The sequence below is a fragment of the Leptosomus discolor genome, chromosome 12 (genome assembly GCF_034619465.1).
Source record: "Leptosomus discolor isolate bLepDis1 chromosome 12, bLepDis1.hap2, whole genome shotgun sequence".
In the NCBI taxonomy this organism is placed as follows: Eukaryota; Metazoa; Chordata; class Aves; order Leptosomiformes; family Leptosomidae; genus Leptosomus; species Leptosomus discolor.
The window spans coordinates 7,485,719-7,774,076 of NC_141402.1; the positions used below are offsets into that span (position 1 = coordinate 7,485,719).

General features: G+C 37.0%; 2 protein-coding genes across 2 annotated transcripts in view; one reads left to right on the plus strand and one right to left on the minus strand.

Moving 5' to 3' along the window:
• Positions 1–17,516: 17,516 nt before the first annotated feature.
• On the minus strand, positions 17,517–233,166 carry SBF2 (SET binding factor 2). The gene is made up of 42 exons (XM_086471998.1): positions 233,157–233,166; positions 232,842–232,930; positions 174,461–174,598; positions 158,703–158,816; positions 156,932–157,042; positions 154,476–154,581; positions 133,211–133,343; positions 131,554–131,662; positions 130,710–130,823; positions 129,784–129,861; positions 127,372–127,485; positions 126,724–126,852; positions 125,872–125,970; positions 121,313–121,517; positions 119,326–119,435; positions 117,662–117,811; positions 94,380–94,448; positions 74,795–74,965; positions 72,938–73,200; positions 71,477–71,649; positions 71,140–71,213; positions 70,541–70,736; positions 69,183–69,310; positions 66,753–66,928; positions 65,703–65,848; positions 61,656–61,854; positions 59,389–59,585; positions 55,429–55,566; positions 54,216–54,311; positions 50,546–50,617; positions 47,627–47,811; positions 44,084–44,260; positions 41,025–41,126; positions 39,619–39,804; positions 33,225–33,351; positions 31,764–31,891; positions 28,937–29,170; positions 22,371–22,475; positions 20,772–20,965; positions 20,271–20,358; positions 17,857–17,988; positions 17,517–17,615 (listed from the first exon to the last, which is right to left on the minus strand). The coding sequence occupies exons 1-42, from the start codon at positions 233,164–233,166 to the stop codon at positions 17,517–17,519; spliced, it is 5,664 nt and encodes a 1,887-aa protein (XP_086328124.1).
• A 54,047-nt stretch (positions 233,167–287,213) lies between these two features.
• ADM (adrenomedullin) overlaps positions 287,214–288,358 on the plus strand; it is a 1,358-nt gene continuing 213 nt past the window's right edge. The window contains exons 1-3 of the mRNA XM_086472319.1: positions 287,214–287,311; positions 287,612–287,752; positions 288,262–288,358. The exon at positions 288,262–288,358 is cut by the window's right edge and continues 213 nt beyond it. Coding sequence (XP_086328445.1) covers positions 287,214–287,311; positions 287,612–287,752; positions 288,262–288,358 — 336 coding nt within the window. The remainder of the gene's footprint in view (positions 287,312–287,611; positions 287,753–288,261) is intronic.

The window sequence follows — 288,358 nt, forward strand, 5'->3', positions numbered from 1 at the left end:
TCAATTTATTACCACAGGTTAATGAAACATGACCTCAGTTATGTCCCAGGCCACATGAGCATGTAAAGCCCTTAGAAAACAAACTAGGTTCTCATAGTCACTCCTTCCCTCCCTCCCCAAGCCCCAAATTTGATGTATACTCTATAATGGCATTGACGTTTTGGAATCCAATCTTACAGATACCTCGGAAGTTTGGCATAAAAACAAATAGCTGTCATCTAGAATAAGGTATTTGGGAAACCTGAGCAAGTTAAATAGAAATTGTTTTGAGTCCTCATAAAACCTATTTTTTTAGGAATTATAAAGTTAGAAATTAAGAGGAGTTGTTTCTATCAAACAGCATGCAGAGAATTTCACTCATTAGTATGAAAGGTATATTGTGTTTGAATATTTTGCAAAAACTTATGAAGGACATTGTCTAACAATCTGAAGTCACATCTAGGAATACTCACAAAGATACTCTATAGTCCTAGGATTCATTTAGGAAGACATCTACAAAAATAACCTCTCAACCCTTTTTGTTTTCGACTTTCCATCTGAACAGTGTTTGTTACACTCAAGGACAGGGTAGAAAAACAAAAACTTCCATCAGTATTTAAACATAGAATCACAGAATCATTTTGGTTGGAAAAGACCTTTAAGATCATCAAGTCCAACCATTAACCTAACAGGACCAAGCCCTCCACTAAACCATGTCCCTAAGCACCACACATCTATACATCTTTTGAACACCTCCAGGGATGGTGACTCCACCACCTCCCTGGGCAGCCTGTTCCAATGCCTAACCACTCTTTCAGTAAAGAAATTTTTCCTAATATCCAATCTACATCTCCCCTGGCACAACATAAGGCCAGCACCTCTTGTCCTGTCATTAGTTACTTGGGAGAAGAGACCGACAGCAGCCTCAGTACAACTTCCTTTTAGGTAGCTGTAGAGAGCAATAAGGTCTCCTCTCAGCCTCCTCTTTCTAGGCTCAACAATCCCAGTTCCCTCATAAGACATGTTTTCCAGACCCCTCACCAGCTTCATTGCCCTTCCCTGGACCCACTCCAGCACTGTAAGAAACAAACATCTGTCTTATACTGTGGCGCCCAGAACTGGACACATTAGTCAAGGTGTGGTCTCACCAGTGCCGAGTACAGGGGCACAATCACTCCCCTACTCCTGCTGGCCACAGTATTTCTGATACAGGCCAGGATGCTGTTGGGCCTTCTTGCCCACCTGGGCACGCTGCCGGCTCACGTTCAGCCGCCTGTCGACCAGCACCCCCAGGTCCTTTCCCCCCGGGCAGCTTTCCAGCCACTCATCCCCAGCCTGTAGCGCTGTGTGGGGTTGTTGTGACCCAAGTGCAGGACCCGGCACTTGGCCTTGTTGAACTTCATACAACTGACCTCAGCCCATCAACCCAGCCTGTCCAGGTCCCTCTGCAGAGCCTCCCTACCCTCAAGCAGATCTACACTCCCACTTCATTTTGTGTTGTCTGCAAACTTACTGAGGGTGTACTCAATCCCCTCATCCAGGTCATTGATAAAGATATTAAACAAGAGCGGCCCCAAACCAAAATGGTTAATTTTCGAACAGTAACAGTTTGGTTGCAAACCAAATATTGCAGCACCTTCATAAATGCTCTATAGCAGAGATATTATTAACAGCAAAAGGAATTTTAAGGCCAAGAATGTCTCGCAATTAAGATTTCTAAAGACAAAAAAAAAAGCATCAATGAAAACAAGCTCAAATGACATACAAAACCACCTCATCCAAGCACTCATCTCCTACAATGCACAAGGTGATATTTGCAGTCTAGAAACTTTTTCATATTAAGAAAGGAAAAAAGCCTTGAAAAGAAAAAAACCCACCAAAACAAAAACAAACCACAAACCCCAAATGGCAGCCACCTTCATTGTAAATTAGAAGATCTCTTACGTATTTTAAACTACAGCATATAAAAAGATAACAGTGCATAGAGCTATACCTGAAAAAAATACACTATGTTGTCTGGTATCTTGGTTTTACTGTGCTAAGGACTAGAAGATCTAGAACAAATGTCTTACAGATGTTAATGACAGAAGATGATGGAACTTTATCATGCCATCTATAAAATGCATTTAAGAGCTTGGTGCTTTAACACACACTACAGTACCAATTCAGGTATTAACTAGTAGGTCTCATATCTTCTAGGAATATCCTTTTTGCTTTTTGTGACAGCACAGGGGGTACAGCTGGGGGAGAACCCCCACCCCAACAAAGACCATTCCCCCCTCACCCCCCCGAACTCATTTATATACCTTATACATCCTTGCTACTTTATCGCCTTATCACCCTTCACAGAGATGACAGCAGGTGACATAACTCCAGCTCTTACATTATTTATATCAAATAAGGCTTTTTCCCTGTGTAAGAATCAGCTGCTGTGCAAAAAATCCCAAAGTTTTCCATTGAACAGAGCCTCAGACCCTTCAGAAGCAATGTTTTTAACTTTATCAAAGCCAGAGTTAAAAGGAAGATGTGCTACTGTTTCTACGTTCTATGATTCTATGAATAATGGATATTCAAAAGGAAAAAATGTAAATTAAATAAATGGTTCAGGCATGCAGAGCACAGATACCAGAGAAGCATTTTTGTGGTATCTTGACCTTGCAATTTTATTTGTGACACATTGTAAGGATAGACTAGAAAAGTTAAGCTGGACCTTCGGACTGACCAATACAAAGCCACGTCCAAATACAGAGCAATGCAGGATATGTATTGCAAGCCATATGAAATGCAATGCCCGTAATTTTTCCTATGCAAATCATATGAAAAACCTCTATCTAAAGGGTCTGAGGTAGAGAAATACTGGCAAAAGCGAGTTTGAAAGTATTGCGTGCCTTGCTCTCACAGTAAAAATGTTGTTGGCAAACTACGTTGGCAACCAAGCTAGAACAGGACATACGTCATATCGCATAACCTGTCAAACTTACGTAAACACTAACTAGCTTCACAAAATATTTGGAATGCTGAATTTCTTTGCCATAAAACGGTTTAAGTTACATCACATGCTTCACCAGAGTTTGGCTTGAGTCAGAACAACATATCTGAATTTCTTTGTGCTTTTAAAGAATTTCTTGGATTCAAACTGCTCAGCTGGTCCATAACTTGACTGGAGAGATATATCAAGCCCAGCCCCGCATTGAAACACCTCACAAGGGAACATTTCTGAGTTGCGTTACTTACCCAGGTAGATATCTCACAGCACAGGACTTCAGAAGAGCAAACATAGCCCTGCTTCAGTTTCTCTTTAGCTAGAAATAATTATGCTCACTCTAAAAGGCTTTACTAGAACCAAAGAGCTGCCCTGTACATTACTTCAGGAATAGGTTCCTATCCTATGTGCTGGGCCAACCTCCATTTTCTAATACTAGAGCTGTCCATCTTAAAATGTTCAGTGATGTTGAGAGCAATACTACATACTATGGTACTTTTTCTGGGAAATCATCACACCTGGATGCCTCCTTGATATGCCTGTGCACTCACATACAGCTTGAGAAATGAAGAGGAAGAATTAGAGGTCTGCAGGCAGTTGCAGGGCTACAGTCTCATTGGCATCAGGGAGACAGGGTGGGATAGCTCACAGAACTGGAGTGCCGTGGACGGATACAGGCTCTTTATGTATGACAGGTCGGGAGGATGAAGAGGGGGAATTGTCCTTCTTGTGAGCCAGCAGCAGGAGTGCATGGAGCTTTCTCTTGAGACCTATGACGAGCCAGCTGACTGCCTATGGGTCAGAATTAGCAGGCAGACCTACATGGGCAATGTTGTGATGTGTGTCTGCTACAGACCATATGATCAGGCATAAGTAGATGAGGCCTTCTTCAGACAACTGAAAGAAGCCTCACATTCATATGCCCTGGTACTCATGGAAGATTTTAAGCACCTCTACATCTGCTGCTCCTTTCCTGGGTGACACAGACTTTTCACCAATGCCCACCTCTGCCAGGCAAGGACACTGTCTACCCAGCCTCAGAGAGGGGCCCCATGCACCCCTGCAGCCCCAGGTTTACAGACCGGCATCCTCCCTTGGCAGCTTGGCCTGAGTCAAAGCTTCTGCTGATCCAGGGGCAATTGCTCATTATACATAGTAATGAATTTTATATACCTCATACCATCAAATACTGACCTGACATCTAGGAATATATGTTTTACTTATAAATAATTCCAAAGATAACTGGGAAAAAATCTGTAGCCTATATTATAAGTTATGACTCTATACTATTTTATTTTGAGCTATGACTCTGTAAGTAATGGTTGAAGGATCGAGTCCCTTTTAACACAGTAAACATAACCCATCTGAGCAAGATCTCAGGGTCACTCCTCTGGCTGTGCACTCAGACTGCTGAATGCTTTGACATAAAAGCTTTGTATGTATTTTACAGATAACCAGAATACACTGCATATGAAGCACCAACTAGTTTCTATAGTTGCTGTATTAATGAAAAGCTACAATCAAATGAGCTGGCTCTGCAAGAAAATAATTCCTGCATCATATATCCATTTTGATTACTGCTTGTAACAAACACTCTCTCAATTTCTTTCGTGAAATCATAAATCCACAGAACTAAAAGCAATTTATGGTGTCCCTTTCAAACCCAGCTGAAGTTTCCCTTCATCCCATGGTTATTAACACATACTATTTTTGTTCTTTTTCCAAAACACAGTATTTTGGAAATTATGATTGTAAATCCAGAGAGGACAGAAACATGGTTCCAAAGTATGCTGCTAAAAGGAAAGCAACTTTAATGATAACAGCAAGTATTAGTTTCCACGTGACCAAAGCTCAAATTCAGTTTAACAGACATGATAACCCTTATTAGGGATGAAACCTCTGCTTTGCTGAACTCAGGGTGAGGTTTGCCAGAGTTAAGCAGGCCACAATTTCACCCCCCAAAAAAGAATTCAGGAAGAAGAGTAAAAAACCAAAGTAACTAAAAAAAGCCCTTTTCTGGTCCCACATATATGACAGCTGTTCAGTGGCATGTTTTCCTGGATTTTGCTACCTATGACAGCAGAGAAACACACCTGTCAAACAATGTGCCAAGAAAATGGAGAACTCCAAATGTTTTTATTGTTGACAATACTATTCAGGTAAGTTAGTTGTAAGTCAAACTAAGTACTGTAATATCCAATATACGCTGTTTATATTCATGTAATCACAGAGAAATGCTCTGGTTGGCTACAGTATCACTTAAGAGCAGAGCAATTGATCCTTTCTGAGAGTCAGCTACATCCAAAGTACTGCGGTAAAGCAAAGAAAGATCCATCTCGTTTAAGATGGTAGGCTTATCTGAAGTTATTGCTACAACCATTAAAATACAGTAGCTGAGGGATCTTTAAAAAGTGGTTTAAGACTATGTACTCATCCTATTGCATAGAGAAAGAGGGCTAACTGCAGGTTTCATCCTATTCCACGTCTCCCAAACCAGACACCTACATGGAATTCACCTAGAGTGTTCACCTGCCACTTACAGGGAATTTCTTCAGTTAGCTGCATACTAAGTCATATCATGGTTTCCAGTATGAGCTGTTTGGATGGGCAACATCATGTAAAAAGATTCTGCCTCAATTGGCAGGTCATATAAATGTCAATGAAATATGTAATGCACAAAATGCAAAGCATGCAAGTATACAGCTCCCTTGATCAGAACCGAGAGGAACATCTTACCCCTGCTTCTAAGCACAGAAGATTTCTTGTTCACAACGGTAACAGAATTAAAAAAAAACCAAAAAACTCTTCTAAGATGACAGAAGCATGAAAATGTTTCAGATAAAACACAAGACATGGTTAAGAATAGGAAAAAGCTGAGTACCTATCAGTGCTTTATTACACACTGTAATGCAAAATGAATTGGGAATCCTTGGTTGGGAGATGGAAATGTTTGCATCTGTGAACAGTCAGTCTGACTTCAGTGCCTCATGCAGCAATTACACATGCTTTTGAAGCAAATTACAACACCAAAATATTCTCCATCACATTAACACAATGTCCAAACTTTCTTTTATTCTACACAACTTCAACATGTTCAGCATATGTACAGATTTCGTATATTATTTTTCTGTGGAAGAACTCCACTGACATGATTAGGCTCAGAGGTATTTCTGATCTACACTAAATCCTTTGGGGAGTTGGGATTGGATACAGAAAAGCTCTGTTGTAATGTAGAAATTAGATGCTGAAGGTGGATTAGCTGTACTTATTTTCTCAAATTTGTGTAATTTTAATTTGCTTATTCTGAAGCACTTTTCCACAGAGGCATATCTGGAACTAAAATGTGTAATAATATAGTAAACAACAGCTGCAGCCACCTTCTGCCTTATTTCTATAGCATATTAGCAGTTTTCGCTAGGACTATGCAAAGCTCTAGGTGTTACCACTTCAAGGAAGGGAAAACATCTTCAAATTTACCTTAAGGCTGACAGAGGTCAGCTCAAGCAGGACGCAGTATCCACGCACTTTTAACAACTCTGCATAAAACATACTGTGAGAGACCAGTGCGACATCTCAAACACTAACCACCAAGTCATGCAGCTGGTCTTAGAACAACTATTTGAATAGCAAGTAAAAACTTCCCTTCTCAGGGCTGAGTTCATCACCTGGATCATAGTATTTGAGTCTTACACTACATACTACAGAGCTCCCCATGAAGCAAACCGAAGGTGACATGCTAAATGGCACACACACACACACACACAAAATCACCAAGGAATTCCTTCAGTTCAGGTAGTAGATCCTTTAACACAAAAGACATCTGTGAATATGCTCCCAACACAGGCTGCAGACAAACCATCCAGAACAGAATATACCCTCAAGCACAGCAACACTATCTTCCCAAAACACCATGCTAAAGTACTGATGCATACTGAACTATTATTGTTCAAAAGTCCTTCTATTTTAGCAGTTTCTAGAGGACAACCATTCTTGGAATTACATCATCATATCTCAAAACTTCCAACACTGCCCTCCAAACTCTATATGCCATCCACTTACCTTTTGGAACTTCCTTGGGCAAAATCATGTTTAGAGCACTGGGTTACATCCCACACACTCTGGCAACATGGCAGCTTCTGCTCCCTGCTCAGACAAGATGCAGAGACCTGCTGCACCTGGGGAACTCCTGCAAGTGGGAGCCCCTACTGTGATGCAGGAAGCCCTCCCCTGCACAGCCTCAGCTCCCAACCAATACAGACCCTTGCTGCTTCCCATTCAGTGGCTCCTAGCACCATCCAGTGCCCTGTGGCTGTTCAGTTACTGGGACATACCTAAGGGTCACAGTCCCCAAACCTCACAAATAGGTTTTCAGCCTCACAGCTAGCTGAGGAGAGCCTGGGAACTAGTTTCTCCCCCCCCCCCCAATTAAAAACAGTTCTCCTGGCAACTGAGCACTGCCCCATAGCCTCACCTTTTCTGCAGGTACTGAGGACTGCTCTTGCCAGAGGCAATCACCTTTCATCTGCCCAGGCAGGAACAAAGGCAGAATCATAGGCAAGGCCACTTACTGCCGTTCCTTCCCTGCCCAGCGCAGCCCCACCCCCAGAGACAGGCACAGGTGCTGCTTATCAGGACCTGCTGCCCCAGCACACCTGGGCCCATGAGCCCTTTCTTTGCTGAGAGGGCAGTCAGGACAAGTAGTAAACCCCACTTGGCATAAGAGCATGTTTGAGGAGGCATTAGGCATGTTTCTCTTCTACTGTGTTCACTTTAAGGCCTATCCTTTTTAACTATTTAAGTTTAAGACCTATCTTTGTGGAGACTAGCAGCGCCTCTCCTCCCCACTGCTGCCAGTCCCTGCCCTCAGCTGACCATAGCCATTTGCAGCTGCAGACACTGTCATATTGATTAACCATTTCCAAGCATTTGTATTGTTTGGCACTTTTCCAGTTGTTCTAGGCCACCATCCCAGGGCAACTCCTCTGGTGCACAAGTTGCCATTTCATCCATCCAGAACGTTCTTCTGGCAGGGACTTTAATAATCTGTTGTCCTCATGACAATCTTCTTTTCCCTTTCAGAGTAATGAAGTATTAAGTTAAATAACATCTACTAAAATGGTAAAATTAATGCAAATCACACATGTTTTTCTACCTCTGAGTTTGTCCTCAGTCTTTTTCTTCAGAAAAAAAGGTTGCCATGCTCCTGCAACATAATTCAAACACATCAACCTTAGATAAAAACGCAGTCTGAAACTTCTGTCCATCCTGGGCTTGAGATTTTTAGTCTTTCATTCTTCTAAGCTCTCTGCTAGCCTGTGCAATACCAAGCACCATGGAAACCTTTTCCAACTTTTCTATGTAAAAAGTAATTTCCCATTTTCTCATTGTGCCTGGCCTGCTGTCCTGCCAGCTCTAGATCAGATCACTCCTCTGCCCCTCTCCTCCTCATTTAATGGTACCTTGTGTAACAAGGCAAGGGCTAACCAGTTTTAGGATCTACTTTATACTTTTCTTATTATGCATGTGTTGTGTTTGTACATGCCCTCTCATAAAGGCCTGGTTTTGTGTTTTGTATACAAATTCAGGACAACACTCCCAATTTAAAAAAAAAAGTATTTTCTACCATATTAGCACTTATTTTTTTTAATCCAGCAGTGAAATATTCAGGTATTGGCCAATATGAGGGTTTGTTTCCTAAGTATACATCTCCCTTTGTACCTACTATCCATATTTGTTCTCAAAAAAGGACTACAGGTTTCTCTCTCCTCTTCCATTCTCTTCAAGCCTTGCAAACCAGAGTTTGATAATGACCACTTCTGGTTTTGCAAGAAATCCTGCAGTCTTTTGTCATCTTTTTCAAGTGCTGTATGACTATTTCTCTTTACAGCATCTAGTGCACTGTCACCATGCTTGTCTTTAAAAGGAACAGCTTTACTTAACGCAGCAAAAGCTCAGGTTAGTTACAACTACATGTTAGCAGTCTACCAAAAATTAAGTGTTTCTGTTACCTTCCAAGTTCCTTTAAGAGGAGGAAAGGTAACAGTTCTAAGTAGCATTACTTTCCTCAAGTATTTATTAGCACCGATGAGCAATATTCGGGCCCACTTTTACTGGCATATCACTTCTATGTTTTGCTTCTTCCCTATGCACATAAAATGGCCAAGTGTGTTTGCTGTGTGGTTTCTGACTGAAAAACATTCAGTATATGCATCAAAGGAGACTTCGTTTTAGGTGCGCCGTTTGTGTTTCAAACTGTTAGGAATACTCTCATTCTTACAGAAAATAACAATATTAATTATAAAATAGCTCAAAATAGTATTAGTAAAATTACCCTAGTAATAGGACACAGCATTGTATTAGCCATTTTTGGTCAGCCCACTGGTCCATTTTGCCTTCTGCACTTGTCTGACAGTGGCTCATGCTCAGCTACACTGAAGAAAGCGCAAGAAAATTTATAACCAAATCGTTTTGGTTAAAGTAACAAACATTAAGCAAAGGCATCCATATTCTGTATATGGATAAATTTCTATATTATTATGTATTCCACATTTGAGAATATCCATATAACAAATGAGCATGTTACATCACAAAGAATGGCCCAAATTTGGAAGATGAAGTAGAGACTTGACAGTGCATCCTTTGTACCCATCTCTAGCAGCTGATAATAATTTGGCTAAGTCTGCATTTGATAAACAAAGCTGTGATGTTCTACTGGAAATACACTTACAGTAATATTAGCAATGGTATTTTCAATGACCAGAGTTCAGCATACTTGATGTTGGCTTCACGTTAACCTCTTTCCTCAGTACTGTTAACTCTAATTCCAAAGACTGATAATCACATGTCAAATGCTGAGAGCGTCTGAAATCCAGGCTCAGATCCAGTTTTACGAACTGGCCCCTTATCCATTATGGCAGACCAAACTCAATCACTGATCCTGTTCCTCTAACCCCCAAAACTCCAAAATATAGATGTAAAACTTGAATTAGCTCTTTGAAAAACAAACTCTTTCCCTTTTGGCTTTCATTGTATCACAGCACCTGCAGGTATTCCAGGCACCTCTAGGGAACAAGTTAACACTAACCATCTCTGCCTCTCAAAGATTTCTCATCTAAATTTAGACATGATCAGAGAAGTAAAGGTCAGTAACAGAAAGCAGAGAGTGAGACAAGTATAGAGGGAGATTTTGGTGAATACATAACAACTGCTCAGAGGAAAGCAAAGGAGACTGAGGTCTTCCTTTGCTACTGCAGTTGTGGGTGTATGGGATCCAGTCCCAAGGCTTGCTTACCTGCAATTCCTCCCATCTGCAGTATGAGCTTTCCTACACTCCACTCTGTCACAAATACCTGACTTTTTTCTTTCTAATTCTTTGATCACCTGTCAAATAGACAAATATGCACTAAGGTGCTTACATGTACTATTTTGATCTCTGCCTTACACTGGCATCAACTCATTGCTATGTTAGGCACTAAGCACCAGCCAGGGCTTGCTTTTCCCCTGCATCTACTGTTTGATGTCCATAGCCTTCATAATCTCTGCTCATCCTGGCTTGGTGAGCGGAAAATATATATAAAGTTTAATCTAAAATCCTAACTTCTAATATACACCAATAAGAACAGTAATACAGTCACTTGTAATTTTGTCACTGAAGGCCTCACTACACTTTCATGTAACTCAGACTGATAATGAAAATTAATAGAAACCAATGGGCTGGAATCCCAAGACAAACTGAAGGAGCTATGTTGGTTTTGTTCCTCATTTTTCAAATAAAGTTATCAAGTTGTGATATCATCATCAAATACGGAAAGGTGTCCTTATCTCAAGTATTACATTAATTTTATTTAAAAGAATTTAAATATGCACAATATGTTTCATTGTGAAATCCTGAACAGGTCTGAGAAAAGAAAAAGTGGCAAAGTTGCACAGAACTGTGTTTTCAGAAATATATGAATACCAAAAGGCAACATGCATGCAGTGACCTAGGACAGGGGAGAAATATTTTTAAACCGAGGCCTTCCTGACAACAGCTAAAAAATTTTGTGCTAGTCCATAACAAGTTGCTAGGGTAAACATGACCTTATTGACACAAATATTTAGCTTTGATAGCAAATCTGCTTGCTTGAAAAAAAAAAAAAAAAAAAAAATCTGTGTGCAGTATTCTTTGAACTAAAACACACTCAGTATCATAGGAAACAGCTACATGTTTGGGTTTTATTCCTAGGCTGAGAAACTTGTCACATATGCCACTGTGTGGTCAGCTGTGTGGTTTTAACAACTGAAATAATAATTGATAAAAATTAGTATACCTTAAAAATTATTTTCTCTACAGAAATACAAAAAAAGTCTCAGTAGACTATTTGTGCAGGAAGAAGAGGATACAAAGCTTAGATATTTTAGGTTAAAAACAGACGTCTGATTGCTGTAGCAACAGTATGATCCTTTCTAAGATTGTAGTAAGACCTATAGCCTGTCCTGACACTGCTAACGTACATAATACACACAGTGGTCAATGACACAATTCTACATACCATAACTAACTTGTCAATTTATTCTTGTGTCTGGTTCATTATCACTTGATGGGATATTTTCCAGGTTTTCAGGCATTGCTACATAGTCATACCAGAAAAGGAGTCAGGAGCCTGAAGAAGCCAAGTTAATTTTGCCTTAAATCTTGACTTTCCTTTTGTCAGAAAACAGTTCTAACGATGAAGAAAAATAGTTGTTTTGAGTAAAGTAAGAGATTTTTTTAACTTAATTTCATTTCACTTTAAAGCAAAGACATGAATTTCTGACACACTAATTCAGTTACTAGGAACAAGCTGAATTTTTTAAATAAAAGCTCTTTGAAAAGTTAAAAAAATATCATAAAGAAAAATATCTTACAGGCATCTTGGAGAAACAGGCTGTCCAACTTCATCAAAATTCAAGGGAAATTGCATCACCAACTCTCCAATGGTTTTTTTGAGATTCCAATCCTAAATCATTTTCCTGCATGAAACACTACAAAGATTTGAATGCTTTATACTAAACAATGTAAGTATTTTTGATTTTCAAATGCTAGTGTAAGCACTCGCTTCAACTATTGCAGTAAAATATTTGCCAGTGATAATCTGAGCACAGCAGAAATAAAAATCGAAGTTTAACTACTGTGATGGCACAATAATGCAAATGTGTAAAACCTGAACATGTAAGTATTTATACATGAGAGCGATTTTACCTGTACTATAGCTTACTATATTGAGCTTAATTCATAATTATATACAATTTTATGAAGTTATCATTTTGACCGTACTGGAGGTCTCGATGTGAATAGAATTTTGTGAACTCACTGGCACTACTAATGAAGATGGTCCACAGCCAGTGTAACCTGGCAAAGCCCTCAGTGCTGTCAGGGTGATGCTTGTTTCTTGAGCTACCCAATAATTCTTCCTTATTGAGAAAGCATTTGCACAGAACACACTTCATAGGTGTTAAATTCAAAGCAGTCTCATCTCTCCATCATTAAACAGGGATGTTGTACCTAGTATAAATTTTGGACAATTAATGGAGGCTGTTAACACAAAGGGACAAGTTTTGGAGGATCTGTTTGGCAACAGGCTGAGTGGGTTTGAAATACAAGAATCCTTGCTGAGTTGAATAGTGAAAGAAATTCATTAAACAACAAAGTATACATTGATATTTTGTCAATATACATTGATAAATAAGTAATCAGTAAATAAATCTTATAATAAACCAAGACTATGCCTCAGGTTCTTCTAGGTGAGTATGAGGGGCAGGAAGGAGTACCATTCGATACCTGAAGTAACTGCTGCCTTCGTATCCTCTTCCAGGATAATATCGTGGTCCTTTTAGCCTAACTATTTCCATCTATTATTGCATATTTTACAGATAAAATGTATACGCTCTCTATGACTCTCCTAGAAGACACGTAAACAAAACATTTTTACCAATGAGTAGACAATGGAAAACAGCAACAGTAAACTTGCCACAATCAAGAAACATTTCCTTTTCATAAATGTGCGAATTCTGACATGTAAGCGAAATTTGAACAGAAAGGAAGAATCTTCAACGGTGCAACCTGAAACTGGACAAAATGTAATTTCCCATTGGATGTTGACAACAAGCAATATTTTAGAGAAGCAGAGATTAGAACAGATTAGACCACCATGAAAAAGATAAATAAGACAGTACTTTGGCTAGGTATGATTAGCAACTTGGAATTATAATTCAGCTGCCACTAGCACATCTCCCAATTCATAAGATCTGCATAGAGATCAAGGTATAAACAAATTACATTGGAGAGTCTGCCTTTAAAACAGAGCTTTTACCTTTTGTTCCAAGATTGGGTTTGAGAACTTTCTAGGAGCAACATATGCAGTTTAAGAAAGACTCTGTCTTCTCAGGAAATCACTCAGGTAAGCATTATGACAACCTCAACTCATTAAAAGCTGTGTTTATTTCATAGTAACTTGCTAAACTGGCAACGACATCAGTGTTCAGTCCCTTCAGCTCTCAACAGGCAGTCTTGTGATGAAGGAGAAACTTCCTAACGGTCACTGATAAGAAGGGAAGTTAGTATCTGAGTTTCAGTTACTAGAGTGTGATTGTGGATAAAGATGGTAGCCACAGTTGATTACACTTAATTGATTTGCTCTTACAATCTTAAAGAGTAGTGAATTAAAGGCAAAGAATTAAAGAGTCCCTTTGGGTGAAAAGTCCTATCAGTTTAGACTGTAAAGGTCTATGGCAGAAAAAAAAAAAAAAGGTAAAATTTGTCTTTGGAGGTTTTGTATTATGCAAAAAGAAACATAAAACCAATTCTTATCAGCAGTACTTGTATTAGTATTCCATTCCTTTGAGGCTAGCTGGACTAGTAAGTAAAGAGAGGAAACAATTGTGAACCTGCAGCATCCTTATTTGACAGTCAATTAAGAAAAAGTCGTATGCGAAAAAACTCAAAAGATGAAAATTTCCTAAATGAGAATGTGGATGCTAATACTGCCCTTGACTTGCACAGCAGCCAAAATTTGGGAAGAAACTGATTGAATACAGACAAAACCCCAGAAAGTAGGTGCTACAGTGATACTCAGCATGAACTGTAGCATAACTGGGGAACTGGTAGATTCATTTCAGTTTTCTGACTCCTCAAAGCAACCACAGGATAATCATGAACAGACAAAATATTTGGATGATCATAAACACGAAAAATGAGAAACATGGTGCAGCCACTCAGACATACTCCAAGAATATTACAGGATGAAAAGGCAAAAAATGACAGTATTTGGACAAGATCACCACATTTTTGTATGTCTGCAATTCACAAAATATCAGATACAAATAATGTGAGTGGGATGTGACAGAAAATTTTGAACATTTGTTCCCGGGTCTGTTTGTTAGCTGTTTGTGTATTGTTACATAACCAGTGACCCACACATGTGGCATGCTAAGTATTTTATTATTTAGTATACTAATTCTAAAGTTCCATCAAAAGCAAGAACTGTTGTAGAAAATACTTGTACGTTAGATAAGAAAGAAAAATTACTAATATAATATACCAGGAAAAGCTCTTCAAAACTTGAATGCAGCTCATCCCTCCACCTATTATGCAGGCATTTTGTTACTCAACACAGAGAAGGGCAAGCAATCTTCTTCCCTTACATAAAGCCCCTGATAATTCTCTTTTCTACAGTAGGAATGTTGTGATACACAGTGTGGGAATAGCGATAAAACACACACCAGAGAGAGCACATGTTTACCCCCAACACCTGGATGGGTTCCTTTTCCTGGAAAATCTTCATAGAATATGAAGATGGATCCCTTTGTACACAGACTTTTTCCCAAGCAATTTATCTGTTCCTAATTCTCTACTTTTGCTGCCACAACTCAAACACACTGACAAACCCTGTAGCTTATGCTATGCTAACTTCTCCACATTTCCTCTAAGTCTCTGTTTGAATCTTCATTTTGTACAGAAGAGTCCCTCAGGGACACTGCAAACTTTGTGTCTTCACACCAAGAGCCTACCATGCCTACTATTCCTTTGTATATTCCTTACATAAACACCACAAATATCATATATCTCATTTCAGCTTTTATTTGGATATTTTTAAGTTAAGTTGCTCAAGTCCATTTTCCATCAATACAGACACTAAAAATTAAGATCAACATTTAAGGCAACATTACCATCCATGCCAAGCTCAATACGCAAACCTTATCATCTAAGCACCACAGCATCCAAGAATTGTCACAGGTCCCCTACCTCCGTCACACATTCCCTTTCCATTTGAACTCTGCTATCCCACACTACACTCAGTAATTCAATTTAGATGCACATTCTCAAGTAAGACCTTGTAATTGTTTATATTTTATTTCTTATGAACTAGCTAATTTTTGCATAAGGTGATATAAATGAGTGAGATATGTTTCAGGGTGAAAGTATGCAGTTGATTTACGCTGTGATACCATATAGAATTTTTTTTAAAAAATATATATTTAACATCATTATTCAATGGCTTAGTATGAACATAATATGTATTTAGCCTTTTAGTAAAGGCTATACATTGAGACTTGTTAGAATGATAATTTTGCTTTAAATTCTGACTTCTTTAGTCTTTAGTGTTACTGTTGACAAGTGTTTGAGTTAAGGATGCTCAAGTGCAACTTTTATGTAAGAATATTTACAAGTATACAGAAGACCACATAGTTTTTAATACACCCACTATTCTTAATACAGAGTAAATAAGATTTGTCTTGTGCCTGTGGAAATACTTCAACACGTGGGTCTTGCTTTTTTCTCTTTTACAGTAAAAGGAAAGGTTTTACTTTTCCTTAAGAAGTGTATTTATTACAAGAAGGTTAGCATACATATATCACATAACATAAAAGAGTTAAAATTAACTAGTTACAAAATAAGCAGTGGTATGTATATTTTCATGTAACCTAAGAACAGGATCAGTATTTTACAAAGTACATATAAAAGTACTTCATATACAAAGAAAAATACAAATGTGCAAACACCATTGTCACAGGTGGAAATTCATCAATTGAAAAATGCTAGAAAAATCCTTCATATTTTTGTTTTGAAATTGCAAATGCATTAAAAACAGCTGCATTTCCTATTGTGTATGGTGAGAAATTTGTTACTTTCTGACAAAATACATTAGTTATAAAAAAACCACAAACAATTTAATAACTGAAAAATCTTATAACTATAGTCAGTTTGGTTAGGCTGACGTTAAATTACAAGCGGAACGTTTGGAAAAATGAGAAAATAGTGAATCATATATACAAACCTTTTGTCATATTAGTGTGCTATTTAACATATTAACATTTCAAAATAAAAACAATGGCTTAATTACCTATTCTACTCAATGTCATCACTATTTGTAGACTGTAAAATTTCTACTAGTTTGGGCTATTAAAAATGTTTCACCAGGATTTTAAGCTGAACAAACACAGTTTTATCAAATGTAAAAATCTATAAACAGTCTTCCAATTCATGTGCAAAAAATGTTTAAAAAGTATCAAATCACAACACATCAAACCTGTTTATGTACATATTTAATATCTGTAAATGTTGTTAACTAGCTAGCATTGTTCTGCTATAAATAACTTACCTCTGTCCTGCAAAATGTCTGCATTTTAAAGATTTCAGTGCAAGTGCTTGCTTCATTGTTTAGTGCATTATCATGTTTGTTATTTTTTATTTTACACTGAGCAGAACAGCATATAAATTAACATATACAACTCACACATATGAGATCTTTCTTCTACTGAATTCCTAGTTTGTTGTTTTCTGTTCCTCCTGGATAGCATCGGCCAATTTTCTTCCATTTATCCTATTGTAATTGCAAACAGAATCTAAAATAAAAGTGCTATGATCTTCAGATATTCCCTAGAATTTGAAGTTGCGTAACAACATTGCAGAAGCACTCTGTAGAGCACAAGATTAGAGAATGACCTGCACACTGAGAAGACACTTTAAAGTCTGGTATCGGGCAATTTCACTTTTTGGTCTTAAAAAATATCAACTGTCTATAAACATTGGTAGCCTGATATAGATGTCATTGGACTCACAAGCTTAATTTATTTATTTATTTTTAGGAATTGCAGACATGTTCCCCCTTATTCATGATTAGCCTGGAAATAACATTCTGCTTAAAAACATAAATAAAGTGAAAATACACTTCCTGTTGGAGGGCAAATGTCTACAATTTCCTTTGGACAGGTTTCCTAACAGAATAGCTCTGAAATAAGAAAACCAGGATTAAATGATAGTGCAAATACAGCCCACTTTTATAGCTAGGAATTGTACTGAAGAAAGTGGAAATTCAGGATAAATGTATTACGACTTTTTGAAGTCCTCCCTGAAGAAAAAAATAGCAGTTACAGTGGTTATAATTATTAAACAGAAAAGGAACTTTAGCATATTATAAACTTTTATGGCTGAAATGTAAGGAAGGATGGTTGTCTGTCAGTAACATTTCAGAACTTAGCTTCTTACTGGAAGAGGTGCTTTAAACGTGACTTTAATATGGAACGTTTTTCCTTTCTAAGCATCTGAAATGCAGCTCTGGATCCTATCCATCCACTGTTGAGCACTCTGTGCATCTTGGGCACAAAAATTATATACACGTTTATTTGTCTTCAACTGCGAAGGAAAAATAAGAACATGAAGACAGACAAGTCAACACACAAAACAGCAAAAGAAACTTTCAAACTTTAAACTGTAATACTCAATGTACTAATTGGGTCTGAACAGTTTTTGTCTGGAGTTGCTATGACAGCTCCTTCCTAGCTCACACCTTCCAGCAGGACCGAAAGTAGCAGATAAAACACACTAAGAAAAGAAAGTTTAACATAAAGATCAAGTAAAGACCAGATATACTTACATCAAAAAATGCTTTTTCACTTGCATGTTTTGGGGCTCCAATTGTTGGAGAAGCGGGAATCACAGTTTCTACTTCTGCAAGGTCTATGTGGCCCTTACAGCTTGTATCCTCACCAGAATCATAATATCGTAGCTAGACCATAAGAGAAAAAAAAAAATCCAAATATGCTATTTAGATGGACCTTTCGCTTCTTCTCTTTTCTTGGATACAACTTGGGGGCATGAAGTGGTAAGGGTGGGAGGCACAAATATTATTAGGACCTGAGGTCATCAGACATGGGAAATTTCTAAGACACAACTGACAGAAACCATAGGTTTGGTATATACAAAACGGTGGGACTGGTGATGGCCCTTAACTTGCCAGTCCTCTATTTGACATCGCTGGGTAATAGCAAAGTCTCCACCATCCGCTCCTGTGCGGACATGGAGTTGAGGGAGGAGCATTTTCTCACCAGAGTGTCAGAGCAGAGAAGCTTCAAATAGTCATGCATTGCTTCAGGCAGAGGAAGTGTGAAGGATGAAAGCAGAACCTGGTCTTCAGGATTCAGCTTTCCTTATCAGTTTTCCTCACAGAAACCACCTCTTCACTGTTCAATACATTGAAACTAACACAAAAGCTTTACTTCACCAAGGAGTTAACAGAACACCTATTCTCTATATTTCAAGAATTTAAAATGATCAGCAAGAATTTCAGTATAATTTTTGATAATTATATATGATAAACAACATAGAAAACTCAGTTGACTATACTGCACTTAGTGGTTGAACGAAGATTACTTTTTTTTTCCTCCTTGCAAAGACACTTTGATGTGAATGTTAACCACTCTGTAAACTGAGTTTCAATATGCAAACAAGTTCCAGAAAAGAAAATCTGATATTTGCTTTTCCAAAATAATAACAAAAAATGTCCCCGTGAACCAATGCAAAATAGTAAAGCAAGCCTTCATAGCGAAGGTCAAACAAGAAACTTCCAACGAAGACTGACTTGTATTACTCCTGTATCTATGATACTCAGGAGGATATCTGGTTATACAAAAAATGTAAAAGTATCTTTTTCTTCTGCAAAATGAACTTTTTTCCCTGTATATCAGAATAAATATAATCAGCACATTTGTTGCTATTTTACCACACTAATCTAGAAATCCTCAATTAGCATTTTAAAAGATTATTGTCTTTATTTATATTACATATTTTTTAAGTGTATTGATTACAATAAATTAATATTTTTTAAAAAAAGCATACATGAGTCTCAGAGGCGACAGCCCACACTGTGGGGAATATTTGGCTCAATACATATTACTGCCTGATGACCCAACATTATTTAAAGTACAGATTTCCCCTGCAGAATTCCGGCATGCATTGTAAATTGGACAAAATGTTTAGATCAACAGATCTCCTCTGTTTTCAGTGCTTCTTGCTGTACAATGATTTGTCACAATATTTATGAATAATTTTGCTACTATGGCACCTGAACTTGGCATTTCAGGACTTTCAGAAATACAGATTAGAGATGAAATTTTAACTCATTTAAAGTCATTTACAAAATTCAAACTCATTTCAGAGTGTACTGTGATTCTGTTCTCCCTATCTGAAAAGACTTCCATACAGAGATTCCAGGTCAGCTTTCTCAAATACAGGTTACAGAAAAAACCTAAAAAATCAAACGAGGTAAATGGATTTTTCTGCTGAAGCAATTCCTATTACGATTTTCCAGAGTATATAATGCTCTTTCATTTGCAAAGAAAAATGCTTGTGGCAAAGCGCTTGAGGAACAAAGAGGCTGTAAAATACACACTGAGCATACAATAACTCCTACATTTGCAACATGAATGCCTGAGTTAAACTTGCTATCAGTTACCATATTGGGCCTCGCCATCCTAATTGCACTCTAGAAAATACTTCCTAGGTTTTTCACTCTCTAGTTCAGAAAGAGTTTTTAGTTCTTTTAGAAACTAAAGAGGTCATATTAAAGGGCAAGTTACGCTCCCCACTTAATTGCTTAACAACATTCTAGTTAGCAGTGCTTCAAAAAATTGCTTGTTTTGCTTGTATTCCACAATGCCCAGAAGATGTGCTCAGGCACCACCTGGCTTTTTTTTTCCTGAGGTATGAAGCAGGCAAAAAATGTTTGAGCCCAAACAATAATACACGACTTCCAGTCTAAGAACAGTTACAACTTTTTTTTCTTTTTAAAAAAAAAAAACAACTAAAAAACTTCTGTCCATTCAGAATGTTCTATCAGCTACAAGATATGCAAGATAAACTTGGATATATGGTCTATAATGATGTCACACACAAATCACATCTTAAAATAATAATTGTTAGTATTATTTGTAAAGTCAACCTATACAAACCTGGTAAATAAAAAAGCAGCAAAGTAGTCATAAAAAAATCCATTGTCTGAAAAGGTTTTACCTGGTGCTTTGTCACATCCAGCACAAACCAGCGAGGTTTCCAACCTTTTAGTAAAGCTCCTCTTTTGTAAAGCGTACCTTCAAAAGATCTGAAAGGTACAGGAAATACAAATGGCACGTGATTCCATAATATGAATACTGGTGATACATAAAAGCCCCAAAATGACTACATACATATTCAAACATTACTTTTACTACAGTGTAACAAATCAGTTTTAAAACAATAGTTTAGTTATTGGTAACTGCGATACACTGACAAACACTGTTTCAATACTTTGGATGCATTAAATGTGCAGCTACAATTTGCTTGTATACATAAAGGGTAGGACTGAAAGATACTGCTAGGAGATGGAGGCCCACCCATCAAGACAACTAAATGTAACCAAACCACAAAGAAGGAATAAAGCACAAAGCATTCTGTGCATATGGATTTTTTTTTTTCACACCAAGGCAGAGACTTGTACCATAAGGTTCATAAATACTCTGTGATTGTTCACTTTACCTATTTTCATCATTCTTTGATGTGAAATGGTTGTATAGGGTAGTTGTTCTTCTATCTACTCCATTAGAGGGAGAGATGCTTGCACTCTGTTCCTCACCCAGCCCACTGTCAGGTATTTCCAACAAAGACCTCTTTTGATAGGAATGTAGATTAGCTGACATCACCCCTGAGGAGCCAGAAGGTTGTCTCCGGGGCTAAAAAAGATGAAAATAAAAGAAAAAAGGGAACACAATGTGTGCTGCATTGTAAGACTGTCTCAACATCATACTGATAATATGTGGTACAACACTTAATTTGTGAATTATTATGAGGCCAAAGAAAAAATATGTTCATAATACATGTCAGTGCTGCCTCTGAAAAGAAGTCTGAGGGATGGCAATTCAATGCATTTCTTAAGTAGAAGGGTTCACGTGGTGTGAGAAATCAGTATTTCAGAAAAGCCTTGTATATTCAGTGACATCTTGAACAGTGTTTCCCTTGCTTTCTCAGAAACATCTAGAACTAGTCAGACATTTGGATACAATCAACTCCCCTAGTTTCACAGGGAAGGGAAAGGAAGGAAGTGAGGGAAGGAAAAAGTGCAGTTTCCAAGAACTACTTTATAGATCCAAATAATTTTAGTAGAATCTCAATAACCTGGAACAAGAAGGATCCTGAGTCGATCTAAATGACAGCATCCTGGAGTTTTTTGGGGTTGACTCTTAGCTATTGCATTTATCTGAGAATCCTTAAATAATAGCTAGGACAGGAGACTGCTATCAGGTGTATTTATATTTGCTTTTTTTTTTTTTTCCTCCAATTCAATTAAAAACCCCTCTGCTTTGCTAGGATAAAACATTTTTCCTATTGAATTTGTCTAGGGGATAAAGTGAACTTGAATGACTCTGACAGACATACAGCATATTGCTTTCCTGACAGTAAAGGACAAATAACATAGTGCTGCTGACTAACCATTGCATGGATGGTGGCACATTTGAACAAGCACATGAAGCTGAAGCGTTAGGGTACAGTCTTGAGCTGGGGAGTAACTGTGCCAAGTTTATAGGGAAAGCTCACAAAAAGCAGTATCTAACATTCTTCCCAGTGCATGCAGATAGCAAGGAGGCAGCCTTCAACTTAGGAAATATCTGTATTTTCAGCTATTTTTTTAACACAGTCAACAACTGGAAACACAATCATGAACGCTTCCTACCTTTACTAGAATCTACAATTCCAAAATTCCATTTAGATATGGAAATATCTTTACTTATCTCTGAAACTCTGTGATGTTGGCTACTTTCAGGAACTGAGGGTTTTTTTGTATTTCAGGATTCTTTTAAATATATAAAGTTGTGTATTTGTGTATTAGTAAAATGCTCATGCTCATTTTGTCTGTATGCTTTAATCTGCTCTGGAAAAGCAATTAGATAAATAGCACAAGTATAAATATATTTTTCTACATGCAGAAATACAGAGCCAGTACCATGGGTTAGAACAACATATTCAATTTTTCAAAAGCAGTATTTTACTCCAAGAAATACAGTGATTTTGTCAGTGCCCCAGGTAGCCTATACAGCAGGAATGGAATTATTCTATCTGATAAGTTCTTTTAATACTTACATTTTCTTGTCTGGTGTCATCCTTTAGATTCATTTTGACCCTTTCCCACAAAAGCTGCCACCTTTCTGGGCTCTGATTTAATTTACTTTCCAACTTTTCGATTTCCTGAAACAAATAACAAGGGGTTTCTTAAGGATAAACATTTCTAACTGATCACTTCCTGGCAATCATTTTTATACAACCATTTTCTAGTCAGTATTTTTACACAGGGGACTTTTAGGCCACGTTGCCCAGTAAGTAAAGTACAAAACCTTCTGACAAACCAGCTATAAACTGAAATCAATCAGACTCAGGAGTCAAAGGCACCCCAATACAGCATCAGCCAAATTGTTCTTCTTGCATGCCACAGCCTGGAGGAGCCATTATGCTTTCAGTTCTCCGCCAGTTCTCTTGAACACACAAAATTCAACACCAATTGCCATAATGGAAACATGACAATGATAAGGATGGGCTATATTTTATAAAAATATTTACAAAGAACAAATTCTGTGCTGTGACACCAACTTTCTACATTGCCAATATTAACATTTACCCTGGTTTATTAAATGTGATACAAAGCTGTAATAAAAGAAGGAAATAAAACAGAAAGATTTATTCAGTTTGGATGCCAAACTGTAACAACATGTTCTTGTTGTGGAACTTGGGAATATGACCTATGTCGACAACCTTCACTTAGGGTTATTTCCTGTTAATAAGACAGTGCATGCAAAGTTAAGTAAAAAGAGGTGATTTCACTAGTTTATGCTTACTTGTGAACACTCATCAATACATCTGTCATTACTCTGATGTGCGGTCGACATTCCTCGCCATGCTTCCTTTCTATATTGTTACTTTCAACAACTATATTGCTATGAAAATCTGATTCTTAATGAAATCAAATTAAAAATTAAATTTTGCAAATCCAATTACAAATTAATGATAGAAGAAATAATTGCCATAGGACAGAGAATTCCCATGCTATATAAAAGCCAATTAAAACCCAAGACATTTATTTTCAAAGTAGAGACAGTAAGTCTCTGACTTTATTTATTTCTACTATACCAAATGATTAAAGTAGATTTCATAATATTCTCCAAATCCTGTTGGTCTTTTAGAATGAAAGTTTCTTCAGGAAATTGTTATTGATTGAAAGACTTACATAAAATTACTACATTTTTAAGGTAAGAAAACATTTTGACCAGGAAATTAACTCCTGAACTAAATTTTGAACTTTGAAGTGAAAATAAAAAGCCAGTATTTGACAGTGTAACAGGAACAAAATATTTCTACAAACTCTTCCTTGTTGAAGGTATATTAGAAAACTCAAAAGTAAAGCTAAATATAAGAGATCTGGCTTAGCAGCAGGAATTAAACCAGGAGTTTTAAATACTGAAGGTAGCTGAAAGCCACATATACATTAAGTATTACAGGACTCTCTTCCTGCCAAGAAATAAAACCAGAATAAGTTTTGTTTGGAGTATCTTCATAGCTAGACACAAAAATAAGGAATGGTGAACACAAGCCAGACTAAAGGCTTCTCAAGACTACTTGTTCCTCTTTCAAAGTGCTGAGTGTAAAACGCTTCCTGATGGGATACATATGACTGGATCAATTTACCACAGACTTTTTATGTAAAAGGCTTTCCAAATTGCTGCAAAAGGATACGAGCTCTTTAGTGCTAAAAGCTAGTCAGGTTTTAATCTGATCATTCTCTTTCTGCCCTAGTCTTGACTTCTAGGTATGAACCTTTCTCCGCAGGATCTGGAAGTAACTGAAACTTGTTACTTAGCAACTGGGTCACATTCCTTCTTTTTTGGCTCCACAACGATAGTGCTTCCAGAACTTAAAATGAAAGGTTTTCAATAATCTCCTATATATGACTTGAAAAGTTAAGAATAAACTCTCCTTTAATAAACCCCATACAAAAAACTGACATGGTAATAAATGCCTAAGATTTACTCTTGCCCCTTCAGTTTTAAATTTTACTGAAAATGTCAGATTTTTTTCCCCTTCCATATGTGGAATGGACTATGAATAGTTGCATTTCCTTGAAAGAAAAATTCCCTAATTTTATCTTTCTGATTCATCTCCTGTTGCCTAGACTTACCGGAGCAGAAGTCAATACATATAAAAAGAAAGGTTATGACAAATACAATTGTATGCATTCCCATTTCCTGAAATTAGGAATTACAAGCAATTAACATTACCATGCCTTTCAAAAGATGTATCTGCTAAGTCAACAGCTTTGTAATATCTGAATGGTACAGACAGCAGTTAAATTCTGCAGACGCTCCAGATCTGTGGAGTCTCATCACCTTCTTTGTATCCAGGATGTGTTTCTGCACACACAAAACAACCTGGACACGTCCTACAGTAGTGAATTGTCTTGACTGTGACAGAGCACCCCGTTTTGGAAGTCTTTACTTGTCAGCATTTTCTCTTCAACTCCTGGCCTAGAAGGCTTCTGAGACTTTGACTACAAATGGAAAGATGCTGAATGTGTACCCAGCAATCAAACTGCTGCCTCTGACAAGTGTTCCGAATTCTGTGTGCAACGAGTTGTACATGACTGGCTGTTCAATATTTGGAATAAACTTTTTGGTTCAGTGTCTGCTTTGACGGATTGGCCTTTTTTGGCCCATAACCAAAAGCTATAAAACAGCTCGCTATCAGAAGTGCTACTTTTATTGTTTTGCTGGTTATCCATTGACCCATTATATAGCTTTAGTTCTTTATGGCGTATATTTACAGCAGAGTTAATTTGGGTGACTGGCATCCTGAAGTGGCATCTTTGAGTTTGCCAACCTCTCTCTGAGCAATCACCATCTAATGTTAAGCGATGTAACTGCTTATTTGTAAAAACAGGACATGCAGGTTCAACTCTCACAATTCTTAAAAGTACTGGAACCTGAGCCACTCGCAATGAATTATGGGGACTAAATACCTTTTTAGGAACGTTAGCAAATCAGTGGAAAACAGTGGAGATGTGTCTGCCCTCGAGGATTTGACTTCCATTTTCACTGAAATATAGGTAGATTACTACCTTTAATACAACAAGCAATCAGACATATATCGCAGCATGGTTGAGGTTGGAAGGGACCTCTGGAGGTGGTTGGGTCCAACCCCCCTGCTGAAGCAGGGACCCCTAGAGCCAGTTGCCCAGGACTGCGTCTAGACGATTTTTGAATATTTCCAAGGATGGAGACGCCACAACCTCTCTAGGCAAACTGCACAAGTGCTCAGTCACCCTCACAGTGAAAAAGCATTTCCTGATGTTTAGATGGAACCTCTTGTGTTTCAATTTGTGCCCATTACCTATGGACCCGTCAAAGGGCACCACTGAAAAGAGTTCGGCTCCATCTTCTTTATACCTCTTCAGATATCTATATACATTGATAAGATTCCCCCCTGAGCCTTCTGTTCTCTAGGCCAAACAGTCCCAGCTCTCTCAGCCTTTCCTCATATGAGAGGTGCTCCTGACCCTTAATCACCTTCATGGCCGTTTGTGGGCTTTCTCCAGTAGCCCCATCTCTCTCTCGTACCAGTGAGCCCAGAACTGGGCATAGTGCTCTAGGTTTGGCCTTAGCAGGGCTGAACAGAGGGGAAAGGATCACCTCCCTCAACTGGCATGCAACACTCCTAATCCAACCCAGTGCACCACTAGCTGTCATTCCTGCAAGGGCATGTCATTGGCTCATGGTAAGCTTGCTGTTCCCTAGAACCCCCAGGGCCCTTTCTGCAAAACTGGGTGCCCTGGTTTTCCAGCTGGGTGCCCCCAGCATACATTGGTGCATGGGGCTGTTCCTCCCCAGGTGCAGGACTTTGCAATTCCCTTTGTTGAACGTCATTCCGGCAAGTTTGCTCATTTATAATGTATCACAACATACTCGTCTCAAAGGATGGTTTGAAGAGTTAGTCTTTATGGGAAACATTTAACACAGAACTTTAGCCTGTATTGAAGATATGGCTCTTGGATATGCTACACTGTGGTATTATCTTTTTGAATTCACAAGCAAGGAAAGCAATTGCTTAAAAAAAAAAAAAAGCAGGAATCTCAGAGTTCCTGCCAAACGAGTTGATTTTGAGTTTGGTGGAGAAATCTACCTTTTTAAAATGGAGAAATTATTTTAAAACTATTTGCAACTAATCTCTAAAAGAAAATAGAAGATAGGTGTGCTGTTTTGCAACTACATTTCATCTTCTTTAAAAAATGGATGGGGAGCTACTCTTACTATCAGTACCTTGTTTCCGGTTTCTATCATGCAGAAAGGCCATCAGAAAATGGTCTTAATGGGAAGCACATCTGTTTGGATCTGCTTTTGAACATTTATGTCTCCAAAGTACACTTTCTAGAATTTAACGCTTGAACAGCCTAGCTCATATTTGTTGGCTGTCTCTGATATGGTAGAAATTAATTCATAAGCTTTATATCAAAACCTGTATTTTAAAATGCATTTTATCATCTGCAATCTTTAAAAGGCTTAATTTAGGACTAACTAAATGGAATGTGCAGATTGGTTAACTTCCTAAAACTCCTAAACGCAATCACATACATCTGGTTAGAGGTGGATTGTTATGTACCCAAAAAACATTAGAACATTTACTGCTAAAAAATTACACCTTTTGCTCTTAATAGAAAAGCACCACATTCTACCAAGGAAAATTCTGAATTAAGACAACAAATAACTTCTCTGCTTCAGCTTTACATCCTGAAAAGCACTATCTAGTTTTCAATTGAAAAGTATCTTTAGAACAAACAAATTTGGACTTACCATTATAAACTAAGGGAGAATCAATCTTTCCTAGTAATCTACCATTGCTAAATATGGTCTCAGTTAGAACATTTTTTGGATACCAACACACTCTCAATGGATTTATGATTAAAGAGAGGTCTTTCTCCTACATCCGCAATAGCCCTAAATTAACAACTTGTTTTAAAAGAAAGTTCACTTTGCTTTTTAAACTTAGAAGACTATTTTTCTAACCTTTATACAACCTCTTCAGAGTTTTCCAAATGTTCCTCTCCATTGCTATCTTTTATTACTATAATCTAATTCACAACTAACAAACTCTATAAAACCTGACCCACATATCTTTAGAATATAATATGGTTAATTTCCCTGTTACATGGCAGTTTCTCACAGTTGTGGACATGGATAGTTTGGCATCCATCCCAGGAAGAAATGCAGAAGAACATAGTTGCTATATTCCTGATGCACTTCCAGCCTCTAGTTACCTGATATGAAAGCTCTCTGTTTTTTTGCTAAAGAATCCTTGATATGACCCCAGCTGAGAGGCTACTCTTTCTTTGCATTTGTGAAGTTACAAGCTCTCAGAAGTTCTGGCTATCTTATTTTGAGTAAAGGTGAGTTTTACAAGTGATTATTTTCTTTTTCCTAATTGGGCATTATTTCTGTGTTTGATCAATTATGATTGGAAAGAATGGACCAAAAGAAATTTCAGGAATGTGCCACAATAAAGCTAACTCTCTAACAAAAGCAAGTCTATCCTCAAGGACTCCAATCCATTCAGAAACCTCTTGCCTTAAGTCTTTGCTAAAAATAATCTTTGATTCAGGGGAGTTTAGGGACCCACAGCATATCCTAATTTTCCAAGCATTGCAATATTAGGCTCCATAATCCCACCTTTAATATAAGGTAAAGTCTGCAAATAGTTTTCAAAATAAAAACTGTACGTAGTGATGTGTATCTGAATATACATGTGGCTTGAAACAATAGCTCCAGGAAGTGAAGAATACCCTTGTCATTTTCCTGCACTATCAATTAAGATGATAATCTAAATTTAAATATTAGGACTGTTAAATAATTATAATCAACCAACAAATATTTAAGAAAATACAGATGTTAAATCATTCTAAACTACAACAATTACCATGATAACAGGATTCTTTTTAATCTTCTAATGAAGAAAGGACAAAACCTAAGCAGCCTACATTAGCCCAAACAAGAAAAAGCCTCAATTCTGAAGAATCTAGATTTAGCAGTTAAGTCCTAGTAAGCATGAATAAACTAAGAGCAATCATGGAATATATATATTGAGAAATTTAGGCAAAGTTGTTCAGTTTATCTTTGTGTATCTGCCTCCCATTTGTTAAAATCAACAAGTGTCATATTCTATTTTCTCATCTGTCTGGAAATCTGGGTCTTTGTCATTTTACCACACACCTACTTTAAACTGAGTAGGGAGAGGACATGAAAGCTAGATTCAACATTTGCCCAAATTGAAATAACAGTTCCTGTATTTCTAATAAAAGGCAACACTACCCACCTTATTATTTAAAAAAGACAGTGAAAAAATGAATCCCTCACTGGCTTTTTCATAGTTATTAACTACTACTAAAAGGTACTCCCAGAAAAGCGTCATTCAGAACAACATCAGGTTTGCAGGAAGTCTGACATTCCCAGACCAACCATCACTTCTCAAGATCAACCAGTCAGTTTTACTATACATTGGTATTGATGTCTATCATGATCCTTTTAATAACAGTAAAAAGCAGTAACTTAAATAAAAATATGAATTTCATGAGCACAAGAGAACTTCCTGTTCTGTGTAATAGAGGTACTTACATTTAAAAGGCTGCTGATGGCATCAGGTTGTATTTTTTTAACATCATCATAACATGGCCATACTATTTTCCTTTTAGTCTGAGGGAGCGAACCATCCGTTTGGTCAGTTTCTTCTGCAACACCGCATTTCGCAGTTACCATGGTCCAGTCATAGGAAGGACCTGTAGCCAAAATCTCTTCTACATAATAATCCCACTTTCTGAGGCTGGACATATTTACATTTGGCTTCAGTGCCTATTTGAAATAAAGTTTTATTATAATGACAGAAAGGAAGTCTCTGAGTTTCAGACTTACAATACAATACATCTTCTAGATTACTCTAAATTGAACAGTATCTTGCACTGGGTGAGTAGTGCTGCACTTTCATAATTTCCACAGCAAGATCTCGGCTCCGTCAGATCAAAACCTAAAACTAATACTAGGCTTTGGGAATATACTGCTCGTTTTTATCTTTCTATTAAACCAGGTGCCTACTAAGAACTCTAATTCAGCATATGTAGTTTGTTCCCTCACAGTCTTTGTGCCTCATGTTATAGCTACAAAAGGCAGCTGACAGCAATCACCCTTCCAATTTTTCACAGCAGAAAATCCAAGACTCTCCACTATCAGAGAAAGGAGCTCTATAACATGGGTGGACATGCCACCCGGAAAACCCACAGTAACATAAAGTAGGCAGCCAGACACTGTGGCTCTTTCAGAGAAGTTTAAAACAGATAATTTTGTATTATTTTTTTTTTTCTTTTAAAAAACCAAGGTAAGACTCTCAGTTTGCATGCACCTTACTTGAAGGGAATTACTGCCTTAGGCGAATGGCCAATTTTAAAGTCTGAAGAGCTCAGTCTAATGACTAATTCTGCTATTACGATTAAATTCTGCTACTATGACACCATTTCATACAAGGAAAACCAATTTCTTCTAAAAAAGAAAGAAAACACTATCAAAATATCAAAAGCTACTCCTGATTGCATACTAATCAGGCTACTGCTCACAGCAAAATGGATAGAACAGTGAACAAGCAGCACCTCAAGCTCCAAATTCATCACAGTAATGGCTCTACAGAGAAAACAGACATTTCCCTAAAACAAAGAACAGCTGAAGCACTTTCTATCCACTGAATGCCACCCTCCTGTTTTCTCCCTCTTCCCTCTCACACCTCCAATTTATCAGGCAAGTCTAATTGTGTGTGCATGTGGTACATGTGTGTGGGTTGAAGGGGGCTGCTGCACTGTTGACTGCAACAACGATCTGATGCAGACTTAAAATGCATTAAAGAAAATGATTTTTTTTTTTTTAATGAGGTCAGTTCATATAGGAGATTTGAGTGCAAGGTGCTATGTAAGCTAAGATACAGTGTAGTGAAACAACTTGAAGAAGAAAGAAAACCACCAAAAATATCAGTGGTGCCATGGCCTCCAAGACAGTGGAGACCGTCCCGTTGTTGTTTTTCTGGTCACCAGCAGCGGATAGACATGCAAACAAATGATTTATCAGTATGAAGCTGGCTGCCAAGGCAGGAGAAAGTAGCACAGGAATGAAAATCTGTGGGGCAGTGGATGGCATGAACACCTTAAACTAGCCTTGTCCCCAGAACTACAGTAAGAACAGCACTCTTTTCTTGCAGTTCCTGAGACATCTTGACTGTTTCTTCTCCAGCTCTTGCACAACTCTATCATGGTGAGTGAATTATGAATTTCATATAATCTTTCAAGACACAGTCCAAACTAGTGGATATATGTTACCATACGAGGCAGTGATACAGACAATATGACTCAATCAGATCATTACGAAATGTTTTTTTAAACAATCTGTGCAAACTTTAATATAATTTTTATTCCATTTATACAATTAAATGAAATCAAAGATAGATCCCCTTTTACCTCAGCAGGATGCATAAATACATGTTCCAGAATTTGGCCCTTTGAATGACATTTCTTTAACTACGATGACTGAGAATATAAGCCTATGAGACACTGCTCCAATCAATCAATGTGGGTCAACTTTGTCTGCCAAATGTTTAATTCAGTTGAGAACAATTAACATCATAGAATCATAGAATGGTTTGGGTTGGAAGGGATCTCAAAGACCACCTAGTTCCAATCCCCCTGCCATGGCAGGGACAGCTCCCACTAGACCAGGTTGCTCAAGGATCTATCCAACCTGGTCTTGAACACTTCCAGGGATGGAGCATCCACAACTTCCTTAGGCAACCTGTTCCAGTGTCTCACCATCCTCAGGGTGAAGAACTTCTTCCTTGTATCTAGTCTAAACCTGCCCTCTCCCAGCTTCCAACCACTACCCCTCATCCTATCACTGCAGGCCCTTGTAAAAAAGTCCCTTCCCAGCCTTCTTGCAGGCCCCCTTCAGGTACTGGAAGGCCTCTATAAGGTCTCCCTGGAGTCTTCTCTTTTCCAGGCTGAACAAGCCCAACTCTCTCATTCTCTCCTCATAGGAAAGGTGTTCCAACCCTCTGACTATCTTGGTAGCCCTCCTCTAGACTCACTCCAACAGCTCCATATCTTGTGGGGGGGGCTCCAGAGACGGATGCAGTGTTCCAGGTGGGGTCTCACAAGGGCAGAGTGGAGGGGCAGAATCACCTCCCTCAACCCGCCGGCCACGTCTTCTGATGCAGCCCAGAATATGGTTGGCTTTTTGGGCTGCAGGCACACGCTTTTGGCTCATGTTCATCCTATCATCCACCAGCACTCCCAAGTCCTTCTCCCCAGGACTGGTCTCAATCCACTCATTGCCCAGCCTGTATCTGTGCTCAACGTACTCAAGGAATCACTCAGAATAACAAACCACCTGTTTTTTTTTTCTAAAATCATACCTCTACTTCAGCAGGAGCATAAAGGTAATTGAAGAAAATAGGGCTCCTTTTGTGCATCTTTTCAATACATTCCCAAATACAAATTCCTTTTTTGGCATGTTTATCTCCTTTATCTTCAAACAATGTCCCTAGGGAAAAGAATAGCAGCAAAAAGATAGGGTTAAGATAATACATAACAAACACTAAAGCAAGGCCAAACAGAATTTCACAGACTAAATGTATAGTAAAATCTACTATCAAAAGCCACTGCAATAAGAGATTGTGTCTGATAAAACAACTGCTGTGATTTGTAACCGCAAGTATTCAGTAGTGTTATATTTATAAACAAGTTCTGAAATTTACTAAACTACTTTACTGTACTTATGAATGTACCTTTCTGCCTGCAGCTATGCTGACTCGGCAGACCACCAAGCCCTGCTAACTGATTCTGCTCCCCACTACCCGAGGTTACCAGCCCTTCTTCCAATCTGCTGGACCAGCTGCACCTGAAATGATTTATTAACTCATTTCAGGGAAAACAAATCAGACTAGTGTAAATAACTTAGCTACAGATTTGTGCTATCTGAAATTACTTTGGAAGGACATAAAATTTATTCAAAGACTACCAGAAACAGGATTTTATATTGCATTAAATGGTAGTTGAAAGCCAACCACCCCTAAATAAACAAACTACCCCTCCCAAATTGTAGAACCATGTAAAAATCCAGGTTGGAAGGAACCACAGGATGTCATAGACTCTCCTTGCTTTTGTTCAAATGAAAGTAGATAAAGAAAATTAACTTTTTTGTTGAAATAAAATGGTTGCTTAAGCTTAGTCTGTTCCACAGTTACCTCCGTTTTTAAGAAAAGCATTAAAATTGACCATATGTCATGAGAACTGCCCCACAAAGCAGTGAAATTCAGAGCACAAAAGTGTTTTGTTTAGTGAACAAATTCCAAGAACAGCCTCAACTGTGGTTCTGTAGTCTTATTAAGAGATGTCTGAGGGCAGATAAGGCCTTGGAACCAGTAAGGTTGCACACAATAGATGGAAATATAGAAGAAGATTAAGACTGAAGAGAACACAAGAGAAAGAAGTGAGAGATAATATATGGAAAGGCTTTCTTTTCCTGAAAGCTCATGCACTCTCTGAAGGATTCCCAAGGACTTTGTTTCTGTTAAAATAAGGTATTTAGTAGGGGAAATGGAACCATGTGGATAAATTGCTAAAAACCCCTGAAGCATGGCACTAATTTCTTGCACTTTCTCTTAGTCCCATCGGTGGCATGGCTCAGGAATCATCCAATCAGAAAATTCTACACCTTCCATTTTGCTCTATATTCCTGAAATGGAATTCGTTACATCATCACCAAGCAACTACTGGACCATCTCAAACTAGGCAAATTTTTGTAGACCAAATATTGATGAGAAAAATTCTGACACCTGAAAAATCAGTATGCAATAAATATGCATCATACATACCATGCTCTAGTCTTTCGTAGTCTGAATCCAGAAGAAATGTCTTAAATCTATTTGATATGTGATGAAAAGCCAGAAACTTCAGATAATACTGATTGAACTCAAACTCTGTTGGGTATTGGTTATGAATCTAATAAAAAAAAAAAGGAAAAAAGAGGACATTGAGGTAAATACAAATAGATATGAAAGAAATAATAATGTGAAATATGACAGCAAAATAATTCCCCTGTGAAACTTTAATTGGAAGGTTTTACAGTGGAATTCTTGATATTGCTCAGAATCCAACGTAGCAGACGTGGAGAGGTAATGCTGCAAATGATGTTCCATCTATGATTACTGAAAGAGCTAATATCTGAAGTTCTTGATAGTCTACAAATATTTCTTCCTTTTCAAAATATGCACTAACAAACTACAGGGGGTTGGTCTCTTCTCCTGAGTAATAAGCAATAGAACAAGGGGAAATGGCTTTAAGCTGCACCAGGGGAGGTTTGGGCTGGATATGAGGAAGAATTTATTTACTCAAAGGGTTGTCAGGCATTGGAACATGCTGCCCAGGGAGGTGGTGGAGTCACCATACCTGGAGGGGTTTAAGAGACAGGTAGATGTTGTACTTAGGGACATGGTTTAGTGGTTTTGGTAGAGCTAGGACAAAGGTTGGACTTGATGATCTTGAAGGTCTCTTCCAACCCAAACTGTTCTATGCTTCTATGATTCTACAGTACGAACTCCCCCACCAACATACTGAGGAGGTGTCTTGCTATTATTCCTTTGAAATAGTATAAAATATGTAATATCTTAAATTGTTATCCTCAGTTAAGCTTGAGATCTGACTAATTCAGTGAATGTTTCCAACAGGAGTCAGGAGCAGATGTTTAAGACTACAATACAAGTATCAGAGTACAGCCCTGTGGGATAGTTGGCTCTGCACAACTGCATCCTCTTGAACATTGTCAAAAAGAGCCTGGTGTAAGATTTTAAACATGAAGTTTAATATTAATGGCAAAATTTTTAGCATTAATTATTGATGATATTTATATTTGATATCCATATAAAATTCAAGATTCTAAAAATCTTGATCAGATATTGCTCACAAAAATTTCATGTGTTAATTTCAAATTTAAAATTTACTCTTCAAAGAGTAAACGAATTGTGATCTTTATTTTCATAATTAAGCATGGTAATTAACTGAAAATTCCCAATTACAATGGAAATAAGTGCAGTTTGGAATTAAAAAAGAAATTGCTCATTGAACTTCACATTTGAAATATATCCCACTGTGCTTTGCCTAGATTCCTATTAAACTTGTAAAATTCCTCTGTCTCTGCAATCTTCCTGTGTCTTGTCTTCTGCATTCCCACCTCTCTTATTTTCCCATTCCATCTTTTCTCACTAATCTCTACTTACCAGTTCCTCAAGAAAGAAAAGGGTTTTTTAAAGTACTTATGGAAACTAGTATTAGACTACTTGAAGCTCCATATGTTTAGATTTTCACATTGCCAGCTGAAAAAAACCCCCAACCAGCTAAATAACGAAAAAAATATGCATTTAGCAAGGAAAGGTTTTCTACCAAACATACAACAGTGACAGGGAAATCCCTTGAAAGGACCTATAAACACATCCACAGCATTTCAGTCAGAGAATCTGCTGTCATCATATCTCAATATTAGCTTGCGGCTACGCATTTAAAATGCTAAGATACTTTAAGATATCTCAGTTCAATATACCCACACTTACTTTATTCCCACTTCTCCCCTAATACAAATGACTGCATTCCTGCACTGTTTTGTAAGAATAAAGCTAAGTAAAACTTTTTCTATAATAAATTCAAGACATCAGCTTTATAGATAACTTCTTAGTTCTCTTTATTAAAAAAAAATATTTTTTCTGTCATTTTAGATTAAAATGTAATCCCAGTACAGTAACGCTGTTCAAAAATTACTTTGGAGCTGAAATCCAAAAAGGTCTGCATATGTGTGTGCATTTAGACACATATACATACATACACATTAGTACATTAGTACACATTTTCTCCTTCTTAGGAGAAGTGTTCTTTAACATACTATAAGAAAGGAAGGCTACATGCTGCTACTTGACATGACTTATACAGGGTCCTCATTTTTACTTATGGCCGAATAATTATTTTAATACATTTGAAGAGTTACAAGAATAAGCTTCTACTAAAATCCTGCCATGAATATAGGTGTTGTGAGTGATCCCATTTCTGAGATTTCTGGAACTACAAGTAACTAGAAGTTATAATAATTTACTTTTTAAGTAAGAAAACATTTCTTTGATAAAGATGAATAATGTAGTTATTGTTATAGTCTGTTTTAATGGCTGTGGCTGACTTCAGTACGCTTGGAGTTGGGAAAGATGCCACAGCTATGTGTAGTGACTACTGTTATTGATGGTTTGTTTAGCTGCAGTTCAGTTTGCAAAATTTAAAACATGACTGAGCTATAAGGGAAAAAAGCTCCAACATCAGAAGTGATAAATTAGAAAGTTAACATAGGAGAAAAAAATTGTATTTATTTAAGCAATTAAAAATAAACATAAAAGAGATAATTTTATTACTGTAGGCAATGTAACGACTTAGGTCGAGGTTAAATATAGCTGGTTTCTCTCTGATAACTTTTTGGTGACGTTTCACATAATTCAAGGGATATACTCAAAATTTACATGTAAGTTAGAAGTAATGTTCTATAATTCACAATTTCAACAAACACCACCTAGAAAGAGAAGTGTACAGGGACAAGGTATCTTTGAAAATTACAATTGTATCATCTTTTAAAATGCTCAATCTCCATAACTTATGAACATTTAAAACCTAAGTAAACCAGTAGGTGTTTCTAATATTATTAGAGAAATTCAGTATTTTAAGACTTCTTTTTCAAATCACCATGTTCCTGATTAAAGTAAATATCTCCTAAATGTATTTCATAATCTTACACTATATCAGCCTTCTTTAGTTTTTCAATACATTTTGGTTTTGTAATCCCATTATATATCAATATTTACTTAGTTTAATAAGAAATATAGTACTCAAAAGTATCCTGTGCTAGTAATCCTGCAAACACTGGAATAACTGAATACATCTACCATGGGAGTAGCACACTCACCTTCTCTTACACAGGGTGCTGTAATAGAGCTCCTTATTGAGCCTAAAAGTCAGTGCTAGAAAATAATTCTGTTTTAATTATATTTAATCAATTAGCAAATAGATACAGAAGAAAAATGAGAAAAGCTTCCAGCATGGACACCACTTTCATAAACTCAGTCATCTTAGAAGCAGAGAGAGTATCTGCCAGATGCTGCTATTGTGAAAGAATGACTTTGCATTAATAATTCAGCTGACACCTGGAGATATTGGCATAAACAATGACTTTTTACAAGATGATGCAGTTCTAATTTAGGAATCACTGCTTCATTTGTTTTCTTTGTATCTTTAGTTTAATCCATGACATTTAATGCACATACTGGCTCTATGATGACCTTCTTGCTGCACCTAGTATGTTAACATATATTAACTATAATGATTAAAAATATTTTGGAAGGACCAAATGTTTATTTCCAGTGAACGGGCAATTTTTAAAAACAGATCATAATATATATCACACGTCAGGGTCAAGTTGCAATCTAATTGGATTCTGTAGTTGCCAAACAACATGCACAGAAACCACTGAAACTTAACAGAAATGTTCAAGTACAAATTAAGTACTTAGTAAATTTAAATTAAGTAAATTTATTTTTCACAGTAAATTCCTATGAAACTTCAACAATTAATTTGACTCCAAAAGTAATTTCCCTAGAGTTCACAACCATACTGTTACAATTTGGTACGTCAATAGTATGATCCCATGAGCTAGAAGACTAATATTCCTAAGTCAATTTGTAGAAAACTTACTCAGAGTTACATTCTGAACAGGACTGCAAATACTTTAAAGATTTATTTTTTTTTCTAATAACAAAAAAGTCTGTATTATCTATATTATACTGATTATGCAGTAAAGCTGTGTTCCCATGCCCCTTCTTGGCTGATGATAACAGTGGCTGAAAAGATTATAACCCCTAGACAGCTCGTATCTTTCCTCATGAGAAGTTACTGCCTCCTTCAGATTGACCTGCTGATCGGCTTCTAAACCTACACCCATCAAAATAAGACGATTTTTTCTACCCAATTTTTTCTACCACTTTGATTGGAAAAGGCAGGCAGGTTCACATGAACCCCTTAGCTAACAGACTGGAAGGGCAGTATCTCCAGCAGAGAAGCAATGAATAGCCCTAGATGGCCTGCAGGAGGTAATCTTTCTGCTGATATAGCTGTAGCTAGGGCATGTGGATGCAGCTTAAGACCAAAAACCAGAAAATACAGATCTTTCTGCAAAATTTATCTGTGACTTGTATGCCTCTTAAAGACAGAGAAGAGTTAGATACCTAGTGACATGCATCAAAGCTGCTCTGAGATGAATTACAAAGGGAACATTCTTCTATTTCCTTTCATTCACATGTATAGTAGGAATATTTTAGGCACCTTGGAGCTTGAGGCAAAATCATACCTGACAGCTGTTAACAGCAGGGATTTATCCCACTTTACATTTCATCCTAACTTTTAAAGCCAGGATGATCATAATCCATTATTTCATGCTCTGAGAACTGCAGATTGTGTTAAACATAACTTAAAGAAAACCCAGGAATTTTGCCATGAAGAAAACATCATACATTCTGTTTTACGACAATAAACCAATATTCTTGAATTTACTTTTTATCTTCCTTCTGAATAAACTATTTGTTTCCAAAGTTTGTGTGTTCTCTGGACTCAAGAAAAAAAAATACGGTAGAGCTATGCGTGGATAATTTCCTTGCTTTTGTTTATGTCAACTTTCTAAGATATATTACAGTAAAACTGGAGCAAAGTGTTTCCAGGGTCAGAAACAGGATGTAGGCTATGTCTACATTAGCAAGTAATTCAAAGCAAAAGGAGTAGAGAAACAGACTGAAGCAGCTGGTTCTGAGGTCCCTGCACCTATACTACACATTTGTTGTCTTACTTTGGGCTAGATTTAGTCCAGTTGAGTTGATGACCCCATTGTATGATGACCCCCATGGTTTTAAGCTAAATGATGATTTACCGGTTCAAATTCTTTTAAGAGCTGGTGAGCATTTAGCATATACCTGAAGCAGAACTTTTGGGTTAAATTCTTCCAAGAAAAATCTAGTACACATGCACCAAAACAGCATCAACAAATAGTAAGGGGAGATGCTGGAGGGATTCACTTCAACACTACACTACTGCTTGAAATCAAATGTAGGTTTACTCCATTCTACTAACAGACAGTGTTATTCAGTCAGCTTATTAAATCTCGGAGAAGACATCTGACAGCAGAGAGAAAATCGCACAAATGATTTACACACAGAACTGAACAAATCAGCAAGCAGATGGGTTTCAGTATTGGAAGACACGGCTATTCTGTCCTGTTGCAGCCATTGCAACCAAGAATTTGTTTTTTCTGCTTCAGAAAATGAACAATAACCTTAAGCTATTGTAAGGAATAGTTAGTGTGACAATTGGGCAGATTAACTTGCTTGAATGAAAAATGCAGCACTGATTCTCTTTAGAGAAACCTTCCCATTTCAAATAAAAACTAATCCGAAGACCACAGCCGTTGGGAAAGAGATTGATGAAACAGGTGACAAATACTTGTAATGTTTTCTAATGAGGAATGCTGTAGGAATTGAACCAAATTCCAAGTATATGATTTATTAACTTGCAAGACAGCAATAATGATGGCTGTTGGTGTTCAACATAGGGATACAAACAAATTTTTTATTTTCTTCAACATGTTCAGAACACCTGAAATGAGAGTAATATTCTTAACCTAACTACTTCCTACATGGCATAACTGTTGGTGTTCATCTTCTTCTGAACATGCAGTATATATAAAAATAAGAACATTTCAGGACCCCCTGGTTTATAGCTTATTGTTTCCAGAACTGATGGAGTACAAGGTCTCTTCAAAGCTCATCATCAAACAACAAGGAATTAAAACCTGTCTAGTCAATGTACTAACAATCAATTTATTCTTCTGAGTAAAGGTACTCCAGACTCCCAAAAGCCAGTCTTAAGCTTCAAAAACTTCTATTTGAAATCTCTGCATAAATGACCTTAAAAGACCCGTAATGCCAATCATCCCTTGTAGTCTTTGTGTGAATGGGTCAGTCTCCTCTATGCAATCATTCCAGCTCTTCTTGAGGTGAAATCCATTCACTTTAATAAAACCTAGAGAAGGAGGTTACTAGTCTTCCTCAAACCATTATCTTTAACATCTAAAATAGTATCATCTATGCACTTATTTATGAATTCTTCTTGTAAATTAAATTTAGACAGAGATTGACTTACCTGATGCACACAGTCCAAGAACTGTAAGAAAACAGGAGCAAATCCACTACCCTGACAATTGAGAGTCAGATTACTACGCTGACTGAACTTATGACCAAAAGAGAGCCATTCTTTTTCCACCAGCATTCGGAAGCCTTCAAGTGTCCTATAAAAGGGATCACTGAGTAACTGCACCAGAGATACTACCTAGATCACAAGACAGGATATATTGTGTCAAGAGTGATAGAAGTCAGGAGAACAATTTAGTCAATGAATATAAATATTCCATAAACTCTCTAGAGTGCAAGGAAACAAAAGCCTTCATACAAACTCAATTACAAATAACTTACTACATATATTAAGCATTTTAACCAAATAATACCTCACATGAAAAAGCTTCAATTAAATTGAGACATTATGATATCTGTAAAAGTCAAACCTGAACAACTATAGCCTTTAGAAGTCATTATAATGCTTACCACATTAAAATCACATTTGAAATAAAACCACTTTTATTAATAAAGTAAGGATAATAAACATTTTTAAAACAGTATGGGCTACCTCAGCAAAGAAAGTGTAAAAGAATTGGTCCTTAGGGTGACTTTCGTTTCTGCAGTGTTGCCATGCTATCGTGCTCAGCAGCCAACTTCGGCCTGCTTTTGCAGACAGCCTCAAGGAAACTTTAAAACGCAGACTTCTTCCACTTCCAGCTATGTACATCCCCTTCTCTCGTCTTCATTGTTTGACAATGATTCCAGTAATTATGTTAACATTCTTTGGCGGGTTTGTTTAGCTGGTACCAGGATGCTGGCTGCACATGAAGTTTTTATTTACTAGAATTATAGATACCTGTGTTTATCTTCTGAATTATGAAGCAACTACATGGACCCAATGCATCCATTAAATGAGGCAGGGGGTCTTCATTTATTCATTTATAGTTTGTATCAGAAAATTATCTGTTGTGGTGATCTGTCCTCGCAGCAAGTGTTACAGTCACTTTGGCACAAATATAGTTTTCTCCCTGTGTGTGGTCTCCTAACTTCATTTATGGAAAATCAATGGGAAGAGAAAGAATTCCTCTCCTTTCCTTCTGTGTTTAAACTGTACTATGTTTACAAAGATAAATGAACAGTTGTGGCAACTTTCAGCTTTCATTCTTACATAGAGTCAGGTGCAGGAATGCATATTTTATATCTAAGCCTCAGAACTGTAAGTCCATCAGGACCTCTGGAACAAATCCATTTTAAGAACTCTTTCATGGTGTAAACTGCAAATGAATGCAAGGATTCATGCATTATAGTTTCTTTTCTGCTGCCATGACACAAATTTATTAATGTTAGACCAAATTATCAGTCACTTGTGTAAAAAGGTATTGCATGGTGTTTTTCTTAACAGTTAGCTATTTCAAGGTTTTAATAGCAGCTTACTTGTGCAGTAATATCCCAGCCATCTTCCAAACAAACCATAACGGAAGAACCATTTTCCAGGAGCTCAGAGATGATCACACTCAATTGCATTATCCTGTGAAGCTATAAAGTATTATGAATCAGTAACACACTCAAGTATAAGATAAATTTCTAGATATTATCAGTAAATAGAATATTTTAATATTTAATATTAAAACATGTATTCTGAAATCTACAAATAGCACAGAGAAATGCATTGATACAACAGATTAGAAAGCTATAAAGTGTAACAGTATCAGGGCTTTCATCTGAACTACAACAAAACTAAGCAAAGATTTGAAGATAGGAACTTAAAATATTAAACCCAATGAGTACTGTAATAAAACAGCTGTCATAAAAAGGAGGATGGGAACAACACAGTTGACAGATTTATTGTAGAGAAATTCCATTCTGGGCTTAACAGTAAAATCATTTCCTGTGAAATGTTAAGGTTCCATAAAGTCACTAAGTATTTTGATGGAAGAACTCATGTAAGCTATTTACAAGATACTATTTCTAATACTCAATCCCACTGAAGTTGGAAATTAGTGAATAATAACAACAACACCCAAACAAACCTATAAACAAACACAGAAAAATCTGGAAATAGTTTAGATAGCTTAGTGTTTCTTATACTTGGGCAGACTGGCTAAAACATATGGAAAGAGGACACATTAATTATTTGCACTCTAATATTCATTACGCAGAGATACTAAAATTCATTGAGCAGGTGGGTTAATTACTTTCTCTGGAAAGGGTTACTGACTTGAGATTGATTCAAACATGATAGGCATAAGCAGGTTAAAAAATTTACGTGAATTTGAGCAATTTTATCTTACTATGAGACTTCACACGGTTATTACTAAAACGAAAAATCTATATGATGTTTCTACCTTTTTTGACACACTATGACAGCATTCTTGGTAAACAACACAATCGACAATATGTAAGCAATTCCGTGTTTTACAGTGGTATAAAACTGCTCTTCGCAGAGCACTGAATACAATTCAAGCAATAGCAGCAGTAGGAAAGACGAAAAAGTATTTGAAATCAAATAAACAAAAGAAGGCAAGAGACATCAAAGATCATTTATGCAAGGAAAAAATAAGTTCAGAAAGTACAGAAGGCACAGGAAAGTGACTTAGGGAGAAAAAAATTAAATTGGACAAAATGAGGGAAAAAAGATCAACCAAACAGTTAAACCCTAGAAAATTCACCCTTGTTTAGGGCAGCCTGATTTTTCTCCTCTTAAAAAAACCCCAATGCTATGAATATCACCATGGAAATCGTGATAGAAAACACTTAACTCCTCTGGACATTCATATAGCCATTACTCAGAAAAAAAAAGAAACTAATTTTCCTGCAGTTTTTAATAGGGAAAGATTGAAAAGTCCACCACTTATAAAACCCAAGCAGTTTGTTTATTGCTCTATACTTTCTTAGGCAGTGGAACAGAAAGGCTCTTTTTTGACATCCTTAGTGAATAAAATGATATGCAATCTGGTTACGCAGATTCAATATAAAGAAACACAAATACTATTTTCATTATTCATATTCAGAAGATAGGGCAGCACTTCAAATTTCTTCTTATGTATTCACATCCTTATAAAGAAATATTTAGCGTATGCAGTGCTAAAATACATACTGTGTAACTTCTATTGCCCAGGAGAGGAAAGCTTAATACAATAAAATCACACTTCCAAGATGTTCTTTCTATGTTCTTTCACAGGAATAGCAGAAAATGTGTCAAATCAGTCATAAATTAACTTTATCACATAACTCACATATGACACGGTTTAAATGACAGAAACATGGGTTAAGTGTCACACAGCTAGTGTGTGACATTATGATATAGTCCTGAGCGAAGAGTAATACACTATTATTCTTCCTCTCAAATATGCCAAAAGAGAGTAACTCCAATGTTATAATCTCCCCTTAATCTCTGTTCTGCTATTTGGACATGTTTTTTTCAAAGTGACATTCAATTCATTTATCTACACTTATCAACTTGCTCAACTACTTTGTGATTGAAAATGTTCACATGATGAGGGAGTCAAGTCTTCATGCTCATGCTCTTCCCACTTTTCCCCTTCCTGAAGAACACGGTATCCAGACACAGCAATGACCAGCTCCTATGCTCTCTAAGGAGTGATCACACCTCAATGGAAGGAGTTAAACCACTCCTTGCACTGTAGCACATTTCAGCCAGGAGTACATTTTCTGCTGCATAATTACTGAAATGAATGTGTTACTCCTCCTTAGGAAATCCGTGTAAAAGCCTATTATGTTTTCTACAATAAGTTGCATTTGAAAAGCATATATTCAGCAGAGTATTTCAAACATACCATGCAACTGTTAAAAATATTCATATAATGGTTTTAGATTTACAAAGAACTCACTTTCCCACATCCTTTTTAATTTGAATCTTGCAAAGTTACTTCCAGTTTTGCCTTTGTTTGGTTAATCTTTACGTAAGGGAATATAGGACAGGAAAGTAAAGGCACAGATTCGGAGAGAACAGATTAACACACACACAAGCCCTTCTCCACTGTAAACACTCCCCCATATCCCACAACAGGTAACAGATGCTAGCATCTTTGTTAATACTTCTGCATATGGAAACTCAGCATGGGAATACATATGAACATCAGAATATTTGGTTTAAAATTAAAAGGCTCATTTATTGTTCTGTACTTTTTACTGATTTTTAAAATATATAAACTAAGAGAAAGCAGTTAAAACCAAGACCATAAAATTTGTATAGGCAGAAAAAATAGTCATCTCTACTTCTGAAGGTGTTCCATGTTATAAACCACAAATTATGTCATAAAAAATGCCTCCCCACACTTGGGAATGTTATGATTGAACAAAAATAATAATGCTTATGTAATGACAGAATTGATAGTATGCAAAATAATTATAATGAACAAAGAAGAACAGCTGGTTGGAACGCAATAGCTCTCTGTCAGAAAAGCCTGAAATTTACTTTATGTAAGCAGAACTGCATATAGAGTATTAGAAGTACCTGTGATATAAATTACCTGTGGGAACCACTCTGACTCCCCAAGTGCTTTAAGGAACGTTGCCTCAGAATCTGTAGGAATAGTGCTGGGAACACAAGCTCTCATCAGCTTTTTAAAGCTTGCCTTTGTCTGTCGGATGTCACTGAATTCAACAGGAACAAATTCACAATTCAAAGCAAAATCAAGTTTGAATCCCTGTATAAGAAGGACAACAGCAGATGTAATTTAAAAGGGAAGCATATTTTTCACTGACAGTCTTGTTAAATCTCAAAGTCTTGCCTGCTTTATTGCTAAATATTTCAATTTCTAATCAAAAATCTGTTTAGCTGAACACCTGCTCAGGATAATAAAAATCCTTTTAACACTTGCAAAACATACCATAATAAAGTACCCATCTACTACTTGTAACAGCAGAATGTACCACACAGCAAATTTTTTCAGTTTTCTTCAGAAATTGCTCTTTCATAGAATTAAACTTCGCCTGCAAATAATCTCCATTAAGCTGCTTCATAGGATGCCAAGCAAAAATGTAAGAAAGTGAAAGCCCAGATTTAGTCCTGTTTATATTTTTGCTTTTTTAGAATGCTAAGTTGTAATAAGGTATGACAAAAGCAATTGAGAAACGTAGCACAATTTCCTTAAAATGTTATACATTTGTTTTTATCATCAATTTATGTGACATGATATTTAGCAGAATAAAGCAGATCCTTATAAGAATCAACATCAGTAATGTGTGCTCTGCCAAGCCCTTTACAAAGCCAGCAAATTCCAAGTTAGCAGAATCTAATGAAAGCTAAGAACATACTTCAAAATAAAAAATAAACAAGATTCTTTTACATAAAAACAGAAGTTCAATTGATCTTGCAGACCAGATACAAATCTAGTAGCTAGAGAGAAGGTTCAAACCAATCAATCACTATGTAATTTTATTCTTACATTTGCTAATACAATACACTTGTCCTTAGAAATGCCCAGAGATGACTCATCTTCTGCAAAATCGTACTATTAAACAAACCTCCCAAAATAAGTGAAAACCCCATAAGCTCTAAACCAGCAACGAAATAAACCAGCACAATGTAAGGATCCCTGAAGTACTGATTTTTTTTTTAACAATTTCCAAATTATATCCATCCTACTGGACTTCAGACTATGTCATGTTGATTTTATCCAATGCTGCTTGTACTTGTAAATCCAATAGTCAGCTTTTTTCATATGTTGCATAATAATACACACCTGTACGGTAACATATGAAAAATGTTTTAATCTATACCAAGCACTAACATATTATGCCCACCTAGTTAGTGACTGCTGACAGATTAAACAACTTCCATTTTTTGCACAAGTCGTCTAAAGGGTCACTTCAAAGTAACACAACAAAGATGTTTCTACTACATATCTTTAGATGTAATGTACAACTAAACTCTTCACTTATCATTAAGAAAACAAACAGAAATGTGAATTAATTGTTAATACTGGATTATGGCAATTCAATTCTATGTCATTGTTTCTCTTGCATTACTCCTCCCGTATTCCTTTTCATCGAAGTGTCTCCTTTGCCAGAGCCTTCTGCGGGTTATGGTTATAAAATAAGATTTAACAAGATGAAAAATTACTATGAACAGACCTGTTTGAAAACTTTAGGAAGAATGTTCTCCAGAAAATCAAACGAAAATGCCAACTCAACAAACAAAAATTTTGCATTAAAATAAACAGCTTTCTTGCTGTTCAAAAGAACGGTTTGTTTTAATAACAATAAATGATGTTTACTTTCAAAATTTCTGTTTAGTCTTTTATATTATATTCTTAGGCTTTATTCTATTGAATCAGAATGCTTATTATAGACTTAACAGGATATTTCTGTAAATTATTGTTACGCTAATTATATTAGAATGCCATAGAATATCAAATGAAATTTAACTAATTAAAAATGACTATTTTTTGTACCAATGTGTAATGAAGAAAGCAAAAGGAAAATGAATTTGCAAACCAATTATAAAAGACAAAGTGAAAAGGGAGTAAGAACTAATACCTGTTATATAACCATCATTTAAAAATACAACTGAAAATACAAGTAAGATATAAAAGAACATTTGAAATTACAAAGAAAAGTCAAAATAGAAACAAAATTTGCAAAGAACTTTGATTCATCATTCTGATACGTCCTGATTCTTCCATCTGCTGATATAACAATTTCTGAAATAACTGAATACTGATGCGTTTTCCTACTACCAATAACTGCTTTTGGAAGTCACATATTTCAAAAAATAGATAATATTTTATGTGCTCACATTTTGAATAAGAAAGTAGAAAACTGCTTTTTCAATCTTTGAATGCAGAGATTTAAAAACAAATCTGCAAACATTTTCTGAAAAAAAGTAGAACTACCAAGAATTAATGTAGAGGATACCTGTTTCTTAAACAACTGCATCAAAAATTGTAAAATCTATCAAAAAAAAAAGTGTATGAAACTGTAGACATCATGGTCCTCTTCATTTAAACAAATCAGGATGGACAGACTTTTGGGTTGACCTTATTTACATCAATTTGGCTTCATGTCAGTTTAAGTGCTGCCCACAGTAACAAAGGTTTTCTTCTCTGACAATCGCTTTCCTGACTAACAACATTCCATTTGCTTCATCACATATTTCAACACATTAGGAAAAATAAAATTGTATTTTAAATTACCAAATAAGTCTGTTTAATGTTTCCCAAAACAGAAATCACTGAGATGACGACTCAGCTGAACATTAGATGAGTAGTCAGCAGTATCAGAGTACAGTAGTACGCATTTCAGTGGCTCTGAAAGCAAGAACTTACAGATACAGAACTCTAGCACTTCCCTTGGAACAGCTTCTGAAAGGGGCAGCAAGCTCCACTGCCACTACACTGGCCCCCCTCCATTTGCCTACAGTCTCATCAATCACCTTTATCCCAGCAGCTACTCCGAGCAGAGCCAAACTTTGCTGCCATTGTTCCCTGCAAAGCCAATGCAGAGAGACAGCTGAGACAGCAAGGACACAGTGACTTCTCAACATGAAGGCTTTGCTGGATGCTCTGTTGCCTAGCAATTCATTTCCTTCCTAGCCATGTCTTCTTTCCCAGTTTGAATGCTTTTACCTTGCACAAAAGCTATTCCATTCCTCTAGTCATCTGTTAGCCATCTTTGTATCTCTTAGCTCTACTACACATCAGCACTTGACCAAAAGTGACAAATAGGGCTCTACTCACAGAACTTTCATGACCTTGAGCCTGATATTCAACTGCTTTGTAAGATAATTTAATATATTTTAATTTCTGTTCTTTGTTGTATTATATAAGCATACAGCTTGATTTTCACCTCTCCAGCCCCCAACTGAGTTATGCATCATTAATTGTTATTCCGCATATAGTAATAACACTCATAAGAGTTTACACCTTTAGGAGAGTTATCCATCCGCCTTATCTAGAATATTATTTACTGTTTTGTAAAAACATTAGTAAAAAAACCCCAAAACATTTGTAAAAACATTAAACTCAAGACAAATAAAACTATGTTAACATTAAAAAAAAATTTGCCATTACCCGTAACTGAGATTTTTCTCCAAATATATAGAGGGCTGCTTGCCGTCTCAGAAGCTGACTTTGCAGAAAACTGCTGCTGCTGTAGGAAGCGGTGTTATCTTTCCCTGCAAGTCTTGCACCAACATCAATGAACGGAGTCTGAGTGTTGATAAATCGGTTGCTCGAACGAAGACTCGCCCATACACCTTCACAAAGATGAAAGATTTTTAAAAACCTTTTTGCGTGAGGCACTGGAGATGATAATTATTAAGGCACAAGCAAAAACATCATTTAGAAAGTAGAACGCTTAAACATGTAATTTGCATCCCTCATAGGACATAATTAACAGCACGAATTGGAAAGAAATATTTTGATAACAAAAACTGTCAAAAGCATCCTACTGCATTGTCATTTAACCTAAGATACTAATCAAACTCTGCACAGCACTTTCTGCGGTAGAGAAAATGGTTGCTATGATATCAGTAATACAAGGATAAAATGAATCGCAACTTCCAAGTAATTAACGTCCATTTAAGTGTATGGAAATGAAATTGCTAGTGTTGCTCTTTTCAGAAGTAGAGACAAAAATTTGATGTATTTCCTAGTCAAAGGCATATAATTTTGGAAGTCTAACTAGTAAAAATATTATATAATTACTTTCTTCAAAAGAGGAAATAGTATAACTTAGAACTTCCTGTTACTTAGAATTCTTGTATTCCTTTCGCCCTACACAAGGTAACAGTATCAACTGTATCATATTATAATGAAAATGTATATAAAGATGTTCAATTCACATATTATATTTCCGGATAAAGTACTCCATATTTATTCTTGAAAGGTCATGATAAAAATGCAGAATGTCATGAATTTATTTTTTAATCATCCATGAATAATGGACAACTAGAAATGAAAATGAATTTAAGGAAGTTTTTTTTTTTAACCATGTGTTTCATGACTATATTCTAGCAGATGTGACTATTGCACAGTTGTGTGAGTAGAGAGAAGGATGCGTAGAAGAACACAGTCTTACAGTTTTAATCTGGCAGTAAGATTGCCACTACTCTGGCAGCAGGGCATGGTACAGAAATCCCAAAGCTAGCAACAACAGGAGCTTGAAACAGCACAGTATGACGTGGAACCACAGACTTGCATCTGAAAGCAGCACAGCAATATTTGAATGGCATTGTACCAACCTAATAACCTCTGCCTCTCAACAGCATTTTTAGTTTGCATATCGTGCCTTGCTGATGCTGCTATATTGTCATTTCCTCCACTGACACGCTCTGATCTGATCGTGGTTAGATAAGTTTTGTGATTTCAACATAAGATAAAGTAGTGATAAATCAAGATTGCTAAGGCCTATTTAGCACTATCAGACGAAAATACAAGTAAATACTTTTCTGTTTCTTGTGCCTTAGTTAATAACAACGATTTTGTGAGACTGTTTTTGTGTGTCCAATGTGAGGTATGTGAAAGGTATTTGATTTTCAGAATATAAATAGCACTACTTGAAAATCAAATCCCTTGAAGTATACTAAATTTGGCATTCAAATGGCAGTGTGAAATTCTTTAACCCAATATGCAGTAAATCAGATTCTCAGAAGAGACTCTTGTCCATAAATCTGAACATGAAGCAAGATATCCAAAAGAGGCATTAGAAATTCCTCATAGCAGTAGAAATTTAGACGCTACAATACCAAAAAAACCCCTCCAACCCCTTCAGGAAAATCCAATAATATGCATAGTTAACATTTCTTGCATAGAAGAAAAAAGCTGCAGGTAACAGTAAAATTCCACTGAGATAGTTCAACCAGCAAAATAATGTTATTCTATTTTTCAGAAGCAGGATTATGTTTCTATTAAAGAATAATTCTGTACAGTAATTCTCAACAGACACTTGTCTGTACAGCGGCTTGTCTGCCTGTCCAGCTGCTAGTCTTAGATGTGAGCAAGTGAGTAAGAGTAACTGAGAATGGCTGGCTAGGAACTTATGGATTGGTAACATTTCGAAACAGTTTCAACTTCAAAGACAGCCCATTTTACAAAATACCTCATATTAAGGTACTATATTTCGTATAAACTTTTGTTCCACATCTCAACTACTACAGATGAAATAATAAAGACTTTAGCAAACAGAAATCACAGCAAGCATTTAATAAGAGGAATAATTTCTTGTTCATTTGGTATGAAAAATGCTAGCTCCAACACAGAAAACTGTCCCCAAAGAGGATATATACAAAAACCTCACAGTGCCACTTTCTAACATTTTACAAATGCAGGCCATCATTAGTGCCTGTAGCACATCAAAAGCAACGAAACTGATTACAAATACATGCAGATGAACATGTTTACCAGTGACAGATAACAGTGATTAAAAGACACTTTCTATTTCTACTCTAATTTTGCCTAGTACCTTATTTTTTTGTTAGCAGTATCTAGCTCTCATTATTTGGCATATCTAGCTCTCATTATTTGGCATATACCATTTTATTATGACTTTCTAATTTGGCAGAAGTAATTTTTTCCCCTGTTCACTAACATTAACAATAATTTTGGAAAGAAAGTTCATTGGCTAGGTAACAGTATTTCTTAGCTATTTTACTAAAGCAGTAGGCATACTAAATGCTCTTTTGCAGAATTAATTTCTGCTGTTTAAAATTTTCACATGGAAAATTTTCTACATATCACTCCACATTAGATCATAACATTATTAAAGAATAACATTGTGAAGTGTGTGACTAATCACTGTCACTGCATCATACATTCACTGGCCAAAACCCACCAAATCAAAACAAAACTGCAGCACTGAACTAATAAACCAAAATTTTGTTAATGCAGATCAAGGCTTTCTGTCAGTATCACTTTAGCATGTATTAAGATATTGTAGTAGTTATGAAGATGGAAGAAAGGAATGTGCTTTCAGGACACAGAATACAGTACCTTGATGGACTCTTCCCTTAGTTGCTGATTTGGAATTTGAATGAGTGAGACATTTATCTCTGTACCCAAGCACTGGTAGATAACAGTTAAGACAGAAGGAGGAGGAATGGAATGCACATTGCAGCGAGACACATTGCAGGAGAAAAGAAAAGGGTTACTTATTAATTTCCAAAGATCTAGTATATATTGAATTTCTTTATAGTACATGATTTATCAGACAGAGCGAATCTCGGTCATCACAAGACAAAACATCAATCAAGCCAGAAAACCAATATAAAAAGGGAAGGAAGTACCCATTTATCAAAAAGTAGTTTTCATTGTCATTGCAATAGTTTCAAACATGTAGCACAGCCATCATGTGTTTTTCCATAATTACAACACCAAAGGAAATGTAACAATTAAATCTTTCTGCTGAGTACTTTATTGAAAGCTTCTATCCAGCTGAAAGATAGCTTAATTAAAAATCCCAACCTTAGTGCTTTGTTTAAAAACTGTTTTAGTCTGACCTCAAATTCAAATCAGAGTGCAAGATGTTAGTTCTATACACCTACAAACACTTTTAAAGGACTGTGTAAAAGCATGTAATTTAGAAAACATGTAATATCCAGCACACAAAGAGATTTCCCCCCCCCTTGTAAAAGTCCTTATTTTCAGTGTGAACCTTATATGCTTATCAGAGGGTATATTTTTGGCTTGAAAGCCACATCAAAACGAGCAACTTCTTTTAATATAAACATTCTCAGTATGTTAATGACTCCTGCTTTTAAAATAAATATCTGAGCTGAGTCTCTATTTATTAATTATATTCTTCCATAGCAGTAAAACATACTGAGAAAACATTTTATTCTATTAAATCACACACAATGCCAGGTAAGAAGTGCTGTTCTGTAGAACCACACTATACTTTTAAAGTAATATAAGAAGAAAAGGTATGTATTCTGAGTGAACTCACAATTCTTATGAAAGATATCAACCATGGTACTGCAAAAAAAGGTCCAAGAATGAAAATACATTATGAAATATACGTATTTGGCCAAATATTTCAGATCAGAGATCGGGCTTTAGGCACACACTTTTGTTACAATCTTCTAGATAAAGTAAAAAACCCATACCTGACACAGACACAAATATTGAGGACAACTGATGAGTATTCAGAACAATGATGATTTTTAAAAATGAGAAATACTATTCAAGCACTGGCACATATATTTAACTTAAATTTTAAAAGGATGTGTATTAAAAAAACATTGGCTGGCACAAAAAAATGTCATTTTCAACTCGTGTATCATAGCTGTACCTGACTTTTCAGCCCTGGTATGTGTGAGAATGAAAACAAGGAAAGAAAGAGGGATCCAAAATCAAAACCGCAAAAATACTGCTACTGTATTTTGTATGGTGTAGTGCATAATTGATAGCTGCTTGCTATGCTAAAGTAACTAGTTAAACTCCATTGTCTCTTTTTTTTTTCTTTTTCTTTTTTTTTGCTTTTTGACTTATTCTTAGAAATATGAAGGAGAAAAAAATCACCATTTTTAGATTGCCTGCACGTCTGTTTTTTCAGTTGACCAAAGCGCTGTATTTTTGGTCCTGCATACAGTCTTCTGACACTACTTCACATGTGAAATATAACTAGCTATGAAAAAGTAGCAAAAAACCTAGCAAAAATAAAGCGCGTGAATCAATTTGAGAACAACAATTTTAGAGATCTTATATACTTCGTGTATTTTAGAGTTTCTCCTCAAAGAACTGTGACAGCTAATCTAAAAAACCTAGTGCTTACTTCTTGACAGGGAGATACTCCCTTTCCCAGTTCTTTCTTACCCTGTCAACTTCTCACCTTCACTAAGGCTCCCACCGTACTTGTCAAACATTCTTATGTTTCAGCAAAGTCCTCATGTATCCTGCTGAACCGTGAACAGGGTGCAGATACCAGGCTGTAATTACACCTTTCAGATATATAGAGCAGGTGTGGCATCAATCCAGCAAGACACACGATAACTTCTCTGCCCTCTTCCTGATTACAGCTGAAATTTAGCCAAGACTTCAGTGTCCAACAAAACAGCATATCTGTGATCTAATACTGCTTTGAGACTCCTTTTGTCTTCACTGAGCAGCAACAAACTCATCCCATCACACCTTCCACGAACTCTAATCCCAGAAACCAGCAACAGTTATTTCAGTAATCCCTTTATCTTCAAAGGACAACTTCCATAGAGCCAACCAGCAAGCTTTCCTTTACTTATCTGGAGCATGTTCACCGCCCCTCAGCACCACTTCGCTGTTGGCACTTTTGTCCCCATACAAGCGGATGGAATACAACCAAACGTCTGCTGTCAGCTACCCAGCATTTTCACTACTTCAGGACAAAGTCAGGCTGGGCACAGCCACAAATTTAACTAACAATTCCAGGCACTATTAACTCCTGTTCTCCTAGGTCCCTAGCCATGTTACTTGTCCAATACATCTCCATGTACTACAGTGACAACTGTAGTACAAACAAGTGAGCAGAGAACACGAATAGAACTTTTAGATATGAAATATGCATATATTATGATTAATGAAAATGCACAGAATTTTCCATTTTTTGGTGATAACCATTTAACTGCTCTTCCTCTCTTCCCTTCTGCTACAATTCTCACATAACTTCTCTATACAGCTCTGAGTATCTTTCTTTCTTCTTTCCTTTCTCCCTCCCTCCTGCTTGCTTCATTCCTACATTTCTCTAATCCCGTCCATTTCTTCCAGAAGTTTTTCTCTACAGAATTGTTTTATTCTTCCCTATATGAAGCTACAGTTTTCCCATCACACAATAATTTAAGTTGGAATGGACCTCAGCAGGCCAAAGTAGGTCTAACTAACTTTAAATGAGGTATCAAAAAGGAAGAAAAGCAACTTTCAGATTCTTAGAAATATTTGTAAGAGGAGCCTTCAGAGCTAAAAGGTAATAAATAAAATACAAACCACCCCCTTTTGGGAAATACAGTCTCATCCCTATCCTAACAAATATATATTTAAGAAATTTGATGCACTAATTAAGGCGTGTATTGCACATTAAAAACTCTTAACAATTTGATCAGACTAGAAGAGTGAAAATAGGTTGGAATCCACAGAATGAAAGTTTCTTGAATGAAATGACACTGATGAGCCCCTGTACCTAAGAATAACTATTTCCAAAGAACGTAACGTACCTCCCTACTTATTATGTCTAGCCACATAACTCCCTCCTTTACCTAGAGTAAAATTATCCAGATAGACTGTTTGTAACTTTATGAAGCATCACCTAATCTTCAGCCAAATGCCAGGATGATCTGTATTTGAAGATTCTAAAGTGCATTCAATCCTAATACGGAATATGCAATTTCAGGCCATACATTTTAGACAATTTAAAAATACAGATGAATCACAAATTGAAATGAAACGTCATTCTTAATTGAGTGCTTAATTTTCCACTAATTTCCAACACGAAACAAGCTTTATTTTGATGGTAAGTAAAGGATCTAAACAGAAATGAGATACTTAAATAATGTTACGGACTGAGGCTAATCTGTTTTTTCTATTTTGCTGTTTCACAGAGTAATGAATCAGTAAGCAGTGTAATTATTTTTATTTCACTAACATTTTGTTATCATTTATTACTTCAAATAATAGACTTTGAGCTAGTCTTACTAACCTCCTCGAGCAAAGCTATTGGATAGATTTACATCCAAATGTCCTGGCACTACCTGCTTAAACACAGTAGACATTCTTGAAGCCCTCCTTTGAGTGCCTAAAGTCAGCCAAAAAAAGAATAGAAGATTAAAAAACTACAGCGTTACTCAGACTAACACTTAACATAACTGATAAAATGCCCTTTTTCAGGCAATACAGCTAACTCTTGCCAATTCGGTACTTCAGATTTATTTCTTAAGACAGATGTATATACATTGGCAACAGCACAGAGATGTTAGATACAGCTAAGCGATCAACATATTTTACAATAAATGAAGCAAAGCATGCACACTTTGGGAATAGTGTTATTTTACAAGAAAAGCCACTGTTTGGCTATATTAGGCCAATTACCACACACTGAATAAGACAAGACAGACACAATTTCAAGTCACATACTCTCCTTTCAAGACACTGGGGTTACCCTCACGTAAACCTTAACAGGCTTCATCACATAATAACTGAAGTAGAACATGGATTTATTTCTTCATGGTTCCACATATGTATTTTGAAAGAGTTTTCACTGCAATTAAAGCTCTACTTGGAAATTACATTAAAAGCCCTTTATGAGTATGGAACACACGTGAAAATGCCTATATACCCTCCACTGCTGCTGCAGCTAAACAGCATATCTGTTCATGTCACATTTTCTAATTATATGAAATAGCGTAGTATTTTCATTCTCTTCAGTTTGGCAGTCTCTTATTCAATACATAGTTTTCAATATGCTCAATTTGTTATAAAAGACCTTAAAGTGCATCTTTGCTTTTGATTCTGTTAAGTAATATGATTGTTGCATTTGATGTAATAAAAACCTGGAAAGTTTTGACATGTTGATATTCTGGAGAACTTTATTTTATTTGTTCCAGAATTGTAATAAATTACTAATGCCTCAAGGTTGGCCATCATACTCATGTGAATTTCATCAAAAACTATGACCCACAGGTGGATAACTGTTTACTGTCAGATTAAGAATATTGAGAAATATTTTGGGAGAGATTATAAACAACCTTTAGGTACTGAAAACATGTTCACTGAAACCAATAGTGATAAGCTATCTGGGAAGTGTAACAACAAAGAAACAACTGAATTCATATGGGACATTGAACTAACACCAAATCAGAGAAAACCCCCTTTTCAACTTAGCCACAGAAAACCACTATATAAACCAATTTTACCTGGAGACAGAGCAATTGTTGGTCTAACAGTGAGAGTATTACTGCCATTCATTTTGCAGTGGACGGATATCACATTCAGTACAGCTTGTAGGTATTTCTCCTGTTCTATACTGCTTGAAGATTCTAAAGAAGCAGGAGCTAGAGCCACAAGAAGAATGGAATACATTAAAATACAAGTACATTTATAAATACATAGATAGCAAAAGAAAAAGCTTATTATGTAAAGCAGAGCACTGAAAATTCCATGGTTTGTGTATCCAACATTCAAAAAGCCATTCTTTTGACAACAAAGAATACTCAATGTTCATCCCCTGCTGCAGAGCAGCACCCAGCAATGTTCTCTTGTATTCCACTCCACAAAGCCAAACTTCTGAAAGAGTCTATCACCTCCTGGTCACTACTTAAAACATTCATCATTAGCCAGGGATCAATACAAACAGAACAGAGATGTTGTAGTTCTCCTTTCATTCTCAGAACAAAAAGTAACATTTCTAAGTTTTGCTGTCAGCAAAGTTCACCCTTTTACAAAAAATGTGTAGAAAACAGATAGAACTGTTTTATTAACAAAAGTAAGTTAAAACCATACTCAACCAGCTCTTCCTCATTCCAGTAAAGGACAGTTACTTACCTATAACTGGAGGTTCCTTGAGATATATTGCCCATTCACTGAAAGTATACATATATCAAAATCCACCAGTTCTTGCACTCTGCTGCATTTAGAGACATCAATGGACACAATCTACATGTCCTTCAGGTACGCTACCCCCAGAATCTGACATTTTTAATAAAGAATATTAAATAATAAGGAATAAAGAAGAGAGGAAAGAGGGTGGACAGTGCATGCACACCTGGATAACACACCTTAAAGGATGTCCAATTATGAAAAGTAATGTTCCTCTTCCCTAGTGACAGTACACCTGCTCCTTCACCAGTGGGTAAGTTCAGGAAGTGTCTTCCCACATGCTTAGGTAACTTGTAGGAGGAAGGGCTGCACAATTTGTTCTCTGAAAACCTCTGAATAATCCCTTACATGCCTGTAGTTTCAGATGACTACTCTACACATCTCAGACATGGATATTTTTTTTTTTCAATTGTTATTGATGTTGCTTAAGTTGCTGGAGGCATGGAGAAGGACCTTTTCAGATACAGAGAACTGGCTGCAAAAGACTGGATGAAAGCAAAGCCAGAGAGGAAACACACACAGTTTAAAAACCGAAAAAAAACCAACATGAGAAGGTATGATGCTCTAAGAAAGTATTTAAGTTAAACAGACAGTCCACTTAAGACAATCTTAAGACTTAAAAACCTTAAAGGAACCAGTAAGAAAACACAGAACCAAGGAAAAAAACCTCAAAATAAGAAAAATAATAATAAAAAATAATCTTAACCAGAAAAACTCCACTCATTTGTGTCCAGGTGCAAGGACATAAAGGAAGGAAAGGAAATGAAGATCAGGTCCTGGGCCATCCTCTGATGACAACAGAAGTGTCCAGTCTCAATGAGTCAGATTTTTTTCAAATGCCAGGCATTAGAAAAGTACAATTCTGTTGCATGTGTAGTTTGGTTCTATATAGCAATTCAGTAATGTGCATAATTTCTCTAAAAAATATGTTCTGTGCTTCTTATTTAAGATATTGATCTCAACTATGCTTAAGAACTTGTTTAACAGACGATGTAACAGGAAATCACAAAAAATGTTCATTAAGTTCCAGCAGGTCCTCTTTGCTTCTGTGTATCAGCCCAGAAATGCCTAATAAAAATCTACACATAAGAAATGCTTAGGAAGTTATACATCTGTCAGCTTGAATTTAAGATTATCTTTGTCCTCTTAGTTTGCATCACAATGTGTTTTTCAATAGACTTTCCTTCATCGTACACAACTCCTACTGAGGCAAATGCATGCATCTGTGCATAACTATCTTTACGGATCAGTTTTTTCAGGTTTTGTTTCACCAAGCTTCAATTTCATTATGAATAAAATAAGTATGCTATAAATATTTTTCATTTTCCTTGTAGTACTTTCCTGAGGAGAGTCTCCATTTTCTTCATATTTTAAAAGAAACAGTAACTCCAGAAGCTAATGTCTGACAGATACATTTAGGTCGAACAGATTATCTATTGCCTAATACACTGCTGGAAGTATGACAGTGACATGACAAAAGACTATATCAAATTAAAAAAAGAAACTGCCTACAAAAGCAATGAGACTGCACACAGAAAACTTGCTTTAATAGGTCAGGCTTTGTTTTGGAAGGCTCTCATACTCCCATGCACATAGAAATGATAGCTACTACAAAAACCATTGAAGTATTTGTCTTTATACAATTCACAGATTATTCCTGCAGACTTTTCAATTTATTCTATTTACACCAAGTTAAAGATGCCTGGCCAGTATTTCAGCTACAACAATCACTACTAAATCAGTTTATAAGACTAAGATTTGAATTACCATGCTTAGTATTCAAACCATAAACCTGTGGAACAACTGGTGTAGCTCATAGCTTTGGCAGCTGCTGTGTTAACTATTGGTAGTACTTTACTGATTCATGTTATGAATCTTTTCAACAAAAATGCATTATATAAAACCCAATTCATTATGTCGCTGAACTACAAAACGCCCTCAACAAAACACTGAAGAGACATACTGAATCAATGCTAGAGCAGTGCATATTCAGCAGATAACTAGTGATTCACAAATTACTGTTAACAGCCAGTCTAGACATTGTCTAATGTAAAAATGTTTTTCTAATATCTCTGAAATTTTGAGATTTTAAAGGTGAATTTGATATACACAAACCCCCATATAGCTAAATATTATGTCTGATATAAACAGTTCTTTACAAGTAAAGAAAATCGTGGTTTTCATAAAGATACTCCATGAAGGAAAAATTCAGGACTATGCAAAAATAGTTAAATCATGTAATCTTCAAACTACTTTCATGCAACTTGCACATATTTGTACATTATGTTTGTTACAGGTTTTGAAAAATTCTATAGAACAAACTATTCAGTAGAGTCAAACCTTTTAATTGCATTTTAGTCATTATTGGGGTGAAATGCAAACAGAAACAGGACTGAGGAATTTCTTTGCTACCTTAATGAGTTCCTAGTATTCCAATTCTACCTCACATTTTCTTTTTCTGAAAAAAGAAAAATCATGGCCTAATTCTAGAATAATTTCTAAACAACTATCAGTTTGATTAAAGAGAATATTGGCTTTTTCTTCAGCAATACGCCAAATTCCTTCTCGGCATTAAAGCAGCTCCAAAGAAACTGTCAGCATAACAGATGGAAATCCAGGCAGTCACAGTAAATATCCTAAACATTGCCTGTCAATGATGAAAGTCAACTAATACTCTTCCCAAAACTAGTGTTGCCCTAATGTTATACAATTCTGAAAAATTAACTACTTTGACAAATCTTGTGCTGGTCCAATCCTGATCACACAAAGGAACAGATTTACTTAATGCAAAGACTCCAACTAGAATCCTTCAGGTCTATGCTTTACAAAAGATAAATAAAAGTTAAACTAGTATTACAATGAAAAACATTAGAAAATCCAATGTATAATGGTCTCTCTAATACTTTATATAATCATCTATTGGAAGGGACAACATAGAGTCATTACATAAACCAGTGCAAAGGAAAAAAAGATAAAAGAAAAAAAAAGATAATTTAAGGGAAACAGGGAAAGTTTGCATTGCATTTGGCAGATATCAGCTTTTACTGAAGACGTTTGGTACATATATTAGCTCTGTTCAAATTATTAATTGACATTTTCTGAACCACCTTCATACCATTCAGGAATCTGCTTCTTGACATACAGTAATTAAACTGAACTAATATCAGATATATTCATATCCTGAGAGTTTTGATTCAATCATATCACCGATTTCCTCCAGAAAAGTAAGTATTTCTCCATAAAATTACCTATACAGAAAGTCTAGCTCATCAACTCACCTGCAGTATGTGTGTTTTGCGATTTGAAGAGGCCAACAACACCTTTTCCATGAAAGCCCCCAGATCTAAGTAGAAAAGTACTGGTTTTAGTGTTCTTCCAACAGACAACTGGCAGGCGATTGTGACGGTAACAGCGAGCAACTCTCTGCAGACTGCTGTCTTGAACAGACTGAGGTACTACCAGAAGCCCAGGATAACTGTATTGACAAAAAGGTGATAAAAATTGAACAACAATTGCTTTCAAAATTTTAAATAATGAAAAAAAATTCCTCAAATTACAAGCTGAATACACATCTTGATGAAAATACAACTCAACTGTTAGAATTATATTTAGTAACTATCATTTTTAGTCCAATCCTAGCAAATATATTAATTTGGAAAGAAAACTGAATTTTAAAACCAACTTTAATTACAAAAAATTTGAATGACTATCACTACTAGTCTCTCTCCATTAAAGGTTACATTTTATACAGTAGCATTTTTCTTCTTTCTATCTCTTATCTGTCTATAAGGAAGCCAAATTTTTGACCACAACAGAAAACAGAATTTTGAGTCATGCAAATGATACAGCAGTTTTGTTTTGATATTTGTATACGAAATATGAGAACTGGAAGGAAAGAACGTTAAATTGTTTAAAGTATCACCACTGAAACAGTAGTTTTTGTTTTATGTCAACATACATTTAAATTTTACAGTCAGATTCCTTGGAATAGTGTATTTGAAACTTCTTCTGTTCTTTTTAAAACACTACAATACCTTAAGAGATTAGGAAATTCACTGATAAAAATAGAAAAATACAGAAAAAATCACTTTTAAAAATAGAAAACCCAGCAAGATGGTAGTTTCATGTTAGTGTTCACGTTAGTGAAAGAAGGATTCAAGCAATATGAAAGATTATTTTCTATCTCCTCCAAAAAATATTCAATTTAAGTGCCAATCCCATATGGTAAAAGAAACTAAGATGAGGAGCAGGGAATAGTTTGTGCTTACTAAACAACTTTGTTCCTGTACAATATACACTGTTCCTGTGAATTCAGTTCTTTGATATTTACTGAATTGCCCTCATACAAAATCAACGTACATAATATTTATGGTCTACTTCTTAAAACACAGTAACCAATCTAATATAGCACTAGATAAGTATTTATAGCCTGAGACTTGTAATTCACTCAGATATTAATTATCTTTTCAAAAAAATCCTATAGAGTATTAAAAACTGGTGGTTTTAGGGGAAGGAATCATTTATGTGAATCATCTTCAAAGCACAAGGAAAATGAATAGGTTTAATGCCTTCATCTGCATTGTACTCAATGGTGATTGAACAAAACCAGTTATTAGTCTGTTACTGTAGATAAACAAGAAATAAACAGAAAACAAGAATGATCCAGTATTTTTCTTGTGTGCCCTTCTTCCATGAAGAACTGGCAGTTTCATTACCCATAATGAAAGCAATGATGAGCCAAAACTGGCTTTGGAGATTGCAAATGCTCTTTTGGTACGACTCATGCAGATATGCTTTTGTATTAAAAAGAATTTTTGTGGGTATTTGTAGTAAACTACATCAGCTTTCACAACAAAAAATGAGTTAGTAACGTTCATGTGCTAAAACACAGCATGTGACTTTCAGCACATGATAAACTTTTAAAAGTAGGATAAATTCAATTTTAAAACATTTTTTATTTGAAGAACATAGTTATGCATAGTTGTTTCTGAGGCTTGCTTTTTTATTTAGGAACAGAACAGAACTTATATGCAAATGTATTAAATAACTTCCAGTACCAACACAGCAAGTTACAGAAACCATACCGAGACAGTGTTCTACCACCTAACGTTATTGGCTAAGTCAGAAAGCTAAAAAACAGCCTAATGATTTAGACATCAGTGTAGAAAGCCAAGCGAAACTGCTTCAAAAGGCAATTCAGAGTATGTAGGTCAATCCCCTCCAAAAGCCCCAGGTGCACTCTCATTCCATGGGCCACAGAAAGAACCTAGGAAGGAAGACTTCTGTTGTCTGACAGAGATTCTGGGGCAGTTCCGATCGCTTCCGGCTATCATTGCTGGCAGTCTTTCCGAATCTGATGAATACATATACAGTCACCAGAAGATGAATCTCTGAGTGGCGTATGAATAGCTTCAAGGTCACTGGCTGAACACTCCTACTATAGACAAAAAATTTCCTGGAGTAAGTTGCTTAAATGGATACATCATGTGGTACGTGTGTTGTGTCACCTTTATTTTCAACTGCTTGACTGAATTGGGAAACTCACCTCCTGCAAAGTGAATACATCCTGTTCAGTGCAGTTATTCTTAAATATTCAGTTTTTGAGCGAGAAGAGTTACTACTGATGGTTCCTAGTCCCAAACGTTGATAGTCTCTAAAACAGGCTCTTTCTACTAATTGCTCCATTGTTGATTTTTCTGATGCTTTTAGGGTACCACTTGTGTGCAGCTCACTGTCATCTGAAACTAAAGTTAAAAACCTTTAAGAGTTTGCTGTTTGGGAGGCCAGCAGTTACACAGAAAGCGATGCTACTTTCTTCTTAACAAAGTAATAGTTCGTCTTACCGTCAGTGACAAATGACAAGAACTAATACATACAAAACACAGTCTATAGAAATGACAAGCAATACAATAATATCTTAGGCAGGAAACCTGAATATATCGCACAGTTACCTACTGCACTTGTGACTGGCATGGCTGACAACTTTCTCACTAAAATCCTGTAAAAAGTTATCTCATATTCATTCGAACTGAATCGAAGGCAGATAATCTTTCTTTCAACAACTTATGAAAACTTGTTAAACAACAACTTCTATACAAAGATGTACACAAGACAGAATAATGAAAAACATGTACATAAATTCATTAAACATCCAAGATAAAATGGACCTCACAATTCTTTTGAACTATCTTCAAAAGGTGTAACAATCTCTTTAAGGCTTGGTTCAAATAAAAAAAAAGTTTCTGTGTCATAATTTCACAACAGATGACTGTCAGTTTCTTAATGCCTCAGTTTCAATGTCAATCAGCAGTTTCAGCCGTGCATGTCAGCTGCACTTTCCAAAGCAGAAAAACCTTTAACCATGAGAGATAAAAACCATGTCACAAGTTCAAACTACACTGAAATTCAAATCAAGCAAGGTCTTTGTACAAAACTGTCACCTGTCTGTTACTGACATTTCCAACTATTCCCAAATACCTCCGAAAGCAGATTTACTGTTCACAGCATGTAATGCTACCACCTCAAGCACTGAAATATGTGTATATGAGGGGAAGTAAGTCTTCATGTATGAGGCACTGAAAAGTACATAAGGATTTAAACTTAAAACAGGACTTCATAAAACTGGAAATGAAAATTATTTAAAAAAATAAAAATCATGATACAACTAGAATTTTACTGTCAGTAGACACACTCAGAGTTTACAGTACTAGAACCCATACACATTTTTTGTGTGTGCATCTTGGCACAAAAGCTAAATGAGTAATTTTATTGCCCCTGCAGCTCATCAAACAAAACCAAGAATTCTCTATTTGACCTAAATAATAAAGAATTTAACACTGTGGATATCTCCCCTTTTTTCTGTGTTTTCATATTTGTCATGGTAAGAAAGAAGCTACAAAACATTTAACAAGTATGCAGTGCACTAACAAGAAACAAATGAGTTCTAGAAATAATTTTATTTTGGGGCATGTGGAAACTTGGTATTTAACAGTTTTGAATGGAAAGCTATAATTGACTCAGGTAAGAAGAGGGTGCACGTTTCGAGATATTTTTTCCTAAATGTATTTTTCTCTCTTGGAAGCAGGTATATCGGTGATCAAAATTAGCAACACATTTTCCTGTGTATAAAAATCTACAGACTGTAAGAGCTCCTATCACAGTCCTTAACCTGAAGAGGGAGATGAAGATGTTTTGCTGTCTCAAGTTTAAAATGGATTTTTTAAAATTTTATTTTGAAAAGAGGAGGAATAATCCCTCTATTTTACCATTCCTGAGATATGACTGTAAAAGCAGGTTTTACAGACTCCTATTTTATGGAACACACCAGTATGATCACCTATAGGAAACAGAATTTAGTAGTGATGAGGTTCTAAACTCCGAAAATAAAAAGATGGGGAGGAATTGGAAGGAAATTAAGTGTTCATTAGCAACAACTAATAACTAAAGTACTGTGCCTAGTTTTGGAAATCACATTACAATGTGGACCAGCTAAAGAGGACTGAGAAAAAAGCAATAAAGATGGTCAGAAGTCTATCAAGACTAATAGATAGAGAACTGAAAGAACTGCAGATATTCAATATGCAGAAAAAATCAGAATAGAGAAACATTACAATAGTCCATAAATACATTAAGCACTACAATCTGAATGAGGAGAATCATCTCTTCTATATGTATAATGTGGAAGAATAACAAGTGAAGGCTTTAAATTGTGGCAAGGAAACGTTTAGGCCTGAATATCAGAAAGTTCTCTTTTTTCCTCCAGCATTAAGGACAGTTAAAGCATTTGTACAAATTGCCTAGAGTTGTGGAACCTCATCTTTGAAAGCTTCTAAAAAAAAGCTAGGACAGATTAAATATGTTTATCTTGCCTTGGGGCAGAGAGATGGAGTAGATGATGTCTTGAAGTTCCTTCCAACCCTAGCTTTAACATTTCTTTTTTAAGACAGTCCATCACCTGCTTCACATAGTTCTTGTTTGCTTCATTGTTGGTATAGCTGCATAGTTTCCTATACTTCAGTTTTCAAGACTTGCAAACAAAAGGTCATTCACAGCAGGCAATGTAAAAGAAATTGCAGTGATTGAATAGCAAATTTCCTATGGCTATTTCTCTGAAGCAAAGAGTTACTCCTGCTGTCAGCTGACTATACCTGATGTGTCAGTGCAGCATGGAAAGAAAAGCAAACCGTCACACTTTGATCACGTTACACGTTCCCAGCCAAAGCATCTGGAAAGCAGCAGGTAGCAAGCCTCACAATTTATATTTTTATATTTTTGTTACGGAAGAAAAAAGTGACTATCACTAATGTTTATATAACACCTGTGTTCATGGAAGAATGTAATTGTTTTGTACATCAGCCACACAGAAACTCTTAAAATGTCTTCATCAACAAGAGAAGTATGAATACGCAGGTATGATTGTGCTTGGTGAAGGACACAGAATCACCCAAAAATCACACAGGTACAGCCTCCAGAATTGCTTCCGACCCAAAGAATCTGCAACATCAGAACACATACTAACTCAGCACTTAAGGAAGATGCTGGAAATCCAATTAAGAACATAATTTTTCAGTACTGTAAAGACATTCTGTATTTTGTAATCCTTTCTTTTTGCCTTTTTTCTACCACTTTTATTTGGAATGAAAGAAAAGAATCAATAATTTTTAGCTTTCCTGGAATGGCCTTCTTCCATTTCAGAGAGAACAGAGACAGTGCAATAACACAGTCCTGCTTCAGACAACTTTTACATATCTGCTCGTAAGTCACATAAGTTGCCTTGCTCACTGACCAAATATTCAAAAAGAAAATTTGGCTTGTTTTGAAGAAATTGTTAGCGTTTGATAAATTATCCAAAATGCTTATTTTTTTTAAAAAAAGAAAGAATGGTATGACAAACAATACCTGTTTATGTACAGGAGAATTTGGTTCCCTCTAGTGGTTTATTATAAATTAGCACTGATCCAGATAAGGATATACTGACAGCAGCACATGGTAGGAAAAGAAGTATTTGGAAGAAAGTCAAAACTCCATACCATCACATGAACTATACAAAGTGCCCAAATCACTCTCTACTTTCTGTCCCCAAATCCTTTCAAAAAAATTAGAGAAAATGGTATTTTCAGTAGTAATGACTTCTGCTGCTTTCAGAAATCATTTGTCACTTCCACATCAGTAAAAATCTTCCACAGTATTTGCTCTTGCTTGAATCTCACCAATTACTGCTTTCTCATCATAGACTAATCGCAGATGTCATGATGTCTAAAGATAAATGGAAGCTACAGCATGCTTCTATGCTGTTCCATCTACACTATTATGATGTAAAAAACTATTAAAAAGATACTATATGCAAATAGTTTGATAATTACAAAACAATGATCTAGTATTTTGCTTTACCACTGAATGAAGTCAACTTCCTCTTTTGCCTCGTCACCACAAAAGAAAACACTTACTATACACAAATATTGTACATATTTGCAACCTTTCTCCTTCCTCTCTAGGAAGACTCTGAAATTTCTTCTTGAGGACAATATATTGGCATGGAAGCATAATAGGATAGACTTATCAACCAACGAGGAAAAAAATGTTTTACTATTACCAGAGATATCATCATCTTCATTCCAGCCTGGGCGATTCCCTCTTTCTTCCACTATTGTGCCTGTCTTCTTCTTTAATAAATATTGGCGTCCAATTGTCATCTTCCCAGCACGCTTTGCTCCTTTCACAATGCTTTTTGAAAAGGTACTATAAATTCAGAACAATAAAAATATTTAGAAAGATGCACCAATTCTCCCCAACAGCATGTACAGATTTTTATTATGAACCCATGTACCCAAATAAAATGTAATAATTTTCATTTAATGACAAAAATTATAACCTCCAGAAAAATTACTTCCTATATTAATTTTTAAACGCCTATTTTATTATTTTGAGATTAATTTGTGTCTATTATGCCTAATGGTAATGAACAAGCAGCCATCACCTTTCTTTAGGTGTTTATATTTTGCTAGCAATGTCAGATCTACAAAGTAAAGGCAGGAAAGATAGAAATTACCATAAAGTTTTAGGAGTCCATGGCTAGCTTGGGATTCTACTTTCCTGTGTCAACAATGCAATAATCAACAGAGAATTACAGGAACTACTACTCTGGTACAGACTAATGATACATCAGTCTAGTAAAAATTAATATATAACAAACTTCAATAGAAGACCCAAAGCTCAAACTCTAGACTAAAAAACTCTAGGAGACTGTACAGACTGTACTGGAGAGTAAAATTCATTCTAACCCACATTAGGTTATTAGCCTATAAAGTAATACAAAAGAAATCTGTTTTTTATGTTGGCATAGTTTCCACAGCCGAAGATGCTACTTATTTGTTTGTGTTTCAAAATCTACTGAGATGCTTGTTCAAATTTACTGCAGCCAGAAATTTGGATAAATAACATATTCCTACACCAAATCAATGTGTATATGATACTAATCTACCTTTTATTCAGTAAACATAAAAAGATGCAGAATAGCAATCAGTTATTTTGACCTTCCTGAAAACTGCTTGAATGATCTCTATTTCTGCAAGCTGTCAGATTGTTCAATGTATTTGACTAATACTAAACAAGAACATCAGTAATAAGAGAAGAATGACTATACCGGAATGAAGTGTTCTTTTCTTTTTGTTTTGGTAAAATTATCTGTGGCGCTGTTTGCCCAGCTGCAAATGCAAAAGTGCTGAAGATAGATTGAGGATAACGGAACTTCATTAACTGTTTCTTAAATATTTCCACCACTTCAGGACTTACTTCTTCATCAAATGCTACTTTAATTAACTGCATATTAAAGACATGACACATTAGAAACTGAAAAAAAATTACAGAATAAAAGAAATTAAAAGATCCTGAAATATATTAGCAAAATTCCCATACCTATGCAGTACTATGTCTGTTGGAAAATATGAATATATGCACATATACGTTATTGATTTTGCGGGATATTAGACAGCTTATTATTTTCTAATTTAATTTTTATTTTTATGTCCTAATACTAAGGTATTTTCACTAAGAAGCATCTGGAATACTCATAATATCAAACACAAAATATTTTGTAAACCCAAGTAGCAGTGCTGGCACTAAGATGCCTACAACAGTTCAAATACTAGTCACATGGGACAGCTTAGCTTGGAAATGCTCTGCCAGCTCTGCCCATATACTGGGAATTAAGGATGGTAATGCACTTCAAAGACTCTCATCAAGCAAACAATTTCAGCATTTGTATGTCACAACCATTAGAATTCTGTTACTTAGTCATTTCAATTTTTGCCTCACCTTGCAAAGTACAGAAAACTGCTAATAATAAAAATTTAATAGAAAAATCTGATCCTTAAAAAGGAACTAACCTTGTGCTATTCAACACTGATCCATCCACACCACTAAAAATGCTTTCTGAAAGGTTTTGAAAATAAATAAAAATCCCATCCCATCATCCTCAGCCAAAAGGACGACAGTCAGCAATTCGGGGTGGGGGGTGGGGAGAAGAAAAAAAAAATACAGAGAGAAAACTGGGAATCTGTAAAAGGGTCCAGAAGATCTTTAAGAATGTGGAAAAAGCAAACAAAGAAATATCCTAGAGCTTTATTTCTGAGTGCATACCTATACACCTTTTGAATGTTTTTTGTCATTTAGAAGGTGGATTTTATCACTGTTTTTTTAATTTCACTTGTTTTGTAAATATTTTCCAAATGACTAATAACTCTGTTGTTCTAGGACCTCATTGAAAGGAGCTCTTGAATCTTTAGGGGTTACACTGATCTGAAGTTTTAAAGACATTAAACAGCGTAACTCCAGCCAAAACCTTCTGAAAGTCACAATTAACAAATAAAGAGGAGGGGTTATTTCATACTGTATTGAACTCTAGCTGTTACAAAGGGAACAGAGAGTAAACTGTTTGCTGACTGTTTTTGTTCTCATAACCTAATATAAAACTATGCTAAACAAAAGCAAAGATGATGTTTGACCAGAATCCAGCACTACAAACACTAAGCAGTGTCTGTATTTAGCATATCATTGAAGCATGCTAACTCTATTCTGGTAAAAAGATTTCTGGAAAATAAAAGTCCTCATGAATTCCCCTCAAAAGTGCACAAGAACAGCTTTCTTTCAGTTGTTTTACTCACTCATATTTCTAATCTTATGCTTTTGAATAGGATATTGAAGGACTATTAGTTAAATAATATCCATCATTGTAAGGAACAAGTAAAAGGCTGATCATCTATTTTATTATGTTTTCAAATGTCACAGAGTTATTGTTCTCAATGAAAATACACTTCTGCAGTCAGCCAACCCAACAAAATACTTCATCTCTTAAGTACCGCAGTCTACTTTCAGTCCATGATATAAAATTCTTTGCCTTCAACTTCCCATCTCTTAGGGCTTGACTACAACCAAGAAGAAACATTTTGAGAAGACTTCAAAGACTTCATGATTCCTAATTCTTAAAAGTCCATCTCTGTCAATCGCCCTGCAGTACACGCTTCTGTGAACACACTGAGGGTGATCCTACAGACAGGAAACTACCAGGATCTGTGCAAGTCATATGGAGGCTCATTGGTTCTGGCCAATGGTGACTACCCTAAAGATTCCTGGAAGTGCAGCTTCCATGTGAGACGTACCATGACGTTCTGACATGGATTTTTACAGACAGCTGGTAAAGTGACAAGTCCTGAGAAGAAAGCAGTATTTGTAGCTTTTCCATATTCATTCTATGTAGCTAGAGGAGAAAGCATATTTTCATTGGCCTGCCTAGGCCTCTACTTACTCACATTAAGTGATTTTGGACACAAAATAGCCCTTTACTGGATCCAAAATAGAAAGGTGAGGAAAGGAATGAAAGAAATCAAGTATGAAAACGATGACCCTCTGTAAACATCAACTGGGCAAAGAAACACCAGGGTTTCTATGGGAAGACTGCATTCTCTATTTACGGGGCAGAAATCTGAACTCTTCACAAATATCAGGACAAAGTGCTGCTCTTAAGTATTTTGAGCTGATTGTGTTGTCACATAATTGTTACAAAACTTTCTTTTACCTGAAAGGTAGCTGAAGTGATCTGCAGTCCTTCCTGCATACTCTGCTGCAGCTGGTTCTGTATAGAGATCTTCTTCTCCTTCGTCACAGATGCAATAGGAAAGCTCCGGATCACTGTCTGCTCTCCAACTGAGGACCATAAAATTGTATTTACAGATACTTGTTAGATGACAGAATGAGATCTGGTCTGGTCACATTGTACTTTGAACAGATAGGAATGAGTAAGTACAAAGCCACACGAAAATAACAGTAGAGAAATAATTTCAGGCAAAAATACCTGAAAAGTTGGTAAATTCCTAAAGTATTATTTGTAATCTGAATTTCTGCTTTATTTCATCTGGGATGATTAGAAAAATATTCTCCTTCTGAGTCTTTCTACACAATGGAAACACATCCCCAAAATTAAGGTTGGTAGGCGGTGAAGAAACAGTGTCAAGCCTATTCAGATTCCATACTGCATTATACAGCTTATAAACAAGGAATGATGTATACTGATATCTTTAAGTATGACCACGAGCTTTCCACAATAATTTTTTTTGTGAATGTTGTGAATGACAATCTGCTTGGAAATGGCACATGCCAAAATTTGAAAATTCACCATTCAGAAAAGCTATTTCCATTACATGCTAAAAAGAATACTGAATTTATTAATAATCATTTTGGGGAGAATACTAACTCATTAATATTTTTTGTTAAACACACTTCCAGCAGCTGAAAAAAACTGTTTAATTAAAAGCTAGGGGTAGTGGAAGCTGCAGATCTCACACAGTATGTATCTTCTTTCTTAGTGGTAAAGAAGCTTACAAACGTTGCTCTGTAGAGCAGCGTTATTAGACCAACTTTATAGATGTAACTAAGATATAAAGATGTAACTAACATATAAAGATAACCAAGCACTTTGTGCATTCAAAAGCCTATGGAAATCACTAAAGCATGGTCAGGAATGTCCTTGTCTTCTGCCTCCAACTTCAGGTAGTCTGTAAAAGCCTGTAATACCACATGACAGTCTACTGAAGTTTCTTCTAAGACAAGTACATATTATGATCTTTGTATTACATAAATTACTGAAGACAGCACTCTAAATAGCTACCAATACACAGGAATAAACAAACATTTAGCATGTAATGCCTCATTTGAAGAAATAAGTTCTAGTTAAGTTAAATACAAAATCAAAATCAATCATTGTCATATCTAGTGATAAAAAAAACTATATTAAGGGATTATACTTATCTGATAAACATGAAAAATTATATGGTGAGGTATATACATTTTGATGTTGATGCTTGAATAGGCGGACAGGCCAGCTCAAAGTCCTGACTATCTGAAGGACCACGATTACCACTGTTTAATTCTTCTTACCCAGTTGATCATGAGGAGTGCCTTTAAATATAATTCTGTAAGTGGTAAGGAATAAAGCTCCTTCAGCAGGGAGGATGTGAGGACCTCCAAGCAGTCCTCCTGTAGCTTCCTCTCTGCCATCAGGGTCCAGCAGCACACGAAGACCTTCACACACAAATTCTTCTCCTGGCAGTAAAGTTGGTCGTAGAATTTTGGGCTGATGCAAATAAAAGGAAATGTAAGTGTAATATCGATGTTACGGCAGTGTAATGGCCATGTTAAATCTCAATCTAGTTATAGTACTTGGCTTAAAAAGCTCCAGAACAAAATTGTTATGAGACTGAGTCCAAAGAAGGGAGATGGAGTTTGGACTCAGCTAAGAGAAATAGGTCTCAAAAAACAGTGGGCATGCAACAGCTTGTTTATAATCAGAAGTTTGGCTCTACTAGTTTCATAAGTTCATATTTCATGACACCAAAGCCAAGCACTTTATTTATCACTGGTGGAAATTTTTTTTCAATGTTTTGATGTCTCCTCCTACCATGATTGGGGGGGGAAGATTACTAAATTCCATGATTCTAATACTTGTAAAGAATACAAATATGTTTCACAATACTTGCCTTCTGTATTGGTGGAAGCCGCCTACTCTCACGATGGACGGCCTCCAGGGTCTCTATGTGCATTGCTACAATGCCTGGAAAGCAGTAATACCATAAATGAAGTCTCACATAATATGAAAGAGAAAGTTGCAATCTAATTAAAACTCTGATATTCTGAAATCCTCAAATTTAAACGTCAAAGGAATGAGTATCTGAAATTCAACAGCAATTATAGTCTAGAAAAGAAATCTAACCTTCTAATGTCACTGAAAGTAACTAAAACTAAAAAGTGCATTTCTCTCACTAGGAAAAAAAAAAGAAAGAAGTCTATTAACCAGTTTTTTGTCACAATTCTTACCTGGTATCATGCAGTGAAGACCCTTGATGTGATCCTGTGTAACTCCACTCTCTGTGCAAACCTTGTCAATAAACCTGGTGATGAAGCGTACAACTGCGTTTGCAACATCATTGTTCTCAGAGTCCTCAAATCCACTTTCAGTGTCATAACTCTCTGCAACACTGCCTGCAATACTGTAGACATAAATAAAAGAAATTTCAAGTGTGAAAAATTCAGCTGGTGATGCACATATGATACTCAGCTAGACAAAGACAAGCTGTGCGTGCTTTTTTTTTTCTAGCTACAGTACCTAAACCTTGCTAAAAGCATATGGTGCTATCACAATTTCATTGTATTTTCACTCTCACTAATACTGTCAGAACTGCATGGATAATGACATAGCAGAACTCTCCCTCCATGAGTCCAGCGCAGACAGGCCCACAAGAGAAAAAATGCTGTTTGGAAGGAGCTCTGTGTCTTCTCTTCATAGAGTCAAACACATTATTTGTAACCCATGGTAAACAAATACCCAGTTACATAGAGAAAGATACGTTAAATGAGTATTTTGGTTGCAGAGCAAAGCATTCAAAAGCTAAAAAGACCACAAGAAGAGTTTTTGTCCATCAGACAGAAAATACAATGAAGTTAGCATGAGACGTACTTCGAATGTCTAAAAATGCCTCCCATAACACTATTCAGGGCCAGATTCATACATTGCAATACACACTGCAACCTGTCTACTAAGCATGTCCTAAAGCCTGATTCAGAGGTGTTTAGGTAGCAGAAATGAGTAGCCATGGGGAGTTTGGTACCGATAGCCTGCCTATCTTTTACTTGATGACAATGTTCTCACATACTGTTCTAGAATTTCATCAGGTGGGAATTCTGACGGACCATAATTGATACAGAAGACAACAAACAGAGAGGGAAGAAGGCTTGTTATGAAATGTCCCGGATTTGCACGCTAGGGAATCTAACTGGTGTTATGCTCCTCCTCCCTCCTTAGTAATTTAACCTTTGCCACAGTGGTTTAGCCTTCTTGGTTTTTGTGAACTCCGTGCCTTTCTTCCTTGCAGCTGTTGTACAGAAATTGTGATTTTTATGGATGCTATACAAATGCTTTCTCGATTTTAGGTTCATACACTGTTTTTTTCAGTTATGTAAAAACTAACAGAGTAGGTTTTTGGCTGCTGTTTTCTTTCTCATCATACCCTATGTCTTCAATGTTTGCATTACTAGATTAAAAATTCTTCCTGCAACAACAAAACTCTTATGTTCTTTTAAATGGTGGTAAATTACTCCTGATTAAGTTCTGTTATTTAAAAGGAATCATGTTAGACTTCTGCTCTCCTTAATTAATGGACTTGAAAAGAAGAGAAGATATCAAAAATAAGCTGGTATTTAGAGTAAGTCCTGAAAACTAAGAAGCTTTTCAAAACTGTGGCCCACTCTGACTGATTAGAACTGAACTTGTGTACCCACCTGTTTGTGACAATACTGTTGCTTCCACTCTCCCAGTCACCAGTAGCTGATGTTCTTAGTAACTTGTTCTTACTTGTATCCAGTGGGACTAGCAGGTAGACCATGAGGTTAGCAAAATGAATTGCCTGACTGAAAACTGTACTTTCCTCATTCTGGACTAGCTCCTGTTGAGTTTGTTTATTAAGAGTTGGCCATAATCGCAACTGCTCAGCAGCCAGGTCCATTGCTGTCTTATCCTGGTCTGGACCTACAGGATTTTTCTCCTAGAAGATATACAGAGAGAAATATAAAGACATGGAAGAAATAATAAAGGTTTAACTTGAAAAAAAAAACCTAGTCAAAACTTTATTTATTAAATTGTTTATTACACTTCTTCAGTTATTTAAATTATACATTAATTTAAAAAGAAAAAGCAAATAACTACAGTCAATAGGGTTTAAAAAGAGTTAACGATTAGTAACTGAGCTTTGAAGGCAGTTTATTGAAATATACAAGTAGCACAATGTGGACAGATATAAATAACATAATTTCTTTCTAGATCTTTTTTATGCTATATGATCTCCATGTTTCTTCAGAGTGGTTTACTGATTTTAATGTAGCTGCTCTCCTCAGCTTATCCACTTAGCTAACATCAGAACAAGCATAAATCAGATTGAGAAATAACATGCAGCTCATTGCTTGATGCAGATGATGTTCTCCAAATGCCTAGGATGTTCAGGCGAGGCAAGCTTTTATATAGTTTCCATAGTTTCCATATCAGCTGAAACATTCATGTTTTCACATGTTGGAGTCCAATTCTAGCACTTGCTTGAAGCAAACTAGGTAGCTGGCACATAGTCAAATTGTATTATAGCCTGAGGAAGTTAGAATAAAGGAAACTGGCAGCTGATATTAGTGACCTAATGCCTGATGTTAAATTATTAAAGGACTAGGTACCTTGTGAATGTTTTTTCAAAACTAAGTTAAAGTTGAGCTCATTTTCCATATAAATACATGTAAGGGTTAAAGTAGATGCTTCCTTGTAAGTTCTACTATTCTTTACGTTTTGGTTGGTTTTTTTTTTTTTTTACACAGTGTCAGATTGGAAGGGGCTCCCCACACTGACCCACAGTCCTTCTCTCTTTATCCCTGCTATGTCTGACATGCCTTTTCAATTCTTCATTCTGACTACATTTCTGGCAATATCTGTATTTTACTTCCTCTCTAACACTGTATGACTTTGGGTAGTATACACTTCTCAGTCACGTAGTTGATAATATTTTCATACAAGAAGAGAGATTACAAATGGCTCTTTACCACGTGTATGTGCTCCTTCTTAAAAAACCAACCAAACAAAATCTTATTTTAGCATGCTGCAAGGCTTCCCATAGTACTTTCATTTTTGCATTAGAGATATACTTTCTTCCTACTAAGACAATTTGTGTTCTGAAGATCTGTCCAATTTTAATAAAGCAGACTGAGTGCTTTTCAACAGCGATCACCCTAGGGTTTGGTAATAATCTAACACTGGACACTAGAAGTGCTGCTAGCTTAGATTGTTCATCCAATAGAACTGTCATTCATTTGTAACGTTGCTACACCATAAGTTACTACTCTCAGGAAAAATAGACACTTTAAAGTGTGGAGAATTATACAAAAAGTAGTTGTTTGAAAAATCTTAAGAGCAACATCAATTTATAATGCTTTGCAGATAAATGTAAATTTTTGTTATTTTTTGTGTTATTGTATGCTGGTTAGTATGGGAAAAATGAAAGAAAAATACGTAAAATTGGAGAAACCATAACTTAGCTCTCTATAACTTCGGAGACAATTAATATGTGAATAAAAATATTACCTTTATTTAATATATCCTCCTACCTTTTGTCTCAATTGTACTGCATGGTTGTCGTCTTTGGCTGCTAGGTAGAGGGAGCGAACTTGATTTTGCACGTTGCTATAAAAGGTTGTTTCCCAAAACTGCTGGTTAGTCCAGATAGGATGATCTTGTACACAGGTGTAAGCAAACTGACTAACTCCAGGTGCTAATTTCTGAAAGCAAAGAACATGCAAATTTGACAGATTACTCTTATTATCTAATTTCCTTTAAAGGCTATGGCTTGAGAATCGAAAATAAAAAATAATTAAAAAAATCAGTTGTACAGGCTGAAATATGCAATATATACCATCTTTTGTACTGCAATATAGGAAAGAGAAACTATCTCCAGTTTTGTGCCATTAAAGAAATTAACATACAGGAAGTCTGTATACAAGTCTAACACCAGGGCTTTCTTGATTCACAGCAGAAAAAGGAGACTCGAGATTTCCTTGCCAAAAAAATATAGTATTTTTAATAACCTAGTCCTACAACATAGAAATCAGTATTCAAACAGATGAAAATGATTTCTCATTTTATTTAAGAGTCAGAACTAGGGTAATGAAATTTAAAATAATTGTAAATGGCAACTGAGTCCTTCCAATAAGCTGCATTTGTTGCAACAGCAGAAGATTAGATAAATTGTTGTATTCATTGTTATCTACAGCACTATATGACCCAAATACAGGTCCTGAGAGTACTAAATTGAGTTCTTTGAAATCACAAGGGTCTTGATCCCTATAAAGTCTCAAATAAAATCAGAATTGTTACAGTGTTATTCATTATGAATGCACCCTTTTTTTTAAGTAGGTCCATTAGTTTAGGTAGCACTGGTCTCCCAATGAGTTAATATTCTTGATAACCACATACAATGAAAGGAAACTGATTTCAATGACCTGAATCACAAAGAACGAAATCTTTTTTCATACATTCTCACTTTTTGAAAAAAAGGCAGCCACAAAAACATTTGTGATGTGTACTACATATAGCAAAGAAGTACGTAATCTAAACACCTGCTTACAATTATTTCTGCAGCATAATAAAGTGCATTACTGGGTGCCTCATTTAATGGCTTTCACTCAGAATACTACATACCTGAAACACACACTACACCTAGAAGTTAAAATTTACTTTAATGATTATGTTGTAAACCACTTTCCTGTAGAGCATGAATACTACTCAATTCAACATTTCTAATTGTACAACTGCACATAACAGCCAGTATATATAATACCTCCCTAGTAAGCACCCAGGCATTCAAGTGGAAGGCCAGGAAATGACATCTGAATATTTTAAAGTCTGGTTTACAGATTTCTGGTTTTGCAATTCTTTGAACTGTGTTTTCCACACTATGCTCTTCCAAGTACTTCATGAACTAAAAGTCCTGATCATGTGCCATGTATTCATTCCCTATCAAAGACAAGGTCCTTTGAAATGGTATGTTTGAGGAAATGATATGTGACATGCTACTAAAATTTACTCAACTGAAGTACCTTCCCGTGATTAACCACCAAAAAGTGAGAAAAATATTTTTATTTCATCATGCAGAATTTCATAAAATTCCCTGGTAACCTGTTAAGAAATCTAAATGTGTGCAAGATTCAAATTACATTAAATACAACTTTGTTCATTCAATACAGATTGGAACAGAAGATAGCTGTTTTGTTTCAGTTGTGATGCGGTTTATGGTAGCTCACAGTACATGATAACTGATCGCACAGCAATGCTTCCCATGCTTGATCTAGCTGTTAAAGCACAGAACAGGACAGCTCAAACAACATTTGAGCTCATTGACTGCTGGGCATCCCTTGAAAAAAACTCAGGTATACAAAATATATGATAACTCATGACTACATCAAGCCCATTAATTAACAGGACAAATAGCTGTACATGAAATTGAGTCTTTTGAGTAAAAAACGAGAAAATGTTAAAACAAAAAATATACAGGATGACTACCTCTATCCTTCTGTAAAGCCACCTCCTTTACAGTCATCTTTATTCTTTAAGAGCTGTACACATTTAATATCTTTCGCCATTGGTAGGTATGTATACAGCTTAACATGGCTTAATTTGTTCGGGGGGGAGAAGGGGGGGGAGAAACCGGGGGGGGGGAGAAACCGGGGGGGGGGGGGAGAAACCGGGGGGGGGGGGGAGAAACCGGGGGGGGGGGGGGAGAAACCGGGGGGGGGGGGGGAGAAACCGGGGGGGGGGGAGAAACCGGGGGGGGGGGGGAGAAAACGGGGGGGTGAGAAAACGGGGGGGGAGAAAAAACGAGGGGGGGGAGAAAGAACGAGGGGGGGGAGAAAGAATGAGGGGGGGGAGAAAGAACGAGGGGGGGGAGAAAGAATGAGGGGGGAGAAAAAAACGAGGGGGGGAGAAAAAAACGAGGGGGGGAGAAAAAAACGAGGGGGGGAGCAAACACGAGGGGGGGGAGCAAACACGGGGGGGGGAGCAAACACGGGGGGGGGAGCAAACACGGGGGGGGAGCAAACACGGGGGGGGGAGCAAACACGAGGGGGGGAGCAAACACGAGGGGGGGAGCAAACACGAGGGGGGGAGCAAACACGAGGGGGGGGAGAAAAAACGAAAGGGGGGAGAAAAAACGGGGGGGGAGAAAAAACGGGGGGGGAGAAAACACGAGGGGGGGGAGAAAACACGAGGGGGGGGGAGAAAACACGAGGGGGGGGAGAAAACACGAGGGGGGGGGAGAAAACACGAGGGGGGGGAGAAAACACGAGGGGGGGAGAAAACACGAGGGGGGGGAGAAAACACGAGGGGGGGGAGAAAACACGAGGGGGGGGAGAAAACGGGGGAGGGGGAGAAAACGGGGGAGGGGGAGAAAACGGGGGAGGGGGAGAGGGGAAGAAAGAGTAAATGTCTTTTCAAGCCCAGCTAGCTGGTATAATTAACTCATGCTAATTTGTGTGGTGAATGCCACACAAAGGACTGACTTGACTATCAACCTGTCCAGCTGCCTTTGATGCCTCAAGCCCAAACCAGGTAATTGTGTAAACAAGGTGAAGAGTGGGTGATCTTTGGCACAAACTCAAAAGAAAGTTTAAACTTATAACCCTGGGTCCCTAGTAACACTGTTACAGAAATGAAAATGAAACAAATTATTTTCACATGGGGACAAACATGACCGGAAAGCTGAGGGACTTCTAAATGCTCTTCCTGTACTCATAATTTAAAATCTTGAACAACCACATACAAACCACAGTTATTAAATAATGGAGATTTATGTTCAAATATAACGACATAAATCAACACTAACAGTAACTCCTAGGCAAAGTAAAACCAGTTTGTTTACAAAAGGATGAAAGACAATCCATTAAAAAGCTAGGTGATCATAAACATCATCCTTCTCATCACCTTCATGTGTTGAAACAAATGGCAAAACCTGAGTGGCCAGAGCCACTTGAAGTTCCAGGCTCAGCTCTGCCAGTTATTTTGGGCAAAATCACTTTGGATTCTCAGCTTGTTTTGGCTAGTTTGTAAAAAAGCAGTATGATACCAACCTTAAGCAGCACACTGCTGCTCCTATACAGTCAAAACCCATGGTCTAAAAACACTCTTGGTACAAATATAAGCATTCCATGAAGCTTGCAGTGTCTATACTCTCTATCATGGGAGCACTTAGTCAGCCCGTTTGACTGGAATGGAAACTAATCTAATACATCAAAAGAGCCCCAATGTTTACTGTTGTATTCAAAAGAATTTGCTCAGGATTTCTCCAATTTAAGTAAAATAGTAGTTCAGAGTTTTTCATCAAGCAATACTACATATACAAAACAAATCTGTACCTATCTTTCTATAGGACAGATAAACTATATCAGTATTTGTGCTTTTCCTCCCTGTCCTGACAATTCATTTCTGCCAGACAGAATGAACGCAGGAGGCAACAAAAGAACTTCCTACTTATAAGAGAGGATTTAAAGGCTGACAGCTTAAAAAAGACCCAAGAAGAAAATAATAAATAGTTCTGAACTGCTAAAAATCCTTATTCTAAAGCTGTCTGTATGATAGCTTAAATGAGCACTGAGGTGTAAATTGTAATAACCAACAAGAAATGAGTTAACTTCTGCAAAGGACACTGAGTTCTTCAAATAGACTAATGGCACTTAAAAAACCCCAAACACTCCCCTTCCCAAATACATATGAAACAGACATTATCCCTATCAAAATAATGAATTGCATTCTACAGTTTGTGAAAACACAATGTAGATTTGGGACTCGCTATGTGTGACTACATGCAGCTACCTGAATTCACAAATTATCTTCCCATTGCTTCCACCTTACTGAGTGGCCCAGGATAATACTTGGCTAGAATTTTTTTTTTTCCTGACACTGGATACTTCTGATTCTGAAAGTGGTATTTGTGGCTCAGTAAAAAATGTGCACCAGCTCCAAGACTCCCAAACTTACTGTGAGGTGCAGGTCCCCAAAGAGGTTCTCTTATGACATTATATTATTTAGCTTGCTTGTTTCTGGAACGAAAAGCATGCTTTGTGCTGATCACTCATCAGTCATTACCCTTTAAACCAGAAAAGCTTAAAGAAGCACACAAGTGTATTCTAGCAAAGCAAAGGATCCAGTTATTGATTGTGAAGTTGGAAAAAGAGTTACAAAACAAAAAGACTAAAAACCAGAATGTAAATATACTTGAGATTGCTCTTTTCTCACATGGTTTTGCTACATGTCTCTTGGCTATGGAGATGAAGGGGCAAACTCAACAGTACTCTATGTTTTAGAGAAATCCAGTTTACTTCAGAAGTAAACTGGATTTCTGTCTCCAATTTATATCCTGGATTATTGGTTTGGATATTTTTGATGAGAAGAGGAAGTAAAAGAAGTGAGAAGGAGGCTGCTGCTGAATGCAAAGAATAGCTTCCTCCTCAGCTCCTGGAGGAATCACTGTGCTTGACCTCTGTGAGAAACCTATTGCAACACGTGTGAAACTACCCACTGACCTTCTTTGCATATCACAGGAGATCACAGCATGTCCTCTCCTGTATTGGTTAAGGTTCTCCGTAGAAGTCTGCAAATGTACATATATAGCTCATCCAGGACACAGTGACACTGCTACTTCACAGGGTTACTCCCCATCTAGGAGCTGTTTACATAGACATTCAGTCCATTACCAGCTGTGGCATATCATGGCTAGGTACCACTTACTGTAGGCAACACACTGCCCCTTCCCCAGGCGATGGAAATCAAGTTCTGCATATGAACATGTAGAACTCATGCATATGAGCCAGCCCTGCATTCAGATCTATGTTAAGTCAAAAAAACCTTTAAAGGATCAACCACAGGACCCACAGGATCAACCTACATAGACTGACCTGCAGGAGTGGGGCTTATCTATATATTACTTGCAGACAACACTGCATCACACTATGCATATATATCAATATTTATCACAGCATGCACATACACAAACAAGTATCAGTGTATATGAACACGTTTTCAAGTCTGAGTGCTCCATAGATAACATCAGTCAAGAAATTCAATTCAACAAATGGTTTTCCCATTTGGTCTAAAATATAAAACTATACCCACATGTATTGTACACATAAATGTGGAGAAAAGTCATAAAAGCATAAAGTAAGAACTGTGAAGCTTCCATTATTTTTTTTAATTTTGGTTTTTACTGCTTTAGAAAAAAAAAAAAAAAGACAAAATACTAAATCAAGCTGCTTCTCCAACCTGAAAATCTCAGCAACAAAAAAGAAAACAGATTGCCACTCTCCTGCCTTCAGAAAGCCACCAAACAAGACTGGACTCAAGATTGGTTTATATTTTATAATACTTTAAAGTGCAAGTAGCAAAGCGGTTCATTACACTGCTTATGTACTATTATTTGACCATGAAAAAGACAAGAAAGGCCAAGTCATTTATAATTTAGTGGTACCAAATCAATAGACAGGTACACTAAACCAGCAGAGGGCAATAGAATTCTAGAATTTTGCAAAATTGGGAGGTAATTATATATGGAGCTTTATTTATTGTATACGTTTTCTGTCAAAAGTACTACCTTCTCCGAAGAGGTAACAAAAAGATTTACAAAGTTCTGTTATACACAGAACACACTAAGAAAGCTAAAATCATCTCAAATGAAGGATGTTCAGAACCTGCAAAGAAGAAAGAGAAGATGTTTTCATACCAGAACTTTACAGTTCTAAATAAGGTTAAGTTCCAAGAAGTGGATAAGAAATACGCTGACTTTTCCCCCTCTCTACAGTATGTTAAAGTATTTTTTTTTTTTTAAATCTAATTGCGTGTTAGAGATCACCATGACTCCATTCACCAAGGTTTAAATCCATTAGGTAAGTTACAGTTTTCACAAATTCTCAGTTGCAACGTTGAATCCATCTGAAGAGGTTTTGAAATTATGACACAGATACTTCGAAAATCTTCTAAAATGTCACCGTATTCTCTTGGCATTAGGTGGCTTGGCAGCGAGCGTGCACCTGTGTGACTGCATTGGAACGGTAGTATTGGCTCTACGCACAAAAATAAGTCTCGCAGCAACAAAGAAGTTATCCAGGTCTACTCTCAGAAACAAACAAACCCTACAAACCTCACAAGTTTAGTTTATATTCACAGTCGTTCTTAGAATTATTGAAGACCTGATATGAAACTTAAAGCCCAGTTAATAGAGCATCTAAATAATCCCAAGAACGGTAACAAAGTAATTATTTTTCAGTTCTTCCACTTCATTCTATTATTTCTTTAATTACTATTTTCCTTCTCCTATGGTAGGCTTCTCTGTCTTCAGTGGCAGAATTCTCTCTGAAGTTCTCTCAATATACAGTGATCCTTTATCTGAAGAAACTATTAAAACAATAGTCCTCAAGTAGTCCTCAAGAACAGGATGAGCAAAACAGTAAGGGTACAATACAGAATATAAACTCAAAATTAATAAAATTTGGTAACAGTAGTAGATCTCATCTTGGCAATACAAATTATATATCCTGCATGGTTCAGAAGGTGAAAAAGAGAGGACAGGTAAAAACGGCAAGAGCAACATCATGAAGAATTCTGAAAGTGAGGACAAGAAACCTGAACTTATTGCACTCTGAGGAAACTCACTTGAGAGATTAAATGAAGACCCAGTCTGACCAATATGCAAAGAAAATTATTCTGGAGGTGCTGGATGCAAGCGCATTACAGTGCAGGATATTGTAAGGAACTCTTCTGCCAAATGGTAAGATCCAGATACAGCATGAGCAGTGCATGAAGAAGAAGAGAGCTACGACATCTGCCTAGTAAATGCTTTTTGGCAGGAGTGTTTTGAACTAACATCAAAGATCTGATGTGGTATTCACAAGTTCAGAAAGCCAGTGATGAATCAGAGGAAGTGAAGAGGAGGGTCCTACAAGAATTTCAACTGTAGGAACTCTTATGAAGGATAAAGAAGCAGCAGGTGGATAAAATGCAGGGATGTGGATGAAAGCAAGAGTAGTAGATACAAACTTGAACTACGGGCTTGAATCACTGGGAGAATAATAACGTGTATGAGTGAAGGGGACAGCCATAAGACAGGAGACCCCAATTCTTTGTCCACATCTAGTTTGAACTGTTGATGGGGTATCTAAGATGGCAACATAGAATTCACACAAAAGCAGGCAATGAACAGAAATATATCAGCAAATATATCAGCAACTTACCTCCTTCACCACCTGTAAGCATTTGATCTCTTCTGGAAACATAAAATAATGCTGCTCAAATCATGACAGATAATAATGCTCAAACAAAACTGAATTCAATAAAAGAAGGTTTATTTTCATGCAGAAAAATTAAGTTCCATTTTACTGGAATAAGAATGTAGTGACCAGGAGATGAAGTTGAACTTACAGATATGGAAAAATGCATGGGACTCTCTTACTTCAGATTTACATTCCTTCACTTTAAGATGAGAAGCTTTACCAGAAATTCTAATTAAACCACCAGAAAGTCTTTCACGGTGAAAATTCTAAATGCAGCATTATTTTTGTAATATTGCAATCCCTCCTAGAAATAACAACAACGTAAAGAGATTGCCTATAACTAAATTAAAATTGTTACATTCAAATTAGAGTTCCATATAATTGCTAGAAAATGAGTTCAAGCGGAATCAGGAATAGTTACAAATTATGTAATCCAATGCTTGTGGGAATACAATGGAAAGACTTCTGTTTATTCTAGGAGATAGCAGATTGTTTCCTCAGTCACAGAACTAGACATTTACTACAACATTCATCTTTACCTCTTATTTTAATGGGGGTGGGAGGTTTGTCCTTTTTTTTTTTTTCCCTGACCAAGTACTTCCTCCCACAAACCACTAAGGAAAGGAATTGCAGATTGCAAAGTTCTCTTCAACGTTTCTCATGATATCATTCTGGGACAGCAAGCTTCTTCAACAGAGCAAAGTCACTGCAGTAATTAGTTTCCAAAATTCCTTGTAAAGGCACGTGTTAAAAAATCCTCTAGTCAGTCTCTCCCACTAATGTGCTAAACTGTTGTATTATAACTTCCTGTTATATTTCTTCCAGATTTTTTTTTCCCCACCTAAAAATAATTTTGGAAGGAGATATGCTCTACCTGCAAAGGTATAAAATCCGTTCTACAGACATGTATTATGTATCCATTCAAAACCAAAGTATACTAATTAAAATCTTAAGGATCAAAGACGACATTTTGGCATCTGTGTTTACAAGGGATACTGCAAAACCGCTGAATCATAGCTAACAAGAATCCCCAGATTCCTGTTTTAACTTTAAAAGTATGTTTGCTTTTACAAAAATAATTTACTGAACTACAGTCTTTATATGAAAGGAACTTTCAACAGATGTAGTAAACACCTTTGACTGGGAGAACGTTTGGAAATATTGACGGAACTTTGACCATCACCCTCCCATTCTCTTCCATGACTCCACTCATAGTCATAAGCACCAAGTAACCACATGGTCCTCTCAAAATTCAGTAAAATACTGCTTCTATGCCAAAAAGCTTCAGCCATAGCTAACTTACTGGTGGGCAGAACCACCAACAATGATGACTAATACTGCTCCACAGCTTCCTTGCGGTGCCTCAAACTACCTGGCTTCAAGTATTATTACTTATTTCAAATTCATACTGTAAGCTTTCGAGGATAAGGATCTTCATCTTTGTGTTCTTTTGTACAAAAGCAAGACCAGCAGTTCTGTCCAAAATCAGGGCTCCTGGATCTTCCAGTAATGCAAATAATGCTAATACACGCCCTTAATCAATCTTTTGCCTGTCAGCTTGAATATGTGCAAAACGAGTAAGATATCTGAATGAAGAACTGTTGAATATGATATATAGAAAAGCAATCTATATAATAAATTAACGTAAGATTTAAAAATCTACCTTATATTGTAAACTTACTGCATGCTGTTTTAAGTTACACTAGTGTCAGAAATCCAGGAACCAACCTCAACCTAAAGGATAAACATGTATTTTTTCCTCACAAAATATGAATCACCTGAAAGGATTAACATCTAGGCCTACCCCTGCAAAACAGGGCATGTGTATCATGCCCTTTCACACCTTTCACCAACATTACTATCAACTTTCTCCCAACAAGCTAGCCTGACATCTGGAGTTGAAACACTACTGATAGAAAGAATCTGCTGATAGAAAGAAGCATTAGGGTTGCGACAGTGATGCGACAGTGAAAGAAAGGCAAAACCCAATGATAAAAGCTTATAGCTGTTCTTTTGATACTTACTTTGTTTGAACTACTGCAGAAAAACCTGTCCTTAAATTTACTGCTGTTTGTTTTAGAACAGTTTTATAAAAAATAAGAACCACCTAAAGTCTGCCTACACACATTTTCTTTTGTGGTTCAGCTTCTTCCATAGTACTCCATCACTACATGATACAGACATGTTCTTGCCATTTTTTAAGCAGGCAACCTAATTTATTTCTGCATTTAAGGGACTACCATTCTGAGAACAGATAAATAAGAAGTATAGCATTAAAAATAACGTTATCTAACACAATTTCAGTCACAAAAACATTTCCACAGACTAAGATAATATCAGAACTGGCAGAATAGAGATACAAGACAAAAATTAATGGAAGCAGGCAAAACTTCTTGCCAAGACAATAAAGGAAGTCTTTCAGGATGGGAGTTTCCTAAATTAAAGCCAGCAATTCAAGAGTGGAGATTTCTGAAGTAGAAACAATTTCAGCCCAATCACATCAGAGTAAGACAGAAAGGTTTAGAAGGAAATAGAGTACTAGATGTAAGAAAATAAAGACATTTCAGTATAGAAAGCGAACACACTACAGAAAATCTTTCTAGCTTTATAGAGGGCTAACAGCATGCTGATGTTTATGAGAATTACTCGGGCCAACTCCAGTTGTGCAGAAATATATGTTAAGAATGAAAAATCATGTAAAATGTAAAACCTCCCACTAATTTTGCTTTTCAAAATTAATTGTATTATCCAATAACTTTATGCAATTCCCTGGTATTTACACAAATTCTAAAAGAAAGACTAATATATTATTATTTGTCATAAAGCAGCACAGATAATGTTAGTACCAAATTTTCCACTGTTTTCCACAGTACAGTTGGACCAATATTGCACTTATTCCAGCTGATACGAACTGTAAAATTTACCTGATAAAGAGATAAAAACAGAATCAACTCTTTACTCATCATCATAGATTTCCACATCATCCTTTCATTAGCCTCACAGTCACAGGCCTTGGTCCTCATGGGGGACTTCAAGCATCCTGCTATTTGCTGGGAAAGCAACACAGCCAAGCACCCACTGTCCAAGAGGTTCTTGGAACACATTGATGATGACTTTTTGAATCAGATGGTGGTGGAACCAACAAGAAGAGGTGCGCTGCTAAACCGCATACTAACAAACAAAGAAGGTCTGGTCAGGGATGTGCAGGCTGGGGGTAGCCTTGGCTGTTATGAGATGGTGGAGTTCAGGATTCTGCATGGAAGCACCAAGGTCATCAGTAGAATTGCAACCCTGGACTTCAAGAGAGCTAACTTTAGCAACTTCAGAGACCTACTTAGAGGGATCCCATGGGCTAGGGTTCTAGAAGGTAGGGGAACCCAAGAGAGCTGGTTGCTATTCAAGCACCACTTCCTCCAAGCCCAAAACCGATGTATCCCTATGAGGAAGAAATTGAGCAAAGGACGCAGAAGGCCTGCTTGGATGAGCAAGGAGCTCCTGGAAACACTCAAAGGGAAGAAGGAAGTTTACAACATGTGGAAAAATTGACTGGCCACTTGGGAAGAATATAGGAATATCATCAGAGTATGCAGGGATGCAATGAGGAAGGCTAAGGCCCATTTGGAATTAAGTCTGGCTAGGGACATCAAAGACAATAAGAAGGGATTCTTCAATACACAGGTAGCAAAAGGAAGACCAAGGAAAATGTGGGCCCCCTGCTGAATGAGGCGGGTGCACTGGTGACTGAAGATATGGACAAGGCACAGTTATTGAATGCCTTCTTTGCCTCAGCCTTTACTGCTAAGGATTGTCCTTAGGAATCCCAGACCTTGGAAGCAGAAGAAGTCGTCTGGATGAAGGAAGACTGCCCCTTGATCGAGGAGGATTGGATTAGGAATCTCTTAGCCAGACTGGACACTCAAAAATCCACGGGCCCCGATGGGATGCACCTGCAAGTGCTGAGGGAGATGGCAGATGTTATTGCTAAGCCGCTCTCCATCATCTTTGACAGGTCATGGAGGACACAAGAGGTGCCTGAGGACTGGAGGAAAGCCAATGTCACTCCAGTCTTCAAAAAGGGCAAGAAGGAGGATCTGGGGAACTACAGGCCAGTCAACCTTACCTCCATCCCTGGAAAGGTGATGGAACAGCTCATTCTGGCTGTTATCTCTAAGCACATGGAGGAAAAGAAGATTATCACTAGTCACCACAGATTCACCGAGGGGAAATCATGCCTGACCAACCGGATAGCCTCCTATGATGGCATGACTGGCTGGGTGGATGAGGTGAAAGCAGTGGATGATGTCTACTGTCTCCCACCACATCCTCATAGGCAAGCTTAGGAAGTGTGGGATAGACAAGTGGACAGTGCGGTGGATCTACAACTGGCTGGAAGACAGAGGATTGTGATCACTGGTGCTGAGTCCAGCTGGAGGCCTACAGCTAGCAGTGTTCCCCAGGGGTCAGTACTGGGTCCAGTCCTATTCAACATATTCATCAATGACCTGGATTAAGGGACAGAGTGCACCCTCAGCAAGTTTGCTGATGATACAAACCTGGGAGGAGTGGCTGACATGTCAGAGGGCTGTGCTGACATTCAGCGAGACGTGGACAGGCTGGAGAGCTGGGCAGAGAGGAACCTGATGAGGTTCAATAAGGGCAAGTCTAGGGTCCTTCACCTGAAGAGGAATAACCCCACACACCAGTACAGGCTGGGGGTCAACCTGCTGGAGAGCAGCTCTGTGGAGAAGGACCTGGGAGTTCTGGTAGACAGAAAGTTAACCATGAGCCAGCAATGTGCCCTTGTGGCCAAGAAGGCCAATGGTATCCTGGGGTGCATTAAGAGTGTGGCCAGCAGATCGAGGGAGGTTATTCTTTCCCACTACTCTGCCCTGGTGAGGCCACATCTGGAGTACTGTGTCCAATTCTGAGCCCCCCAGTTCAAGAGGGACAGGGAACTGCTGGAGGAAGTCCAGTGGAGGGCTACGAAGATGATTAGGGGGCTGGAGCATCTCTCTTATGAAGAAAAGCTGAGAGATCTGGGGCCCTTTAGCCTGGAGAAGAGAGAAGGCTGAATGGGGATCTTACCAACACTTATCAACACTAAAGGGCAGGTGTCAAGATGATGGGGCCAGGCTCTTCTCAGTGGTGCCCAAGGGGCAATGGGCTGCCTCAATACGAGGAAAAACTTCTTTGTTTTGAGGGTGGCAGAGCACTGAAACAGGCTGCCCAGACAGGCTGTGGAGGCTCCTCCTCTGGAGATATTCAAAACCTGCCTGGACGTGATCCTGTGTAACCTGCTCTAGGTGCTTTAGCAGCAGGGTTGGACTAGGTGATCTCCAGAGGTCCCTTCCACCCCCTGCCATTCTGTGGTTCTGTGATGGGGTAGTTTCTCTGTGGCTTTGTAGCTGACTCTATACAACAGAGAGCACATTTAAAATTATGGTGCTTCTGTTACATAATTAACCCTGAATCAGGTCTCTCTTGGTAAAGCTTTTGATGGCAATAGTTAAAATACGATAAACTACTCTGAATTTCCCTAGTACTGCGTCTTTAACCTTCAGAGAAAGCCCTTAGCCTTATAACTGGGAATCCTTCTCACACCTAACAGGTTCTGGAGTAAAGCGGTAATTTATTTAGGCATTTCAAGGAGTAAAGGCTTTATTCCATTGAACGCCTATCATAACTGTTACTGAAACTTGGTAATTAATTTCAACTAGGAAAGTATACTCCCAAATTAATTTAATTTTGCTATTACGCTATACAAAAGAGCATATATATTCCATTGTGGAAAACATCAGAATTATTTATATTGGTGTCTTAACATGGAATACTTCCCGTTTTAACATTTTACCATTAACTTTAAATTTTTTTCTTAAATCACAATTCTGTACTCACATTAAGGATTAAAAAGCTTAAAAAAAGCTTACACAAACTTAAACAACAAACACTCCCACTAAACATGGACTAACATCTTTTTCATCTCAAAAATACTACTAGGAAAATTCCTATGATGACCTGAATAAATGTTCTGTACTATATTCAAAAGTTTTAAGTAAAATGATTTACCAAATTTTGATAATCTTCTAAAAACACTGAATAAAGTAATTCTCCTATTTCATATAATTCTATTTCTTTCTCAATAGAGAAAGGTAAGGCGTATGGAGTACAAATGATAAATGGGCAGATACGCAGATGAACAGCCAAACAACAGCATACCCTAAGGATTTCAGTTGGCCCTACTCTGCAAAATACTTCTCTGATTTTCATTGCAAGTTCTAGAATAAAATTAGCATCAGTATCCAACTGAAATTTTATTCAAAATTTGGTGGCTTACAAATATTAAAATAAATAATAATAATAATTTAAAAAAATGAATCCTTCCCTCCATCCCTCCCTCCCAAGAATTACATAATTTAGTAACGTAAAAATTATGAAGCAGTCTCCAATGCATCTCACTGCGTTATGCTAAATGACAAATGTCAATTTAATGTAATACATCCAATCTGCGAGATAGCTTACTGCATTTGGGTTATTTCTGCTAGATCAGCACTACCCAAGTTTACACTAAGCCATTAAAAACAACAACTGACTCAGAAATCTAAATGAAATACTTGTGATTCTGAAAAATACTACCTCTGGCTACTGCAATTTAAAGAAACACTTATCTATAAAATATAGAAGTCCATTCATCACTTCTACACAGAACGAACTTTACTTTCAGAATAGTATGTTTTTATTATGCCACCTCCTTTATTCAAACACAGGTGATCAGGACTGTCACTTCTGAATGCTAAATAACAAAAACTTGCAAGTGTGCTACTATCTAATATATAATGTGGTAGAATATCCTTAGAAAGGTATGGGAACACAGATGATTATACACAGTTTAAGCATAAAATTTTAATTATATAATTTTGAAAAAGATCCCCTGAAATTGAGAAAATTGTATTATAATCTGCACATTCAGATTCTGCAATGGTTGAGGGACGCAAGGAAGTTTGATCAGACTGCCAAATATCACCTTAGTTGAAAAGAGAGAGAAGATGTAGAAGTGGAGTCTGACACTGACATGGCATGGAATAGCAGCGAGGATGACAGCTTCTGCTCCCTCTGCCTGTTGCCCAGCAGACAGGCTGAAGGTGCTGCCTGCCACTGATCATCACTCTTGCTGCACACTAAACCTTCAAGAATTGTAGCACAGTCTACATGACATCTTGCCACCTTGGCAAAGAGGCACAACTGAAACAGAGTATCCAAATCCTGTGAATTTGACAACGCCAATTATATGATTGTCAAACTGTCTTCCTTGATAAGTTAATAAAATGAAAACGTGATTAAAATATGTCCTTTTCATCTTGTCCTTTCTTCCCATGTGTAGAAGATGACCTCTTTTCTGCAGCATCAGGGAGTACTGCATTTCTATTTTATACACAGAAAAAATGACTGCGTACCAAATAAGCACAGGTCATCCCTACCAAAAGATCACAGCAAAATTCTTTTATCTTCATGTATAAATACATTTTATTTATATTGTTTCAATTTTAAACAAAATTCCAACAGTATTACTAATGGTAAACTTAAACCTTTCATTAACCCACAAGCAAAAGATGTGTTTGTTTTTGTAACATCAACAGTACACACCAAAGTCCACTGTCACTGATGAGTCACATTTTACTAATGGGTCCTGTCCAATATGTAAAATTTTTTAAAATAATTGTGACTATTTTTTCTAAAAAAGTTCAATTATTTCTCCAGGCCACAAGTATGCAACACGTACTGACTTCCTGTCTATGAATTTAATCCCGCTATGAGTTAGTGTGCGATCAAATCCTGCCTGATCAAGTTTCACAACAGATCACTCACCAGACTTCAGGAGCTGGAATTCTGAAATTTCACCAGACATCACAAGAGCCGATAGCGTGCTGTACACAGGGTGACGTTTCTTGTTATTTTAATGAGATATATGTAGAAATACCCTAGACAATGTCTTTGCTTATATAAAGATTAAAGACAAGACCTGTTAGATCATGCAAGGTTGTTCCTTTCTATATGTTTTTTGCTGTTTTCACAAGAGTATTTTAAAATACCTCAAGGCTAGAGCATTGACTGCTTCACGAGAAGATGATTCCAGAGTCTTACCAACATTACTTCTAGGAGTATATTCCTCTTTCTACTCAGTTTCTTGGTTTCATCTGCTGGACTCTCATGAAAACACGTCTTTTCCATTATTTATACACCTCAAACACTTGGTGTCTGCACTATGTGTGGCCGCATATAGTAAAACTATTTAGGAGGAACATGCAACTGTTTCATTAGTGCTCTGCTTTATGTTAGGTAACTAGAACAAAACTTACTATTTCAGATACTCAATAGTCCTTTCATAAAGGGAACTGTGATGTTGCATAACTTTTTATTATTTTATTTGAAGCAAGAGGAATTATATTAATAAAATGTTGTGACACAAAATCCCATCATAATGCTATAGCAAACATAGATGATAAAATATATATTTGACTGATAAAACTCTACAACAACATTTTTAGATATACTACAGGCTTTCTCACCGATAACTCGATTTCGAAAACCACTTGTGCAGCAATACCAATGCACACACAAATGAAAACCTGTGTCACTGTTACAGATTCACAATCCCTGCCTACTGAGAACACTGTGCAGTTTCAACAGGGCTAGGTGAAATAATATTTAATATGCTGCTGGCATTAAACATGTCACTGATAACAGAAACATCAATAAAAACAAGTACATACTGCCAAGCTTCACCACTGTTTGGAAAGCATAAACACAATCACACTTCTAGCAGAGGTAAGATAGGTCTGCATATTGAAGCAACAGTATTGGAATATCTGTGCTCTGCCTACAGAAAAATGAAATGCAGCTTGAAGTGTGTGTGTGTGCATGTGTGTGTAAACTACACTGTATATGGCAATTAAATAAAATTGACAAGCACCTCAGCAGAAAATGCCATGACATAGTTTGACAGTGCAAACATACCAGTTTTCCTGAAGGTATATTAATAAAAACCAAACAACCCTCCAAATCACCTTAACTTTAGTTTGTACGTTCCTCTGGGCTTATCAGAGGCAGAACAGCAATATGCTGTGTTAAGCAACAAAACTTTGATCATTCTATCTAAGATTTTGGTAAAGGGAAACCCCGTGAAAAGAGAACTTGCAAACTGTTAATACATTAAAAAGCACGAAGCTCAAGGGAGAAAATGAAAACAGGAGGCTTTGATACGATTTCTCCCCAAAACAGGGGAAGAGGAACGTTAGTTTAGTGTAACTACAGAGCATAAAACTCTCCAAAGGGTTATAGAGATGTTAACAGGGTTGAAAGACAACACTCATTCCTCTTAATTTAAGAATACTGATACAGAACATTGTTCCTATACAGGTTCATGCCAGGTAGAACATACTCATTCTAGTCTAGGACACAATTTGGAAAACATCTAGAGAAGCTGAAAAATGCTCCAAAAAGTTGAATTTTCACTCAAATTCCAAACAGAACCTTGAACTGTTAATCTTAACTAATCACTGCGAAGTTTGTCTGCTGATCTTGTTCTGAACAAAACATCAGTTTCTGTTTAGTATGAATAGTTTTATACCAAAATAAGTACCTTTTGCCAAAGAATTGTATCTAATGGGACATACCAAAGGGAACCATCACTGAACCTGAGGATTAGTTCTGGGAAAAACAAAATTCTTTTTCTATTATGCATTAACAGCTGGCTTTTGCAAGTTAATAGTCAGGTTACTTTAATTTTTAACTCAGGTCTGGAACATTAAAACAATCATCGTGCTTCTTACATCCAGGGACTCACAGTTTCCTGAGTGTATAGCTTTAGAATTAAATAATAAGTATAGGACTAGGTTATTACACAAAAGGTGTCAGAGAACTTTTTGCGAGAGAAATGGTGAGAGATCTTGGTACTGCTACCCAAAATACAAGTGTATAGAAGAAATTACTTAAAGATATTCTATATTCAATCCAGCTTTTTGCTCTACTTGACTGAGAAATTAAAACTTATTTAAGCCTATTTCAACACTCACGATACCAGATACAAAAAAAAGGTGGGTTTTTACTGCCTTTTTTTTTGTTTGTTTCCTTATTTGATCAAATGTTACCAAATCAGTAATCTAACCAAACTGCTACAACTCCCCAGAATACTCTCTGTATCTCTCAAGGTAAAGAGCCACGTGGACTCTCTTGACCATTTTTATTGGAGGAATTAAAAATCAGAAAACAAACCAAAAGTAAAGTCAACCTTTCTTCGTAAAACAGGATTAATGCAGTAGCAAGAATAAAATAGGGAAATAGAAAATCTCTATAGCTCACTAGCTCCTTCTCCAAATCAAGTATTAGCAGCAGCAACAAATGACAAACAACTCATGATTCTGCTACTTGAGGACTCAAAAGGGAGGAAACAGAAAAAGATGGAACTTGTAATGAAAGACGTGAGAAAGTTTATTTGCCAGGATTGAAAAATCCCACCTCACCACACTAGCTTATATAAGAGAATAAAAACACTCCATAGACTCTTTCCAGAAAGCAGTCTTGGGGTATTATGTACACTCTAAAATGAAGCCCATTTAACGAAAACTTTTTCATAGTCCAAATGATTATAAAAGAGAAAATCTACCACTTTATGCTCTATACATAGCAAATACTGGCTTAAATAGGAGATTTCAAGAAACTTCCCACGTGTATGACTTTGTCAAAATTGCTCGCGTTTTCAGCAGAAGTTTGTGTTCTGTGACTAGAAAAATTCCACCTTTTTTATTCTAAAAACTACATCACAGAATCTATTTCTAGTTTAAAACAACCAGAAGCTGTTCAGTTTGAATGTGTAGTTTAAATTAAAAAGCACTGACTGATTCCTCAGCAGAGACCTTTGTTTCTGTTCAGCTAAAATAGAAATCTCTTTGCATTTTACTTAAGGATACTCATAAATGCCTCATACACCAGTTGAAGGACAGAAGGTTACATTTTTCTTAATTTCTATCATGTTATTAATGTCTAGCTAGACTGTCACAGTAACTACTATTTTGCAGTATCATCATGTACCAACTACTAATGATTAAACACTTATTTCCCAAACTGGGTTATATAACAATATTCACATTAAACTAAGACTATTTAATATTGAAAGCAAGTCCATGTTCTGAACTTCTCATGTCCTCAGACATGTACATCCTAAAAAGCGGCTCCTGAGCTAACCAGATCTGGTGAAAACACTACTGTATTGGGACAGTAAAATAACTACAGCCATACTGCAAAAGTTCTGCTTTTGAAATAACTGCTTGCAGAATTTTCATTATTTACATGTTCATATTTACTATTAAATTATATTTTATTACTATAAAACATTATGTAGAAATAGAAAAAACCAACAGAAGAAATTGGAAACAAATAGACAGTTAAAACAAGCCATTCATAATATCGTCCAAAGTTAACAACTACACATACTGAAAACTTAACACGTACTTTTTGGCCAATGTTTAACATGCCAAATTAAACAAAAAAGTACTCCAATAAACAGTGTTTACACAATAACACCAGAAATTATTATTTTCAATTATCTTAGTGACTAGTTCTAATTCAATGGTAATTCTCTAACCCATCATATAAGCCGCATTTAGTTCTGGGTAAATTTATCGTAATTGTCATCACCCAACATCAACATGTGTAATTCTGGAGTAATGGACATAATAGACTATTCAAAGACTTCCATTGACATAAATCCATTTTAGAACAAACCTTCCCACCTGCCATGTATCTCCTGTTATCAGTGTCTTCTTTTTAACAATGTATGTAACATAAATAAAATACAAAATAGGAGTGGGTTTCAATAAAAACTTACCCGATAAAAAGCAGTTGTTAGGGGTAGCAATGCTGCAGCGATGCTATATTCTTCTGAAGATGAACAATCCTTCAAGAAAAACATATAAAGAAAAATCAGCAAAACCGTTTTCAATGCTATGCATTATAATTTCATTTCTGTCTTACGGAGTCCCTGGGATACACTTCCTATACACAAAGTATTTCTGCTAGATAGGTATTGCTATGATTCTTCCCGTTTAAGGAATTTATTAGCAGCTTTCTTACTCCCATGTCTGAAATATAATTTCACCAACATAATTTACTTACAGAAAGGAAAATTTTCCTTGTTTATGTAACAATAAAAAGGCAGCTTGCTTCCATTTGGGTCAACAGCAAATCTGACTAAGATGGAAGTGATGTGATGACCAAAGAACGTACTTTCAAAAAGTTTACGCAAAGAAACTGACATTTATTTAATATGAAATAATCACCTCCACAGCCTCTACAAAATTTTGGCATAAGTTTAACTTTAAATAAGATGAAAATCCATTCTCTTTACAGTCTCAGAATGCCTCATTCAACAGTCAAGTGTGTCATTTGTGTCTGTCTAGGCTGAAAAGGGTATGCCAAAGTAAATCAACTAGTAATTGCACTGATGAAAATGGTGATTTTTTTACGGAAGTCTTAGAAGAAAGCAGAATTGGAATGTAACTTAGTATTTAAAAAACAAACTACCTGATTTTTTTAAGACTTTTTTTAAAAACACAGAACAAAAAATACTCAACAAGAGTTAAAAAAGATACTTCTTTTTTTAAGTGACTAGATTTTTTTCATTAGCTCTTTTTACCAACACTGAAGAACGCAATAACACACACAGTTCTACCAGACAAATGTATCACCATTGTGCCCCAAATGATGAATGGCAAAACAGCATTTCCATTTGAACAATTCCTTTCAATATTTTTAACGTTCATTTTTACAATAGGCACCCTCCAACTCAAACCACATTCCTATTAACTATCTATAACAACTGACCAAATTCCAAACTAAAATATCTTAAGTGTCCTCTGCCAGACCTTTCATTTATGCCTTCATCTCATACCAGAGTTCCCTAAAACACAGCAAAGCAGCAAAAGCTTGGCACCAGCCAACTGTGATAGCAGCAATATAAAATCTGCATTACAGGAACAATCACATTAAGGATCATTAGGATGTTACTTGTATTCACCTCGCTCGTCTTTCTTAAATGGCTGGTGAGTAACTATGTACTGCAGGTTTAAAGCAAAAGACCAAAAAACTCATCACAAGACTATTTTGCTTCTCGTTACTTTAAAAGTCCATTTCATCCCTTGTGATTTTCCAATAACAAATACTTCATCTTCTATTACTTTAATGAAGCTCACCTAAACACACTACTAAGGTCCATACACAGTTAAATATAGTAGCATTTAGAAAACTACTTACGTATGTATTCTGAAAAGGTGTACAACAAGTTCACAGATGTGAAGCTTTATGTCTGCACAGGGTTACTGAAGGTTTTAACATGTCTAACTCTGCATGAACGCACGTACGCTAGCTGCGCATGGAAAACACACTTTGTAACATTCCAATCTGGCACAGGAAAACAGTAAGGAAAGTGGACACTAACAAACTCAATAGAGGTTTTAATGATGCCTTTCGGTATTGTGTCATGCATATAAAATACCCAAATTAGTTTATAAGATGTCAGAACAGTAAGACTAAAGAACATAGCCTCAGCTGCTTCTAATTTTTGCATTATTTCCTATTGTTATTCATATCCTTAACCCCCATTCGGAATTTATCATGCGCATTTGTAGTTTAATATAAAGACATGATAAATATTGTCAGCATTTTTTCACTTAATCAGAAAACTTCCCATTTAAAATGAGACTTCACAACCTTTAGGAATGCTCAACAGTTTTCAAAGAAATACATTTCTTATTTCTTTACATGCTTATTTATAACCAGCTGTAAAATGATCCATCCTCATTGTTTCAAGTTATCTACTTAATCCCTTAGCTCAAATTATTTGTAAGAGCTCTGGCTTTTACCCAAAATATACTTAAAAATATCTTTATAAAAATCGAGCAATGTATCTTCACCTAGAGAGCATTCAGTATTCCAAGAGCTAACATATGTCTCAAAGATATATATCATCACCACATAAACAACACAGCAGATTATTTTTCCATTCCTTCTTGCAAGTACGAAATTCTCCACATATTCTATTGTCAGCAGTACCCCCCGGACTTGTAGTATGGAAGTATCATCTCTATATATTTCTTCTTCTCCAGCACATGACAAGAGATGTAAAATGATCTCAGTTAGGAATAAAGTGTAATACTGCTGTTTTAAGAATAGTGAAATTAATTGTTTATCTGATTTGCAGCTGCAGACAGAAATGCCATAGTTAACAGAGACGTTGCACCAAAATCTTAGCTTCTCAATTTTCCAGGCAAACCAAAGAACTGGAAATGTCATATACGTATCATATGCAATTAATTTAGACTCCTGAAACAAAGCAATCCAGCTGCCTTACACATAATAATGACTTTATCAATTGTGAAAAATATCTCTTAATACTGCTACAGAAGTAGACAAATCAAATACCATAAAATAACTAAAGCTGTTCCCTTTAATTCATACAAAATGAAGCTGAAACAAATCTGGGGAACAAAAATTATTCTCAGCAAACTGATTTCCTAAAACAGTATCTTACGACAGTGAAATACAGACTTCCACCAGGCCATGTGCACGGTACTGCTCTGAATCCACGCCTAACTGAGTGAAGTTCTGGCACACCACCCTGGTCATACTGACCATGTATTCAGATAGTTGCCGAACTCTGTAGCAGATTGGAAGTGTCACAGAAATTCACGTACATTTAAAATAGTTTTGCTATCCTGAATTGACAAGTGAATAATAAAATGAGAATGATGTTCCTTAAGTTACCTTCTTCGATAACACATGTGATTTACTTTTATAGTCCGCTCAGTTCAAATATGCAGCAAAACTGGTGGTTAGATATCATCGCTACACTGCTGAACCGACAGCTAGGAAGTTACAGATTTTGATTGCTTGGATGCACACATGGGACTGCTTATATCTGGCGAGGCACCGACAGCTTTTGAAATCTGGTAGGTGGCTTAGGCTTCTGGTACTGGAGAGGAGAGGCAACTCTTCTCATTCTTGACTGCAGAACAAGTACTGACCTGAATTGCTTGGAAAACAAGGTATTGTATGTCATCGCTCAGTTGAGATGTCCTCCACAATCTGATCCTAGTGATGAACAGCTGAGAAAAGCCACCCCAGGTAAAGTTTCCTCCTTGATCTGCTACTGAAGCTGCAGGCCCAGAATTCAACAATGCCCTTAAGTGCCCTTTGATGTCCCACTGACTGCAAGAGCGAGCTGAAGTCAGTGAAGCAGTGACAGTTAAGCATGAGCTTACATACCTTCCTGAACAGGCTGCAGTAAGTAACAACCGATACTCAGGGATTTCTGCTTTCTCTTAGTCACATGATAAAAATCTAGGAGAGCTATATTAAATATCTGATAATGTCTGGAGTGCAATTTTCTTTTTAGATCCATCTTGATAGTCTCTCTCATTAATTACTAGCTGATACAGTATGTTTCCTGTGTTAAACCACATTCTGCTTTGGGTAGCAAGCTTTTCAAACAGACATCACAGTTTTAATAATTTACAGAAATCTGAGTATTCTGAAAACTTGGGACCCAATTTGCTTTACATTCAGCAGTACTATAAATAAGCTGAATTACCCGCAGGCCTGACTACCACATGAAATTAACTTAGTACGCAGTGAATATATTCAAACTAAAAAGCTAAAACATGGCAGCTCTTGATTCGTACTTTTTTGGCAGCAGAGTACGATGCATGTATGCTTTATTAAAAGCACTGCTAAAGTAACCCTCAAGACTGCATTGTCCCTCTTGAGAAGTATTGAATGCTGTCAATTTTCATCAAGACCAAGAGCATTCATCACCACACAGGATTAAGCTCATAATGAATCAAGAAAAAAATACCAGAAACTTTAGAGTCGTATGTGTTTTTAAAGCACTATGACAAGAATCGTTAAGCTAGCATGTGTAAGGTAACAATAAACTATGTGCAGTACATTGGCTACAAATTACAGGTGAAATACTGGTTCCAAATTCAACAGACTATTTCAGCCGTGCCAGCATATAATCCTTATTGTTGCAGATATATTACATGGGCGGAGCTTCACTGAATTGCAGAATTTTATTGTTGATGCAGTTTATACTTTGGAAATATAAACTGTCAAACCTAGTGGGCAAGACTATTGCTTTTGTCTAAAGTAGTAACAGAATTCAGCAGTCCAGTTTAGAAAAAAATGCTTTGTTTGTTAAAAGGAATAAGGATTCACCATGCAGAACTGCAATATAATTCAAAACTGGAACTGAATTTTAATGAGCTGATTTTAGAAAAATCCTTCATTTTCATTAGGTAAGCTGACTAAAGTTTATGCATCCATATATAAATATAATATTAATGCAATCAAACTATTAAAAACTGTAGTTTTTAATCGAAGAAAACATTCTATGTTAATCCATGTTAAATCACTGTCCTTTATATACAATCTCAGCAGAGTTTAAAATCCAAGGAAATAAACCAACAATTTCACAATGTACTGATTATATCTAAAATAATTATATGTTGCCTTGAAAGAAAGGTGAAAAACACATAGTCCTATTTAGAACTTCCAGTGTAACTTTTGAAAGTATTTAAACTACAAGTTTTAACTCCACAGATAAAGCCATCATCAGGAGCAATAGTCAAATGACGTATTTTGCTGGAATAAATGCGAACTTGACTCTAATTACTTAGATCAGTTATTACTAACAGTATATAATTAACTTCAAAAGAAAGTCTGGAATTCAAATCATAAGAAAAAATGTGTTTTTCAGTGAAAATTAATGTATGGTTTCTTTCTAACATTCATATACAGTTTTGCCTAGTAAAGTCAACATCACTGCTAGCTGCTGCTTTGCTTTGTAAGGGGATGAAAATTTTCTCTTTTTTTTTTCTTTTTGTCACCAAAGGTGAAATCAGACCTCACTGAGACAGCTACAATTTGCTTAAATGCAACTGTTCTGGGACTTGAGAAACAGGATGGCAGACAGACATAACTAGGAAGCCCATATAGCTGATTACCTGTGGACTTATCAATCAGCAGAACTAGAAGAACACACTTGAAAGATACTGCCTTATGTAATTCTCATTACGTTAAAAAAAAAAAAAAATCTTAATTTTGATAAAGATACATACAGTCTTTCAGAATTATTAACTCACATAACCACCTCTTCCTTCATAAATGACCCTAGCACACTTTAAGTGTTACTCATTAATGCAAGGTTTTAATCTAACTTTTGTTCTACTTATGTTGCAGTGATTCTCAGTTAATAAAAACAAAAAAGTACACTCTTATTGTCTGTTGTCTCCAGGTTTAACATTGACCAAAATCACACTTAAGGCTTTTGAGGAGCAACTTCTCAGACTGCTACCTTGTTACTAGCTGACAGCATTAATTCAGCACAAAGTCCATATTAGAAAGACTTCACCTGTGCTCTGAATTATGCCAGATGTAAACACTTTCTTCATCCTCTATGCCCATTATGTTTGTACTGGTGCCAACGCAGAAGAAAAGGAACTGCACCCAACCCAGAAGAATCCTCAACAATTTGTTTTGACTTTGAGGTCTTTCTGCCTGACTAGAAGCCTTTCATAATGACCATTTCATTAAGGAACCTATCACGTCAGCAATAGGATGCAAGATGTTGTAGGCCTGCCATTCCATTTGGCAGGAGATTCAATTCCATTTTAGAAGGACTTTACTTCCTGAGGAGCTTCATATCGTCTTTACCTCGCCCTGAATTCTCATAGGTTTGTCTTGAAACATAGTGGTATAAGGGACAGAGTTCAATTGATGCAATTTAGATGGAGTTACACAAGCACGTGATGTTCACTGATTTTTAAGTGTGCTTTTGCTTTACTCCGCATGTTCACAAGATAACAAATGCAGCACATTTTCTCTATGCAGCTCCATTGTCCTTCTGATCTCAAAGCAAGCCAAAACAAGGAACAACATTTTACTCAAAAGACAAACTGTCAAGTCCTCCCTTCTCCCTTCTTTCACAACAAATACATTTCTGTCTAGGGTTGAGATTAGTCATTTCCTCCTTCTTGTAACAAATTATGTTTAGGAAATCAGAAACCTCAGTTTTTACATGCATAAATTACGCATTCTTCACTGTATTTTTACTGTACCCCAAAAGCGTAAAACGTTTAACTTTTTTGCAAGATACTGATAAACACAAGAATGCCATCCCTTGCGTCTAAGCACATCTGAGTTTCTTTAACAGAAATGCCATGCATGTTTCTGAATACTGTCATGAGGCCCATGGCAATAAAGTTCAACATACTCAGGCTGTAATCTTCTCCCAAGGAAATGGTTGGGATGCCAAGATGCCTTTTGACTTTTATTTCACAGCGGGGCTTCATTCACAGTGACTCTATCCAAACCTTAAACTACACCAGCTGTGATACAAGGTCCTGCATAGTAATTTGTAAAAAGTATTTGACAAACAACATCCAAATGATAGAATATGTTGCAATTCATGACAAAACAGTGATCAATATCCATTAACCACTCAGCTGAAAAGGGGCGATTAATTCATAATATATCTACAAAACGTACTGTACTCCTAAAGCCCTGGTAGATCAAAGCACTTATGCAGTGACTGCAAAAAATAAACACAGGGTACTTTGTAAACCACTTTACAAAGCGACTGGTTAATTGAGTCAAGGAACAACAGAAAAATGCTTAAAATATTAGAAGGACTATTAAAATAAATGCAATATTCCAGTTATCTTCTAGCGAATCAGTTCACAAGTACACAGTACACATTCTTCTGCATTCTAGCATTCATTTAGTGAGCAGCAGCATCTCTTCTAAATTGTAAGCGAAGTCAAACTTTCAAGCATGTAAGAATACATTAATCTTGCTTAACTTAATTTTCTGTTCTAAGTGTCATGTGATTTTCTAATTTCACATACTTTTAATAAAAATGCACCACATCATCAGTGCACATTCTACACAATTTTTACAACTTAACAGGAATTAACACCTTTAAAAAAATCAGATTTCTATGAGTAAAGTACTTCACAGAAAAATCAGTTTTTCACTTTAGAAAAATATTGTTTGGATAGAAGTGGAATTTTACGTCTATTTTCTGAAATGCAAAGAGTTGATGCTCAGCTCAAATCAATTACCAAAAGATTCTGCATCAAGTACACTATGAAGAAATTGAACAAACAACACTGATGAAATGTAACTTGGAAGTAGGGCTCACTGAAAATTTTCCATTGAATAGCATGTGACAGCAAAGTGATTTTTTTATTTATGCTAAAAACCCTCACTGACATCATCTTAGAAAAGAGAACTTCCAAACCCCAAAGTGTTCCCCTTGGGAGACAGTCTCTTGTAGGCACCTTGTAAATTATAACTGATTTTCTGAGGAAACAGAAATAAAACCTTGGGCAACACCTCTAAGAAGGCAAGGAACAGGTCTGCGGGATCTACAGGCTGGACTGTAGGGAGCCTCATCGAAGACATTTCCAGACACACGAGGACCAACAAAATGATTGAGAACAGAAACCACAGGCTGACCAAGGGAAAATGGATTAACCTCTAGGATGAAGTAACAAGCTCTGTAGCTGAGGAAAGATCAGCAAGTCTCATTTACAGGGCTTCTGACACAGGCTCCTCTGGTATCCTTGTAGGCAAGCTGGGGAGATATGGTCTAGACAAACAAGTGGAAAACTGATTGCACCATCAGACTCAAAAGACAGTGGTCATGGTTCCAAGTTTAACAGACAAGTGGGTTACAAGTCATGTTTTCAGGGGCTGATACTGTGGCAAGCGCCACCCAATGTTTTTGCTAACACTCTGGCATGAAATGGCATGGTTGTTAACAAAATGGCATCAAATGCATCTTCAACAAATTTCTGGATAACACCAGATTTGGGGGACTGGTAAATATGCTGGAGGGCAGGACTGCTACTAACTGGCATCACAGCCTGTCAGAAACAGACTGACAAGAACCTCCTGAACTTCAACAAAGACAAATGCAAAGTTCTGCACAAGGGACAGGGTAACTCCGTGCAAAAACATAAGCTACATATGAACAGCACCGGGAACCATGTGCTGTGTTGTACATGCCAAACCAAGACCATGCCCTGAAATTCAGAAGAAGGTGGAAAATGAATTACCTTGTTTTGTTGCTGTTTGCAGGTATCAGCAAATTCTGAACAGTATAGACTGCTCCAAGGAATCGGTAAAATAAATATTGCAGTTGAATTGAACAGGCACGCAACATGATGGGAAATGGAAATATTATGAAGTACCCTGACATTAGAAAAAAAGCATTATAAGAATAGCAACAGGCAGAAGTGAACAGATTTACAGTAGTGATACTAAGTTTCTCAAAGAAATATGTGAGGCAAAGAGTAAAAAAATCAGAAACAATGCATAGGAGATGGGAGACAGGAGGGGGCACAATATTTTGTACTAAGTCAAAAATGCTAAAACCATCGGTCTTGCCAAGCGATATACTCATAGCAGGGGCAAAGAACAAAACAATTAGAGTTTAAGGATCTCATTCCACGAGACAGAAACTGTCAGGAGAGCGCAGAACTGAAAGCAGTGCAGAAGAACTAAATAAGTATATAAAGGGAAAACACTGTGCTCAAGCAGCACAGATAAAAGTCACTAGAGAGAAAGCTGATGCAATTTTTTTTTTTTTTAACACACACACACACATATATATATACACACACACCCCCAAAAATACAACTGCAGGGTTCTGGCAGGTGCCCCTGAGAACCAAAGGACACGTTTGTGTGGATCTAATACTGCCTCTGGGAGATGCATTTTTCACAGACTGCCAGAAGTGGAGTCTCTTTTCAATACTTCATTGACATCTTGTTGCTGGACAGCTTCAGTTTTTCTACACAAATCTTGATAGTACTGAGCAGCTTTGCTACAGTTTTGGCAGAGGCACCCATTAGTCTGCGTACAGCTGCACCAGAGGACAACAAGAACGACAATGACCAGCTGCTTCTGGAAGAAGTTTTCTTGGATCAGCTTTGTTGGTGCAGCTCAATTTCTGGATTCATGAAACAAGTGTCAGCTGCTGGAAAAGGATATTTCTGGGATGACCTGCAATGGCTGCAGTATTTCAGGGATGACAAGGGGGAGTTTTGTGGTTCTTTTGAGGTAATTCTGCTTATTACAAGGTTGCAAATCTTTAATTCAGCCAGCAAGGGCTTTTCCATGCTTAAGCACAAATGATGCATTCTATTAGATGCGCTGGTGAATTTGATGTAACTTAAAATCCCTTGTTGCCAACCCTGCTGCCAGACCTCTCAGTTCCTTAATAGAATGGAATGTAAATTTTCTGTTATGTTTCAAAGAGTAGTTGCAGTTTTAACAACTTTAATACAAGTTGTTATACAAGTTGCTTAATCCAAAAAATCAACCTTGTAACAACATCAGAATAGGCTCATTCCACATCATGAAAAAATTACGCTACCAAAGGCACTATCAGAAGTATCTCATTTTTCTGAAGAAAAAAACTCCCAGTAAATTTAAGGCTTTATAGCCCTGACTCATGAAATCTTCTAAACGACAAATGGTTCAGTGAGAAGAATACCTAAAGCAAATTTGGGAAGCTGAAGGACATATGTTGTGTGTGATTAGGTAGCATGTTGTAGAGCTGTGTCCACTTTGATTAACAGATCTAATCAGTGTGATCGAGGAAGACTGCTGCTGCAGAGCCTGGAAAGCCCAAGAGATTCAGAGATTTCAAGAGGCGCTTGAAACAACGTAAATAGTGAAACAGTAACCAACAAAATAAGGATTACTCTATCTCATCTTACAACAGTAATGAAGTTAGCCAGATCAACACATGAATGGAAGCTTTTGTGTACCTAAAATAATATGATTACTTCAACTGGGCACACACAGAGTTCACCAAAAAAAATAAAATTGAAGATATAGTAGTCAGAAAAGCATACTACCTGCCAACTTAGTTACTAGCATACGAGTAATCACGGAAGTGAGATAAAGGAAAGCTATATAGTAATACTAGTAATCATTAGATGATCACAGCAGTCTACAGTACTGCAATAATTTCTGGAATATGTAAAAGACACATAAGACAATATTGTAATAATGATCAGTAAAGCTGGCTGGCTGTCATACGGAAAAAAAAAAAGTTGGAGAAATCACTACGGAGTGATGATAAAATAAATAGAAGAGATTTAATATTAGCTAAAAATGACTGCCAAAGGATGACTACCAAACACAGTTAAAAGAATATAGAAAAGAATAAAAAGGAGACCAAGACACATTGCTTTAGCGGCTTCCAGGGGCATCTGTTCTGAACTGAAAGCTGCATGCTGACTGGGAAAAGAAATATATCAACATTTTTTGTTAGTAACACGGACTTGAAATGCTGCTAACCACTATCGCTCTTACATACACTGCTAACCAAAATTTCCTTTTGAGTAAGTACTTCAGCTTTTCATTCTAAAAAAGTTACATATTCACACAAAATTGTGATAGAACCAAGCTTTACGGTGGTATGGTACACGCTAAAGATTTCCGCACTAGGTATCAAAGTTCATGACCAAAGGTTGGGTTTTGTCTTTTCAGTAAGTTTTTGAAAGACTTTCTTCAATAAAACCTTTATTGGAGAATTCTGAAAGTATTTAGGCTATGACTTAAAATTAGTTAATTGAAAATTTATTTGTTCATGATTTCTTTCTTACCAGACTGTTGCCTGAGTAGTCAAAGATGTTTCATTACTAACATGGAGATTCCAGGTTCCACCAGAATTTCAACCACCCCCAAGGACCTCTAAGGTCAACTTCTTTTTACTGACCATAAAACTGAGCTACACACTTGTTAATTTAATTTTTTAAAACATAATTATGTTTTAAATTTTGAAAATTAGATAGTAATAGATGTGGGAGATTTAAATCTTTTAAGCTGAATAATATAGAACATAGTCCCTTTACTAAGAGGAAAGAGGGAACATATGACAACTCCTGTAACACTCCTTCTCTCTTAGCAAGTATCCTTATTTGTTTCTCTTCATGCTCCCAAAAGCATGTACTATCAGTAACTGAAACAAAACTTTCCAACTGTCATGGAAGCAATGTGCACCAAGAAAATATGTTGACTTAGGTAAATTTGTTAAACATTATTTGGTTCAAGCTGACTTGGAAAAAAAGTAATTTCCCCCCAACAAATCCTAATTCTCTTCTCCAAAAGCAGCATTTACAGAGATTGATAAAACTTCAACAGACAACATATAACCTCAAAAAATGTTTGTGGAATCATCAGAAAAATTCTGGCTGCAGAAACAATCTTTAATGTGCTTTTGTGGAAAAACATATCCAAGAATCAGCAATTCTCCCCACAGTTTTGATTAGTCCTATGTGATCTCAGATGAGATGAATTTCAAGTAGCCTACTGAAGACCGTGAATGTTCATATAAAAGAGACAATCAGAATGATCATACATTTTAGTACACCTGTTCTTACTTTTAAGCACAGAATGCCCCCAGATTTGAAGCCAGGAATGAACACCACCAATGGCACTCTGAGCAGGATCTTGAACCTTTCTGTCAGTCCATTTTTCATTAATAGATAATTATGGTTTGCAATAGTTAATTATGGTTTGCTGGGCTGATCTGAAGTTAACCAGTTCTGATGCATACTGTTTTCATATGCAGGTTATATCTTCAATTTGAAATTAGAAATTAGACAAGACTGATGCAATCCAAATCTTTGGTATATGGTACTTTTATATCAAATTATCCTGAAGCAGTTCTTTGCAATGAGCATGTGTAAAATGCATGTGGCAGTCTGAGTCTCTTTGTTAAAGTTTGGCTGAAATACGGATAAGCAAAGAAGTGATTCTCATAATACCTCTCAGCATCCTGGTCTGGGTTTTTCTGTAGTTACGATTTTGATTCATGCAATGCTGCTGGTCTACTGACTATGCCCGAGAGCAACTGAAAAACCCCAAGCCTACCGTCAGTTAGGTTTTCTTCACAGAAAATGTTTTACATGCTAACTAGCACTGTTGAGGTGGAGGCACAATGGATAGGGGATTGGGAAGATAACAGCCATCTATCATAATCACGTCAGGATCAAAGTTTATGACTTTCTTACACATGCGATTCAGAGGCTGAGTAACAAATTACGTAACATAACTGTAGTTGTGGTCTGTGGCTTTTAAACAGAGCCACATATGGTTAGTATTTCAGCTATTCCCAAATGACAAAGGCAAGGCTCCAAAATACTACATTAAAACAAATAGTTTCCTTTATTTTTTTTTTTCCCACAAAAGCAATTATACCTTTTAACTTCATAAATATAACAGGTAAATTACAATGGAATCAATAGTCTAGAATCTTGAATTTGGTCTGAAAACAATAAATTAAAGGCCATTTTAGTTTACTGGCTTTGCCCACGTTAACATTTTTTTCTGTTCTTATGAAGAAAATATGTCCAAAACAACAACTTGTTCTGCCTCTGTTCTAACACACCAAAAAAAACTTAGTAAAGACTTCTGCTGGCACATAGGTAAGATACTGATCAAGAAACACGTTGCGGGTAGCATCATATTTTGTGCTATCTGTGAACCTAGACTGTATGAATGCTAATGTTCCCGTGCAGTATCAGAGCATGCATGATATTCACAGAGTCTCACTTTGTGAGACTTGACAGTGTAGGAAAACATATAAAATATCAGCAGTTACATTAAGATATGAAAAAGTGAAGAAAAATGAAAACTTGCTGAGAACTACAATCATCAGTACTGTTGAAGGTATATAGACAACACATAAAAATCAGGTGCCTATGGTTCAGAGGTAGACAGAATATTACATTGCAGGTAAGGAAAAAGATTAAGTTTCTAAAGAAGTGGTGCTGAAAATCATGGAATCCTCATAACCCAGGTTGATTTAAAGTGTATTATTATTACTACAGTTAGAGTAAGAGATGATCTAGTAAGATATTTCATTCCATACACCTGGAAGGAATAGAGATTATATGCCAATTGTATGCAACTTGCTTAGGTATAACAAGGATACGTATTCTCTAAAGTGCTGTTTAATCAATTAACATTGAAAGTAAAGATTTTAGAAGGTATTAACTGACCAGAGGAATTTCAACAAAATAAGTTGGTTTTGTCCTCAAAAGTAAAATAACCCAGATAGAAAACTAGTTCTATTTGTACACTCAAAAACATTGTGAGATTTTAGACTGTTAGACATGCATTCAAATTTTAATTCCTAGCTCCCAAGAGGAGTTTCAGAGTTTAGAGTTGAAGAATTGGATGGAGAGGCAGGGAAAGGGGTTGGTGGGGTTTTTTTGTTTGGTTGGTTCAGTTTTTCTATCTATAGACATTAGGTGAAGTTATTTTTAAATACTTTGTTGGATCACTAGATACCAAAGCCTGCCTCCCTGACTGTGTACAGAGGGAGTATTACTAAATGTAATCCTCACCATAGCATGCTTACATGGCATTTTCCCATGTATCCTGAAAAAAAATTCATGTAAGTCATAAATCTAGGCTATAATATTGAAAACGAATGTGAACAGCTGCAAGGATTTTTTACAACATATGTAGATTGTCAAATATTCTTTTGTTTACACATTAATTTTCTGCTTTTTTTCCTATAAGTTAACACACTTTTTCTTTATGTAACAGTAGAGGTAAGTCTATTACCGTAAAAAAGCGATTCTTATGCATTTTTCCTTAAAAATCATTCTAAAAGGCCACATATGTTCACTATTTTTTGTTTGTCATATTAATGTATTTGTCGAAGTTTACACAAAATATTGACAAAACCCAGAACTGGCCTGTGTTTTATGGTATTTATCTCAACATCACACTTCAATTTTTGAAGAGAAGCTGCCAAGGTTTCAATTGTTTAAACCAAAGGTTATACAAACATTATAGCAACCAAATTATTAGAAGACTTTGAATATATTTCAATGTTCTTTCTGTTTCAGAAATGACTGTATGTGAAAAATAAAAAGATTATGATCTTGCAGTCACCCACTGGCATCTTTAATGCCAATTCCTGCAAAACACAACGTTTAAAACCAGACAACTTCATTAAATTCCTTACAGAAAACACAAGCCAGCCTTCAATATGGCATGTTTCTTCTGGTAAATTAAGTACCATCAATGTTTAAGGGAGCACACACCTTGCTCACAGAGCAGAGAAGCATTCCACTTCCACTGCTCTACTACACCTCAGTTTATCAGTTATTTGAAGGGAGAAGCACACCAGAGGGAAAGACCAGAGCGAGACTATGTAAGACAGGCAAACTCTTCCCCTTCATTTTAGTAATAAAAGACTGCACTAAAGCTAAATACACACGTGCATATGGGTGGCCACAGAGGTACATTCAGCGATTGGGTACAGTGCCTCAATAGTGTATAATATTTTGTTACTTATTGTATTCATAAATAGACAACCAATATAGATTACGCACATGTACACATACCTAAGTGTTACACAGACATCTATATGAAATTATGTACCTGTACAGAAATACACCTTATATATATATATTATATATATAATACATAAAATTTTAAATGAAAACAAAATTCTATGTATTCCATATTTTTATTAGATACAAAACTTGGAAAAACAGAAGTCACTGACTTCACATAACTTAACTCTATTAGCAAAATGCCTATTTTGCCAACATCAAAGACTGGGGGTTTTTTGTTTGTTTGTTTTGGGTTTTTTTTTAATCAGTCTACCTCTTTCACAGGCAGGCTAGAGAGCAACTACCCAGCAGTATAAGACAACTCCTAAACCAGACTTGTTTTATTTACAACAGCGAGTAGCGTACAAGCACATGTCTGCTTTTCATCAAGACCACCAAAAATATTTAGAACACGAGCTATTAGGAACACTTGGCAACCACAAGTCCACAATTAACAGTAATGAACACTTAAGAGCATCCAGAGCCTACCACGTCAACGCTCCAAGAAGCTACATGGTTTTAATGAGATACCTATGTGCGAGCAAACACACACGAGCATGCCCTGCGTGAACAGCAAATACAGGAGGGCTGGACAAAGGGCAATGACAGCAGAGATCCCTTAAGAGCACAGACCGCTCTAGCTGACAAACGTTCCAGAGACCCAACCGGGACGGGTGGGTTTGCACCATTTTCCTCATCCCTGCCAAGGGGCTGCTTGGTGTGACAGCCTTGTTGGGTGCCCGATGCTCTACTGCTTATGTTTGTGCCCAAAAGGTTATCTCATTTTTATTTCTCTATCTGTAAGCTGAATACAACATGACTGAAATTGGTGTAATGCAGACACAGAGCAGCTCCCTGCAGTTTGGATACTATACCCTCTATTTTTTTCCTAAAATGTCTGTATTGCCATGTAAATGCGACCTAAAATCTGCTAAAACACACTAAAAACTCTTCAAGATCATTGCAGCTCTTGACATACCTCGTTTTGTTGCTGCTGTTTTCTTTGAGGGCCTTGATTTCGACAGCGCAGTACCCCTGTGAGGGCGCGACCAAGGCTGTGGGCAGCAGGGGCTGCGGGGTGCCCTGGGCAGGTCCCAGCCACGGCTAGAAACCCCTCTGCGAGCCCCAGAGCTGCAACCAGCCCGAGGAGCTGGTGGCACTGCTGCTCATGTGCGTTTCTGCTGCTGTTAAAACTAGTGCCCCACTACTGTTTGATATTTGCAATAAAATATTAAGCAGAGACCCTTAAAACAAGGCTGAATCCTGCTCTGATAACTGCATAGGAACATAACAAAGACATAATCAATACACCCAACATGCTGCCATCTAGAAAACAAGTTCTATCTATGGCAAGTTATATCAGCAGAAAGGAGGACACTATCACACTTTTATTCTGGCATTTTTGATCCCTTTTCACATTAGCAGCAAGAGACCTGGGGCAAACCAGGGGATTCCCTGCAACCAGAGCCCTCACAATGTATGAGATGCACATTCATTCACACTGAATAGGCTGGTCTGATTATAGTGGGACTTGGCGTTTATTTTAACTTCTGCATTACTACCAAGTCTATACTTGGTACACGTGTACATGTGTATATCTATTTCTCTATATAGCAGACACAGATATCTGTATCACTCTTGTGCCTAATGTATTCACATGCATACATGGATGCGTAGAGGGAAGGAGGAAGAGCATGAACCCAAGATGTTTTGGTGAAAAGCCAAGAGGGAGGAAGGCTGAAGGCAGATGTAGGTGCAGGTAACACATCATGGGACTCTCATTACTGCTAATTCTTCTCTTTTCCTTTCTTTAAATAACAGTTTCACGCAATAGTTACGGAGGGAAGGCCCAAGCAGAAGTCACAAACACTTTCAGATTACCAGAAGTAGGGTCTTGGAAGTCTGCAGGGTAACAGCAATTTAGGACATGCCACACACCAGCTTACTTCTGAACACCTCTGCTAGCACAGCGCCAGTGGGAAAAGCAGCCATGGTCATCTGCTGCCTGGTCATCAAAGAAATTCCTCACTAAAACCACAGAGGCAGTTTAACACAGCTTGAAATAACCACCTTGCTGACTGGACATACATACAGAACCAGCCAGACACCTCTCTGTGGAGACCACTGCACAAATCTCCCTAAATGATGCAAAAAGGAATTACTTGGACGCTGCCAGCTCCACAGGGAGAGTCCTGGCCCAGCGAAGAATGGTTACTGCTACGTCAAGGTGATCATCTCCTTTGACACCTGCAGAGTAGGTAACTGTGGGCTGGTCTTTTAGCAGCAGTAACAAAGCTAAAAAGTCTGCAATGTTGACGGACAGCAGGACCTATATACCTACTTAATGAATACATACATGCATGGGCAATCCCACAAAGAAAGAAACTCTGTTTTCTGGATTTTGTAAAAAGATGTCTGTGAATGGGTTTTTCCTGGACTATGTGGCTATCCAGTGAGAGTGGATAAGTATAACAATAGGTTCCTCATCAATCTTTTACAGTGTACTTCCATCAGAAAGATTCAGAAACAGCAGTTTCTTCTATTAAGTCCAGAACATTGTAGGTGGACCCTTGAAAAGTCATCAGGATGGAAAACCTGTTATTTCTACTTTTTGGGTCATAAACTATGGACCACAGAAACTATACAATATGCTCACTGTGACAAAAACCAAAATCTGCAGTACAATATGGAATTAAATCTGGAAGTTTCAAGTCCAAGCCTCAAAAATTGGAATCTCCTTCCTTTCACTTAAATAATACCATGACTATGTCTAACAAGATGAAAAAGATCCAAGTGTTAATACCCAATGAATTAATAGAATAAAGTGTGGCCTTGTTAAATGCCCATGATTTCTCTTCATGGTATATTTTCTGTTTTAAAACACCTTAACATATTTTCAAATATTACTTCTGAGAATCTCTAACACCAGGAACGCAAGTCAAACTGAGTTAACAAAAGGCAGGCCATGAAATGAAAGTCTGAAAGGAGAGAAACCTACTTTAACCCTCCAAAATAGAGATGTTTAGCAACATAGCTTTCAACATAAAATACGAGAAATGCTAGTTCGTTTAATCTTTATATTGCCAAGAATCTGAATCATATGACACACACACAAAGCTAGTTTTCTCTCAAGAGTAATAAAATCTTGTTATTGGATAGTATTGGCAAACCCCTGAATTCTGAGAAATGACTGACAATTTTTAAACTTTATCTGGTGGCAGAATATAATACAAAAGTTATTTGCATAAGAAAAATAAATTTAATACTATTTATAGAATGCTTTTGTTTTTAATTTTGCGTATTAGAGTTTTTTTCACAACAGACTGTACAGTAAGTGCTAGAAAGAGGTCCTTATTACACCAAAGTTATACAGAAGAGTCACAAGCAAAATTCTAGAGGCAAAATTAATCAATACTCTATTTCATCTGCTTTTGGCCAGCTGGCCCAGATGTACCTTCATCGTAACCTAATAAAGGTTAAATTTTTAATTTTGCCCTGATTGCTACTAAGACTTCCTACAGTTGTTTCTCATACTGTATACTGTAAGCATACTTTTAGACTACTTAGTATGATCTATTTGAAAGATAAACATCTGTTTATTGCCACTATGGAAAGACCTAGTGATCTATTAGAAATTATGTAAAGCACAAAAACGTTGAATAATTTGTCTACTATTGAAGATATTCTCTCTGTTATACTGGTACAACACACATGTATTCACACAGATGTGACACTGGAGCAAACCTGGTCCTAAAACAGCACTGATGACTTTGTAGGCTGTCAGATCAAATCACATCATTAGAAGATCCCACCCCTCTCCTACACCTGAAGACCAGAATTTTGAAAGTATTTATGTATTTAACATTTTTAACACCTTATTCCCATTCTATCCACATCTAGATCAAGGACTCCAGATGTTTGGGGCACATATGTTTTCCAATTTGACCCACATCTGCCAAAGAAGAGCATTAATATGCAGTTAGGCAATATTACTGACGATCTTTGAGGCAATGCTGTATTGCAACATTGTAGTTTTGGAGTTTTTATTTTTAAGCAAAAAGTTTTATCTGTTCCAACTACAAAAAGAAACTAGTTCATGGTCCTGCATTATCTGAAGAGAATCTTCCCCCAGAAAAAATTTTTTTTAGGAAGGCTTACTGTTACAGTTAAGTATTTTATGCAAATTGCTTACAATGTCTGTTTAATATAAAAATTGTTTCTGATTATCAAGGACTCCCCACCTACACAGTGGAAGAAATTACCATCTTCAGGACTCTTTTTGCCTTTACTGCCATTTTATCAAATCAAATGCTTCTGTGTTTCAAAATACAGAGTTCACTTGCTGCTGCCAGAGGAAAGTCAGAGAGACAACTGAAAATCTGGACAAGTCATGTTGTTTGTAATAAATCAATGGAGAAGTATGCAAATTGAGCCTTGAGATCGTTTTTGCCATTAATTCTCAACAAGTATGAAAAACAGAACATGTTGATGGAGAAAGAATTGCATAGAAGTGTTTCTCTCTTTAAAAATAGGCTTTTTAGTTGCAAAAAAGTTAAGTAGTCTTTTCTGAAATGTCAGAGAAAAGCATTTCATTACAGCAAATTAAATAGGAAAAGAAAATCTTTTAAAATAGGAATTTACAAACCACAGCAGCAGATAGCAATCAAAATGGAAATAGGTTCTAAAGAAAGAATTTCACATTTTTCTCATGACAGTGCTATCTGTATGAATAAATTGTCAATCAATATATTAAGCTTTCATCACATTAGAGACGGTTTTTATTTAATTATATACCATATGGAACAGAACATAATGCTTCTGCTTTGCAATCATAGATATTAATCACTACTATAACATAAGCTGATATAAATGCTTGTCAAGAGTGTATGATTTGTCAGGGGAAAAATTCTTACTAAGGGCATGACAATGAAGTTTTTGCAAGTGGCCAACGACAACTCCTAGCAGAGATAAAAACAAATAACTGGGGATTTAACTGCCCTCACCAGAAGTCATCTGCTTTAATCAAAGTCATGTTTTAATCAACAAGCAATACAACTTCCATGTAATTTTCAACTTCCTGTTACTAAGAAGGATCAGAAATACTTCTTTCATTTTCATTTCAGCAGCAGTAGATTGTCAATACTTCCCAGACACAAATAGACACAGTAAAGCATGTGTTTAACACTTCAGTATTGACTTACTGCATCATGACTTACTGCACTTGTAAAGCCATCTAGAGTCTACCATGAGGCTTGACATGCAGCTGCCTACCTGCTAAATAAGGCAAATTAGTATGAAACTCTACTGTACTATTCCATACCTCATAGGCCTACTGAAAATTTGCAGTGAGGTCCTGCTTAATACATTTAGACTGTAAATAGTCTACAGAAGGATAGCTCAGGAGAATGACACTCCTGGACTGGGAGACTGAAGCTGACAAACACCAGAGATCTGGCAAGCCAAAGCCCAAGTTTTGCCACCTCTAGAGAAATCAGTAAAATACCACCCTCCTTTCCTCCCAGTTCCCTCTCTGGCTAGAGACTAGATACTTGGGGAAACACAGTCCAAGTAATTTTTCACTAAAATAAAACAGCTATTAACTTGAAGCAATGGTATGAATATTTTATTCCTCTTCCTTCATCTGTTCTCAAGCACTATGGTAGCAGACATATTACACCAGATATAATGAGAACCAACAACAACATACATGGTGCCATTATTACTAGCATTTTGTTAATGTACTGCTCTTCATCTACAAAATGATTATATAGAAGTTCTGAAAAAGGATCTGACCTTTACTTTTTATGGACTCCACTAAAACAGAATACATTCTATTAAAAGAAAAAACCCTGACATTAACCAACCAGGAAAATCTTGAATAGTAACAGAGGGATCTGCAATAAACTCACAGAATGCAATCTTCCTGGTTTTGTAGTACGTGGCACTGTTCCCAGTCAGACAAAAACTCAGTACAAAACTCAGCCAATAATACAATTTCTTGCTCAAAAACTCTTCAGAAACGGGCAACCTGTACCTCTTGAAATACACATGGTTTGCAACACTTCACATTGTCAGTAGCAGAGGTTTGGTGGCTGGGGAGCATCAGATTTCCTGTCCACATAAGTAAACCAGCAGAGACTGATATTTCCCAGGGAAAACCACCACGATGGGGCTTGCTGCACACACATCTCAGCTCAACTCACCCTGTACAGTACTGAGCCAGGGCTCTGCCCAACCTATCGACTATGCCCAGGGACTTCCCTTCCTCTCAGCTTTTCTATCGGCTGCTATACGCCTCCTCGCCACAGAGGTACTTTAGTTTGTACCTTACAGAAGCCAATGGGAACATGAAATAACGCTAACAGGAAAAAATCTGTGAAAAGACATTTGGTGGTAGGACTGAGACAGTTTCTATAATTCCAATAGCTCAGTCAGGTCTTAAAGCAATACTGCAATCTAACTCTCCCCCAAAAACTCCATCATAATTAATGTGCTGTTTCCTTAAAGCTTGAATAAATCTCCAATAAAGACCACATTTCTTAAATTGGATTTTTGTATCTTTTTAACAGACACTGTTTAAATTACTTATCTTATGTGCTGCAGCTAACAGAATTCATGTCTCAACGAAATGCTGACATGCTGAGTCCCACGTCAGCAAGGGTAAATTTAAGTTCCTGATAATGTATTTTTTTCTTGAACTGATACCAGGAAGTTCAAAAATATCACAATTTACACATTGTTCCAAATAATACAATAATACAGACAATTTATAAATCCTGTTTTTATCTTAATAAATAATTTCATACATCATAAAAGTAAATGTACTAAATACTTGCTTCTAACTAGCTGCCCAGTGGCAGGAGTTTTCATATTGGCCAAGCTTACTCCCAAGAAATGGAAATTTCCACTTTTTATTTTCAAAGATAGAAAATACTGTTGGGCGAGGAAGCACAAAAATTGTGCCTCCTTACTTGATCTGTCAGTTGACACTGCATGATTTGAGTTATATTTGCTAGTTTTATTGAGAAAAAATTGTTCTATTTTAACTTCAGTAAGACACATTCATTTCTATGAACATCAGGGTCCTTTTTCAGGCTTCAAATCACTGGGGAGAAAAATTGGATTTTATTCCTTTATTAAAAGGTGATATCCGTATTTCTTTCCCCAGCAAAGGAAATTTCCTCAATGCCCCATTTTCTTCTGCCACCTGTTTTGTAGTAATATATGGCAAATAAAGGGGATTTGTATTTCGTTCCTATTTTTTCATCCCACGAACAATGAAAAAAGTACAAGTAAAATCTGTGGTACACCTAGACAATCCTGTTTTCTGGTTTGAAAGAAAATTTGTAGTTCTGGAATACACAGAAGGTGCAGTATTTCATTAGTGATGATTTTGGGCAGAGAAATACGGTTTCACAGACACCTTCATTTTTTCTTCCAAGTCTGAGGCTAAACTCAGAGCTTGGAAAAGGCCAGTGCCTGTGCCAAAAAAGCACGCTCTGGTACATGCTGTGCAATTTTAGCCAGTTGACTTCAGTGTTCATTTGCTAACTGTAGGTACTTTACTCCAAAGACCACTGCCCAGGCAAAGTTGAATTTTGTTCCAAATTTGTTCTACTGTGAACAAACAAGAAATACAACAGACAACAAAATTTACACTTGATGGTTACCTGAGGCAGAATTTGCTGAGCCAATGTTTTTTTTTTTTTTCTGTACATAAGTGAAAGCTGTATTTAGCACTCACCTTTGTAAAAATATGGGTCGATAAACTGCTGCAAAATACTTTCAGCAGTTTTTCGTTAGAGGGGAGTGGGGTTAAAATGCCAATGTCTCAATCAATTAGGGATAAATTTGACACAATAACTTAGACAGGGGCAACAAGAGGCAAATTATAACCAAACATAATCACATTACAAAATAAAAAAAAATACTACTACATGCTTAGATATCAGACTGAAAAGACTGATGTCTATAAAATATCTCTGACAATGAATTGCGAACAAGTAAATCTAAACCAGACAGGTATTCAAATGAAAGTCAAAAGAAGTCAAACACATATTTTACTCTTATAGGGAGATGCCACCATATGTTGATCTTTATTGAGCACAAAATTATTTCATTTATCAGTAGAGTAACTTAGTAGATGAACTGCAAACACCTTCAGTGAGTCTCTGACAAACTAAGATGTCACCATGACAAGTAGAACTACAACCACGAACCGTGGAAGCAGAAAGTATGGTTTCTTCTTAAAGTATGTTTGCACTTGTGATGACAAAGAGAACAAACACTTTTTTTTTTTTTTAACTGAGCACTGGGTGATACACATTTTAGGAGCTCAGAGTTGAAAGTGACCTGGAAAAGCTAACACCCACTCATTTAAAAGCACTGCAAGCCATTAAGATAAATCACTTCAATACGTACCAAAACTAAATTATATCTAAATTATTAATAATGGGAACAGTTTTCTTTCTGTTTTTCATATACTCATGTACAGTCCTGACTGTTTTGTCATTTATCCATTCAACAATAAAATATCTTAGATCCACTGTCAAGTAGTATCTGCTACATCACTGTAGTACATGGTCCTATAATTTTTTTCCTTCTTCACATCACGCTAAACAGTTTTTTCCTTATCACAATAACAAAGACAACCAAAGACCAAAACCATCACATACTGTACCTGCAAAGCACAGTTCATCATTCGCACAATGTAGTCAAACTGCTGATGGTCCAGTATTGCTCGATTTTGTTTAACATGCAGGCCTAACTCCTGCGTCAGGCAGTGCCGAGCTGCCTTGCCTTTTAGGGCTCTCAGAGCTGCAGGCAGGGTCTGGAGAAGAGAAAATCTAACTTTACAAAAATGAAATTAAACGGCACTATTCATACTGAATATCATTAATTCTTTACGAAACTGAAAGCTGCAGTATAGTAAAGAGAAACTTCTGAAAAGTCTCATTAGCTTGAACATCAAACTTTCACATAATGGTTGATTTATCTTGAGTCATTAAGTATTAAATTTTTCCTATTTTTTTCCAAACACATTAAACAACATTTATCATCTACATCTGTAAATAGAAATGATTGAATACAGACAGGCATTGAATGGGTGTGAAATCAGAAATGGATTACTGTGCATGAAAGCAAGTGCTCTGTTCTGTACCAGCCAGGCCAGGCCTCAAGTTAGCACATCAAGGCCAACTAGCACGGTTTTTGATAAGCAGCGAATGACGAATGGCTTTAGAAGTGGCATACCTCTCAGCCATGAGGACACAAGACTGTCAGGCAGTTTACCCTAAAATAGTGCCAATGGAATATTTACGCCAATGTTTTAAAGGTGTAGCAATTGCTACATCAGTGATTATAAGCTGTGACCCTTTAGACTATATTTAAAGGGTGGTAACAGATAAATAAGAAAAGGCAGTCCGTCTAAGGACAAATTTACCATGCAGAAGGACAAAAAACTACTGAAATTTTCCAAGTGCCTGTAAGTTGAACAGGTTAGAGACTGTGTTACACATGCATCAAAACTCTTTACAAAGAGCTATACATTTTATCAGGGCTTCTCCTATATGTATTTCCTCAAGATAACTTGTAAATCAAGAAATGCTCATTTTCTGTCTTGAGCTGCACAGCCTCAGAGATACATGGGTGATACCTTTCTGAGAAATAAAAAAAAATCTTAAAACAATTTTACAGTCATTTTCATATGTAGAATTAGAGTGTAAGTTCTTAGATTTGAGTGACTGTTCTAGAATCAATAACTGAAAACTCTATAGATAGCATCTACAAAACCTGACAACTTCTTAATGTGAAAAAATAAAGATGTCAAGGATGACAACACACTAGTACATTTTAGTGAAGACACACATGCCAAACATTTACATTCACCTCTGAGTTCTATCAAAGTATTGATTTTTAAACCCACCAAAACTTACTGTACTGAAAATTTCAAAAGAGCATTGGTTAATAGACACTGAAACATCTATGTATGTCTTCTGTTTACACTCCTCCTAATCAATACTTCTAGACCAATATAGAAGCCTTTTTTAAAAAAAAAATTATGTGGACAATACTATTTATAATGGTAATATAAATACCAAAAAGAGGATCAATACACTCACATAGTATTACAAACAGATTTTCAAATCCATTAGCTTCACATTACATACAGTACTACATTTGGATTATCGGTTTTATTGCTTACTTCATTCCCTTCAGTGGTTAAAATAATCATTAGCATTTGAAACAAGACTTCAAAAAGCACTTTGTGACAAGGTCAGTTTCTTATTAGCTCATTAACAGAACGGAGGCTTATTTGTGAAGGTTAAAATTTTGTTTTATTACCTTTTCAGTCTCCAAAAATTTGTTTTCGAAAATGAATGAGATGCAGTTTCTAACAACTTCCAGCCTTTGTGCACTGTTGAAAACTGTACTTCCTTTTTCCATTATGGAAACTAACAGCAAAAAAGAATATACAAAGAATATACAGCTGTGAAATATCTTCTGCAAGAGCCACAAAGAATACTAGAAAGTTATTTAAAAAAAAATAAATAATGTGCCCTTCATTTTGTTCTGTTAGGCAAATACCATTAGTAGGCATATACTCACAGAACATAAGATATCAAATCTTTGGTTTTCCTACACTGTCTGAAGAAGAGAGCACTCTGAATTTCAACTAGAGCAGTTGATTCTCTTTACTACTGGTTCTGTTTCTCTCATGCAGGCACAAAGACATTCCAACCTCTAACATATCAATGGCATATATAAATAAATACAAATTAATAAAACCTGACAAACCTCTTCTTTTGTCTAGATTCCAATATGCTGAGGTCTAAAGATTATTTTTTTAATGCGGTGTTTCGCTCTGAATTTTCAAGAACATTGGAAGAACTAACATTCTCTTTTTCTCCTTAGTATCAAGTAAATAGAATATAAACGCAGAATATGCCCTTGTAGATAATAATGAGTGCTGGAAGGGGCCTCAAGAGGCCATCTAGTTCATCCTGCTGTCCCTAGACAGGATCAACTGTATTTATGTTATTTCTTGTGTTTGTCTAACATGTTCTCAAAGTTCTGTGGTAACAGAGACTCCATGGCTTCACGAGAAATCCATTCAAATGCCTCACAATCCTCATTTCACCAAGTTTTTCCTGATAAATAACTCTAGTTTTGTGCTGCAGTTAAACCCATTATTTCTTATCACTGCAGATCATTCCCTTTCTATTTTTTAACAGCCTCTTATGTAACTGAAGACTGCTCAGTCTTCTATTTTTCAGTCTAAACAACTCTCCATCTTTTCTTGTAGGTCACATTCTCCAAACCACTGGTCATTCTTGTTGCTTTCTTCTGGACTCCCTCCAACAGAACCAAAAATGGAGACAGTCTTCCCGTGTCCAAAAATGGATACAGACAGTCCAGCTGAGGTCTTATTGAGTACAACGAAAGGATTTCTCCATGGGGTTCACTGACTGTACTCCTGTTAATACATCCTACTAAGACGTTTCTCTTTTTTGCAATAGCTTGATACAGTTGGGTCATGTTTACCCTATGACCATTATAATCCTCAAATTATTTTCTGAAGAACTGCTGCCTAGTCAGCTGGTCATGCCTATGCAAGGGCAATAACTTATTTGAAGAAAAACAGTAGAGAAGGACAAAATTCAAGAGAAACTAGATCTCTAATTTCTCAAGATTGATTTGAATTTAATGCTATCCTTCAAAAGTTTTGCATGCTCTGCCAGCTTCATGTGTCCTTCAAATTCACTAAACATACTTGTTTACACCAAATTCACATTGATGAATATTACTATGACTAATAGAATTTTTCCAGCACTAAAATTAAATCAACCGGTCTACAATGTCTACATCTGTTCTTCATATTTAAATACAGGTATATTTATTTTGAGACAGAATCTATGTTTGTTCCTTGCCTTTTTCCAGTAATTTACATGTCTTCCACTAGTGTCAAAGGAGAAATCCTAACAGTTCAAAGATTGGTTCGGCAGTCCTACACGTAACCTACAGTGATACTCATCAAACCTAGATGAGTAGACGGTATCTAAGTTCATATTTCAGTCTAATTCAGATTAAATCCTTTTTTGTTGTTAGTGATTACGTCACTCACACTCTGGATGTTTGACTTCTTAGTAAAGACTGATGCAAAAAGGCTTTTAAAATTGCAATGGCAAACAGGCAAGTCCATGTACTTAAAGTTACTATGATCACTAAAAATACTGTACTAACATAAAACTGGGAGCAACACATGCTAATTACATATTCAACTCATGAGGCAGGATGACAAATAGGTAAGTTAGGGAACAAGTAAACATACCAACAGGGGGACCTGCCGGAACAACGCACTTCTTGTCCCCCCGGGTGGCAGGGGGGGCACCCTGACTCCTTGCGAGGCCTTCCTGGAGGAGCTCCTGCACCCGGGACTCATTGATCCGGGGGAAAGGGAGGATATGAACCCGCAAGTGGGAGCCCTCTGTGGGCCGCGGCACTTTCTGGAATGCTATGTGGGGATTGGGATTCTCCTGCAGGTCAAAAGCAAAAGGTTATACACAAACGTTTTATGCAGTGTTACCATCTGTCTCGCCCAGTTTTATTGCTGTTTTGTGTACCTGTCATACCTGAAAGACCAAGAAGCCAAGTATCTATTAGCAGCTGACTAATATAACATTTCGTGTTCATCTGACCCTTGATTCATTATCTGTAATACTTCCAACCTTGTTAAAGGCGTCTATAAAAATTGTTGTCAATATGCAAAATTCAAAAAGAGAGCAAAAGAAAATCACTGCTTAACAGGCTGATCTTATGCAGCTTAATGAATATTTAGGACTTGAAAAGAAATAAGTTTGACAATCAACCTCTTCATTAGAGAGAAGGCTGAAGATTATTAACACATGCAATCTCTTCACTGAGTACTGAGAAATATTCTCATCTTGATCAAGACTAAGAAGTAAAAATTCGGTTTTTTACCATGTTGTACCAAACTACGGCCATTCCTCATTAGAGAATAATTTCCTATCATCCATATGTCCCATAAAAACATGTCACACAGCTCACTGTTTGCACGAAAAAAAAGGTGAAAAAACTTAATATAGGTGATGAAAGAGAGTAAATGATGTGCATAAACTACAAGGAAAGTAAAAAGAAGCTGCCACATCAGATTCTGGAGTGTTCTCAAAGCATAAAAGAGACTTCTGTTGTTGCAAAACTATCAGAACATCCACTGCGAAAATAAATGTTTGCCTACATGATTTTTCACTCACTCTTTTACGGTCTGTAATAAGCAGCCACAAAGAAAGCTTTTATTCTTGCTTTTGGGTTTTCTTGCAGAGCTCTTCAGAATCAGAAAGACCAAAAAACCAGTTTCACATTGTAGAACTGACTTATTTGTTTTACCAAAATAATTACCATACAACAGAGATATGACTGTATGTGGGATATTTGAAGACTTGCTCTACGTAGGTAAGCTCTGTGGTGTTTGTCAGTATCAGATGCAGTGTCAGTGCAATATGTGTTCCTATATATGCACATGCATCTTCTGCCTCTGGTTTCAGCAAACAGAAAGTTGATGTACATCACAAACCATTAAGTTTCACTCAACTGCCTCCACATTGACTTCAGCTTGTTTAAAACACACTTTCCAGAAAGACGTCCTGAAGAGAGCAAGAAATGAAAATTCACCATTTCCTTCTTTTTGGTTTTCCCCTCAAATGGTTAATAATCTTTCTAGTTTGGGTTTTTTTTTCTGGCTTCAGGTTGTACCTCTTCCAAAATACAGCCAAGATCTACACGTTCCATAAGGATTCTACCACCATTCACAGGATCGCATCTCATGTCTTGAGGAGCGTAACAATCAAAAGGGTATTTTCATCTGTTCATTCACACAGGAGGGGTTATCATTAATCATGTTTGAATGTACTGTTATCCCATTTGACTCTATGCTGCTACTTATTACTGGCTACGTACCACTGCCAAAGAGTGCTACTCAGTCAAGGAGGTTTCTGTTGTACAAGCACAAGTAGCTTGTAATAAAAATTGTAAACAGGAGCTAGCGTGATACTTTCGTTTACAGGAGCAAAAGGCAACAAGGAGATCAAATGCATCAACTTGAGAAATAGCAGTCAAAACAAACCTTAGCCATACAAATTCTCGGCAGAGGAAAGTTTAACGAAACAAGCCAAAAATCTAGCTAGGGGGATGAGAGCAGCAGATGCCAGGACAAGCAAGGCAGAGAAAGGAAACACGGTCTTAGCAGGGGGTAACAGATGACACATAGCAGAAAAAGCTAGAAAGGGAGAATAACTATTCGACACTCCATTTCATGGAGAAGAGAGATCCAGAGGAAATATACAGAAAGAGTTACTTTAACCTTGGACATCACAAACCTTATGTCAGCTGTACATGCTATGAGGAATGTAGGTCTGATGTCTTCAACTACTGAAGCAGTATACACCAAAAACTCATCCAGATTTACCAGTCGTACCAGCTAGACTAATACAAACGTTAATTCTCCCTAACAAACCTTGTCTCTCATATGCGTCTAGACTGTCACAGCTACAATATGATGACTATTAAAACTGTGGAACAAGATGTCAAAATACATCATGCAGTGAGTTTAAAATCAGGCAACTGTAGACATAACCTACAGAAGCAATGCTACTCATCACAGTGCTTTATTCAAAGATAGATGTATGCATAACTACTAAAAATCTGACTTTTAAATGCACTAAGTCATTGACTTAGTGGTAGTGAAGGAGCAGGTCAATCACAACGGCATAAATAAATCTTATAATAAGGAAAGACTAAAATGAATTAGTTTTGACACTGATTTTAAGAATCAATATAAGTGCAAAGTTGCACATATGCATATTCACTTATGCTTTATAGCCTCTTTCATTCCAAAAAGGATGAAAACAAATAGAAATATTCACCATTTACTCTGGAGTAATTTAGAATCATAATAACAATTATATTGTTTGAAGCAATTTCTTTATGGGATAGCACCACAATAATTATAATCTTATAAAATTAAAGCCCTAGCTCTTGGTGAAATAAAAACTTTTAAGACAGGCTGATCTTCAAGAAACTTTAGTGCAATACTCCTCATTTTTTCTGCTGTATCTTCCCCTAATTTGAATTTACTTATCTCTCCCATCTGCTAAAAAAGAACCAGACTCATTTACTTTAATATTGCCCATTGACTTTCTAACGAAACTAACAGTCCTGAACCTTGCAGAACTGGCAACTAATGCACCTTCTGACAGCGTTAACCTGAAAGACCTGAATTTGGAAAACGCACATTGCTATATATAGTACAACTATTAAATTAGAAGCACAGAATTTAATATTTATTCAGAAGTTTTTATTTCTGATTTAGCTCATAATAGAAGATGATTCCATCAGTATTTATCATTAAGAGAAAGCGACATGATGAGGAGGTATACCATGGAATAAATAATATTTTATTATAATCGAAATTTCATGGATGAAATTAACCTACATAACAAAAATCCTGATGCTTAATGTCTCTCTTCCACTTTCCACAAGATACATTCTTTTTGTAAGACTGAAGTGTCAGTGTAAGGATATCAGTGTTAAGATACTCCAATAAGTATGCCATAGCATGTATCGACAAGAGACAACATTTCAAAACCATTTTTAAACGTGAAATGCTTTTAGTTCACAATGATTAATTGCTCTCTCTTCTAATGACTACTATCAATTCTTTCCTTCAAAAAAAAAGTGTAACTGTCATTTGACAATTTCAGAGGAAAAGAGAGATGAAGTGCAGGAGTGAGTGAGTGCATCTGAAGACAGACACACAAAGGCCACAACTGAGGACAATATTAAAATCAGACTAGCCTCATTTAACACACCTTACTACTCACACATTCCATTTACTTGAAATACATAGATGTATTTTTCCATCCAAAATCTACTGACACAAAAGACTGCTGAATGCACTGGCTGTAAAAATACTAATTTCACCCCAAACAAAGACTGCATCAACAGTGATGAGATCCTTATAGGCAATTCATTTTGGAAAAAAAGACACACACAACCCAAAAAAATCCCTAAAACGCTGAAGCTTAGCAGTACTTAGTAATTCTTGTGGGTTTTTAATAGAAGTGTAGATGTAAATCATAGTTTGGGGGAAGTGGAATATCAAAAAGAAAGGGTGATAAAGGTATTAACTGACTGTGTAACAGATACTGTTCTGTGGAGTCTGAGCAATCACAGGAAGTGTGAGGGGGAGGGAGATCAGCTGATGTCAAAAACACCAAAAAGAAATAAACAACAGGGAAAGCCCAAAAAAACAGCTAATGGAATGGTAAGAGATTTTACAAAAGCACCACATTACATAAAGGCATGATAGGAAGGCAAGAATGAAACTGGAAATGGTATTCGAGGAAACCTAAAGAGTTCCAGAAACAAGCTGTAAGAGATGAACAGTGCTTGCTGAGCACACAAACCATGGGGACTGGGTTGGCACAGCAGGAAAGGTCTGTCAAAAGCATACATTATGACAAATTGGATGTTCAGTTTTCATATGGAGAATTGTTGAGAGGCAAGAAAAAAAGAGACGTATTTGATATTGACAGGTTGAAGCAGAGAAAAAAAATGTTTATATGAGCAGACACTAAGAAAATAGACTGTTAAATAGCAGTAGTTAACAGGTCAATCAATATTACTATATTGAACTTCCTTTACATACACAAAATTGCTGACATTTAAAGTTCCAAAGTCTTTTGTCATAATGCAGATGCTGACCATCACAACCAGTCATTTCCATTTTCAGATACTGGATCAATGTCAGAAACGTGAATTTTGAATGTTACTATCTCAACTCTAAAAATGCAGCAGGTATAGTAAACTTACATTTCTGAAGAGCTGTTCTGCAAGTTCTCTAACATGCTTTATCATTTTTGGTGGATTACCTTCCTCAGCTTTAATTCTTTCGACTTCAAAGGCTACCAACTTTAAAAAAAAGAAAAAAGTATAATTCAACAAAAAAGTATTTCTTTCCTATTTAAATTATGAAATATTAATCTTAAATTGAAAGTGAGCAAAGAAAACTGAACACTGAAAAAATGTGTTGAACTGCTCTGAACATGAAATATTTTCTTTCTTATAAAGCTTCTTTTACCAGATTTTATAGTCCTACCTAACACAGAAAGTCCTACACACCTAAAACATTCCTTTAACATTTCTAACACCGTAATCCATATTTCTCATATATTCTACTGCTTTGCAGAACTAATGCCAAACCCTATTTGTACTCTACATTTAAATAAAAGCCAGCACAGTACAAACATGGCAGTACTTTTTAAAAGAAAAAAATGTTCATCCCAGTTTATACTGCTGGATATGTATTCAATTTCATATCTCTCATGTCTCTCAACTACTTTTTCAATGTTTCTAAGAATATAATTAAATTACTCAAAATAATTCTGTACTAGCGCATGAGACACAATATGAAGATCCAAACCTGACAACAGGAACAGCATTACCATGATATATACAACTATTTAACTTAATACATAGAAGCAGGACATGATTTTATGGACATAAGCTCAAAATGTGTGGTTAGTAGAAAACAAGAATTGAGAACATTAGTATAAACTTTACATAATAAACAGTGAGGATGCAGAAGCATTTCAATAGTTTTTTACATGCTGAAACGTCATAGGTACATTTTAATTTACTTGGGAACATAGAAACCATTTTCACCTCATCAAAAAGATCACAGGCTCTGAAAGGAGGACCCCGCTCTGACACAAAACCAGCAAATGCCATTCCATTGAGAACTTTGGTTAGAAAGTCATTCTCAATTAAGCCTCGCTGCCCCAAGAAGGCTGCCTGCAATAAAGGTAGAAAAAAATGCATGTAGTTTATGAGTATCAAAACTACAACCAGCTATTTATGTATTAGCAGTTAAATATTTTCATCAGCTTATAGTAATATGTGGTACTTTCTAATTAGAATCTTTTATATTACCTAGATTCTTTTTAAAACTAAATTCAGCAGTGATGCAACAGGAAGTCTGATGACCCCATTTTATAAAATCTCACAAGTAATAACATAGAAAACTAGTACTTTTAAGTATGGTTTTCTAACTACATATGCATGTTTTCAAAATTCCTTAATGATTCCTCAAATATTTCCACATATTAAATTTTAACGTTAACTTCATTTCATGTTTCATCACTGTCCCCACAATTAGTTCCACTAAAACGCATTTATATAGTGCTGTATCAAAATGATATGCTTATCACGTGCAGATTCTTTTATTTTTTTAAACTTTAACACTTGTTCAAAAGGCAAGCTCATGGGAATAACATGACACAAATGACTGCTAATTAACTGCTTCTCTTTTACCTTATGGAAATGAATTACTGGTTCAGCATGAATTCTGATCAGCTGAAGACACGACCGGTATCCTTGGAAAAGTTGTGCAAATAGCCTAAGGAAGATTGCTCGCACTTCTTTATCCTGTAAGCAGTAATTGAATATGCTGTCAAAACATTTTTGTATTCTAAACTTTTCCACACTCTGAACAAAGCTATCTGAGAAAGGCCTACAAATTCATCAAAGAATGCAGCAGTGTAGTACAGAAGTGGAGATACTTGTACACATACGAACTTATTTTACATGAGGATAGAATTTCACTGACCTGGCCACAGATGACAATGACAGATTTAGTATCTATTCACCCATTTTCTCCTACTGCTCTTTTCTAAACCTGTACAACAGGCTCTGGGCAATTCAACTGTACCTGTTGGGATGGTCATGTGGTGAGCCATATGAAGGAACTGCCATGAGAGAAAACTGATGCTAAATAAAAGGAAGAGGGCATTTTAGCCTGAATTTCTTCCCTAAAATAAGTACGGCTCTGCAGCACTACATAAGCAGTGCCATCGGAGTGGGCAGGGTGGCAGGGAACCACAGGAGCCTAAGCTGGCATTGCTGCTGGGGGAGCCAGGCTCGGAGCATCACAGCAACACCAGCCATCCACTGTGGCTCTGCCAGCTGAGGGGACTGCTCTAAGTTTGCTCAGCTACTTGTCTAGGACTCTTCCAACTCATGTCTTCACTTGCCAGTCTACTGCAGGCAAAATAAGACAGGGTTAGTTTAAAAAGTTTACAACAGTAGATCTTTAAAGTCCTGGTTTATTTTTATTTAAATGAGTAAGGGAGTGCTTACATAAACATTGATGGACTATTGGAGATGATGTGAACAGCGGGCAGACTTGGGGCAGTGACATCTTCAGCTGGCCCAGATGCAGCTAAAGACTGTAATCAAATCCTGTGTCATCCATGTTATTTTATCTCAGCTCATGTACCTACTCAGACCGCAACCATGTGTAAAACCTGAGGTCCTAAAAATTGTTTTATGACCTTAGGTTTTATGGTGTCTCAAAGGATTTCAAACAAACTCTAACTTTAAAAGTTACAAGAAGCAAAGAATATTAGGCTAACTAATCAGGTAAACTGCTGATCAGCTAATCAACAAGTAAATACCATCTAAATAAGTTAAAGCTTGTAATGATTTTTTAAAGAAATAAGTTTAGGTACATAAAAGATTCTATAAAGTTGTCCTGTTGGAATATTTTTATAAATGTATCTTCTTCAATGGAACATGATCAATGTTATTTAATTTTAACTTATTTTTGCAAGTTTACTCTCCCTTTACTAAGAGATATTCTCAATTTCCTTGTGTCCAGGCTGCTCCCTAGGATTTTAACATGTACATTTGTACCTTGACTTTTTGGACCACTTGAAATCATGATTGTTTCTTTCAGATTTAATAAAATTCGTATTTTGATACAAAATTGTATTAATTTATAGCTTCACCACTCAAAGTGAGATATTGGTTGAATTCTGCCATTAGTTTAAATAAAATCTAGACGACATTTCCTGTCTTCAGCAATGAAAAAAAAAACAATCTTAAAGCAAGAAATAAGAACGACAAATATATTGTACCACTTAAAAGAGTTTTATGGTTTTGAATATATATATTTCGTTTGCACTACCAACTCTAGTTCAATTCCAGAAACTCCTCCAAGCTAAAACCAGCAGCTTTAAAAGTCGTTATGTTATCATGGCTTCACAACTATTTTTAATTTAAATTAACTAGATTTTAGTAGAAAATTGTCTTCACACTTTTTTTAGTATAGACAATTACAAATAGCTTCATTCAGGTTGAGGTTTATTACAGCCATTCAACCATGTATGGTTAGAAAAACCATGTAACTCCTTTCCCAATATGTCCAAGCATACAATGTATAATTGTCATTATTATTGTAAAACCAGTGACTTATGTTTTGCTGACACAGCTACCATTCCTATCTTTACATATTTACTCTAAATGCTGCATGACATTTCTAATGTTTCTGAACATTTTTTGGGGAAGTTGGAGGTTGTCTATAAGACAACTTAATTTTAACATTTACACAAACAGACAGAAAGACCAGTTTGTCCACTCATGTAAAATTCTGCAGCGTTACTGGTCTACATAACAGAGGAGGCACAGATTTAACAACAGACAGCAATATTAAAACAAAATAAAGTGCTTCCATATTAATACAAATATGTTTATAAAAACTTCTAGCCCATTAGAATGCTATTAGAGGGCAGAATGCAAAGTCCAATGGCATCTCTTTGCACCACCAATAATACTATAAAGAATATGGATATGCAAAGCACAAAGTAGAAGTTCTTAAAAAAAAGTTAGTCTAAAATTTCAGCAATTTTCTACTTAAGAAAGTCAGACATAACACAGAAATCTTACCAGCATTTTTGAGTGTGATAAAGCTGTTCGTGGGGGAGGGAATGCATAATCTGCTGTTTCCAAATCAGGATGCAAAACCTAGAGAATTTTTTAAACAAAATTTTTTTCCCTCATTTTGCTGAGGAAAGGAAAGGAAAAATAGCCTTTTTTTCGTCTTTCTCAAATTAATATTCACTTATAGTTCTGTACCTTAATTAATAGATTGAGTTAAATTATGAAGACTCTATGGAAATAAAGGTGGGATTAATTTCTCAGCTTCGAGTTTCTGTAAGTGGGCTAGTTATCAAAAACTCCTATTACGGTCAATGAAGCTAGTAAATACAGTTAGGGATTTTACAGTTGATTCATCTGAAACTGATTAACAGACAGAAAATTCTTCTCTTTAAGATTAGAAGATTTGTCCAGAAGTCTCCAAAAATGTGATTTCCACCTTATGACAATGATAGTAAAAAGACAAACTGAACTGCTTTTTTTGATGATTCCTTAATATAGAATCAACCACTCCTGAATATTAATATAGGGGCATCATACAAATTAACTTTAAGACTAATTGGTTATTCACTTGTTAAACATCACGACAATGTACAATTTAAATGAATTTATAAAAACAGAAACGAAGCTAAACTGAATAGTAACAATGCTGCTCAAATATAGAGGTTGAACTCTTATTAAGAAATCATTATTAGGAAGGAAAAATCACTACCTATATCTTGAATAGTGAAAAAACATTTTAGTAGTAGATTACTGATGATACTAACTCTAACTTCAAATAATAAATTCTTCTAAAACCAGGAATGTTTACACTGAATCATAGTTTTAAATCTCACACTTCCAGTGTGTTTGAAAACAATTTAATACTGAAACTAATTTTTCACTCTTTAAAAAAAGGTGAGAGGGTAGAAAATGGGGTTTGCATCAAAACATACTAGAGAAAGCGCCATTTGGGTCTGCTGTAGCAGTGGCTCTGGCAGCTGAGAAAGATGAATACATTCAGGAATTTTAATTGTGCCTCCATCCAGGTCTGCTATGATCACATCTAACTGTAAGGGATGAATAAAAACATTATCGGTAGTTCATACTGCAAGCATAGTTTAAAAACACACAGTTCCAATTTCATGATCTGCACATAAGTTAAAATAAACTATAACAGTATTAACTTTAATGTATAGAACAGTTTTGATACAGGAAATATTTCAAATACTTCATATTACTGAATCTAGCCATGAAAAATGAATGTAAACCAAAGATACTGAAATTAGGCCAAACTCTCAAAAGTGACTTTTGTTTCTGGATATTCCAGGTCTGTGTTCAGTGATTTGAGAGCTCTAATAGGCTGTTTGCAAAAGGACATGGTGAGGACAACTGTAAGTAAAATAACATTGTTTCTAGGCACCTCTGTAACCCTGGTTCAGTTTCTCCAAGCACATGCTTAAGGATAAAACAAAACAATTAAGAATACATTTGAAAATCCTAAGTGAATTGTTCAAACTTATTACAAATGCATGACAAAGCTAGAAATGGATCCATTCCTTTCCATCCTGCACTAGGATCAAATAATTTCCATTCTCTACTTCATAGCCTCAATGTATTTACAAAAGAATTGATGCTTTTTCTTTTTTCTCCTCCCGATTGTCCTGCCTTGCTTTCTACAATAATATTTCAAGCGTATATCAATTTTTCATATAAACATCCCTGAAGCGCTAAAAATCTCTGCAACTAAACATCACAAATGACATTGTGACTATAAATATGCTGGGCAGACATACTTACAAGCTCATGAATGTCATTGCAAAAGACAGAATGTACACCAATTATGAAAGGTGTTGGTGAGCTGAGAACTTCCAATAGCTGTGCAGGAAGAATTGGAATATAGGGATAACTGTGAAAAGAATAAATAAAATAAAATAAAAGCTTCTGACTATCCTCTAACATAGGGCAGCTTTTTTTATTTAGAAAAAAATCTTCCTGTTATGTCTTAAATTTACTATAAAACCCTGCGTTTTAAAAATAAAAAAAGATTGAAGTATTAATTAAATTTTTCTTTATAAAGTGCCATGCTGTTAAATGAGCATCTGTCATATAAACTCCAGAAATTATTGTATTATATGCTCTACTATTTATTGTAAACAAATGTAGTTTTCAAAATAAGAGAAGCCTATTTATATTTCTAACATTTGTGTTATACTGACATATATTAGTCCCCAACTTTCAGGTAACTAGGGACACTAAAGTTATAGATAATACCCTCATTTTAAAAACATGGCTAGTTTTTGGTCAGACACCTAACGGTCAGCCTTCTGTAAAATATGGTTAATAAGGAATCTTTAAATGAAATCTTTTGAAATGACAACTAAACACTATGTATAGAACAATGTATTTCAGATATTGTTTACTTGATTTGACAACTTTAAAAACCATTTTCATCAGAGCAACATGAAAATCTGGATCTAAACTTATCAATGCATTTCAACACCTGATTTACTGTTACTAAAAATTTACATTCATGACTATTTTATCATTAAGAAACATATTCCAAAACTCAATTTCAATTTTTTCCTTCTTATTCTATATTAAAATCAAGTCCACATCTGAAATATTTTAAATAAAACCATTCTCTTAAAATATAAACATCTTTTGAAACAGATGAGTCAGAATTAGAGGTCTTCTTCCTAAAGAAAACAAATAGCTTGACATTAAATTTTCCATTTCAAAACTCTGGATTCAAATGTAGCTTTTTAGAGAGGACCTATTTGTTGATTTAAATTCATTCTCTGGTGGACATTAGTCAGTGACTTAAAACTGTGATGCACTCTAATGTAGGTGTTATCTTAGAACCACAGAACCTTTCAGGTTGTAAAGGGCCTCAGAAAATCATTTAGTCCAACCTACTGCTCAAAGCAGGGTCAAGACTGAATCCAGATCAAGTTGTCCTGGGCTCTGTCCAGCTGGGTCCTGAAAACTTACAGGGATGGGAGTTCCACAGGCTCTCTGTTCCACTGCTTAGTTATCCTCATACTAAAACATGTTTTCCCTGCATACAGTCAGAAACCTCCCTCTCCCCTGTTTCTGTTCATGACCCAATCTCTTGTTCTCCTGCCACGCACCTTCTCTTCCTTATTGACAGGCTGTTATTAGATCTCCCCCACATCTTTTCCATGCATTTACTCACAGATCATCACTGCCAAGTTTTACCATCTGATTGATGTTGTGGGTAGGGTTTCTATTGTATTTGTGGGTAGGATGTTCCCCTAATTGTTTCCCTTGTCATGATGCAATCAGATTCTTATGAACGATGTGTACAGACTACGAAACCCTTTGCTTATTCGATCAAACATAGCACAATTCCTTTTGTTAAGGACAACGCAATGTAAGTTATAAAATGAGTTATAAAATTATCCAGAGTTCAAAGAACTGGAACTCAACTCACCTGTATTTGAGGGGAAACATCAAAGACTCCAGAGCCCTACAGGCATCACTGAGCCTCTGAAAACTTGCAGAGTGAAAGAGAACCTTATTTTCTGTAAGCACAGCACAGAATAAGCTGAGTACATTTTGGATTCCTTAAAAAAAAACAAAACAAAACACCAAACTGTAATGACGTGTCAAAAGAACAATCAAAATTATATTAAAATGTACCATTTTCTGAAGGAATTTTCAAAAAGCATAAATGCATAAATTGTTAAAATCCAAGTCTTTCTAACTTTTATTGAAATAGTGCAGCTTCATTTCTATTTTTCAGGTTGCTAAAATACTATCTGAATGTACTTCTACATTTCAAATATATTGTATTATATCTCCCTTTCAATATCACTTTCAAGGACTTCCTCTTCTCAGGACAAATGCCAGCAATGCTTAATAATGACTTCAAACAGTATTACATGTATCTTCTCCACAGCCTTCTGTGTATTAGAATTCAATTCTGTTCACTGATCCAGGCTTAACTTCTAAACCTTTATGTATCTCCATGGGCAAAAAAAAATAAAATCATACTGCTGAGCTCAAATAAAAGTGACAAAGACGACAAAGACTTTCTAACAAATACATTCATACTTCATCCATGGAGAGCATTCTAGGATTCACAAGATTAAAAAAGGGCAGTAAGAGCATACATGTCATTAGAAGGAGATGTTAAAGGACAGATGACTGTTTAAACAAGCCCTGCTAGATTTAGGGTAAGACTCATGAATCAGATGATGGGTGGGGTTTTTTTAAGACACTATAATTTACCTAGAAGCCAAAGTTATGGGCTTTCAGGGAAAACCAAAAATACATTTCCTTTAAAACAAAGTCCCATCCTGAGAAGCAGACACGTCTGAGATATGCGAGATATGCTGAAATTTATGAAATTTCCTGAAATACGCTGGAATGTATGATGTTTCCCTGAGGACATAGCTTGTGTTATCAGACAGCTCATATTACCTTTATAAAGCTACTGTTTATCTTACAGTAATCATCCCAATAAGAAGCATGACTACTGAGAGCCACTATATCCATATAATAATTAACACTTTGTTTTGCTTAAGTAATTTTTATTACATGTTTTGACAAATCATTTTTTCTATGGTCATAGAATCACAGAATGGTTTGGGTTGGAAAGGACCTGAAAGACCACCTAGTTCCACCCCCCCTGCCATGGGCAGGGACACCTTCCACCAGACCAGGTTGCTCCAAGCCCCATCCAGCCTGGCCTTGAGCACTGACAGGGAGGGGGCAGCTACAGCTTCTCTGGGCAACCTCTGCCAGTGTCTCACCACCCTCACAGGAAAGAATTTCTTCCTAGTATCTAATCTAAATCTCCCCTCTTTCAGTTTGAAACCATTACCCCTTGTTCTATTGCTACACTCCCTGGTAAAGAGTCCCTCCCCACCTTTCCTGCAGGCCCCCTTTAAGTACTAGAAGGCTGCTCCAAGGTCTCCCTGGAGCCTTCTCCTCTCCAGGCTGAACAATCCCAACTCCCTCAGCCTGTCCTCACAGGGGAGGTGCTCCAGCCCCCTGATCATCTTCATGGCGCTCCTCTGGATCCACTCGAGCAGGTCCATGTCTTTGTTACACTGGGCGCCCCACAGCTGGACATGATGTTGTATGAAAATTGGCTTTGCTGGAGTGGAGCTTGATTCATAAAAATAAAGGGACAAGGATTCAGAAAGGGTTGTTGATAGAGACTTAATTCTTAGGATGAACAAGTCAATAACTTAATAGCTTGTGCTTTCAAACTCCATTCTCCAAGAATCCTAAGGACAGATCCATAAAATCAAAGGCAAAGACTTGAGAGGACTCAGAAGGCTTTGTTACAATGCTGAGTGAGTTACTGTGGCAAATATTTGCTATTGTTTTCACTGGCATAATTAATATTGTGGTAGTATAAAACAGACTGCTTTGTAATACACAAGGTAAGGACAGCATTTTAAAAATTTAACTAGTTTCCTCATGTGAATGAAATAGCACAATAGTGAATGGTTAGAAGCTAACTTGAAATAGTGTCCTTTCTTCTGTAAGTATGTAAGAAGGTATGCACGTATTTGAACACAAAGTTACAAAACCAAAAAATCTCTAAGAAATTAAAAACTGCCCTTTTAATGCAAAACTGCTCTTGTTGCCCAGAAGATTTTGAAGATTGTCTTGGAGTATACTTTTTGTTTTAAACTATATTTTTCTCTTTGAGCCAAATGGGCTTTTAACACTGTTTCATTCCACACCAAACGTCTTAAGACACTTAGAAGTACACTTTTTAAAACAGCTGATCCTTTTTTTCTTATAATCATATAGAAAAATTCTCAAATACTACTCCATAAACCTATAATGTTCTTGCAGATATTACTGAGGAAAATAATACTTTAAAAACTCACAAATATTCACAACATTCGGTACAACTAAATTGTCTTAAAAAATGCATCATGATCAAAATCTCTATAACTATAAACTCTTGAAAGAGATGGCTTTCCATTCCGCACATCGTAGAACTGCAACCTAGGCTGAGAGGTAACAGTTCTAAAAACAAGTGTACAATTGCAATCAAGCTGTGTAAAAAAATAGCCCTTTTTTCTAGCTGTATGATATTCTCTTGCTGTGGGTTACGATGATTCAAGAGTCTAGAAGGAATATCTTAATTCTAATAGCTTTAAAAGCCCTAAGACTTATCCAGTATCAGCATTTTTCACTTGAAATCTCTTCTGAATATAGGATTACTCATCAGATATCGAAACAATACACAATTCCCAACAGTACATAATTACTGAGCACTTAAAAAAATTTTACAAACAAAATACATGAATGAAGTGAAAAACCAAGATTTTGTTTATGTATACGGAGGAGACGTGCAAGTGCTAGTATTTGAACACCAGCCTTCTAAAAAGAAGATATGCATAAACCACTTAGACTTTCTAGTGTTGATACCTGTCTATGAAGCCACAACAAAATACTAGTTACTTTGATTTTTTTGTTTTTTATTAAAAAAATTGAGAACACATTGGCTGTATAGCACAAAATCACAGTCTCCTAGGGAGTACTAAAACGATACAGTATTGTATAGCTAACATAGGTAATCTTCATGCTCATACGTAGTGTTAACCTTGTTAACCTATGTGTCTGTTAGACTTATCTTTACCACTGTAAGAAATGGATCCACTGAAGTTCAACTTTTCTACCTAATAAAGAATGTTCCTGGTAACCAGAAAAATAAGGTCTTTGTTTCTATAAAACTCAGGGAGGGGGAAGGAAAAAAAAAAAAAAAAAAGTACAACAGGTTTGCTATCTGCACTCAACTACAGTAAGCCTGGAGTTCCAAAGTTCTATGTTCCTCCCATGGTTTTACTGAAGGACAAAGGGACTATACTCAAAAGGCAACACTTACTGGAATAAAAAGAAGGGTAAAAAATGAAGAAATAAACTAATGCTTTTTATTTATTTATTTGAACTATTAAGCAGTAATGATACACTTTGTGAGGCTTTCATAGTTTCACTAGGGAAAATAATCTGGTTTTGCTGCATATTAGTGGCCACAGATAAAGCTTCAGTTTGTACTGCACAAAGCACTTCTCATCATAGCTTAATCAGCACTAATATAATTAGATATTTAAGATGACGATTTTTAGCAACTATCTCCCATGTATAAAACTTGATGCCACACAGAATAATATTTACTGCAAACATCGTTTTATTACATTCCACTAGTTGGTCTCTGAGGCGTTCACTACATTTTAACTGGCCATGAAACAAGTATTTGAAATGTTTGCTGCGGTACAAATGCAGCAGATGTAGCCCCAGCTTTGCTGAATTGAACAAAAACATTGCTTTATTTTCAGAACTTACAGAAGTGACCAAAACGGAGAGCATCTGAACATTTCCCTCTCATAAATCAGCAGGTCTTGTAACAAATAGCAGGAAAAAACCAGCAAGGACATTGGGAAACATCCAACCTTCCTGGTGAGTTTGTACAGGGACAAATTAAAGCCATCACCAAACCAAGGGGATAGGCTGGCAGGGGCAAGGAAAGATCACTGTCCAGCTGCTCACATATCATAAGGGACAAGAAGCATTGTCACCAGCCTGGCAAACCCTGTCACATGTCCAAGTTGGCCGGTCCTTGGAAAAAGCAGTTAAAAGCAGCTGTGAACCGTGTACATTACTGCCATGCAATCCAGCACTGGCTAAAACCCCTGCACAAGGGAACACCTCAGCAGAGCAGCAGGGAGCCAAGTACAGATCTCCCACACACCCTGATGGCCCATCAGGGCTAAGTCCACACACCTGTGTGAAATGTGATGTAGTTACCTCATGTAGCCCACAGAACTTTATAGACATTCTTAACTCCAAGCTGAAATTGGAATATTTAATGGATTGAATCTCCATCTAAAACCTATTTCTAAATTTTCTTGATAATTTTCTGAATTCTGAATGCCTAAAAAGCAGAAAGTCACCTCACCAAAACGGGCCACATTTCAGCAGAAACAGAAAAAAAAAAAAAAAAAAAAAAGAGACTAGGAATCTTGTGTGCTTGCATTTGAAAACAAAGTTATTTTCATTTCTGCAAGGTACCTACAATACAAAAGAATATATCCCAACAAGAGTATTTGACTTGTCCTGTATAATCGGAGCTTATATAAAAATGCACAAATAACTTACAAGAAATAACAATACAATGCCAAAACAACCCCTAACCCGAAGAAAAAAACCAAGATAATTTCTTCAGGAATCTTTCACAAAAGCCAGCTTAAAGTGGCTATTACCCTTTTCTTTCCTGAATGAAAGCTTCACAGCCTAAGAAATATTAAATTTATACCTAAGAAGATGTACTCAAGTTTTTGGGGCTTTTTATCCATAATAGAAGTGCTCTTCCATTGCGAAGCTAATCACCAATATTGACCAACTTCTTGAAAACAGGCTACTCAGTTTGGAAATTACCTTGGACAGTGAAACCCAGGCTAACCGCTTCCACTGACTGAAAAACTTGTACAGCCCAGACAGCTTCTTTGGTACCTGTTGTTGTCCTTCCCTTTCTCTCTCTCTTTTTTTTGTTTTTTTTTTTTTGTTTTTTTTGTTTTGTTTAATACTCTGTATATAATATAGAAGAATATAAAATAAATAAAACCAAGTGTGCAATATAGTAATCTAATCTGGAATTTTCTTGTTTTCAAGATGATAGCCACTAACTACATACAAAAGTATTGTTCCACACATACTTTGAAATGTGTGTTTTCAGGAATATCAGCAATATAATGACTGTGAAGGAAATTTTCATCTGATAGAATTAAATTATAAATAGTAAGACTTCTGATTACTTTCCTTTTTTAAACCACTGATTAAATTATTTGATCAAGCCACTAAGGTGGTGTTTCAAGCCCTGCATATATTGTTTACTGAAAACAAACAGTTCTGAATAATGGCCTGAGCCCGGTTTCCTCATGCTACAAGACACAATCGTGTCTGTCTGTAACCTTGAACCATATACTCGTCTTAAGACTCCACACTACATCCGATGCTAATTTGTCAGGGCATAAATAGACAACATGAAAAACAACAAACAAGTTGATTTTTACAGATTACTCTTTTGCAGTCTACAGACAGACATCCTGTAAAATATTACACATAATGCTGGAAAATTTTGAATGGAGGCTTCCTGACCTTCACTGTTTTCAAGTATTTAAAGAATCTGTAATTTGTACTAAATTATCTGACATCCTACATCAACAAATGTATCATTCTGCCTGCTTCCTGTTGTTCTAGAATTTAAGTATTTATTTAAGCATGATTAAAAAAAACCCCAAACACAAAGTGTACTTGACAAATTATTAACTGTCCTCTACATTGCATGAAATGAAAATATTATCACCAACTTCTTCAGACTTCCGTAAAGAGTTATAAACATGGATTTGGAAACTCAACTAGTTGAATACATTATTATGCCAATATGCCAGTCTTGAATTACTGGACAAAAGAAAAAGCTTAACAGACAAAATAATCCATAACTTAGCCAGACTAATCCAGGAAATGGGTCAACAAAGACTGAAAAGCCTTTCTGAAAGGCCACTGGAGAGTGCACAAGTTCTGTGCCAGCCAGTGTCAAGCTCTAAAGATAACTGGGAAATAAGCAGAGAAAAAACTCTTTTCATTTTTATTTTTAGATGTAGCTGCATAGCACTGCCAATGAACAAAACACAAGCTTAACTAATAAGTAAGAGGCAACAATTGTACTCAATACTCACATAGGTAATCCTTGCCAAATTGCATTTATCAATCCAAAAATTACATGCTCTCTCCAATCAACTGCACAGTTAAAACAAACCCCCAAAATTGCTACGTCACTCAGATCAGGATCAATTCACATTTAGAAAAGTATGCAGTTCTGCTGTCAAAGTAGGACCACACTGCACATCACATTAAATCATTTTATTAATCATAAATGGCTGATTAAATCATAGCCAAATTCGCTTACAAACAGGGAGCAATCTATCTGCGCCAGCAGACAGTTTTGTAAGGGTTAATCTATTCTGCTTTCTGGACGTGTAGCAGAGAACATGAGTCAGATGAGCACCCCAAAAGATTAACTTATTTGGTCTTTGTCAGACTAATGAGGAAGAGAAGCAGTCCCCAAAACACAGAGCCTTCAGCTAAGACTCCATCAAAGAATCAAACATTTCATGAATAAAGTGTTTGTACTAATTTCTGAGCACACAGAAGCTAATGTGGGTGTGACACGTAGTGGTGAAATCAAAGGACATTTTTAAAGATAAACTTCTGATTTTGGACCTGAAGTGAAGGCAATTCAATATCTGCACCTTGAATGTTGCATGTTCTTTGTAAGAAGCAGGGCAGAGCGAAGGCTTCTCTACAAACCAGTCTTTGGGGAGTATGGGAAGAGGTAAGGAACAGTAAGACCATACAAAAGATTCCGGTATAAGTGCCATAAAAGCCAACTATCATTAAACAGTCCTCAAAGAGACTGTGAAAATGAGTATATATGTAAATAAAAGATCTCTTCAGCTAACAGATAAATATTCCTACCACTATTGCTCCCCCAAAGTTTAACAGTATCTATGTTCTGTCAACATTGAGTCAAGCAGATGGTTGTCATCCAAACCCAAAATTACTCAGGCACAAGGAAACAGGGATTAAGCACAGCATATGATCTACTTAGGAAGACACACAGTGACATCTGTCATTTGCATGTTGATATCACTTCATTATGACCAATTTCATTAAATCCCTCTGCAGACCTACTTAAAGGAGCAGCAAAAGCCCTCTGGAATTCTTGAGCCTTCAAACACAACTCTACCAATATGCTCAGTGAACATGATAAGCAACTTTTTTTTTTTTCATAGACAGTGATACAGCTAAAGAAAATTAATATTAAAATGTTTGGATAACAAGGGCTTCATCCCTGGAAAGAGAAGTGCAGCACCATTCCATATGCACAGTTTTAAAGCCATATGTATCCAAAGTAAGACTGATAAACTCAAGATTCCTATGAGTGTATTGAGTTTTCTCAATAAGGCAGAAAAGTCAATGGAAGTTAAACCGGATAAATAATGGGTTTACATATGGAAAATATGCACACGGCAAGGAGATAAATGCCAAATTTACATGAAAGCAATAACTTTGAATTATACAAGCATAACCTGCATTACCAATCGAAGGTTTGCAACTGATTGTATGCCTGGCTCATACAGATAGGCTTGATAGGTGCTACTAAAAATAGGTTTAGTTACTTCATTTTAAATGACGCTTTTGTATTTTTTTCCTTTTTTTTTTTTTTACTGAACGCACATTAAAACCAAATTCCAGTCAAGAATAAATGCCAAGAGAATGTCAGGCAAAGTAGGTTTGCATGTAAAATTGAATTCAGAGATGACAAGGGTAAGATAATCTTTATGCAAATCAAATACAAGATTAATTAATTTCTCCTACGGGGAAGGTGGCAAGCATTATTGCTCAATATTGAACTATCAGATTAAAACAGAAGTTTTTGTTCTCTTACTGTTTGTCTCTATATGTATGCAGCCATTAACATTTGAGTAATTGCCTATTCTGCTGAAATGTGATTTATTTTCACATCTCATCTTCTGCTTAGTTATTTAGATACCTAAAATAGGAAGCTATTTAGTTTGGATGTTTATCCCATAGATATCTAGTATTCCAGCACATCAAAACCAAATTATTATATTTATCCCCTTATCGCCAATACTGACAATTCAAGAACAGCCTGGTAATAAAGCCTGAAGAACTTTTACACATTAATGACAGCCTTTTTATGTGACTTAGCTATGTTAGCCAGGTAGAATCATAACCATGGTATGGTGATGTCCACTTACAGATACTAGCATATCACAGAACCTGATCCTGCCACCTTAATCTTTATTTACTCATAGGCACAATTTCTGAAAATGCAAATGTACACGTTAAAGGTATGAAATTGGTACATTTCACTTTCACTAACACAAGAAGCATATAAATGACTATTTACCTTGATGGATATTTTTGTTACCTTTGCAGCTATGTATAAAACAGCAAGTCTCAAGTGATGTGAATAAAACTACAATGACTAATTTCAGACAAATACATGGCTTACTTATTTACATAAAATTTTAAAAGCAAGTATTTCACTCATAGCTAAGAATAAAACCGACAGGCAAAATAGAGAATTAAACCTACAAAATTATGAGTAGCTGCAATATGAAAAAGTTTCAACACTATAACATATGGAAAGACTGCCATGTGTAATGGATTGTAAAATATTCTTAGCAGAAATACTGCAAAATAAATCCTGATGGAGTAAATGGAAACTCATAATTTGACTGGATTCATTTAAAGCAGAAAAATGTCCTTTAATAAAAAAATGCAGAGCAAGAGTAGTACAATTATGATCCTTAGAAAGAAAATATCTAAAAATGAGAAGAGTATTGTCATTCTTGAACTGTACACAGGAAAAATGGTCAAGGATACACAAGAAGCCGCAAACATATCTGTTTCCTGTCTAAGGACTACGAAGTCTTTCTCATGGGACAGAACTACTGAAGCATTATATTAATGGAATCAAATAAATGCAAAGACAACAAGAACAGAGGTGACTAATTAGGATATTCTGTTAAAGCTACCTTCACCCACTGTTGATATTCATGGAGCATAGACCCACAAATATTCATTCATTAAGGAAACCGTGAAACACCGTAACCAGAAAAAATTTCAAAAGTTGCTTTATATTCCTGAAAGGTCATATTTGTATTCTCTGCAAAATGTTTAGCAATCTTTAAAAATCCCTTCTTTGTGAAATTGTCAGATTTTCCTGACCTCCTGAGAGTGATACCTCAGCCCACACTGCAACTAAATAGCAACACTCTAAACACAATTTTACAACAAATATATGGAATGAAACTTCTACAGAACTAGTTTTCCATTACTCTCAGTACAAATATTAACACTGAAGTTTTGAAATTTCAAGTTTTGCAAGGTCTTATGATTTACTTGCTATCAAGTTTGCTTTGAAACAATGAGAAAAGTTATTTCTGCATTCATATCCATAAAAGTAAAAAGAAAAATAACCTGTTCCGAGTAGGATCTGTTTCAGTATTTTCTGTAAGCAGAGGCAAGCTTCTTTTGCCTTTTTGAAATGAGTTTGTCTATTTATTAGACATTTGCTTTTTGGAGTTTACATTTTGCTCATCTCTGAGAAGTGTTTTCTGAAGTCCTACTATAAATAGAAAATTACTTTTTTCTCAAATATTGAAAAAGAGATTTTCACTTAATTAAAAAAAAATTTCACCTGTTTTTCATAATTTTATTATTTTCAATCTTACTTGAAAAGCTTCCTTTCAAAAAACAGCTCATTACCTACAGCACTTTATCAAATACACAGCTTCAAGTTTCTTTAACAGCAGTATTTACTTATGTCAGATAACTTTTCTTTCTGAGATTTCTAATTCGCTTAAAGTTAACTACTGCATATTTTGTCTCTTTAAAAGAGGCATTAGTAATACACACTGGGACGGGATAAAAAGTAAGTGAGCATCTTACTTCTTGTGCTTCATTGTTCTGCAAAACAATGAACACTACAAGAAATACTTGCCACTGCCTCCCAACATATTTCAGGATCCTGTCTACTGATGGCTGGCGTCATAGCCCCAGCATTAGACGGGTAGAAGACAGAGCTCTCGGTGCATCCACACATGCCAAACAAACGCGGAAAAACTGAGCTGCATGTACCAAAGGAACTGTTTGACATCACCTGACTGTAAGCTGCTCTAATGGCTCATTGAAAGGAATGGTCTTACCCTACCCACAAGCTGCTTCTGCTTTCTTTATACCTGCATTAAAGCTTACGAGAGTCCAAGGTGAGCTAGTTCAAGCTGGAGGAGGGATAGGTCTTTTCTCATGGCAGTACTTGGCTATCAGACAGATTTAACCAGAGCATCAAACCACAACCTGAGATTGCTGACAGAAAACAGATGTAACTTGCCTTCCTTCCACCCTCCAAATATTTTCTGTTAAATTGTGAGATGAAATAGCTCAGCATGGGTGAGCCAAGCACCACTTTAGCACAGGAGATGGGGCACGACCGTGCAACTGGAAATAGACATTCGCAAATGGGATCAGCTGCCTGGCAGTTTATGCCGCTGGGGAAATGAAGCCTCAGTGACTGCCCACGAAGTGCAGTTACTTGGGAGTGCAGAAGAGTTTTTGTACAAAATTCAATATCACAATATCCCTTTATTTCCAACAGCATCTAAAAGAATAATTTCTTTTTGTTCTGCTGTTGCAGCAGTAAGGGCCCATTAGCAGTAAATGCCACATCAAATCCCTTGGTAATCCATTTGTTCTTTGACAGTCCACACAAATCTACTTGGAGAGCTTGAACGGCAAGTTCTCTTTTGCTGGGTTATGGAGCTAATCGCAGCTCACTGGCCACTGGGATTTAAACTGAAACTACAACATAAGCCAGCGGCACCCACTCATGCAACATGTGGTGCCAGGTTCCATGGGCTGGAGAGTACACAGTTTATTATGATCAAAGACTGATTAGAAGTTTCTTCATTATATACTTCAGAAATTTCATTTAATCATACGTGCTCCTAAATTCCAACAAAGGGTATATATGTTCTCATCACACGACACCTGACAGAAAGAAAAGAAATTTAATGAATTGCATAAGAAGTTTGTGAACAACAAGACAGAGGTAAAAATGTTCTGGTTTATATCACTGATGTTTCATAACAAACATGAGATATGGAAAGGGCACCACGTGGACTCTCACTGCATCTCCCAGTTATGGGTATTACTGTACTCAAAACATTGCGTTTGGTCACTTCATATGGTGTGGAAGTTAAATCTTTCATTGCTTAGCTGCCCTTACATTACTTCTGAACATAATGAAGCATTAAAATACAAGATATTCTTGTTCTATGTTGAACACACTTGGATTTTCTTCATCAACAAGTTGAAGTCAGCTCACGTGCTGACTGTGCAGTGACCCTTTCATAAAGTTTCCCAGACATACAAATACACATATGTATTTATCAGGAATGTCTTTTCCCATTTATACAGTAAGTCAATGTAGTCACCTGTTGGCATAAAGCACACTACATGAGAGGCTGAACATTGCATCTCCTCTAAACCAGAATTAAAATAATGAGAAACTATTACATTACAGAAAACATTCCTTGAAGTGTCAACAAATGTAGTTAAAAGCACAAATTCTGGGTATTTTAATACATCCTGGATTTAGAAATATGGGACGGAAGGGTCTATACTCAGTGAAAGAGTCCAGCCTTTTGCCATCATGAATATACTGGACAATCCCAAATTGATCAAGCTTCATCTCAAATGTAGTGATACTGCTTGTCATTGCTACTCAGGTGTTTCAGAATTTTTCTCCTCCTATGGTCAGAAACCTCTTTTAACTTCCACCCTAAACTGATTCGTAACCTTTTTATATGAGTCTGTTCCTGATGCTCACCATTTTGTAGCTTAAGCAGGTGTAACCACAAATTCCTCTCTCTGAACAATATTGATGTAAAAAGCAGCAAATCGTAATACATATGGTCTATGATGCAGAGCAAAATAAAAGGGTAAAATACAGTAGAAAAACCCAACTATTCAAAAAGCAGCCTTTAAAAGTCAGTATGAGCAAAAATATGACCAACAATTTAAATATTCCTTTCAGATTCTATAGTCTTTTGGGATTTACGTTTTCTAAAGGAGGCTACACTTTGTATGCAGTAGAACTATCTTTACTTTCATTCAGAATAAAAACATAAAGCAAATCATATCAAATATAGCATATTTGATAGCATATACAAATATAGCGCTATCTATCTATCTACATATATAGCGTAGCATATACAAATACTGTGAATTTAAAAATTTGCTATCACAAAAGTTAGCTAATTTGAGGAACACCACGACTCAGTTTTTCCCTTTTTGACTGGACAGGTATTTTCTAATAAACATGGTAAAATTAATTATATTTTATGTTATTATATAATCTTATAAAATTTATATGAAAGTTCTATGAAAAGGACAAACCTATTTACAAAGAGTCACTAGTTGAGATTTTTTTAAAAGTATCAAATGTCAAATATTACCTAAAAAAAAAAAATCTTAATCACAGAAGTAGTAAGTTCTGGCTTTACTTCCTACTGTTTTCCTGACACGGTTCCATATAAGATCCATCTGCCTTAGGAACTATTTGAGGTATATCAGATATAGACTGTTGAAGATTAAGCCATGTGCCAAAATACTACATTTACAGATATTAACTAAAAGCTTCTCACATATTTTTGCCTACAGCCTGAAGAAATACCCAAACTCCTAAACATTAATATGCAACAGTTGTTCCACAATCTATGTCTACATGACCAACCTCGTCTACCACTAAGGTGGGCTTACCTAGAGTATGGGATTAGACTTTTTCCCTTTCAGATGTCTGTTCCAACCTAAATTATTTACAGTTCTATACAAGCTCCTCCATCACAGTAAAAGCCAATGAGTTCAGGCATCCCTTCTGTGAAGGAGCACTTGCCAGAGCATTCAAGACAATCAGCTTTACTTTCCCTAAGTGCAAACTACTGCAGGTAACCTCACACCAACCACGACTGCCAAGTGTTACTGATCTAAGTTCATGCACCGTAAATGCTAACCTAGATGTGTACTGGGGTAACAGAGGAAATTTCTGAGTTCGATCATTCTCACAAAGAAAAAAGGTAAAATGTATTTTAAGTTATTAACAATAACATAAACAAAAGTAACTAGCAGCTAAACAGACATTATGATCTGTCACTTATCTAATGCTTTTTTTATGAATAATTATCCCAGCATTTAACTACGGACCAAGTACACCTGCTTTATTGGAAAAACAAACTAGAAGCAAGTGTCATTCCTGTATCATGCTACTAGTCAACATGTATCCTTTGACGTACAGCCAAGCCAGCACTGAGTTCTTGTATGTTGAACTACACTGTCTTCTGAAATTGAGGAATTATTTAATTAGTTCCATTCCCAGTACTGGAAACGAAATACTTTTCATACAATTGGGCTCTTTCTCAAATGATACTGTGTAGTCCAGAATGCAGTTCCTCTACTTACTAAAAAGCTAAAAGAACCAGCAACAGCAAAAGTTAAAGACTACGTGTGAAGGAGCAACAAGTTAGTTTACGCTAGCTCAGCAGAAGAAAGTTGAATTCCAGGGTCACTGAGAACAGAAACTGAAACCAATACCCACAAGTGAAGACTGCACAATTGGTTTGTGCTTCTGGAAAAGTTACAACATCTGCATCTTACTCGCTATTGACTGTCAGAAATGCAAAATGGTGTCTGGATCCAATTAGTCTAGAAAATCTCCACCTCGCTATTTAAGCCCTCCCTTATCTTAGAAGAAGAAAATAAGTTAAGGACTGATGAGGGCACTTGGGCCAGTGTCTTATGATCTTGCATGAGTACACTCTTTTCCCAAGCATTCAGATTCTCTTGCTCTTAAGCTACATGTGACACTCAGCTAAACTTTTCAACCTCCCCCCTAAATAGGATATAGTTTAATCATAACAACCTTGTAAATCACTCACCTTTGACAGCACTGCTAATATTGCACTGTTTCGGTATATATGTGTCTACTAATTTGCATCCTAAATTGTGACAGTCAGTAGACTACAAGATCTTCCTTTTCTTCAGCAAAGCAAAACACCTCACACTTGGAACTTTTCTGCTGTTTAGTGGTGTTGAGGTCTGACTCCACACAGTGATTCTCTTAAGAGAATGTACTTAGAACTGAAACAAAAAATTACAGATGATCTCCACCAGATCATTTCTCTGCATTCTCCATAGGTCCAGAGTTGCTGAACTGTGGGATATTTATCTTTGTGATACATAAACAATAGTGCTCCAGTAGCTCCCATCATAATTTCTAAGGTACTAGCTGGGAAGCAATAAAATGTTGTAAAGGTTGCTAAAAGATGAAGCCAGCTTTATTACAGAATGCTGGAAGTTTGACCAGTGCGTGTATTTTAAGATCAAGAAAGATCTCTTCCTCAGGATCAAACTATATCAGGCAGGTAGCAGTGCACAACTACATCTCTTGTACGACTTGCAAAGTTTGATTTTTAGTATCAAACAGATCAAAATTTATTCTGAAGAATTAATATAAAAGTATCAACTTTCTCAAGACTTTTAGAAGGTAAACAGTGAAAATTGAAGAATCACCAGCTGCCAGGGACCAGCAATGGCACACTGTTCCACAACAGAAGGCAAGGCAAGTGCCAAGTATGAAAACAAGGTGGAAAGGTGCAGTACCCTCACCAGCAAGTGGTGGAGTCCCACAGTACCCAGAGAAAGATGAGTTGGGTAGGTCTGCTGACAGCAGCTGAGTTCAGCCAAAAGTTGAGATAGTCAGCCAAGCCCATAGTGATGAGGGAAGTCTGAAGCCAAGCCAGGAAGCCAAGTCAGCACGGCAGGGTCAGGATCAGGTCCAGCAACAGCAGTCAGGTCAGTCACAGCGATCACCAGGCAAGTTCACGGTTAAGAAGAAGACCTGAGATCAAGCCAGGATGTCCAGTCCATAGGTGAGGATCTGGGTCAGAGAGGTCTGTTGCCAGGCACAAGCATTGCTGCAACGTGGCTCAGGCAAGGACCAAGGACATGGCCTGAGCTTAAGTACATCATCCAAGCAAAGAGGTCAACAGGCCCCTCCTCGCATCTTTCACACAGCTCTGTCCTCAACAGCCTGAACCAAGGTTGCACAGCTGTGCTACATCAACGTTGACCTTGTGCACAGGCAGTTCAACGCTGCAAGGAGGTGTTTGAGAGGCTGTTGATGCGTCAGGGCCCTGACAACAGCTTTCAAAGCAAATACTTCTAAGAACCAAGGACAGAGCCTGCTGAACTAATCAGCCTAAGCAGAGATTTCAAGTCTTCTGAAAGTGTATGCTGAATGCTATTGGCACAACTACAGAACCATGTAAAAAAATGTGGGTTTTAATGTGTTAACCAAAATTGTAACGTGCAAGCCTGTCAGTTTAAAATCCCTCTGCAGATATAAACGTCTACTTCCAAATAGAGATGGGATGGCACACCTTCATTAAAAACAATTAAAATGCTGTTGTAACTAAGGAAGATCTTCGCCTAAAACAAATTTTTGAACACACAAAACAATTCTAGCATATTCATTATCAAAACAAAAATATTAAAAAAAAATTGTTCTTCATTAATTCCTAACAAATCAAATGACTGAAAAGTAAGAAAATACAGCATTTCTTTTACTTCTGTACATTTTGGTAGTCCACCAAAACAAATGATAAGCAGGTATGATAGTTAATATATGACCCCATAATTTTGTTAGGAATGGATTTATCAGTGTGTAACAGTAATGGGTTTTGGCTCCACGACTGTTTAAACCAATAAAAATCATCACTGTCAGTGTCTCACCACGGAAACATGTGGAAAATCATTCACTTTTATTTGCTTGCTTAGTGTGAGTTAATTAATTAATTTTAAGCAGCTCTCTCTGGTATCAGAGAAGTTCCTGCTCTGAGGCAAGGAGAAACATGCAAGGAGAAAGGCCAGACAATACTTCAAACTTCTCAGTCTCAAGTCACAGTCTCAAATTTTGGGACTGAATAGCCATATTAAAAAAATACATGTTACCAGTACTCTTGATGCTGAAGCAGAGCATTTTAAACTGCTTGTACTGAAGTACTTCCCTGCTTATCAGCTCTGCCATCATGACACAGATCTGCCCTAATATTCAGATTTTGTGCAACTGTAACAATGTTTAGAAGTTAATCAACCAATCACTTCTGACATCTGGAATTACTGATATTTAATGACACTGCAGTCTTCAAATATATTATTTTTCAAGTACTTGTTTTAGAGGCTTCATATACTGCCTAATGATATACACACAATTTCTAGATCAAAAATATTTTAAGATATGTAAAAAGGGTGAAGGATAATGATGTTTAACATTTTGATATAAGTTACATCACGGATTAAGTTACATCACGGATTGGACAAATGAAAGATAAGCTTGTCAATCAGCCCAGGTCAAACTAGAACTATCATTCACCTTCATCCTGTTCCATCTATTTAATCTCTATTCTACACAGCCCTGAATTCAAAAGCACTGTTACCTTGTGTCTCCATCCAGAAGATTCAAAGTAGAATTTACTTCAAAGTTTCATTTTTGCCACTTGAAAAAAATTACTTTCTTCATAACACAAAGTCAGTCTGAGTTCTACTGAAAACACTTGAGTGGTGAATCAAAGATATGAGGAGGAAAACCAGCACAGACAAACTAAATGGAACTGGGGAAATAAGGGGATAGGAAAACAGCCCAGATAACTGACTAAACAAGAAGAAAATAAAGGAAAACTCTTTTGTCTTTGATTATGTGTTTGAAAAGCAGGAGGAAACATTAATTCTTCAGGAAAATAAATTGTTATGCTCAGCTTAGCAGTGTGATTCATGCTACCAGTCCTTGAAACATGCAAAAATTAAAAGTGGTGGTTAAACCTTAGCTTCTTGTTTTGCTGTTCAGGTCCCTAATATGATTTTGTGTCTTAGGTTCTGTGGAAAAAACTGCCCATTGGGGAGATAGAGGTGTATGTTTCAGACAGAAATGACTGAATGTGGCAATGCTGAATAACTGTACTGCCAGCAGAATGGAGAACGCAAGTAGGGTTGGAGTTTGGAGAAATGAAAAGAGCTTAAGGCAGAAACACAGGGATATACTGTGTTAATAAAGAGAGAGAGGAGAAAGAAGGGGGGAGGGAGAAGAGAGAGGAGAAACAGAACTATAATCTCCTCTGAGCCTGAAGAAGGCTACCATGTTTTGAAGTTTGTATAGATAGCTACCATCTTACTAATGGACAACGAGAAACAGAAGAGCACTGAAAGTCTTCTAGCTACCACAGATCATTTTTAAAAGTAACTTTTACTGTTTTTCTAACTAATCCTTGTCGATTAAACCATTTTTAGTTGTAGCAATCCAGCTACAGGCCTGGCTTTTGTCACATTATTCCCATATATTAATTTTTTTTAAATAAAAAAAGAATGCATGATTTAAAATGTCAAACACTGCTGTTCCTTATTATTAAGCCTAAAACCTTTGGGGATGTTTTTCCCAACTGTAGTTTAACGCCTAAGTAAAAATAAGGTCTATTTCCAGATATGTTGCGAACTTGGTAATACAGGGAGGGTCATTCGCTGACACAGTATTATCCTGCCAAGCAGAAAAAGCATGATGAGACTACTATTGCACAATATTTCTCAAAATAAATGTTGAAATTACTTTCATATCTATTCATAGTGGTAAATTTGGTCCTTCTGCTCATCTTCCTCAAAGAAAGAGCTATTTTTGAAAAGGTGATTTATACAGTTCACAAATATTTTTCTAGCTACTCTTCAATTTTCTATTCATAATTTAAATAGGATTAGGTGACTCGTACCAGAAGAGAAACAACTGAATATGTCATTACTTGACAAACAGCCTACTCAATATTTATGTCCTAAACACAAGCATTTGCTGGGATAACAGCTGTCATTAGTAACTAATAAACACCACACTGGACAACAGCAGTAGAACGCTTTTGCAAACACCACGCTGGATAACAGTAGTAGAACATTTTTTGCCCAGGCTGGTAGAGACAAATACGCATTAAGCTCCCATTCAAACGGAACAGGAAAAAGAGAGCAAGTGTGAATATTATTACAAAAAGCACAACACTTCTGACAAGCTCAACTACGATCTCCAGAGGAAAGGATTAGGCCTTATCTTAGAAAAATAAACTCTTCCAAAGAGATGAGCTAATAGGTTCTACCACATCCTTCTGGACTCACTGCCTTCAACTCTTCATAAGACTACATTAAAAGTGAGAATAAATGAGAATTTATGTAAAACAGTCTGTTCATATTTCCAGGTCCTCTTTTTATATTTGATAACCATTGCAAACAGACATATGTAGTTACATTAACAACTCTGTTTTAGTAAATCCAAACAGGAATTTAGCATTAACAAAGCTTGGCCTTAAGATGATGATGACAGTCCACCTCCTACATGTGAAAGGAACTATGTGCTATTCTGTAGAGGGATGTACACTGTGAAAATGCTAACATTTTTTAATTTGTGTCCTTACAGATGCAAGACAATTCTACCATTGTGCTATAAGCCTAAAGGTGCTAAAGGGTTCAAGTAGCTGCTAAAAAAATAATTTAAAAAAAAAAAATCTACCTGTGAACTTATTTGCCTACTTCTTAACTAATTTCAGTCCTGTTCCCAACCAACTGCCCTCATCAAACAAAAGAATAGGAGAGAGACAAGAAGAGGACCTATGCAAGACCATTACACAAGCTCTTCCTAATAATTTTGACAGTCTTGTAAAAGAGAAAATTGTATCATAACAGAAAAGAAAGGGTATTGAGAAAAAAAAATTTTTTTTTTTTCCTATGAACTTGTATAATCTCTTCAGGGAAACAGGATGTAAACCTATAGCTTCTCTTTGCGGATTTGTCAAGTTTTATAACCACATACTTTCTTCAGTATCTCTCCTTCGGGCCAGCTGAAGTGTCACTAACCAGAATTGTAAGCTATGAGCCAGTTTTCATCCCATATCTCCATTTCTCTTTTCCTCCTTCTGCTGATTTTCACATCCTTCTGTGCATCATAACCGGAAAGGGCACCTGATAAGCATGGGCTGACTGACTTGTACTTGTACATCTTACAAGCCACCAAAAAGCAAGAAAGATTGGACTTCCAAACATTTACTGGAACTCAGGGGAAGAAAAGAAGGCAGAAGAGCAGCAAAGCCATAGAAACCACACTATTTACAGCAAGAAGGCTAATGGAGAATGGGAAAAGAAAGATGAGATGGTAGACAAAGAGTAAATCAGGGGTATAGATACTGGAAAGTGTATACGAGCTAATAAGGAATTACACAATTTCAAAATATAAAGGGAAAGGATCATTGATTCCTAGCTCAACAATCTAGGAATCCTGGTTACTTTCCAAACTCTTCAGTACTCTGCTATAGTATGTTTAGGAAGTGACATGACATCCATCTGTGTATATATTTACCCATTAATAAAATGTGGTTAATAATATTAACTTAAATTCTATGTACGTGAAAGCAATTTTGAATTCCCATATGGAAGTTTTATAATTAAGTTTTATACACAGTCAGTGGAATCAAAAAAAGCTCACTCTGCAAACATGCTTTTAATAAAAATCCAAGAGGAAAAGATGTTCCTCCATTTCCTCTTCCATATTTACATTCCCACTCTGTCTTTACAGAGTTTCCCTCTATAAATCTGATGCATACAATGACTTTCCAGATCATTTGCCTTCGTGGTCTTCCTCAGACTCATCCTGTGACAAAACACTACAATCTCAATTTGCCGTACAAAAGCCAAGTGCCACAAGACATGGTAGCTAACCTATCTAAGCACAAGCTAAAAGCCTTGCTTTCTTTGGCATTTTCAGAGCTGTGAATTTATAGCAACCTTCACTACAATCACCCAAAATAAACTGCCTCAACTTAGGTACCACATACTGTACTTAGAGAACAAACATACCATACCACATGCTATATCATACCATACTTAAGGTACCTCACACCACATTTTTTATCTTTAGAAAAGAGAAAACATTGTTGGGCCTATCCAAATTTAAAACACTGCCTTCAATCTGATCAGAGTAACCTTAATGAATCTTGACATAATAAGCCAAGTAAAACCTCAGGGACTGTGGTGAGGGTAACTAGCATTTATACCACGTTAGCTGCGTTTCTTAACTTAAACTGCTACCCATAAAATAATAATATTCCTTTTGGAATAATATTCTTTTTGGAAGGATAGAATTAAATCCTATCAGTAGTAGATGGCATTGTGCTCATCAGATCTGATACTGCTTCCTGTGACATAAGCTCTTACTCCTCTTCACTACTCTTTTTCCAGTTTACATCCATTCTTATCATCCATTTATGAGAAGTATGGATGACAACACATATTCTGAGGCCATTTGATTACTTGAGACTAAGCACGATGTTCACAGGTTCAGAGAAGATTATTAGTTGCACCCTTATCCATGGCTGCCACAAGTTTATGCTCCAAAGTCACTTCACAAACCAACAGAAAGACAATTGACTGTTAAAATTTAATGAGACACACCAGATTAGTCTTGAGGTATCCAAGTAACAATGACAAGGTGTTGTAATGGTAACGAACAAGTAAGCATTTGATGAGGATTCTGTTAGATCATCTTCTTGAAAGACAGAAAATAATAGATAACAGAATAACAAATTCCACATAGTTATCAGGATCGGTACACGGAATCTTTTCTACTAATCTTTTCAGTTACACTAGTTTTATTATTAACCTCCTTGGTTTTGTTTGGAGTTTGTACAGTATGCAAGGCATAGGAAATCTTTTGACATTAATTTTTTTGTAATTAAACAGAGGCCAGGTTCACTTCTGCTCACAGTACACTTACAAACACTAGACAATATTGGAGATAACTTACCACAGGCAGGATGTGCAAAAACGTTATAGGAATGTCTGATTAGGAGATAAGAGCGCTATTAGTCATTCTTTCGTTCAAAAGAAATTAGTATTTACAGTGCAGCTTTCTTGGCACATGATTCAAACTGAATGAGAACAGAAAATACCTCATTCTGTAATTTAAAAAAAATAGGGTTTTTTGAAAGTAGACCAAGACATACCCAGCTGCTGAAAGAGAAGAGCCACACTGGTGCCTGTAACAGGAAGGCTATCATGTAGAGGAGTCTGTATCAGCTGCCGGTCTCCAGCTCCCAAAGAAAACAATTTCTGTAGAAAGAATTTTTTTTTCTTACGGAGTATAAATTTAATTTATAAAGATCAAACAAGCTGTTATCATACAGGTAAGCGATTAATCCTGAAAAAATTATTTATTTTGTATACAGAAGTTTAAAGTCAGTAAGAATAATTGAATTTACCAATAGATATCTGAAATACAATCTGAGGACAATGACATGTCACCTTGAATGTATAGCATGACAATGCCTTCCTTGCATTTCCACTAAATTAGTTAAATAGTTATGGCTTTAAAGGCATTCAATACTACACTTTTAATAATACATTAAAAAAATTCTAGAAAAAATCCCCAGTTTAAAACCCATTCAAATCAGAAAAATATATATTATTTTCTAACTGAAGTTCTTTAGTATCTACTGTCTGCAGGCATGTTGTAAGCATTAACGTATTGGTGATATATGGGTATTGAAGAGGACACTTCTGCTACTGCTATGCTCCTGCTCTGCATATTAAAGCAGAATTAAAACTTTGGTTACCTTTCCAGCACAAGAAAATATGTCCCTTGAGGGAGGCAGGAAATAGGAGTGAAAGGAATGCACTTGTGGATCACATCCCAAAAAGCATTGTAACTGCAAAATAACCTTGCTTTCCTCTAAGTAAATCCACATGACATTCAAGCAGCAGGTGATTTCGAACAGTTACCTTTAACCACTAACTACCATGGAGTGGGGGGCATTTCTGTACAAGCAGTAAGTGTGGTACAACTCCACTCTGTATGGCAGCAGAGACGTTGAATGTATGAAGGCAGCTAGCTCTGGCTGCTGCACAGTGGATGTTTGAAACCAAAATGTTCCACACTAAAACCAAGTCCCTGAGCTGTAGCAGAGATGCTCTTCTCCAGCACTTTAGCACTGGATGCAGGTCAATAACTAATTTTGCAGTTGATTATTTCAACATTGGACACATGAATAACCTGGGAGGCTCCTCAAGGACTTCTGGAGATAAACATCAGAAAACTGTTCCCATTCTAAGACAAATAATTCAGATTTAGCCCTGGAAGCATGAAGCTTAAGAAAGAGAAGAGAAAAACTTATTTTTTTTATTAAAATAACAGTTTGACACAGCAAATGTAAGTTCAAACCGAAAGAACATTTTATTTGAAGAGAGAAAGCAGAAGGGAGAATAGCCAAAGGAGCACAACTTCTACCCCGTCCTCTAACAGAGGAAATGGCCACTGGGGAAAGCCATATGGCGGGGTGAAAGAGGATAGAAGAGGAGCCAGAAGTTCAAGTGGATCACCAAAACGTGTAATATGAGGTTCAAACACCACTGGAAATGAGGGTTTCTGATGAGGAGATACAATCTAATTACTCCCCTTCAAAATCAAAAGGCTTGGGATGCAAAAGCGCAGAGATGTTGTTGCCTGGAGAGAAATAAGGTAGATCTTGACTAAGCTGAGAGGACATTTTGCCAGTTATAGCACTAAGAGAAATTCCAAAGTAGCCAGGGCTATGGGAAAAACAGAAAAGAATTAGGGTTTGTAGGATTTCAAGGTTGATAATCCATAGGGTGGGTGGGAAGTGTGAGAAAATGTCTATGAAATTGACTTTAAATTATTATAATTTGCATACTTCGCTTCCAGGTGTGTTTCATGGTAAAGACTACAATTTCCCAGTAGTGTCACAGCATAAAGCAAATAAGCAAAAGCAAAGCCAAGCAAAAAACTGGTTTGTCAGAAATCCACAAATATGCAGAAATAATTTATTTAAAGTAAATCAACAAACAAACCTGACTTTCTGCTCACAGAAAGCATAGGTAAAAAGCAGAAAGAAGTGTATTTGCTGGAAAACTTCTTTCTTATCTTTGACTGCATAGGCTAACTGGAATATTTAATTACCTCTGAAAAAAACATGTTCAAGTTCCTTTTTTAGCTATTTTTAAAGAATTTTATGAAAACAGAAATTTAAGCGTTACCAAAGAAAAGATCAGTGGAATCCTGAACTCCATCAAGGAAAAAACATGGGTAAATGAACTAAAATGAAGGACATGTTAAAAAATGGCAAAGCAAGCAAGCTTCCTGTAGCAAGCAGAAATATTCCTGAACACACATTATTATGAAAACCTAAAGTTATACAAACTGCTTGATTTGTAACTGTGCCTTGTGAAAAGCCACCTCAGTGACAAAATTAACCCTTTGACCTTATCCTGGAATGGAATTTTTGCTGTCTTTAGAAGACAGGCCACAGGGAAAGCACTCACAGGCCACAGGGAAAGCACTCAGCTGAACTATGATCTTTTTTTCTTCAAAAATATTTCAAGAATTTATTTTTTGTTTTCTTCATAAATTAAATTAACTGGAAAAATACCCTTTTTCCCCATTTACCTGAGACCCTCCAGAAGCAGGGACAAGGCATGAACACAGATTTGCAATGAGAGTCTCCAGTGACACATTCAGGCTGTCCACATACACAGTATAGATCAGGCCAAGGCAAGCCTAGAGAGATAGACAAAATACATTAGACTGCTATATGGGCAAGGAAGGTGTCAAATTACTTAAAGATCTATGTATACAGTTTTTTTAAAAATAAGTGTGTCTTAATAGTTATTCATGTAGTGAAGTACTTTCCAACTGAAGACAAAGTAATTTGCTACAGAAGCAATCATTCATTGAAAAAATTAGCTTGGCTATTTAGAAGGGATGTATGTGTTGGCAGGTGTACATATATTCTTTTTTAGAAGAAATTAAATGTTTAATATCTGTGCTTTGTTCATTATACAAAAAGTGCTTTACTACAAGTTACTTTAAAAAATGGTAAAATTAACATATCTTCATTTGTGCTTTGAACTCTATAGACCTAAACCTGGCTGTTTTCCAGAGTAGACCACTGATGAATCCATGAGTTTTTGAGGCTCATTTTAAGACTAGCATCAAGGATCAACAATTCCGTATGTTATTTAACTTACACTCGTTATTCTATTATCTCAATACAAATATATTTTAAAATGAACAGTGTATTAACACTTCAGCATTTCATTTTTTTTTCATGGATCCAATTTTGATTGAGAAATTATAGGTATCGCTTTATCATTTTTACTAGTAATTTAATGTAAGATGATTCAACATTACACTCTAAGAAGCCTTTGGAAAAAAGGAAATAAATAACTTTGTTTCACAGCATCCTTTTGGTGCCTTTTAACTGATGTAATTTTGATAAATTAGCCAATATTTTAGGAATTCTCAGACATAATTTCAAGAGTAACTTTTCATGTAACACATAGTTAAGCTGTGAAACTCCTTGCCATGGGTTGTTGTAAAATCTGAGCATTAAGAAACTGAACAAATTATATGAAGAAACCTACACAACCGACACCTCTGGTTCAGGATGTCATTTAACTGCACTTCGCACTGAATTGGTAAAGTATTTTGTGGAATTATTTCTACAGGCTGCCCTATTCTTACACACTTTGCTTTGCATTTGCTATGGGCCACTACCAGAGACAAAATACTGGGCTACATGGACTTACAATGACTTCGTACAGTCATTCTTAATGTCTAATGACAACTTAACTGTTGAATGATTTCCTCCTTTGATCTGAAACTGAACTACATTTGTTTCTGTTAATATATATTAGCTTAATAAAACTGTAAGCTTTTCATTTATCTCAGATCAGTCATATTTCATCAGCTGATAGTAATCCAAGATCCTAAATCTCTGTCATGCATCTTAATTTGATCTGGAAAAGCCTCTGACATTTTGCCTTATATATGGAAGAAAACTACGATTTTGCTACTAATTTACCATTATATATTTACTCAAATATTGTTAATGTCTTTTCTTTTACGTGAGCAAGTCTGGTTTTGTCCTAATAATTCCCTTCATTACACAGTAAATTGAGCCCAGAAAAATCTCTATTTCATCTTCTACGTAGATTTAAAACTGCTTGGAGGGTAAAAAAGGCACTACTTTAACCTATAGGGGCTATTTACTGTCACAGACATTAAACTTTATCTAGTTCAAACTAAGCCTACTTTTGCTTTTAAATTCCCAAATCAATCCTGAGATGTTTTAAATCAAAAGTACTGTCACTGCTACTCATTAAAACCAGATTTGTCTGCTGACATATATTATAAATGGCAACTGCAAGTTCTTTACCCTGAAAATTTCTGGATAATCCAATCTGGACACCAATACCAGACTTTTAGGAGCAAATACTTCCGCAGGCGGAATTAAACCAGACTCCTCTTCGCCTTCAATTTCTTTTGTTCCCTTGAAAACAGAAATGCTTTAATTAATAGGTAGGAAGAAAACTCAAACTAAAAAGTGAGCATTCTTACAAAAAGTTAACATTTCTCAGAGCTTTAGAAAAGAAAATTAACACCTTATTTGAAATTGGTAATGAAGTTAATTAACAGGAGTACTTTCCAATGGTTGCCTGAATTCTCTAAAAGCTTCTAGATGTAGTTCAACTTGTTAAAACTCATCTGGGAAGTCATGTATCAGTGTTCCTAAAATAAAATTCTCCGAGACAGCAGTTTAACAGGACAATGTTTCAATTTACTATCTAAAAATGTGAAACAGGGAGCATTTAAAGTGGATTATAGAATGAGATCCTTTCACATCAGTGTTAGCTGATTTATGATCAACCATACCTCAAATACAGAAATAATTATTTCACAAAAGAATGTTTGGTTGCCCTACTTATATTAATATAATTCAATTTCTTATAGAAATTCCACTAACATTACAGCTAAAATTATCTATAAAGTCATCTCCAGCCTGACCCAATGAATTTAGAATCTAAAACAGTCTCTTCACAAGAAAACTACTTCATATTTCTCAAAAAATCCCTCAAACTTATGAACCACTACGTTTCCGGTTAAAAAAAAGAAAGGTACACTGCAGATAAACTTGCAGTTGTTTATGACATTGTGCAAGTTGTTACAATGTCCTTGCCAGTGCTTACTATTCAATTACAAATTTTTTTTTTCATGGCCAAAACTAATAATATCACTAAATACTCTCATTTCTCAAATTCCACACGTTCTTTGACAAATTCATTAACTGAGTAAGTTTTCAAGTGACAGAAAGGCCGTGCTTTCCAATTTTTGCATGTCATTCTCTCCACACCCATGCCACCCACCAAATTTCTAAGTATTTCATTTGTTCCTCTGACTGAGCATTCTTCTAAGCAAAAATCACTATATTATCTTAATTAGGGATACGAGAAAAATTACTTCCATTTCCATATGACAACATGAATTATCTGCCTTCTATTTCTGTCATGTTACCAGTCATCATTTCAGTTTATTTAAAAAAGAATAATCCATCACTTTTCTATTAAATAGAAGAAACTTGATAGAAATGCTCTTAAATGCCAGGAATGCTGTGAGTTCATGGGTTTTATTTCACAATCTCAACTCAGAATGTACGGCGTCTTTAAGCAAACGCATGTATCCAAATAAAAGCACTTAAGCTGACTTAATAAATGTTTTTAATTATGAAAAATGTTTAGTTACAATAAGCTTCATATGGGAATTTTATTGATAGGTGTGCACAACCAAAAAAGTTTGGAGATCACGACCGTACAGCATAATTGCTGTTCCAGTTGGAAACTAAACAGGTTCCTTCAAAAGCGCTTGCTGTTTTAACGAACCTAAATGGCTTTCTACTGAAACAAAATACACAATAAAAGTCCTACCCTGAACAGCCCTGTGTGCCTTGGTCAGAGCCAAATGGTGCCAGCTGAAGACATTAGCTACCAGGCAGCAATCACCAGCATCTGTGAACCACTTAATCGTTTTTGCCTGCACACCAAGACCCATGTTTTATTATATAAATGCTCTCAGTTCTAGCACCAAATTGAAAAGGTTGCTCTGAAAAGGTCCAGTAGCTGGCTGTTAGCTAGAAGCTGCACTGACAGCAGTAGGGTAATAAAGAGCTACTTCCCAACCTGACCTGCAGGCAAAGGTATCTACATTAAAGCCTTTGCCCGTTGCCCTGCCACCCATGAAGTCACATGGGCGTGTGTCTCTTGGAAGCTGCTCAACCACACTCAAGTTCTATGTCAACCTATGCTAAAGCACTTCTCATGCACACCCCCTCTAAAGAGTAAGATACATCGGTATGTGTGTGTGCACATGCACCTTACTGTTCTGTTTTCATTACTATATAGACAAAAAAGGGCATGTAATTTTTTTATATGTATACCAGAGGAGACACAAATGCTGTAAAATATTCTGGTGCATTTTTATACACAAACTAAATGAGATGCTGGGCTTCCTGTAAAACTGCCACTGTGATTCTTCAGGACACAAAAGTTAGGTGGTATTCACATATGCTATACCACCCCTTGTCTATGCAAGCTATCAAAAAAATAACCCAAAACAAGTATATGAGCATAGCTATATTGACTCAGAAAAAAGGTTCATCTATAGTTTAGTACCCTATCTTGGTACCAAGGGCCCCCCTGAAAGGTCGGCAAGCTTAGTGTTGCCATTCCTCCAGTGGATTCTCCCTATCTCCAGCAATCTGCAGCTCAGGAACTTCCTGACCTGGAGACAGCCTCCTATCTAAAAACCAATTCAGCATTCAAGTTAAAAATGAGAGTATTTAGGTTCGTATTAACCGTGTTTTTTTAATTGGAAGATATGTGTAGTATTTTCATACCAAAGTAAAAACAAATGGCACAGCAATATATATACGCACATATCGGTATATACTTGGCTTTGTGCTTTAATTCTTACCTAAATGGCAACCAACGTACATGCTTAGTCTAGTTTGCATCCAAGTTAAAATTGCGATTCACAAATTAATAGTGAAACATAGTAACACGTCCCACACATGTTCATTTATTTCCATACACTATAATGTTGACAGGGAGAGGGTTTATATTAATTACAGCTCCCTCCCCCCAAAAATGTAAAAAGAATTTTTAAATTGTAGTTTAGTGGTTATGCATCACTAAACATATAATCAACAGCAGTTTACTGTAGTATTGTTCTAAAGAGCAATTATGAATTCTAGTCATAAAAGCAACAGATCCTGGCTATCTGACAAACTGTGAACCCTGACAACATTAGGAAAAATGAAATTAAAACATATTCCACATTTTTAATGGCAAGGGAATATGGAAGCTTCTCTATATTCACATGGTAGGAAGATAATGAAAACTCAGGGGGCATAGACAGGGAGGAGGTTCTACAAAAGGCCGTTTTCATAAAATCCACTCAATTTCATATCAAGTTAATTCATAATTAGATTTAATTTAAAACTTTAAAGGGCACAATAGCAGCACAATATTGAATCGATAAATCATTTACACTATAAAAACACTCTCCCTTCCTTCATAAAAGATTTATTGAAAAACGTAATGGGACTGGTTGTATTTCTTCCACAGCTAAACGTTCTGACAGGCACGCAGGCACGTTATTAGGAGTCAGTAGACTAAGTAGATAATCATTTCAAACACATGACTTTTAACCCACTTTTCAAGCAAAGTATTAACAGCATAAGCATTCTGTAGCAAAACTAAATACGAAGAAGTAAAATCAAAAACTTAATTCTTTCTACTTACACTTTTGCTCAGGCACATGGACATTTCATCTTTCTTTATGCCCTTTCTCATCTAAGGAAAAAATATTCTCTAATCAAAACTAACAAAATAAAAGAGTTAGTTGTGGGGTTTTTTTCCTCAATAGCTTTTTATTTTTATAAATATAGCATTAAGTTTACAATTAAATTAAGAATTGGATGTTAAGGAAAACCACACATAAACTGAAAGGTGAATTTAAATTGGTTAAATAAGCAGATAATACTGCTATTTCCTTTTTTTAAAAAAAATCTAGTTGATTATTACACTTTTCCTTTTGCATTTATATTGGTTGTAATAAGATGATAATGGTATTTGGTATACTGCTATGGGGCTTCCCTGATATCTCACATCCAGATTGTCAGCTAGCCCTTCATATTATGGTAGGACAGATAAAAATTTTCTTAATTTAAATTAAATATAGAAAGAGATTCCTTTTTTTTTTTTTTTTTAATTCCTTCTTTCTACTTCTACACACAGGCAGACTTTGAAACCAGTCGAGATCAGAAAAAATACAACTTTGCAGATTTCAAGTGTTCCAGACCCTTAAAGATCCATTTAGTTTAAAAGGTGATAAACATTTAAAATCTCATTCCAAAGTATCTGTGCCTTTAGATTGGAAATTAATTAATTCTTTTTTAAACACTCTTCAGTAGGCTAAGGAATAGGTAACAGAGACTGATCTAACTGCATTAGTGAAAGGAACTGTATGGTGACCTGTGATCACACAGAATTTCACCACGCTTAAAATATTTGGTGCCCTACAACTATATTTATGTTTGACTGAAGCCCATCAGTGTCCTGTTCCCTACCTGCCAAACACAGAATCCTCTTTTCTTCTGTATCTTGACTTGGTTTCTAAAGTTATAAGGAGAATATAGTGCAGAGATCTGTAAACTATGGCTGACAACTCCATAGAGCAGTTGTTCCACATAATCGATCAGATTATACTATAATTATTAATATGTTCGTTACAGAACTTCTTATCCACAAAATCACTCAGCTAACAAAAACTATCTTTGCAGAAATCTTCATTGCAAGGGTTCCTTGTTCACATATATATGCCAAATAGTTAAATTTAGATATTTCCTAAAGAAATTTTAAACCATCATATTCCAAACTGTCACAAAAAACATAGATACAACATCATGGTAATGAATGTTAACACCTATGTCCCATGAGATCAGAAAAAGTATAGGAAAAAAATCAAGATAACCAATTTTAAAACTAGATACAGAATTACATTCTCAAAATTTTAAAATACAATTAAACAAGCATTTATTTATTGTGTAAGGAGAACACGGTTGAGGATGTATCATAAGTTTAAACAGAAAAATCTTATCTGGTTTTACACCAGGGTGTTTGATTTGTTTACTTGTCCTTCCCCCGTCCCCCTGCCCTTTTCCTGCATAATAAATATATTACAAATAATATATAATAAACAAACTCAGAAAATGGTGAAACTTCTTTTGAAGGACATATGATGCAATTTCATTTTGCTCAACTTGTTTGCTATAGCTGTAAAGTAGCCTCTTAAGAGACTGGCCAAAAAATTTGTGTGTTCTGTACATTTAAAGCAGACCAATATATCCTTAAACTAATTTTTTAAATGTATTTTAACGAATGTACACACCCACATCTACACTAAAAATATATATACACAACTCCTGACATAACATAGTAATGAGTTTCATAGATTCTTACATAAATGAGAGTAGAGAACTAGACAGAGCATGAGTGCATATATTTCAACTGTCTGCTTTTCTCCTTGTATCACGAGAAGTATCCATTTAATGTATTTCTGACCTAAAGTGATGAGGTAAACTGGAATGTACAATGACCAACTAACTGAACTAACAGCATCACTTTATCATTTATGAACTTGGTCAATAAAAGCAGCTAAATTAACAAATGCATTTGTGCAAGCACTTGAAAAAAGCAGTCGTACAAAATAATAAATGCTCACATGACCGAATAATAATTTTAAAAAAAATCAGCATTAATCCCCTGACCAGTAACCAATAGTTTAGAAAAATTAACTGTGATCAGCACTGCTCATCATCACTCTGCTATTTATTTGTTTGCTTGTTTTCCGAGAACAATTTGTTCCTCAGTTTAGCCAAGGGATGTGTATGGCATTCAGCCCAAGAGCATTTTTTTAATGAGGAAGGTAACCGATAACTGCAGTTACCTACCAATAGATCAGGCACAATGTCCTAAATCCACAGCCTAGAAGAAGGTTTAATATGTTTTTAACAGATGCAGTTAAAAATCAAATACTTACAGGTTTTATTCACATACTATTAAATAAGGTATTGCCTTGCTTTAAATTGGTGTCCTTTTGCTTTAAAAAACCCTCTACATTTATAGAAAAGTGTAAGAACAACTGGGCACAGTTTGCAGCATTTTATCAAGTACATTATAGTGAGGTAAGAGTTTGAAAGCTTGGTATTAGAAGAAAATTTCAAGTATTAAACAAAGAATAATTTTAATAATAAAATATCATATTTTCCTCAAATAAATTGGTGTCCATCAAGAGTAAAAACTTTCTTAAAACTGAAATGCACATTAAATATTTTCTTCCAATGCTACACACAGGGTACTGTGCAAAAAATTATTTACAAATTCCAATGGAGACAGTGATTAGCAGTCATGTAGCTCTCTCAGTTCAGTACCCATGACAGTCTATTTAGGGAGATGTTAAAGGGAATGAACACTGCGAATCTCTGAACGCACACAAACCAGAGTGCACAGGCTTAGCTTAACAACAGATGATTGATGCCATTTCAAAACTTCATCATAGTCTCCTGCTTCTTCATTATGTGCTATACGCACTACTCAGCAAAACTTAAGCAGGTGCAAAGGTGAATATGAAGTAGCCCTGTGCCGTTTTCTGCCCAATGCATTTTGTTTGCTTTAGATCACAAATATATCTATTTAGAGTTGAAAATTATGAGTTTCAGATGACATCCTGTAAGATCAAGAATAGCCTAAGTGTTTAGTCTGCATGCTTAGCATCAAAGGAGCATAAGAAAGAAATTCATTTGAGCTATTTTGTGTGCTGGCTTGCCAAAAGAGAAGTAGTAACACTGCACGAAACGTGACAAAATTTCAGCAAATCAAACTGACAGCAAAACTCTTTAGAAGGTCCTTTGCATCAGGTCCTATTCTTATTTCTTAGTTTTACTCTTTATTTACTTTTACTACTGACACAAATAATCTTACGTAGAAACTGGGCACCTGAGAATCAGGCCAAAACCCAAAACCCGAAGTAAACTGGTCACCCACAGTTAGTCTTAAGGAAGAACAAAAACAACCATCACCATAATCAGCACATTAACCGAAATATGTTCAAAACAAATGGTGGTAGCTCTTCGGGCAACCATTATTTAAGTTATGAAACTCTTCTGCTACAGAATGGTATAAAAATGCATGTAGGGACATAAGACCAGACGAGTTAATGAATTTCACAGAGACTACTAAACATGCACCATGCATATTTGGCTCAGTTGGTCCTTGGACTGTAGAGGTAGAGGAGTGCCCACTCATGGAGATACTGTGTGTGCCATGTTCCTCACGGTTCCCTAGACATTCACTCTTAATCATCCAGAGACAAAATATCATGCAAGATGTCTTTTCCTTCTGACCAGAAATCACAGAATCACACAGAATCACTAAATGTTGGGCGTTGGAAGGGACCTCAAAAGATCTTCCAAGCATTTAATGCAATGTATTTGAATGTATCTTACTTGATGATATAGCTTCACAATATTATTTAATTATAAAACATTGTAACTTTTCCAGTACATTATTATATTGAGTGTTCACTAGGTATCTAAGTTTCAAGGATATATTAATTCTCTTTTGATACCTAAATCACACAGACAAAAAGTACTAACGCGGAGTTAAGCCTAAGTCAGATAGTTTATCAAATACAGACTTACAGGTTTACTAAAGTAGAATTACAGACTTATTTTTTATTTCCTTCTTTCTTTTCTCTCTTACTGAACAAACTTTAAGGACATGAAAAAAAAACATTTATGCAAATCTAAACTCAATTCCATTCACGGTTTCATACTTGGCCTGAGGTATGTGGAATAGAGAAGAAAAGTAATTACAGCATCCAAATAACAAGCATATAGCTTTTTATAGCTATGAAGTAATTACGTTTCCTGTAGATTTATGTCTATGTTAAAAACATTTGTGGATCACCTCATGTCTGATAAAGGCTGATCTCACAAGCTTTCCCTCATGTAGCAGTGGACTACAAAACATACCTTACTGCTTCCCACCCACCCACTTTCATAAAAGCTACTGCAAGTACCAGATCTCTACTGTCAGTCACATTTGGCCAACACTGGAAGTGTTTAAAAGTTGCATGTGGAAAACAGCACATAAACAGACATTTTCACGTAAGCCTCAATTTCAGCTTAACAAAGTATGTTAAAACTTTTAGTAGAAAAAGGTGCTTGATTTTGTGCTACTTCAGTGAAAAACTGCAACTTGTTTAAAGGCAACAGCTGTGGCAGCCAAAAAAACAAATGACAGCAGCCAACTTTACTCATGTTAACCCTATATTTTTTTTATTCCATAGAGATATTCATTGGTCTGATCCAGCCCTCAAACTTTAAGGTTTCCTCTTGGACTTTTATGAACCTCATTTTGCCACAACAGTCATATTATTTAAGATGTCGGCTCTGCTTCTAAATATTGACATGTAAATTAAAAATACCAATCTAGCCAAAATCTAAATTAGGAACCAAAGTAAATTTTTAAAGACAAAAATGACCTAACAATATAGTCCAAAAAAAATTTTCCCTACTACTGAATGTAGCTGATGTTAAGGGACTTGCACAGCTTGAGCACACATCAGCATTTCCTCCATCAACATGAAGCTGAATTACAGCACACATGAACCTAAACTATCCTTCCTCTCCTGTCTTTTCACCCCTATCTTCAGAACTTGGACACGTCCATCTTAATACTTGAATACATATGCCCAAATCTGCCTTTTATCAAATCTTCAACACTAAAGGCTCCTAAATAAAGCAACTCTGAACTGGTATCCAACTCTCCAAGACTATCAGCTGCCCATCCAGTCTCCACTTACAATTGCTCTGACTCTCCCCAGTTGGACCACTATGTCCTTCTGGGTCTCTGAACCAGCCCTGTGATAGGCAGCTCTGTGAACTGCCTTTGTTAGAGATGCCACTCATTTTCAGACATGAGGACAACCCAGGCATGCTGACTGTACATCTCCATTCCAGGGGCATATGCTACTTAAGTCAGTGCATTTAGTTCTAATTAACGTTGAGTTGGAGAAAAATTAGGTTTATCTTCTTGTCAGAGTGAGGAAAATTAATTTAAACAGGTACTAATAGAAAAGTTAGGAAACACCAAGCACTAGATGTAGTTTTGCTGTTCTAAAGTCGGAAGCTGGCAGGCATTATTTGAAACTCAAAGGAAATCAAACGTGAACAGAAAGTGAAATTTGAATTGTACTTTTATTAATTCATCGAGTCCTAGAGAGAGAATGAACATCTCTCATTACAAAACCTTCACTCTAGCACTTCATTAGAATTGTCAAAACCAGTTTGCCCTATGCAATATTTTGCACTGAAATTGTGCCAAGTTCAGCAAGCCTGTTGTTTTTCTACTAACTGCCCAGCAAAGAAGATTTAGAGACCATGCATGATTTCTTATTTGAAGCAAACTTATTTGAAGTCTGCTTTAGTAATCTCGTGCCAATTGCTCATTTGGGATGGATCCCTTTCTCTCCATGTGACTTAGTCTCTGCTGGTCTTATTTGCAGCCAAGTACACTCTTAGCTGGTTTATTAACAACCAAAAGCCAAAAAACATTCAGCATCAATTAATTTTATTTACTTTTCAGATTATACAAATGCATGTATCCAATAAATTCTAACACATGTACAAAAGTTAAAATAAACTTAGCTGGCTGCCTCCAGAGACAAATCTGCATCCTGCCTACAATCTGCTGTACTGAACAAAAACCACAGGGGAACAGGTCCACTTCATGGCTTGTCTATGTGCACAGAATCGTATCACTGCAGCTACACTTACACTGGAATAATTACACCAGCATGAAAGCCATTATCTTGATTTAATAATTTCAAAACAGGATAATAAACTGTAGTCACACACAGTAGGGCTTCTATCAAGTAAAAACCAAAAGGTCTAAAGATAGAAAATTATGCAAAGATTGTAAACTTATCAAAAAGAGTAACCTCAAGTCTCTGTAACAGGTCAGCTTATTCATACCCTAAATACTACTGACACTTCAGAGCACTCATATGGGATAACAAGGAGTTTGCATTGCACGGTCCAGCACTACACAAAATTTACACCACTAGCATCTATTAGATGTTTACCATTTAATGCACCTCACTTTGAAAACTCCAGAAGGTGGTTATATGCATTATCATCTAAACACACTGAAAATTTTGGAACAAAAGTAATCTCACACCCATGCTTTCCACCTTTCTGTCCACCACATGCAGCCATAGGCCAAAGTGGATTTCTGGAGTAGGCCGTTAGACTATGCAAACCCTGGCAGATCTGGGAAGTCCAAGGTAATGCCCTTGCAGTTGCTCTATAAATGCTGAAATTCCACAGGACAATAATCAATAGCACTAAGTAATCGCTTTCAACACATTAACCTTACCACTGAAAAATGTTAAACAACTACAGCAACAAGTCTTTAGCAAGAGCTATGCATATGCAAATACTAATTTCAGAGCTTAAAATTTACTCTTTCCAAGTTTTCCCAAAGGCAGCAAACTTGATCCATGGATTCCACCTTCTCAAGCTTTACACACCTAACCTAAAGTGAGGAGACTGCAGATACCTAAGGAACACAAGCAGAACAAACAGCAAAAAAAACCCAAAAACAACTTAAGAGAACTGGTAATTCACTCACTATTTTGACTCGGTCATAATGTTCTTTATATAAGTACTTGTGGAAGTACCAAGACAAAATTTTGTACATGGAGTTTTTTGGTTTGTTTCATTAAAATAGTCAATTCCTTTAAATTGCATATGAGGAAATGAATTGAAAAGACTTTCAATGAATTGCTGAATTAGTACTACTACTGTTTGAAAGCCAGATAAATTATCTGATCTCTACTGGCAAAGAAAAGTCTCTGTTTAAAAAAAAAAAAAGAGTATCCTCCTACCCTGTGAGCTGAGACTTGGGGCCACTGTGTAGACACTGCACAGGAGTAAAGAGAAAAAGGAGACCTTTACCCAAAACAAGCTCTTGCCCCGCAACAGCATGAGTTCAAATCTGGGATGTGTGTGCGAATGCACGAGCCAGGGGACAAAAAGGACAGGAGAAATTACTGTCAGCATTCTTAGAAAGATAGAAATATGCTTTCCTCTGTACAATTGTTCTCACCTTAACTTTGAATTCTGGTCTAGAGAGGACCTTAAATGCATAAATGGGCATTAAAAGTATAAGTCTTTCTTATATAGAACACTAGCTGCAACTTTCTCTTTACACAGGAACTGAAAGGAAATAAGGCATTACTTAAATATCTATATGATATCATACCATCCATTTTTCAGCAGATTTAGAAAGATGATGATGTAATATACTAAACACTATTTTAAAAATTGGGAGGTTTTTCCACAAAATGTTTTGGAGTATTGACTGTAAAAGGTCACTTTCAGAACAAATTTAATATTTTGATATTCACAAAGAGTTATTAAAATGCATCTTAAGAATAACATGCTAATATAATAGCCAAAGGGGGATCAGATTTCACACTTCAAAAAGGGCACAACTGAACTGAGTCTTCTCATTCTCTGCTGAAAACCAAACGTTACTCATCAAGCAGTATATGCCTTAACACAGTAGGACCACCAACTCTCCAGTCCAAGCATAAAAATCAAAACTTTATGAAGCACAAAGTCATTTTGCTGGCAGTTTTTCCCTTGACTGAGGAAATATTTGTGAATGCTGTGAATCTGCCATTTTATGGTTTGGGATTTTTGCAAGTTCCTTTTCCTTTTTTTGCAGGGTGGCAGAACAAGAAAGAGAATGTGAATGGCATGATATAGGAGACTTGTGAGTTATTACTTATGTGCATTTCCCAGAGTGATATACTTAATCTTACCAACTTTGTGATCACAATGTTTTAACGTACATATGCTTAAGACAACACACAAGAATGGTACAATCTTGTAGTAAGATTACTATAAACAAATACTTGGGGTTTTGTGCTGATCTCATTGAGCGGATTTTCTGTCATGCAAGAATGGAGTTGCACAGGCTCTGTTACTGGCAAAAATAATTCTTTACTTTGTTGATGGCAGGACTGGGGAGAGAGGATAAATTTCTTTCACAGTGCAAAGCAACATACAATTTGACCATTAAGTTCCCAAACCATGTGAGTCTACTTTTTTTTTTTTTTTTTTTTTTAAAGAAGAGTCCATCTATGGTGCTCTTCCAAGCATTGTTAGTACAAGTTCTAACTGATAATTGGTAAGAAGCACAGCCAAGGTCAGTGGAAGTATCCGCTGAGTCAAAAGTATAAAATCAAGTCTTTGTGTGCTAAGTGGTAACATCCAGGAATTGCTGTTAGAAATAAGAACCTCACTTTAGCAAACAGTAGATACACCACACCAAACTATACATATATATATGTGTGTGTGTGTATATATATATATGTGCATTTTTTTTAAGGCTAATAAAATTACACATACAGAGTAACAGAATTTTCTGGGTGAATTCCGTAGATGAAAGTTATGATTCTTGTGAATACCCTTTGGCTGCTCAACAGGTTCCAGCTTCAGTTGCCACAAAAATAAGCTAAGTAGACTATTTTTTTGATTGATAGAACAAGGTTTTCTTCAAATCAATGAGACTTCAAACAGATTTCAAATCAATGAGGTTTGAAGTCCACAGCAACTTACTGAAATATAGTAATGGGGAAAAAGCAAAACCACCCCTAAGCCTTCGAGGCACTGTGAGGTAAGAGGAAATAGGGATGTTTTGACTTTCCTCCTCCTAATCCCTGTCAATACATGTATGTCAGTATGGCATCCGGCTCTATTCACTACAGCATCTAAATGGCACCTTAAGCCAGACAGAAACATGGATCAAACCAAGCATGTTCTGGAGACAAAAAACTAGAAGGAGAAACAGTGCAGTATTACACCTTCTATTGGTAGGAACTCGAAGTGAGAGAGAAATCTTGCACATACAACTGCTCCGAAACATACCAAGGAAATCCTTAAATGACACCAGCTTTACTGCTGTTAATTCATTATTACACTGCCTCTAGTAGTCCAGTCACATTCCAAACTTTAGAATCCTGTTAAGGTCAAACTTCCAAGTGCTTCATTTTAATCTCAGACGTGGAACATATCCTTATATAGCTTTAGCAAATGTTACTGGGACAATTACCGAGACCAGCATCTTAAAACAGAAGAATTCATGAAGGATTACATGGTAAAGCTGTATCACCTGCATTCATAGCATTGAGTTCTATTCCCATATTTAATGGAATACCATGTGTTCACCCTCCTCATGAATACAGATATGGAGTATTAATCAGACTAAATGTAACATCAATCTTTTTGATATATTATCATAACATTATGAGAGCTGATCACCAATCTGACTGACCAGCATCCGTGCAGGTAGTAGATTCTGAGTCAGTTCAGGACAGTACTACAACAATGCAAAGTATAATTCATAGATTGCTTGTCTACAAACAAAACAGTATTTTATTTTCTATCCAGGAGTAGGAAGTTGAAAATAGGCCATCAGTTGATTACTAGAGCCTGTGCTTGTCTCTGGTAAACTCATTATAACATGCAACTGTCAAGAGATTAAACTGAATCCAGAGCTTTCAGAGACACCAGGGAGAATACTCTTTTCTTGCAGACTATAGAGCTTTTACAGTTGCTATATTAATCTTGTACCCTAGGTTATCATGGGTACCACCTAGATATACCATGTGAGTATAACGTCCTTACTTTTGAGGTTGCATTAATTTATAAATTATCCTGTAACAAACAGCTGAAGCAGGAATGAAGGAAACCAGAACAACAGAAACAGCCTTCTCAGACCCAGCTTGATCAATTGTGTTAAAAAGCTTCTTGTATTATTTTGCAGGTGGCGCAAAAAAGAGGTTCTATAGTTCTCTTCTAGCATTCAGAAGTTGAGAAATTAGTTTGTTTTCATTTTGCAGCTTAATTACCCCACAGAAACTTCCAAGTGGTTGATTTGAGTCCTTTTGTGAAGACTATTCTGCCAAGCCAAACATCTAATCTGCTCTAGCTGAACTCCGATCAACCTCATGTATTAGCAAGGCTTACCTTGTGAAGGCTGCTGGGAAAGACAGAACTCTTCTTTTTTTTGAAATTTAATCGTACTTTCATCTTAGTGAGCTATATCATTCATTAAAACAAAAAAAAAAATTGAACTGTATTTAACTGTGAAAAGTACTGTCCAGTTTTCATTTCAAATCCTGGACACATTTCAGGGTCTGTTTGTTTAATGAGACATGCATCTGAACGGTTAATATTACTTTCATAGCCCAATGCTTCATAAGCTTATGTTTCATTACAGATTGTACATGTGCTGAATTCTTGTCTAATGACCATGTAACAGGGCACGTTCAATTATTCTCTTTGGGTTTTAGAAAGAAACAGGAAGTTTGGCTATAAACAATGCAGTCATAGAATAAATTTCACCACAGCAAGTTCATCTGAAAAATATGCATTCTTCACAAGACAGCCAGGAATGGCATTATGAGAACCAACATCCTGCTGCACTCAGTGTTTAAATTTTTATTTTTTTTTTTTTTATTAATACTTAGGCAATACAAGAAAAAAACCTTTTAGTTAATACTGGATGTTTTGTGATGAGCATTACTTGAAAGACGTGGATAGTGAATCAAAAGCAGCTGCTAGAAACCACAAGATAAATAACAAGTTTGCTAAATTTAGTATATCTTATGAAAAACAGAGTGGAGGAAGAGTCAGCCATTGTAATTTTTTATCAGCTGGGAAAGAATTACTATAGAATATTTCACTCCTTACTTATAAAATAAAGGAAATATGGTAGACATTTAGAAATTACAACATTTAGAAATGACAAAATTTTTAATAGCAAGATATCAATTGATCTACACTAAAATTTAAGACCAAAACACATCTAATTTTTGGTTACATTTCTTCAACTCCTTTGAATAATCTACAAAAACATCCACCTAAACTGTAGTGTTAATAAAGTAAAAGCAACTACTATTGTATTCCAATTGCACCTAGAAAAAGCACAATATTATTATTAATATACCACATCTTTTAATTATCTACTCCAGTACCAAATAAACAGAGTACACTTGGATTATTAAAAGCATTTTCTTAAAATAATCAATAATGATACAGTTCTTCACTAAAAGGCAAAAAAATTACTTAGCCATCTATTTAACCTTAACTAACTTAAATATACTTAACGTCAATGTTTTACTTATTTTTAATTTTCATGTGGGAAAGAAAGTATTTCAAAACATAGCAATGACAGTCCACAACTACAGACTGTATTAGGTTTTCCCTAGGCTCTAGCTTCTAAAAGTTCCAAGTTGTATGTCATCACAGAGACTCTGTGAAGTACTTTACATCAAATGGGAAACAAAACAACTATTTTTGAAAGACTGAGATTGCCCAAAAATAATTAAATACATGTTTAAAAACTAACACTGCCAAGTAGCTGACACCCAACATCTGACCTACCTAAAAACGGAAGAATTATTCTATGAGTTTTTAAATCTTGCCATTTACACCCACACAAATCTTGCCAATAAATGCACTTACAGAAATATGTATACACATTACAGAATTCTTGTACTCATTTGTCCTGTGCTGGCCCGACGGGGTTGGCCAGCAGAGGGAGCAGAAGTTAATAAACCTTTTTCCTAGAACGAAGATACGAATCATTCATGCTATCAGACACGGAAGTAAATGAAAGGAACACCATATTGGCTGTCCCACTTGAAAAAAAAAACCAACCAACAAACCTTGTGATACAGAAAAAGAAATTCTATGAAACGTTTTTGGTAGGGGGTTTGGGGTTTTGTTTTTGTTTTTTCAAAACAGATTAAAAAACCAAAGAACACAAACAAGTATACCGAGCTTACCTTTGTGCAAAAATACATACATTTCTGCATGACAGAAAAATATATCCTTACCAGGAACAGCAAAATATTTTCTAAAGTTGTCCTCTATAACATTAATCTATTGTTTCTAGACACCTTTTTCTGTGGTTTTGTTACTTATTGTAAAGTTTTTACCTGCAGGTTAATCTCTGCTTCATAGAAAGTTAAGCAGGAACAGTAGTGCCTCTCTGAGTCTATGTCAGTCAAAACCACCACAAAGAACGTTGGCTGTTTTCTCTCTTTTGAAAGCTGCCATCCTCCAGGCTGGCAAAACTAATGAAACAAAGAAACATGAGACATATAGTTAAGCAGGAATATCATTTTTTTTCAAGAAATATGAAAAATGCTTTTAAACAATATAACAGAAGATTATCTGAAACAAGAAGCTCATTTCATTTAAAGTGACTACATGAATGCTTGCAAAATTTGGCAAAAATGGGGAAAACCCACTAGGTCTTGGACTTGGTCAAAGTGATATAAATCTAGCTATATAGACCTTCAAGGGAGATACAATAAATTCGGCATTCAAGATCATTTCTGCAGGTTTAACAGGCATCAACAGGAATAAATTGACATATTATGCAGGTTTCATTTGGATAACAGGTTAGAATTCGAAGCTAAAATTGTTGTGTCTTAGAATGTCTCTACATTTTTAATTTCTCCACTTAGTTCTCCATTAATTTATCTAATCAAACATGGATATTCCACTTACATCTCCTTGAAAAATCACTCCATCCTTACCCCTACAAAAGACTATTTATAGAGCAATATTCTTCATCCATTTATTGATTACCTATATAAATTTCATTGTGAACATTTGAAATTTTATAAGAGATCATACCGCAGCAGGGATATAAGTTTTGCCACCCTGTGAAAAATATTTTCAAGTTTCGTGACTTGATAAGTCTCAGGGACAAAGAAAATCACTTGCTTCTCACACTCAAAGAGGCTGCAGTTCTCCAAATACTTCATATATAGTTAGAATACTATGTGTTTCCAAGCCCTAAATATCTGCAATAGTTAAAACACACATCAAATAAGCCTAAGTCCTTTCAGTATTTGTTCCTTCAAGCCAACCAGGGCCGTGGCAGTGCAAGTCACCAGAACCAAAGACAGCAAATTCCAGCCTCAGAAGAGAGATGCACAAGCAGCATGAACAAAGAGAGAACTACAGCTCAAAAGTAGAGGGAAAAGTGTATGTTTTTTCTTCTTTTTTAAATGATTGGGGTACAACATTGATTAATAACTTGTTCCTGGTAACAGAAGAGTGTGCTGAAATTCAGACATCAGTTTGCTGAAGATTCTTGAGATGCCCTTTATGGAATTTTGTATTCACTGTTTCTTTTACTTAAGGCTGAAGTCACATATATGAAAAATTCACAAGTACGTTATTCTTAGCAATATTACAAACTTAGAATTTACACAGGGTGAAGGTAATACCCCCTGTATGAATAAGGAATAAATAAATTTTTGAAAAACCCCAAAACAAACAAAAAACAACAACCCACATTTCTAGAATTGTTAAACAATGCAGATATCAAAGGAAGCAGAAAGATAGGTTAAAATCTCATGTTCCCAAGCAATTGCTTCTTTCCCCTGTACAGCTGCTAAAAACTGAAAGAGCATGAACAGAAAGTTGTAAACAAGCATTTATTACAGATTCATCTTTAGAACCTCTACAATAAAACCTGGACAGTCTTAGGTGAACAGCAGTTAAAACTCTGCCTCTGATATACAGTTTATTTTATGATCCTGGGAAAATCTTCAAAACCAAGTTTTCTCATGTTACATTCCTCAAATTCTAGATAGTCAGCTTAACACTTCCGAGTGTGTATCCTCAGAAGCGCTAAGCACCCCCTCCTGCATCTGAGAATAACTATTCCGAACATCAAAAAGTACTCTGAGAAAAAACATCCTAGTCATTCCAAACTAAGTATCTAGTATTAGTCCATGATTTTGATAATACTGGCCTAATCTCCCCTTGTTTTTCATCCCATGTCAACTAAAAATAAGAAGATACCACTATTAATCTTGCAGGACTGCTATAAAGATAACATAATATGGTTGATATACACAGACATTATAACAAAAGCATCATTAAAAAGTGTGTCAATAAAATCATGAGAGTTCTGTATGTATCGCAGAGTTTAGGTGGGGTGTGCTAAATGTCACCTGGAATCTGTAGCTCAAATAAAGACAAAACCCCCAAAACTCTGAACAGCTATTTGTTCAATGAGTATGAGCCAAATGCAATGAATGCAGTAAGATTCTGTTAATAAATAAAACCTTTCCATGGTACACTGTTAAAACTGAATCATCCATACAAGGTAGGGCAAGTTAAAGTCGCTCACATATGAGCCTTCCTGGGCTCTGAATGCTTGAGTTTACAATGTTAACACTCGTTCAGATCTGCAAAGCCTACCAGTTCTCACAGGAGATCCTTGTTGGTGCCACTGCCCTTTAGCTTTATGGGTAACTTCCCACCTCACACCGGTAGGTAGCAATCTATCAGATTTTTGAGTGCCTGGAATTCCTGGACAAAGGATCTTTCTGCACACACCGAACACCACCCAACTAAAGGCATGCAAGAGCTGGTATATCCAAATAAAGTACAAACAAGGTATTCTGCTTGCGATATGTGGCTGTGCATAGCTGGTTTTCACACAATCGATACACACAGAATTTACCAATTTTGAACTCTGAGGTATCTGTATGTTAATTTTGAATATACTTTTTGCATTTATTTAAATAAATTTTAAAATAATTCTTTTTACTGAAATAAACCATTATTAGCAGTCTACCGCACAAAATTTATACCAACATCTGCCCTGTAAACTGGGAAATGCAGAGGGAAAACCAACAGCTAAATTTTCAACTATCAGAAGTGACTGTTGATCTGGACAGGCTGCTCCCAATAGCAATCTCTCGATATTTATGCATGTCTAAACCCTACTCATGTCAGTGAGAATTCTTCCCAATTTCAAAATGATCTTGCATATAACGGATGCTTTCTACATTTAATTCTTTTACTAGAAAACAACAATTAGTGACTGTTAAGGAAAACAGCTGAAGTAGAGTATATGCACTGTCTACACAGAGAATCTGAGTTTTCAAATAAACTGGAAGGAATTTATAAATATAGAGACTGAGGATAAAGACAACATGCTCCTCCAAGAAATTAAACAATGAATGATCCTCAGTTTCCTTAAAATAAGGTAATAAATATTAGTGTAATATTTGAAATGCAAACAACATTGAGAAGAACTTTCCAAATTAGTATAAATACAAGCTATTAACCAATACGATTACCAGCTCAGACTGGCCACTAAGAACAGGAAAATGTTTCCTTACCAAACCAGATGCTATACCAAAACAGACAAAAGCACCACTGTGAATATAATTCAAAGGTCATGTGCTTCTTCAGTAAACAAGAAAAAACCCAGAAGTTTAAAACTGAACACGCTCCCATATTGTTTCACTTATTTGCCAGAATTCTTGGAACCAGAACATAGCTTCTATAAAAGACACTGAAAAATTAGAAAGAATCAGATTGTCCAACTCACTATTTATAGAAATAAGCCTCTAATGGTGGCGAGTGCTTCAAATCAACTGATTGCCTTCAAAAAGCTGGTGCAAATATCTAGAAGTTGCGCTGAAGAATATGTAACAGATCTTATATTTAAGGTGCTGAAATTACGTTTCAGGTGTTGTTTGAAACTGCAGGTGCCCACTGAAGCAAAGAACTTTCTCTTATCGATTCCCACAAATGCTTTCAGACTAAACAAGAAACCAGATTTTTAAACGGTGCAATGTTTTAAAACAGCATAGCTGGGTTTGCTACCTTTAAAAATCTTGCATGTTGTCACCACAAGCCTTCTCTCTAAAGTCTAGATGTGATTAATGAATGTTTAAAGGTGACATTTGTTTCTTCTGATTTTTATAAGTCAAAAATGTCGTCTTTGCTTGATTCATGAATTTGTTCATTCTTTCCTACCTAGAGCCATAGAGGTAATCCTACTCCTTGCCTTGTCCTTCTCTATTAAAATAAATCATTTGCATAAATCAGCATATACCTTAGATATACTGTATACAGGTTTGGTGTCTAAAATCACAGAATCATATAATATCCTGAACTGGAAGTGACCAATGAGCATCTAGTCCAACTCCTGACTTCACGCAGAGCAACCTCAAAGTTAAATCATGTATCTAAGAGCGTTGTCCAAATGCTTCTTGAACACAGACAGGCTTAAGGCCATGACCACTTCCCTGGAGAGCACTATAAAGTTTGTCAAAAAATTGAAGAAAATGTAAAAGTAGTCACTATTTCTATTAAAGCACTAGAGGAATTAGGATGTAGGAAGAAGGCTTACTGGATACTGTGGAAGTGAAGACTAAATATTATTATTATACTGAACAGTAATTACATAGTGTTCAAGTCTGATTAGAGAAAAATTTTAGTCGTTTTGTATCCTTACCATGGTAGAACTATATTATTTGCCCTCCGTATCTGTTGATCAGAAATTACTCATTTGCTGAACTGCATGTCAGAACTTTGTGATTTACCTCTGGGCTTGCACCCTGAGCACAACCAAGTCCATAACAAAGACTCAAACCAGTATTCTAGTTGGGTCTATATAGCTACAGATGGGAAGACTGCTCTCTCTGCACTTTACATTGTTTTCTGTACCAATGATCTGGTCAACTTCCCATCAGAAATCCACTACCTCTGATGGCACTACGACAACAGAAAGGGGAAAAAGTTTGTTGAGAAAATTTATGACACGATACGTTCTTTGCAAGTCATCTGTTGAAAGCATTTTTTTGAAGAGTTTATACAGAACAGAAGACAAGGTCTATGATATACCATTACAGAACCCTGCACTTAAATAATTATATTTAAAATATATCCTCACACTATATATTTTCTTCAAAATATATTTATGCATTTGTTTCTTGTTAAATAAAATCCAAAGCTATCTGGATCCACATAAAATAGAAATACATTTGAACTGTATTGACAAGACCTGAATTAAAAGACTTGAATTAATGATGTCAGAATTTAAAACATCTGACACAGATATCCACCTTCCTTTCTTGTTTAACTCTTTCACCAAACATTTGATTCTACCTTGGATCACTCTGGGCATAAAGTTTCATTTTATTTAGTCTGCTTCTGTAGGCTTTCTTTTACTTTTCAAATAACTGTGCTTTGTTTTTAACATGAATTGTCATAATCTTTTCTACAAACCTCCCTGAAAATAAAGGACCATGTTCTGGACATTATGTGAAGGAAGTGTGTTCCATCTGGACTTGCGTGACCTAGCACCAGCTGCTGAGTATTTCACCATTTCACCATTCACTTATGCACGGAATTTTGGCAACGGGAATTTTCTTTTTTCAGATGCATACCTCTACTTAAAACTGAAACAAAACAATCACAATGCTCATTGGCATATAAAAAAGCAATGTTATGAAGCTGTAAATCTGCGGAAGTGCTTGAAGCTTTGGGGATATCTCTGAATGTAAACAGAATACAAAACACACACTGAATTTTATAACATCTTCCTGCCTTTCAACATGTCATATCTAATAAACTGCATATTTATGCTTAGCCTAGTCTAAAATAAAACTAGTGGACTTAAAGTACACTCCAAACTACTTCCAGGTAAAAGCCTGTTTCCACTGTTGTAGAAGATTCTGATGACCAACCGTAAATAATTAAACTCACTCAAAGAAAAAAAATAGCTTTTAATCATAAAATAAATATAAAGGCCTTTTCTACCCTGGAATGCACTGAAATGCAGAGTTCCTCAAGATGAACGTTTACACAGTCACCTCTCCCGCCCAGTCCAGTCAGAAGCTGGTGGGGTGCTGAAGCCAGAGAAGAGGTTAAGAAGCCAACATTCATTAATCCCAGGCTTTCTAACCTATGACACCTAAGAGACAGAGGAAAGGCAAAAGGATTACAAACACACAGTGGTCATTTGAAACCAAGGAACTGCTTTCTCCCCTTAGCAACTAAAAATAAAACCAACAAAAAAAACCCCCACAAACAACAAACCACACTGAGGTGCCTGCCCATGCTGGTGTTATTGATACTACCTGCTCCTTAGCCTCTGACACCTGAAATTGGTTGAAATACCTTCGGGAATCACACTACAAGCAGCAGGAGGGTTGTTTGTGACTACAGGTAACATTAGTGTCCAGGAAGAGTTACAGGTGACTTTCTCCTCCTTTCCTGGGACAGACTCTCCCCACGTACTGCGGATATCTCCACCTTAGCAGTCAGCTCTTCAGTCAAACGTAAAAACCATGTCAAAAAAGACACTAAGAAACACTTCCTCTCAAGAGAAAAGATCAACCACATTCTTGGGCTTCCTAAGGCTGAAAGATCTCTCAACACCCCTAATGCTGCAGAAGTGACAGACAAGCTATTCTCTAATTTGAGATAGAGATTAAAGTGAGCCTCAATAATCGGACACTCAAGCTTGTCACAAAGACCCTGAAGCAAAAGTCCAACAAAAGAATAAAAAGTTAAAATATCTGGGAACATCTCAACTAAAATCAGCTAATTCATCCTCTAAAGCCATAGAGATGGAGAAGTCTTACTGCAATTCATCAAGAACTAGGTTAACCTGCCTCACATACTAGTAAATATATAGGCCTGGGTGTACCTCTATACTCGCAGGGGAAAAAAAACAGTTTTGAGTTCACTCCTTTGGTTTGTTAAAACCTAGTAACACTGTGTAATTTTAAACACCCTTCCACAATGAACTGCTATTCTGAAAACCCAAACACATAAAAAACATTTCTACAAGGACTGTATTCCTACTTTTTCTTCTGAAAAAATATTTGAACTGGCTTTGAGAAAGAAAACTGCACCCACTGGGAAATCAGTTTCTTTTTCCACTTTCAGAACACTTAACATCTCCATCCCAGTGGCTTATTAAAAAAAAAAAAAAATCTGTCAAATAATCTAATGACTATTTCTGAACAAAACCAACCTAGACTACAGCTGTGATTTACAATTAACTATTGTACGCTAACACCTTTATTTCAAAAATAGCACAGGATTAACAATGACATTCTGAATGGGGTTTTCTTCTCAAAATGAACTTCCAAAATCTCTTTCTAATCATGTTCAGCAAGACAGTAAAATTAATGTGCTTGTGGAAATGAATAAAAAGGTCCAAATTATTAATTATTTAAACCATGCTCCCTCCTCTTGCTTTCGGCCAAGTGCCCACCAAGATAACCTTCTGGCAATTTAAAATTCTGAGACCCTTGGACCCAGAATCTTTTACCACCACCCCCAAGAAAATCCAACACAGCCACCTTACTCTGGTCTATCTCAGGCAAAGAGAGTGAGACAGCCGTGGACAGTAACCAGAAATACCCAGACGCACATCAATATGTCAAACCAAATACAAATACATTAGGTGTCTGAAGCAGATATTTTATGTCAGAAAATTATTTTTTTTAACGTGCATTTTAAACTTCATCAGAAAGTTACAAAGTCATAAATTTGAACTCTCAGGACTTACAACTGAAGTTCAGGAACACATAGCCTGCCTTTAAAATTTCTCTTACCAAGAAATGCTTGTTAGTGAGCAATAATTGCTGACAATAACACCATTGGTCAAAATAATAATGAGAAACCTGCATACTAAATATTGAACATGAAAGCAGAAAAGATAATTTCAATGCAGCAATAAATTCAAGTAAGGCATGCCTTTGGTAAATTATACTTCAATCTGAGGAATTCAGGTCTACAGCAAATAAATTGCATTTGGTTATGATATAAAAAAAGACAATATGGGTGGAAAATATCTGATATTTAGGATGTTCCTGAAGCAACACTAATAGAAGAACACTGATGGGGGGGGGGAAGCGTATCATTATCAAAGAAATTAATTCTTTGTATTAAATGCTTGTGGTTTAAATTTTCTGTACAAAATGGATAAAGCATTATCTTTGTCCCTCTTAACCTATTCAACAACCACCGCTCAGAAGTAGTTTCCAAAATGCATTGTGACACTTTCTAAGGCAATGGTTAGTATGTTTTCAGATTTTTTTTTTCTATTTTTACTGACCACTGTCAATAGGCTTGAAGAGACTGGTAGTCATCTGAGGTATATAAGCCTAGAAAAAAGTTTCCATTTAGAAACATAAACAAGCATTTTATATATATTTAATTTATTAGTTAAGCATGAAATATTAACCTTGCCTAATGCACTCCTTTTTTCTCTCCCTCTCACTCCCCTGCCTTCTTTCTTTCTTTCTCTTTTGACAGTAGTAGCATTGTGTTACAACAGCAGCCATAAACTTTTTCAAGTCTTTAATGACTTCCCAACTAATTTTCTAGATAATGCTCTAAACTATCTTTCAAAAGATATACAGCATTTACAAGTATAATTTTTGCATTGGTCAAACGTCAAAAATAAAGAGTACGGCAGGGTAATTAACGTACATCACTCAACAATAATAATTGGCGCACAGTAAGCTATTTATATGATCATAAATTTTGATTTGACATTTTAATGCTTAAATATCCCTCCAGAGGAACTGGTCAATGTTATATAAAATATTACTGTAATACATACAGTCCTCACTATCTTATTTTTCTAGCTTTCACCTGCGCAATCAGATATTAACCCACACTTAACACCACATCCAGCCTTGCTACGATGTTTGGAGAGACACTGTTCCTCTCCAGCAATTGTAAAAAAAAGGTACAAGCCGACTCGTGTTAAGATTTTTGCATTCATGATCTGACAACTCCTTAGAATATGTCTGCCAGAGAAGGGTTTGAAGACTCAACACTTAGGGAAAAAGTGCATGGGTGTGTGGCAGGGTGTAAGTATGTGGCAATGCCATGTAGCACTGATCTGAATAGACAGAGGTCTAGTAACTAAAAGCCCTGTGACTGCTGTAGCAAAACAGACTCAGACTTAACAGATTTAAGAGAGATGCCAATAGCCTCAAGATGACAAAAATACAAAACAGGAAGACATGAAATACACAAATAAATTAGCAAGTCAGAATTTGCTCTTAAAATAGAAAGCAGAAATTAGACTAGAACAAACCAGAAAAACAGCTATAACTTAAAATCCCTGAATAAAACGCACTTAGTGCAAAAATAATGATAATAAATTTCTTTCTGAAATATATCCCATCATAATGCAACTCAAACTCACTTTGAGTTCCAACAAGTGCCTGGGAGAACAGCAGAACAAATGACAGGAAACCAGATCAACACAAGGAGCAGGCTGCAAGTCAGCAAATGGAATACCGGGAAGGGATATATACGTCTACATCTGGCTCTTGGGGAGTTTGTTCCAAAGCTCTCACGTTTTATATAAAATCTCTATGTTTGGGGGTAAGCCATACTCAGCCTGCACAGGATTCAGCTAACTTCTGAATCTCACCTTGCCTGATACCTCCCCTCCATGGACTGAAACAAATGCATTTCCTGAGAGCAGATCTACATCGTCAGGTCTAACCATTACCTAGAAATAATGCCAGCAAAATGGTGGCGCCACCTACCCCAGTGAATTATCATTACCTCTTTTAATCATTTTTGACATCAGACATCAATCTAAAATACATTAACCTACCTTAACCTGTGCTACTCTCTTATTTTCAAATGCAAATGCTGTTATAACTCCGTCTGCCTCCAAGACATGGAACACTGACAACACACCCCAAGCAGCTTTCTGCCAGTTCAACCAAGACAGAGTCTGTCCCTCCCACCACCGCAGCTTACACCCAGCAAGGGGAAATCAAGAGGACAGAGGGATGGTTGGCATGGGGAAGGGGCTTTTGGAAAGCCTGAGGAAGTTTAAACAGGTTGGCAGTCACCTAGCCCCACAGGAGCCCCTCTAGCCATGTGAATAGTAGAAGGCCTGAAAAGACAGCATGTCCAGGACCACATCCTACAAGCAGCCATCTTTGGCAAGGCACACTCACAGCAACCGCTCCCACCAGCCACTGCACTACGCCTTGCCCTGCCTGCTCACAATCGCCCTCAAATTGATGGGAGACGCAAGGGACAGTTTTATTCAGCTAAGAGAACTTAAATTAAAAGTAAGCAAAGGAAATTACAGAAAGGGCAGTATATCATTTTGGGAATTTAACAATACTACTTATATGTGTCATGTTACATTTTCCCACTTACGGTCACAAACAATTTCCCCTATCGCAGGTGTGAGTTTCCACAAAGAAACAGAAGAGGAAATACGTAAATGTAGGAAAATGAAATGTGGCTAAAAATCTCACAAAGAAACATCTTCTCATGTGAGTGAAAGCCTAGACTAGGACCTGAAATAAATTTTTTTAAAAAATTACTGGATTGCAATATGAATGTGTCTCATACATCTAGTACATTGGCTGCTGCTACTGAATTTTACATCTCTACAGCATTAATTAAGAAAAATATTAAATACATTTCCTGTCAGCACCCTCACTGAAAACACAGTAAATTAAGCAGCATGAAAAGACAGCTGAAAAGTTTGGTGCTTTCCATTAAGTTTCAGCTTCCTGTGCGGAAAAACGGGATCAAAAACATGAAACATGCTTGTCTTCTCTTCTCACAAAAGTGAGGCCTGTGTTAGAACCAGTGGGCATTACTACTGGGCTTTTTTTTTTACATCCATTTGTAGGATGTATTTAATGGGTGTGGCAAGAGAAATACTCATGAGAGTTTGTCTGGCAAAGGCTCCGGTAGAAACAAAAAGGCTTTGTGCCACTGCAGATGCTTTCACATGCACTGTTGGCATGCCTGGAAACAGCTATTTTGATGAATAGACTGTATTTCCTCCAGGTAGGTTTGCAGAATTTAGCAGTTTCTGAACAAAGACGATAGTAAGAGATTCCAAAAATCTGTCAAAATGAAACTTCAAAGAGGTTTGGCGTTGAGAGAGTTTGTATTTGTAAGTTCCTATCTAATCGTGGTAACTGCTTTTCCACCCTTTGGCCATTTCTCTTGTGTGCTCCATGTTTGGAAGACATCTTAAACTTGAGTTTTACATAATCACCAGAAGACTGCAACTTATATGTTCTCTGTTCTCCACCACATGATAATTAAAGCAGAGTAAAATAAAGCATTAAAAGCTTTTATTGGGAGCATGCTTCTGTCATATGGTGTTACTGGAATGAAAAAAAAAATAGGAAAAAGAATTTAGAAGGGAGAATGTGAGAACCTCCGATAAAATTCAACATTTTCAAACAGACTGGCTCAGGTAACTTGCATGCAAGAGAAAAGAACTAAGGAGTTCTTCACCACTGAAGTCAATATTCCACAAGTTTTCCAAAAGCGGGAAATCCCAGGGAACTGGAGACTGTAGACATTATTCCTATGCTTTAAAATGGTAAAAAGATCATCCATTGGAAATTATAGACTAGTTCAGCTCAACAGTCAGCTCAGGTAAATTAACAGAAGGTAATATGAAGCTGTATCAGAGACAAGAATCAAAGCTAAAAATACAATGATGACTGGTATGCTTCTGCAGAAAACAAGCATTAAAACCATTCGTGGGGGGTGGGGTAATAGAAATACAAGGCAGCTAATAAATGCAGCCACAACCACATGGTACACTGGACAGTTTTCTTTTTTTCTTTTTAAAGATCCTTGCTTTGATGCTTTGTGACAATCATATTTTAAAAGTACATTGGATGGCATCAGTATGGCATATATTCCATGGATTAAAAGACTTGCCTACTGACAGACTGGAAAAGATAACCTTTAGCAGACACACACACATCAATGAAGCCACCTCTATACTGAAGAAGCATTATCTAATTCCCCACCCTCCTCCCCACTAAAACCCTTCTTCCTTTCACATATGTCATCACTGGGCACTCACAGAACCGCTAAGAAAATCACTTTAGAACATAGTGTAGAGAATGCAGAAGACACTTTTCCAAATAAGACCAAAAAAAACCAAAACCACAAAATAAAACCAAAAAACCTGGGGGCTGAAAACCAAGTGTCATGTCATGAGTTTAAAAGAGCTCAACAGCTTTTTTTTTTTTTTTTTTTTAGTTTATTTCAGTGACTTGAGAAGCACTTCATAAGAGTAGTTATACGTAGATAAGGTGTTCGCTAATAAGACGATTTCGGATAAGAGTGTTCCAGATCCAGTGTATTACAAGATCCAGTCATCATAACAAAAATTCAAACTCTGCAGTCACTGAAGGGGATAGAAAACTGGAACAGGTTATCAGGGTAAGCATTAGGATACCCTCAGATGGAGCTGGATACCCTCAAGTAAAACTAAACAGCTTTTGGAAGAAATTATTCAGTCCATATGTGTCAGTGCAACTTCAGTACAGACTGGTAAGGGACCAGGAAATCTGTATATGAAACATCTTGTTCTTTCTGTTTCAGGGCCTGAACACGCTCATAACAATTGAAGCTCTAACTTATGAGATGATTATAATCAGATCTCATACTCCAGAGCTTCAGCCACTCAAGCACAGAGATTCAGACAGAATTTCCACCTGAATACCTAAATGGACATTTTTACAAGGAAGCCAGAAGCAGCGATCCAGTGCTTCATGGGGCTGGCACGTACTGCAGAGAAGTCTGGCTGCTCTGTCTTGCTTATGTGACTAAATGTCATATGCCAAACCAGGGGCTGAGAAGGAATTTTCTACCACATCAAGCTAAGAGGGATTCAGGGATTTCTTGTGCTTGTTTGTTTGCCTTTCTAGCATATGGCATGCTTGGTATCAGCAGTGCAATCAATTCCCCTAAGTTCAAGAGATGCTCTGGTCTCATCCTAATCTCAAGAACACTTAATTTGGACAGAACTGAAACTACGTGGTGTAACTAGAATTGCTGGATACTGTATCACAAATCAGTGGTGTTAATTAATAGACTCTAGTCAGACTAAATAAACTGATGCTTTACATATGGTCTTCTCTGTGAAGCCAGAAAGAGGAAAAATTTTTTTAAAAAAGAAACTGACATTTTAAATAGAAAGTGAAATTTATTTTTTATGAGCAACATACCCAAAATGTTATATCATTTTATATCATAAAATTTGGTTCTTGGAAAGTACTGAGTAGGACTGGATATGAAGGAATAAATATTTTTCAAGTGGGTTGGTAGGGATTAGATAATTGTGTCTTGGCTTAATAATTTAATACAAAATAATTGGTCAGTCTTAATACTTGCAAAATATTTTACTGCTTAAAAATGTCAGTTATTGGCAATTAACTAAAACAGTGCGATGTTAAAAAAACTGGAAAATGTAAGCTGTTAACTTTACTGGTGGGATAATTCCAGTCTCTTACATCCAAAGGCACCTGGGTTGCCCTTACAGCTCTTTCAAAGTGAACGTCATTGAACATCATCAATTATAGATTATCTCATAAAATACATGGAGAAGAAACAGAAAACACATCTTTTTTCATGTAAACTGCACAGGAGATGGGGAAAATATATTATTGTTGTTACTATTATTATACATTTGTTAAATGATTACCAAATATTTATTACACAATAGAAGAAGCTATTGAAAAGTAGGAATTAATAAATGGAAAATTACACTGTGAAGATCACATTTTCACCGAAAACATTAAACATGTTTCTTTCCCAAAACAAACCAAATGTTAGTGGTACTCCTCTATATAAAAATAGAAACACTAGTCAAGCGTGGGGGGTTCCCTTCTATTGTCCCATAAGCATGCAGAGGAAATAGAAATATTTCAAGGCATCTGTAATGTCTTACATACTATGAACAAAATAAAGAGCCAAAACACTTAACAGTATTGAATTTTATTCCAAATTATACCCAAGAGGAAACCATCTGCAGGAAAAACAAAAAGTGAAACAAAAAAACCCAACACACTTTTGACTTGGACATCACTTGTGCAATACAGCTATCCAAAAGGACAGCGTGTTCTTTTAAGAGAATGACTACTTATTCTTTCATGATACAGCCAACATAAAAATCACCTGAAAACTTTTGGGCTTTTTTAACTACTAAGAATAAATTATACAGTGTTCCAGTGAAACACTGAACTACTTTTCATTCTTTTATTTTTCCCCTCATCTATCATAAAATATTACTATATTGCCAAAAGCTGTCTCTAGAAGACTATGAAACTGTTTGAAGTTACCCACAGCCAAGGAAACCACTGCTACTATGGCCACGTTTGAAAGGAGACTGAAATCTAAGCACTAAAACGCATTAGTAGTTCAGCATTGACACCTACAAGGCCATGAAAGTTTGAAGCCACTGCTTTAGACAACAGAAAATGTCAGGTAACATTTCAATAGAGAAATAGTAACATACAGCTTGCATATACACTCACAGTAAAACTAAAAGTCAATATATCAGGAAGACACCTATAAAACGCTACTACAAGACACAATCTATGTTGGTAAGATGACAACTATGTCATAACTGCCAAAGATGTCAACATCTCAGCCACGATGGTCTCGTCTGAGCAGCAAGGACTGCAAAGCTGCCTACAAATGTATCAGCATATTCATCATTTTATTTCAGGAGTAATGATACAAGATGCGCAGAAACACCCTACGGCATGCAGCATTTCCTGATGCATCAATGTTTCCTACATTCTTAAGTCTCCAAAATACGAAACAGATCATACTAAAGAGAAATAATATGAAAAATATTTGCTGTAAACTCCAAACAAATTAAGTGAAAATTTGAAAATAACTATGCAGTACTGGACAAACATTAGAAGGATAATATATGAGCTTTGACAATGTGTGTATGGGTTACATTAAAAAAAAAGAACTGAAAAACAAGCAAAAAAAACCCCTTTCAACAGTCGCATACCAGGAAACATGTGTTGACCCATGACATTTGAACAGCTAACAATACTGTCCTACACTCAATCTACAACAGCACAAAAGAAAAGCAATTTTTCAGAGTATTTAGGGATTGGAGGCCCCTTTTAAACAGAAATGTCCTTCTATTTGCGTATTTGCTAGTCAACACTGTGCAATTTAAGAAACAATTTCTTCTTCTTACAAAAAAAGCGTAACAGGCAGTAGATACTACCTAACAGTTTTGGCCCACACAGATAAACTCAAGAGTAGGTTGCCAAAAATGATTTTTCAATTATGGACAGATGTGTACCCCCCACAGTAATAACTATGTCCTTAAAAACTTAAGCCTCAGCAAACATCAGTTTGAAAACATCAGTTATATAGAGACCAAGTCATAAACACAGGCCTACACACTTCTGCAAGTAGTCAGAAAGTTACTGTACTGTATTTCACAAACTACACTTCACCTAGAACAAAAAGAATTCTCCATGTAAAGCCAGAACTATGTTCTAATTTCTTAATTGAGCTGAAATCTTCAATACATGAACGTAAGCCTGAAAGTCAAATGTCCTAATGAATTTCATCTTTTGCAAAATTTTTCCTAGGGCTAGGAAATAAATATATTAAGAAAAGAACCAGCTCCTCTTAGTGTTATTGTGAAAAAGCTCATGCTGGCACTGCTGGCTTGAAAGACTAAAGCTTACATTTTCAAAGACAGTCCACACTAAAATAACAAAACGCTATAATATGTGTATAATGAAAATGCCAGCTAGATGACATTATAGTTCTGGCTTATTCTTTTTTAATATTTAACCTGCATCCAAACAATTTGTATCCAAGAATTCTCCTAGATTCACGTATAAAGAAGTTCTCACCAAGTTCAGCAAAAGGAGATGCAAAGTCCTGCATCTGGGGACTAATTTCTCAAAACTATAGAAGTACATTGACCTATCTGTTACTGTGCAGTGACTTTTCAAGACCTGGTTTAACTTTCTGTCCCTCTGCAAATATGGAAAGCAATTCATTACAGCAAACACAGACAGGATGGCATGCGAGCCTACTGAAAATGTTTGTAGCCTTCCCCAAGCAATTACCTCAATCTACTAAAACATCAAAATTTTAAGCTCTCTTGTCATAACTTAACCTCTTATAGCTAAAACCTAAAAATTTTCATTGTATTACCATGGAACAACTGATACATTTTAAAAACATTCCTCCACGTGTCTGTTTCTTAAAAAAACCCAAACACCTAAACAAGTAAATGCAAGAGAAAAGTGACTCAAGCAGATGAGCAGCGGATACGGAAAAGAAAAACATACCACAATACCAGGTCGAAATTAAGCAGAGGGAATGGAAAGAACAGCTCTCTCAGGATATAGAAAACGTTATCTGAAACTATAGGTTATGAGAGAGCTCATGGACTGGTGTTCTTTACTTGTAAACCACAGCTAAACAGTATCTCCAGGTCACAGAAGTTGTCAAACATCCACATGTAACAGCAAAGCTGTTCAAACAGCCCCCTGCACGCTGCCAGTAACAGAACTGACGTCCCCATGCCCTCAATTCACCAACTGATTCAGATGTTTTATGGTTCAAAACCAGTGAGATAACCACACTAGGGAAACAGGGAAAGGTCAACAAAAAAAGGTCACTGATTTCATTATCATTAAGCCAAAAGAAATCAGCAATATACAAAGATGTATCGGCACTTCAGAGTAAGAACTGGATATATAAACATGTTTACAGACTGAGTGGCAGACCAAAACTTGAATCATTATCCACAAAGTCTATTTCAGTTGGTCTTCCCACCAGCATCCAGGAAAACGTAATTTCCTGCCATAGCTGACCACCTACTCTTCCTGTCACCCAGTGACTTGTATCTTTTTGGCCCATTCTTCACTTACTGCTGACTCTAATCTCCCTTTATCTTATACCATTTCCTTTATAACCTTTAATAAATATCTTTTACATTCATTGATAAGTACATGGTTTGCCATACCACACCCCTTGATCGCTCTACTGAAGAACTACAGCAGTACAATTTTAACAGTTTTTTAAAAATCCTGCTGAGCAACTGCTTTTCCCTTGCTCCATCAACTCCTTTGCAGAACCCTTTCTTGGGTTCTCTCTTACACAGCAGTGTCAAGATTTTAAAAATCAGACCAAGAATATACCTTCCCCTTACACACACTCTTACACGTTCTTCCTCACCCACTCACAACCCCCCCTACTTTTCTTTACCATTTTTCTTACTTAACCACACACTTAAGAATAACGTACTTTTTTTGATGCAGCTATATATTTTCTTCAGCACTTCCCAAAATCAATATACAATGGAAAGCCTTCAAGTGTGCCTTAAACCTTCTCATCTCTGAGCTGTCCTCCTGTGAAATTATTTGGTTAAATTAAGACTTCCAGATGTGCTTTTCCTTAATTTTTGCAGGAGTGCTTATTTCTATTTATTTCACCATTCTGTGATTCTGTGATTTCTAAATCCTCAGTTTATTCAATCAGCATATAATTTAATTAATTGCCACCAAGAGCAGTGCAATAAATCTTAAAATCAAATCTCTATTAGTAGCGAAGTATGAGATGCAATGCTACTTTCCAATCCTTTTCTCATTAGTCATCTTGCCTTTGAATCCATGTTTACCACTGCAGTTACAGACAGTGCACCAGACAATTTCATTTGGGACTGTACAAAGATTTCTCACTTTCATCTGAACTTCAGTGTGTAACAGAGTTCTGCTATTTCTTTTTTTAGGCATTTGTACAGCTAAAGAACTCTCTCTTCACCACCTTTTGCAATCCAATTCAGCCTGACTTTCAACAGTGGTTGCTTTAATTGTACATTTTGGTGGTGTCCCATCCATGAAGAGTAACACACCCTTTTTGAAACTTTTTTCCTCTATTCAGAAAATTTCAAAACTATCTAAAGCTGGGCACAACTCACTTGATCACAGGAAACCTGCTGGAGAAATGTAGGCACAACGTTATTACTCAAGATAGAAGTTTAAAGAAAACAAAGTGGCTAACACGCCTACATTTGCATGGATAGATCTTCAGTGCTCATAGTGGGCAGACCTCGGTTTTATGTCTCACCAAAACCTGCCCATTCCAAAAAACATTCCCCCAAAACCACAAAGAGACAGCAATACTGTAGCCATGACTCAATCCTGAGAGAATCATCTGCTTTTCCCTGTACCATTGTGAATTTTATTTGATGTTTCTTTGCATATATTGAGTATCCTACCCCAAAGAGTCTCAGAGATGAACAATTCCCAGAGAGAATTCACATCTGGTAAAAATGAAACTGGTAGGCTGCAGAAAGAAAATCTGAGACCTTGCCTCAGAAACAAAGTAATCCATGATCTTTTTCCTAAATACCAAATCATAGCAATAAGGAACAAATAGCATTACATATTTTAAGTCTTTAATTGTAGATTACAAGACAAATTATTTTCTTACACGTAATATTAATAACAAAATTATGTACAGTTTTAAACTGACGGAACTGAACTGCCAATCACTGTCCATTTCTGCAAACCCGTCTTCATAGAACATACACAGCAGTGTTACTTGTTGGCCTCTTGCCTGGAGCACTGACCCACCCTCTAACCGTAATAATAGTGATTACAATTTCTGGAATGGTATGACAGGGTTTGAACAATCCAGGCGTTCTTCCTGGATGTTCTGTGATGACTGTGAATTTTGTAAGGTACAGTTGTGCTTAACTAAATGCATTAAGACTTTCTTATTTTTAAGAACACTTGTTTAATGTTCTTGGATGAAATAACTCAGATCGTCACTAACATCTTTAATTTCAGTTGATGAAGACTTTTCCTTACTTCTCTGATTTACTCCGTGGTAAAAACATAACAAAATAACAAAGGAATCCCCCAACACTGAGAACGTGACATATTCTATCGGGTGTGTTCATAGCTATCAGTGCAATGTCAGCAGATTGTATCTTGCAATATGTGCAAGAAAAACCACAGCACTCTCTTCTCCAAACCAAAATGGACATATTTCTGCATGATTTAATGTAAATCCCCAGATACAATGATGTTTAAAAGCATGTTAGCCAATAAATGTGGTTACAATTAAAATTAGGGTTATTCTTCCTATCTGAGTGATTCTTCCTATCTGATCTTTAGGTCCACTTGCTCCTGAAAACTATCATTCTACTGTCTGATTTCTCTTTTTGTCTCCAACTGCCCAACAGCAGCCACAAAGACAGCTTATGCAATAAATTAAGCTATGCTTGCAGGGTAAAGTAAAAAGTAGAGTATAGAACGAAGATCAAGAACAGTGTCTTGCTTATAATATACTAAAAGAAGAGCAAATTGCCAAGTAACTACTTTGGTTTTCAAAAGATTTAAATTGGCAATGAAACAAAAAAGTTGGGAATCTTTGACTGATGCTCTTATGAGTTTCTAAAGGTTTACATTCTGTTCTCTGTGAAGTAGGAACTCTATAGTTGAGAAATAAAATTATTTATAAAATGGTGCATATTTTGATGCTACGAGTTATACATGCCTTAAAAAGCATATGAAAAAATATTTTAAAATAAATCTATGAATGATGGCTTGCAATTTAACATTTTGCCACACAAGTTACTAGAAGTGAAAGAAATGCTACAAACGGAAAGCCTAGACTATATCCTTGTTTCTAAAACTGACTTGCTAACGGCTGTATAATTACCAGATACATGTAATGAGGGAAATGCAAATTTAATGATGCACCTTCTGTGATCTGATGCCAATATTCTTACGATTAAAAAGTTATAAATCCTCAACTAACATTAAATGCATCTTCAAGATGCTTTAAAAGTTGCACCATAATATTTTCACCTTACTTAATATTTTCACTTATTAAATTTGCATGCAAAGTGTCATTGGCCTATTGCACTACTTAAATGCAACAAGAATTATTTTCTACAAGAACTGGTCTAATGCCTTGCACTTTCCTAAAACCACTACAGAATCATATCTTTTTTCCTTTTTTTTTTTTGGGGTAGTTCAGAACTATTGTTCAAAACATGTCTAAGGAGACAAGATGATGCTCAACTACATACTTTGCATCTTTCAGCACATCAGAAAGCTATCCAAAACTAGAGAATTATTTCTAATCCAATATTTCCACACTGATTTGAAAACCGTTCCCAACTCCAGAAAGCAGGGTATCAACTGATGCTACTACTTCCCAGTCACAGAAAGCGGGGAGTGGGAAATTACTCATGTCCCTGAACAACTGACTGCAGCCAGTTGCTAATGAGTTTACTAGAAACATTTTATGGAAATGAGCAAATTCAGATCAAATATAAAGATGGTTTTGCAATTCCTTGTTGCACAGCAAGCCAATTTTACTAGCAAATTCAAAAGATAAACGCATAATTCTGCAATTGACATTGATGAAATTTAAAGATGGTTTCTTACTTTCAGTGCGAAGCATGTAAATATTCCAAAGCACATTCATTTCTAAGAGAGGGAGAGAACAGCTGCAATAAGTGGGCAATTATAAGCAGAAAAGAAATCAAGGCAACTGTTTGTATTGTAAAACAACACATGTGTTTGATCAGTCACACAGCTGACCAATTGCTGTCTTAGCAACAAGCATATAACCCTGTGCCTCTGCCACTGACTCTCTGTGATTTTGAAAAGCCACTTTTCACAGGTATTCCCTAATTGCTACAACCAGACACCACAGTCACAGGGCCAGACTTTCAGAAATGCTGAGCAGATACACTTCTGAAAACTTTTCATTTGACACAAAACTCAGTAATATTACCAGCATAAAAAAAGGTGGGTCATCGATACTTGCTATTAGGCAAAGTTGGCAGATTTAAAATTGTCAAATCATAATAAAATGTGATGTTGTGATATAAGCCTTGAATACACCAGCTCTAAGGAACTGCCCCTGTGCAGGGAACAACGATTTACAGCAAAGAAAGTGACTTTCAACCCTTCCGCAATGGCCTTCAACACATCAGAGGCTGCAGTAGGAGATAACGATCTAGATTTATCTAGGATCTTGAGTGATCTTACTCATTCCTGATCATCTCTAAGGTATTCTCTACTTCAGTCTGAGAACAAAATTGAAATTTACTTTAATCAATAAAAAATTAGAACTTTTTAATACTTATCGCCGGGGGAAAAAAAAAAATCAAAATCAAAAAACCCCACAAAAATATCTTCTTCTAAAGAGAGAACTGCAGAACAAAGTGATGACAACCACTTCTAGAACAAGGTTACAGCATCAGTCATGCCTCAAATCCCTCTTTGTACGGTAATATAATGCAAACAGATTCTCTGCCTCTGCTGGAACAAAAATTTTACATACCCACAGAATTGTGAGGGGGAAAATATGGAAACATGGCCAAAAAATTGATGACATTGATGCCTGCTTGAATTTCTAGGCAGAATGAATACATAATTTCTAAAAGCTATCTTTTAAGTTCATTTCACCAACTGTGACAGCTCAATGGTGATAATACTTTAAGTACACCAGACTAACACCAGAGACAGAATTTTACCACATGGACTTGGTCATCAATCCTGAACAGCATCATTCTCTTGGTATCCTCCTCTTCGAACCAATTAATTTCCTAAACAAGTCTGGAAATCATCTTTTCCAACACAGTGTCAAAATTAAAATTACATTAGAAAGACAATACACTGAGTGACTGTTCGGGACAGTTCTGTCTCTAGATTAACATATCCTAACAAAAATCTCAGAAGGGTTTTTCCCTTTTGACAAGGCTAACCAAAGATGACAGCTTTTTAGAGAAATGCCTCCTACAATGACTTTGTATTATGTGCATGGAGGACTCAGGGAAAAAGCTCCAGAAACCTTACAGTAATTAAACCTCCTCAAGCCTTCCTTCTAAAAGCATTTGGAACTGGCAGCAAAAGTTTGTCTTGAACTTGGTCTTTAGGTTCCTGCTCCACAGATGTTTTGCAACAAGCTGTTGACAATATTCAAGTTCCTGCCGAAACCAAAGATTTTGAAGTTTGAAAAACAAAATGTTGTCAGTGCTATTCAGAACATTAACTTCCAATCTAAAGTTTTATCCTGCTCTTTAGCCAGAACAAACAACATGTCTTCAATCAACTCAAATCTCAAATATGACCACATGATAAATTTTCTGTGGCTGCCATTTGCATCACAATTATCAAAATGAGTAATTAAGTATTTTAGTAATATCTCATCCCACTCTTACATATCCTTAACATACAACTGTTTCATTTTATTCATAGTCAAGTAAAGACACTTATGATACTTTTATCAACCTGAAGGCTCAAATGGTTGGTTTTTAGTATGAAAATAATGTAGACAAACTGGTCTGCCTATGTGACATAGCACAAAAGTTCAAACACAGTTTTAGGCTACCGTATAAGCAGACAAATGCATAGACAGGACAACAACTTCTATAAAATCTTACACTTTAGAAACAACAGATATCTAGAACATGAAGCACAGGAAAGTCTAAGCTAGGCATTAGTTTGAATTAATTTCAATCAAGGGGAAAAAAAAAAACCAAACACATTTTTCAAACAAAGATCAAGAAAAATTTAGTGGAAGACTGCAGTTTCTGAGCTTGTAATACAGTACACTTATAAGAAATATCTATGAATAAAGACCGAGAGACATGCCAGAAATGAGTCAATAATCTAAGGGCCAAATTATGGAAGTCTCTGAAGTTTTGCAATGCTGGACATTCAAAAAATCCAAAGCAATTCACACAAAAAAGCCACATAATTTGCAATTTATGAGTTTAAATACAAAAGAGGGAATTCATAAAGTTTGACAGGAAAGATATTTTTAGCTGGCAAGCACTTTTTACTGGCTAACTATTTTTTCTTTATCTTGCTCATGAGACCTCTTTCGGATATGAATACATTTGTTAACCATTATTATGAAGAAAATAAGGCAACAGTAAGAGATAGTGTGTTTGTACTCTTTTAAAACAAATCATGCATAATAATGCATTCATTAATTTTTTTATTTTCAAATTCCACTCTCATTAATAAGCAACTTATTTTGATAAATAAGTTGATTCCAACTAACTTGGCAATGTCTTTTAGATGAGAACGTTTTGTCATGAGGAACTTCAATGAATTTGTACGCATTTCTGCAAAAAGAGTGAGCACAACACAAAATCCCAAGACACAATACTAAGTATAAAACAATTTTTAAAATTAGATGTAGACAAAGAAATGCCAAAATTAGAACATGAACAAATACCTATGAGAAAACTGATTTCTCCACTGCTTGAAAACACAATACTTCAAATTCCATTCAAAATCCTGAAAACCCATAAACGCTTACTCTAATCTTCACAATGAATTTGGAGTTTCTCCACAAAGAAAATCAGCCAACCAGATGTAAATTCAATCGAGTATGGTCCTCTCTAAGCCCAGAAACAAATGCAAAAAAACCCTCCTTCGACTCTACTCAGCGACTCAAATTTTCTCTTTTTCACTCTGTTAGGTTACAGACATGTAACAAAAGAATTGTTATAGATCAATAACCCTAAAAACCACACATCACCATTTGGGAAGAACTTTACACTGTCTTCAGGGTGGGACTTGCTAGCTAATTTCAGCTCAAGAGTGACCATGATGACTCCAATTCTAGAAAACTTGCCTGAGTCTGAGTATTGGAAAGTAAATATTGTGGGAAGATCATATCCGAAGCTGACAAACCCAGTGAGACTCCAGCTGATAATGCAGAAACCATGGAGAATTTCTGCATTGCATTCACCACTGCTCTACATCTTAAAACACAATACACACACTTCCCAGCAGATTCTAGGCTAAATCAGCCCAAGGCCAGTATCACTTCCCTTCCACACAGCCTTTCAGAAAAGGGTGGTACTGTTTCCTAAAGCAGACTAGCATAGAAGCTGGAAAGTAACATCCTTACGAAACTGCAGCACAGCCATACTTAATTTGCAACTCAAACGCTCAAAGCATGGCCAGATCTGTGTAGGGAGCTGGCTGTTTCATGTCAAAGTGCCTGCACAGCCCAGAAAAAGATTGTTACATTGCTGCCCTTCCCCCCCCCCCCCCCACTTTCCTTTCCCCCTTCCCTCCCACCTCTCACCCCTACCATAGCCCGAATAACAGACACAAGCAAGGTAAGAGAAGAATTGCCAGTTTGATTTCCTAGGAAGCATAGCACAGGTTTTGCCATAGTAACAAATTCGTATGCAGATAGATATGAATCATTTTGATAAGTCTTAGGTAGGATCTCTAAGTTTTATTTAATATAAATCTGGTTGTAACAGTTGTATTTTTAATTACTAGAAGAAACTGTCCAAACATCCCTTCTTCCTCTTCTACTGTTTGTTTTTTGGTTTTGTTTTGTTTTTTTTTTTCCTCTTTCAAAACACGTATCATATGAAGCCCTCCATGCTATTTGCATTACACCCTTTCACACCTGTCCTAAATTGCTTGCTTTCTGGCAGATGCAGCAACTCAGTTCCTAAAGAAAACGCCCTACCTCTTACCACCAATCAGCAAAAGCTCCACAGAGCAGTAATTTCTAAGAAATGAAATGCAGATACAAGAATACAAAGAAAAAGAATCTCAACTTCTCAGAGTCTAGTGAGTATAACTCCATTTACAGTAACTGGAATTAGAATCTCTTCTGTCGAGAATAAAAAGGAAGTGAAAGCAGGACAAAACCTCTGAAGAGGCAAATCTGGCCCCTTTACCACATTCATTTTACAGAACGCAGAATAAAACTAGCATGCTTTGTTTTTCAGGTCCGCAGCACAGTTCAAATCTACAATTTCAACTGCAGACCACATTTCCATTATTCAAATTACAATTTTTCAAAGCTATCTATCTTCGGCAATGCAAGTAGCTTAGTGTAGCACTAAAGCTGACAACAAGATTCATGGTGGCTCAGTAAGCACACAGGTCAGTCTCCAAGCTCACACACCAGGAGCAAGATCAAGAATATCCTAGTATCTGGAGTCCCAAACAGCAAGCAACACCAGGAACAAATACTCTCCCTGTCACAACCCCCATCTCTGTTAGACAACAGTGGAAAGCAGACTAGCCTGAAAGAACCACCATTCCAACAGGGTCCAATTTCCCCAAATCATCCAGCTCTGCCACCTCCCATCTTCTCAAGTGATCCCAGACATACCACTGAAAAGCCCTCTAGGCACAAGGCCTGAAAACAACAGCCTTTTCCAAGAATATTCTTGTCTTTTCAAAATGAGAAAATGCCTATAGAAAAATAATCTCACAAATAATGCGTAGTTTAAAGTCTGCTAGAGAGGCTAAAGCCATGTTATGCCTTCCCCAATAAAGTGTCTTCAGTGCACTACAGGGGGTAGCCCACAGATGAATCCTGGAAAACTGGCAATGATGGGAAACTTTCCTGTTAAGATTTAGAAAACACCACATAGACAGAAGAACAGACAACAGACAGATTAACCAGTTCACTTTGGAATTTCTCCTGAGCTGGAGGAACGTGCAACTGGACTTGTACTCAGAGGGAGCTGGGCTTGCGGGAGCTGGGCTTGCAAGTATCTCTGAAACACACACCTACCCTGTGCGTATTGACGAAGTTATTTTTATTGAGCCCAGTACCAGTAAATACGTAGATAAGCATTGAAAAGGACAGCAATGTTTTCACATAAAGAGCTATTTTTTTCCCAAGCAGTTATCTTGAGCAGCTAAATTTGAACCTCAAGACGGAGTAAGTTTGTTAAGATCATAAAAATTGTTTGGATAAGTGTAATGAAAATTCACTTTGGATGATTCTCAATGGTCTGCTGAAGGTTTAGCAGACTTTACTAAAGCATAAAACCATTATGATGCATATTTATACTGACTAAGCACTTCATAGTCTTGCTGTAATCTTTACTGCAATTTTCAAGCTCAGCAAATATAAATGAAAAATTCACTCCCTTTTCTAAGAGAAAGGCATTATAAATACAAAAATTATACCACCACTATAAATTCTGCATATCAGACAGCTATTTTTAGTCAGTCAAATGCAGCAGAAACAAGTCCTTCGGTTTAATGGGAACCATTCATAGCTACAGTGAAATCTCTACTCACTACCATTAATAGTGTCTTCTGCACATAAAAATCTTCTGTGCTTCTACCAGTGATGAAGCACACAACACTAGGCATGCTGGTCAGTGGCCCTTAGGCTCCTGAAGTGAAAGAATAAACTCAAACCCAACAGAGGGAAAAGAGAAATGGGGTCTCTGTGAAGAAGTATGCAGTAAAGCAGCACGCCTATCAGCTGATAGTTTACAGAAGTTGAGTAGAAAGCTCAAAGAAGCCAAAGAGTTTGCACCTTTTGCTGCTCGTCCTTTTTCTGGGAGTTGCTGATCAGCGAAGCATGGCTGTTTAGAAAAAGGACAGCAACTTGGCAGGACAGTTTCATGGGTTTCCAAACCCCAAAAACAGAGAAGCAAAGATGAGCTGCTCTGAAAAACTTTAAATACATCATGGAATTGGTAACTGACCTAGGTGTAAAAGTGTAACATGGCGGGGTTTTGGACATGGTAGTTTCATTTAGCTCTATAAACTTACACAGATGAAAATGACCAGTACAAAAGTTTTTCCGTGTGTTATTGCCGAATTTCCTGAGGTTCCTGTCAGTCCATTCCTCCAGCCTGTCCAGGTTCAAGTGAATTACATCTGCTCTCGAGTGCATTGAGCTGCACCCCTCAGTTTGACATCATCTGCAAATCTGATCATGCTGCAGTCTGCCTCTTCCAGGAATGTTTTTACAGTTTTTGATGATGGATACAACAATCTTTCTCCAGTCAATGGGGATCTTCCCTGAGCAGTCTCAGCATCAAAAATAGAGACATATGGTGTAATTCACCAAATTAGCATTTTTACTAGGTTTTACCATGTAAGGTAATGTCAGATTTTTAAAAGCCTAATTCTAATGTTTGTCTAGGTATCTTTGGTTTCTTCTCTGTCAGAAGGACCAATTGGGTTATACTTATAAAACAAATAAATTGAAAACAAAAGTTGAAATTAACCACCACACATTCCTCTGACTAAAAAAGCACTATGCATAAGCAGTTGTGTAAGCAGTACAAACAGGTAATGCGATACTACAGATTACATTCCAAACCTTGAAATGTGTGTGTTTGCTTTACGGAAAGCTCCATGATATAAGATAAGGAACACTTAATCCTCCAAGCAATATATATGCTTAAAATTATGCTACTGGCATAAATATGCTAATATGACTGCCTCAGTGCGAAATCACTAGTCTGTACAAGATAGAGTACTGTAAGCATTTAAACAGAGATGTTATTTTTAATTAGTAGAGCACTTTTAGCAGCAGTCACTCTTGCCTGAAACTAATACAATACAGAAAAGATGAATGGGATTTTAAAAATGAATATAATGCTTAAAAAAACCCTCAAGTATTAGCATTAATATGGGTTAATGAGATTCTGGATTAAAGAGGCAGACATAAGTGAAATTACACACACATAGATGTATTCTCATATCCTAAATTTGTCAATTGAATAGAAGCTAACATGTGATACTCTCCTTTGAACACAATTCAAAAAGCGATGTTCTTGATGACAGAACTGAAATTCATGCATTCACAACAGCCTAAAGACATTAACCAGCTACGCAGAGAATATTTAGTCTTCTAATGAAGACTGAAAAGTTTTACTATGTAGTAAAATACATTGCATACAAGAATTTAAGATGCCTAAATGTAAACAGTCAGTATTCTTATGACAGAAGAATATTTATCTCCTGCCTGCATTTTTGCCAAAGAAAATGAAGCCTGAAAATATGTAACTTCAGACAGCCTTAGATTTCCTTTAACTAAAAACAGGTGGCAATTCACAAAGGCTGATCATTTCTGCATGACTTAAACACACATAAGCATATATAGATTGGGTTCAGCTTTATAAGCAGTGTTTCTTTATCACACAAACAAACATAGCTCATTATCGACTCTTAGCCAAACACGTATAACTGACACCAAAATTCAGGAGACCAGCCAACTGAACTAAAATGCTACCCATAGCTTACCAATCCTCTTGTAGTGCCCAATAGCAATGCTAACTGTTAAATACTCCACACTTTTCTGCACATACAAGTTACTGTTTTGGCACATGCATGTTCACCCTTAAGTTCACTTACTGTTGCCAAGCCTAATGAGGCTTGGAAAAGTCTTGTGGATTTTTAAGGGTTTTCTGGCTGGTGCAGTAGGCTTTTCTGGTTTGTTCCATTTTTAACTTGTAGCCTCTGGGACAGTATCATGCTGCCATGACTTCCTCTCTCCCTACAGAAAAAATTTCCTTACTACAGTTATTATCAACATTAAAAAGGACTGATATTTTAGAGACATATAACTTTAGGCACAAAGAGGTAGACCCAGTATCATCTTCAGGAAATCAGCGACAACCTAAGTAGGGGAAGCTATCTAACGAGGAGCATACAAAACGCTCAGAGGAGTTGCTTCCTTGAGACACAAAGTGTTAAACAGCTCAATTACACAATGTAAAGCTGAGATAACTGATGGGGGCATTCAGAGAGCTCAGAGAAGTCCACAGCTCTTGAAAAGAGACGGTGATACACTACATTAGCCGAGCACTCTCTGTAAACAACTGGGAACATTAAGCCCTAACTGCAAATCTCTGCACTTGCTACTAGGTTTGTGCTTTTTATCCAGGAGAAGCAGGCTTTACTTTTCAGAAACACATGTTCTAGACATGTCACCAAGCTATGTGTTAATCCATGCTGCGGAATGTAGGAAGGAGATTTTGAAAAGTAACCTGACTTTGGGGATAGCAAATGTAGCTGAACAACATCAAATAGAGGGATCCATCAAGCCTGAGAACTGGAATAATCTTATTCATTAAGTATTACCCTCCCTGGGGTAAACTGCATCCTGGGTTTCTTAGGATTAACATGAGGATAATGGAACTGGAAGAACAACCCACTGACCAGGACAGTAGAACTACAACAGATATTGCCAGCTACCCACCTCTTTTCTTTCATGACCAGAATGTCTTCTACAACAATATCCTCCAACTGCCACTTACCTTCCCTTTCCAATTACAAGAGCTCTAGTATTTGTGTAACTATTGGAATCATCTGATGTTTCCTTGATGCATTCCTTCTTGCTCCTTTTCTTGACTTCAGCACAGAAAGGGCTACAACACCTTGGTCTGTATTTTAGGATGATCAGTTTCTTTGTCCGCTATCCCACACTGCTAAAACAACTACTAGAAAAACTGAAGTGGTCACTCTACTCCTTACATACGAACTCGTTATATTACAAAAGGACTTGAACTGTGAAGGCCATCCTTAATAGTAAACGTGCAAGAGCTACACTCCCAGCAATTCCCAGAATCAAAGACTTTGAGTTCTAAAAACTTCTTTAGAAGAGATACACATAGAAGAAATGATAGCATAATGAAAACTAAAATTAATTAGCAAAGTGAAACACACAGATGAAAAAAACCCACCATATTCAGAAATGAAAGCTGGCAAACATCATGTTAGCCTTGGATAAAAATCAATGGCTTTTTGAAGCTTTTATTTCACTAGCTACACCTTCCAGCATAAAAGCATCACCAACACAGCCACTAAATATGAAAAGTTTCCATTTATGATACAAATTTTTAGAAATCCAAATAGTAAAAATCCTATATCAGCCAGAAACACATGAAGAACATTTATTTTTAATAATCAGAAAACATTCTCAAAAAGTCCATTAGTATTTATCTAATGTATCACACAGTACACTGATTCCAAAGTAATTTCCTGCAGACACAGTTGTAAAGCCAGTTTCTCCTCCAAAATATACAATTGCTAGAAAACAAACCAATGCTTATTCCAACTATGGTGTAAAAATAAGTACAACGGAATCACCAGTAATGGGTACATTTATCTCAAAATTACCTGGTTTATCTACAATCATTTGCATCGTTTAGCAAAGCAAGACAGAATCACGTGCATCTTTGTGATAGCAAGTGAGGACCTTGAACTAGAGAGGTATGCAATAGCCATGGTAGTTAGCATGTTGGGGTTTTTTATAACAACTGTTCTCATATGTTCAGAAGGCAGCTGAAAAATACCTGTTAGCAGAAACTTGGTTGAGCCAGGAAGTCTTTTTAAAATAGCTCTTCTGCTACTTAGAAATAAACCTAGCATATTCGCTGCATTTTGCTGTTTCCTAAAATTCACTGTGAAGCATAAATTTATTTTTATGCACCTACCAAGCTTGTTTAGTATGACAGAGGATTCACTTACAGACATGATTTAAATCAGAAGAACCACATCCATTAATCAGCACTGTAATTTTTAATATGACATCTGCTTCACTTGTTCCAAGCAGGATGAGAAACATGTATTAATCATATGAGATGTTCAGATACAATTCCTCTAATAAACTGTCTTAAATTAAAAAGCCACCACGAGTCTCTGAGGCACAAGGATGAGTATCGAAAAAGAAAGCAAGGAGGCAGGCTAAAAGTGTACGTACACAATGCCCAACTCCAGCCTGAGCACCGTACAGGTCCTCCATTGCAAATATATACTCGTACAGGCTGTTACAAGAGCACAGCAAATACAGTTAAGGGACACACAATGAAAATTGTCAGTACTATAGACAATCATCATCAAATAATCAGGGTAACATTGTTTCTCAAGCAATTACATTGGTTATTTCTGAAGCGGCAAGACTAGGTAAATTGTACAGTTACTTACAAAATAAGTATTTCATTACGCCACTGATTATTATCTGTTGAAACAAAGTACTCATTTCAGAGCTCTGACAGAATTAGTGGGAGTTGTTTGTTTGGTTCTGGTTTTTTGTTTGTTTTTAAATTTAAAAAAAAAAAAAAAAAGCCATTCCCCTACATCCGGAATTTCTATCCAAAATTAAATTTATCTGAGTTAAAGGATTTGAAAACATTTACTTCTGCAGAACTAAAAGGTTGTGTTCACTAACCTGTAAATCCTTCAACTACGGTGAATGCTTCCTATATAAAACCAGAAATATAAGAATCTATTGGTGAAAAGAAGGAACTTCTTGTTCTCCTAGACTTGTAACAGGATCTTACATTTACTTCATCTTGTTCAAAAAATGTTTTTCTCAGCATTTAACATTGCTTCTGATTTTCGTCCTCAGACTTGACAATATATCTCTTTGTTATACAAGAGATAACAATATACCAGGTTCCAGAAGAATTGTCATTCTAGTAATCGTTCCTAATTTTCTTGTTTCTGTGGTTCCAGGCAACAGTGGAACTACTGGTTTATGTGTTTTATTTTCATAATACTATTCTTAACACACCTTAGCTTTTGCTTTTTTGACCAGTGTTGCTTACTGAGCCAGAGAACTTCAACCCTGCTATCCATAATGTTGCTCAGATGTCTAAATTTGTAAAATGAATTCATAACACGGTAAAGCTTGTGCACAGTTCAAATTACTTCCTTCAATATGCATGCTTTTGCATTCATCAGCCTCGAATTTCATGTGCCATCTTGCTATTCAGCCAACTAATTGGCTCCCACAAAACTCCCCCAAGGGTTTTATCTGATCCTAACTAAATAAATAATTCTAGTATCTGCAATTTTGCTAATCCTATTCCTGACACTTATTGCATATAAACCTCCTTATCTCTAACAAGGAACACTTCTGCTGTGGTGAACACTTACAGTAACCTTTTGTTTTCTTTCAGGTCTCTTGGTCACTACCTGATTCCTGACTGTATCTTGCCTTGTAATTTCCTCAACCTATTTTGAAGGGTTTTGGCAAAGGACTTGGAATCTTCAAATAAACGATGTCAGTGACTTCAGCTGTATCCACTGTTTGGTTTATGCACTGAGAGAATCTTAATAGATTAGTGAAGCATAGTTTTGCTTCATGGAACCAAGAGATTTTGTTCTGTATTTTATTCAGCTACAGTTTTTTAAAACTGCGTATTTTAATTAGTAGTCTAATTACAAAATGAAACAACTTCTGAGACTGTAACCAAAGTTACTCTTCAAATTCTCAAATACTGCAGACCTCCTCCCCCTTTTTATTTTATTTCACACAGCTATTAAAAACTTAATCTCCCTTGTGTTTGTCAGTCAAGGTGAAGAGAACGTCAGTTCCTGGAAAAGGAAGAGCATGTCAGCAGGATGCATTCTTCTTTCTGCGTATGTTGTTCCTGGGGTTTCCCTAAATAACTTCAGAACCGACAAAAAAAAAGAAAAGAAAAAAAAAAAAAAAGAAAAAACCCAAACCCACACACCACCACACCACCATCACCAAAACCGTGCTTAGGATGAGGTGACGGGCATGGAAGGATTTACTGAAGTGGAATGCAGGAGAGAGGAATGAATCCCTTATCCGATGTGTCACACACTCCAGGTTACAAGATAAAGGGATCAGCTGCATGGACTGAGCAGCCTCTCCATCTGCAGTACAGCTGGATGCCCTCAAACACAAACAGATTCACAAGGCCCAGTTTTCTTTTGTCGAACCATTAACGTTTTCTTCTTTGGTATCTTGTTCACCTCACTTAAAAAAAATAAATCTGCTGTTTAATTAGTTGTTCTGGTAAGTTCTACCATCCTTTCAGTGCACACACTTGAAAGATTTGATGCTGCTTTCCATTTTATTAATACCAAAGGCATGCACTAGACGGTCTCCAAAAAAAAAGTGCCCATTTCACTCCCCATACAGAGTTCTAATCACCTGTGCAATTAAGGCCCAACATGTACAATACTTATTAAATCACTCAGTGTATTTTCATGTAGTCATGATGTCTTTCCTGCAGGATTTTGTGTTCTTAATTACTAGAAATATGTAAGCAGTATTACTAGAAACACATAAGTAGCTAGTATGCATAACCATAGATTTTTCCATGTCATGAAAACATTGCTACTCACTTAAATAAAAGACATCAGTACTGAATTTACCACCAGCAAAGTACAGCTATGAACTGCAATGAATTCTAACTCTAATGCATCATCAGTAAAACAGTGCACAAAAAAACCCAACAGATTTCTCCTTTCACGTGAGAGGTCTTAAGACTAGTGGAGAAATTGAAATGAACTTTAAAAACTTAACTACAATGCGAGCAAATATTGCAACCTTAAGTCGTATATATGCAGTAACTAAAACAACATGTAAAATACTGAATTTTACAACGGTACATAAACAAAGCAACTCTTCTGATTATAATCACACCAACCTCTTACACAAAGATGTTAAACTGTAGTTTCAGAAATGCTGGATTCTCTTGTTCTAAGATAGCTTACTAAGTAGTAACATGCTGCTTCTGGTCAAAAGTTTTTTCTGGAATATGTTGTAAATGAAAGGAATCTTGGCAGGTCAGTATCTCACTAGAACGTGCAATTCTGCATGTCATTGCCTCTTGCTTATTCACTGAAACAACAGATTTCATTACAAAACAAGTAAGAGAAACAAACATAGCCTCCTGCAGTTCCTGCTTTATGAGCAGCGTTCACCTTTCCTTTCCTTTATCACAACACCCATTGCCAAGACCATGTCTCACCGCAGGACAGGAAAACAAAAGAATTAAAGAATTGCTAAGCTGAGTTCAGTTACCCTTAGTCACCAACTGATGATACTCCTATTTAGGCATTTTTAAAAGCAGTGTTCGAGTACTTCCCGGAAGCTCGTGCTGCATTCCACATTACAGCTGGGACTGTGCTGTAACAATGAGAAGAGTTTAAAAAGTCAAGCAGTCTCTGTCAGATAAATACCTCCGTGCATAACTAACTGGTGAAGCCTCAGTCAGGTTTGCCCTGCAAACCTCACATGAAATACAACACAGAAACACGACAGATTTCAAAAAGCAGATTTACATAAACTGTAGATTACGTATAAAGTTGCCTTTATCTAGATCTTGCTTGGGGGGTTGGGGCAGCAGGGCTGTGTGTGTGTAAGTTTCATTCCCTCATGGAATCTATTCATCGAAATTATTGAAACACACATTGCATTGGAAAAAGTCTCAGCCTAAAGCTCTCTGAGCACTCCCTTTCTGTATTAAAAGGAATCTTCCAGTACTAATAAACAGAACATTTAGATATCCTCACTTTCCTTTTCAAAAACACTTTTTCAGGATGACACATTAAAAAGTCTTATTTTCAACTGTAGTTTGGAAACATCAGTTTAACTACATTTCAGCTATAAGATATAAATCACATTTTCAGAATTCGCATCTTTAAGGTATCTAGATATCTTTCAAAGCAATTCCAAGGCATTTTGTAAACACAAAAAATACTGATAAAGATTAGAAGAGTATTTAATACTTCTGTAAAGAAAAATGTCCACTTCCCCAACACAGTTATTTTAGTTTAATAACTAAACTAAATTAACTCTTGCAATAGATGCAGTCACTTAAATCTTGAATATTCATTTGATAATATGAAAAATGAGTTTTTAAAAATAAATCCATATTATCTAGAGAACAGATAACTGCAAAACATTATGGCTTCATCTTTCACATCATTTCCTGACATTAAAAAAATATATATATGAATAATGTTGCATAATCAAAAGAGAGTTCAAAGTTCAACCTCTGCTTAAAAATCCCACTCTCAAAAAATTAAAAGGCAAAATGAAAATCACACTGTTATGCCCACTAGGCTTGTTCAGTTGTTTTAAATGTTTTAAAAAATTAAAAGAAAGGAAACATTTACCTATTGGCCACAATTAGACAACTGTGAGAGAAGAGGTAAAAAAATGAGTAAGTTGACACACTGACAATGAAACAAATTTCTGCTTAGGGATTTCTTTTCCTGAAAATAAAATGATTATATGAAAAAGCAGGTGAATTTATTTCTCCTGCCTTCGCAGCTGCTGTTTCTCACATTCCAAGTGCCATAACTACAAGCAATACAGGCATGGTGAAGAGAGAGACCACTCTATGCAACAGCGTCCCTCACCTCCCATGGAAGACATACACTCCTAGAATAAAATGTGAAAACACATTCAGACCAACTGTTTATTATGTTTGCCATTTTTATCTTTATTGCATTTTCAGCAGACATCCATGCTCACCTACAAAATTCCTAACACACACACCACCTACCAACTAATCAAAATTATTTATCGTAAGAACAGCTACCTTGAGTTGATAAAGCGTATGTTCTGCTCCTAGATAGGGCTGATAGCAGGCATATAGGGAAGAACATCCAGGCCTCTAATAACTTTTGACCAAGAGATTCGGTGAGCTAGAAGTGGTATCTTCTTCTACCTTCTCCAGGTTTCTAGGAACACTGCACATCACTATAAACAGATGCTGTTGACTAAAACCACAAAACAAGGCACAGCAATTACTAAAACCGAGATATTGCATATCTGGTTCTACACGTGAAAAAGAAACAGAAACCAAGTGAGTGGATGGAGTAGTGAAAACAATGCTACAATAGAATACCAACAGCCCATCAGTAGCTTAAATGTTAAGAACGCAGAATGTATTTTTAAACAAGCCACTTTCTTCATCTTTTTCAAATGCAGATTTCTGAAACAGACCATCAGTTACATCAAAACACTGGAGATCTTGCAGCAATTAATAAATAGGTCTATCTACTACATTACATCTCAGCATGTTGACAATGTGTTATTTTTTCAAATGTACTTTTTTCCAACCAAGACCTTTAAAAGTATTTCTGGAATACACGCTCTGGTTTTGTTCACAGGTCACAGCAGCAACTGCAGGAGTTGTTTGTTCCATGCAGCTGAAGGAAATCTGCTGTTACCAATTGCCAGACTGAAGAATGGCAGCCAGAACTAGTTCCCAGCCTAAGCACCCTTAGGACGTTGGGCAGGAAGAACAAGGAGAGCTGGAAAATAATTCTGCACTGTTACTTACAAGAAATGAACTACAAAGTTAGATGTGTGTGACCTATCTATTCATTCAGTGAGCTACACGCTGGGATGCATCTCTGCCCTTCTTGCTCAGTAGTAAGGTCATTTTGCAATGCAGTGGTTGAGCTTTTTTCTTTTTCCACATTAAAAATCAAACTGCAATGACAAGCATATAGTGTACTTCTAAATTATTATTTTCAGATTCTTAGGTATTTTCACATCATGGAGGGGAAAAAAAAAAAAAAAAATCAATAAAAGCAAATACAAAACTAGAAGAAGAAAAGTGATATTGCCAGGGAGAGAAACAATTGCCAGAACGACAGCCTTTTCCTGTAAGATAATTCATTCAATTAAACAAAGAGAAAGACAACATATTCTTTCCTGTAATGCTAAGATATATGGAAAAGAGCACTAAAAAAGTAAAATTAAAAAATTAACACTTCACAATTGCAAACTGAATGTTTTACCCCAAATCATTGCATTTCTCTAAGCTTAAGGCAACAGGAGAACAGTATTTATATGTGCGGTGAATATTAAAATATATGAGATTTTAAATATTTGCATTTCTGAATAAATCTGTCAATATCATCTTCTTTGTAATTCTACGTTATGTTCCTATTTCAGCTAAGCCATCTGATACTTGGACATAGTTGCATCAAAACCACAGATGATACTGACTGGGTGGGGAGGGAGCAGTTGATAGACAAGCAGGTAGGAGTCATACAGGAGACCTGTTCAGCTTGCAGAAACAGACTGGGTCAGGAACACGTCCAACAACGGCAAATGCAAAGTCCTGGCCCACGGACCTCCATGCCTCAATGAGAAAACACTTTCCAGGGTCTATGGAATAATACTGTCTTTTTCTGTACAAGTTCTTTCAAGATTACAGGAACTGCCACGTCACTTTTTGTGCAAAACAAACGTCACCCATCTTCTACGCTATGTGAAACAGAGTTGCAGAGTAACTGCTGAGCTAAGCTACTTCAAAACACTTCAGACCTAAAAGCATACTAAAACAAATATGTAGACAGCCCGTTTTCGCCAAAGACAGCTTTGCTATAGTTCACACACACACACACACGAAGCCCCTGACAAACTAGCTAAAACTAGCTGAACTGCAAGATAGATTTCAAATATGCAGTTTTTCCCCAAACTACTAAAATTCCAAGGTTAAACGTACTACCATGAAATATGTCACCAAGTATTATGCAGAAGGAACATGATGTCTAAGGAAAGGAAGTCTTGTAAAATTAAATATGTTTAGATCTGTACAAGGAACTATATAATGATTTTTTTATTCAGAATACCATCCACCATTTCTCTAAACATCCACAATTGAAAAATATAAGGAAATATCAACTGAAATGTTTTCAAAAGCTTCAATATGGAGAACCATTATGTCTAACTACAAAGTTCCTCAAGTTCTCGGAAAAAGCCATGTCAGCCTTTGCTCTCTGCAGAATTAACAGCTGATATTTTCCTATTTCTAATTGTTTAGACTTTACACTAAAGGTAAAAATTGGAAATATGCATCAGTAACAGATGATGGGAAAATGTTTAGCCAAAACTTGCAACTGGACTGCCAATAAATTAAGAATTAAGGTTAATACCAAAAGAAAGCCAAGATATTTGAATACAAATAAATTCTCTGTATTACAAACTCAAACTACTTGAAATTCAAATCAGACAGTGATTTCTACAACTTTTTTTTTTTTTTACTTACCCATTATTTAAATAAAATTTCTTCTGACCGCAAAGGTTTTTCCCCTCAAGACACACGGAAATGTAAAACTATATTGTACCTTGCAAGAATGGGAAAAACTTAAAGTGGGAGATGTACTTCTTTTTTTACTCCATATTGACTTCTCAACAGGGATTCTCTTCTCTTCTCTTTATACTAACAATCTGTAACTTGGTATAGCCACCTGTCACAAGGCTTTAACTTAGATGTAATCTCGCTGCACAGTTCTTCCTTCTTATCGCCAATCTCTGCACTTGTATGACATGTAAGATGGTGCTGATCACAGGAGGTCCTGGGGAAGGCACTTTACGAAGTCTATAGTCCAATCTTCCACTCAAAGTACGATAACCACCGAATTCAGACCAGATTGCTCAGGGATTTACGAAGTCAGTCTTGAAAACCTCCAAGGATAGAGGCCACACACAGTCTCTCGGACTACTTGTTCTAATGCTTGATATTTCTGATGGTGAAAGCTTTTCCCTCCTTTGGCTGAAACCTCTCATTTTAATTTATACCCATTGTCTCTTGTTCTCCCATCATGTGCCAACGAGAAGAGCCTGGCTCCAACTTCTTGATAGTCTCCATGTAGGTATTGGAAGGCTGCTAAGTCCCCCCAAAGCTGTCCCTTCTCCAGGCTGAACAGGTCCAGCTCCCGCAGTCTCTCCTTGTAGGGCAAGTGCTCTGACCAGACCATCTTGGTTGCCTTCCTCTACAATAGCTCCAGTTGATTGACACCTTCTTGTATTGGAGGCCCCAAAACTGGATGCAGCATTTCAGAGGGGAATCTATCAAGTGCTGAGTAAAGGACATTAATAATCACTTCCCTCAATCTCCTGGCTGTGCTCCTGTTAATGCAGTCTGGGATGCTGTTGGTCATCTTTGCTGCCAGGGCACACTGCCAGCTCAGGTTTAGCTTGCTGTCTAGCAAGGTCTCCAGGTCCTTTTCAGCAGAGATGCTCTCCAGCCAGTCAGTCTCCAACCTGAAACACTACAGGTGGTTCTTCCCTCCAAAGCACAAGGCTTTGCATTTTTCCTTGATTAATTTCATAATACTTCTATTGGCTCATTCCTCCAGCCTATACAGGTTCTCTGGATGGCAGCCCTACCCTTGAGCGTATCGACTCGTAGCAGATTCCTATATCTGATGAAAGCCAAATAATTGTGGTTTCTTCATGTAACTGATGCTAACCAACTTCTACTGGTTACTCTAACAGAGGCGTTCTTGAAACATCAATTCACTTGAACAAAGACACAGTTTGGAGCACCACGGTTCAGATATTTGAAATGACACAGTGAAAATACCCTTAGGAAATACCTAGCTAAATATATTCTTTTAATTCCAGCACCAAAAAAAAGAAACGGCACAAGATAAAATTTTATACTTATGCACGTTTGCACCACATGCTATACAAAAACGTGCAAACAGAACTCCTGACTGACTCCTATAAGGCCCACTAGTCTATTTTGCAAAACTAATGTCGATAATGATATAAAAAGTAAATTATCATACCAAGAGTAATGAGTAAATTTACACTTCAAAATACGTAAGGAGTAAGTTATCAACTGTTAATAGCCAAGAAAAAAATTGAAGTTTTCATATTTATGCATAACTCAAATATCTCATCTAAAATAATTGTTTCCAGAGACAGTAGGTTTTTGTTTTTGCAATATAAAAATAGTACTCTTAGTAAAGGAAAATCTTAAAAAATCTTTATAATGAAAGACTGCCAACTAAAAGGAAAAAAAAATTCTAAGAAAAATATTCTGTCCGGTCATTCCAATGAATCCACACGAAAGTATCCACAAAGACTTGTGGAAATGTACATCAGTATTTAACAACCTTTAACAAGCTTCTCCTTCTTGCCCCAAACAAAGTATTACATCAAGTTTTATCTCAAAAAGAACTTCAGAACAAGATTGATTTGATTCAAAATAAGACAAAAAAAAAAAATAGCTACTGTATAACTGAAAAGTAAATACATCATTGTATTTATTGAATACAACACATTGGGATAGCCAGTACATAGGACAAAAATAATAAACACTCCATGCATTTATGCTGCTTCCATTTAAAGTATGCAAGTACTTATTTACACGCATTTTAAAAGCCACAGTAAAAACGCAGTAAAATTCTCAGTCACCCTCTCTTTCACTACACAGAAATTATAAAAAGTAAGGGATATGTGGAAAAAAAACCTATTAGAATTTATTCTATATGTATTCATACACATAGTCATTCAGCCACACTGATAGAACTCAACTCTAGTTACAACCCGTGGTGTTCCAAGGATTAGGTTCATGACCTCAAGTATTTTAATTCTTTTCTAAATTAGGTTATTAATAATGTTTACTGTCATAGAAACCATTGCATGTAAATTGCAGTCTTGTGCAAAATTTATGGGATGTGGCAGTGAAATTAGAGCCTGAAATCTTAAAAAGGGAAACAGAAACCCCATAAACCACCAAAAACCTCAACAACCCGCATCAGTACTTTTGTGTGACAATACTGCTACAGCTTTTAAGTAAAATCTCTCCGTTTTCCCATCATGGTAAAGTCCACACATGTAAAAATCAACTGAAAATTAGGACTAGTACATTTCCTAGCTTTCAGTACTACCTACTTTGGTCAGGACTGAAAGAAGTGTGGCTTTAGCCCACTCTCCCTCCTAGTGAGCCAAGCCTCTGGGAACCTTCTTCAGGTTCCTCAGCGAAGGAGACTGACCTGAGTTGTCTGCTCTCTTCAATATTGATTCTCACGGAGAGATGCAAAGGACCTGATCAGGAAAGTTCAACGTGTACAGCCCTTGACACTGCAGTCAGCTGCAGGAAGATATAAAACACATATACATTCTTCTTGAATGTACTGGTTGGTTTTGGATATGCTTCTTGTAAGGGTTCTCTCACCTCCCTCACCTAGGACATCATACAGAACGTTCAAGGGCTACTCTCAATATTGTGACTTCACTAAACAATTTGTGCATACAAAGCAAAAAGTGTACTGCTTGGACCCTTTTCTTTCTTTATTTTTAAAGCTAAGACAGAAGGAAAATTCTACTGGCTGAAAGACTTATGTTAGAACCTGCCAACCAAGAACTATGAGTTCTTTTAACATACTCCATGTATCAATACTGAATGCTGAGCTAGGTAATACAGGTTCAAGTATTTCATAATCTAAACTCAATCCAAACTTTCAGATTTAGACTGCTCTTCTTACCAGAATTACTTAGTGCTAAGATTCATAAAACCACACAACTGCAGGACCATTTCCTACTGATAATACAATAATAAATTTATCACTAAAAATGACACTAAAGCAAATCAACATGCAAGCTTTCTGACATCTTCTGCCAGTTTACTTAAGAGTATGACAGTATAGCGGGCCTGCAGTTCAAAAGAGATGATGAAAGAGTCACAGGTAGACTAGGCTGTAATCACTTCTAATGGCACAGCTGCATCCCAAAGAGGATGTATGAACAAGTTCTAAGTCAAGCACTCAAGTTTAGCAGTACCATGTACAGTCCTACCACTGCGGTAGGAAAATATCTTTGATATTTCCTTGTTGAAGAGATCTTTACTAAAATACCTGACATACATATCTGAGCAAGAAAAATTTAACATCCAATTTCATCACCTCAGGTATTTTCAGGAAAGGTAAACCATTGTCAAGTTAACCTGAAGAAAAGTTAAACAGTACAAATATACAATACGCAGTGAAAACATACACAAATTAATTTCAAAGAGGAAAGATAATCACAAACAGGAGATCTGGTATGGGAATTTCAAAACTGTTCCTACTGAGGAAAATTCAAGCAGTGACACGCAACACAAGCTCCAGAGCTCTGTTGGAAATGAACACGAGTGGGGTGGCCGCAGGCTTTCATGAAAGCACACTCTTGGCAACTTGGTTGGAAATTTCACAGTCAAAACCCCTGCTTGGTAAAACTCAATAAAACTCATTCTTTTCAACTTTTAAACTTCTTTTTTTATTACATGTCCTTGCATAGAATATCAATTGAAAAGTTAAGAAAAAATTGACAGTAAGTATGTAAAAGCTGAAAGCATCCAGAATAACCATTGTCTTCCCTCCTCCTCCTGTCACATCCCAGGCTACAACATGGTGGCCCACATGGCTCCCCTGGTGAGCTACGCCCAGGCACTGCTCCTCTGGATGCGATGCTTCTCTGCTGGGAAAGCAGCAGGCCAGTCAGACCAACAAGGCCACACAAAACAGTCCCACTTCAAGCCTCTGTTTCTTTCTCAGTACAGAGAAGTCTGACATTAGGAGAGCATTATTCTAAGACAGAACCTACACACTAGTGGCCTTGAACCTCTTTCAGTAGAGGACACCCTCACAGTAGCAACAAACCCAGCTTGCAAGGAAAAGCAGGCTCCAAAGGCAGGGGACTAGGAGTATAACTGATATCAGCAAGAGCCTGCAGCAATTTGTTGGATGTCAATGTGACAAAGCTCATATAGACTTGACTTCCTAAGGTGGCGGCGATGAGTCCGCAGTCTGTTGAGGGCAGAGTGCACTTCAAGAGGAATCCTACTCTTGGGAACCTGATACTCCAAGTATTTACAGGAAAACTTATTTTCCTAATATCACACAGTAGCCATAATTATTTTTGAAAACAATAAAACTAACAATCAGGAAAAAAAAAAAAAAAAAAGGTCTTGTCCAAGTTAAAGTAAAAGTGAGTATAAACTCCAGCACGTTAAATGCAAAAACTACCAATAAAACTCAGCAGGCTTCTCCACCAAATTTCTTGATAAGGAATAAAAATTACCACTAAAATATGTTTCAAAATGCATCAGAAGTAGAAAGCTTGTACAAACTGGTGACAACAATGGATAAAATGAGGACAAAGGTAAAATGATCACTCAAAGATGACTAATAGAGAGCTCCAAGAAAACCTAGGAAGAATTCTCTACATTATTGTTCCTAGAAAGGTGTTTGAGGAAGTTTCCAGAATAAAACTGTATTTGGAGAGGAAGAATAAGATTTCAGAGAATGAAAATGAAAGTCTCAGAACAGCAGGAACAGACAATATTCTTCCAAGAGTTCTGTGTAAACAAAATGTAGAGAACCATAAATTGTGGGTTTCACTTTCTACCCCTGGAGATGATAGCAGGCTACTGGAAGATGGGCAAAAGTTTCATCCATAGCAAACTTGTAGAAAAATGTCAAATTACAGAACTAGTAACCCTACAGATAAGGCAGTTATAATAGAAAAGAATCAGAAAGGCTTCTCTACAGCAAGATCATACACCATCCATCTATGAACAGAAGCAAATGGATGTATTGAATACAGATGTATTCAATACAACAATAGAGTTCACTTTTCAAAAAAAAAAATCTTTTAGCAAGAACACTAAACTATTAAACAATTAAACTACATCATCATGGTATAGGATAACAGTTCTCTTCTGGACTAATAACCAATTTTTTAAAGCAGGAGTAAATGGTTAGTTTTCCCCAATGGAGGCAGATTAGAAACAATATTCACAAAGATCTCTCCTGGGATCTGTGCATGTGTAGTAGGGGATGACTGACTGAGAGGTTTTTGTTTTGTTTTCTATAGACAATTTCTCAATCAAAGAAGTTCAACAATGAATTGGTCAAGTCTATGGAAGGCAAAGTATTTGGGGCAGTCAATGCTAAAGTCTTTTGTGACAGTACATGAAAGGGTCTCACAACACTAAATAATTGGGTAACGAAGCATCCCGTGATTTGTAACAGAGAAGTGGAAAGTAAAGCACCTGGAAAAAAACCATGCTCTAGGATAGGAATGGAACAGACATCTACATACCTATGAACAGAATCAACAATATAAATACAGAATACTTCATCAGTTCTCATGAAAATTAAATAGAGAGCATTACATAAAATCATAGAATACCAGGTTGGAAGGGACCTCAAGGATCATCTAGTCCAACCTTTCAAGGTAAAAATATAGTATAAACTATATGGCCCAGCGCCCTGTCAAGCTGAGTCTTAAAACTGTCCAATGTGGGAGACTCCACCCCTTCCCCTGGGAGATTATTGTTATGTCTAATTGTCCTCATGGTGAAAAAGTTTCTTATGGAGTCCAATCGGAATCTCCCCAGGAGTAACTTGTATCCATTACCTCTCGTCTTTTCCATGTGACTCCTCGTAAAAAGGGAGTCTCCATCCTCTTGGTAGCCACACTCTATGTACTGGTACATGGTAATAAGGCCTCCCCTGTGCCTTCTCTTCTCAAGGCTGAACAAACCCAGTTCTCTCAGCCTTTCTTCATAGGGCAGGTCTTCCTGAAGAGTTGCTCTCCCTTCTGGAGTGTCAACTACCCCACTCATTTTGGTGTCATTTGCAAACTTCATCAGGGTGCTCTTGATCCCAACATCCAAATCACTTATGAAGATATTAAACAGCACTGGGCCCAAAACTGATCCCTGGAGGACCCCACTAGTGACTGGTTGCCAGTTTGAGAATGAGCTATTTACTACCACCCTCTGGGTACAGCCTGTCAGCCAGTTCCCCACCCCACTGCATGGACCTCTTGTCTAGGTGGTAACGTATCAGTTTTTCAAGGAGGTGGCTGTGTGGGACCATGCCAAAAGCCTTGGAGAAGTCCAGGTAGACAATGTCCACCACTCGCTCTGCATCAACCCAGCAGGTTACTTTGTCGTACAATTTGCCCCGGTGAATTCATGTTCGCTTTTCCAAAAGATGATCATGTGTTGGTATAAAACATACGGAAGTCTTTCACAAAACATAGTGAAACTGCAGAACATATTGCCATGGACTACTATAAAGGATAAAAGAATTATGGGCTTAAAAACTTTCAGACAAAGAAATGGGGGAGAAGCTCCTGAGGAACTAGCATACATGTTAGCCTAAACATATGCTATCACTGTGGAAGGCTCTTAAACCTGGAGCAGCATACGCCAGTGTATTTATCAAAAGAAGCAACAGTGTGTCATCTCATAATATCTCACACTCCTTCCCAAACTAACCAGTGCCGATTCCTGATGAATTCTGGACAATAAGCTTGATCAACTTTTATTCTGACCTTGGGTATCAATATTTCCATTGCTATTCAATGTAATTATCAGAACAGCCTCAGGAAGCCAAGACTTGGTTTTCAGCATCTTCCCATAAACCTTGTGCGGCCATGGAAAGTAGCTCAACTATCAATATAACATAACATTTCTAGTTGTAGCACAATTAATAGATATAAACTTATTTATCTGATACACTGCTAAAATTAATGTTTAAAACACAGCCTTCCAAAATTCATATGGTTCCCATAGCAGTAAAGCAGATACTTCACAGAAGTGGAAGGTAACACATACACACTAATAAGAATACAACCTTTTAGACATTGTACACTCAGTTTCTTGCCACTGGGTTGAAATTTAAACAGCAAGTCATCCTCAAGCTGTCTCAGCAGAAAGCACGCATCTTAGCAGCACTGTCTCTCTTTTTGGGGTCTGAAATACGCACATTCACTTTGCAAATCTTGTTTACACATTTCTAGATTGAAACTTAAGTTAGGTAGTCTGCTTTCTCCTCTCACTCTGGATCAGTGCTGGCATACAGAACCACCTCACCCTCCCAAACAAGAAAACCTGAAGAAGCAGGTGACTCGTATCAAAACGAAATGCTACATGACTCACTCAGGACCACTTCATTCAGTGCAAGACATAAAATACTGTGAAACTAAAATTGAAAAGGTATGTTCTTTTCTGCCACACTTAAAAATGATAATCTGAAGAGACAAAAGTCATTAAGTTTCCTTCTTTGAACACACTTCAGAAACCACTACTGAATTCAATCCCTAATTTAATTAAGGTTTCCATTGTAGTATTGCTTTTGCAATCCACAAGTAAGGTATCATCCATAATAGGTAAAATAATGTACATATATATGCTGTTACCTAACTCATCACAGTAAATTAATACTTTAAAAGGAAAGCTTATAAGCCCTATCATATTTAAGCAGTAAGACATAAGAGGGTGTGCATATGCTGTAATAATGACACACCTTAATAATACAAGAAGTATGTCATTATTATCCCATACTACACACCCTAAAATTCTGCGGTATAGATCACATCTATGTATTTAACAAATTAAATTAGAATACTTAGAAAAGATGCTGTTTAGTGGCTGATAATCTCAAAATACTTCATCAAAAAAGAACATAAAGCATGCCACCGAATACTCCTGCTCAGGTAACCATTTCTAACATTTTTTTTTCATCGTTATCAAATTACAAATACAGACTGTTAAAAAAATACTTGTGTCAATGAATGCACTCGCATTTCCTACAAAGACAGATTAAAAAAGGACTGAGAGTCAGTGAAAAGGATTTAATCTTCTGAAATTTTGAAGTGCTCTTGCAAGCTTAATGGTAAGTTTTGAAAGACAAGGTGCAGCTAAAAACCTTTAAATAGGCTCTTAGTTGTTTTGATTAAACTGCTTCTGCCTCTCCATTTTAACAACCAAAGAAATTGTTTGATAAAACCAACCCGTTTCAGTTATCTCAATTAATTCACAATCTGAACTCAGAGACTGAGTCAAGCGGTTTTAGCTGAACTCTTCCACAACAACACTATACTACTTGCAGTCTAAAGCCAAAGTCAGCCCCAAAATCCAACATTCAATTATCTTTTCTTTAATTATATAACTGTTCACCTTGGAAGTAAACTGAAACATTTTGGAAAATGTACTACTAAACACTTAACTGAATACCATCTACTTAGCCTTTGCCACGCAAAATACAAAAAAAATTATGCTTGTGACAGCCAGAATAAACACAATTTAGCAGTGATATGCCTTCATCTTAAACCCAACTGAAATGTATTTAAATATTTATTAATAGCTCATGATTCCACAGACTATTACTGCATCACGCTTTCTCAGGCATATTCAACTACTCACTTTCTTCAGCTGGGGCATATCACAAAAAAGTAATATCAACAATCTTTCAAGCTTGATCAAACTTGACAAAATCATTGTTATTCAATGGATTCCCATTCATTTAATAGTTTTTTGTTATATAAATTGGAAACAGTTTCCCAATTCACACAAAGTTTTCACAGTTGTATTACCCAAGAACAAAGAAAACTGTAGATATTAATTTGTTACAATATTCCTCAAATAGTTTTCCAACTACACAGCTGGAAATGCTGCTAATCTTTCAGACAATGAAACGGCCAAAGCACAGACTTTTAAGAAATAGTATTGATCGAAGTAGAACAAGAAACAAGTCTTGAATTTCAAAATAGAAAACTTTGAAGACACGCTTATATAAATGATCCGTCGATAACCAAATACATCAAGCAATTTTTGCTACTCAGTGCAAATACGGTAAATTGCTGTGGAAACTGAAAAGCTTCTCATATAGAAGCTGCTGCTGCTAACATACACTGGTCATACGAACAAAGTATCTAAAACTGGGGACAGGGAAGTTGCAGGGAGAATGTACTCTCCACCCACTTTTTGAGAAGTCTTGCCAATTCCTGTTATTTGGGAGATGGAGATCAAATTCAATATGCAAGACATGAAACAGATATGAAAGTGATCCAACAACAAATCTTAAAAACTGCAAATGCCAGCAAGTCTCTATAAATGTATCACTGGGCCAGAATGAAGGAAAATCATTGTGAAATAAGCTTTTCTGGTATGCAGTTATAGCAAATAATCATGAGGTGATGCAGAGAACTAGACAAATCTGGTATTCGAAGAATGCTAAAAACACTGAGGTCACAAATGCACGCTGTAACTTTAGTACCCACTTCTTATCCCACTATTTTGATATTAAATCTAATTCATTCTTCATTCTAAGCTTATAAGCCATCTTTTTAATTAACATCTCTCTTGTCCACAACACATGTGGAAAAGGAAACAATACAGTTAAAAATGAAGTGAGGCTGATTTTGTGTCTGCTGTTTACAGAAGGGGAATATCACTTGTTTTAAAAAAAAAAAAAATCTACATTATAACGTAGATTTTAAAGTAAATTACAAAAGCAGATATTCTCTCTTAGACCAAAATTTTTAATTTATTTGGGTCTGTTGTTTGTTTGTTTGTTTTTAAAATCAAATAATGTTTCCTGCACTCCCAGCTCACAGGGAATCCTAAAATAAAGTACGAAAATCATAACTGCATTTGGCATTTTTAATACTAAAAGCATATTCATTTGACTTTAATCCAGCCTAAAATAGTGCATCAATCTACACAAAGTAATTACAGAATCTGACCTTGTCCCACCAGTTTGTTTTAGAGACACACTAGAATGGACTTGGGTTTAAGTGTCTTTACTTAGGTAAAAAGCTAAAACTTTAAGTTCTGAAGACATGGAGGCAGGAGGAAAAAAAAACAACAGAAAGTTAAAGCCAGTTCTTATATTAAATTCCCCACAATTTATTGCAGAAAGACAACAGGAATATTAGCAGCTCAGTAAAATAGCAGATCATTTTATTTTGGGGGTAAGGGGTGTTATTACACATTATTTATTACATTAAACTTGCTTTATTCCTAATTTTATGTATATACTGATTGCTTTAGCTCAAGTAACTTTGCAGAGATTCAAGTCAGAATATATATACTTTCAAAAAAAAGAACAAAGACATTTTTGACTTGAGGATAACTGAAAACCTGTTCAGTATCCGAGTGTAATCTGTTTTTCTTATCTCCTTTTGTTGACATAGATAAAAAATTGTTTCTCATGAAGGTTAAGGAACCAGCCAGTGCAAGGAAAAGATGAGCAAGTCGTTTGGGGTCACCTGTATGACAACATTTGGATGGGAAAGTTTCTTCAAAAACATCAGTAGTACCTTAGTTCGATACATAAATCCAAAAAAGATGGGGAGGGAAAAAAATGTGCCTCAGGACCACGACAATGATCAAGCATATGCCTTTAATACAACAAAAACCATGCTTTTTAATTGTTTGGGGTGGTTTTGATTTTGTTTTGTTTTTCTTAAAGTTACAAAAAATAGAGACAGGTACTGCAATATTTTTATGTTGGGGAAACACGCAAAGCACAGGTGATGTTTCAAAGTCTACCCACTTTTTCTTTACCCCCAAGGGAAAACAGTACCTCCAAGAAACAAAGAAATGAAAAAAATGACAGATACAGAAACTATGAAATCTGGTAACAGTTAAGAGTCATATCAAAACAAAGACAGTTGGGACATGGACACTTGTACAGAAGGTGATCAGAGATGTCATGTCTTATCTTCTCAACTTTCATTAAACCCCACAAGATTTGTGATATCAGGTCAGGGAAGCTCTTGAGAATAAGTTCCAAAACCATTCAAAACAAGATTTGGGTATCAGTGTTCTTCCTCAAATTTAAGAGTTGATCAAATTGGGGGATTGGAGGAATATTGTGACTTACAAGTTCTACTCATTAGAAACTCTTAGCGCAAAAAGTGTAACACAAACCATTAACAAATTAGTGCAGTAAAACGTAAAATATCCTTTATTTTCCATTAGTCTGTTTTCTTGAACTATTAGAAAACATTCCAAACTGATTTATAGTCATAGGAATCAACTTCACAGATAAATTATTTCTGGATTCCCAGAACACATTCAATGACCCAGTTCAAATTTCACAATCTTGTATTCAGCCCAATAGACTGTGTTTGATTAGATGCACATTATCTGCCTTTCTGCTCCTTCACACAACCCTAGAAAGGACAGCTTTGTGACAACTGGATGTATAGCTATAAATTGAACAGAGAACAGTCTCACTTTCTGGCTCTCTCCAAAACCACACAAATTCTCAGCTCCCTGCACAAACACACAGAAAAAACAAACCAAACAAACCCTCCCAGAAACTTCAGTCAAAAAATTGCCTAAATTACAGCACTTCAAGCATAAAAAAGTTCAGATTTCTTACAGAAGCCTGATAAATAACTATCTGCAACAATGAGCTGAAACAAAACATAAGAATTTTAAACCATAAAGAGGTAAGTGGTTCTGAGGTACTTCACTTCAATGCTCTACTGGATTGTTACATTGGTCCAAGTTTCACTTTCTCTTTTCCTCTTTGGTAGTTACAGGAACCCAATCTGACAGTGACGTAAGTACCCTTACGAAAAAAGCTTGCTGTAGTTAACAGCAAGGACAAACACCTGACAGTCATACCTAAAGACTAGATCTCATCTCTAATGGTAACCCACACAAATTTCTTCATTCATCACCATTCTGATGTCTCAGTTTGGTACCTTCCCAAAGAGTTACTACCATCTTTCTCTACAGAAAAGCAAACAAGAGGCAGGTAGAGAGAAAAGCTTTAGCTTTCCAGATTAATACATCTAAATAGAATCATAGAACAGTTTTGGTTGGAAGAGACCTTCAAGATCAAGTCCAACCTTTGTCCTAGCTCTATCAACACCACTAAACCATGTCCCTAAGTACAACATCTACCTGTCTCTTAAAACACCACCAGGGATGGTGACTCCACCACCTCCCTGGGCAGCCTGTTCCAACGCCTTTCAGTAAAGAAATCTTTCCTTATATCCAGCGTGAACCTCCCCTGGTGCAGCTTAAGGCCACTTCCCCTTGTTCCATCACTTGTTACTAGGGAGAAGAGACCGACCCCCGCCTCGCTACAGCTTCCTTTCAGGTAGTTGTAGAGAGCGATAAGGTCTCCCCTCAGCCTTCTGTTCTCCAGGCTAAACAGGCCCAGATCCCTCAGCCGTTCCTCATACGAGACATGCTCCAACTCCTTTGCTAGCTTGGTAGCCCGCCTCTGTACCCTCTCCAGCACCTATATAGAACCTCAGGAGACTATCCAAGCTATTCCCCTTTTCATGCCATATTATTAGCCTCACACAAGCCACTTCTCATAGGTAACCATCTAACGTTAAAAACAAATTATACTGCTCAAAATTTTAATTCTAAGCAGTGCGAGCTCCATCTATTTAAACACTTCTTACTGTTCACACAAAATCTTCTTTGCTATAGAACCCACTCACCATTATTCACCTTATTCTCAAAGGACATGGGTAACAGCTTATCCTCTTCCTTTGATTTATCTTAAGTCTTCTCATGTCTAACCTCTTGCCATCTCAGAACAGTGTTTACCTTTTTTCAAAAGCTAAATTTCTTTGATTCAAGCTTAGGTCAAGATGAACAACACTCCTGTTCGGCAAGACAAAGGACGGGGAAATGCTGACACTTGTATACCACTAACTTAGGCAAGGACAGTCAACTGCATATGGCACAAGAAAGAACTGGAAAATAGTGGGTTTGTATATTAACAGATCTGGATGCTACAGTGCACATAAATACATCTCTATTAATTTCTGTGTATTTGGGACAACATCAAAACAGTGCTGTAAATTCAGAAGGTACAGCACTTACAGTACTTTTGACTGACTTAAGTGGACACCGGTTTATGTCTTTCTGGACAATTTCTCTTTTGCTGCTTGCATTCCAAACTTACACGATTTGTCTTCATATTATTCTGAAATAATATTCAATTATGATTAGTCCAAAGTGGAATGGGTCACTTAAAGAACCTCTTCTGATGTTAACATTTTCAGCTACTCAAAACCAACACTTTAAGGTCATGTACTGCATTCATTCAAGTCAATTTTCAAGCATAAATAAACATTTCTTGAAAAAGATAAAGCATGTCCATAACCAGGCTCTTCTACAAAGTGTTCAAGGAAAATAAAGCTGAAAAGAACCAAAAAAGAAATTTTTCCCGTAATTTTTCCTCTCCACAAATGAAATATAACAGGATTCCTGCTCTTCAGTTTTGGTCTCTGGAGATATAGCCCATTTTTGTATCGTCTGTTTGAGTTATATGTTGCTCTCCCTTTTTAGTCTAGGTCATTTCACTGAGCACATATAGACAAATAGGATAAACTGCTAGGGAAAAAATTCTTACTGAAACATACTAGCCACAAACCCATTTATTCCAAGGGCATTATACACTCTAGTCTTGTACCCTGTGAAACTGAAGAGCACAAAGACTGCTCCGAAATCTCAGAGAAACACAGAGGGAGAGAAAAACGCCACATCTGCATGAGAATCCTAGACCAGCTGGACACAGGCAGATAGGACTGTTAGTACAGATCACTCTCAAATACCTGCAGGAGAAGGAACTCAAAGACTAAGAACGATGACACTGATACAGTTCCATCATCATAATACTATCTAAATGAAGCATAATCACTTTTGCATCACTGCATTCAGTGAGTACCTCCATTATCTCCATCGTTACATATGTAGTGGGCTTTTTTTTCTTTTTAAAAAAGGAACATAAAAAAAAAATCTAATAATCAAAATTTCAGGACCTTCAAGAAAAGCAGGGTCTCCAGGAGACTTCTCAAACAATTCTATTAGTTATAAGGTAAAAATACCAAGATACTCACAGAGTTTTGTAAATATTACAAAACTGAATGACTTAACTGTGGGTCTCAGAACCTTCTCTGCTTGGCTGATATGCATAAATGCCACAAGTAGAGACTTAGAGAGTTGTTCGTGTTGCAGTCTTTCCTCTAATTTTTAAAGATGACGTGAAAAACTTATTGAGAGGTAATATAGACACTGAATCACACACAAAGCTTAGGTGGAAAAGACCATCTCATGCAGCCAAGTATTATTCGTGGAAGTAACAGATACCGAGAATGAAGAAAACGAACCCAAATCATTCTATGATTCTAAAACCTCCTGCACTTTTCTTAAGAAAGCTTACAAAAATTACTTCCTCCTCCAGAAGATTTGTCAAGAATTTAAATTAAAATATCTTTCAGGGGAGAAGGAAGTATCTTAAAACACCTTGATACTTATATAAAAAAAAGTTATACTTCAATACACTCTGTTTTTAACAATCTCCATGGAAAGATCACAGAGTTGAAATTCCAAACAGGTGTCACTTCAGTATTTTACTATTTTTACTAAAAATAACGACTGTATTATAAAGTGTTCCATTTTTCTTTTTTTTTCCCCCCAATTTAAAATAAAACAAAAAAATTTGATAACACACATTAATTGCACCCTTTCACAGTATTTAGTCAAGTAAGACCAAGTTTTGCTACACAAAGACTACTTGCAAGTCCTAAGATTTCAATATCAAATTATTTTAACCCATTAGTCCACAAAATCCAGGAGCTAAAATCCACTCAGGAAAAGCAGTGGGATTCCAAACCCAGAATATAACTATTTTACAGCACAGCAGAGACATTACTGTAAAATACAGCATATTTATGGCACTCTAAGATTTCCACTAGAGGCTAATACAGACAAATTAAAGGAATATAAACTGAGTCCATTATATAATGCCAATAAAAAAAGTTAAGATGTACTTTTGCTATCATCTGTTTTCTACTAACTGCTGAAAGCACCTGCACTACAACATAATGAGAATGAAAGAATAACAATGCATTTATAAGTGCTACACTTTTTTTTGTCATGCAGTTGTTCACTAAATAATGACATACATAATGGTTCTCAAGAGGAGAAACAGGAAAAAAACCTCACAAAACCAAAACCCCTGCAGCTGACCAAGTGCACTGAAGGTTAAATGGATGCTGTGGACAACTCTTTATTCAGGTCCTTAAAAGCATTAATGTTGCAGAAAAATTGGCTTACAGATCAGCTAGCTAAGACTGAAGCATTTACAGATTAACTCCCTTAAAACTTTAATCACGTCAGGCCTTAACCCGTTAATCTACAACCCAGTTTGTCTCTTACGTCTCTCATTTAAAATAAGTAGTAAAATGTTCAATTATCACATTTTTTTTCCTAGAAAAGATACCTTACACCAAAGTGGTAAAACAATAATAGCACTAAGTGATTAGCGTTTGAATGTTAAAAGTATTACTTTTGACAGCATGTGTAATGATTTTCAGAGACTGTGTTGGAAAACTCCAAAAGTTTAGGAGTTCGCTAAATCGTCTGGCTTGTCTTAAAATGTCTTCATTTGAGTGACAGAAATTCTGTTTTTCAATGCAACTCTGAAGACAAATTCATTGGGTTTTCGTGGGGTGTTTTTGACAGCTTTCTTCTACTTAACCTGATTGTGAAGCTCCAACAGCACTATATACTCACTTAAGATCTCAGAGGTATAGCTGTCACTCCTAAATTACATATGTCATCATGAAGTGGAAGCCTGTACATGACTTTTGCTCAAAAGTGCAGAAAATACTAAGAGCTACAGTAAAGATAAGGCTCTACACAAAGGAATAAGATGCTTATGCCATCACCACCAACTCTTCCTCCTCTAGGAGGAGGCAGGCATCCTATCAGATCTCAAGGGGACACATAGAACCCTTCTTCAGAAGTATTTATCTTAGTATCATAACACACGGAAACTGTCTTTAGGATTGTATTAAGGAACAGTTTTCACAATTTGCAATTACATTTTATAATTTAAGTAATTATTTCTATAGGCAATTAGCTTGTTTAGAAATTGATGTCCATTTCTGTACCTGCACATACTTGAAATAAAAATTACCAATTCATAACACTACTACCACCACCACTGGCTATAGTGGGAAATTTTCTTCCCTGCTACTCACAAACTGCAGAAGCACATTATATTTAGTTTTAACTTAAGACAACATATCTATTTCTAAGTATGACTTTCGTTGGCCTAATTAACATTAGCCTCCCAACACTGAGTAATGCAGATGACACTTAGTTTAGCTAATTTAGCCCTGGGACAAAGATGAGTTTACAGTGTAACTTTACATACCAAAGCTTCTTCCTTTGATGTAAAACTAATTATGATGTCTAGAAAGGTATACAGCAGAATTAAAACTGGATTATAAATAAGGAAAATATGCAGAAATAAAGCTAACTCATTCAATCAAAATTCTCTACAAGCGAGAACAAGAAATTTGTTTTTCCTAATTCTAAAATGCTCTATATGTCTCAGCTGATTTTAGAGGGTTATTTTTAAACTTAAGCTGTATCTGTGTAAAGCTGCAATAATTTCTCCAGAACAAAGTCTATGGAGAAGGATACCCAAACACGTTCCTATAAAATATCATGGGGGGCACCTATCAGATTGGTGTGTTCTAACTGCATTCTTTTGAAAACTGATGACTTAAATGCTTTTCTGAGTCAAATTCTTTATTAACTTTAACAATGAGAATAAATCTCTCTTTACTCCTCAAAGTCAGTTTACTTTCATGAAACTTGAGGAAACACACTTTGACTTGCATTTGTCAGTAAACTGCAAGTAGACTGCTATTTGTCAGTAAACCGAAGGTGCTCAGATTCTAAGCTGAAATCACAAAAGGCGTTCCCCTATATTCCTCTTGAATTGCCCACAAAAAGTTCTAGCAAATCAAAGAAAAGCATCTAACTGCTTTTGAAGTAACAGTCAATATGTATGATATATAATATTAACAAATATTATACCTTATTCCCAGTTACTTTACTCAATTCAACAAATGGTAAAAAAGTATTAGGGCCCTTACTAGCTACTATAATTATCAATAATCCATTGCAAAAAACTTCAGTTATGTTTCACAGCAATTTGCAGGTGGCTCACTTGAAGTTTCTACATTCAGTTATAAACAAAACAAAGTTAAAAGCTGTGAAGCCATTAGAGAAACAGCAAGTGCAATGAGCATTAGATTAAGAAAAAATCTCTTTAGGCAATTTGATGCGATGCAGACAAGTAGAAGCTCTAAGACCAAGACCTACTGACAGTATCTCTCCCTCAACAGACACTCATGGCTTTGCTCACATAACACTGACAGTCAGAAGACACACAATTTATTTAACAAGACAAATTAAAACACTAGACTTCAATAAAATTTCATAAAATATATTTCTGTTGAATTTTGAACATGTTTATTCCATAACTTATCCGTTTGTTAAACATGACCAGAACCTAGCTAACATGCTACACACATAAGTAGGAACAGTTTAATACCTCTTAATCCTTTAATACAGAATATATACATACACCAAATACAATACTCTTCAGTAAAGTTCAAACTGCAATTACATTTTATAGTGACCCAATTCTCTACATATTTGTGTCAAATTAACAAAACTACAAATACAGTCAAGGCTAAAAGTAGAAGTTGAAATAAGGTCATCATGTCTTCTAGACAAGATGTTCTCAAAATTATCTCTTTTCACTCAGATAAGGGTAGGTCCATCAAGCAAGAGTTTTTCCCATGTTAGCCCATTTTTCAAAACTGGGCTCAACAAAATGAAAAATACTATTTGTAGTGGTTTTATTATTTAATTTAGAAATTACCTGCACAACTCCGCTCTCTACATTGTCTTAATTTATGTCTCGGAAATCTGATCACACAATTTCAAGCCCAGAAGGGTGGGGGTCATGTAGTGCTGGAGAAAGGGAAGCGTCCTCCACAAAAGTCTCAGGGGATTTTTGTCTATCAGTTTTGTCTGGAGTTTGCACTAAGAGCATCTCTACAAGCTATGGAGATCACAAGGGGTCCAAACAGGCATTTTCCATCTTGAAGTATTCCACCCCACCTTGTTTCATAGAACGCCACTAACAAAATGAATGGGAAACAACTAGTAGATCATATCACCTGTTATCTGCCAAGACAAATTATCTTATTCAACCTATATTATTTGGCAAAAAAAAATTTTAAAAAATCCAAATGTCCAAATTCACAGGCAAATAATTTGCTTTACAAAAGAGTGGGGGGGGGGGGGGGGGTGTGGCACCAGGGCGGTGAGATCTTCACCAATAATCAGCTGAAGATCTCCATGATTCATGGCAGAAGAACCAACTTTGACAGAAGAGAAGATTCAAAAATCAAATCTCCCTTCAATCCTATTGCCAGGAATGAAAAGCTTTGATCTTTTTTCCCTTCATGAAAACACAGTGAAGAGAGCTTACGTTTTTCAGATACAAACGACTGCTTTCTTTCCATTTCAGAGAAACCATATAATTCCATAAAGATCCTTCACTCGAAGGAGAGGGTATACACTTGAGAGGATTTTAACTCAATCTACTCATAGAACTAAGTGCTATTAATAAATATGTCTACCTTCATTCTCACATACGTTTATGTAAACTACTCTATTCTCAACTTCTCCCTCCCCCCGCCCTCCCCCCAAGGTTTGCCTGTTACCTTCTTAATGATACTACAGCTGCCCTTAAGGTGACAAACAGAAAACGCTAACAGCCTTTCTTCTTTACTTTCCATGAATTAGTATGTTGATTTAGTATGTTATACTCATCCAAAACCTTGAAAAAAACATCCTGCCAAAATCTGACTTTCACAAGTGATTTACTTTAGTATTTGATCTTTGCAGTATCTCTAACTCCTCAACCTTAATTAAATAACATTTTATTACCACATCCGGAAAGCAATTCAAAATTTGAGTATTTTTCCAAACTGGCTGAATAGATGTCCTTAACTTTTAAGTCATCAGATTTCATTTCACTTGGAAAGTTTGAAGTCTTAACGGCTTTGCCTAATGAGTTATTTGACAGCTGATACAGAAATAATGTTTTGTTCAATTAAGGAAAAAACCTTCAGAAAGGTATTTCTTGTAGTGCTAACATAATACAATTATATGGGAAATAACATTTGGATACAGATATATTGCTTAAGAAGCTTCATTGCTTTAAGAGAAGCTGTGCTGATTTATTTCAAAACATCACTGCAAGTCAGTCCCATTACTGTCTTTGAAATAGGTAAGGAAGATTTGTATGACAAAATAAATCTTAGTATGACTCAAACCCTTGCTGTTGTTTAAGGCAAGATCAAACCAAGTAGTTCAACCCCAAGAGAGTTGTTAGAAAAAACATACCCCTAAACCTTCACATCAAAGTTGATTTCACTTCTAATGAACTACAACTGTGTGTACTATATAAAAAAGCCACTTTTCTGAACTCAGCAGTCATCAAGCACATGCTGGCTAGGCACGTATTAAGTAGAGAATTACCAGCTACGACAATTGCTATATAGAGCGGTATAATGTTGTAACAGCAGCAGAAACACTTCAGAGAAAGCAGGAGCTTCCATTGTTTCAGCAGAGCACTACACATTGCCAAATGTAGTATTATGCAAGTATCCCACAAACACTGTAACTATCCATTACATGTATCAGAAATAATGCTTACAACAGTAATTAATGTATGACATCCCCCAAAACATAAGGCTTATGCTTGATGATGAAGAAATGAAAACCACACCGTTGAAGGAAACAAGTAACCAGTCGCGTACACCGGCACACTGGTTTAAAGCCATAATACTGGTAAAAGCTTGCTATGTTTGCTGTATCTGTGTAATAAATTCAGACAACTGTCACTGTCTTTGTTGTCTGCAGATGATTTTGCCCACAGTACAAACACTCCCATTGCAACATTTCCTACAGGCCATCTCCTTCCCTAGCTTATCCTGTCCCAGAAGTTCCTATGTTCACAGCAGTAAGAGTTTCACTCTGACTTCTCAGAAATCTGATTTGCAGAGTATGAGCACAGTATTTCATTTCTCTGGATTTTTAGAGCTGTATGTTTAATTAATCCCTGATCCAGATGAGTAAGATACACCTCTTCATTGCATCTCACAATATGAGACCAAGGAAGGGAAAGAAGTGGCACCCAGTGAATTCTCAGAGAGGATATTTAACGTAGATGACTGTACACTAGCCTTGTTCAGTGTACCATTTTTGTAAGCGCCCATTATGCCACCTGTCAAGGACAGAATATTGGGTAAAGACTGACCATTTTAATCAAGCCAGTTTATTGGAAAATTTTTTTTAATACTTTTAATCTACAGTATACGAATACATACTTGTATTTATTTGAACATGACAAAGAAAAGTCATCTGTCATCTGAAGGATGCTTCTAAAAAGTAGTAAACAACAAACTTGTTGACACAAATAAACATCTATTTTAAATACACTGTTTCTAAATTTGCAGCAGACTTTTCCTGTATTCTAAGAATATCTACTTAGTGGTACGGACCAGAATAAGTTATATTCTGTTATCCAAAATTACTATTATTAAAGTTATTATCTATCCCCTCTACTCAAGTAATTTCTACCCATTCCCTGTCAGGTTAGATAACACAGATTATCACATGAAAGCGGATGTATCCTCCATTGTATGTGACAGAAATTCAAAAAATTACAAAATGTAATGCAAACTTACCAACTCTATTCCCTGTGGAAAAGGAGTGTCTTCCCAGTCCTTCTGAGGAAATCTTTGTATTATTTTTCCCAAACCTTCTGTTGGGCCTGCTGAAAGATAAAATTCAATTACTTAAAGGCAAACTGGTGAAATTTAAATCACCATAAGTTTGAGAATGTTTTCAGAATATACACAATATTAGGAAATTTTTGCGACAAGAGGCAGAACAGGCTCCTCAAATGTGTCTTCTAAGTCATATAATAAATACAACCTTAATATTCTCTCTAGTAACACAAGGAGACACTACATGAAATTAAGCTGCAAGCTGCATCCAGCCTATGCCCATCGTGCTTGTTTTCAAACCAAGATGATTACTAGTAATTCTTGTCTCTCTCTACAAACAGTAGTAAACTAAAAACAAATATAATGCATAGTCATATTTAAAAAGAGAAATCAAACATTTGTCAACAAGTGGTCTTCAAAAAGAAGTCTATAGATTAAAAATCCACATGATTTATCCAGAACACTCTAGTTTCTTGCCAGTATTTCCAGTTGGTTTCCTTGGACAAGTCAGCAGTGATTTTCTACACAGGAATGTGTAGAGAAAAACTGCTAATTTCTGGTAACTTCTCTGATGCAATTGCCTATTTTTTACTCCCTCCTTTTTTTAAAGCCACAGTACTACAGATAGGAAGTCGTTCAGAAACACCACAAATATCCAATTGTAGTGTCCTGTCATCCTGAATGGTACAGGAATGCACATACAAACATGAATTTGTTCTTCACCTGCTGAAGTTCTGGAGTAAACATTGAAAAAATCCTAACTTTTTTTTACTGAATTTTAGCTCTGGGATACACCACAATATAATGCGGCAAAGCGAAAGAACTTTCTTCACTAATCAATACTATCCTGAAGGAACGTTGAAAGCTAGCACCATTTTGAACTGAGCCACTACACAACATAAAGCACACAATCAACAGCCTTCAACTTATGTTTTCCGCATTTAAAGCATGGTAAAATAGTGGGAAGAACGATCTTTTCTCTTGCACAAATCTTGCCTTTTCCTACAGGAAGAAAAAAGCAAATTCTCTACTTTACTTATATTACAAAATATACCAAACAAATTGAAAAACTAATATTATTCTGATTTCTGAAAGAAACTGCTTTAACGTGGCCAAGTATTTCACCCACACATCAAAGACCTGTTTAACATTCCATACACATTTTAAACTCAAGATTTCTGTGGCAACATCACCTATCCGTCAATCTTCACTCTAGCAATTTCTGCATCTCTTGGATGATTTCAATGTAATGTCAGAGGCAAGCAGACATAGAACACCCAATCACTGGGTAGAGACAAGAGGTTCAAACTCCTGTTCTTTCCCGTACTCCGCAAAGAAGGAAAAAGCAGCAGTGCTGGACAGTTACCTCTTCTGTGAGGCAGCACCCACCCAGGAGATCAGCCGTTACACTCAAACTGACCACGCAGAGCACACACATCACTAGACTACCACCATATTTGCATTCCCTTAACCAGTAAGAGGATCATAGGATAAACAGGTTAGATAAGGAAGCACGCTGGTATGACTGCAAGCATAGATAAAAGTTTGATTTAACACAAAAACAGATACTGAGGAAAACAGTTTTCATGAAACTATACATAAAGCTTCCTAAACAGCAAAGTTGAAATTTGCAACCATTTAAAATATCTTTTAATAGTTTTAATAATCTATGCTGACCCATCATTCAATTGGATCACTCGTTCTCTAAAGTTGTATTACAATACTTCGAGATTAAAAGTTTTAAAACATTTTCTTATGAAATTCTCAAAGCTACACTTTGATACTATGAAACAGTACAAATTCTGCATTAGTAGCAGCAGTCCATATGTGTTGCTTCCTCTGCAGACATCCAAGCAGCAGCAATGAATACATTATTTTCCCAGCATTAGCATAAAAAACCATTTTCAGGCTGACACAACTCAAGTCTGCTAGCATAAAGCAATTCATAAATCCATGTTATGGTGGGGGAAAAAAAGTTTCCTTTAAGCTTCCTGCTAATTTACAGTTTGAGTTTGTTTCTATCTTAAAACCCACAATAAATTTTATAAGGCGTTCAGGTAGAATCAATCTGACAATTCAGTAAGAAGTATTTTTTCCAGTTGACGTATTTTTACATTTAACATTCTAAGATCTCCTCTTTAAGATAATTTAGGAGCAGATGTTCTTGGTACAGTGGGAATATAAACTACGTAAAGTAAACTTCAAAAGCAATCTCACCCCCAAGATAACACATACTGATTGCGATTCCCAAGGGCAGCATGCTGAAGAGCTGCAATCAGACTGGGTTAGCTACAAGATGTAAGTAGCAGTAAGAGATGTAATCAGCGAGTTAAAAGCCAAAGGAGGTATCATATTGAGAAGCTGCAGAGGTGCCGATAAAGCAGAGTTAGGATGTGCCAGAAACCAAGGAACAAATACAGACATAGCAACACCTGCAGTTTTTGTAAGCAAAGGGAGCTCCATATCTAATAGACTGCAAGAACTGAATAGGGCCACCAGTCACTGATTACGCTTCTTTAAGATCAAGCCTTGCCTCACATGTTCTTTGTTACGCAGCATCTTCTACTGAATTACCACTCCTCTCTCCCTACATTTCATCTCAACATCCTTCCAAAAATTAGGAGGCAAAATAGAAAGGCTTCACCATTCCCTCTCTACACAGCTCTAAGAGCAGTCACACACCTTCCCTGCTAAGGCAGGCAAACAGGCAAATGCATCCTGCATTCTTCCTTTCGTCTATAGACATCCACTCCGGGTTTTCTTCTGCTGTGTTAAAAAAACAACAACACAAAAAACCAAACAAACAAACAAACAAACAAAAGAAACCCCCACACCCAAAAAACCCACACACATATTAACCACCAAAAAAAAGCCCAACAGAACAGCTATATTTCCAACCAGATATGGCAGAAATTGATACGTATTTTGTTGCTAGCATGCAATCAGAACTTCCCCTATTAAGTCTCAAATTACCATGCTACTTGCTTTTCCTAAGTCCTGTCTTTGTTAAATCTCTTCTTCCCCTACTTGTTCTAACACTGGCAGGTGAAGCAAAGAGGAGACAGCAAACAAAAGCATCCAAGACAGCAGCGAGCTCCCTCTAATTAGAGCAGAATCTGTGGCTGAGAGGCCAACAGCAAGAAAGGGCAGGAGGACCAAGGTGAACAGAGATACCAAGACTTTCTGGAAAGGAAATATCAAAACAAAACCAGCATACAGCAGCAAAACTGTTCAGTCTCTGCTATCTGTAAGTCCCCTAAGTTTCTCTATGGGAACACAGGTGACAGGTTTGTTTTTTGTTTTTTGGTTTTTTTTTTTTACTCTGAGTCATCCCAATTCTCAAAAGACTGAGACCTCTGACACTACCAACTAAATCTATAAATAATGAAAACCAGAAAAGTAGCTCAAAATTTCTTCTCATTCACCACATATTTAAACTATTGATCCTTCTAGTTCTAGTTCTCTTTTTATTAGACTGATAAAAAGACACTCCTTACATTTCAGTATGGGAACTTTTAATTCAGAATTAAGAGACGTAACTTTTTTTTTTTTAATTTGTAATATTCACTCCTTTATGTCAAAACATTACCAGTCTTTTTCAGTTACTTTACTTGGAAGGCCACTAATGCTGGCAACCAGTGTTAAGAGACCTTACTGCATTAATTCCGTTTTACTTTCAAGAAGTATTATAAACCTCAGTAGGAATTTACCTGAAAGAAAAGTACTTCTGAACATTTTCCAAAAGCCAGACTGAACTTCTTATGCTACCTAAACTTGCACTTCAGTTCATCTCTGGGATCAAAGGGCAATCATTCCAAAACAACTAACAATTAAATGAAAGTTTTACATGCTGAATACATACCTTGAAATCATTATAAAATGTTCCAAGTACTATTTAGAAAAAATAATTTTGCACTTTTCTGCACAGCTATTTTCTCCTCTTTAAGTCTCATGTAAAACCAAGGTGAATCCTTCAACTAGATTTTTAGCACGGACCCTTAAATCGTTCTACTTCCAATTTGTTTTACTCCTCTCTACTACCAAACACAAACAGAGTTTCTGTACTACACACCTACATGCTTTGAATTTTCTTCCTCTGGAGTACTGAAGGCAGGTAGAGGATGCTTTCAAAACTGCGATCAACTGGATGCTTTATCACGGTCCAATTGAAGACATAGTTTTGAATCTAATTGCATAACATATCTTCATAAGTTACTAAATTTAGAAACAAGACATAGAAAGACATACAAATATTAATATGCATGAACCAGTTTGGGTGGCTCTTACTTCAGCAGGAAGTAAATGCTTTCAAAATAAAAAATGAGGAGCAGCAATAAGCTCGAGCTGCTTGGAGCCTGGTTCTAAACACTGCAAATAGTTTTATAAGCCCTTAAAATACAATTGAACATATCATCATATTGAATTATATTCTCCTTGTAGCTAAGATTAGATTACCATCAGTATAACAATAGTATGTGTTAAATCGCTCTAGATACTCAACAGATTCAGGAATAAGTCTTTAGCACTACTAGTAGATTTAGCTATTGATTCATTAGGTCTGCTCTCACCAGCTTTAAGTGTCCTCAAAGATAACTAGCAGGTTCTACACAGTATACATGAGATAGACAAAGGTTTGTTTATTAACAACTGGCTGCTTCATAGACCACCACTTATTGTCACAGGAAAACCAGTCTTGACTGGAATTGGTACTTCAATTTAATTTATTGCCAATTAAGATAAAGGTACTGATTCAGGTACAAAGACGATGATAAACAATTAAACAAACATTTGGGAACACAGCTTTCCTCTCCCTTCTCAGCCTTGACTTCAGACCGGCACTTCTCCTCTCCACTTCCCAATCTCCATTTCCCTTGTCGATCCATGCATCCCAATTCATTTGTCGAGGTGCTGGGCAGTGCAGGAGGTTGCGGTCATGCACACAGCGGTTTTATTCTGCTGTTTGTTCATTTTTTTCTTGTTTTATTCTTGCTTCTTGTTCATTTTCTTCTGCTCCAGCACAGATCTGTAGGCTATCATTCCTCCAGGGGTGTCCCCAATCTGGCATGGGTCACTGGTGGCCAGCATCCCTTGGGGATGTGCTTCCTCCGGCATGGAGTGCATCACCTTCCAAGAATATGTCTCTAGCTGTGGCCCCAGCAATGTACCCTTCCACATCTCCTGCTTCTCATGGCTGTAGTTCTATCTTAAATACATCTGAGCAGATGTGCCACCAGCTCCTCAGCCCGGCTGAGGTTTTGGCATACACTGGGGTATTTGCACAGGGTAGTTCCTGACCTCCTCTTGTACAACTTGCCCCTGCTCCCAAAAGTCGGCAATTTATGCCCAGTACCATTATTACTGTCTTAGAGGCCACTGTTGGGAAAACACTCTTAAAAAAAAGAAACACCTTCTATGTCCCTCTAGTTCGAGTCCAACTGATTTAGTATCCAAGTTCTCAAAAAAATTAGAAAAGGATCCTCTTCAGAAAGGCTCACAGAAGTCTCAGAAACACTCCAGATATTAAATAGTCAAAGATGAATCTTCAGAAAATCACCAAGTTAAAATCAAAGTTGGAAAAAAGATGGATGCATGAAGGATACATCATAGGTAATACAAAATGTGAATAGTTCTGTGTCCAAGATATGAACATCAGAAAAAAATCAGTATTCATATCTATCAGATGTGAACTTAAACAATTTTTTAAAAAGCACTGTTAATCCTTCCACAGAAAAGTCCTGTGACAGAGATTTACAAACCTACTTATAACACATAAAACCTAGCTATTTCACATGGTTTCTTAAATGGCATACAATACAAATAGACGGGAAACACACTTTCCATCCCACCAGAATTTGGCTGGGGGTGGGGGGGTGGGGGGGTGGATTTGGTGGGGGTTTTTAAATGAACTTGCACTCCTTCCACAGCAGGGTAATTCTTCAAAATCTCAGAATTTTAAATGTATGCAATTACAAAGTAAAATTCATTGTAATTTGATAAATTTGAAAAAAATAAAATTATTATTTTCAAATACACACGTTACTGAACTGCAAGTTGCACTCTTCGTGAAAAGTTTAGACTCAGGAACACTTGAAAGAATCTTCGTGCTACAGTCACTGAGGACCTGGACTGCTCTTGCCACAAGAAACTTCTTACTTTGACTGGAAGCATACTTCACTCAAATACAGAAATTTACATTTAAGCCTTATACAGAAGCAAAAAGATGGATAAAAAAGGTCTGTCTTACAGACTCCTTTACATGAATGCAAATACAAAGTAATTTGCTTAAAGCTGCTATACACAAGACTAAAACCTGTGCAAAATATGAGTCAGTAGCTGCACTCTCATTTAATAATAAAATCAATTCAGTACAGTATGCTCATCACATTTTTCCAATATTTTATAGTGTAATTACTGTTGATTCTCTGTTGGCATTTTTCAATCCGACTAGTTAAATAACAGTAAAATTGCAGTTAAGTCCCTAAATCACATGGTCTGGGGTGAAGGGGTGGCGATGCTATCTGCCTTCAGCTGACTTAATAAAAGTCATTCATTTTTCAGCAGAGCAGTTAATTCTAAAGAACCGGATCATTCAAGAGGTGGCTGCAACTCAACACCTAAGTGATTTTACATTATCAACTGTTTTAGCACAACAGGCAGAAACAGAAAAAAAAAAATCAGATCATGGGATTTCAAAAATAGCCATAATTTGTTTCAATCTATGCTACTAATAATTACTGACAACTTTCAAGAAATATCAAGGTCACATAGCAAATTTTAACTCATTGTTAAATCAGGTTTCAGTCACATCTTTATTTTTTAATAATTTTTGAATTGTTGGGGTTGTTGCGGTTTTTTAGTTCTTCTGATCAAGTATTTGAAAACATGTTTAATCAATAATGCAAAATTCTATTTTATGTAAAGGAATCTCTTACAAAAATTTGAAGACCTCTACTGAAGAACAAACTAGAAAATCTGAACGGGCGGGATGATGACGGGACGACTCTTACATGTACAATTTTGCCCTTCCAGTAATGCCTATGCCTTCGGTATGCATTTCAATGTATCCACTGGTCTCCTATATTCTGCATAATGGTCACAGTTAGTCCGAGTCTACATGGACTGAGGCTCACTACATCAGGTGGGCTTCAAAAGTGCATACACGGACATTGTGACAGACTGCCATCTCCTATTCCATTATACTGTACAGCTCATGTGGTTAACCTAGAGAGGGGAGTACCTCAGTAACCTCTATCCCACTCTGGTCTCTACTACCTTCCCTGGACAAGTAACAGCCTTTGCCTGTTTTTTTCTGATAAAAAAATAAAATAAGGTGATTAAGATTTTTCCCATTAATAAGTTTCAGATCCTGACCAGATCCCTCCAATCTGCATCTATCTTTTCCAAAGTCTTCTTTCAAGCCCTTTTTATTAATTCTTAATGCTAAAAGGACATTCCATCCAAGTGAAATTCCTATTAACTAAAGCTAATTAGCCAAATGTGACACCACATTAAACACACAATGAACAACCGGTGAATACCAGCAGTAACCTCCTCAGTTAGTGCCTGCCAGTGTCTGCTTTACAGATCCTAGAGGTTTTGCTCTTCATTCTTGTCCTGGTTTCAGCCGAGACAGAGTTAATTTTCTTCCTAGTAGCTGGTACATGCTGTGTTTTGGACTTAGAGCAAGAAGAATGCTGGTAACACACTGTTGTTTTAGCTGCTGCTAAGTAGCGCTTCTCCCAAGTTAAGGATTTTTCAGCTTCCTGTGCTCTGTCAGCAAGCAGGTACACGAGAGGCTGTGAGGGAGCATGGCCAGGACAGCTGACCCCAACTCGCCACAGGGATATTCCACACCATTGAACGTCATGCTCAGTGTACAAACTGGGGGAGTTGCCCAGGAGGGGCAGATTGCTGCTAGGGCATCAGTCAGCAGGTGGTGCACTGTGCATCACTTGCCTTTTCTTGCATTTTCTTTCCCTCTTTTTTTGTTATATTCCTTTTCGTTACATTATCATTATTAGTTTAGCTTAGTTATTAAACCATTCTTACCTCAACCCATGAGTTTTACTTACTTTTTTCTTTTTTTTTATTCTCCTCCCCATCCCACTGGGAGTGGTGAAGAGTGAGTGAGTGGCTGCGCGGTGCTCAGTTGCTGGCTGGGGTTAAACCATGACAATTCTACTTCCTTTATTGAGAGTGACAGGAAGAACCGGCACTCATTAATACTGACACCTTGTTTTTAAATTGAAAAATAGGTTATTCCAGCATTAATAGATTTGGATAGCCACAGCCAGCAAGAAGGATCTTTGTACTGCCAATACAAAGATTTCTGTCTTTGGTTATCCTTTCAAATAACGTGCAAGCTTCCCAAAAACCTGGTGGAAACCCCACAGCTAGCACTGCTCACTGAATTCAAATCAATCACACAGAAGTTTCTGGAGGTTTTTGAAATCCTTTAAACTCAGATGCACTATACACATCACTCGGACAACAAACTACTTAATAGAATATGTATGTGCGTGAGCATAGCATGGAAAAATCACTGCGTATTAACAATGTGTTTCACATAAAATAGTAATTGCTTTCATTATTAATTATATATGCAAAACATGCCCGGCAGCAACAATTCAAAAGACACATTTCCAACAAAACTACTGCCACGACTATTATTAAACACCCATATCATTATCTTCATAGAGTTATTCATACAAAGGCAAAACTATGTCTATTCTTTAACTGAAGTATTTTGCAATTTTTTTCTTTCATTTTGTAGTAAAATATTCATATGTCATATAAACTGGGACACAAAAATTGTCAAGATACTGCAGAGATTTTGAAAGCTGTAATTTTACACCTACAGCAGTGAATTGCAATTTCATTTTCATGAAGGGTGACAGGTAATAATAAACAACGTCATCACCCAATAGTATCTTTACCTTTAAGATAGCTTAACTCTTTAATCCATTAAGAATGAAAACTGACCACACAGTAAATCAGGCTTCAAATTCTTAGACATTACATCCTTGTCCCTGTACAATACATACACATAGTGAATTCACCCAAGACTAAACCTGAAATTTCAGCCTATGAGAATGCTGAATAAACAGTCCATACCTTAAACTATTAAGGAAATAGCAACTTTTCTCCCCAGCTAACCTCTTCTGATCTGCTCTCTTTCTCCTTCCCTTTTTCCTATCTTTCTCTTTAAACAATGCAAACATGCAACATTAAAATTCTGGCATAATTTGCTGGTTTCTGAACCCTAGTCCCCTAAACTCCCTTCTTACATAAATCTTTTCCCATGAAAGGTCACATGCCATCTCTTGCTTGCCCTTGAAATTCCAGAAGCGAGCTGTTAATGCAACTTACATTCCAAATTAATGAGAACTGTGATAAACTCTGTCTTTTCACTTACAAACCCCTGATAAAAATACATTTGAGCTCTAAGTATTGTTAATCATACATGCAAAGCTTTAAATATAAGCACTTGGGTGATCTGTTACAGAAGATACCATTTTCAGGTCTGCGCAGAAGAAACACTACAGATCACAAAGAACATCTGTTGTTATGCCACACAAAATACTTTAAAACTACCATTATAGATCCTACATGTAAAGTTAATAAATCATTTTGAGTATTCAGAATTACAACTTTACATGGTCAAAGTTACAAACATACTGTCAGTGTGAAAGATACACAGATGCAGGTGGCACAGTACCACTTATCCTTCTTTTCAAAACAGCACCTAGTGCTAAAGACATGACTAAAATCTGCTGTGAAGTAAAATCCTTTTCATAGCAAAGTTCTTAAATAGTTTAAAAATTCTGCTGTATCAAATTATCAAGGATTCTAGTCACTTTTTAGGAGTTTTGGAAAAGCTCTTCATGGAAGCATGAAGACAACTGATGTTCCATCTTATGCCTCCATTTGTAAAAGGGCATAAAAGTGTATCCAACGTCTCCTCGTACCTTTAAAAACATTGCTACAGAAATCTTGATGCCAGAAGACAGAAAATACCACAAAAGATACCCCCATTTTAACTCGGTTCCAATACAGAAGTAAAGAGCTGGAACCAAAGGGAACAAGAGGTCAAAGGAAAACTAACATTAAATACCTAGAAAGAAAAATATTTCTTTGATAGGCCTAAACCACACGGCAGGAAGTTCTCAACATATCTGCTTGACCCCATTATAGCACATCACAGGCTATGTGCATCTTAAAGTCCGAAGTAGCCTAGACATCGAAATTTACATGAAAAGCATTTCACTCTGATGTATTCTAGAGAAGAAAGACTTTATTGCAACCTAACAGTCACAAAAGGTTAAACAAAATGCTGGTACTTTTAGGAAGACAGAGTGAAGACAGGCTTCCCACAATGACGGCAGACGTTATTTGTACAACTGGCAAAATTCATAGTCAGTTCATCTCAATCAAGTCAAAGAAATGCATGCATCTTGGGAATTTGAATGACAGACGTTCCAGAGGCTTGCCATATTATCAAGGATACAACAAATAATAGGATAAGGTGATCCTCAGACTCTTTTCTTTGTAAACAGGAAAAATTTGTTGAACTTGGCAGAAAAAAAGTAATTACTACTTCAATCTTCCCCCAAACGTACTGGCACTGCTAGTCAATATTTATTTGATGGTGGTACTTTCCTACTTTGCAGAGCCATTAACCCTACTTTACAAACAGGGGAAGGAAGCATACATAAAGTGATCTATGTCCCCAAAGAATGTACAAGAAACAGGCTCAACCAATACCACCCAAATCTTAGATTAGCACCTTATTCATAGGATTACCCTTCCCATTATTGCAATAGATATTCTCCTATGCAGGTCAGCTATGATCTTCATTATTCCTGGGTATCAGAAATCATTTCTATGCTTTAAATAAAGGAAGAAAAATATTCTAGTTTGTATTTTCATTAAGCAGGGGGGGGTAGTGGGGCTGGTTGTGTGTTGGAATATGGTAATATATGTCATACCTCATTCCACTAAACCAACAAGTGTTTCTCCTGAAAGGATAGCAATTATTACTCAGTTAGAGAACCTCTAAAATAGGTTTGAAAAATCTAGGGAAAATTCTCATTAAAGGATGAATTTCATCCATTGAAGTTCTATCAATGTGAAGTGAAATGAAAATGGATAAATACCATAAAAAGTAGAAGAGGAAGGAAACTGGAGAAGAGGGAAGCATAAGCAGAACGAAGAGGAAGAAGAGGGAATAAATAGGGATGTTACAATCATCACCACAGGTTAGATGTGCATTTACCTACTGCAATGGTGTCCCTCTAATAGTGCACAGTATCAGGCACAACAGCACTGGCTGATGGTGCACACAATGATTTGGTCAGCCAGGACTTTGTCAGATTCTAACCCCTCTGAAAAGCCACATACCAAATGCCACCAAGTCAGTATTACACATGAAAAACTGTTAGTCACGTAAAGTGCTGTCTCATTTTGAACGCCATGCTTAAGACCAAAACCTTAGCGACCAGTGGCAATGACCTCACAGACATCTTTCAACTGCAAGTTCTGTAAAAAATTGTTTCTTTTTTGCTGCTGTTGCATCTACTGTTTTTAAGAGCTCATATAGGAACTTCTGCAATAACATGAAGTGTCCTTTAAAAAGCTTTTCTGTCCTAGGACCTATGAAGGTGTCAGATACTGTTGAAGAACTCTTCAGTACCATCATCCTCCGCCTTTCATTATGATTCCAACTCGCACAACATTTTATCTGGATAAGTTACTGATAAAATTAATACAGCTTGTCTGTAACAGTGCATCTCAGGATTCTTCCTTCCAAATAGAGCCTGAGAGATAACACACTTCTGGACATAAGTCGTTCCTTGAAAGAAAGTAATGAACAAGAGAAAGCAACATTGAACGTTAAATCATTTTCAAGTTACTCCCTATCCAACAGTTGGCATAATATTCAAGAAATTGGAAAAAAACTCAGGGGGTTGGCAGGGAGAAGTTTGCTGCTCACTAACAATTCTTCTTGTTTGCAAACAAATCACTTTTGCCAGCTTCTAGACAGGAAAACTTCAAAATAAACATTCTATGTTAAACAAACATTCTTTTGAACACATCAAACTGAACAAGACTTCCAGCTGCCTTGGAAAAAAAATCTTTTTTATTTATTTTCAAGGAAAGTATAAAAATTAAGACAATAAAACTGTACTCAGGTTCATACTCTGAATCAATGTCTTAGAGCTTCTCAGGAAAAAAAAAAAGAAAATTTAGGCAGTTTCTCGGTTCTAACAAGGAATGTATATTGCTTTGCTTTAGAATAACACTGCCCTATTCATTAAACCTGATTTCCATCTTCAGTAAGTTATCTTCTTCCTATAATCACCTTTTGATTTATCTTTAACCAATACACCCAATAATTAAAAATTAAGCTCCAATTTGAAATTTCCTAAACATAACTGTAAGACCATAATTTTACCCTAAAACAATTTCACATTTTCAATATTATCATTTCAACATATTAATCAGCACCCATTTCAGCATATGAAATTTGAATACATTATACAAAACTAGCTTGAGTAAATACTTATCTTTCACCTTTTTTACTTTTTCTTTTCATTTTTTAACCACAGATTGCAAGGTTTGAGTAAGTATACAGATTATTTACAGCCCTGAGCTGTAAGTAGCTGTAACTGTAATCCGATTTTGACAAATATAAAGAGAAGCTATTCATACACTAAAATCCAGCAACGAAAAAACTTCACAAAAAGGCTTTCTATGTTTACTCTTAAAGAAGTGTGTTCATCAGCTGAAACTTATTTTCTAAATCACTTTATAGGAGTATAATAGCTAAGGAAGAATGTATCTACAACAGTTCTTCTGTATCAGTATGCATTTACAGGATTCCCAAATAGGAAGATTCAGGTAGCACCAAGCTACTGAAGCTTGAATTCCTAAAGGGCTTGATCCCACTTGTTAGAATCTGCCTAATAAGGTCTGAGCACTGATAAATTTTTCTGGCATCTATAACACCTGCTCCATAGCAGTCTGATGTGCAACAGCATTTTTACTGTACTGTAAGCTTTTTCTAACGTTTAATACTTGTACAGATCTTCTATCAGACTACCTACTTTCACAAAACTTGTCAGAACTCAGTACTTTCAGCATTTTCTGAACTGCTAGCTCTTCGGCTTTTAACAGGATATCTTCACCCTTCCCCAGCTGGTTTCCTAAGGAAATGAGGCTCATGCAGTGCATATTATATTAGTCTACCAGCTTCTCTCCACTCGCTTCAGCTGTCAGCTATAAATAACAATAAATAACTTACAATAAAAATAGGAATACAAAACCTGAAATATTTTAACAAGGTAAAGTTCCTATTCAAATCAATGCATCATAACATTTACTATTTGTATTGCTTATTCTAAGATCCAAGTAAGGAAAAATTTAGTTTGCAGAAACAGTGTCTCGAGTTCAGTAAATGCTTCCAGAACTGATGCATATGCTACCAGAATAATATTAAATGTAGTCTACTTGACAGAGTAAGAGTAGTAGTAGCTGGATATGCAGGGTGGAATATGCACACGCAAAGTTTGGGGCTGGGTCTTCTTTTGAAAAAGATGTGTAAACTCTTGGGCAAAAACATTTTTCTAAGGCAAACCATGAGACTTCCCTTGAAGTACACATTTGTATCCAGTGGTCTGAACAAATGGTTTTATTTGAGGGAAGGAGGTCACAGAGCTCAAATTCAGTCAAAAAGGAAAGAGCTCTGAAACAAATCCTCATAAAAATGGTAATTCAAAAGAGCATTCAAAAATGAAAGACAAAGATTTCATGCCTATTGCATCTCTAAAGTGGAAACAATGCAAAACAAATGGTTTTCCCAAAATGTATATAAAATTACATACTTTCTCTGTTAAAGAGATTCATAAACAACCACTAAAAGGAACACAATTTTTTTTTTCCTCCAAAATTACAACAGTTTGAGTAACCTCATTTAAGACCTACTGTCAGAAGGACTTCAAGCAAATAGTCAGATTATATGAGGAATCTTATCCCTACCGCAGTCTATCTTTGAAAAAGATAAAATTAGATTACTAGTGTGAATTATCACCTGAAAATTTTGCTGATGAGGAAAACTGTCACTGTACAAGACCAAATGTGTCTTCTCAAGTGCTGACTTGTTTCAAAGGCTCCAGGGAGTCGGATGTATCTAATTAGCAGGGAATGCAATGTTGCAAAAGAATAAGCAAAACACTTCCCAGAGCTGGCTGATAACTTTAGATCATGATAAGTGAGCAGAGAGTACATTTTTTGAGACAGAAACAAGATTCTGCACAGATTTTCCACCCCATAAGGAAGAGCAAATACAGCATTAGAACATAGTTCTAGCTATAACGAGTTCACGTATTTGAAGTAGAAGGTCTGGACTTTGTATTTAGTGAAAGATTAATCTTCATTACAGATCACTCTTTTTCCCCTCTTAAACTGAACAAATTCTACCTTTCCCTGAAACTTCATACACCTTCTAAAGCAAACTGACTTGTGTAAAGAACATAGCTGTAGTATGAAAAGAAACACACAGTTATAGGTTTACATAGCTTTGTGTATCCAACCTCCAAGCAAAAATACCGAGATAAATGGCCACGGCATTTCAAGTTATTTTCATGAATGTTTTTTAAATATTTGGACAGCCAAACACTTCGCAGCTATCTGTAACATATGAAAAGCCAAGAAAAGGGGGGTTCCTTTAAAAAAATCAACAAAACAAATCAATGCCTTAAAGCCAAGACATTTGCCGTTACTTAGATCTCTATTTTTTACATAGATTACCTGAAAGATTACTCATACATTCAAAAACGCTGGCTCTTTCTACAGAGTTAAACTAAATTAGCTAATCTCCTTGAAGACCAGCTTACTAGTGAGCTAGACCTGCATAATATGTTTTTTAACATCTTTACTGGTTTGACACTAATGTCAAATCTAGCTGAGCAAATAAAGTAAGCTTACTATACTAACTGATAATCAAAGAGCTTCCTCTAACTCTTCTACAAGGTAGAAAGTGTTGAGTTGCCCATCATAATCACTATCTCTTTGGTCAACACACTGTACAGAATTCACTACACTACTACACTTCCACATAAAGACCTCAGTTGAAAACTGTATTACCCTGCTTTCTGTAGGAATAAACTCATGCATCCCATACAAGTTCCTTAAAGGGAGTTGGGGAAGAAACACAAGAGCATGCTGTTTTAAATATAGAAAGTAAAAATGTAAGGTTCAGATTTAATATAAAATGCTTAAGATACTCATAAATAAGGGGAACTACAAGGTAACGTCCTTCAGCTTTTAGTTTCCACAGATTAGGCTGACCTCATAGACATTAATAGGTGGGATCCTGTTAGTTAAAATGCAACAGTGCATGCGCACACAGATGCAATACTGCATTTTTGTTAGAGGAACAGAATCGTGTCAGCTTCAGATTTGAAGTTTTTTAATTTTGGTTACTGTCTCAAGAACTATTTTATGAAGGAGTAGCATCCATATTGTCTACTACTACAGTTCCTAAAAAACAAAGTTTAATTTCAGAATCCTATAAAGACTGCTGCTGAGTTGATGGAGGTGCTGCATTAGTGTGATATAAAACACTTATACTACACCAACTGCAGATGCAGCCCTGAACCTCAGTGTAGAAAACTGCAGTGGCTGCATCATGTGATGCGACAACATGTGTAGCACGAGGCTATGTTATCATGGGTGACTCACAGACAGGGAAGCTAACAGCCCGTCCTCCCCTTTTCTCTTCTTTTGCCTACTAAATACATCATTATCCTGGACCATTGCATTTAAAGAGAGACTGATTAGTTTTCAAAGAGTTTGCCTGCTAATTTCTCTTCAGCCTAACAGCTGTACTGAAAACATATTTTTCTTGTCTTATGTCAGAACACAAACTCAATGCTTCAACTTACAAAAATACTTCCCATCATAATACCACAACACTTTTAAATAAAGGAGGTCACTATCTTTGGTTACCATGTTAAAACACAGATATCCCCATTTTACATTCTGTGAAAGATTACCTGCTCAAAACCATGAGTAAGTGACAAAGACACAGATAAAACACCCGTACAGCAACTTTGAGTGAAATGTTTCCACCAAGGTGTTTAAAGTTCCTGTGTCCCCACACAGATAAACTCTTTAAAAAGTCATTTCTGTTAATTAGTATTTTTGCCACAAAAAATAATTCTTACTATAACCTGTTCTCAGCTATAGCCTAATAGATGTTCTTTAAACTTAGTTTTGTGGTATTCTTATGTAGTCCGCATATAGAATGTTTTCTTAATATAACAGTGAGAATAATTCAGTGGTATGAAAGGCACTAGATGGTGATTCTTCAAGAGCATTTTTTATTATATGGTAGTTTTGAAGAAAACATCAGCTAAGAACACTCTTTCACATGATAGAAGGTAAATTGAATGAATATTAATTGAATAATACTATGAATTCTAACTCAGCCTCACAACTCCGTTACTTGAGACAGAAAAAGGCAAATTACTGCGACAGAAACAGCCTACTACACTCCATCCACAGTAACAGAAAACAACAGAGATGGAATAAGGCTAGAGGAAGTTTAGTTACCAAGAACCCAAGCATAAGCCATGCGGTGCTCATGCAGTGCAGAACACCTTGTCACCTGAGACCGGAGAACATTCTAATGCAGAATAAAGAATGCATTCAACCAGGTTCGAAAAATAAGATGCACACACACGTGCAAAAGACCACAAGGCTAAGCAAGGCTTTGAATTTTCTCTAGCCTTTCACATAGAACAGTAATTGCAGAAGGTCCAAATATCAAAAAGTTCTCACACACATACACACACACACATACACATATATATAAATGTATTATCAGTGACATACCCTGTCTTTCCTTGGGCTACAAAGATTTTTAACAGAAGTATGGCCAGACATCCTGATGTAACTGCAAGTGTACCAAAGAAAGTTTGGCTACAAAGTCATTTAGGAGCAGAAGAGCTTCCAGTTGCTGTAGGAAGGAACACAGATCAATACCCCACTTCCAAATCGTAGTTAGAATGTCATGGCTGCTGCTCATGGTTTAGAAGCAAGACAACTCAAATTTGCACATGAGAGTTTGAAGCCCCACATGGGTGAACTGGTGACAGGTGAATTACCATGTACCTAACTCAAAAACCAATTTGCTTATTAAAAGATAAATTACTCTACATCATGTTACCTGCCAACCTAATAACAGGCAGCGAGGCTGCCCATCATATCTAAGCTTTCACTCATTTCCAAGAGTCCAGAGCCCTACAGAATTGACGTAAAACTTCTTTTCTAACTAAGACCACAGTCCTTGCACAACACGACAGTGAGAATGAGCTTCCTAACTCTCATGAACACATCTGATGTAACATTTTTGGAGGATTCAGGGAAGTACAAGTGCTGAACAGTACTAGCACAGCAAATCTGAGCAATGTTGACCCATTCACTGATGGAAGGCTTGCCAGAGAACGCAGAACAATTCCAGATACTTAAAGTCATCTGAGGTAACATTTGGTGCAATGAGTCACCTAAGATTAATAGGTCAACTGTCTTAGAAGGAAGACATACTGATTTTTTATAATGATTAGCTAAGTATGTAATCACACAACCAAACTTAAACACTGGACTCAGTTTTATAGGAAGCAGACCTCTCCTCACTAAGGATTCAAGAGTAACTCCAGTGACTCCACAACTTGCATTGGTACAGTGTTCAGCTTTTGCACAACAGCTAACTCCACAGACCAGTATCATCTAGGTCTCTTTTAATATCTCCTGAAGAAATGTCCTGAAGACAACTTGGAGTAAGAATTAATTCTGTCTGGTTTCAGTGGGCAGGAAGTCAAAGAACAGTTTGTTCACTTCAGGAAGGTGGTGTGAAATAATCTGACAGCCCAACTGCACTGAAGCAAAGGAACAAACGCCTTTGCTGAATTTAGCCTTGTGCTTCAAATGCTTGCTTTTGAATCTGGAAAGCTTAGCTCAGAAGAAGGATTAAAGCAAGAGTACACTTCCTAAAATCCTGGTATTCCCTACTTACCCTGTGAGCAGCGAAATGACAAAATTTGGAGACTTTCAAGGACAGTGTGCTGGGTCTAGTTGCAATAAAGTTAATTTCCTTCATAGCAGCCTGTATGGTGCTGCATTTTAGATGTACGACCAAAACAGTGTTGATAATAAAACAATGGTTTTGCTGTCACTCCGCAGTGCTAGCACAGCATCAAGGCCACCTCTGTTTCTCACTCTGCCCCTCACAACAAGTAGGGCTAGGGATGGGCAAGAGGTTAGGAGGGGACATAGCTGGGAGAGTTGGCCCAAATTGACTAAAGAAATATTCCAATATCACAAAACTGGGGGAATTTTTCCAATAAAAGCAGATGTTGCTTGGAGACAGATTGGGCTTTTGTCTGCTGGTGGGACATGGAGACTGATTACTTTTGCATCTTCCCCCATCGCCTTTCTTCCTCTCACCTTCAGTTTCTAAACTGTTTTCAATCGCAACCCACAAGTTTTTCTCATTTTTGCCCTTCTGATTCTCTCCCCTATCCCACTATAGAGGAGTGAGCAAACAACCGGCTGAGGGCTTAACCACTGGCCAGGGTCAACCCACCACACAGAGGATTCAGAAGGTTAATCAGATTTCCTTAAGAGGCAATGACATCCAGGCTGCAGACAAACGATAAAACATGACCACAAAACATGGTTCCATTTCCACACTGAAGGACATCCTCTACTTATCTCAAGTTTAATCACTGCAGTACATCTTTCCCAAGAAGAAAATAACGGTTCCAACAGAGACGGCCTTCTGGAAAGGTTCTGAGGTCCTACTTCCACAAATGCAAGGAATTTTTATTGGAAAAGTAAAGATGAACCTGCTTAGAATAAAATAAATTTCTCTGTGATAGCATATTGTAACCGATACACACTGGCTGAATGCCTGAATTGTAGACACAGAAAAGGAATAAAGGTCTTGTGGAGGCAAATCTAGAACTCACAGATAAGGAGGACAACTGCTACTGTCATAATTCTGACTTCTTAATTTCATTTCCCTGGCACAAGCAGCCATACTCTTCAAGGCATGAGGTCTTGAAAACGTAGCACTTCAAACATATACTAACTTTGTATTCCTGGATTTTACTGAATGACCTGATGCTGAACAGGTTGTCAAATTTATCATGTAGACAGAGAGATAATACCCTCAAAATGGACTTGTTAGGATAGCGGCACCTGATGAGCTTGACAAAAACTTGCCTGGCACTGAAGATGGTGCTAAATGGTCTGACTTAGACCGTGTCAACTTGTGACAGTCATAGGCCCTGAGATCCAGGGAGACATTCAGTGCCTTTTCAAGATGACAATATTCCAATGTAAAGATCTTGGTCATTTTTGTTTTGATTAAGGACGACTGGTGGAATATCTTAACATTTCCATTTCTGTGGTAATAGTGATGCAACATATGTGGAGTACAAGATGGAGTCAATTCCCAAGTTGTGAAAGAATTCCGGAAGACAGAATATCTTGGATAAAGAACAAATATAGAACAACTCTTTCTGCCACTTTGAAAAGAAAACAACTCACAGCTATGGAACACTCCATCTCCCCAAGGAAGAGATGTGCCAGATGCATTCCAGCTAATGCGTCCATGTGTTTTCCCATTCTCCAGGCATGGAGCATTAATGTTCCATCTACAAGGAAAATATTCCCTATTCTCAAGTTTTCAAGTGTAAGTGGTGTGTTCATATCCATGTGAGCTACATTCAAATCCAGAACTACAAATTCTGTAGTACTTTAAACGAAAAATGCATTACAGAAGAAATACTGTTAAAGGGCTCAGGAAGCCTTCCTTCTGTTTATACTGTAATTCTGTAGAAAAAATATATCAACCATACCCAAAAGGACTTTTACCTCTCGGGAATAAAGGACACAAAAAGTACAAACAGGGACAACTGTTCTGTACTGGTGTTCTCTGTTACCTTTTGTTCTTATTTTTGAACCCACAAGAATTTCAATAGTGGAACAGAACCAGATGTATCAGAGTAAAGTCATTTCATTCTGGCACATTCAGGCAAATTCCGCTTTACATGACCAAACATGACTGAGCCTTAAATATTTAATTTGAGAAAGCTGCCTACCTACCAGTGATAAACTCCAGTAACTCAGAGAGAACACTTAAAAAAAAAAATATTAAAAGACCCAAAACAAACGAGGAAAAAATACTAGCCTAGGAAAGAAACCAAAGCCAACACTCCACTTTTACCTCCCTGAAGAAACTAAATGCAAACTGCATCCGAAGTTCCAAAGGAAAATCATTGAACAGGAGTTCAACTACGGAAAGACTATCCTAAAACTCTTCCAGAAGTAAGTATTACCTGTATATAAAGAACATCAGCTTAGGCTAGAATCATCTTCACATGAAGCTCTAAGCTGTTAGTTCAAATATGCTGACAAAACACAAGAGTGATACAAATGCTTAATGACTAGGAAAGTCAAGGACTTGCCTCACTTTTGCATATAACCTACATGTACATACTGCAAAACAGTGAAGAACAGTGGCACACCAGATTTGTTACTATTAAAACTATGCCATCTACAAACAAAAAAAGCATTCAGGTACACATACAAAACTATCATATTCCAATCCCAGCTACTGCTATGACTCTAGCACGCCTTCTGTCTGATTTATAGGTCATTTATGAGTGTCCAAATGTGTAAGTCAACAATAACTGTACCGAATTGGAGTCAACACTGTAAATTCTTAATTAGAAGCGGCACTTCTGGGTTTAAAACACAAAAATCAAAATAAAAGCAAAGTGATACGGCATTGTTTCACAGATTCCAGCCGTAGAAGGTTACCACTGAAGACACCCTGCGGGCTACAGGCACCACTGCCTTTAACTTGCAACCTCCAAATGAAAGTACCAAGGTATTATCCAGCCCTGCCACTACATGCAAAAGGATATTAAAAGTGCAAAAGCCCTACAAACTTTGAAATCCTGTGGGACTTGCATGAATAATACAGTCTAAGTGTCAAATAGCCAAATTACTTCCAACTGTTCTTAAACGTATCCTTCCAGACCACCACAACTACAAAGAGGAAAGAATTTCTCTGCCTGCTGAAAGTGATACATCAAAAGGATACCCCATCAAACTATTCCAAGACATCCTTCTTTACACATGCTGCCACCTTAATTCAGTACAATTTTTTTTGCAACTTCAGAGTTATCCAAAACCTACTAAACGTTCTGTCAAACAGTACAGCCTAGCATGCTGAGTTTAAACAAGATGTTACCTAGCTTTACTTTTAAAACACCAAAACTCATTTTATAGGATGAGTTTTGACTCAAATTAGACCCAGAAAATAGGAGTCAATCAGTGTGCGCTGGGCACCCAACTAATTACTGAACACCTATTGTAGAATACATAGCCTTTCCAAATCACTTTGTTAAGTTTCTCATCACCTGCAGCATGGAGGAAAAGGAATTTGTCTCAGCTGTGGGAAGAATATAATCTCCTGATCCAGCTAAAGCCTGCTCAGTCAAACACTTGCCAGCAGCTACTGATAATATCATAAATGAACCTACAATGTTCCCCAGAGGAGAGATAACTTACAAGGCATTTTTATTTTCAGGTTTGTGAGACCAGTTCCCACCCAAGCCACATGCCTCCCAAATTAGCAAAGTGCTGCAGCCTTTTGTACCAGAACTTGAAAGCCAAAAGTATGCTGGATAAAACCCATTCCGTAATACAGCTAGCTGGAATAAATCCGTAAAAATGAGAGACTAGATACTCGCCATTTCAGATTAACATATTCAGAAAAGTTTCACTACACAACTGGATCCTAGTAATGTCTTTACATAAGCAGATTTTTATAACAGAAATTTATGCCAATTAAGCTTTATTTGTCAAACTGATAGATGACACTTTCTGAAGTAAACATTACTTTTCCCATAGAGGTCTGCACTTTAAGTACTCTTTTTCCTGTACAATGTCACCCAAGTCCTAGCTGTTTTCATTGCATATTTATACAACACTCAATTAAATGTATTTTCAAACTCTCTCTCTAAACTGTATTTCTATTTGTTATCCAAAACAGGAGCCCTTAAAGATACTGTTACACCATTCAATGGCATACACGCAAAACCCCACAGGATTGTTTTTCCAGGACACGCTTCTAATCGTTTCCTTAGTGCTCCCACCAACTATCCTCAGAGCAGTTAATTTCTAGAGAAAGAATTATCAAAGTAGTTGTCATACCCTACTATGTATCTTTACACTTCACTTTCACTTCACTTTACATCTTCATTTTCAATACTATTTTTCCTCATTTTCACTAGATATGCAAACATTCAATGAAATGAGAGATTATGCCTTTTTTAAAAGGAAAGGAAACTTATTCTAGCCTGCATCTGGTCAAATACTGCCTAGATCACCCAAATTACATATAAAACGTTAAACTTCCATACTCAGTATGGTTTTTTGTACCACTAATAATACAATTGAAGGTGTTTCGCCTACTACCTCTGACCCAGAGGTAGTAAGCATATGAAAAACTACATTAGAAGTTCCTGAACATGCAAGATTAGCCTATCGCTTCAAATGGAAGGAACTATGCTACCATCACAACTAGCATGACCATTTCACATTGATTAATGTGAAGGTGAATAAAAACCAAGTAGTGTGTTTGAGGTCTTTCTCCCCAGCCCATAATTAACACTGATATACTTTAGGAGGCAGGGGATCCTGTATTAAGCTATACATTATCTCAGTTTTATAGAAGAGCATCAGGGTGCATGAAACCCTCCACCCTATCAGCTTCCAAAGCCAGAAGGGCCCATTTTGTCCTGGCTCCATCCTGAAAGTCACTCGCCTTTCCATGAGCAGAAGCCAGAAAGCACAGCAGGAGAGGGCAGCAGAGGCTGCTGAAAGCCTTGACATTACCTAGCGAGGGCAAACCCAAATACCACTCCTATTAAGAAACAGCTCTACATCTCAATGGCTAGATCTTGTACATCCTGACAAGTGGATCAAGAAACAAAAGGAAGGGTATGAACATGGAAAAAAGGTACATATCCTGATTGCACATAGTTTAGCTCATAGGTCTTAGGGGAAAAAATGCCTATACAGAAACAAACTCATAAACAGTGTCAAAACATACAGTAAACTAAAACTTATGGCTGTTAATAGAATGCATATACACTTGGCTTTTTTGTTCCCCCATAAATTCTATATACTGAAACTTTTCCATTATTCTATTTTGCTTTTTCATGTTTTTTCTCTTCTAAAAAGGAAAAAACAAGCAGCAATGACAAAAAAAATCCATAACAAATTCAAGCAAATTCCAAAGCCAGCAACGATTTTGCAGTTCTCTTAAGACTGAATGTGTTACTAGCACTAAATCCCCACTACTCCACAAAGAACATCCTCTAGCCAACTAGCCAGAGCAGTATGAACCATACAAAGTAGGATAAATTAAAATCTCAACACATTACAAACTTTCCAGTTATTTCACAGCAGTCTACATTTACCCAGTTTTCTTCTACCACGAATAAAGTATGTTCAGAAACAGCCAGAGATGCTAAGCTAACTAGGCATACCCATAACATAAAACAAATTTTTGTGGTTTATTGACTGGATCAACATGTTCAGCACCCTATTTTCTCAGAGTTGTCAAGTGTTGCTAATGCCACCTAAGATGCCATCAATAATAACATAGTAACAGGGATATAATACTGTAACAGTGTGAAGAACAGAAGAAAGCTCTTGAAGATATTGAAATGTACTGAAATCAAAACACACTTCTAAGTAAAATCTGACTCACATGAAAATTGATTGTGTGAAACAAAGAAGTGTAAGATTAGAAGCTACTGATAATTTAACTCCTAAACTTGAATGATACACCTCCACAGTGTAGACTATCATTCAGGCCCTAGCAGTTCATCTTTTCTCTAACATGACCTAGAAACTAGTATCTACATTGTCAGCTAATTTTACACTGCAAAATTTTGCTTTGAACAGAATTCTGAACATCTATCCAGGTAATTTCAGTGTAGTCAAAACTACACTATTTTTACACCTAATAATTTTATTTGCAAGCAATAGTGTTAGTGTGAGTTAGTAAATGGTGCACTTAATAGCTAGGGCATATTCTTATCTACAGAAATGATGTGCCGGCAAATTAACACGCTAAAGCAACAAAAGAAAACACAACTATCAAAGGTAGTAAGCTTGAATTCAAGTTGTCCTTTTAGAGAATGAGATAAAATGAGGCAGGGAGGGGAGAAAGAAGCAGAGAAGAAGAACAGGATCAGTAACTCAATGAAATCCAATGAAATATATGTAGGGATGTAGCATTTGTGATGCAAATTTGATAATAATACACTCCTCAACAAGCTTCATTCAAACCTTCTTTGTGATTCATTGTCAAACAAATAATTCTAGTGATTCATTAGCAAAAGAATGAATGATCTAATGTGGCTCTGTGACAGAGAAGCACAATCTAGATGAAGGTTGCCATAGGTTCAAAAGTAAACACTACCTTAAGAAGTGAAACTTTTTTTCTTTTCAGTTCACAAAAAGGAATAAACCTAACCCTAAATAATCATAAGTTTTAAATAAAATTTTTAAAAATCCTCACCTATAACACTACTGTTAGTTTCAGAGGTGATGTGATTACTCCATATTAGCTTAAATTCAGCTTATTTAGCATATTTATTTCAGAAACTTTGTGGATTCTGATATGGGAGAGATATACATACAGTAACTATAATAAACGGATTCAACTCCAGCAGCCCCTCTAGAGTTCTTCTGCATGGGTAAAAGCATCAGAATACTTTACATCACATAGCATTTTACAAAACGAGCAAGAAAACAAAGCCATTCAAGTTGGGCATATAAATAAATGTGTTATATATTTTAAACCAATGCATATCAGCACTGAGTTTTATTGTTTTCAGTAGGAGTAAAGAAAGCCTTCAAATGTAAGTCAGGTCTGAAGAGAGAAACACAGAAATACCTATAAAAATCTCCACACGTACCAACAGGTTGCATGATAAAAGCTCAGGCACTTGACCTAGACATCTAATAAAGAATATTTTGGGGCTCTTTATCCTATTTGGCTTGAATTGTAATGATGTTTTATTTCTGGATGAATGGTAGATGCTTTCTCTCCCTTAGTAGTAACAACTTCCAATCATTTAATTATGTTCCGAAGAACAGAATGCTGTAGCTCAACATGCCAAAGACAGAATGCACTTAAAAACTGGCTTCAAATGACACAAATTAATAATCGTGAATAAATGCAAAATCAGGGCTTGACACATCGAAAACAATATTCATTTGGTGATTGCCTTAGTCCTGCACAGAAAGGGAAGGAGAGAGGAGAGACTCTGACCTGCAAATATTCACAGCAGAATTACTTTAGCCTCATCTGTACCACCAACAAAAGTGTACTATGAGAGAATAACAACACTAGGGGTTGCGGGTTTTTTTGCTTTTTAGGTGTGAGAGGTTTTGGGTTTGTTTTTTTCTGGAAGAACACATGTTAGATCTAGGAATAGTAGAGAAGTACAAGCTAAAAACTGAAACAAGTTGGAAAATGTCTAAGTTGTATGGAATAATCAGAATGACACAATCTGAGTTAACTACAAATGATACTAAAATTCTATTTTATTCTTCAGTCAGGTTTAAATATTTGAACAGTAGAAGTAAATACTTTAAGAAATACCTTTCACTTCCATTAAAACATGCAATGCCTTTGGGATGAGGAGAGTACAGGGGAGCTACTGCTTTCTAGTAATGGAAGAGATCAGTAAGAATTCCCCTCTCAATGAATGAAGAATCTGTCATATGAGACTAACATGTCTGGAAGTACTTTGACTTTTTTTAAGACTACTGAGATGCAAACTGCACATTATTATAAAATACATTGTTAAGCAAGTCCATAACATAACTTTCTTAGCTACTTGCGAAACGCAGCCTTTTCCATAATATGTACAAATTGTTGCAAATTGCGTATATTCTCTATCTTCAAAAAATGTGGTCTACTAGCAAGTCTTTCACATTATGTATGCTTGGCAGGTGCCCCAGAACAGCAGCACAAGACCAGAGGGCAAGTGGAAGTTGGTTATATGCCACCTTTCCACTTCCCTTACCCTTTGGCCTGGTAGGAATAAGACCAATCCTCAGCGTTATGCACAAAGAGCCTAAGAGCTGTTCTTGAACAGCTCTTCAAGTGGCTGTTACACAAGCTGACAAGTGCCAAGACAGCATGGCAGCACAAAAGTTTTTCAGTGACAATTCATCAGTTATAAAATTACTGTGCATCAACAGGGTTCTAGCCCTTTGCATTCCTTAACCTGACAAATTAAGTACTTAATTCCGCTACCATTATACTACAACCAAATACATTAGTATTAATGGCCAGTCTGAAATCTCTCCTTTTTAAGTTAATGAATCCACTGCAAACCAGAATTTTGTGTCACATTTATTTCTGATGTAATGTAAAAGCTTCCAGCTTTATCATTCCGTAATAATAATAATAATAATGATCAACCCTGAAGTTCTCTTCACCAGACCTGAAAGATCCTATTTAGCTACTTAATCCATGAAGGAAATTATTTTTACAATCTAAGGAAAAAGCTACTGAGGGCTTGGGGGGGTAGGGGGGGTGGTGGGGAAATCCCTCCAAAACACAGATGAATTACACAAACTTCATCTCTTCCATTGGAAATAAAGAAACCATTGTAACCTTAAGATGCAAAATTCAGAAAATATGCTATATAACACATCGAAAACTGTTTCCACTAACCCTTCTATGAAGGGCATTTTAACATGTAAGCCTGGTCCACAAGAACAAAGGATTAACAGGTATTCTATTTGATAAATATTGTAAGCAAAACCAAATTCTCTGTCTTGCAAACAATCCATTTGCCGAAGTAAGAAGTTTTATCACTCTATTATTAGCAAAAGTATCAGTACTTTGAAACCTACTTATCCAATTTTCTAGTTTCATATGCCAAATAATTGAAATACATCTACAGATGAGAGCTGCTCTCTAAATTTATAAACTGCAAGCTTTTTTACTAATCTAACCAGCGTTTGGTATCGGTCAGAACCCTGACACTGGAAGAAGGGGAGCATGGCAGAAAAACACTGTCCAAGCCAAACAGCCTTCTCCTGTCTAACATTTCTTTTCTTGCATGTACTATTACAATCTAACCATCACACACTTAGCAAATGCTTGGGATTAGTTTAAAGAACTGAGAAGTTACGGATGGCAAGACAACATTGTGTGTACGTAATCTCTGCTAACTTTAACTCCAGAAAGTCTCCATGGAGATTCAATAGGAAACACAGAACCTCTCTCTCTGAATGAAAAATGTCTGAGGAGCATCAATACTAATAAAACAGAAAATGCTACTAGTCAGATGTGTAAGAATTTTCCTACAGACCGTGCCAGCTTTCTGAAGGTACATCATCCACTTTATATCAACTGTTATTAAGGTAACAGCAGAGCTTCTACCCACCTTGCTCGGCTGGGCACACACTCTACCTACACGCCTCTATTTTTCACTCCTCCTTGCTTCTCAGTTACCCCAGTCTCAATTTTATGTAAGGAATCTTCCGCAATCCATCTCATTACTCATCTTTCACTTTCTTGCAGTCATGATGACAACAGTAACTATTACTGCACTGCAACATAAAAGTTCAAGTTACAATTTCAGTTCTGTTCAGTATGGCACTGAAGTAAAATTAAATTAATCAGGAAAAAAACCTTGCTAGATTAATTTCCTCATTTATTTGTTACTTTTTCCTATGTTGTGAAAGAATATAAGAGGGGAAAAAAAAAAATCCATCAATGACTTTTGAAGGTTTTTCTTCAAATCATGAAGGTACTACAGATAGCTAGTAAGGTAGCCCTCTACAGACTTACTACACCATGCCGAATCAATTACTATGCCAAAACCACAACATAAATATTCTAAGGTGCGACTTATAAAGTCATTTATCTTTAAACCGAAGTAGTTTTCCATATACTCCAGCCAGGTTTCAGATTATGTCCTACTTATACACAATACAATCATAATATGCATTAACTTGAAATTAACAGAAGCAGGAAAGCTTTAATGCAGAGGTACAATGAACTAAAACAGGATCATATCCAAAACAATCGTTAAAAGGCAAACCACCTCACTGCCACAAAGAAAAAATATATTAAAAAAAAACCCAAAACCAAGATATTGTCTCTACTGCTTTCTTCCTTCCCCCACCTTGGAAACTGGATATTCAGAAGTATTTTACTTTACACGCACAGTATCTAGAACCAAGCAAAGCACATACTTTTATTATGCTTCAGTTAGAGTACCACAAGTTTGCAGAACAGAAGTTGAACAAGAGTCAATGCTCTACACCTCACTGCCCTATCACTGAACAATATTTCAACCACACAAAGGTTGACATAATATAGCAAAATGTCTTCCTGACACAGAGGTAACGCACCTCTTGTGTGGCAGAAGAGGGTCTTACCGTTCCATCCTCATGCTTTCTCTGTATTACCTCCCTCAAGTGGCTGACCACATACGCTATTGCGGTCTATTACTTAAATAAATTATATGACAGAATCCACTTGTGGATCTGAAGGCCCCAAACTTCCATAGAAAGCATATGAGGAAAATGGAAGGATTACTAGGGTGGGGTTTTTAGTTTAGTTTTTTTTCTCAGTGGTGGTTTTGTTTTTTGGTTTTTTTTTTTTTCTTTCGTTGTTTGTTTGTTTGTTTGCCCTCCAGGTCTCACCTGTTTTTGTGTGTAACTTACCAGGGCTGGCTTTTGGGGTTGAGTGGCAGTTGACGCAAGTTACTTAATACTTTCTAACAAGAATAAAAATATTTTGACAATTATTGAGAAGAGGTGCAGACAGAGAGGATGCAAACTTTCTACTGCCTAATATCTGTAACTTGTTGCCATTCTCTTGTTCTAACAAAACAGTCAGAGCAATCATTTATTATCAACTGGTAAAAACTCCATGTCTTTCAACAAGAGTAGTTTTTCAGAAATCTGAACAAATAATACATTGAAAACCCAGCTGTCATGAAACAGTGTCCTGGCTATACAGTACATTCTGTGTCCAGTTTTACAGTGATGCAGCTTTAAATTTTAATAGAAAATTCCAATATTGTTGGGCATCCCCATGACTTTCAAGTCTTGTAGGCACACCTCACACACTAGGCCTCTGAGGACTTACATTATTATTAACTACATGTTTTAATCAAAATTTACAAAATGGAGTTACAGGGTTTGTGTGCATCATCCTATGACCCTTATCTCTTATCTGTACCTGTCATCATTTATTTAGCCTCATGGACTTTTTTGTTAAATTTATTGTCAACAGAAAAACAGAGAAGAAAATAATTTACTGGAGGCAGAGTACTGAAACTTCAGAACTTTCAAAGCTAAAAATATACTTTCAAAATTTTTTAAAAAATCCAAGGTTTGGCATTGACAGAAAAATCAGAATGTTTAGCCACAACAAATCTTATTGCATGGAAATGAAATGGCAAAACCCCAATTTTTGGATGCAGGTACAAGAATTGCTATATAAAACTGAAAGAGAAGTTATCAACAGGATACCTACTCTCAATTTAAAAGGAAAAATAAATAATAAAACATTGTGCTAAGTGTCTGGATGCTGGTTTATTTTTATAAGCATCTTTCCCCTGTTGGGGGGGTGGGAGCAATCCCATCTCTGAATGTATCTCTGATGAGAAATTTTCTTGCCCTAGTAAACCAGATCCCAACTCTGTTGTGTCAATCAGAATAAATAAAACCATGTGACTCGGCAACTCCAACCAAACAGAACAACTATTGAAAAAACTTTAATTATGGTCTTCAATTCAAACTGAAGAGATCAAAGTCAGTCCTCTTATGTTCCCCACTAGGACAGAATGATGTTCACTGCTGCAAGATCTAATAAGGCAGCCCTACAGACAGAAATTAAACAATGGACCACATCCTCAGGCTGCCCGTGAAGAATGTCCAACAACTGGATACCGAAAATCAAGTTTAGCCTGAGTTCACAATTCTAAAGATGTTTAAAGAGAACTGCCACAAACACTATAAAGCATGAAGTCTGAGGGAAGTCCCAGACAAAGAAACAGTCACTGAGTTCACTAGTGTATAAATAACACAAGGCTGAAGAAAAAATAAAAAAAACCTACCCCCTTAAATCTAAGATTATTTCAGATGCTATGAAACAGACCTGTGCAAGCTAGATGTCATGTCTCAACTATATGAGAAGCAATGACTATTCATATACAAAATCATTTGCTTGCAATTCGAAAACTGAAGTTCGATTTCACAAGTTCAAGCAAAAGAAGCTAAGTGAGGTACACCCATGAAAAGTTTGAGATCTGTTGGTGGGCGGCCAAAGCCAAGGGAAAGAAGCAGCTAAAAAGAATAAGCTAAAAAACATTTTGGTTTTGTTTTTCTCCTGACCTTTTAAACGGTAAGTCTTTAGCCAAAACGAAATTTGTTGACACTACTGTAGTAACATACTAAGATGAAGGCATTTAATATAGATATTATTTCAGAACTATCCAACAGGGGAAACAGGTATTTCTTAAAGAATGACTACCTCAGAAAACACTACGGGTACTATTACACAAATATTTTCTTATACCTTTTCAGAAAGGGAGTATTTAATTAAGGATAAGACATCCTTACCTATGCAGACTATATCCCCTCCACAGCAACGCCCACAGTGGAGATCCCTATGCAGACAAATCCTCCCAGACAGATTCCTTCAATTGTTTCACTGTACCATTCCATTGACCGAGGATTTTCCTTAGGCTGCACTGACAAGCTCCATACACCTCTCTAGATCAAAATGACAAGTTCTTCTGTGACAGAGCAGCATTTTTTCCCTAAACTTGGAAGATTTGGGCTTCATGTCTGGTTAACGGCTGAAAAGTCAAAGACTTACATTCTGGTTTTGAAAAAATCATACACATTTTCCCATAGAAATAAGGAAAAATTACCATGAAGAATAAAATAAATTTTATCCTTGAGATAATCTGGAATATTTTGTGATGTTTCTTTAGACATCTTATGTCTTCTTACCAAATAATATTAAGTGTAAGTAAGTAATCATCAAAACTGAAGTAAAATAGAACATGGAGCATTTCTACAGTGTTTACATCAAATGAAAAAGTCCTTTCCATCTTGTCACACATAGTAATTACATATTTCATGTTCCAAAAGACTATTTTGCACAGAGCAGCTGAAAATGCAGCATGTTTATTCTCAGGCTCAATCCTGACATGTTTGGATCTCAGCTGTTTCATTATATTTTTTTCCCCCTACAGTTCAAAGTGATGATTTGGTATGCAGTAAAGTATCCAAATGCTTTGTAAAGGATGTTCTGCTACTTTTTTGTCCTCAAATGTGCACGTGAAGGATCACAGTAAAATTAAGCAAGAAATAAAATGCACATTTGATATAGCTGCAAAAAAAGGAGTCCCTTCCTCAAGACAAGAAACCAGAAGTCAAAGTAAGCGTGCTTTACAATACGCACCTTGCTTTACAATAAATAGAAGAATCCTTCATAAATAACATTCTTTATACAGAAGGTACTTTCTGAAATTTTCAAGGTGAAGCTTTAAGTCTACTCTAAGTTTAAATGTAGTGTGGTTTGTTGTTTTCAATACCAGAATAATATTCCACAGAAACAGCAAAGTGTAACTTCAGTTAAAGTTGGTATGATGCACATTTAAGCAAAACAATTGTCACTTCTAAAAGCATTTCCAGGTTGGGTAGTTGACCAATAAGAAAAATACTTCCATAACATCAAAACCCACACTGATCTTTACTAAAAAGCGCTTGTTTGGACTCAAATGAAATACATAATTGACCCAAAGCTTATTTGAAAGATCCACATTTCCTGCTAAATTGCAACATCAGTGTAGCTTAATGCTGTTTTACACTGGACACACTGTCACTAGAACTAGGGAATTATCGTGACCTCCAAAAATTTTAAATTATTTTTGAATAGTATTTGCCAACCATGTTAAAAATCAACATCTCTAAGTTCAAGATACTCTTGCGATATGTGTCAAGCTGCTCCCTTGAAATTTTCAACAAAATGCCTATGAACTACAACATAGTTCAGGCAGTAGAGACAGATAAATCCCTTCTGTCTTCACTTCCTTGTTTTGAAGGCAGTATCTTCAGACATTCCCCTTTATTTTGTCTCAAATAAAAACAATCCTCTCCAAGTCCGAAATTTGTAAAAATGAAATCATCCTTATAAGGGCCTTTTTGATAGCCCACACTGTGGCAGCGCTGCAGAGATATCACGCAACTCATTTCTCCAACTGCCTCGCATGAGCCATAAATCAAGTGTTTATTTGTAATTCCGTATCACACATCACTGCAAATTTCTGTTCTGTAGGTTGCTCAAGCTACACACATCTAAACTCCAATCTGCAAATATAATTTAGCACATCTCAACATGCAAGATGTTTGCTTTGAAATTCACTTCCTCCTGATCTACTTTTCAATCCTCTGTAATAAGAGGCTGTCTCAACTTTAGTCCTTTAGTTATCTCTCTACCACCTTCACAGGATTCTTTCTCTGTACACAGCTCTCTAAAAGACAACATTTATAAACTTTCAGCTCCTCTTCCAGTGCTGTTCTTCACTCATTGCTATTTAAAACATAATCTTTCTATAATGCTTCCTGCCTCTAAGCATTTACAGAACCACACTCCTTTAGTGACAGGAACTGGAATGCGGAGCTGTACACATTCACACCCCAGCAGACATCATTCATACATATCATCAAACTTTCAGACGTCACACTTCACTTAAAATTTGCTCAAAACTTACAGAATTTTGTGACTCAAAGGTCATCTCAACTGTCTACTAGAACATTATTTTCTCCTACACTTCACAGCAACTGCCGCACTCCTTCAGGTAATAAGATGCACATTGAAAGTCAATATAGAATTTTAGACAGTGCCTTCCTCACCTGCATTGATGTGCATATGCTCTTAGCATTGTTTAAAAACAGACTACAAAGAAAAAAAACAAACTACAACACAACTCAATTTGTTCACTCATTCCTTAATGTCAATTTTGTACTGTACATATATTTTTGCATTGATAAAGGAAATTTTAAAGCTTTTTTTTCTACTCAAAGCATAAGCATCAGCAGTGCATAAAGGATGAAGAAACAACATTTCTTCTCTTTTTTTCCAAAACTAACCAGCTGCTAAGATTCTTTTTTTCCTGTGTGGTTTTTTTAAGTCTGCATGCCATTGCTCACCTACAGGTGATGAGGAGAGACAAGTCATTCAGGAGTTTCCCACCCTGTGTATTTCCTGTGGTTCGAACAGGCTAAAACAATTAAATAATATTTTGATCTTACCAAAGCACGTTTTTTACAACAGCTGTAAAAACGCACGTTAACAATAAAATTTCTGAGTGCATTCAATGTTTCGCTCATACAAAACATTTTCAGAACACAGATGACAAATGAAGCCTTATAAAGAAGAATGATTCACATATCCTGGTAGGCCAAATATTTTGTCTGGACTGACTATAGATTAAAAAAAACAGCAAAAACAAAAGAGTTACACAGTAAGTGTAAGCATATCTTATGGCCTATATGTATTTAGCAAAAATTAGCTCCTTACCCACCCACTAGAATGGCATTCATTCCAACATTCGGGCTGGTCATCATTCCTACCCCACACAAGGACGTGCAAGCCAGTCTTGTAAAGCAAGGTACAATGATCTCAAGAGAGTTTGGTGCCAAGTGCTTAGACACATTTCGTTCTGCATTCTCCAGTACTCCATAAGCCAGGGATGCAGGGGGGCATGAGCAAGGCTTCGCCATTATTGGCCTTCTGTCATGCCAGAATTTCAAAGAACTGGTGTGGCACCATTCAGACAACCCCAGGTTACCCACTGACAGCCGGACACAGCCTTACAGGAACTCTCTGCTGTCTAAATATAAGAGGACTTACCTGGAGCACCTTTTAGGAGAACAAACTGGAACAGAGATTGAGTAGAATGATTCTCAGATCAAAATAACAATAGCCCAAACCAATGGGATCAAGTAAATAACCCACAGAATGCAATTCCATCAATGGTTACTTGATTTAAACCAAATGGAAACAAATACATGCCAGTGATCACACTTACACAAGGGTAAGCTCAAGCAGATTGCCACAGTAGTCAAAATCATCTCATGATGTCATCTTACTAAACTACTGCATGACAAACTTTGTTCTTCACAGCTGCAGAAGAGTTCCAAACAATATGTTTAGCTTCCAAACCAAGAACAAAAAGAATGGGTCTACTTCAAAAAGGCCATCAAAATTAACACCATTGTTTGAAATATCCACAAATCTCCACAAGTTAAACACTACTTGTTTGTGTTCTGGCTTTCAAAGGTCAACAGTCTATTTCATTCCCTCCTCCCCTAAGAACACAGCTGCCAGAGTGACTTAAATTAAGTGAGCATCAATACAAAGAATGTAGCCCTTTGTAAGGGATGCTGAAAAATAATGTTGTATCCACATTCATTTTAAATCTACACACATGAACTCTGAAACATCAGAACCGTTGCTGTGTATTTGTATTTTTTCTAACTAGCAGTCTTCACTAAAGCTGAACTTTGTATAATGTGAATTATATTTTGTCCATGTAGCATAACATTATTTCACCTGATCTCTAAGCATAGTTAAATGAGTACTGCAAACGACATTAAATACGTACCTGGCTAAAAAAAAAAAAAAAAAATAAAAAAATAAAAAAAATCAACAAATAGAAATGCCTGAAATAAACACCAATTTGTGATTTTAAACAATTACTATATTCTTTCAGGTTTTTTAGATAATTCTTTTTAAACTACAATGCAAGAATAAAGTATGATTCTCTGCTTGTGCGCTAAATCACCTACTTCCTTACTGCCGTCTCCTACCCCATAATCAAGCTACTCTGCCAAGATATCACATGTCAAAATGTATTTCCAGCAGATGCACCATTAGCAACAAAAATAACAACAACAAAAAAATCCTTAATCCATACTTGGCAATTGTAAAAAACTGAAGGAACTGGTTGTTTGAAATTAGAGCATAATTGAAGAAAAGAGCTGGATCCATGTCCTAGCAAACAATTAAATGCCACTTGACTATGAGCCCGTAATAAATTAATAGAACATAACAACCTCTCTGAGGTTGTGGCAGGCCCAGAATATCAACTGGAACATGTCTATTACAAAAGAAAGCAGATATTCTTCTAAGTAAATCATGTTCTTGCAAGTAAGAATGCTACTTTCAGATAGGTTTCCTAAGAAGCAAGGTTTATGTGATCAACTGCCTTTAACACAAATAAATATTGTCTTGTGACCCTGATTTGAAAAAAAAGTTCATCTTCAAGACACCCTGTTGCTTGTCCAGTAGCAGCACTAGGGACATTGAAGACAAAAGACAAAAATGTGCAGAAAGATGTCACTAGTTCTGTTGTTTATGAAATAATTCACTACTTGTTTCTCCAAGTATCCTAACTATTAAAATATAGCCCTATTTAAATATACCACAAAGCACCTTAAACTTAATATACCTAGGATCATCAGCTGAATACACTTTCTGCAAATTTACTCACTACACACATTCAATCATACTTACAGCAGCATTAATTCAATCTCCCAGCTATGACGCATAAGTCATTATGGGGTTCGATGCCCAGTTTTTGTTTGAGGTGGTTTTTGTTTTGTTTGTGGTTAAAGTCACTGCAGGCTGAAACACAAAACATAACTGAAGTTGTTCTTATATATATATATGTATGTATATATATAAAGCATATACACACACACTTGAGATATATCTAACATCAATTATTAATTACTTTCAGAAAATGAAGATAATAAGCATGTTAGTGGAAAACATAAGAATTCAGTGATCTTGAAAGAATGGAAAAAGTTATGAAAAAATGTTACAGCATGACTACAGAGAACTACGAAGCTGCAGAGTTAGGTCAGAATAGCTGACTGCACGTATATGGGCTGGCCAAATACTTATCAGTTTAGTTAAAAGGGATGTAGACGTTGAAGTAGACCAAAGTGACTCTCAGTGTTGCAATGTCGAAAAATTAAAATCAGAGTGATGCCTACACACGGAACTGCCTGCAAAACTAGCAAATAAGTCTCATTCTTAGTTATTCTGTTATTGAGGGGTTTTGAGTTAAAGATCAACCCTGACCAGCAAAGGCCAGAGTTAACTGTGCCTTAGGGGAGAGGAACAGATCAGGTGGTTCAGTCCACTCTTTCTTAGGATTCAGGACAACAGAAACCAGGGCCAAACAGGACCTCTGGGATTCACCTAATCCATTCCTGCCCACTAGGCTGCAAATCCCAACACTACAAGGTTTTCTGGTGCGTTTGGTTTTGGTTTTTTTCCTCTCCACAATTCCATACTGTTTATTTCTGAGTTTACTGTTGCTATTATGACTAGACATTAAGCTGATGTTTACAGAGAACTACCCCAACAAATTCCAAGAATGCTAAGTGACAATAGCTAAATTGGAGATCATTGTTGTGAATTAATGTTAGGACCATCTTTTCTCACCACTGCTCGTACTTCAGCTCATATTTATCGAAACTGCATTTCATCCAAAATTTTAACATCTAGTCACTCACTATTATCATGAGCTCCTCCTGGAGCCATTCACCCTAATCTTCAAATTCAGTGATCCTGAATGATTTAAATTTGTTTAGGGGTTTGTTTGGTTTTTTAATTTTTTTTTAATCATCTGCAAGTCTCAACCTCTAACTATTCCACTTCTCTTTTTATCAGATATTTACAAGCTGAACAAAAAAGGTCTGCCAAATTAACTTTGTGAGTCTATGCTACCAACTTTGCCTATGAATAGTGACCACTTGCTTCCATCCTTTAATCTTCTCATAACTCTTACCATTTAACCAGCAACACCTAAGATTCTTTAAGAGCCCCAGATACGAAAATTTGCTGGAAATCATGATTCGCAAGACAATGTTGACAAAAACCTCTGTGCATCTGCTGTAAAAACTGTAAAAAGCATATGACGCTTTGTACAACTATATTAAGATTACTATAGACCAAATATCTTCCTGGTAACCGTCAAATACATAAGAATAAAAAAAGATTTCAGAGTCTTCATAAAACCATAAATCAAATAAAAGACAGAATTTACATTTTGGTCTCTGCAAATCTATTTTCAAACCTTTAAGAAAGCACAGTTAGTATTAGGCAGGGAGCACATACCAGACTTAGGCAAAAAGTAATTAGGGATTCCTAGTGCTCAATAACTACTGCTCATTTCTAGACTTGATATGGCAATTTTTTAAAAAGTTAAGACACTTCTGTATCAGATTTTTCACAGAAGCCATATGCTTGTCCTTTTGGGGTTGGTGGGGAGGGTTGAAGAGTTCTGCAGAACAATAATTCTTGCTACAAAACCTCTGTAGTTTGACAGAAAGCAGTGAAAAATCAGATAGCTGGATGATAAAGTTCATTTTCAAACATGAGGATACATAACAGAAACTGATCAGAATGTCTGATCAATTTTTACATTCTGTTGAAATATTTACCCTTGGGGGTTTCTTTCAACCCAAAGAAGAATGAGTAAAATCAGTCCTTATAAAATAGGAACTAATTTTTAATTCAGAACTATATGCTGCAGTTCAAGAAAACAACAGATTATGAAAACAATATTCTTCTGAGTTCGGCCACTAAAATCCTACTTCATTGTAATGAGAAACAATCCTCATTTTTGTTAGAATTAAGTATGGATGTAAATTGTTACCTTCTGTCTTCTACTAGGCTACGAACCAAGACCAGCTATGACTATCAGTGACTATGTCCAGAGACTAAACCAGTGAAGCCGTATGTTCTTGAACTTTCTAAAAATGGGTCATTTACTAAAAAAATGGTCCATATTTTCTTAAAAAAAGAAGAAAAGAAAGAAAAAGAAACCCATAAGCACACCCATAAACAAACAAGTTTTTTAAAAATGCAAAAACATCTTACAAAGTCAAAAAGGTAGAAAGTGTGTTTTCTGTATACATTTCAAGACCAGTCTCACAAAAAATGAAATGTTTCGGTGACAGTCTTGCCTCTTCCAAAAAGATGCCATGTGGCAAAAGAGAACAAAATAATAAAAACAGCCTCCACGAGGATATTTTGTTAAATACATATGACCTCACCTCTCTTCATAATAAACACTATAAACAAAATATTTGGAAAATACAGTACTGAAACAACAACCTTACAAAAGTATCACTACTTGAATCAACACTGTTTACTCAGTGGCAAACCTGGTATCATTATTTATGCAGATTAATCAAACAGGAAAGAGAATCTTTTGAAAGAAGAGTTTTGAATTCCAAATCACAAACATGTGGCGCTCTATGGTTTTGTTTTCTTTCCAGTTGCCTGTAACTGAAAAAACAGGACACTTGCTTTGGCTGTCCTGCTGAATTGTAATGCCATGACAGCTGACACCACAGCTTTGACACTCTAGTCCTAGTACAACTTACTGAGATGCTTTGGGATATTCTAGTACTTTTTGCTGCTGCTTTGCTGGAAATGATCAACCCCTCAGAGCTGGAAAAAGGCAACATGTGCCCTATGCCTCAATCATGTCCATACAAATCCAGGTGCCTTAGCTTAAAGCATATTTACCGGCAGCTTGAGTCAAAATCTCAGCTCATTAGTGGAACTAGCAAAAGTATCTAAAACTGCTGTTGGGGCAGTTGCCTCCAGCTAAAGGGCAAATCTGAGACTTCTACAGGCATTAACTTACTTTAGCAAAGCGTACCAGAATTTACTTAAAATAAGCACTTAAGTTTTAGCCACTATAAAATATCTAGAAAGGAAACAATTCTCTGCAGCACTTTGAATACTCAGGACTTGCATGAATTTCTGAACACAAACTCTAAATTCTGACTATTTATTACCATGGAAAGCATCCTTTTATTCTGTGTATATGCCTCATTATCTGTTATGGAAATATTATTAAAATAATCTATTCCAAACCCTGGGCTTTCTACCATTGCTGAAACTTGCTGGTCATGAAAAGCACACACTAATTAGTTTCCTATTTTGCAAAAGCAAGTAGCTCCTCAAATGCATAAAATAAAAATAATTTGTTAATTATATTTCTAAGAAATGTGGGACAAATCCCAAAGTCAAAGGCAACGCTCAGTCATCAGCCCTTTCCTCCCACCACAGACAATTCCGACTAGTTCCTCAGGCACAGTCGGGCACAAACTATGCTCAGGCAGCGGCCCGAGGCTAAGCTACTTTACAAGCGGCAAATTCTGCCTAGAAGCCCACCAGCAACCATGCCAGTCACAGCACCAGCAACCTCCAGAAGGACCCACTGCTTTACCAAATGAGCAGTGACCTTCTGAACTGCACAAAAGCCATCTCTGGGGTTTACAAGCAGTATGAGTTTTCAAAGCTGGGAAAGAAGAAGGTATTATGGGCAGATCTAGACCCTTTTACTAGACATAACAACAATTTTCAATCAACCACATTAGCATCTGCTACCAGCTCTTACAGGATCAGTATTGAGAGCTGTGTCCATCACTAAACAAAGAACAGTAAAGGAAAAAAAATTCTCACAGACTGAAGGTTCTAAGAACTCACAACTTAAAACAGAGACTAGAATTAGATTAAATTACCAATATAATACACAAAAACCCGTGGTTTTAAATCTGTATTTTAGGAGGGAAAAGTATAATCACTTTCCCTTTGAAATCTTCTTTAAGAAATTCTTACTACTTCTAAAATATGAAATTTCTCTCTTCACAAGTTAATAATCAAGAAGAAAGAAAACTGAAACCCTCCTGTAACTTCTTTAGGCTTGACATGAGGAAAAATTTTTTACTGAAAAGGTTGTCAGGCACTGGAATAGGCTGCCCAGGGAGGTGGCTGAGTCACCATCCCTTAATGTCTTTAAAGGTTGTTTAGATGTGGTGCTTGGTAGAGTAGGGTTATGGTTGGACTCCATGATCTCAAAGGTCTTTTCCAACCTGAATGATTCTATGATTCTACTAGCATGATTTGTGTTAAACTCAATTTAAAAATAGCACACACTAACAACATAGAACAGCAACAGCTTAGTCATTGCACATGCTTCATAAAACTACTATATATTTTTCTCAGAAAAGAGTCTAATTACAAAGAAATAGCTCTGCAGGAACAAAGCGTGTGGCTTTTTTTTTCATGCAATTGCAATTTGCATTTTTATGAAAAGCAGCCTGTGTAACAGTATTAAAAACCACAGATTTCCTAATTTACTATTATTTAAAAAGTACAGTATGCCCATTCAACAGTATTTCAAGAACTAAAAGTCCATTACAGTTGTATTTATGGCAGGATCACAACTTCGTCCTTTTGAAAAAAAAAGTCTTGAGTATTTTGTTAGTCATACTGTCATCTTATGCTTACTGCCACTCAGGAATTATATTTATAGTTCATAGAACAATAGTCACAAAAAAAGATGAGTGTCTGTATTTCTTTGTCCAAAGCAAAAATACACGTGTTAAATGCACAAATTTAAAATGTGAAAGAGTTTAACAATGCAGTGATCAAGCTAAAAGGTTTATGGTGCTACAACTGGTGCAGTTTAAGAAAGTAAGAAGACACGCGACTGAAATGATAGGCAAATGCAGAAGACTACCACAAAGCAAACAGAGAATTCAAACTGTGTTCAATGACTGCATTTTTTCCTTTTATTCAATTTGTAGAAGACTGAAAGTTGAGAATTGTAAACATTAGAGACATGAAATCATGATGTATCTATTCACTAACAGATCTAACAGATAAGCAGTAACAAGCATGTTCTTGGCTCAATGAGCAGGGATTTAGCTGCCAAATCCCAATCAACACTAATTGGATTGTCCTTGACTTCAGAATATACCACTGACACCAAAGGAATAACTTATTTCAACAAATACATATCCCTGGAACACAATTCCCAAAACACCATACAGAAGAAAATCAATCTCATCGGTAATGATAGTGTCATTGTTACAATTTTTTTTTCAATATAGAAGCAAGGAGCCTGAAAATCTTAAGTTACTGCAAAGGAGGAATAAAGGAAGAGATGAACCAAAGGAAGACTTCCTAATTACCAGTTTATATTTGTAAGGTACAACTTTCACTGATGTTTATCAAGGTTGAACAGTGAATCTGCTGTTCCACATTTTAAAATGATTCCACAGTGACTGTAGTTTTCCTTTGTTTTTCACTTTGTAAGTACCAGTAGCTGGGGAGGTAGCTGATATTTTAAATTCGTGTCAATGAACTACCATAGCAGTATAATTATCTTCCGCAGTGTTGCAAGATAAGACTATTATGTTTGTGACACTGGAGGAGTTAAATGTCATTCCCATTGGCCCCCCACTGAAAAATATGCTTGCGGTTACAGAAGGCTAGTGCTTAAATAGTATTCAGGCTTGCATAACAAACTGTTTTCCATGAATGCGCTGCAGGAAAAGTGTCTTTTTGTTAGATAATCCACAAAGTTAATCCAGGACAGAAAAGGGGAGAGAGAGTTCCTTTACTGCAGTTTAGCCTTAAAATATCCCCAAAGATATGGAATGCTACTTCCCTCAACACAATCTGTGTCCTCGCATTTAGGACAAATGAAGATAGCTTACCAAATAAACACTCAGCATCCATGAATGTCTTGATTTAAACTGAAAGGCTGAAAAAATGTGGGTTTATTGCTGTTGTTATGATAGCAAGACCAAGTGAGCAAAGAGTTTCAAATCCAAGTTCTTTAGAGATATTCATTAGCAAACGTTTGAGGTAAAGAAGAGTCATACTGATCTCTATTGATTTTAAGATTACTCCAGAATTATAGTGAATCCATAAATCAAAATAACAAATGTTTTTTTAGTAACATTATGTATTAGAAGAAACTGTTTGCATACTTTTATGAAGACGTGCTACTAAAAAAATACTAGTGGTCGTGGGTTTTTTCCCCTCCAAGCAGATTTTCAAGATAGCCTTATCTCACAAAAAACCAACCAAACAAAACAAAACCACACCACACAAACCAGCCAACCAGCCAAAAACACGTGCAATGGAAATATTCTTTTCCCACTCTGTTTAAGCATGGTATTGTGGAAACTGGCCAAGGACAAGGTTTGCAAAAAGAGAGAATTTCTTACTCTAGAGCAGCTAGTTCGGAAAAGTTTTTGGCTGCCCATGCCCTTCTCCAGTCATAGCCAACTACAGAAATATCTTACCAATACACAGTTACTTACACATCCACAAAGATGGAATTAGGGTTTTTATGGGGGTTTTTTCCCTTTGAGATTTTCCTAGATTGCATCTGAATCAAATTAAACCACAGCACAGATAAGAAAGCCATTGAAGTTAACAGCTTGACTCCCTTATTTTTCTACATTTTCTGTTTCACAGACATTGCGTACTAAGACATGAAGAAATCATCCACTCCTTATGCACACACTAGCCCAGAGGAATACCCAACTATGAATATACAACAGATACATCAAAAAATCCTCATGATCTTATATACTATCTACGCCACAAAATGAAAACAATATTCCTCACAGGCAAAATGTGGCCACAGAAAAAAATAAAACCGACAACTGCATTTAGGAACTTCTCCCACTCTATCATCAATCACTTCTCTAGTTTCAAAATCCACCAAGATATGAAGCTATGTTAGACAAGAAAGGCTTCCCTGAAAAGAAGTTGATAAAAATCAGAACAGAAACAACCACAACAAAGCCTACACGTTACATCAACATTTATCAATTATGACAACAGCCCAAATAAAACCGCTATACTGTTGCAAGCCTTCTGTCATACACATTGAACTGTACACACAAGCAAGAACAAAAAATGTTAGTATCTTCTTACAGCAAACAAATCTCACAGAAAACATTTCGCTCCACCTCACAGGTTTTCTGGTTAACTGCTGGGTACACAACGGCATCCTACAGGAAAGCCATTATGGGTGTACAGGCAAATTAATCAAATCCAGTATTTAGTTCTCTCTTCTTCAACCTCACCTCCTTTCAGTTGCTGAGCTGAGAGACACAAAATGTTCTCTCTCTTACCTTTTTCAAGTACCACCATATGTAAATTCCAAGGATAAATTTATGATTATGGCTTATACCAGCAAAAACAAAACCAAACCAAACAAAACGGCATTTTCTCATGCCCTTCTGTGATCTTCGCAAACATCCATGTTCTTCCTAAATCCCATCCACATTCCAATAGGCAAACATACGAAATGGGAATTTTCGGTGAGGCACATCAAACACACTTCAAAATCCAGGGAAAAAGAAAATGTATATGCAGGAAGGTCTTCTGGAATTTTCTCTAGCTTTTTAACCCAGAGAGCCTACATTTTCTAGCACCTTTGTTCCCTTCAGAGACTTCTGTAAATGCCTTTTACAGCAAGTTACGCAACAGCTTTATATTGTGCTGATATGTTGGAGAAACGTGCAGTTATCTACCTTAGTAAAGGTTCAGCTGAATGCAAAATAAATGTGCTAAAGCAAATCAACCCTGGTGTATCATCTAAATCCTTCACATTTCCACTGTTAGAACAAAACCAAGGGTTTTAATTAAATCTGGAGGACTTATTAAATCTGGTTTCTCCAACTCAAGACACTGAACATAAACTTCTGCTAGAAGCTACTGCTATTGCAGCTCTTTATAGTGACTCAGAACAATTTCTCAAATACACAACAGCAATTAAACTATGATATATTTAAGCTTACTTCTATGGTGAAAGATATAGACTAAGTAATTTTTAAGCAGGAATACAGTCAACTGTACCTGAAATAATAAAAAGCTAGGTGAATCGGATCAGCTTTACGACACAGACTTCTCCTCAACATCCCAGGTGCCTGAAAGTCTACTGACACTGAAGTTGTCAACAGCAAAGCTCATTCTCCACTCAGGATGAACCCCCGTGCATCTCGCCAAGCACAAATAAACTGCCTGTTACGCAAACTATCCATGGGTACCCATTACTTTCCTCAGAGCATGTAGGAGGCTAAGGCACCTAACAACTTTGTGCCCAAGGTTCTACAACCATTTAAGCTGATACAAATTCAGGCTGCAGTGATCTCTCCTCCTGCATGGTCCTGCTCCTCCTTTAGGCTAATACTGGCATTCATCCCACCTCCTGGTGAACCAACTCTGATTCAAAAATTAGCAGTAAAGTAAACCAGAAAACAAAACAAAAAAAAACAGCGACACAGACAAAAAAAACAGCAAGAGCGGTATTTTTGACAGGTCAGCACCCTAAAGCAAGCTGCAAACGAAGAGAAGATTTAACACCATAGGGATGACAGCACTGGGACTGCAGTAGCATCAATTTACATAGGCCTAGACTGGAACAGCAATGAACTTTAAAATGTTTGACCCCCAAAGGATACTCTCTCTGGTTTATTTGAGGACAATAAAAACATTCACTTCCCCTTAAGACTGACTATGTCGGATACAAACTTGTAGCACCAATAACACAGTTTTTCTGCAACAAGAAAAATCTAGAAATCTGCTCCTAAATTGCACAAGTGCACAAACACAGGATTTTAGAAATTTATAGTGAATGTTTTTGAATAAAGCTAGATAATCAGCACAGAAAAGCAATACCTTTACCACATTTTCATTATACTGCGGATGTTGGCACACATAAATAAATCCATATAACCCATGAGAAGTCAGAGCAGACAATAGCTGCCATAGAGAGACAGCTGAAGCAGTAGGGCTTTTCTGGGAGAACAGGCACTACTATAAACATCCTTTCCTATTAACCACAAGCGCATGTTATCCAAACTGCTGCTGACGTACAGGTTGGGAAAGACAGGAAAGGCTACAGGATTTTTGTTTGTTTACACAAAGATATTCCACAGATTATTCCTGAATAAAACACTATAAAAAACGTAATTACACTTAACACCAAAATCAGCATACTAAAATCAAGCCAGAACATTACTGAAGATGAAAAAAAAAGCAGAAAGAAGAAAAATACTTTAAAATTTAAGCTTCACGGGTAGTAAGTCTACAAACCTACAAATGTTTGCCCCTGCTTTTTCATATAGAAAGAAGCATAATAAACACATCAAGAAACTACGACTTTTACAAGAAAAAGAAAGGTCAGTACTCCATGTATTATGGCATCGCAAGTGGGGGTAAAGGAATCTGGAAAACAATGGATGCCTAGTCTTCAACAGAATGTTGTTCCTTCAAGCATTTTTAGTATGAAGCATTAAAGTAGCAACAAGCAATCTAAATAATGAAGTCTAAATAGCTACTTTCTGGGCATGACCTTTTCAAATTAAGGCTCTGGAGTTATTTCTGAATCTGCTCAATTTCATCCGTGAAAGCAATTCTACTCAATCTAATGAGACTATTTATGTACAGGAAGTTAAACACATACTTAAATGCTACAGATGAAGACATTTTACAAAAATAAAGCTTTCCAACATAATCTGTAATTTTATTTCACATAGTGGCTACGTAAGACTGATCGCACCCTTTAAGGAGGCAGCCTGCTTGCTTTGTCTTCTCCCTAAAAGCACCCCTGGATTTTTTGGTAGCTTCTTTGTTTTGATTTGGGCTCTCTAGTACTGTTGGAGAAAATATTGTAAATAGGAGAAGCAAAAGAGGAAGTCTTTATTTTTTTTTCCATTTCACATATAATTTTGCCACTACAATTAGGACAAGCCTATTTCCAAATGGGGCGGGAGGGGGAACCACACTGTAATTAATGGAATACCAGTATAGTAAAATCCAGGAGACCCTTAGCAGAATTTTGTAAGCCACTGTATCTTTAAACACACAGATATAATGATTTATCTGAAAACTGCATTTCTTTTAAAAAAGAGAAAGGATCTTACTCTATTAGCTACACTTCAGAATGAACAAATGCAGATTATATGCAATTACTACTTCAAAGAATTACTTAAGAGTAACAAACTTGAGTATTGTTTGGTTTATGCATAGCCAAATAAATTAGGGGACATTCAACTGTTTAAAACATTGTTTATTAACAACTTACATTCAAAGGATCGTTCTGAAATACTCAGCACAAACACATCATTTAGTTTTCAAATCAGTTTATATACTGATTGAAGGTCTCTCCAAAACCAAAAGTGGTATTACAACAGAAGGTTACAGAATAGAAACCACTCTCTCTACCCACAAAGCGACAGAGGTAACACCACTTTCCTTTCACCGGAACACACACAAAACATCTCGATTCCCTAAGAAAAGCAGCCATTCCTGAAGAGCTATCGAGCGCCACAGCTCTTCCCCGGGTGTTGGCTGTGGCACCTTTTCAAGAGGCGACAAGCTGCAGGACCCAAATCAAAACGGGCAAAAAGCTCCACCGCTTTCCAAGACCCCTCAGTCTTTGTTTCCCTTTCAGGCCGCGGGAGTACGTGCCTCCGCTAGCAGCACAAAGGTGGGGGAACGGCGGTCACTGCCGCCGTTTTCTGCGGAGGCGGCTCGGGAAACAGGCTCGCACCAACCCCCCAGCACCCGGCCGGCCTCCGCTGCCTGTCCAGAGACATCGGCCGCTTGGGCATAGGCAGCCGGGCGGGGCGGGGGGCCGGTGCCGCGCACGTGGGCGACATTTTAAGCTGCCCTCGCTTTCTCGAAAGAACCGCTGCCCGCTTCCAACGGCCGAGGCGGTGGGACAGGGCGGCGAGGTACGCCCCGGCTGGCTGCCGCCCGCCCGGCCCCGCGCCATGCGCCGCTCACCGCGGGGCCGGGGCCGGGCTGCCGAGGCTGCCAGGTGGGCTGTGGCCGCAGATGGAGGCGCGGCAGTCCCCGGGCCGGAGGTGCCAGGGGCCGGCCAGCCGACCCTCCGCTTTCCCGCCGGCCCGCTCCGCCTCAGGAAAGAGGCGTTAACCCTTCCCTCGCCCCCGCCGACCGCTGCGCCCCTTCGCGGGGGTGAGACCGGCCCCGCTGCCCTCCGCCGCCCTCCTCCCCACGGCAGCCAGACACGCGCCCCGTGTGCGCTCCTCCTCCTGCGGCCCGACCGGAGGCGGGAGGGGGCCGGGGCCGGGCAGGAACGAGGGGAGGGGGGAAGAGGCCAGGCACCGCGGGGCAGCCCTGCGCGCAGCCACACCTACCTGTCTTCTCGTGGTCATAGCCCACCACGATGAAATAGTCGGCCAGCCTGGCCATGGCTGAGAGGAGCCCGCCTCAGGCCTCACCAGCCCTGCTGCGGCGGCGGCTCCTGGGAGGCTCAGCATCCTCCCCTCCGCGCCCGCTGCAAGAGAAGCGGCACCACCTCAGCCATGTTGGAGGCGCGGGCGCGTTGTGCGCGTGCGCGCCTCCCAGACCGCTGCGCCGTGACCCCGGCGGGCTGGGCGTGGGCTGAGGGCTCGCCGGCAGCAGGCGGCTGGGGCGGTGCGGCGCGGCCCCGCTCCGCTCCACTCCACTCCGATGCTCCGGGCCGCCGCCCGGCCTCGGCGGTCACCAGCGCAAACGCGATCGCTTGGCCTCGCAGCCCTCCCCGCCCGCGGTGGGCTTTGTCTCCTCGCAGCCTCCCTGTGAAGTGCCCACCCAGGGCCAGGGGGCCCGGAACAACTTCTCCCTTAGAAAGAAAAACGCGGCAGGTCCGACCGATCTGCACACTTGGGAAATCTCAGATGCCTGAGCGGGACTGTACCTCACCGCCCTCCGCAAGGACCTCTCCCGAGACGAGCTGCCGGGGAACGGCATCGCCTCCGCTTAGGCTGTGCGAAGATAAAACCCGGCGGCCAACTAACGCCATCCGCCCCCCGAGCACAGCCTCGGGCATCGAGACTCGCGTTTCCAGGATGTTTCCTGTTTACATTTCGTTCGGGATGTGCGGAACTTGCCGCCGCGGGGGAAGTCGGCCCGCGCGGCTGCCGCGGCGCTACCGGCCCCGCCGGCCGGCTCGGCTGGGCGCTGTGGCGGTGCCCGCCGCCCGGCCGCCGAGGGACGGGGAAGGACAGTCAGCCCCGGCCCTCCCTCACACCAGCAGCCGCGACCCCTGACGCTGTCCCCAGCGGGCGCGGCGGCGGCGCCCTGAGGGCCCTGCCCCCTTCCATGGGGGTCGCGGCGCTTGGGGCGGGAGCCTGGCGGCAGCACTGGCTGCTAATGGGGGCGACGGCCGGTGGCGCCTCGACGTAACGCTCCCGGCCTCCGACGTGCTGGTCTGGGCACAAGCGGCGGCTGCCGGGGCGCTCTGCAGGGCAGCGGGGAGATTTCGTGTTGCTATTTGTAACGTACAGATGAGGCCGACACCTTTTGGACTCTCGCCCTCGAAAGCCCCGTGGGCTTACCATCAGTCGCAGAGATGCTGGTGATAAACAGGGTGTCTGACAGTGCAGCGCTTGATTAACTGGCAGAGTCTGCCAAAACATTCTGATGAGCTTCCATGTACGTCCTGTTTGACAGCACAGAGGGAACAAACAATGTAAAGGACGGCAGTTACACTACAGCGAGGAGCTGCAGCAGCCGCGGGTACCGGGCTGCGTGTGGAAATGGAGCAAATTCGCTGGATTTGCTCCTGACAATCCACTGTCACGCGGGGCCCAGCAGACGGTCACTAGAGGTTTCACAGAGACACTTCTGCTTCAAACAGGCAATGCTTACACCTCCTGCTTAGCTGGGACATACCGATGCAGTGTCTTGCTGATAACCCAGAGGCAAATTGCTCGAGAAGCTTCGACAATCAATTACAGTGTTCTTGCTTGTGCCTTCTCTGAGGTGGGCAGCAGTTGAAATCTCCTTGGAGTAGTCAAATTCGTGGCTTAACTGTTTTGAAGTGGATGCCATGTAGAAAGATGTAAACAATAAAATTGCTTGTTAACTTTAGGAGTAAAGAAAAACATGTAAAAGATTGAATATAGTTTTTGAAAAGAGATGCAGTCTGTGGGGTCGATCAGTCACTTCCTATACTAGGTGGGAGCTAGAAGATGGAATACCCTTCTTAAGTCATGCATAAGCATTTTGGTTCATGATCCTGTAGACTTTAAGGACTGAAACCCACAAACCTGTTTTCAAAACACTGAGCTTTTTGATTAAAAGAATTTCTAAAGTAGCAACAAAGGAACACAAATCGTAAGCCACATGTTACCCCGGTGAGGTGGGCAAGGACAAAGCTCACTGCCGTAACTCCTGGAGGGAGGGACACTGCAGTTGTTCAGCACAAAGCCAAGACATGCAACAGTTTACAAAAGCAAGGGACAATGTTCTGTACAGATAAACCTGGAGGGAAAGTTTAGAGACACTAAGAAATTACCGAATTTTGTGCTGAAATGGGACCTTGGGTTATTGGATTATTGGGTTATTGGATCTGCACTCATAAAAAAGTTCAATATGTAATAAAAAATGTCAGTAGTTAAGTCTCACTGCTCTTTTAAGCCAGCACCTCTAGCAGGAGGATATCACCAAACACTCTCCCCAGGCCATTAACAAATGCTGGATCAAGAGGAAGATGTTACTTATTGATTCCCCAGTACTACTAGCGCTCACTTTACAGCCTTGGTCCTTCTTCCATCTAGACCAATATAGCCAAAGCTTGGTTAGTTTACAAAGCATGTCATGAGAAGTGGCATGTCTTAAGTACTCATGTAACAGGAAGGGCACTGCTCATCTGGGTTTGAAGGCAGCTGTGTGCCTGCATGGACAGCAAAAGGAGTCAGTCGTCCATAACTTACTTCCTTAACTTCCCTTAAGTGTAGAGCAATCTTATGTTCTTACAGGACAAATGAGGAAGTGGAGCAGACAGGCTGCTCACCTAGAGTCTAATGCAAAGTAAGCCAAACTTTCTTTCAGGCCACCAAAATTATAATTCCCTCTGTTGAAGCCGAGTAGTCTGACTCCTCATGAGACATGAAGGGCCTCACAAGGCAGCAGCTCTGGGAGGATACCAAGGCCTAGGTCTCCAGAATTACTCCGTAACCAGCCATATAGTTACCTCTGGGGAAGAACTGTGGGGCTGCATCCCCTCCAGGAGACAGAAAGCACACAAGGGACAATGTTGCCACACTCAGACTGTGCTCTTACCACCAGAAAGGTGTGAAGGTTCACAATACCTTCTACAGTCAACTCCTCTTTTGGGAAATACAAAGGTCACACTCTGCCTGCAGTCCCTGCCTGCAGTGTCACCCCAGCCCATGCCAGAACAAGAAGGCAGTCATGACCCCGACCAGGTTTTCCTCTACCAATATGCATCCCACCCTCATTTAAAAGTCTTTGTTTGGTGTACTCAAACCAATCAGACATAAGGCTCACTGAAAGCACCTCCAATGGGACTACTAGAAATGGAATCACTCCTGGTCTCTGTGCCCTTGGCACAGACAAAGCTGTCTGATTGCATGCTTTTCAGGGTGGAGCTTGACTCAACAGCAAGGCTTTTCAGTGTGGAGCTTGACTGAGGTTTTACGTCCTTCATAGGGTGTCATTCTTCTATTAGTATCATCTTTCTGCTGATTCACACAGCCCGAAATACAATCAAATATATTTATACTCATGGCATACAAATTCAGTAAAATTTGTTTAAACCCAAAATGAAACACACAAAGGCACTTCCACTGGCTACAAACAACAATTTTCTTGTATAATCAGTACAGAATATTTGCCTCAAACTGCTTCTCCACTGATGCCTACATATTTCAGACCTTCGCTTTTGGAATAAAACTCAGCCTGAATAAAACACTGTACAAAGAGCAACTAATCTTCACAATCTCCCTGCCAGAGCAGACACATATTGTAAAGTCTCTTTTGTACATATGGTGATACTGAGAGGTTGAACGACATGCCCAAGATAACCAGTGAACAAGCAGAAGAGCTGGATGTTCCTCCAGGCCAACTTCCCTGCGATGGAGAGGCAGCATCCAGAGGAGAACCTGCACTGCAGAGGAGAGCCTGGTCTCGTGGTGCTGCGTGGCATTGCCTCAGAATAAGTTTGTGGCTAATATTTCCATGGAACATTCCGTGTAATTTCTTTCAAAATGGAAATAATTCACTATTTATGAAACAATTTTTAAGAAGTGACCACTGTTACGTCATAGTGCAAATCCAGTGACTATTGCTCATTTCCAAACTGCACACGAATGCAAGTGCTTAGGAAGAACAAAATGAGCATCTGAACAAAGAACATGATGTTTTGTGTTAGAATTGAACCAGCTTTACCTGCTCAAGCCCTTCCACAAATCACATCAGGAACAAACTGGTAAGTTATGTGCCAAAGCTTGCCACCTCATGAATTTGAACAACCTAATTTTGTATCACTAAAATGACAGCTGTAGTCAGTATGGGACTCACATGTACGTTGTGTTACTACTAGTACTATTCCTAAACCAACACAGGATTCTTTCTGCATTGTTTGCCTGAGAGTATACAAAACACACTTCCCGTTTAGCCAAGAATTTTAATGAGGGATTTTCCAGCATCTGGGGAAGTGTGTGATTTTTTTACTGGAAGAGGAGACTTAATTTGAATCAAAGCAATGCTCATCGCACAAAATCCTGCCTTCTCGTTCGGAAAAGTTAGATTCGGTTTCAACTTCTGCTGATCAAGGAAACCCTTGAACTCACTCGAGCCTGAGCTGCCTCATGAGGTCTCTAAAATCCGGGCATCGTGGTCAGTTGTGCAGCTCTGATCATGGCACAGTCCCGTTCCAGACTACCTATTTTCCCATTTCTTCTTCCCGGAGTTGACGCCCCAAGCCTCTCGCTCTGCGCATTTCTGCGCCGGAGCACGACCCATGGGGAGGGCAGCGGGACCGTGGCTCCGCGGAGCTGCCCGCGCCGGCGGCGGAAGGGGCGAGGGAGAGCCCGGGGCCGGCCGGCTCCCACCGTGCCCCCCGCCTGCGGCAGCCGCCGCGCTGCCCCGATGGCTCCCGGCGCCCCTGGACCCGCCGCCGCGTCCCGCCCCACGCTCCGGCCGGGCAGGTGCGGCGGAGGAGCGGGTCTGGGCTTGCCCCGGCGGCCAGCTCATGGCCGAGGAAACAGCCTCCCCCCGGGGACCGCGCCGGGGGCTCGGGGAAGAAAGGCGGGCCGACTGGAGGATGCGGTGGGGAACGGCCCCAGTGAGCGGGAACCCTCCGCGCCGGCGGAGGGCGTGAGGGACGGAGGGGCAGCAGCCGGCCAGGGTGGCGGCTCCTCGGCCAGCGTGCCCCCATACGGGCAGGTGCCGGAGACAGAAGCCTCCAGATGCCTGGACGCTGCTCGCGGAGGAGAGAGGGAGCACCTTAGACCGAGTCAGCCCTGCACAGGAAAGTTTCCGTCATCCCTGTGCACATACCTCTCCAGGGTGTTGTTATATACCGCGGTTATCTAGAAAGGCAGAGTCACGAGTACATACTCACCTGATTTTTGAAACACTTTGCTTGAGGCAAGACGTGAGAGAAACATCCCGCGCACGTCAGTTCATTCCTGCCTCCCGAGTCTCTCTCCCTGGGAAGGGGACCCTGGCGCCCCAGGGCGCAGGTCTCCTGGGGCATTTCCCTCGGTTCCCTCGGTGCGTTGCGACAAGGAAGGAGAGAAACAGTCCTGCTGGTGCTGGCTTCCAGCACCCCCTGCGAAGCCGGACCTCTGCATTTCCGAAGTGTCACGGAGCAAAGATTTTAAGGACTCTGAAAAAAACAACCAACCAAACAACCAACCAAACAAAAAACATCAATGCGGGCAGACTAAGGTTTTGCCGCTGGCCAGCCGGGAGAATGCTGTCAGAGACATTGATCCTGTCCTGGTTTAGCTTTACAACCGAGGAAGTAAGTGCACTCACGCATATAAAGATTTGCAGACTGGGGACAAAAGGACACACGGCATCTTCCCTGGCGTCCATAACCCCAAGCATTTCAGCGACCCTGTCTTTGTCCCAAAGCAATACTGCTTCCTTGGTTCAAAGGCACAGAAGTGCGCTCTAACCTTCATCTTCCAAAACCATTTGAATTGTGATTTATTTGAATCGATCAGGTTAATAAAATGCATTTTATTAGATAAAAAATGCTCCCCCGTTGAGACATAACTATTAATGATGTCTGATTTGTCACCTCCTTACTTGTGTAAAGAAGGCTGGCATTCATTACAGTTCCTCATTATAATTCACATTGTCCAAATATGGGTTTATTTTTGGAACTTTGGTGTTTGATGGATCTGTATGGATTTTGAAATTGTTTGAGTCTAGTTCCTACTTTCCTGCTTCCAGCTACCTAAAGTGAAGATGCCTAAAATGAGAAATTAAGGTACAGACCGTGTAAACACAATTATATATCGTCAGTTAAAAAGTCTGTCCCCAGTGAAACAGACTGAGGGGTTTATCAGATTTTGCAAGTTATGCCATGACTCGGAATCCACACCTAAAAGCTGTCGTTATAATTAACAAAATACCAAGGGGGCTGTTTGAGATAATTTTCAATAATCCTCTTATTTTTACCCTAGTATGGGTTGCCCCCAATTCACGGTAGAATGATTAAACGTGCTTGAAATGTGGGGGTGGGGGCGTCAAAGTCATCGCTAAGCCCCACCCCCCGCTCTATAAAAGGGAGCGTGGAGCGCAGCTCGGCAGTGGTTGCTTCAGACACACACAGAGTTCTCTCTCCTCAGGAAACCCTGCAAGTTCGGATCGCTACTACAAGAACATTTGGCTCAGTGGATTATCCTCACTGGCAGGTAAGAACTATTCCTTTTTGTCCCTCAACGACAGCAACAAAAGATGCGGGGGAGATGGAGAGGAAGTAAAAATCCACTATATCTGGACTGTTTTGAAGAGCTTGGAGTTATGCTGCAGTCTTGCACTGGCTCTTGGCATCAGCTACAGTTTACAACATACGATCCAGAACTAGCTGTTTCTGCCTGTGAAGTGGGAAGATGAACTAGCAGGGGATAAACTTCCAGGCAGCAAACACTTGCTGGAGTTTGGAAACGATGCGTTTGATAGCCAGCTCTCTCTAATCTCATAGGTTTACTAAATCCTAGTGCAAACCGCTGGGGGTGTTCTGGAAATCCTGCTGGTTTTCAGCCGCCTCTGCAAGTAAAACACTCGACAAACGTAAACTTTGGAGGCTCTGTTATTTACTCTGTGATAAGTTGCTAAGCAAATATTAGCTTCTGGTTCATATCGCGCACAAAGTCCCCGGTAGCCTGGGGGCTCGCCGCGGGAAGGAGCTCTCTGGAATCACCAGAAATAAAGGACAGACCTTACTTGACTTCTATTAGCGACCGTGCTCACAGTCTTTCTCTTTTCCCTCCATCAGGAGCCCAGCCAGAATGAAACTAGTTCACGTAGCCCTGCTCTGTCTCGGCTCTGTGACCTTCTTCGGGGTGGATGCTGCAAGGGTGGACGTAGCGACAGAGTTCAAAAGAAAGTGAGTATCGGAGCTCGCCCTCCTGCCAGCGCCCAACTCCACTCCTGGAGCCGCGGAGCCTCCGCGCCCACGCGCCGGGCTCCGGCCGTGATCAGAGGGACTGGATTCCCTGCGGGAATTGCACAGCTCCTTAAAGCCCTCGTGCCCTTTCAGGAAACATTCCACCCCCACCACCCCCCACCACCCCCCCCCCCAATCTCGGCGCTGGCAAAGATTATCGCCCCTCGAATCTATTTAGTTTGGCTCCCGCCCTGCAGGCTTGCGCTAACAGGCTGTCTCCTTCCCTTGTGCTCCTTCCAGATGGACGAAATGGGCACTGAGCCGAGCCAAGCGGGACGTGAAGCCTCCAGGCGCGCTCCGAGGGCCGGGGGCAGCCGCCGACTCGCAGCCGCTCATACGGACCCAGGACGTGAAGGAAGATCCCCGGGTCTCACATCCCAGGTAAATCCCAGCTCCTTCTGGGCTCGGGCACTTGCTCGAGGCAGTGGAAAGTTTCAGGGTCTCCTCGGTTCCGGGTGTTCAGGCTTATTCTCGCTATAGATCCCCCAAGCCGCGGAGACAGGTCCTGCCCGGGCTGCACATCGCGCTAAAAGCAGCCTCCCGCCTCCCTTTCCCCGCGCTCTTCAGCTGGCGGGAGATAGCAGCGCCTTTACTGTGAAAGTCAAATATAAATAGTAACTTGAGCTCTGGATCCATAGATAAAGTAACAGCCATAAACCCGCGGGGCCTCTTCCCATCGGCAGCAAGCTCTGCTCTGCAACCAGATCGCCCCTCTCCCGCCGCTCGGCGGAGGTCAGAGCCGGGGGGTGGGGGGATAGTTTTGCACCGTCAGGACGGGACCGCCTCCAGCCTGGGGGCTCTCTGCCCTCCCCGCCCTGGGCCCACCGGGTCCACTCCTCCGGGGCCCCACTGCGCTTCTCTCATGCCCGCTCTTTCTTCCTGCCTCACAGCACCCGGGAGGATGCTCACATCCGCGTCAAGCGCTACCGCCAGAGCATTAACAGCTTCACCCACTTCCAAGCCATGCGTACGGGGTGCCGGTTCGGG

Coding starts and splice junctions, on each gene's coding strand:
- SBF2 (XM_086471998.1), bottom strand. Junction 47,812..50,545: donor TAAGGGAAGAGTCCATCAAG/GTACTGTATTCT, acceptor ATCTTTGTGAAG/GTGTATGGGCGAGTCTTCGT. Junction 17,989..20,270: donor TGGATGTGACAAAGCACCAG/GTAAAACCTTTT, acceptor CTTATGGTCTAG/CTACGATATTATGATTCTGG.